We start from the raw sequence: 287726 nt of genomic DNA, 5'->3' as shown, positions 1-287726 counted from the left end.
TGTTACAGCAATTTCTAGCATAACACACCCTGAACTTAAACCCCAGTATTAACATGTCTGTACTCAGCTGTGTGTCTTTTACTCCCAAATGTAGAACTGAAGAAGTTTGCAGATTTGATTGGAGCTGAGAAGTTAAATATTAAGTTTGTTTCTTGTCTATGCAGGTTAATGCCCCACTATAAACTGTCTAAATAAGCTTATATGAATATTTGGAATGCTCATATTTTCACTCACATTAGCCTCAATTTACATTTACATTTGCAACTTTACTTTTTAAATGTAAACTCCACACACTCCCCACGAGCACAGGATTGTTGTGCTAACCACTGCACCGAGATCCTTAATAGTCGGTTTTGACTACTACATTAAATGAGAAAAACTAACTAAAATTGCTGTTAGAGATAAACCTGCCGTCAAGCATTAAGAAATAATTACCTTGAAGCTTTCTCTGAAGATCATCTCTGTTTGTAGTCAGGTCTTCCAATCTTTTCTGGAGCTGGTCTCTCTCTTTAACCAGATTGTTGTAACTGGTCTGTAATTGATCTTGTTTGGTTGTCAGGATGTTGTAACTGATCAGTAACTGGTTTCTCTCACTGGTCACGTTGTCAGCAAGCTTGTGAAGCATCACTGTCTCCATTTCCCACTGAGATTTGCTTTGGGTGACTGTGTTGGACACATCATCATAAAATAAATACATCACCTGTGAGGATTTTAGCATGCTAATTACATTTATGTTGTACTCACAAAGAAAAACCACAGCTATGAGTCCAGTCAGGAGGAAAAGACACAGCAGACTCAGGAGAATCACAGCAGCTCTGCAGGAACTCTTCTTTACAAATTCAGCTCCTGAAAGTAGAAGTAAATATTTGTTATCCTCATATATTTTATTATAACAAAAATTTGGGGGCTTTGGGGGTTAGGGGTTTTCCCGCTGTAAGTGGCCACTGGGGTACCGGGAGCAGTGGGGCTTATTATTATCGCATTAGGAATAAATAACAAGGGAAGGATTCTGGATCAGCACCATGATGAAAACTTGTGGCCATAGTATATACAGTATTCTGAAGAAGGCATATAGTTGTACAATGAGATACAGAGTATCTCCAACTCTGAGGGAAGCAGGCTGAACAAGTTAAAACCAGGGTGCGAACTGTCTTTGATAATGTTTGCTACTCGGCTGAGGCAGCGGGAAGAATCAGGGAGGGGAGAGGGCAGCCGATGAGCTTCTGTGCTACCTTGACTATACTCTGACTGAAGTCTCGCTCTCTCCGCCTTAGTGCAGCTGCCGTACCATACTGTGATGCTGTATGTTAGCAGGCTCTCAATGGACAAGCGGTAGAAGGTCAGAAGCAGGTTGGAGTTCAGTTTATACTTCCTGAGGACCCTCAGGAAATGCAGCTGCTTTTGGGCCTTCTTGACGACCACTGAGATGTTGTCTGTCCAGGAGATGTCAGTGGAGATGAGGACACCAAGGATCTGGAAGGTGTGGACCCTCTCCACACAGTCCCCGTTGCTGTATACGGGGGGCTAAGTCGGTGCTGTGCCTCCTGAAGTTGACAATCACCTCTTTGGTTTTCTTAGTGTTCCCAGGTTGTTTTCTGAACGCCAAGCTGCCAACTTCAGGACTTTCTGTCTGTAGGCTGCCTCGTCTCCCTTTGAGATGAGTTTGACTACCGTGGTGTCATCAGCAAACTTGATGATGAGATCGTTCCCTGTCGGGAGCCAGTGGTCAGTGTGCGAGTCGAGGAGAGATGAGGGCCGAGTCTTACAGTCTTGGGCCGGTTTATAGGCACATGTGAGGGGGGAGACCAAGAGTCACCAGTTTGGGAATGAGGATTTCCAGGATTATTGTATTGAAAGCTGAGCTATATTCCACAAAGAGCACAATGTCAGACGTGTGTTCCTAGCAGTTAACCCCAGGAAGGCTGCCGGTCCAGACAGAGTACCTGGCAAGGTGCTAAGAGCATGTGCCAACCAGCTCACCCTTATCTTCAGTCTCTCACTGAATCAGCAGCCATCCTGTCTAAAATCAGCCACAATCATCCCAGTGCCGAAGAAGTCTCTCATCACCAGCCTGAACGATTACCACCCTGTGGCTCTCACACCGGTAATCATGAAATGCTTTGAGAGACTAGTCCTTCAGCACATCAAGGACTATCTCCCCCCAGAATTCGACCCCTATCAGTTTGTATACAGCGCAAACAGATCCACAGAAGACTCCATCACCATAGCCCTCCTAAAATGTCACTGTATGTGCATGTGCGTGTGTGTGCGTGCTTTATATGCATAGATTTTAAAAAATTAGTACTCATGATATAACATTGTCCAGACATGCCCTGTAAGGACATGAGGAGGAAACAGTGACAAAAGGAGCTGTGTGAGGCCACTAAAGGCTGTGGATCCCTCACCAGCTGGATTAATAAGAGCTCAGGTAACATTAACACATGTACCAGTTGTTGCATTGCAGAGGTATTCAAGTATAAAAACAATAATAAACGCAACTGCAATGTTTTGATTCTTTAACATTTTTCTATCATTATTATGGATTAGGTGCAAGAGTTATTAAGTGTGGATAATTAAATAATAGATTAATGCAATAGCAAATTGTACCTTGTTCTCAGATGGACAGCAAGTGGAGAGTGATAGATCAGATAAGGAGATGGAAGGAGGAAGAGAGGCAAAGAGTGAGTCACAGGCAGAGCCTCATTTATTTCCCACAGTTTTTAAAAAATATATATATATCTTGCCTTATTATTATTATTCATAAAACTTGTTTAATCAGCTACCATCTCTCTTATGGACTTTTTCATGTCTACAGTCTCAGATCATCACAGCCCTGCCCTCCAGCACTATTAGCAGCAGGAGCAGCAGTAACCCCTCAACAGCAACATTGTACCCCATCGGGTAAAACACAGGCTATGTTTGCTTTGCATTGTCCCCACCTGATGACAGTGATATTCAATTCAATTTAATTTTATTTAGATAGCGCCAAATCACAACAACAGTCGCCTCAAGGCGCTTATAGTATAGATGCTAGTATGATGCGATTCCATATTAGATTTTTTGATGAATCTGGGTTGTTAGTATTCAGTCTGGTTCTATGTGCCCCCCTTTTTTTAACTTCGAATATGCACCCCGTCAAACATCTCTGCATGGCCCTGTGCATCAGAGCCACTTCCGCCAACAATGGCCATTTTAGGCCCAGTTACAAACACGTGAGGGAATTGCACCACGTGTCGTAAATTTGGGCCCACGTGGGGTTTAACCTTGCAACTTCTGATTGGTTGGCTTTAAAAAATTAGGAGAGAAAAAAAAATCTACTTACCGAGGCTGGAAGACAGAAAAAGTAACTTTGACACAGTAACATCTGCTGCAATATTTATCTGATGAGATCCGACAAGTGTTAGCTTTATTTTAATACCAAGATTGTTTAGAGTTTGTAATTGCAGAGAAATACTCCATTCATTATTGGCATGTCATTTTCAAGCAGGAAATGACAGTGGTATGTGAGATTCGAATGACCACAAGGTTAAAATAGAAATTAAAATCCTCTCTTGTTCATAGAGTCTTCTTATGTCATGAAGTACATTAACTAACTTAATTTGATTAATATCTTGGTAATGGAAGTATAAAGACTGACTGAACTGTTGAGTTTAACTCTTATAATATAACCTGTATTTCAGTTACTGGAATAATGGTGAGCCAAATGGTGGAACAAAGGAAAACTCTGGACAGATAGATACTTACAACTCAGAAAACAGCTGGAAAGATGCAACAACAGCATCTAATAATGGATCTTGTTGCCAGTAACACAAATACTGTTAGTTACAAAGTATTTGATTGAATTATTTTCTCTTATAAACTCCTTCCAGTCAGGTAAACACTGGCAATGGCGTAAACCTAAACTAATACTGAAACTAATTAAAACGAAAATATATACCAACATTATCTAACAATAAAAAGTGAAGAAAAAAAATGCACACATTCTGGAAAAACAGCTGAGAACAAACCAAGATAAAACAAAAATGTATATCTCAATCAAAGTTAACAGCTAACAAAATATCCACACCAACCATAGCTCCACAGCAAAGCAAACTCCAGATTACTTTTCCTGAAATTAGTCTTTTGTTTTCCTCAGACAGTTTATATGAAAAATCTATTTTTAGTTTTGTATGTGCACAAAACTCCAGCAACATGTAAATTGTAATGTTTATAGATATGTTTGTGTTTTTTACCTGGGTGTGCAGGTCCAGTTGGTTCATGTTGCACAGTTTGGATCACTTGCTGATTCATATAAATGTCCTCTGAAGTGTGAGGCTCCCTTTTGAACTTTCTGTGACAACCTAATATTTCCACAGTATTCTCATAGACTTCATCCATGACTTTTATCTGTATTGCAGATTCAGTTGGGTCTTTACGTCTCTGAGGTGATCAGTGTTTTGCAAGTCTCTGAATTCGTGTTTAGTGGCTCTGAACGGTGTGAAACTACACTGACACAAGTGGTTTTCTATTTGACAAGAAACTGAGGGCTTGTGGCATGCCTCAGGACTATTCTTGGGTCATGAGTGCATTTGTCTTTGCATTTGAATATGCACACCACACTAAATTTATCCCCTTGAAAGAATTTAATATACATCATACATTGAGTTTGAATCGAAACAGTAGAAAGGGGCACTGCATGGTAACCTTAAAACATGATTTTAAATAGTCAATACTTTCCAAGGGACATCATTTTACTGAAATACAGTCTTTATGAAATCTGTAACTCCTGTTCTGTTGCTTTGTTTTTGTACTTAAATACCTTCTTAATGTCTTATATCAATTTAGAAATTGGCCCATCTTCTACTGTTGTGATCTCCATCTTATTGTGCGTCTTGTTGTTGTTAAAGTCTCCTGGTTAATTATTCAATTGAATTTTATTTGAGTTCCTCAAGGCGCCTTGTAAGGTAGACCCTATAATAATCAGGGGCGTAATTTCCAGAGGGGCTAGGGGGGTTATCACCCCCCCAATAATCAGACCCAACCAATACCCCCCCCCCCCCCCAATAAAATTATGAATTATCTTCCATAAATAGGCTGTTGATTTTCTTTACTCATTTCAGGTATTACCAGCAAAATAGTTGCATGTTTAATCATCTGAGACTTTACCCAAAATTTATTTATTTATTTAGACACAGATCTTGACCCCCCAATGTTCAGCACAAAGTTACGCCAATGACAATAATACATACATACATACACACATTTGCTTCCGCTTATCCTTTTCAGGGTCACGGGGGGCACTGGAGCCTATCCCAGCTGTCATAAGGCGAGAGGCTCAGGCGGGGTATATCCTGGACAGGCCGCCAGACTGTCGCAGGGCTAACACACAGAGAGAGACAGGCAATTTAGATTGATCAATTAAACTATCCCCACTAACTGCATGTCTTTGGACTGCTGGAAAAAGTATGCTGTGCCTCCCACGCAAACACGGGGAGAACATGCAAACTCCACACAGAAAGACCCAGGCCTGATGGTGGAATTAACCTCAGGACTTTCTTGCTATGCGGCAACAGTGCTAACCACCCTGCCACCGTGCACAATACAATAATACATACACAGAAAAACCCAGCAATCATATGACATATGACCCCCTATGAGCAAGGACATTGGTGACAGTGGGATTAAAAAACTCCCTTATAAAAGGAAGAAACCTCTCGCAGAACCAGGCTCAGAGAGCTGCGGCCATCTGCTGTGACTGGTTGGGGTGAGAGAAGGAAGACAGGGCAAAAGACATGCTGTGGAAGAGAGACAGAGATTAAAAACAACTAATAATTCAATGCAGAGAGGCCTATTAACACATACTGAATATGAAAGGTGACTGAAGACCTCACTACTCACTGCATCATGGGAATCCCCCAGCATCCTACACCTATTGCAGCATAACTAAAGGAGGATTCTGGGTCACCTGGTCCAGCCCTGACTATATCCTTTAGTAAAAAGGAAAGTTTTAAGCCTAATCTTAAAAGCAGAGATGGTGTCTGTCTCCTGAAGCCAAACTGGAAGCTGGTTCCACTGAAGAGGGGCCTGAAAACTGAAGGCTCTCCCTCCCATTCTACTTGAATACAAATTGAATGCCTGTGTCAGTTCAACCCCACAAACTGGTTAAAACGCAGAGCAACTTAGGACTCAGCAGCTCTCTGTGCACCTGGATATTGGACTTCCTGAGCAACAGACCGCAGAACATCAGGATGGGAGAGCACACCACCGCCACCCTTATTCTGAACGTAGGCGTTCCACAGGTGTGTGTCCTCAGTCCCCTCTTATACTCACTTTTTACCCACGACTGTTCTCCAATTCACACCAGTAACACCATTATAAATCAACTTGTACCGCTCCACCATCGAGAGCCTTCTGAACTACTGCTGTACATCCTGGTTCAACTGCTGTACTGTGGAGGACAAGAAAACTACAGCGGGTGGTGAGGGTGGAAGAGCGGGCAACTGGCACTTCACCAACTCCTGTCAGAGACATTTATACTGGCAGACTTCAGCGGTAAGCAATTATCATTATCAAGGACCCCTTGCACCCTGGACACTCACTTTTTTCCCTCCTTTCCTCTGGTAAATGCTACAGGTCGATCAGGTCAAAGACAAATAGACTCAATAAAGGTTTCCACTCACAGGCTGTCAAACATGCCCTACCTCCACCCTGGTTGAAGGTTAACTGTGCTCTTAACATTTATGGACATTTACACTGTATTTATAAACCATATTTATTATAGTATAATGTAACCAACATTCCTACCCTTTACGCAACGTGCAATACCACCAATCACATTGCTCCTTACATTGGACCTGTTCCTTTATTCCAGCCAGCCGCCAAACTCATTTTCATTTTTCTTGTAACAGTGACAATAAAGATCTATTCTATTTGATTAATTCACTTTCTTTCCCCACCTGGTGGCTGTAGGTGTAATCACAAACTTAGAACAGTGAAGGAGCAGGTGCTGCAAATGTCTGTCAAGTGTATCACTAAAATACATAAATTACAATAACAGCCCAACTTTTTTGATAAAAGTCAGAGTTAAGTACAGTCAAAGCCTATAATACGATTCAGACTGGCCCTAGGATTTTGGTGGCCCTAATTGAGATTTTATATGTAGCCCAAAAACACAACCACCAAATCACACACACTGCTCATGACTGGTCATAATAATAACGTGTCCAAATATGATATAAAAGGCCCAATTAAACATAGCCAGAAAGTTCTCTATTTGTTATATACAGTAGATAGAATTGTAATGGAAGATTATGTGAAAACATTCAATAGTGGTATCGTCTTGAGGCATGTAAGTAAATCTTCAAATCAGCAAAAGTTGATTCTGTTCATCTGGACGTAGCGTTTTTGGTGGGAGAAACGTTTCGTCACTCATCCAAGTGACTTCTTCAGTCTCAGCTGACTGCAGGTTTCCTCAATATTATAAACAGTACATTTGCATAATGACTGAAGTAGCACCACTGAAGGAGCAATGGGCTGGGAGGTCAGTTCCATTATCATAATTATGCAAATTCTCATGACCGTTGATCAACAACTACTGATGAATGGCTGTGAGTACCATTCACAGAGTTGGGGAATGGTTGCAATCTCAGCATCATAAAATGGTGAAAGATGTACCCTTAGGCCCCCTCCTCGATTCAAAGATGGTCTTTCCCTTTTCACATAAATAGTGGTATCATTTCTTATTATGTTGTTATTTATTCTTTTTATAGAATCATGTTTTAATTAGATTTATATTTTCCTCTCATATAATCTTTTTCTCAGTCTTACAGGACAACTGGACAAAGTTTGGCAAAACTACTTCTTTTCACCTTAAAAAAAAAAACAGACGCACAACGAAACATTATGTCAAAATCAGAGCGCACACCTGGTGATAGTATCTACTGTGGAGGACCAGGTGAGCTGGCTAAATAATTTTGTTCTCTTGGACCTGTTGTAATTCAAATACACGTATCTTAATTTACAAAACAAAACAACTGGATTAAAATGTTTTATTTCTACCCAAATATAAAACTTCATTTCTTGAAAGCCCTTCAGAAAGCCTGAGGAACTAAAAATTACAAAAACGGCTTACTGGAAAACAAAATATTAGTGCCTTGAGACAGTGTACTGCTGTAGTTACACCAATAAAGACAGTAACACCAGTGATGGTTTTCATGCAAATTGTTTTTTTGTTTTTTTTGTTGTTGTTGTTTTAAAAATTGTTGCTAGAGAGCATCAAATCACATGTTGTCAGTCATAAGCACAAAATTAAGTAACTAAATCCATTTTTATTCCTTTTTTTAAATTTCTTAACAATAAAGTGACTTCACCTGAGAGCTTTGTATGAAGTTATGAGGTCAAAAAGAAAAATTCTGGCAGTGACGCTGATATAGGACCCAAATGCTGGATTCTCTGGATGAGTGTTTATTTACAGTGAAAATGACAACAAGGTGGAGGATATTTACGGTGCGTGCTGCAGGTGAGAGTGTGTGTGTGTCTTCCTCCCGTGACATTGGTCCGTGTTGCACTCTCCGGACTTGCAGAGAAACCAGAACACCACACATGCACAAATGGGGAAACAGGGAACATGAGGACACACACCACCATGGCAGATCACCCAGCGTAGAGGGTGACTTTGCCTGTACACAGGAAAATGAGCACAGTCAGAGTTACAGTGACATTCACCAGGTGGGGGAACCATAAAATCAGTTGTAATGGCTGAGCGTATGGAAAATAATCACAACTCACAATAATTTCTATTGCCCACATAGCAAAATTGGTATGGCCCCAATCTGGCCCACACAATGCGCTTACACATGGCCCACATACCGCAAAGAATGACGGCCCATTGGTGGCCCAGATCTCGTTTGCCAGAGGTGGCCCACACATGGCCCAGCACAAGGCCAGTTGCAGACACACTGCTGGCCCTGTGCTGGCCCAGATGTCAGCCTAATGTGTACTGTAATCAAGCCATGTGATAACAACATGTGCCGGAACATAATAGTACAAAGTAACATTACAAAACTCCTTTCAGACAGTGAATGAACTGATTCTTTTACAGCACTTCTCTACTCTCCCAGATTACTCAAAGTGCTCTATACAACATGCCATATTCACCCAATCACACACTTTCTCTACACTGAGTGCTTCCTAACTACATTCATACACTTGACCTGCAGACTGGAGGAGCCAGGGATCAAACCACTAACCTTCCGATAAGTAGGTGACCTAAGCTACAGCCACCCACTGGCAAAGATGAGTAAACTGTCACTACGTATGTCCACTCACAAACCTGTCAAATCTGCATTTGAAACATTGGCTACTATTGGGGAGATTGTGGCTCAAGAGTTGGGAGTTCGCCTTGTACTTGGAAGGTTGCCGGTTCAAATCCCCGGCTCGGACAGTCTCAGTCATTGTGTCCTTGGGCAAGACACTTCACCCGTTGCCTGCTGGTGGTGGTCAGAGGGCCCGGTGGCGCCAGTATCCGGCAGCCTCCCCTCTGTCAGTGCACCCCAGGGTGGCTGTAGCTTGCCATCACCAGTGTGTGAATGCGTGGATGACTGGCTGTGTAAAGTGCTTTGGGACTAGTAAAGTGCTATACAAATACAGGCCATTTACCATTCTTTCCTTTTTTTGCAGGATGTGGAGCAAAAGAGTAAAAGCTGTTTATAAGCTTCTGGAGGAAATGTGCCAGGCTAGGGGAGTGTGGTTTAGGCCAGGGGTGTTTTTAGCCCATTTTGGGGGTTGCTGAAGCACCCCCAAAATGAATCAAAGCACCCCCAAAGATTTCTTACTCTTTTTGACAATATTTGCTGTTTGTGTGACAGTACTAAAAATATAAAAACCATACAGTACTTGGTTGAGACGTAATAGTTTAACAACAAAAGTATAGCTATCTCCTTCCCCCCCCCCAAAATGGTTTGTTCCAGCTCGCCTCTCCCCTACTCTGGCTCTAGCGCCCTTTCTGCCAGAGCAATGGTGTCTGAGACACAGTGAGCGGGGCAACTAACAGGACATGTTAGCTGCATTTAACCTTCAGTTACTCTTTATATAGTTAGGTAGGAGTCAGAGCATGTTTCTTTTTAGCTGAAAAACATTACACTCAGGTAACCTGCAGTGTTGAAAACGTGTTTTCCGACGATGTTTGCTACCCTACAATCTGTCCTGCTCTGTAGTAAGATCAGTGACATCTGACCGTCCTGTTGCTCCCACTGAAATTTATACAGCCTATTTAAAATCAAAAACTTAAAATTGTCTGTAGCCTACTGTTGTTACCACTGTTGTTACCACTGTCCTGAAATGGAATGAGAGAAGCTGCTTATTTTGTCATATGTGCATGTGCCCAAGGTACTAACTAGCTAGCTAAATGGATGCCCATTAACCTTATAACTCCTGATGTGTGTGTGTGTGTGTTTGTGTTCAGAGAGGCAGCCAGGTTCATAATGGATATAAGGAAGTTTTTTCAAAAAAAGGAACCACATTCAGGTAAAGGTGTAAGATCAAATGATCCGTCAATCAAGAATAATGTCAGATCAGTGTTTCAATATTTATATCCTTTATTAGATGTACATGTGGTTTGGTTATTTGCCTTTTAGTTGAAAGTACAGTGAGAGAGGACTTTTTTATTAGTGATCTTAATAGTATTTTTTTTTCATATTAATGTAATTTTTTCATCTAATTGAATACAATGTATTTGTGTATGATTGTCAGTTCAAAGAGGGAGAGAGGAAAGAGGGGAACGTGAGGAGAAAGTACAAGATCAGGAAGAACCAGGTAAGAAAACAGACAGGGAACAGTGACAGGCAAAACAGAAACTATTAACCTGACAAAGAGAAAAAATCTGATTTTACTCACACAATCTAGAAGTTGTGTTCTCCCGATATTAAAGCTGCTCTACAGAATCTGCAAATCAAACTGGGTTGAAACATTTTTGACCCTCTTTAACGACATTCCAACATAACATTATCATTGATTGGGGAGATTAAAATTAATGATATATTTTTTTGTTGTTCAGCCACAACTCTACTAAAACCTCAGCCAGTAATAGGTAGGCCAATTTTTGGATCATCTAGTTGTCTGTATGACTGCTGCAGTACATGCACCACATTTGCGCATCAGAAAGTGCCAAACGGTGCCCTGGTGGAGTGAGGAGCTGTAAAGAGAAGCAGAGTGCTCTGTTTATATTCTAAAAATGCTTTAAGCTAGCTTGTTTCAAAGATTCTGTACAGCAGCTGTTTTCCAAAAGCACACATACACTTACCTTATCAGTGTTTCTCAAGCTTTTTACTGTGTGTACCACCTGAGAAAGTGTCAAGCTCTCCCAAGTACCACTATGAACGCATGAAACTCATAAATCTTACAACACAAAATTCCAATCTGTTACTAAAATGAAAAGTCACATAGGCTAAAATAAAATAAAAAATCTGCAGAGCCATAGTAGTGTCTGCAGTAAAGCTCTTTTCATACATTGTATACATTGTACCATAGGCAAAGTTGCCTCCATTTTTATAATTTTTTATTAATATTTTTTTACATTTGTACATTTAAAGGACTCTTCTGTTTTTGGAGTGTATTTTTATGTATTTGTATTATATTATACATACACATTAAAAGTGAATCTCTGTCTAAAAAATGCACTCAGTTTATTAATTAATTAAGGTTAATATATGTATTTTTTTTATTCCAATACATTCTTCTTTTGCAGCATTTAAATAACCTTTATCAGATTTGATGGTTTTGTTACAGGCTTTTCAAAAAAGTGTTTTTCTTTCACAAATGTGGGGATTAAATTGTGTTAAAATGTACAAAACAGTGATGTCATGTTTTGTGACGAGGACTCAGGCACAGAGAGACTTGATGAATTTAAGAATCTTATGATTTAATAAAGAAATTTGCAGACTTGCACAGAGATGGTAAAATTATGATGACTGATAACAGAGACGAAGACAACAGACGATGAGGACAGGGAGGAACAGGGGTTTAAATGCACCAAGGAGACAGTCAGAGAGAACTCGGGACAACTGAAGAAATTTAAGGATGCAGGGACTGACAGAGACAGGGAAGAAGTCTCATCGTGACGAGTTGGCTGGGCAGCTCTCTGGGTGCTCAGCACCCCCAAAGCTTTGATCCTAGAATCGCCCCTGGTTTAGGCGTTTTAATTTATATAGAAGTGGTTGAAGTTTATATGATATTGAATTATTTATAGGACTTGTTACAAATTGGAATATGTCTATCACGTGTTATATTGTGCTAGATGTTTTCTCATGGGGAGCTTTATGTTTTCATTTGGTTTGCTGACTCCCAGACTTGGGCTATTCCAGATGCTCACCTGAATCAGGTAGAGTATAAAAGGAAGACAGTTGCTTTTAGAGTTTTGGATTCTTTGCTGTGTCTTGGTGTGTCAACATGTATTCTATTTAATAAAGTCTTCCATTTGATGGATATATTTTAATCCAGCCTTGTGCCATTTTATTGGAAGTGACCCATAACGGCCGGCCAAAACTGACACTAAGCATTATCAGCTAACATTTATATTAATCTCTGCTACCCTTCATGTAACACCACAGCCACTGTGCACCAGTCACACAGGCTTTAAATACATCACAGTACAGCAAACTAACCCCTTTATCCTGCACTAATCTGCAGAGTATTTCAATGAAACCTTTAAATAACACAGTCTATCTTACATCGACTTACATGTAAGCTTTAAATTTCCACTTTATCAAATAGGATTGAGCAATCCTTACCTTTAAATCTCTTCTTCCTCTCCTGTCCTGTCTTTCATATCTTTCTCCATCTCTCAGTGACGTTAGCTCTCTTTCTTTGTTCTCCCTTTGAACTGAAGCAGCTGGACTTTTAGCTAACAACACACTCTACCAAAAACTGCACACAAACAGTTTGTGTGTTTGCTGAGCTGAAAAAACTTTGCATTTGAAATTATCTGCCACTTAAAAATCATTACTACCTTTATGCTCTTCATTAGGGCTAGCCAGATGCTGAAGTACTGCAAACGCAACTTACAGATGGTGTCCCAAAAAAACAAAAAAGAAAAAAAGAGCCCACTTTAAACCCTGACTACGCCACTTTTCTTTTATCGCCTCTTTCATCTCTTTTATGCAACATCCTCAGGTGATTAATATGCAAGCAGGATTGCATTTCATGTGTTATTGTTGAGGCTCAAAATCATTTTGATGTTTAAAGGCTCACAGTGACATAAAATAATAACTCCACTCAAGTCTTAAACCAAAAGTACAGATACATGAAAATTCTACGTATGTACAGTAACAAAGTATTTCTACTTTGTTACTTCCCACCTCTGTTCCCTACTAAACTTTTTCTACAAGCTGCATGAGCGCACAGCAACGTTAATGGGAGGGGGCAAGTTGCATTAAGAGATTCCAATCCAATGTCACTAATGAAAATGAGCGAATAGGCTGCTGTCAGTGCTTGTATGGCTGGTGCACAGCGGCCCTTCAGGCCGCCCCATCGGCCCAAAAGTGCCTAAAGCTTTCTAAGTTGTATTTATATCATTCCCACAAACCTTCATTACACTCAGCACATGATTATGAAGACATTGTTTTGCTCTCTCCTATTTCACCACTAGATGTCACTGAAACAAAGCTTTGAATGAATGAACCTATTTTTAATACAATTGATGAAGTGGTTCAGTACTTGTTCATGGCTTCATTTCCACATCACTACAGGGATTAAAAAAAGATTCTCTTTCTGTCCTTGATGATTGCTGCACCCAGCAGCACAGCAGAATATAAGCATCGTGAGGGGGGGAGTTGTGATAGTTTCTATGTACATATCAGTGATTGGACATGATCGCTACCACTTATCATGTCCTTGAGCAATGTGCGCGTGATGTCACAAAACCTCACAGATTAACTATCCCATTTAACATCTGCATGATTCTTTTTAGCTGTAGGGGGGAAGCAATGCAACGTAGCCACACTGTGCAATATGAGGAGCACTCTGATTAGTGTGAGACAGTCTGATTTCTTGAATTTCTCTACGCTGACTTTTCTACACAGTGTGTTGCTTGTACAAAAGACAGCCTCGGTATTTACACTCTGCCCAATATGGATATATGAAGAATATGACAATCATTACAGTGGTCATTGCTCTCTGGAATTGCTGCCAGGAGGATGTATCATCTATTTAAAGTGCAGAGGATTGTCTCCTTGTCAGGAATAGGCCATCACTCAGATTCCAGGTTAGAAAAGTGGCACAGAAGTCTTTTCTTGACTATCAAGTTATTTATTGGTTGGTTTATTTATTTAATTATTGTTACCTAAACAAATAACATTATAACTTTTTGGATTGCAAAGCTGTTTATACAAGAAAAACACATCATGATACTAAACACCAAAATGCTTTAACTTATTTAACAATACATTGGTCGTAAGTAAAAAAAAAAAAAAAAAAATCAAATAAAACTTCATGTTAAATGACAGCACATCTTTAGCAAGAGAAAAAACAGTCACTTGTTCTGAGAAACAAAAGAGGAACTGGGGTAATATGTAAGTCATGGGTAGCAGCGATGTATGTGAGGGTACTGCAAGATATTTATGAGCACAGCGATGAAGTGTGAGCTATGCCCTCATTAGTTTAGCACTGCATAAATGTCATTGTGGATCTTTTCAGGGTGCCAAGAAAGGAACTGTAGTTACTGCATAAAGAAGTAAGGAGTAACAGTCAGGGTGAGGGTGGTGCAGAACATGTATGAGGACTGCATGAAAGTGGTGAGGTGTGGAGTAGGAGTGACAGGTAGGATTACATCAGGTATCTGCTCTGAGACCTCTGTCGACTGTGATGTTCCCAGAGGACATTGTGATCAGTAGAGAGGTATGAGGTATGCAATGGTGTGCTCTGGAGAGAAGGAGAATGAAAGACAGTAGAAGCGAGATAGAATTCATGTGTGTAAATGAGAGGAAGAAAGATGTAAAAATGAAGAATGTTGAGTTTAATTATCTGGGGTCATCCATCTACAGCAACAAACAGTGCACCAGAGTGGCAAAGAAGAGAGTGCAGGCAGGGTGGAGTGGTTGGAAACGAGTGTCAGGGGAGATTTCTGACAGAAGGACAGCAGGAAGAGTGAAAGGAAAGATTTCCAAGATGGCAGTGAGACCTGCTCTGATGGTTGGAAATGACCCTGGTGACCCTGAGAAAAAGACTGGAGGCCAAGCTGGAGATGGCAGAGCTCAAGACTACACAAACACACACACACACACACACACACACACACACACGTGTATATATGTATATAGGTAGATAGATGCCTCTTTAAATGGGTAGGCAATTTTTTAATCAAATATAACTTACTATCTAATGTAATAACAAGTCACATCAAAGCAGATCCCCAGGTAATTAAAGATCCTGGATACAGTGACAAATGACTTTCTCTGAATTTGAAAGCAAAACAAAAACCCTTTGTTTAAACATGATTCCATGTACAGTGGGTAAATAAGTATTAACACATTTTTAAGTAAATATATTTTTAAAGATGCAATTGACAGGAAATTTTCATCAGACGTCAGTAACAACCCTTCCAATCCACACATGTAAAGACATCAAACCCTAGATATTAACAAGTTATAGGTTATGCGTAATTATGAGAAATCACTGAGAGAAAAGTATTAAACACGCTTACTTGTATTAATGTATTAATTCTTCATACAAAAGCCTTTGTTGGTGATGATCACTTTAAGATACCTTCTGTATGGATAAACCAGTCGTTTGCATTGCTCAGATGTGAGTTTGGCCCAGTGTTTCAGACAAACAGTCTTCAAATCCTGAAGGTTCTGTAGCTCCTTCTATGAACTCTGAGCTTTTGTTCTTTCCATAGATTTTTAGCTCGATTCAGATCAGGCAATTGGCTGAGCTGTTCTAGCAGCTCCATTTTTTTTTAGCTGAGAGTTTCTTTAACTTTGTTTTTGGGATCATTGTCTTTCTGAAACATCCACCCTCATTTCATTTTCATCATCCTGGTAGATGGCAGCAGATGTTTATCAAAAAAATCTTGGCACATTTTTGCATTCATCCTTCTTTCAGTAATATCAAACAAGCCAGTGCTGAACGTTGAGGAATAACCCCACGCTATGATGAACCTAACTTAAACTTCATTGTTGGTGTGGTGTTTTTGGGGTGATATGCCTTTTGACCTCCAAACATGCTGTGTATTATGGCATCTAAAGAGTTTAGTTTTTTTCTCATCTGATCAGACTATATTCTCATAGTATTTCACAGGATTGTCAAAATGTGGTTCAGCAAACTCTAAATGCACTTTAACACTTTAACACTTCTTCACCAATGGAGTCTTGCATGTTGAACGTTCATACAGGCCATGGCAGTTGAGTGCATTACTTATCATTTTCTTTAAAAGTATTGTATCAGTTAATTTCAGGTCTTTCTGTAGCTCTCCACAAATGGTCCTTGGCCTTGAACATCTCTTTTAGTAATCGTTTTCACTCATCTGTCTAAATTCTTGTGGAGATCACCAGGTCTTGGCCAGTTTATGGTGAAATGATGTTCTTTCAACTTCTGTTTTTTTATTCCAACAGTTCTCACTAAAACATTCAGTATTGTAGAAATTCTTCTGTAACCAATGCCATCAACATATGTTGAAACGTTCTCAAGAGACCTCATGGGTTTTACCTACTATGAGATGTTTCTGATGTGAAACCTCAGTAATGACACAGCTTTTTATAGCCCATCAGTTGGGATTGAACCAGTTGATATTAATTTGCATTAAGTGGCAGAATTTCTTTCTTATTACTGATAGAGTTCAGCTGGTGTCATGAATCTCCATGGCTTTTTGCATCTTTTTCATGTGTTTAATACTTATTTTTCCTGCTGTAAGTGTCCACTGCTTTCTGTTCAGCTTCATTTCAGCAGTTCATCTCATGGCTCCGTGTTCTGCATTATTTGTTGGGCATGGATGTTAAGTTATGGAGAAACTCTCTTCTCACATATCCAGAATTGTCTATTGGAACATGGTGCATCATTCCAGCTGTCTTCAAAAGTGTAATTATCTATCTCTCCACAATTTTGCTGTGAGCCACCATTTGGCTCATTATTCCTCTGATTCCAGTAGCTGTAATACAGATAAAATTATAAGAATTAAACTCAACAATTCAGTCAGTATTTTGTTTTCAGTAAGCTATTAACCAAATTAATTTAGTTAAAGTGCACAATGACTTTATGGACAAGAGACAGATTTTATTTTTATTTCAACCTTGTGTTCACTTGAGTCCCATCCACCCATTTCCATTTCCCCTCGGCCTCTGAGTCAGTCAGTCCAATCCACAAATGCTTCTTCAGCTGATTCACAAAGTTCTTTTTTTAGAAAGAGAGAAATTAAATGTTTAATAATTAAACATGCAGACCATAAAGTGATGCATCAGTGTATCCACTGATTTCATTCAGTGTCTCATTCTTTCTTCTGCACACATCTGTATGTTTTTTTTGTTTGTTGTTTTTTAACCTGTCCCGTTTGGTTCTTTTGCCATCAGAATTATTGTCTAAAGGCGAAGAAAGATGCCCAACGGATTTACTTTACCAAATGGACCATCCCAGCCTTGCCGTAATGGTCCATTTGAATCACCTTTTATTGTTTATTTTATTTTCACTTGCTGAATACGGGACAGACTTGACTGGAGGAAAGAAAGGGGAGAAAGAAAGAGGGAAAGAAAAACAGCTGAGAAGAGGGACGGGGGAAAAGGGCAAAAAACAAAAACCAACAGAATAAGCAGACAAAAAATACATATATCGATCACCTGGATCACCTGTTGAGAAAGAAAAAAGAAAACAAGCAGAAGAAAACGAGAGTAATAGAATAAACAACATCACAATGATATATGGGAATATGACAGTAAATACTAAATATTAAACATTATTGTGCAGCACATAAGATCGACAGCGCACAGTGTGCTTTGAGGTAGGAGCCAAAAAGGGTGTAGTTTGTGTGTGTGATCACCTGTGTGTACACCTGTGAGCATGGACGCGCTTGTTTTTTTTTTTTTTTAAAGGTTCCTTCATGTAATGATCGGCTAGAGGGTGTGGGGGGCCACTGCCCCGTTCTCCAGGGCATGAAGCAGGTATGGAGGAGATCAAAACTCCAGACATCCAGAGGCCCCCAGAACACAGGAGACCAAGGAAGACCAACAGAGGGGCAGCCGCGCCACTATCCCAGAAAGAGCTGAGGAGAGTCCCAGATGAGGGGTCACTCAGCAGCCGCGGAGCAGAAGCCAGGGGGGGTTGCAGTGACGTGCCCGTGAGCTCCGCCGGCAGCCAGCTGTGCCTGAGTGACCGAGCCCCAGGCCGAGAGGCCGAGGGCACCCCATCCCCGAAGTGGCCCGAGCGAGCCCCAGGCTCCAGGCCCCGATAAGCAGCCACCAAGGAGTGAGCCGGTGTGTGCCTGGGCGCCCATCCCTGGACACAAAGAACCACCAACGCACCGATGTCTGAGGGCGTCCGCCACCGGCAGGGGAAGTGGTGGGGGGAGATAGGCCTCCAAACCTTGGAGGGCCTGAGATGTCCCCAGAGAGGTGGCGTCTGATACCCAACCTGACATATAGACACAAACATACAGGCACACACAGATACAAACATCCATTCCCACCCTCATGCTCTTATAAGCAATTACTCCACACTCAACCAACGTGGAGACAGACATAAAGAGACGCTGTACACACAATCACTCTCCCCAAGCGTACTCTAAGAACCGGGTCTAGGTACCCTTGCCCCTGGAGGGGGAAACTGCACCCAGACCCAGGTGGTGTTACCCTTTTCCCTGCGGTGGGGAGAAGCAGACCGCCCCGACTCCGCAGCAGCAGGGAGGCCCCACATTCCAGATCCCAGTCAGACGGCCAACTCCTCCTCCTAGCCCCCCCGCTCCAGCAGGCCGCAGAGAACGGGGGTGTGAGAAGACTCCAAACCTCCCTCCACCCGCTCATATGTAGTGTTGATGTATGTGTGTTCTAAGGTGCATTTAAAACCCAGGAGGGCATGGAGCTACCTGCCAGAGCAGCAGGTAAGCGCATAGCCCCTCCTGCTAGCCCTCAATGTCTACGTGTATTTAAAATTGAGAGGTGGGCAACGACGCCAGGGGTGAGGTGTACACCCTGATGGTAATTTGGATTCCGTGTAGCGTGCCCACCCCCAAGATCCTATATGTATGTGTAATGAGAGTGTGAGTAATGTGAATGTCTAAGTTGTGGGATAAAATTGAGGCAGAGGCAGTCAGAAGGGGACAGAGGGGGGGGATGCCTCCTCTGCACCCTGGTGACACACCCCTACCCCAAGGCCCTGCATGTGTGGGTGATTGTGGTGGAGCGGGAAGAGGGAGGCAGCTGGAGATGGGGAGGGAAGGAAGGGAGGGGCAAGTGACCCCTCCCTGGGGCCAGCTCCCCTGCTGACCCCAGTAGGCACCCCCATGCTCTGCAACCCGCCAGGGAAAGGGGGCCCAGGCCCATCCGGACCAGGGCCCAGTGCAGCAGCGCCGCCCGGCCCCACAGAGCCCGGGACAGTCCACCCGACCCCACCACAGAGAAAACTGCACCCACCCCATCATCCACTCATCTTCCAGACTACACAAGACAATAGACGCCCAGGCTGAGATCTTCCTCCACCTCTCCTGTATCTCCCCCTCCTGCAGAGAGGTGGGGGAAGAGAGGGCTCTTCCCCCACCAGTTGAAGAGCCCCCCAGGTAGCTCGATGCACTGGCGGCACCCTGCGCCAGGGCTGGGCCCCCATACACCCACCCGCCCACAACCCCGGCAACACACCAACCAGGACCCAAGCCCCCGTGGCCCGGCCAGGGCCCCAGCCCAGAGACGGAGCGCCCCCAGAACCTCACGCCCGTCCCAGACCCACCCAGGGGCAGCCAGGCTACCAGGTCAGTAACCCACGTCCGTCAGCATAGACCCTCCCCTAGCCCTGCTGCACGCAGCCACGAGGAAACCGTCACCTAAGAGCCAACAGAGCCCCTAATTGGCCATGACCGCTACCCCGGTTGAGCCCCCAAGGAAGATGCTCCTGGGAACCCCCGACGCCCTAAGCCTGTCCCTACCCCCACACCAATCACAACAGTGAAGGTGGGACCAAACTATGACCCCCCATCCCCACTAGTTGATGGAGCTGATCAAAGGAGCCCAGAGCAATTGATCTGATGTGGTGGCAGAGGCTGTATCAAGACTAATGTAATCTAATAGATAATTTCTATATTGGTTAGAATTAAGATTATTTTTATTTTTCCAGTTCATGAGGACTGTTTTCTTGGCTATGCATAGGGCAGTGAAAACCATATGGGCTATATTCTTTTCTGTAGTGACATTATCTAAGCTGCCCAACAAACACACTAAAGGGGAAGTTGGAATGTTACATTTCAGACACTTTGATAAGTCTTCACATATCTCGTGCCAAAACTTCTGAACTGGTGGACAGAACCAAAGAGCGTGGATATAATTGTCCGGTGAATTGGTTTGGCAGTGTGAGCAGTTGTTGGTAGACGTAAAGCCCATCTTGAACATCCGATGACCTGTATAGTGCACTCTATGTAGTATTTTGTATTGAATTAATTGAAGACTGGGATTTCTAATTAGATGAAAGGTTTTTATCTGTATGTTTACGCACACACACACACACACACACACACACAAAACCCCGTTCAGCTATCTTAGTGAGGACCTTCATTGACATAATGGTTTCCCTAGCCCCTTTCCCCTAACCCTAAACATTAAAAATGAATGCCTAACCCTAACCATGACCCTAAACCTAACCATAACCTAATTGTAACCCTGACACTAAAGCCACATTTTGAGCCTCAAAAAGGCCTTCAAACTTGTGAGGACCGGTGTGTGTCTCCTCACAAGTGACTGTTGGTTCTCACAAGCATAGTAGAATGCAGATTTCGGGCCTCACAAAGATAGCTAGACAGGAACACACACACACACACACACACACCTGTTCTTCTTGGCTGTTGATAATTATGAGGTGTGCCCTTTTTTGAAGACAGTTTTGTTGGCTTTCTTCCCAGGATTTCTGCTCCGAAGAAACTTGGTACAAACTGCCATTTGAAGCCACCCAGTTTTGTTGATAGTCTGTTTAAGAAAATGAGATTAATCTGGTTTTACTGTGATCCATATAATCCCAATCATGAGCCTTTCAAAATATTGCTTTGAAGAAGCAATCAGTGGTACAAATTCAAAGCACTTCATGTAAAATAGAAAAAAAATCCACTGCACACAACGTATCCAGTTTTACATAAAAATCAAAACTCCCTGAAATTGCATGCATTTAAAAGCTGTATATGTGAAAATTTTTCACATTTTGTGGTCTCAGAGGGTGTGCATGTCAGGTCTAATAATTTGTCTCCAATAATGTTGCTCAAGTCAGCAACTGTCACTGAAAACCACAGGTCTTGAGAATTACAATTAAGTCAAGTTAGAAAGAAATTAGCTTTTGCTTTGAATCCTTGATGGTGTTACAGTAATTTCTAGCAATACCACACCCTGAACTTTAACCTCAGTTTTAACATTTCCATCCGTTCCCTTGTGCTCATCCTTATCAGGGTCACATACTGTCCACGCAAGCACACAGTAAGAAAAGCTAACTTAAAACTCATATTTATTTTATTTTTTTTAAAAGCTTAAATTGTTTTAGTGTTAAAGAGGCAAAAATTGCTGTTAGAGATAAAACAGCCATCAAGCATATAATTACCTTGAAGCTGTCTCTGAAGATCGTTTCTGTTTGCAGTCATGTTTTCAAGTCTTTCCTTCAGCTGGTCTCTCTCTTTAACCAGATTGTTGGACCTGTTCTGTAACTGGTCTCGTTCAGTTGTCCAGTTGTTGTAACTGGCCTGTAATTGGTCGTGTTTGGTTGTCAGGTTGTTGTAACTGGTCTGTAACTGGTTTCTCTCACTGGTCACGTTGTCAATAAGCTTGTGTAGCATCACTGCCTCCATTTCCCACTGAGATTTGCCTTGGGTGACTGTGTTGGACACATCATCATAAAATACATGCATCGCCTGTGAGGATTTTAGCATGCTAATTACATTTCTGTTGTACTCACAAAGCAAAACCAGGGTTATGAGTCCCATCAGGAGAAAAAGACACAGCAGGCCCGGAAGAATTACAGCACCTCTGCAAGAACTCTGCTTTACAAATTCAGCACCTGCAGGTAGAAATCAAAAGTAGTGGACAAACCTTTTGTCACAGTTGTGGCAGCAGTCATGTGAAGTGGTGAGAGATGGACGCAAGTGCAGGCACTGATTTACTGCAAGTGAGCTTTATTTACAAGTGACACACGGAATGCTATGCAGAAGTAACACAGACAGACCAGTAACAAGCAGAAGAAAACACAGGGCTTAAATACAGAGACAGCAACAAGGGAGTGAGAAACAGGAGGGAACTAATGGGACTGGGACTAATTACACATGACAAAACCAAGGAAGCAAAGCAGAACACACTGAAATGGGACACAGACTGTCAAAGTAAAACAGGAGGCATAACCCAGAAACGCAGGCTTGCCTCTGAGACAGAACATGAAAAAGGAACAGAGTAGGCATAATGCTGAACACAGGGAAGGCATAAAGACAGAAAACCATATTCACAGAATAAAACTTAAACCAAAAACCCAAAACATGGACTGTGACACCTTCTCATTTAATGTTTTGATGCATGCACAATCATCCAGGTAAGGAAAACCCAAAAAGTTCATCTGAACGTAGCAGAGAAACATTTCGTCACTCATCCAAGTGACTTATTCAGCCTCAGCTGACTGCAGGTTTCCCAACCTTATAAACAGAACTTTTGCACAATGACTGAAACTAGCCCACCAAATGAACAATGGGCTGTGAAGTCAGTTCCTTGATCATTAATATGCAAATTGTCATGACCACTGATCAAAGCCCATTGATCATTGGTCAAAGACCACTGATGTCAGGGGCCTGGGTCTGCTCCTGGTCCCTTGTTTCCGTGTGTGTGTGTGTGTGTGTGTGTGTGTGTGTGCGCGCGCACGCATGCACGCGTGCTTGTGCTGTGGTGTGTTGCCGATCAGCCTCGTAAAGCAGCAGTCCCCAACCATTGGCCACGGACCGGTCCGTGAGACGTTTGGTACCGGGCAGCGAGAGTTGAGGCTCAGATGTGAAATTCATGGTTTTCAGGGGTTTTATCAGTTTTTAGCATTATTTTTTTAATCATTTTTATCATTAACTCTGTTTCCCTGGGTCTTTTCCAGTGTGTTATGAATAAACCTTCTTTTTTTTGGTACCAGTACTGGTTTTATTTTGTTGTATTTATTTTGTTGTATTTATCCAGCCCGTGAGAATATTGTCGGACATAAACCGGTCCATGGCGTAAAAACGGTTGGGGATCCCTGTCGTAAAGGAAACACTACTTAAGAGAGTAGCAGGATCGTTGTACTGTGAACACAGTTAGTTCTCCTGCTCATAAGAAGAAAGTGTTTCTCTTGGCTGGTTGTTGGAACATGTACTAACTGAAGCGTCTCTTGTTTCCAGGAGGTTTGCAGAAACGTGCAGAGGGAAATGGACACGTATGTACATATACACCGGGGAGAACCGAACATTCACCACGGACCACGGAGGAAAATCACTGCACAGGAACTGGGAAACTGTTGCACAGAGAACACACACACTATGGATTTTTGGCTCTTTTGTTGTTATTTTTCCTGTGAATAAGCGCACTGTCTACATTCAGAAAGTCCTGCATTTGGGTCCTATTTCTGCCAAACCCTCACTATTGATCAATGGCCATGAGTACCATTCACAGAGAACTGGGCAATGGCTGCAATCACAGCATTTTAAGATGGTGAAAGATGGTCTTTCCCTTTTCATGGCCTCCTTGACTGCCCTCTCAAAACAGCCTTCCTGTCTGTCCAGGATGTGTACATCCTCATCATTGGACAGGTGTCCACTGGCCTGTAGGTGTGAATAGACCGCAGGATCCTGGCCTAATGAGTTAGCTATTCTTTTTTGTGCCATTGACATTAAAAAAACAGTTATTGAGGTATATCATTGAAGTGCATTTACAGTGATGTGATATGAGAAGACCAGATCAGAAATAGATTATTATTGTTGTCAGCCTGGGGCAAGAAGCTCCTCCTCATTCTCTCTGTGTTGGACTTAAGGGTGTGGAAGTGCTTCCCTGAGCTAAACAGCGAGAAGAGTCCATTGTTGTGGTGGGAGAGGTCTTTCATAATTTTCCTGGCTATGGTATTGCACCACTTGATGTAAATAGACTGCATGTCGGGAAGCTCTGAGCGAATGATGTGTTCAGCATAGTGTACCCTTCTTTGGAGAGCTCGTCCAGTGCTGTTCCCATAGCAGGTGCAGATATTTCCCATCAGAATGCTCTGGATGGTGCATGAGTAGACTGACTGACTGACTCGTTTGAGGAAAAAGAAACACCATGATAGGTCCTGTGTGATGTGAACACCCAGATATCTGAAATTGTCTACTCTCTCCGCTGGCACGTCACTGATGTATAGTGGCTCATAATTTCTCATCTGCTTTGTGCTGAAGTCAATCAGCTTCTTAGTTTTGCTGATGTTTAGGAGAAGGTTATTCTTCTGGCACCAGTTCTCCAGGTTCCTGATTCCCTCCAGTTAGGCCTTCTCGATGTTATCAAAAATCAGGTCCACCACCACAGTGTCAGCTAACTTGACAATGGAGGTATTGTCTGACATGGCTACACAGTCGTGGGTCTATAGTGAGTACACAGCAGGGAGCTTAAAATACAGCCCTGTAGTTCTCCAGTGCTAAGTGAGATAAAGGGAGTGACATGTTTTTCCAGCCTCACTGCTGGGTCTGTCTGTGAGAAAGTTGAGGATCCACTGACATAGTGATGAGCTGAGACCTAGACCCTTCAACTTGGTGAAAAGATTTGAGGAGATTATTGTGTTGAATGCAGAACTGTAGACCACGAATAGCATCCTAACATAGTTTCCCCTGCCAGAGTCCAAATGGCACAGGGTTGTGTGTAGTAGGTGTGATATGGCATTGCCCATGGAGCGATTGGTCCAGTATGCAAACTGTAGTGAATCAGTGGTGGCAGGAAGTGAAGAAGTGATGAAGTCTATGACCAGTCGCTCATAACACTTCATAACAAATGAAGTCAGTGCTACTGGGCGGTAATCACTGAGACAAGCAGGCTGTTATTTCTTTGGAACAAGAAGAATCACCGACTGTGAAGCAGCTGGGAACCACTGCTTGAGCCACGCAGAGATTGAAGATCTCTGTGAACACCGGTGTTAGCTGCTCAGCGCAGCTCTTAGGACCTCATTTGGGATTGAGTCTGGAACTGCTGCCTTGTTCACTTTGCTGAAAGCTTTCGTCACGGTGTGCCTTGTGATAATTAGAGCCTTGTCTTCACTGGTGGACTCTGTGCACACGCAGTTAACTTTGCAGCTGTTTGTTGTGTTGTTACTGCAGTGTTGAAGCGAGCATAAAACATGTTTAGCTCTTCAGCCAGTGAAGTGTCGGCATTCATCATTGTAGAGGCTTGTTGTTTATAGTCTGTTATTGTGCGCAGTCCCTTCCATAGGCTCCTAGAGTCAGTCTGTTGTAGCTATGGCTGTAGTTTTTCCCCATAGCTCAGCTTGTCCTTTTTTACCACACTGTGCACATTGTATGATGTAGCCTTGTATTGGTCCATGTTAAAAGAGGCGAGCCCTGCTTTGTAGGTGGCGGTGTGCAGTCTCAGAACCTCACAGATGTTTTTGTCCCCCCCATGGCTTCTAATTCAGAAATGTTCAGATGATAGTTTTTTCTACTGTACCCACAACCGCTTCCTTAAACATGTCTATGTCATCATAATTTTGCCGGAACATGTCCCAGTCATTAAGCACATCATCAAACACTTCCTGTAGCGTGGCTATGGATTGGTCCGTCCTGTGTGCGGTCTCCCTTGTGACTGGTACTTCCTGCTTAAGCCTTTGTTCTTAAACAGGCATAGCGAAAATGGCGGAATGGACTGACTCCGCGTTTTTTCTAAGACAAGATAAGATAAGATAAGATAAGATAAGATAAGATAATTCTTTATTGTCATTGCACAGTCATACATAGTACAGTAGTACAATGAAATTGGAAAAACTGTCCTACGTTGGCACTACATATAACACAACACGACACGATATGACACATCACAATGCAACACAAACAACACAACCCAGTATATTAACTTAGAAATAAAAAAGAAGAATAAGTGTATTTGTATTGCACACTGTTATTATTGCACATTAATTATTATTGCACCTTGTTATAAATATAAATATTATTATTGTTATTGTTTTAAACATTGTTACCTCCCCCTAAAAAAAAGTCCAGGCAGGTAGCCAATCAGGTCAGCTATTTGCATTGATTAGGGCTATTGCCCTGTTGTAAAAGCTGTCCTTGTGTCTGTTTGTTCGGGACCTCAGCAGCCTGAACCTCCTGCCAGACGGCAGCAGCTTAAACACCCGGTGTCCTGGGTGTGTGCAGTCTCGTAGGATGCTGCGTGCCCTCTTGAGACAGTGAGTGCTGTACAGGTCCTTCAGGGAGGGAAGAGGATGTCCAATGATTTTTGGGCCATATTGATGACCCTCTGAGTGCCTTTCTGTGTGCTGTGGTGCAGCTGGAGAACCATACACCGATGCAATATGTCAGCACACTTTCAATGGAGCAGCGGTAGAAGACGGTCAGCAGCTCCTTCTTCAGGTCCATTTTTCTGAGGATTCTCAGAAAGTGGAGACGCTGTTGGGCCTTCTTTAAGACCGCAGAGGTGTTAGAGCTCCATTGGAGGTCTGTGTCTATGTGCACACCCAGAAACTTGAAACTGGAGACCCTTTCCACGCACTCCCGTTGATGCTGACAGGCTGCAGCTCGGACTTCCTCCTTCTGAAGTCAACTACCAGTTCTTTTGGCTTGGTGGTATTGAGGTCCAGGTTGTTATCTACACACCAATCTGACAGCCTCTGAACTTCAGCTCTGTACGCCGTCCTCATCTCCCCTGAGATGAGCCCCACCACGGTGGTATCATCTGCAAATTTGATGACTGCGTTGTCTGGGTGGGTACTAACACAGTCATGTGTGTACAGAGTGTACAGTAGGGGACTCAGTACACAGCCTTGTGGAGAGCCGGTGTTGAGGCTGAGGGCTGAGGAAAGATGAGGCCCCACTCTAACTCTCTGTACACGGTCTGACAGGAAGTCTCTGATCCAGCGGCAGGTGGTAGAAGGAAGTCCGATTTCCAGCAGTTTAACTATTAGTCTGTCCGGGAGTATCGTATTGAAAGCAGAGCTAAAGTCAACAAAGAGCAGCCTGGCGTAACGGCCCTGCACTTCCAGGTGAGAGATGGTGGTGTGGAGCGTTGTAGCAATGGCATCTTCAGTTGATCTGTTAGCTCTGTATGCGAACTGGAGTGGGTCGAGTGTGGGTGGCAGGCAGGACATGATGTGACGTCGGACCAGTTTCTCAAAGCACTTCATTATAACAGGTGTTAGAGCAACTGGTCGGTAGTCGTTGAAGCTGCTAATGTTAGTACGCTTTGGCAGTGGGACAATTGTGGCTGACTTTAGGCCTGGCGGGATGCAGGACTGGGACAGTGAAGTGTTGAAGATCTTAGTGAAGACCCCAGCCAGCTGGTCTGCACACTCTTTTAGGACCTTTGCGGTTATCCCATCTGGTCCGGCGGCCTTCCTGGGTTCTAGTACGCGTTTGCTCACATACTAGCTTTAAGCAGTCCTTGCCAAAGATGTTGAAAAATGTCTTGATGCATGCTCAATCATCCAGGTAAGGAAATCCCAAAATGTTGATTCTGTTCATCTGGATATATACCCTGGGTGGGTGGGTTTGAAGAGGATTTAAAGATTTCACCATTCATTTCAATAGGAAAAAAATCATAAAAAGTTAAATATTTTAAAAAGCTTAAAAGTTACAACAACAAAAAAGTAACAGCCTGTAAAACCCAGTCCTGAAAAAGCTGGATGTTTTCATACCAGAACAGTTTGTGTAGCAAAAAGTATGTGGAAGTAGGAAAGCCTACAAAAATGTACTGAAGAATAAAATACGATGTCAGCTCATGCAAGTTTCAGTTTAATTTTGTGCTGCTTTAGCTATGGTGGCTGTTTTTTTTCCTGCTTTTCTAAAGTTTGTGCCAATTTTTCACGGTTGTAAAACAAGTTATTTTCAGGGAACTTCAGCTTGTTCAGCTGTTTTCAGCTGACAGGCTTGACATTTAAACATATGAGCTGACCGTTTTGCTTTTCAAATGTTTCTTCTATGTTATTACATTTCAGCAAGCTTTTCTAATGATGACGTCAGTCTATTCAGCAGTTGTCAGCTGAAACAAACCAGCTTTACAGCATTCACACTGCATTTTCACAGAAAAAGTGCCACGAATTAGTTCCGTGTCTGAGTCCTGCATTTGTGTCCATAATTCTGCCTATCTCACACACAGCATATTATGACAGTTTTTTAGCATTTGCAGTGTTTTAGCACATCTGGGTTGCCAGGCATGTCACATAGCCACGTCGAGATTGTAGGCTGTCCAAGAAAAGCCTGTAAAAAGCTCCCTATTATACCCCATTATTCAGTATCTTGTAGAACCACTTCAAGAAGCAATCTAATCTGTTTCTAAAAAAGTTCTGGAGATCGTTGAGTCAGTGGTCAGAAGGGCAACTTGTTTTCTGTGCCAACAACATGTGGTGTCGTGCTAAGAAATGGAAAAAAGAAAACAGCACATAGCTGAACTGGTGTTAACCTCACAACAGGAAGGTTTATTCTTCATCTGTGCCCCAAAGCATTACTCTACACCACCAACATGCTCTAATGTCTGGATGTTGAATGGGATTTTAATACCTGAAATTGCCTAAATCCTACAAAAATGTTTAAATAACAGGTTAAACAATACATATATACACATGTACATATATACATATATACAATACATATACATATTTTGGACTACAGGGAGTGTAGTACTTTGTTTGTTTAATGTACTGTAAATTTGTATTTACTATGTTTAGTTATTATTATAGTGTTCTCCTTCCTTTTTTTATGTTTGCTCGTCAAAGGAAAAATTGGTGCTTCAGTGAATGGGCCGCTTGATCATCATCAAAAGTTGCATTCATCTTACAGTAACTGAGTTTTATTGAGACAATGAGTTAAAACACGGGTGTCCAAAGTCCGGCCCGCGGGGTCCATTTTTAATTGGCCCTCAAGTAATTTTATAAATAGAATAGAATATGGCCCGCACTTCAACTTTTGCTTGAGTGTATTGCACTTCTTAGTTTTAACAGCAGGGGGAGCTACTGTTGATCAAGGCAGTTGCTCTACCAAGGACAATCACAGAAGAAATTTAGCCCAAGTTACCAAACATGGCAGAACCAAAGAAGCGAAAGGTAGAAAGTGAGTGCAGAAAATTTCAGACACAGTGGGAGAGTGAATATTTCTTTAAAGAATTCAAGGAGACGTGTCTGTTTGATCTGCACTGAAACTGTGGCAGTTATGAAAGAGTATAATGTACAACGTCATTATGAAACCAAACATCAGGCCTATGCATCCTACACTGGTGCTGAGCGAGAGCAGAAATTAAAGCAAATGCTAGCTGTCCTGCAGGGTCAGCAACAGTATTTTTTTCGTGCTCAAATTGTCCAGGAAAAGGCTCCAATAGCAGCTATGAGGTCGCCCAACTCATCGCAAGACATGGCAAGCCTTTTTCAGATGGAGACCTCATAAAACACGGCCTCATTAAAGTCACCGAAATAATGTGCCCGAAAAAAGTGCAGGACTTCAACAACGTCAGCATGTCCAGAAATACAGTTGTGCCACGCACTGAAGACTGTCAGCCAACATTAAACTGCAACTGTCTGATAAAGCTGTGCTTTTGATTTTTACTCCATCGCATGCGATGAGAGCACCGATGCCACAGACGCCGCACAGCTGCTAATTTTTTTTGCGGGGAGTGGACGAGAGCACGAGCACTTTAGGTGGGTAAAAAATATATTCCACAGTACCCGTGTGTTAATGTGCAGGTACACATGCTTCAAATATCAATAATGCGCATCAATTCTGTCACTACCCTGCTTTTGCGCACCACTTTCTTATATGCGTTTTTCTTGTTAACACACAGAGTACACACCGCTGTGCACAGCGCACGCACACGCAAAGTCAGCTGATCTCATTTGATGCAGATCTGCTCCTTGATCAAGTGACATTTGTCCGGATTTTTGGCACGAGTGGCGTACGATGAGCACCACAGCTGGATGGCCCGATTTACATACCCAGCGCAGCTGATACTCACCAGAATAATTTACTAAAATTATATGCACTCCTGTTATTAAGTCCAGTTCAGTCTGTTAATGTTGATAACCGTTTCAAACGAACGTTAATAGGTGTGTTGCTAAGCCTAAGAACTTAAATAACAAGCTTGAAATGTACCCCTTCCCATTTTCCCCTTTATTGTTTTTTCTCTGTGCTGTAAATCTTCTGTCCAAGAAGAAATCTGCTGCTGTTCTGAGAATGAGCTACCAAAGCTTTTTCTGAATAAATCAATAAAGATCCATTTATGGAAAGCTGTGATGAAGGCAGTTTTGTCTTTAATTATATTCAACAATATAACACATTTGACCACTGTTAAATGATTTTTCTAACTTTAATACACTAAAGTTAAGGTTATATACCTAATTTCTAGTAAGCGGCCCAGCCCCTCCTATATTTTTATGTATGTGGCCCTCAGTGAAAAAAGTTTGGACACCCCTGAGTTACAGGTACAGGTTTGACTTTCTCAATATTACTCAGGTGAACGAAACCAGACTGGGTAACCTTTGAGATATGAGTTTCCAAATTCGGATGCCGACCAAAAGTGATACCAAAGTTACCATAATTTGATGGTTATGGCCAGAAGGAAAATGTTGTAACTAACTTCCTTAGAGAAACTGTCCGAGCCAAGCAATAGAATCTATTATATAGACTTTAAATGGCCTGGCCTTCTTTTGACTTATTCACCACTCATAGCTTAATCTCTCTCACATCTGCACCAACCTATGCCCACTTTGAGACACCAAGACCTAAAAGAAGGTTTGAGTTCAAAACCTTTGTAAAGGCAATACTGCATCACAATGCTGCCGATTGAAGTAAAGAGACTTACACTTAAAGAAGAAAAGAATGAAACCGCCAAAGCTAAATATAGAATATTGCTTTTTACCACAGACTGTCTTCTCATATTGCATCATTAAATCTAGAGGAAACAGTGCAGGCAAATGGACTTTTACTATAGTCTTACTTGAGAGTGTATAAACAAATGCTTTCCCCAATGTTAAAAACAAAATCTATCCTTTGTACAGGAAACAGGCAGTGTGAGTAAGGCAGGCAGATAAAACGATACCTTGCTGCTGATCATCACTGGTGTTTTCTTGTAATTTTGGCTGGGTACATTCCTCTGTGCAGTAGTTATCATAAATTGTCGCATTATCAGTGTTACCACTGATATTTGTATTTTTGTCCTCTTCATTTGTCTGAAATCTAATCTTCTTGGTGTAGTCAACCTTGGAATACAGATCCTCCACCATGTTTACCGATTCTGAATTTGCGCTCCGTTCTGTGTGAGTAAATCCAGCTGTATGTCAGCATCTGTATCATCAATGTTTTCTAAAAATCAGGAAGAAGTATCATGTGGCCGCTTAGAGTAAAGGGAAGAGAAAAAGTAGAAGTTTAAAAGTAATAAACCAAGTAAAGCAAAACACATGCACCTGTCGACACAGTGTTTGTAGTTTGAACCTTAAAAAAGTGATATTTGAAAAACTATGAGAGGAAGATATAAATTGTGGAATAAAAGAAATTGTTTTACTGTTACAATTTAATCTGCAGCTTTAACATTGCACTAATCATATCACATATAGCTTCAAGACGGCATTGAGACATTCAAACATACTGACACCATATTAACCTTTATTACAGGTGCAGTTATAATCATTTTTGTATTTTATATCTTTATACACACATTGCATTTCTGCGCTTATAAATGAGTTGAAGCTCGCCCAGGTAATTAAAGGTCAAAAGCTTCGTTCGGCATGAGGTCCGGATGATCCATTGGATAAGTGGCTTAGAGCTGGAGAAAGACCGCACACATGCTTACAAAACACATATGTATCACATATAACCTAGAAACAGGCCTGAGCAGAGGCCTGAATGTATTCAGCAACATGCGGCACTAGAGTTTACTTGACAACAGGTGACAGAAGGAGAGGACCAGTCCATGGGGACCCCAAAGGCCTGAGACCATCGCCTTATTTGGAAGAAGATGCCAGAAAGGGGAACTTCTGTGTCTGCATTTATCTCTTATAATTGTTCATTGTCTGTAAAAGAGGCAAATAATGTTATTGAGATGCAAATTATGTGCTTGTAAACGCAAGAGGGGGCGTTATAATACCCTGACGGTATAAAAGCAATCTGAAGTGTATTTTGGGCGGAGATCCATGCTGATTGTGTGCAGTAATTATTTCCCCGCGCGTGTGTTCCAATAAAATCATTGTTTTGACCCAACCCTTCTGGACTATCATTGTTTTGTACTCTTCCTCAATATTTGAATCCGTAACAAAATCTAAATGCAACATGAAACTGTAAAGAATAAAAAACAGCCTACCTAGAAATGATACCACTATTAAAACCCTTCAAATACTTCTACGTTAAAATTCTATCTACATACAAAAACACAACTTTAGACATTTTAACACAAAACCTAAGAAATGTCCAAACTGCACCAAATTTCTCCAGGTAAACTATTAACTTTCTAGCTTTAATTTGATTTTTTATATCTCATTTTGGCATTTTAATATTATGAATAATGATGAGCAGTGCGTGTGATTTGGTGGTTGTGTTTTTGGGCTACATATAAAATCTCAATTAGGGCCACCAAAATCCTAGGGCCGGTCTGAATCGTATTATAGGCTTTGACTGTAATTAACTTCAACATTTATCAAAAAAGTTGGGTGGTTGTTGTTTTTGCTGTTATTTATGCATTTTAGTGATGCAATTTGCAGATATTTGCACCACCTGCTCTGTCACAGTTTAGAAGCTGTTAGTTCTTGTGATTACACCTGAAGTGAGCAGCTGGGGAAAGAAAATCAATTAACTGAAGACAGACTAAAATTTTTTCCTAAAATGTGTAAAAGTGAATAACCATGAAATGGTAGGAAATAGTTTAGATTGACTGAATAAATTAAATTCATTAAAAACAATCACCTTGAACTTTTAGTACACACTTTCATTTTCTCCCATCTTGATTATTGCAGTTCACTTGCTCTCAGTCCTCCATATCTCGTCTCCAATTCAGCAGCAAGGCTACTGTGGAGAACAATATTACACCTATCCGTGTATAATTTCTCTGGTTTCCAGTGAAATTCAAAATCCACTTTAAAATTCTGTTCTTAACATATAAGGCCCCTGCTTATCTAGCGGAGCTTATAACACCGTTTCAATACAACTTGGCCTCTCCAAATCAGCTAACCAGGGCCTTCTAACTCTCATTTTCTGTGATTTTAAAACCAGAGATGCTTTTGAGAGTGCCGAAACTGTGGAACAGCCTTCGTCAGTCAGGTTGCCTGACTCTGTTATTTGTTTTAAGCAAAAAAACCCTGAAAACCCTTTTTTATAGGTTAGCATTTCCTTACATGTTGAATTGCCTTTTCTCTACAAAAGAACAACTTCCAATAGTGCTGCACAATGCTGCTTTCAATGCAGTCCTGAGTAATAGTAGGATCACGACTTTCATTAAAATAACTATGTACTGAAGGAAAGAGAAATGGTGCCACTGTGTTTTAGGACTGCTGTGTCGTTTACTGTAGTCATCGCCCTGTTGCTCCTGTGTCAGAATATGTTTTCAGTGGGCATTTGTGCCAGAATCTGGTTTTTCTTGTTGAAAAAAGCAACTGGAACACTCAGAGAAACAAGTTGTGGGGAGAAAATGCAAAGCTGATCACTGAGAGAAACAACCTACAGACAAGCTATGCTAAAACGAAAAGCCTCAATGCCAAAAGGCAGACATTTTTAACTTTAAAGCACTTTCCATAGTGTAACATTTCTGTAGAATGACCTACAACTGTTAATCTCTGCTTTTGCATATTCACATTCGCAGTGTATATCACAATTAAGTAATCCATTGGTGCCCTGCTTGAATGATGTGGGAGCAAATGTTATAATGCAGCACACTCCCCAGTTTATGATTTGAAGGCTTTCACTTCATTAAACATCTCAAGATGTCAGCTGCCAGTGATCATATATATAATTCAAGGAAATGTCTACAGTCTTAAAAATATACAGTCAAAATAGAAAGCCACATTTCTCCAAAGAGAACCTCCCTCACTAATCATTTGCTAAAAACACTAAACAGTAAGATAAATACGTGATTACAATAACGACAACCACCTAATGTCTCTTTGAAATCTAGATGTTTGCCAGCACATTAAATGATTATTTCCAGACAAGTCTGACTTATCAACGGAAGGAAGGTGAATGCAAATGGGTTAATGGACAAAACGTCACCAACATGTTAATATTTTCCATTTTGTTTTTTCTTATTCTCACTGCACTAAATTTATTTTTAGGTTTTGGACCTCACCTGACCATAATGCACCTCTGGAAAAAAGTTTACAAAAATGTAAATGAGCCACCAATGAGGAAGCAGTTAGATGTGAGAGATAAAAATTGTTCCTGATAATACAGGGTTGGATGGTCCATGAGCTAAGTAGGCGCAGTTCCTTGTGATATTAAAGGCTCTGTGCTTTTATCTGTACATATCAGTCATAGACGCAGACTAGTACGAAAAGGCAGTTTTTAAAGCCTTGTGCATGGATTTCATATTTTCTGGACTGATGAAGGATATTATGATTCTCTCACCTGTAGACGTTTGGGATTTTGGTGCAGTGCTGATGTTTTTTTTTATGCTTGGAATGTTTCCAGAATTTGACTGCAGTCCACCTGTTTATTTGATGGCACATTTGAAATTAACCCATAAAATAAAGTTAATCTCCTAACCAAAAAATAATGAACTATATAAGTATCAGAATAATGAATTTTATCAGTTTAACTTGTTAAACAGAAAGTGTGTAAATGTCACGGTTCTGGGTCATTTTGACCCAGCATTTTCTGTTTCTTGCGTTTTGGTATAATGGTTTGTTTTGATTCTCTAGCTGTGCTCTTTTGAATATTATTATCCTATGTTTCAGTTATATTCGGGTTAAGAGTTTAGTTCTTAGGTTTTGTTCTTGTGCCCTTATGTTTAATGTAGGTTTAGTTCAGTGTCAAGTCTGTGCCTGTCATGTTTCCTGTTTTACTTTGAAAGTCCGTGTCTCATGTCAGTGTGTCTTCCCCTGTCTTGTTAAGTCTGATTTCTCCCAGCTATGTCTCCCTCATGTCTCTCTTTCCCTTTGTTATCCCTCAGTGTATTTAAACCCTGTTTCTCTTTGTCAATGTCATGATCTCCCTCATACATGTCTGTGTGTTCTGCCTGCCAAGTTTATTTTGTGTATTCAAGTTTAGTTTCTCCTAGTGTCCAGCAATAAAGCTGCCTTTATCTTTATCTGAAAGTTTATTACTTGACATCAAGAGAATTAAATTCTAATACTTTGACTGAACTGTTTTTATAATCTGTAGATACAGGGAGTGCAGAATTATTAGGCAAGTTGTATTTTTGAGGAATAATTTTATTATTGAACAACAACCATGTTCTCAATGAACCCAAAAACTCATTAATATCAAAGCTGAATGTTTTTGGAAGTAGTTTTAGTTTGTTTTTAGTTTTAGCTATTTTAGGGAATATCTGTGTGTGCAGGTGACTATTACTGTGCATAATTATTAGGCAACTTAACAAAAACAAATATATACCCATTTCAATTATTTATTTTACCAGTGAAACCAATATAACATCTCCACATTCACAAATATACATTTCTGACATTCAAAACAAAACAAAAACAAATCAGCGACCAATATAGCCACCTTTCTTTGCAAGGACACTCAAAAGCCTGCCATCCATGGATTCTGTCAGTGTTTTGATCTGTTCACCATCAACATTGCGTGCGGCAGCAACCACAGCCTCCCAGACACTGTTCAGAGAGGTGTACTGTTTTCCCTCCTTGTAAATCTCACATTTGATGATGGACCACAGGTTCTCAATGGGGTTCAGATCAGGTGAACAAGGAGGCCATGTCATTAGTTTTTCTTCTTTTATACCCTTTCTTGCCAGCCACGCTGTGGAGTACTTGGACGCGTGTGATGGAGCATTGTCCTGCATGAAAATCATGTTTTTCTTGAAGGATGCAGACTTCTTCCTGTACCGCTGCTTGAAGAAGGTGTCTTCCAGAAACTGGCAGTAGGACTGGGAGTTGAGCTTGACTCCATCCTCAACCCGAAAAGGCCCCACAAGCTCATCTTTGATGATACCAGCCCAAACCAGTACTCCACCTCCACCTTGCTGGCGTCTGAGTCGGACTGGAGCTCTCTGCCCTTTACCAATCCAGCCACAGGCCCATCCATCTGGCCCATCAAGACTCACTCTCATTTCATCAGTCCATAAAACCTTAGAAAAATCAGTCTTAAGATATTTCTTGGCCCAGTCTTGACGTTTCAGCTTGTGTGTCTTGTTCAGTGGTGGTCGTCTTTCAGCCTTTCTTACCTTGGCCATGTCTCTGAGTATTGCACACCTTGTGCTTTTGGGCACTCCAGTGATGTTGCAGCTCTGAAATTGTCGTGGTCCAGACTCTTGAGACTCAGTGTTTTGTGTTTCCTTATGCTTTTGTTCATTCCGAGTATGTATTCTGTTGTGATTTTGCCATTTGTTAGGTTTCTGTTCTTTGCCTGCCTGCTTCCACTTCTCTGTGTTCCCTCTGTCTGTCCATGGTGTTATTGTGTCTACTTATAAGTCCGCCTGTCAAGTTCAGTGTCCTGTCTGGTTCTGTCTGTTAGTTTCCTGTTTTATTCTGAAAGTTCATGTCTCATGTCAGTGTGTGCAGTTTTACCACTCCCCTGTCTCGTTAGCCTAATTTCTCCCAGCTGTATCTCCCTCCTGTGGCCCATTCCCTGATTACTCCCTGTGTATTTAAGCCCTGTGTTTTCCTGTGCTCTCTGTCGCGTCGTCTGTTTAATTCCACGTCAGTCCGCATGATTCTGTGTTACCCGGTATTCATTCTGCGTCTCTCTGCCATCTCTCTTTGTGCATTTTGCTCCTCCTCCCGTGAGTGTCTGGTTTAAGTTTTGTTCTTTAGTTTTTCCCAGTTTAGGTTTGTTTACCCCCCGCTCTGCTCTTCCTGTTTTTTGTCACCTTATCACCACTGTGAATAAACACTCACTCGCACCCCAGCCAGTACCTGCATTTTGGATCCTTTTTTCAATACTCCACACGACTGCTCCCCAGCCGTGACAGTACGACGCGACCACAAGATGGATCCAGCGGACTTGCTCGGGGAGAGTGACCTCACACGCGCCCTACGCCTGGTGGACTGGGTAACCCACACCTCCAACGCACGAGCGAAGGTTGTGGGGATAAATGCCATTGAGGCTATCCTGGCCGGAAATCCCTACCTCCACCAGGTCAGGGGATTTACGGACTTAATCTCTGAGTTGCATAAAGCCCGGGAGGCGGTGCAAGCTCGGGAAGTAGCGGATTCTGCTCAGCAACAGCGGACTACGACCGTCCCGAAGCAGCCGTCTCAGCTTCACCCACCGGAGGTTTCACGGCCTGACCCGCCAGAGGTTTTGCCCTGCTCGTCGGAGCCGTCAGCGGTGAGGAAGCAACGATCGCGCCGCCGGCGCTTCACCCCACAGCCGGATTCGGGAACTACTGTGCGACCAGCTGTGGTGAGTTCAAAGGACGCTGGTGCTTCTGAGACTGTGTTTTCTGGGGCTGTTCATGGTGAGAGTAGAGACAGTACACGGCGCTTACCTACCTTCGTGGTAACTGACCTCTCACAAGTTGGCATTTTCAAAACATCCATAACAGTAACTGACTGTGTTTCATCCATTCCACCACCAACTCCAGTCTCACTTCAACCAGTACATCAGCCTTTAGCCAGTTCATTAACCCAGTCTGGATCTATTCCATTAGCCTGGTCACCTGCTCCCTCCATACTGGCGGCTGTGTCTGTGCCACCCATTCTGAATCCCGTTCCTAGCACCCATTTAAAGCGGAGAGACAAACCCATTAAAACAACTGCAGTTTCTCAGAAACTGGCTAATTTAGAGACTGTTACTCGCCCCAGGGCCTCCCCAGAGGCTGAGTTTCTGCCTTCAGCCGACTCTGGACCCCTGGAGGCCAAGACGCCAGCTAAGGACTGTACCGTGCCAGCGCTGCCGGGGCAAAACCAGTGCCCTGCGCAGTTCCAGTTACCGGTGACTTTGCCAGAGGTCCCCGCACCTGCTGGTTTTGTTCTGTCCCTGCCAGAGGTCTCCGCACCTGCTGGTTTTGTTCTGTCCCTGCCAGAGGTCTCCGCACCTGCTGGTTCTGTTCTGTCGCTGCCAGAGGTCCCCGCACCTGCTGGTTCTGTTCTGTCGCTGCCAGAGGTCCCCGCACCTGCTGGTTCTGTTCTGTCTTTGCCAGAGGTCCCCGCACCTGCTGGTTCTATTCCGTCTCTGCCACAGGTCTCCGCACCTGCTGGTTCTGTCCTGTGTGTGCCAGGGGCTCCAGTGCCCACTGGTTCTGAGACTAGGGGGCCCGAGGAGCCCGTCCAGATTCCTGCCTCGTCAGCTGGAGGGCCCGAGGAGCCCGTCCAGCCCCAAGACTCGTCAGCTGGAGGTTCAGGAGAACCTAGCCTGCTTCCTGCCTCATCAGCTGGAGGGCCCGAGGAGCCCGTCCAGCCCCAAGACTCGTCAGCTGGAGGTTCAGGAGAACCTAGCCTGCTTCCTGCCTCATCAGCTGGAGGGCCTGAGGAGCCCGTCCAGTCTTCTGCCTCGTCAGCTGGAGGGCCTGAGGAGCCCGTCCAGCCGGCAGCTGCAGCCTCATCATCCTCGCCGGCTGCAGCTTCATCCACACCGCCGGCAGCAGCAGCAGCTTCATCCATACCGCCGGCAGCAGCAGCAGCTTCATCCTCGCCTGCTGCAGCCTCACCATCCTCGCCAGCTGCAGCCTCTGAGTCTTCATCCTCGCCAGCTGCAGCCTCCGAGGCTTCATCCTCGCCTGGTCCAGCTCCGGCTGCAACGTTGCCTGGTCCAGCTCCCGCCTCATCAGCATCGCCTGCAGCAGCTTCCTCATCAGCGTCGCCTGATCCAGCTTCCTCATCAGCGTCGCCTGATCCAGCTTCCTCATCAGCGTCGCCTGGTCCAGCTTCCTCATCAGCGTCGCCTGGTCCAGCTTCCTCATCAGCATCCTCAGCGTCGCCTGGTCCAGCTTCCTCATCAGCATCCTCAGCGTCGCCTGGTCCAGCTTCCTCATCAGCATCCTCAGCGTCGCCTGGTCCAGCCTTCGCATCAGCTTCAGCGTCGCCTGCAGCAGCCTCCTCATCAGCGTCGCCTGCAGCAGCCTCCTCATCAGCGTCGCCTGCAGCAGCCTCCTCATCAGCGTCGCCTGCAGCAGCCTCCTCATCAGCGTCGCCTGCAGCAGCCTCCTCATCAGCGTCGCCTGGTCCAGCTTCCTCATCAGCATCCTCAGCGTCGCCTGGTCCAGCTTCCTCATCAGCATCCTCAGCGTCGCCTGGTCCAGCTTCCTCATCAGCATCCTCAGCGTTGCCTGGTCCAGCTTCAGCATCCTCAGCGTCGCCTGGTCCAGCCTTCGCATCAGCTTCAGCGTCGCCTGGTCCAGCCTTCGCATCAGCTTCAGCGTCGTCTGGTCCAGATTCAGCTTCAGCTCCGCCTGGTCCAACTTCAGCGTCGTCTGGTCCAGCTTCAGCTCCGCCTGGTCCAACTTCAGCGTCGTCTGGTCCAGCCTCCGCATCGGCTTTGCCGTCGTCTGGTCCAGCTCCGGCTTCGCCGTCGTCTGGTCCAGCTCCGGCTTCATCCTCGCCTGGTCTAGCCTCCTCTTCAGCGTCGCCTGCAGTGGCCTCCTCGTCAGCGTCATCAGCTTCGTTTGACCCAGCCTCTGCATCAGCTTTGTCTTCGCCTGGTCCAGCTTCAGCCTCGGCTTCAGCCTCCGCCTCGTCTGGTCCAGCCTCCGCCTCAGCTTCGGCCTCGCCTGCAGCCGTCTCCTCATCAGCCTCCGCTTCAGCCTCGCCTGCAGCAGTCTTCTCATCAGCCTCCACTTTAACTGCAGCAGCTACATCACCGCCTGCAGCATCTACATCACCGCCTGCAGCATCTACATCACCGCCTGCAGCATCCACATCACCGCCTGCAACAGTCCTGCTGCCGTCAGGTTTCGCCTCTGTGTCTTCATCCACGTCTGGTCCAGCTTCATCTCCGCCCTCGTCTGGCCCAGCTTCTGCTCCGCCCTCGTCTGGCCCTGCCTCGTCTGGCCCTGCCTCGTCTGGCCCTGCCTCGTCTGGCCCTGCGGTTGCCACACCGTCATGCGACCCAGCTCATCCTGTTCCACCTCGCCTCTGCCGGCCGTTTTCCAGGCCTCTAAGTTGGCATCATGGCCGTCGAGGACGGCCTCCGGAAAGAGTTCGTCGCCACCGCTGGCATCGCGGCCAACCTCCGGACCTGCTCAATGGCCGCCACTGCCTTCCAAGTGGTCGGCCTCCTGATTGGTTTTGCCTGCGCCGCCGTTGCCGTGTGCACGGTCGGCCTCCAGAACTGTTTGCCCGTCGCCGCCGTTGCTGTCCTCACGGCCGGCCCCCTGAACTTGGCCGTCTGGGCCTTTTTGGACTCTGTCCCTCCGTCCTGGACCCCCGCCGCCCGCCCTGGTCGGGTCGTTTTCTGTTTTTTGGATTTTGGGGTTTCTTTTGGGCGGTTTGTATTTCTGTTGGGCTGTCTGGAGCCAGCCCTTGAGGGGGGGATACTGTCGTGGTCTTGAGTCTGAGGACTCAGTGTTTTGTGTTTCCTTATGCTTTTGTTCATTCCGAGTATGTATTCTGTTGTGATTTTGCCATTTGTTAGGTTTCTGTTCTTTGCCTGCCTGCTTCCACTTCTCTGTGTTCCCTCTGTCTGTCCATGGTGTTATTGTGTCTACTTATAAGTCCGCCTGTCAAGTTCAGTGTCCTGTCTGGTTCTGTCTGTTAGTTTCCTGTTTTATTCTGAAAGTTCATGTCTCATGTCAGTGTGTGCAGTTTTACCACTCCCCTGTCTTGTTAGCCTAACTTCTCCCAGCTGTATCTCCCTCCTGTGGCCCATTCCCTGATTACTCCCTGTGTATTTAAGCCCTGTGTTTTCCTGTGCTCTCTGTCGCGTCGTCTGTTTAATTCCACGTCAGTCCGCATGATTCTGTGTTACCCGGTATTCATTCTGCGTCTCTCTGCCATCTCTCTTTGTGCATTTTGCTCCTCCTCCCGTGAGTGTCTGGTTTAAGTTTTGTTCTTTAGTTTTTCCCAGTTTAGGTTTGTTTACCCCCCGCTCTGCTCTTCCTGTTTTTTGTCACCTTATCACCACTGTGAATAAACACTCACTCGCACCCCAGCCAGTACCTGCATTTTGGATCCTTTTTTCAATACTCCATACGACTGCTCCCCAGCCGTGACAGAAATATGGCCAAACTGGTGGCAAGTGGCATCTTGGCAGCTGCACGCTTGACTTTTCTCAGTTCATGGGCAGTTATTTTGCGCCTTGGTTTTTCCACACGCTTCTTGCGACCCTGTTGACTATTTTGAATGAAACGCTTGATTGTTCGATGATCACGCTTCAGAAGCTTTGCAATTTTAAGACTGCTGCATCCCTTTGCAAGATATCTCACTATTTTTGACTTTTCTGAGCCTGTCAAGTCCTTCTTTTGACCCATTTTGCCAAAGGAAAGGAAGTTGCCTAATAATTATGCACACCTGATATAGGGTGTTGATGTCATTAGACCACACCCCTTCTCATTACAGAGATGCACATCACCTAATATGCTTAATTGGTAGTAGGCTTTCGAGCCTATACAGCTTGGAGTAAGACAACATGCATGAAGAGGATGATGTGGACAAAATACTCATTTGCCTAATAATTCTGCACTCCCTGTACTGCCAAAAAATGCCACACCAAGGGAAGACTGCAAAGCTAACTCAACCTTGTTCTATACTGATGAAATAATAAAAGTATATTAGTAGATAGGAATGCAAACTTTATTTCAGTGTAAATATTAATTCTAATAAAGGTCCACATGAACAGAGAAAAGAACTTGGACGTGATTGCTACAGCTTATCATGTCGTTGAGCAACGTGCGCATGATGTCACGTTCAAAACCTCACAGATTAACTATCCCATTTAACATTTGCATGATTCTTTTTAGCCGCAGAGGGAAAGCAATGCAAATTATCCACACTGTGTGATGTAAGGAGCTCTCTGATTAGTGTGAGACAGTCTGACTGCTTGAATTTCTCTACGCTGACTTTTCTACACAGTGTGTTGCTTGTACAAAGGGCATTCAGCCTCGGTATTTACACTCTGGCCAACATGAATATATGAAGACTATGACGGTCATCACGAGTGGTCATTGCTCTCTGGAATTGCTGCCAGGAGGATGTATCATCTATGTAAAGTGCTGAGGATTGTCTCCTTGTCAGGAATAGGCCATCACTCAGCTTCCCGCTTGGAAGTGGTACAGAAGTCTTTTCTTCACTAATAAGTTATTTATTAGTTGGTTTATTTATTTAATTATTGTTACCTAAACAAATAACATTATAACTTTTTGGATTGCAAAGCTTTTTATACAAGAAAAACACAGTACAGCAGATTAATAGTCTGATCCCTGTGAGCATGCAGAACCTAAAGTGATGCATCAGTGTATCCTTTCTTTTCATTTAGTTTGATTCACATCTGTATCATGTTTGCACACACACACCTGTTCTTCTTGGCTGTTGATAATCATCAGATCTGCACCTTTTTGAAGACAGTCTTGTCTGCTCTCTTGCCAGGACTTTTGCTCTAAAGAAACTTGGAACAAATTACCATTGAAGGCCACCCAGTTTTGTTGATAACCTGTTTAAGAAAATCAGAATAATATTTTGGGCTTACTTTGTAACAGGTAGCATCCATAAAACTCCAATCGCGAGCGTTTCAAAACCACTGCTTTGGAGAAGTAATCAGTGGTACAAATTCAAAGCACTTCAGTTAAAAATAAAAAAAAAACAAAGCATATGTGAAAAATGTTACAATTTTTTGTGACCTCAGAGGGAGTGCTTGTCAGATTTAATAATTTGTCTCTAATAATTTTGCTCGAGTCAGAGGCTGTCACTGTCTTGAGAAAGTTAATTAAGGTCAAGTTAGGGAGAGATCAACTTTTCTCTTCTGTCCACTTCTCGTTTTGAAGCCTTGATGGTGTTACAGTAATTTGTAGTATAACACACGCTGAACCTAAACCACAGTATTAACATGTCTATACTCGGCTGTGTGAAAATAAAGAACTGAAGAAGGCTGGAGCCAATTATTACTGGAGCCAATAAGTCAGTTAAACCTCAGAAGTTTGTTTCTTGTTTATGCAGGTTAACACCCCACCATAAACTGTCTAAATAAGCTTATATGAATGTATAGAATATTCATATGTTCAACCACATTAGCCTCAGTTTACATTTACATTTATAACTTTACTCTTCAAAGGCCTTTCCCAAGATCCATTCTCTTGCGCTTATCCTTATAAGGGTCGCAGAGAGGGGGGCTAAAGCCACTCCCGCCTAAAATAGGTCCAGAAGCAGATCGCCAGTGTGACACCAGGCTGACACAGAGACAACTACCATTGGCATCTACATTCACACCGATGGGCAATTTACAATCACCAATTAACGTAACCCCACGAGGAAGAATATGCGAACTCCACACACTCCACACAAGCCCAGGATTGTTGTGCTAACCACACACCACTATGCTGCCCCCTCAAAGTCATTAATACTCAGTTTTTCTCAATTAATGTAGTGGTTGAAACTCTTTTTTTTCCTTTTTTTAAAAAAAAAGCTAAATTAGTTAAAGTGTTAAAGACGCAAAAAATTCTGTTAGAGATAAAATGGCCATCAAGCATTAAGAAATAATTACCTTGAAGTTTTCTCTGAAGATTGTCTCTGTTTGTGGTCATGTCTTCCAATCTGTTCTGGAGCTGGTCTCTCTCTTTAACTAGGTTGTTGAAACTGGTCTGTAATTGGCTCTGTTTGGCTGTCAGGATGTTGTAACTGGTCTGTAACTGGTTTCGCTCGATGGTCACGTTGTCGTGAAGCTTGTGTAGCATCGCTGTCTCCATTTCCCACTGAGATTTGCCTTGGGTGACTGTTTTGGACACATAATCAGAAAATAAATGCATCACCTGTGAGGATTTTAGCATGCTAATTACATTTCTGTTGTACTCACAAAGAAAAACCACAGTTATGAGTCCAATCAGGAGGAAAACACACAGCAGACCCAGAAGAATCACAGCAGCTCTGCAGGAACTCTTCTTTACAAATTCAGCACCTGGAGGTAGAAGTCTAATCATTAAAAGTGTTCCTATCCTCATACAATTTAATATAACACCAGTTGCTTTTTTTTAATCTAAAAAGTAGTATGTGAGACTTTTTGCTCCTAAGGTCAGCATCTGAGAATGGGTCTTAGTGTCAGTTACACAAATACTGTCAGTCACGAAGTATTTGTATTGTATTATTTTCTCTTCTATGCTCCTTCCAAACAGGCAAACACCTGCAACGCTGTAAACCTAAACTAAAACTGACGTTAATCAAAACTAAAGAAAATACAAACATTATTAAAAATAAAAAGTAAACTGAGAAAACCCACACACACATTCTGGAAAACAGCTGAGAGTAAACCAAGATTTAAAAAAAATTATACTTCAATCAAAAATAACAGCTAACAAAAAATCAACAACCACCAAGTAAGCCAGACTCCAGATTATTTTTCCTGAAATTAGTCTTGTTTTCTTCAGACAGTTTATATAAAATTCTCAGTTTTATTTTTAGTTTTGTTTGTGCACAAACCTTCAGCAACATGTAATTGTAATATTTATAGAAATGTTCGTGTTTTTTACCTGGGGGTGCAGGTTCAATTGTCTCATGTTGCACAGTTTGGATCACTTCCTGATTCATATAAATGTCTTCTGAAGTTTGATGCTCACTTTTGAACTTTCTGTGACAACCTAATACTTCCTCTGTATTCGCATAGACTTCATCCATGATTTTTATCTGTATTGCAGGTTCAGTTGGGTCTTTAAGTCTCTGAGGTGATCAGTGTTTTGCGAGAGTCTCTGAAGTTGTGTGTAGTAGCTCTGACCTGTGTGAAAATACATTGACACAAGCGATTATCTATTTAGCAGGAAACTAGGGGCTGGTGCCATGCCTTAGGACTGTTTTGGGTTATGACTGCATTCATCTTTGCATTTGAATATGCACACAATACTGACTGCAACACTCTATCAACATGAAAGGATTTATTATATATCATATATGGAGTATGAATATAAAAAGCAGAGAAGGCCATCTTTTATATTAAATATAAAAATACAATCACAATTAAAGGCCATCTTATAATATGTTTTTAAAAAGTCCAAACTTCCTATAGGACATTATTTGATCAAATTACTGTAATACAATCTTCATGAGATCTGACGCTATTGTTCTGTTGCTTTGTCTTTGTACTTAAATGCCTGCTAAATGTCTCATATAACTGTGAAATCCTTTACAAGATGGTGATATTTATGCACAACATAAACAGCATTCCTCATAGTTTGAGTCCTGGTTCCTGGGTTATTTGACCCAGTGCATCGAGTTTCTTCGGGTTCTTGATTTATTTCTAAATTTATTATGTGTTCTACATTGTTTAGAGCTTTAGCTTTGTATTATTTGCTTTGTATATATGTCTCAGTGTCCACTTGTCCACTGTTGTGATCTCCATCTTGCCATGTGTCTCGCTTGTGTTAAAGTCTTCTAGCTGGTTATTAATAGTGTGAATACTGTGAAGCATTCACACTATTTTGTTCCTGTTTTTCTTTATCCTTCTTCTTTTCTTTAAGCTGCTTCTTTATTTTTGCTTTTAACTACTTGCTATCTTAACCATTCTGCTATGTCTACTCTCTCTGGCTATATCTTCTGCTATTTCTTGCTATTTAACTTTTATACTTTTTATTGATTTTCTGTTCCCATTGATGAATAGAAATTCCAGAATTCCACCACAACTTTGTTGTTTTTGAAACTATTTCCTGATACTTTCACTTAGAAGCACCATTAAAACTCTAAAATGCTCTCAAACCACTGGGCTATTACTGTGTAATTCAGCTTTTTCATGCCTTTTACTATTTTCATAAAATCACTGCTTAAGTTTTTGTCACATCTTGATCATTTTTTAGAAAATACATGCATTGCTATGGTTGCTATGCAATTAAGAGTGTGCCACTCTATATCTCCCCAAAGCAATAAAAATTTAAATCAGACCTGGAAGTCTCTGACTGAACAGGTGTTTGAGTGGCGAACAATGCAACGTAGAGACATGAGCCCTTTGCCAATATATTTTCAGATTCTCCTGACGTTCAATCTGTCCTTCCCTCAGACTGATTCAATTTGGAAATGACACCCTTTTTTCTAACGTGCAGTATCCTAGATAGATTATTGTAGCCATGAAAATCACCATGACTGTTCACCAAAGCCTGCTAATGCCTACAGTGCAAGAATTATATCGATAGCCCAGATACTTTCCTTGTTAGAAAATGTTTGAGAGCAAGTCAAGACAGTTTTCACTGTTCACTCAGTGTGTGTGTGTGTGTGTGTGTGTGTGTGTGTGTGTGTGTGTGTGTGTGTGTGTCTGTACCTTGTTTTAATATCTTTGTGGAATGTTACTTTACTTGTGGGGACCAACAGTCACTTATGAGGATAAAATGCATGAGTTTGGAGGGATTTTTCAGACTCAAAATGTGACTATAATGTCAGATTTACAGTTAAGCATTCATTTTTAATGGTTAGGGTTGCAGTAAGCAGCTAGGGAAACCATTATGTCAATTAGATGTCCTCTCTAAGATATGAAAACAAGTATGTGTAAACATTATTAGGTCGAGGTGTACACGTGTGTGTGTGTGTGTGTGTGTGTGTGTGTGTGTGTGTGTGTGTGTGTGTGTGTGTGTGTGTGTGTGTGTGTGTGTGTGTGTGTTACAGGGGAGTTTACAAGCTTCCACCTATCAGAAACTGCCTGCTTACAGTTTATAGATTCCCATTTAGCTTATTTCAGGTCTTTTTCTCTCGTTTAACATTTGTTTTAGGTCTTCTTTATCTTGAAGAGCTTCAGCTCTAGGTTTTGCTTCTGTCGTTGTTTTCGTTTTTTGTTGTTCTGAAAAAGGAAATTTCACCAAATGAAGCTCAGTTTCGGTACTACTCTACCACCAGCATGCTATGCACCCTCTAGTGTCCAGATATGGAATGAAATTTTAATACCTGAAACTGCCATAATCCCACAAGAATGTTTGAATTACAGGTTAATAAATACAAACATTAAAAAAAAAAAACCAACTCTGAACAAGTCTGAACATTTTTGAACTGCAGGAAGTATAATACTGTATTTTCTTAATGTACTGTAAGCTTTTATTTAGTATGTTTTGTTATTTTTAATTGTGTTCTTCCTTTCTTGTATGTTCCCTTGTCAAAGGAAAAATTGGTACTTCTGTGAATACACCACTTGATCATCAAAAAAAGTTCAATTTTTTTTAAAAGTAATTCAGTTTTATTGAGACAAGAAATTAAATACAAAAAAATCAAACTAAAACATTTCCACCATTTCATGGTTGTTCACTTGTACACGTTTGCACCTTCAGTTAATTATTTGCATCTTGAGTTAATTGGCTCTCTTTCCCCACCTGGTGGCTGTGGGTGTAATCACAAACTAAGAACAGCTTCTAAACTGTGAAGGAGCAGGTGCTGTAAATGTATGTTAAATGTATCAGTAAAATACATAAATAACAATAACAGCCCAACTTTTTTGATAAAAGTCAGAGTTAAGTACAGTCAAAGCCTATAATACGATTCAGACCGGCCTATAGGATTTGGTGGCCCTACACTGAAAAAAAGGGATTGGCCAGCTCTTGGATTTATGTAAGCATCTTGCGTGTATTTAACACAATTGCCTCATGCTTTACAGTTAAGTGTAATTATATAGTGTAGAAACTACGTCATATGCAGAGAGGCTAGATTAAATTGTTCATATCATGTTCGAGTGAAGTAAGTCAATAATATAGCAATGTTAAATCCCGCGACACCGCACGTGATTTCAGTCTCGCGCGCTTTGGATTGTTGTTTCAGGAAGGCATCCATCTCAGTCAAGTCGAGCAGCTGCCTTTACTTTTTTTGGTATACCAAAAAGAAGTAAATTGGGTGGTTGTTACATTAAAAAAGTCTACCTTTTAATTTGATCACAAAAGTTTCATGTTTCTATCTTGAACGTAATTAAATCATGTAGGATCTGTATGAAATTCAACTTGATTTGTTCTTGTTGAGATGACATGATACAATCTAGTAAGAGTGGTTAGTTGCTGGACTCATGAAATTCACAAGATCACATGAGATTTCAAAATCACTGAAGATATAAGAGGCACACAACTACACACACACCACGTGTATGCTATTGCTTTTTATTGTGGTGTAACCTATGAAGGACAAAAACGTAAAGAAAATTCTGCATCAAGCCTGTTTGATAAGCCTGGATTGGTGGCATGGTGGTTAGTGCTGTTGCCTTACAGTAAGCAGGTCCTGGGTTCAAATCCACAATCTGGTGCAAGTGGTTGTTTGTTTCTATGTGATAGAGTGGTGAGCTCTCCAGGGTGTAACCTACTTCAGGGTTATGCCCCTGTAACCAGGATAAAGATAGGAGGATGGTAGTTATTGCAAATCCATTAAATTTTTATGGTAACTTTGTTGGACATTATGTAATATGAAGATAACATGTAGTATTTAAGTGACAAAGTAGTACTGGGGTAAAAGTTATTGAATACTATTGAAATAAAATGACAAAATTGTGTAGGATTAAAATATTCCAAGAGCTCAACTTACTTCATCTAAACATGTTCCAATTGCGTTTTCTGAACACAAAATGCACAAGTTTATTGAATACGAAAAAGTTGTGTTGATTTAACTCAGTTGTTTAAGTTTCTGCCAAAGCAAAACATTTGTGTGCAACCAATGTCCATTATTGAATCAAGTAAATCCAACATGGCCTTTTTTTCAGTGTATATGTAGCCCCAAAACACAACCACCAAATTACATACACTGCTCATAACTGGTCATAATATTAAAATGTTCAAATATGATATAACAGATCCAATTAAACATAGCTAGAAAGCTGCATTTTTATATGTAGATAGAATTGTAATGTAATTATTTGAAAAGATTAAATTTATTAAATTTAAATTTATATTTAACTTATTAGGCTGTTATTTCTCTTCGTGACAGTTTCATGTTTTATTTAGATTTATATTTTGCTCTCATATATTCTTCTTTTTCCCAGAGTCTTACAGTTATAAAACTGTCACTTTTTTAAGGTCAAACTACAAACACTGTGTCGACAGGTGTGTGTACTTATTACTTTTATTACTTGGTTTATTACTTTTAAACTTCTACTTTTTCTCTTCCCTTTACTCTAAGTGACCACATGATACTTCTTCCTGATTTTGAGAAAACATTGATGATACAGATGCTGACATACAGCTGGATTTACTCACACAGAACGGAGCGCAAATTCAGAATTGGTAAACATGGTGGAGGATCTGTATTCCAAGGTTGACTACACCAAGAAGATTAGATTTCAGACAAATGAAGAGGACAAAAATACAAATATCAGTGGTAACACTGATAATGCGACAATTTATGATAACTACTGCACAGAGGAATGTACCCAGCCAAAATTACAAGAAAACACCAGTGAGGATCAGCTGCAAGGTATCGTTTTATCTGCCTGCCTTACTCACACTGCCTGTTTCCTGTACAAAGGATAGATTAGCAATGCAATATCAGAAGACAGTCTGTATTAAAAAGTAATATTTTATATTTAGATAACCCCATGCGTATTTAGCACCCTATCAATGCATCGGGCCTCTCCAAATCGGCTAACTGGGGCCTTCTACCTGTCCCTTGTTCTGATTTTAAAACCAGAGGTGATCATGCTTTTGAGGTTGTAGCACCCCAGCTGTGGAACAGCCTTCGTCAGTCAATCAGGTTGCCTGACTCATTTTAATAGGTTAGCATTTCCTTAATCAATTCCCCTTCATTTGCTGGCATAGTTTGAAACCATCCATGCATTTATGTATGTTGGAATGAATGTCTCCGGTATAGCTGATTATATGTCTGTTTATGTGTTTGTGTGTTTTAATGCTATAATACGATGACTATAATAATTATTATTATCATTATTATATATAAATTATAATACCTACATTCTAGTACTGCCCCACTGAACATTTGTTGTAAACTGCTGAAGACTGCACAAAATCTACAAAGAAATTATTCTTCTTAAGTGCAGTGTAGGTCTCCTTATTTTTTCAGCATGATGTTACATGTTGGATTACCTTTTCTCCACAAAGGAATCGCTTTCAGTAATGCAGCATAATGCTCCTTTCAGTGCAATCCTGAGTAATAGTAGGATCCCTGCATCCATTCAAATAACCATGCACTCTTTATTTGTTCCCTCAGCTGTTTCAATCAGTGAAGGTTCAAGAAAGAAAAATCTTCTTAGAGGTGCCGCTGTGTTTTTGGGACTGCTGTGTCTTTTACTGCTGACTGCAGCCATCGCCCTGTTGGTTCTGTGTAAGAAAATGTTTTCAGTGTTCATTTGTGCCAAACTCTGGCTCTTCTTGTTTTTTCACATGTCGGACTGTTGTGATTACAGGGATTTTGGATAAAAGCAACTGGAACACTAGGAGAAACCAGCTTCAGGAAGAAAAGGCAAAGCTGATCAGTGAGAGTAACGACCTACAGATAAGTTATGCTAAAATGAAAATCCTCAATTCCAACCTGACCCAAAACATAAGCCGATTACAGAATGAGAAAGACATTTTGAAGGCCAACCTCACAGAAGAGATAGATAAATTGAAAAAACAGATTGGTGAGTGAAATAATACTGGTTTAGTTTTAATCAAAGGAGAAATATAAATTCAGTAAATTTTAATGCAAAAAGTTTGCATTAAGCTCAATATGACAAAAAGAGAGACTAGTTTAAAGATAAAGTTTTCCAAATAGGAAGTAAACACAACTGAGAGTGGTATTCCTTGATCGTCCCTCTAACGCAGAAGTAAAAATGTTTACAGATTTCTTTTGCCTTATGTGTAGCTTAGTATTGTAACTAAATAGTTTTTTCACTTGTGTTCACAGAGCCGCCCTGTCCTGCCAACTGGACAAAGTTTGGCAGAAGTTGTTATTTTCTTTTCACTTTAAAAAAAACTTGGATGGACAGTAAAACATTTTGTCCAGATTCTGCAATGGATTCACACCTGGTGATAATATCTACTATTGAGGAACAGGTGAGCTAGCTAAATAATTAGTTATCTTGGACCTTTTGTTATTTAAATGCTCTTACGTTATTTTACAAAATACAATAATTTTTTGTAATTATTTAATTTATACCTATATATAAAAGTTGAAGACTCTGTACTTGCACCTACTCTCTTTACCAAGACAGTAAGCTAAATAAGTGACTGCAATAATGATAACCACCTAATGTCTTTTGAAATCAAGATGTTTGCCAGCACATTAAAGGGTCCTTTCTGGATTGGTCTAACTGATCGAGAAAAGGAAGGTGAATGGAAATGGGTCAATGGCCAAAACGTCACCAACACGTAAGATATTTTCCATTTTGGGTTTTGCTTATTGTCACTGTACTAAATTTTATTTTATTTTTTTGGGGGGGGGCCTCACCTGATCTTGTCCACCTCTGGTGTCATGGTGAGTGCTGTGTGGCAGGCAGGATGAAGGACCCAAAAGCTGGACTCAGAGAGTGAATTATAAACTTAAATTTATCATTTATTTTTATTCGGTGGAAATACATAATGAGAAATAAACTTCACAAAAAACAAAACAAACCTCGAACACGTAAACTAGAAGCTAAACTGGACTCAAGGAACTAAGTACTAATGAACATGAACTAGGAAAAAATAAAACCAGGAACTTGGAGCTAGAATTTTACCAGGAACACGGAGGGAGTGTAGGTTAACGACACAACAACAAGCAGGGGAAGACTGAGGAATACACAGGTAGCATCACGAGAGGATGGGGAACAGGAAGAAAGCTGGGACAAATCAGACATAATGAGACGAGGGAAGGCAATACTAGATACACTGGCGTGGGAGACAGACCATCAAAATAAAACAGGAAATATGCCACGTACGCACAGACACTGACTCGGAGACACAAGCTTAACCCTATGGCATAACTGACAAGGTAACAGAGGGAACACAGAGTACAGGGACAGGAGTGACATGAGACATGACTGACTGGGGAACAAGAAAATAAACACGAGGACAGAACTAAAACTAAGAACTAGAAATCACAAATCCAGAAGAACTGGAGCGCTGGAAATACAAAACAGTAACCAAAACTCTTCTAGATATAAATGAAGATGAAACCAAAGATTAAAAATAATAATACAAAACTCAAAACACTGGGTCACCGACCCAGGACTGTGACCTTTGGAAGAAAAAAGTCTACAAAGAGTTAAATGAGCCACAGATGAGGAAGTGGTTACATCAGAGAGATAATATACTTCCTGATAAGAAAGGGCTGGACGGTCCATGAGCTAAGTAGGTGCAGTTCCTCATGATACTAAAGACTCTCTGCTTCTACCTGTACATATCAGTCATAGACAGCAGTATGAAAGGGCAGTTTTTAATACCAGCCATATTTTCTTGACTGATAAAGAATATTATGACAGGCTGGGATTTTGCTGCAGTGCTGATGTTTGCTTTTTTTATGCATGTGTGTTTCAGGATCTAACTGCAGTCCACCTGTTTTTGATGGCACATAAAAAATAACCCATAGAATACAGTTAATCCCCTTTAGACTTTCAGGATTAAACTGCAGCAAGAATACTGTGGACTCTACAATAATAATAATAATAATAATAGTAATGATAGTGTTGTAAACAAAGTTTAAACCTGCCAGACCTATTCATAGTAATGTCCATCCAGCAGCCAAATAAAAATAACCAAACAATAATGAACTATATCAGCATCAGATAAATGAATTTTATCACTTTAACATGAAATCTAAACAGAAAATAAGTAAAAGCTGAAGAGGTGTAAACACACTCAAAAGCAGCTGTATACTGAACAAAACTGATCTGTTGGAAGTTCAGAAAAGAAACTGAGCAATAATAAGAATCTAAGATCTGATTTCTGATTGAAATAAACCTTTCTGTGTTTTTTAAATGTCATTTTCTGTTATTAAAACAATCATTTGTGTCATCATAACATATATCTGAAAGTTTATTACTTGACATCAAGAGAATTTAATTTTAATACTTTGACTGAACTGTTTGTTCATCTGTAGATACTGGAAATACAAACAGCCGGATAATGCCAAATCAGACGAACACTGTGTTGAACTTGCTGGAGAAAACCCCAAATCAAACTGGAATGATTTGAATTGTGATCGCGAACGTCACTTTATATGTGAGATTGAAAACTAAATAAGCTGGTGTTTGGTGTCCTGCTCAACGATATTTCAGCTTCCAGTCTGGAGAAGCAAAGGATTAGACTGTCATGGTCCGGAGTCTGTGGACTCCGTGTTTATGTTTTAGTTTATTAATCTTCTATGGTTTTGTTTATTTTGGGTTGTTTTCTATGATTATCCCTAATGTTTTGTGTCCTTTGTACTCTCCTGTTCCACGTTTAACGTTCCTATGTTCTGTCTCCCCAGTCTGTTAAGTTTGCGTGTGTAGAGTTCATTTAGTGTGTTTCCTGTTTTATTTTGAAGGTCCGTGTCTCTTGTCAGTGTTTCTAGTTTCGCTTCCCCTTGTCTCGTTATGTCCAATTAATCCCAGCTGTGTCTCCCTCCTGTCTCCCATTCCCTGATTGCCCTGTGTGTATTTAAGCCCTTTGTTTCCTGTGTGCGTTGCTGGTTTGTCTGTGTGGTCTCCCTGCATCTGTCGATGTCTCCCTGCATCTGTCGATGTCTCCCTGCAGCTCCATTTGTGTCTCAAGGTTTCAGGTTTGTTTTATTCTTAGTTTTCCCAGTTTAGGTTTTGTCAGTTCTGTTCTCGCCACCCTGACCTTTTGTTGTATGTCATCCTCCTCAATAAAGCTCACTCACATCAGCAGTGCCTGCATCTTGGGTCCTTCAATAATTCCCACACGGCTTGCCTCGCAAACCGTGACATAGACTATTGATCTGCAGTTCAGAAATCAACAGCTTCTTGAGATAACTGCCATATGCTGGAAATGAGTAAAATTTAATGATATTTTTAAGTAGCAGGTACCAAATGTGGAAAAATAGATTAAGTTACTAAAAAAATAAGTTTTACTAACTCTAATAGAAGAAAATGTCATTCTGCTTTTTGAGTTTGTAGGACTTGGGTTAATTAATGTATTTAATGACTTTGAGTTTACAGCCTGCATTCTTCATGTATAAATAGCTGTGTGATACAATAAATTGTAAATGTTATATGTTGAGGTAACAATAAATAAATAAACCAACTGATAAATCAGTGTTGTCAATTATTAGTAATTTTATAAGCTATTTAAAATAATGTTATTTAATGTTATCAAGACTAAATTGCTATCACAGTCATGTGGTTTTTTGATGGAGAAAACTGGCTAAAGATGCTACTTAAAATATACTAAATATTTAAACACTGAAATTCAATAGTTATTTCTGTTACTGAATTCCATATTACTACAGTAGTATTTACAGGAGGTTCAATTTATTCAACTGATAGGTCTGATAAGTTAACAATTTTTATACATTATTGTATGGGAAGTTGGTTTTGTATGCGTGGATGCTATCATTTTATGTTTTACATTCCGATATTCTATTCCCCAGCAGCACTGATATATACTATTAACACAGAAAATACTACATAATTTAAAAATTTTACAGTGTAAATTGAATCTGCAAGTCATTATCAGTAGAATTTGTTTTTTCCCCTCAGTGTTGTGCACAGAGTATATTTTAAGAAGTCTAAGGACATGATTATTTCAGCTGAAAACAACCATGTCGCTTTTTTATTGTCACTGCTGTGAATTCAGTATGCTGCCTCATTAATCATGAAGTCAGACGAACATTAAGTGTTAGACTGGGAAGAACAAGCTATCAGAATGAGTGTGAGAAAAGCAGTGGGGAAAGGAAACTCTAATTAGGCTCCGTAAGTGGAAAGACTTGTGGAAAACAGATGTGCAGACACACATAATAATTAATGTTTGCTCAAATGTGTCCTACAGCTGCAGTCAGATCAAAGTATGACTGCAGAAACTCAGGCACAGGCTCACCTCATGATTTTTGAGCCAAACAGAGAATTTGCCAAAAGCGAGGCATGTGTTCTAAAAGTTGTGAAGTTTGTTTGCTGTCTGGGGTGATCATAATCTTGTAAGAGTTACTGAATCATACATGACATCAGTGTGCATCCGTCAACCAATGTGCAGCCTGTTACGGTTGCTCCTGCTTTTTCTCTTTAGTTTAGCTTTTTTTCTTACTTATTCTTTTTTCTTTACTTGAACTTTCGTCCGTTTTAATGTATTTTCTTCCATCATGTCGATTGAGAGAATTTTTGTTCTGATTGTGGTCCCACTGAGGAATGGGACCGCGGCACAACTACTGCTACACGGGCTGTTTACTTAAGAGATCAGCTGATCGTCCTTATGCCAGCTGGTTCATCGGTCAGACCCACAGACGTACCAGCTGAAATCTGGAAGAAAACACACCAAGGATACAGAGCTGGAGGACAGAAGAGGAAAAGGAAGGAGACGGTGAGACAGAGGAGGCTTGAAGTGAGGAGGAGGTACAAACCCTGTCTGCCGTCTATTATAATGGGAAATGTTTGGTCATTAGCAGATAAAATCAACGAGCTAACAGCTCTAGGAGAGGGAACTGGGAGTGATGTGTTTCACCAAATCATAGATGCACCAGGATACTCCAGACGACAATGCGTCCGTGGAAGGCTTCCACACTGTTCGGGCGGACAGGGCGGTAAGCAGAAAGGAGGGGGGCTTGCTGTTCTTGTTAACAACCGGTGGTGTAACCCTGCCCACATAACAATCAAAGAAAGGATTTGCTGCCCGGACTGCCCGGCTGCCCAGGGAAATTTACCCATGTAATCTTGGTAGCTGTTTACATTCCTCCCTGTCCTAATCCCACAGCTGCATATGACACTATCCACTCTGCTATAGAGATTGACAGACCACGTGACTTTCGCGCATTGCATGCCGGGTACTCGTGGCGAAACAATCAAAGCAATGCATCAAACGCAAGCAATTGCAGCACCGCAAAATGTTCATTCTCCGGTTCCAATACCTTCTTGCTTTTTCTTTGCCCCCCAAAAAAGTTATGTACAAAACAAAGGAGAACAATGCCGTTCCGTACAAAGACAGACTTGATGAAAAGTCAAAGAAAAGATATGAGGAAAAAATCAAAGGAGTGAAAGAGTTAGACCCTTACGAGCACACAGAGTGGACAAAAGACGTTAATGCGTACCCTTTCTGGTACGCATTACAGAAATGTAGCAGTGACAATAATATTGTATGCTGTAATCGTACTGGGCAATTAGTGATATAAAAAAAACGACTTGCTGTAACCTATATCACCAATTATGTTATGAAAAATGACATATTAACTACTACAAAACACTGACCTTTGTTGAAATGCTTGGAGCAGACTAACATGTGAGCTGGAGTGTTCTGGAACGTTATATTTGGTCTTCGAATGGCTGCAATCCAGGCCATCCGTCGGCTCTTTGTTACTTCGGAAACATGGCTTGAACAATTTCTCTTCCACAATGGAATCCGATTAAAACCGATCTCTTTACCCGTCGGCTTCCCGTGGCTGTCATGCGATTGCAGTTAATAATACAACAGCTTCTTGCCATTCTTTCTGTTTCTTTTTATCGCTGTGTGACTGTTTTCTTGTGAAAGCCTGTGTGCGTTAGTACTGCTCACCACTCGTACCTACAATCCTTTGTGGTTTTACCTGGAAATGATGTCACATTTTCAATCTCTATAGAGGGTTTTCACCTACGTCACGTTCTGGGCGGTAACCTGCATGCGCAGCCATATTGGAGGCACTCAGAGGTAAACACTGCAATGGATCAATGTCCGAAACCACAGAAAAGCTCCTCAAAATGCGTTATAGATGCAAAGGCATATAGGGAAGGACTTGGTCTGCAGGAAAGGGCACGATATTTGGAAAAGTTAAGGTTTATTGGTGGTGCAGGTCCAAACGAGTTGGCTCCTTCATCTTGGATCAATGACGACCCGGAGAGTCTTCCGTCTATTGCGTATCCTGATATCGTCAAATACCTGGTTTTCTCGCCAAGCCCATACACAGCAGAAGACCTTAAATCTTATATAAGTTTGGAGGCCTATAACCAGATGGTGTGTGGATGGGTGAGGGAGATGCGGTATCAAGTCATCAGTGACAGATGTGTTGTGAATGCCAAAGTAAGTAATGCAATAACATCTTTAATCAACCAAACCTTAACTGTATGATATCATCCCTTACCAAAAAGTAGCATACTTTGAGTATATTTTATTAAGTATGTCCAGATTTTTGCCTTGTAAATCTTGGTTTAGCTTCACTAACCACAACCGCCTCCTTTACTCTGATAACTTTCGGCATTGTTCTCCCTGATTTGTATTAACTTTTGGCAGTCTATAAAACTGCAAATGTTTTTCACGGTCTGACCGATTGGTACAGCCAAAAACACGGCAATAATTCACCATTTCCTTTCATTCGACGTTTGGAATCTGTTTGAGTGCGCTCGCTTTGTTTACCTCCAGTATCTCCAATATGGCGACTTCCGGTTTGATGACGCACCGTGAAAACCCACTATTGAAAATGTGACGTCCAACTAGATTTTTAAATCTTAATATAAAATGAGTAACAGTAGGGTGGACATTAGGTAAGGCTGCACTTTTTGCAGCAATCTCGTATAGAAAACTATTCAGCACGTATATAAAACAGGTCTGCGGCTCCGAACCGTAGTAAAGGGACCTCTGGCTAATACGTCGGGTTCCATGTCGGGCTCGTAGCGGAAAACTAGCTTTACTTTGTTGTCTGAGTCAACTTTGCTAGCGAGAGACAGAGAGAGGCGTTGAAAGGCTGCTCCAACGGAACTTATTGATTCGGAGGAAAACACGAACACAGTGTACAGTCGAGTCTTAATAGCTTACTTACAACTGGGCTCGTCAGGCACTCTTTTTGGCTGCAGTGGTTATTATTATATTTACATGCTTCCATCTCCCGTTTCTGCTCGGTGACAACTTCTACTTTTCAACTCTCCTTTTTCTCCCTCCCTTGCGCTCACAGACGCATAACAGGTATGGCAGTCCATTCTCCCTGCAACACAGACTACACTGCCCACAAGGCTACATTCTTTAGGGCTATGCCTGTAACAGTCTACCTATTGCCTTCATATTAAATAATTTTTTGAAAAATAATTTTTAAAAATATTTCTTCACGTCATTAAAGTGTTTCGAATATGAGTAGGGGTGACATGGGCCGCGAGATTGAGACTCGGGCATTAGAGCCTCGTAATGCGTGTTGTCACGGCGAGTGGAGTGAGCCGTGTGGGGAGGATCCAATTGCAGGCACTCGTGAAGATGTGAAGGTGGTTTATTGAAACACAAAGCACAGGGGGGAAAATGGCAAACAAAGATTAAGCTAAACTATACTGGAAACAACTAAACTATTGAACATGAACAAGAACACGAACATGAAGGAGGGTGAGCAGAGGCAGACGACGGTAGACAGCAGGGAGAACACACAGATGAAACACGGTGGATACACAGACAGACCAGCGACTACAATAGAAGACATGACTTAAATACACTCAGACAACACAGGGAGATTACACACAGGTGGGGAACACAGCTGGAAGTAATAAGGGCTAACGAGACAGGGGGAGAAGTAAAACTGAACACGTTGACATCACACATGAACATGACCCTTCAAAGTAAAACAGGAAACAAGACACACTTTACTAAGGCACGGACTAGACAGAGAGAGACAGACTTGACACTGAACTAAACCTACTATGATGATAATAATTGACTAACAACACAGTATCACTAAGTAATCAGAACATAAATCATAATCCAGAGAAATAGAAAACAATCCATCATTCAAAAATAAACCAAAACATAAGAACTCAAAATACTGGGTCAAAACTGACCCAGAACCGTGACACGTGTTTTGTTTGGGTTTCCACCAGCGTGGAATTACCAAAAATAGAGAGGGCATAGCCTAACATATGAAACAGGAAAAGACTGCCGTGTAATCCATTTATTTCAACAAAGTAACTGTATTCTGCATACTACCTTTTTAAACGGTAACTGTAGTGGAATACAGTTACTCATATTTTGTATTTTAAATATGTAACCCCGGGACATGTATTCCATTACTCCCCAACACTGCTGACCTCCCACATCATGAAGACCCTGGAAAGACTTATCCTATAATCCCATACGGACCCATAGTCAGACCACATCAGGATCCCCTTCAGTTTGCTTACCAGCCCCGCCTCGGAGCTGAGGACACCATCATCTGCCTGCTCAGTCGTGTCTACACCCATCTGGACCAGCTGGCAAGCACTGTGAGGGTCATGTTTTTTTTACTTTTCCAGTGCATTCACCATCATCAGGCCAACCCTCATGAGTGATAAGCTAACAGCAATGCAGGTGGATGCTACTCTGGTGTCCTGGATTGTTGATTACCTGACAGGAAGACCACAATATGTGCGTCTTCAACATTGTGTATCTGACAAGGTGATCAGCAACACAGAGGCACCACAAGGGACCGTCCTCTCCCCCTTCCTCGTCACCCTCTACAGCACAGACTTCAGCCACTGCACAGAGACCTGCCATCTTCAGAAGTTTTCTGATGACTCTGTCGTGGTTGGATGCATCAGCAGGGGTGATGAGTCAGAGTACCAGGCTGTGGTTCGCTCCTTTGTTACATGGTGCAAGGAGAATCATCTGCAGCTCAACGTGGCAAAGATGAAAACCTTGACCCCTGTTTCAGGGGGTCAATGTGGACATTGTGGAGGAGTGTAAATACCTTGGAGTATACATAGACAATAAACTGGACTGGGTTAAAATCACCACTGCACTTTACAGGAAGGGCCAGAGTCCTTTCTATTGTCTGAGGTGGCTGAGGTCCTTCAACATCTGTCGGACAATGCTCAGGATTTTTTATGAGTCGGGTGTGGCCAATTCAATCCTCTATTCTGTTGCATGCTGAGGGTCACAGATGCCAACAGACTCAATAAACTGATCCGCAAGGCCAGCAATGTTGTGGAGATGGAGCTAGACTCCCTTAAGGTGGTGTCGGAGAGGCAGATGTTGTCCAAGTTCAAAACAATGTTGGATAATACCTCCCACCCACTCCATGACATGCTGGCTAGCCACAGGAGCACGTTCAGTGAGAGACTGAGATTACCAAAAAGCCCCACTGAACGACACAGGAAATCATTCCTGCCTGTGGCCATCTCCCTGTACGACTCCTCCATCTAAAATACTGTAACCACTGCAATAGTTACACCCTTTTTGCACACGTTCTTTTCTATTCAGTATTGTTGCTGTCAATATTCTTGATATTTATTTATAATCACCTCTGTCAATCCTTGATATTTATTATTGAGTGATTTGTAAATGTATTGTGCTATTTCTTAAATCTGTAACATATTGTATTGTTAAATAGTCTTGCCTGTTTCTGTTACTGTACTGGAGCAACTGTAACCCACATAATTTCCTTAGGGAGTAATAAAGTATGCTGATTACGATTCTGATTCTGATTAAAAAGAGAAACCACATTTTTTATGTGTGAATCAAAGACTTTTTCATACACCTACATACAGTTTAAACACATTCTTTGAAAACGGTCCCCTCACATAAAGGTGCTATACTTAAAAAAATGAAGTCTGTGGTATTTTTCATAAAAACATGAGGTGAAAGGTGATTGTTATCTAATAAAAAAAATTCCCAGACCTGTCATTTTAGAATGTTTTCCACTAATATTTTAGGATTTGAAACATACCAAGAGAAAAAAGCAAAACATTTCTTTAGTCCACATTGTTGTCCATTGTTTTCTGACATCATGCAGCTGGAGGACATTTCTGTATGCTGCATGATATCAGAAAACAGTGGACCAGAATGTCTGCAAATTTATATTTCTGAACACTGTATCGAAGACTTTCATAATTTATATCATATATCTAAAATTCTATCATTTAACATATGTTTTTTTAATATTTTTCATATGTTTTAAATGTACTGTATATTTGACATTGTAGAAGTCATTGTGCCTGCTGCAATAGAGTTCGTTCCTTTGTTTCAACTACCTCTTGTTTCACTGCTCTGTTTAAACAATGCTTAAGTCAGGAACTGTGAACAAAATATCTACTTCCAACTCCTTTTTTTAACCACCAATCAAATGCCAAAGTTTAGCAATGATCAGTTTCTGAAAAGAATGAGTGGGTGCCCAAACAGTAATTATCTATGACTTCCCATTTTTATGATCTTCCTCTTTTTGTGTTGTGTCCTACCTCTTTTTGAAAGAACAGACACAACTGCTGTTATATCAAGTTACAATAAAAATATTCTGAATACTGAGAGTACAGTAGAAAAAACTCCAACAGGTGCGTGTTTATGTAAGACAGCCTGACAAGATAATGTCGGAAGGATTGTACGCTAACCCGGACAGCATCAAAGACTTTCCCTCTGGCAAGAAGAAGGAAAGTATAGTCGACATATATGTAAGTGCAGAAAGCCTGAGAGTGTATGATAACCCCTGGGTGGAGAATACGTCACCTAACACACCCGGACCGACAGGAGCTCAGCAAACAGGTATGCTCATTAGAAGTATGAATAACAATAACACACACATTTATATTCTATTTACCAGATTTTCATATTTAATTGAGATTTAATTCATGAGATTTTCATATTTTGCTAGATCAAAACCTCTGAAAATGTGTTTAAATGTATTTATATAGTATTGCACAATAAATTAGGTTTCCATTATGAAGCTATCTTTTTATTTTTAAAAATCAATTTCTTTTATATTTTCTTTGTTAAGTCACTGAGAAAACTAGAAAGAGAAATCATGTCAGAAGTTGTTCAATGTCTCTGGGTTTGTTGTGTCTTCTTCTCCTGGTTGGGATCATCTGTATTGGTGTCAAAAGTAAGTTTCTGTTTTATTTTCAAATTTAATTTACAAATTACAGCAGAATTACATGTTATAAGATGGCACATATTTACGGCATTTTTCATGCTTTAATATTTACATATTTATTTATTTACACAACTCTGTTACAACAGTGAATAACAACAAAAACAACTGTGACAGTCAAAGACCAAAGTTACTGGAAGATGAGAGCAATCTCATTAAAAGAAATCATGAGTTAGCAGCCAATAACACTAAGCTCGGAAAAGAAATAGACCGCCTCCGCAACAGCTACTGTGGTAAGTAGACTGTTACTTCCATGTTATGGCTGTTTTGTTGTCGTCGTCGTTGTTGTTGTTGATGTTTTTTTGTTGTTGTTGTTTTTTCAGGGGGGGGGCGTCTGGTAGCTTTTGCAATCAACAATATGAAATGAATGGAATGTTTTGCCAAACACATTTACTATAATTTATTCGCCCATGCTCAATGATTGATATGTTAAATTTTAATAAGCTAGGATGGAACTCTACAGTGAAACATAAGTCAAAGCAACCATGAAACACCCTTTTAAAACAGAGTGTAACTGTGAAAATACTGCCTTATTGATGTTTTTCTCTATTCCTCAGTAGAACCAAGAAAAAAACAAGAATGCAACGATGTGCCCCAGAAGAAAAGTCTGTGATCAAAGAAGAACCTGGAAATGGATGGGTGTGACGGCACTGCTGACCACACAACAGTACATACAGTATATAAATAATAAAAATATATGTATAATCAAAATAGTTATTCAAACACATTTGGACAGAGTGACTGATTCTTATGGTAGCTGGGTTAGGATCAGCGCTGATTTTTTTAATGATCCCTGGACCATGCAGGAATGTTATTTTAGGGTTTTTTTTTTTTTTTATCTTTGTTCTTTGTGCAGCACAGATGTCTTTGGGAGGTTGTCAGCGTGAACGCTAGGTGTAAATCAAAGATAAAATCAAAGAGCTTACGTTTGGAAGGAACAGAGGATTAATGGATTATGCATCTTGCATGCCATGTTCAAGATATTTCAACAGTATTAACCATCATATCAGAATATTATATTGCTATTATATTCAGATAGTTAAAAATCTATTCCACTTTAACATTTACACAGCACTGGCCACTGGTGTTTAATTAAAGCAGTAGTTCCCAAACTTTTTTTGCTACACTGTAAAAAAGAATTCTGTAGAAAAACAGAAAATGTCCTGGTAATTCTCTGCCAGTACATTTTCTGTTGACAGACCTTTCCATAAATTATAAAACAGAAAATGCTCACATTTGATAATATCAAGAGTACCTTTCTTTTTATGGTTGTTTTGCCTCAGCCAAACAGTGAAGGTGTGATTTACATCCCTGTCTGTCCACTCATGATACAGTGTACACATGTCAGCTATAGCCACTCAACTTTGATTACTGAATTGCATTTACTTCATTAATGAATTGAATGCAATTCACATTTGCGTGAACATTTGCCCAAGATCAACTCTTTGGGATCTTTACCTTGCAGTATAATGTACTTTGAGTCGTGATTTGTGGACTGTTGACTGATTTTACATGAATAAAACTAAACAGATTTAAAGGCATTCCTGAAGTTTGAGTTTATTAGAACAGGGCGGATGGATAACCACAGTCCTCTCAGCACACAGCTGACAGGACTTTTCCCCACATGATAAATAAAACACAAAATAGATGAAGATAGATTACTATGCCAAACTTAAAGACAAAAGTGCATTTACTGGACTTGTTTTGTCAGCTCTTGCTTTTCAACAAATAAGACAATAATAAGACAAATTACTACAAAGTGACAACAGCGGCTAGGGGAAAAGCAAGCATAAAGTGACACGTTGTGTGTGCACACTTTCTCTTGGTAACCACTCTTCATATACCACTGTGATAAAATCCTGAATGCAGCCTTCATGTTAGTTCCATCTGAGTTTGAAATAAAATACACTCAACTTTTCTTGGATTTTCAGAGTTGTTCAGTTCATCCAGGAACTTCAGCAGTCGGGGTTAACGTGTCACTGTTTTGCTCCTCCATCTCTGCCACTGAGATTAGTCAGAATTTACAAAACAAGAACAAAAAGACCTTTTAAAAAGTTTTCTGTTGCCGTTGTTTATGTTTAAGCTAAAAAAAAAAAAAAAAAAACAAGTAAAAATACAAAGGATTATAATACATGTAGAGTTTCATAGTTTATAATTAAACTAACATACATACCTTGAAAAAAGTAAATCAACCACAACATTAACCTCCTTGGACCTGGTGTCCACATATATGTTTTCTAGACTACAATACAAAATTTTGCTCTATAAGGGTCTGATATCTCTTATGAGGACATTATACTGCCACGGTTCTATCGAAATATCAAAACAAATGTCCTCATAGGTGGATATCCGGCCCTTGTAGAGCAAAATCAGGCAAAAAGATAATTCTTTGTTTCTACATTCATCAGGTCCCAATCATCCCAAAGAGAAATTAAAAGTGCATGCCATGAAAGAGTTCGGGTCTTAGGAGGTTAAACTCACCTTCTTTTTGTAGAGACTGTTTCTTCATTTCCTGAGACCAGCTGCACTGGATCATCACCAGATTGTATCTTCATCGTTTTTTCATTCAGTCTTTCCTTTTCTTGGCCATTGCTCTGCACTGGAAAACCAAAGTGTGTGATCACAGGTAAAATAAGGGATATTTTTCCACTGCTCGCTATGACAAATTAGAGTGCTTCAATTTGTGATAGGTGTTGATCCACTTCTCAAATAATCTCTAAGGATTTAAATTTTTACACACAAATGTTTACACAAACATCTCTGCTTATATTAAGCTACAAGTTTGATATGAACAGTTTATAATATGTCAGGATCCCCTACAAGGCATATAAAACCCAGCACACCAGCACTGCACTTATATTAAACTTCAATCAAGAGATAGTTATTATTATTTATTATTTAGTTATAATTATTGTGATTTAATCACATTAGCACAACAGGGTCACAAAAATATTCCACATACTAGAAATGCTGCTCAGCATTTCATAAATAACATTATCAACAAATTTTGGAGTAAAAACACAGTTACAGGTAAAATGTGTCTGTCTGCAGATATTAACTAACTTACTTTCTCTGTGCTACAAAATGGACATAATGATAAATGTGCTGAGGTGAAACTAAACTTTCAATAATATTACCACTGTAGTCTGTTAACCACCAAATTAAACTATACTGGTCAGCTAGGAAGTCTTTACTTTAGCAGCCCAAATCAGAGGCTAACATTAGCATGTGTTAGCGTCAGCTAGGAAGGTCTGAGGCTTAAACTAGGGTTAGTGTAACTTTGCCTTTAAAGTATACAGTAGAGCCAACTGTAAAACATTATTATATTCTAGTACCAATACTATAGTATTATTATAGTACTTATTAGAGTCCTAAAATAATTTCTATCTCTCTATACATTAGTAGAACCATGACGCTTTCACTTTTCCCAGTTATCTACATGGCTGACTTTAGCTAATTAGCGAGCTAGCAGTGACAGCTGTGTAAAACCAAGAGAGAAGCAGATGGCTAACTATAGTATTTATGAAAACTGGTCCAGCCACTGGAGGGCAAAACTGGTGGTATCATAGCAAACTTTCCATTTTACTTAACATTAAGTAAAATGGAAAGTTTAAGTCATTTTAAAGCTTAATAACAATTATTTTAAAAATGCATCAGCAAAACATTCCTTACTTATCTGGAGACAGCAGAAACCAGTTAACAAATAAATTAACAATTCTTTCTAAACAAATATGGCCTGTATTTGTATAGCACTTTACTTAGTCCCTATGGGCCCTTAAGCACTTTACACTACGTTCAGTCATCCACCCATTCACACACTGGTGATGGTAAGCTACACTGTAGCCACAGCTGCCCTGGGGTGCACTGACAGTGGCAAGGCTGCCGGACACTGACACCACCGGCCCCTCTGACCACCACCACCAGTAGGCAACGGGTGAACTGTCTTGCCCAAGGACACATCAACAGAGACTGTCGGAGCCGGGGCTCGAACCGGCAACCTTCCAATTACGAGACAAACTGCCAACTCCTGAGCCACGATCGCCCCAAATATGTGGAATCTTTTGAAAAACATTATTTTAATAAAAGAAAATGTGAGCTTTAATATTTACCACAGAAATCTGAAGGCAGCTTCTCCAACTCCAGAGTACAAAATACAAATGAAGGCTGAAAGAAGTGTAATGGCTGCGCTTGCTCTTACTTTTCCCTTCTTTGGGGGTCCTTGCTTCCACAATGAATTGCAGTAGTTGAGAAATACAGAAAAATACCTGCAAATGACTAATAAAGAAAATTCCTTCACATTTATACAGTACATTTGACTGTATTTTAACAGATTTGTTTTTATAGTGTAGCCTCCCCTTGGTTTTACAAGAAAATCTTTGCCCCCCCAAACACATCCTCAAACCACACATATTTTGTTTTCAAACTCCGTTGCAGTTTATTTCACACCTCAAACCTTAAACAATTAAACAAATGAAAGTAAATGGTAGTTTATAGGTTGTGATAAAATTAACTACTACCTCTTTTAAATAACAGAAAAACAAACCACCTGTATGGTGTAATTATTTTACATGTAGTTGTTTTGTTGTTGTTTTTTTACTGTGTAAGAATATTCAACATTGCTATCAATACATTTTTCAACAATGTCTCTCTGTGCAAAACAGAGCTTAAAAACATAAACAACTCTCAGATACAGTTTGTCATGATTTGGACTGCCCAGAGTGTGCGCCCCACACTCTATGACGGGGATACCTACTTTGGCACCACCATTGTCCAAGTGAAGCCAAAGGCAAGATATGCTTCATCATATTTTCTAGTATTTGGCTTGGAAGGAAGTTGGTTTGGAAGCATATTTGGCGATGCTTCATCTTCTGCTATGCGTTTGTGTGGGAGCCCTGTGAAAAACCTGTCCATTATGCTATCAGTGTCCATGTATTCTTTTTTATATATAATTCAATTAAATTCAATTTTGTTTATATAGCGCCAAATCACAACAACAGTCACCTCAAGGCGCTTTAAATTGTAAGGTAGACCTTATACTAATACATTCAGAGAAAAACCCAACAATCAAATGACCCCCTATGAGCAAGCACTTTGGTGACAGTGGAAAGGAAAAACTCACTTTTAACAGGAAGAAACCTCCGGCAGAACCAGGCTCAGGGAGGGGCGGCCATCTGCTGTGACTGGTTGGGGTGAGCAAGGTGTCTACTGAGTTTATGTTTTTGTTTTTTTGTTTTTTTTAAAATTACCACACATTTGGTAAACATCTGCAGTTTTTTTTAAAAGAAATATTTCAAAGTATTATCATTGTTGTTGACAAAATGGCACTGAAATCTGTTCACTAGTTTTTGGGATATTCTGGTCAGTGAAATAGACACAAGTAGACCGATGAAGTGGAAGCAAAAGATGTGGAGAAAATTTCATTTTCATTTCATTAACAGTTTCCATTTGCAGTATCTGGGCGGGTACGCACTTTCTTTTTCTTCTTCTTCTTTTTCTTCTTCCCGCTGCTCCCTTTAGGGGTCACGACTTCCATTTAACTTTATCCCTAGGATCCTCCTGTGTTACAACAACCCTATGCCTGTCCTCTTTCACTACATCCATGAACCTTTCCTGTGGTCTTCCTCTTTCCTCCTGCCTTTTAGCTTTATATTAACATCCTTTGTTCAATATATCCACTATCCCTCCTCCGCACTTACAACTTTGCCTCTCTAACTTTGTCTCCAAACAGCTCAACCTGAGCTGTCCCCTTATGCACTTTTTAATTTTTTTTAATTTTTAACCCTGTCCATTCTGCATTAGCAACGAAAATGTTAACATCTTCAGCTCTGCCACGTCTTTTAGTTAGTACAACCATCTCCAAACCCTACATCACAGCAGGTCTCACAACCATTTGGTAAACTTTCCACTCTTGATGCTGTCCTTTTCTCACAAATCACCTCTAACACTTATCTCCACCATGCCTCCACTATCTCTTCGCTAGCTGTCTTATGCAATGTCCCATGTTGGGCATATGTAAATCTTAAACACTATAGAGCCCCACCACACTGACAAAACACATATACATTATAAATCGCCTTAAATAACCACACTATCTAAAAAATACAGACAAAGGAGTTGTAAAAAAAAAAAAAAAAAAACATATTTCCAGTTACCCATATAAACATCATACCAGTAAGAGGCTTGTTTTTTGACGCTGCTAAAGGTTCGCATTTGAAACATCTGTTTTTCAGGTTTTTGGGAAAAATTGTAGAAAAATTTAGTTTTTTACTTTATCTTCCACTACCGTTCATTTATCACACACTTTACAGAAAGATCCTTTTGTTTTTAGCGTCACTAATGTAAACGGGATGGACAAAAGAAAGAAAGAAAGAAAGAAAGAAAGAAAGAAAGAAAACACCGGTTTGGATCTACTGTAAAAATAAACGTCACAACCCCGAACGCGAACATAAAATAGTACCACAGCGAATACGGATGAAAAACGCGCATTAATACGAATGTTATCCGTCCCGTCTGACCTCGTTTCCGTCTCGGTAGACAGACTTTTGTCTGCCGGCATTTTCTTTTTATTTCGCCGGTGCGCTTTCAGCTCGTAGATTTTTCGCCTGTTTTATAGGCCGGCAGCAGATATTTCTTCTTATCCCATTTTTTTCACAGCAGTCTACAACACAATGCCAGGTTTTTCAGACAGAGATCGTGGCAGAGACCGAGGGTAAGTGTGGGTTTTCTTAATGTTAGCAAAAAATGCCAAGTGTAGCATTCGGCCGTTGGCTGCAGCGCTGTCTTACGTCTCAAAACAAATGTCACTGCGAGGGGTTCGTGGTTTATTGTCGCCTTTCTGTTAGTAAGTAAAGACGTCTATTAGAATGTACGCTTGTGTCTATGCGGGCGGCGCCCTGTCAGTGTAATGCAATCCATTTCATTGCCGTTTGGAGATAAAATGGCAGCGAACGGCGGCTCCGTGTCGGCGTTTGCACGGCAGCCTTCCCGTTACCGGAGCATGTGACGCAGAAGTGTCTCCTCTTGAGAGTGCAAGATTTATGTCGCAGAGGCCCAAATTATTACTAACGACTCGTTTTCTGTCACTGGAGGCAAAACGAAACCTCATAACAGCCCAGTTTAACCGTGTGTTAACCGGGTCACGTCAGGCTCGGTGGTGTGACATGTTATTGTTTATGCGGAAGCGGTATTCAAAGATGGCCCCGCATAAGCGGTTTGAACCTGTTCAGCCTGTACAGCATTCATAGTTATATATGGGTTTTCAATGTTAGTAAACATGATGTTGTATAAATATGCAATAATAATATAAAGTTAAATATATATAATGTAGGACTGTTTATGAAACATTTTTCATTTGATTTTTTGTCATTATTTAGCGTTTGTTTTGGTGAAATGTACTTGTAAAATTACTGCAACTGACTGTTATTGGCAGTTTCTCAAGAATGACAATCAATTAAATGACCATAAAAATAAAAAATTAAAACAGAACGGCAAAGGATTGAATTAAGCGGAAAGAACATAGATTGTATACTGAAAAGATGCAGGCTGAAGCCTTAGCTTATTCATTACTAGTTTTCATCAAAAACAAAGGCTACAAGGAATAAATATTCTTAAATAAAAAATACATAAATAAACGGGACATAAAAGCCATCGTTACATAAAGATGATGATTACAGTTTTAAGTTTTCTTTACATAACACATTTTACCAAAGGACTTTAAAATTAAAATATTTTCCAAAGACTGTTTCCTAAAAATTCATGCTACACAATGACGTTGAGCCCCACTTTTTTTTTTTTAAATTGATTGTCTTAGTGTACTACCTAGTAGTAAGTTTACCCCTTTTGTAGAATTGTTTATGAGAGAGAAATAATCTTAACTGCTTTATCTAATTTTGTAAAGTACATTTCATATGTAAGTATTAACCTGTTATACCTATGCATTTGACATAACAGCTTTTTGTTGTTGTTTTCCGGTTGTCTTGACCAGTCTGTGTGAAAGATCGGTCCATGTACAGTTAAGGGTGTGGTTCTTAAACTTTCTACCATGCCCTACTTAAAAAGTTGTAAACGTTCACACACCACATATCACATTTTTAAATCAATTATTAACTATTTTAAAAAGGGATCTAAATCAAATTGTTTAAATAGAGGTGCAAATCATTGGTTAAGATGGCATCTGGAAAAGTTTGTCTGTTTTCCCAAAGCACTGTGTGTGACCTCCTTTGGCAAAAGTCTTTGTTGGTTTGTTTTTACACTGTCTGACTATTTGATTTTAAAAAAGTATATTATAATAATGTAAATTACACCATAAATACCAAAATGAGCTTAAAATTTCACAGAGCCAGTTTGTATTCTTTGGCTCTGGGTAAAACCTCTAAAGAAATAGTGAAAAGATTCAACCTATAAATTTTTGGTCCTAGACTTGTGTTCATTCCATTTAATGAATTTATTTGCTGTCATTTCTTTCATCTATGGGTACTTTTTTGGTGAATGCTGTTATTTTCAAAAACAATATAAAGCATATCTTCCATCATATCACTTTTCCATTTTCCCCAAAATTCCACAGGTGTTGATTTTCTGTAAAGTAAATATTTAGGTTTTACAAACCTCTTCTTCCAGTAAATAAATACATAGAAGATGGATATAATAGGAAGATTGTGTTTTGTGTAACAAATGCCTTTATAAATATTTTACAAAGGCTGTTTCCTTATGGTGCGATAAAACTCTGGAGACAGGAATTACATCTAGCGCTGCGATCGAAGAAAGTTGACAAAACAGGCCAAAACCCCAGCAGTGACGCTGCGATTAACTTTATTCATAGTATAAGCCAAAAGTCCAGATTCCTACCACTTCAATTATTTAAACAATTACAGTGTTTCATTTTGCATCCTTAAGAAAATTTCTATAGGTATGGCTAAGCAGTTAACTGTTGTTTTTTAAAAAAAAAGGGTACTTTTTATAAAAAAAAAAATATGTTGCATCTTTTTTTCTTTTTCTTTTTTTTTTCCACAAGAAGATATGGCGGTGGGCCTCCTCGTTTTGGTGGTGGAGGAGGAGGCAATAGGGGCGGACCTCCTCCTGGAAAGTTCGGTAACCCTGGGGAGAGGCTGCGAAAGAAGCACTGGAACCTCGATGAGCTTCCCAAGTTTCAAAAGAACTTCTACCAGGAGCACCCAGATGTCACCCGCAGACCACTTGTAAGGCCTGACTTTGCATTATTTTCTTTATTTTTTTAACTAGGAAAAAAAAAACATAAAACTTAAAGCTCTTAAATTATACACGATTTCACTGGGTATTGCTGCTTTAATGTGAACTTGTGTCTTTTTATTTCTTTTTGGAATTCCAGCAAGAGGTTGAACAGTACCGAAGAAGCAAAGAAGTGACAGTTAAAGGCAGAGATTGTCCCAAACCGATCGTAAAGTTCCACGAAGCTGCATTTCCAAGTGAGTACAAATTCATGCTGCTTAAATAATTAAGAACTGCCTGTCTGCTCTATTACCCTATGCTGATATTTCAACTTCCAGCTACTAAACTTGCATGTCTTGCTTCCTCAGGCTACGTTATGGATGTAATTGTCAAACAAAACTGGACTGAACCAACTCCAATCCAGTCTCAGGGGTGGCCCGTAGCCCTGAGTGGCAAAGACATGGTTGGAATTGCTCAGACTGGCTCTGGGAAGACCCTTGCAGTAAGTTTAATACAGTTAGAATTTTTTTTTTTTTTTTTTTTTTTTTTTAACCATTTCAGCCAAGATGGTGAATAAAATTAATGGTGCTATGTGGTTACTTTGGCTTTCCAAAGCATTTTAAAACATAATACAGTATAGATTTTTTATAGCATGATTGTCTTATATGTGTTTTTCTGTTTGGTGAATTTAGCCAATCTTTGATTTTACATTCTTTATTCTATTAAGTGTAAGAGTGACTCCGTTGAGACTGACCAGATGCTATGAGTTGTAAAATATTCATTTAGGACAAAATGTTTTGACTTAAAACCATGTTAACACTGCTGTCTTTTGCAAGAAATTCACACCACTGATGTTATGGAGTTACAGGAGATATGGCAGAAAACTCTTTATTGTTTCAAAACACTGATGTAATGTTATGTATTAATAGTTGCATTACATGCAAATTCACTCCTTTTCATCCTCTTTTTAGTACCTTCTGCCTGCAATTGTGCACATCCAACACCAGCCATTCTTGGAGCATGGAGATGGGCCTATTGTAAGTAAAAAATATATTCATGTTGTCTGTGTAAATATACAAGTCTTGCTGTGTAAAACAGCCAATCCCATCCTTTTGACTGCCATTTTGAAATCTGAAAATCTTTCCTCCTTTGTGTTTTCACTGATTCATTTATATATCTTGATGCCTTTTTACATCCTCATAGACACTGCAGTCTTTTAGTTTTTTCCATCTCTTGACAAGACACAAGTTTGACTCTAAAATGAAAAATTATTTATATTAAATATTTACGTTTTAATTCAAACAAAAAAATAATTAAAAATACATTTTCTTCCATTTATGACTTTTTGCTGCCCATCTACAGTACTTTCAAGACCCACACTTTTTGATATATAATCTATAAACATGTGTCATCCATACTTGTTGTCATGTGGAAAAACAGCTGAAATGTTGAGACTTAAAAAGAATGTAAATCGTTTTTTTAGTGCTTGGTGCTGGCACCAACCCGTGAGCTGGCCCAGCAGGTGCAGCAAGTGGCGGCTGAATATGGCAGGGCCTCCCGTCTGAAGACCACCTGCATCTATGGCGGGGCACCCAAAGGGCCCCAAATCAGGGACCTTGAAAGAGGTATATTTTCTTTAAAGTTTTTCTTTAAGGATTACAGTTTAATTGTATTGGTTTTAAGTTTAAAAAAACTATTTTCTCGTTTTTTGTTTAAGGTGTCGAGATTTGCATCGCTACTCCGGGTCGTCTCATTGATTTCCTGGAGTGCGGTAAGACTAATTTGCGTCGTTGCACCTATCTGGTGCTGGACGAAGCTGACCGCATGCTGGACATGGGATTTGAACCTCAGATCCGCAAAATAGTGGACCAAATTCGGGTAGGTTGTTTCTGCTTTTGCTTTGCAGACAGTTAACATTATATTTCTGAGAATCTGTGTCAAAACAGGTTTTCATGCCACAAAGATGGCAACTATTTTAGTGGTTTCATATTAGGGGTGCAACGGATCAAAAATCTCACGGTTCGGATCGGATCACGGTTTTAAAGTCACGGATCGGATCAATTTTCGGATCAGCAAAAATAGAAAAAAAAAGACAAAAATTCTACTCGCCGTTTACTTATTTAAGTATTTTTTGCCTATTAAAAAACATTCAACTGAAGACTCATTCCACGCACCTATATAAAACAAATTAAGGTGCAATATGGACATTATGGACCATGCTGGGCAGCCTCTGCATCATCTGCACATGGCCATAAACAACCAGAGGAGTCTGTTCAGTGACAGGTTGCTTATCCCAAAGTCAAGGACCAGCAGACTTAAAAAGTCCTTTGTCCCACATGCCATCAAACTGTTTAACTCCTCGCTGGAGGGGAAGCGGGGACAGAGGAGGGGGAACAAGTAAGCTGTAGTGCCTTTTCACTGTGCAATAGTTTTGTTAATATCCAACGGTGCAATAGACTCACAATACTTGAAATGTGCCGTTCCTTGTATCCTTATTCCTATTTATTCTATTTATCCCTTTTGTATACTCTGTATTTATATATGTAAACATTGTATATTTCTGCTCACATTCTGCAACTTCTGTGGGTGCTGTGCTATTGAAACTGAATTTCCGGAGGAACCCACCCGAGAAATAAATAAAGTTTTATCTAATCTAATGTAATCTATAGGGCAGTGCAGGGCTTTGTATCTACCTCTCCGCTGTGATATAACGGGCGGTCACGGTCACGTGGCTTTCCGTTGCCCTGGAGCTCCACCCATTTGTAGTTGGAGCAACAGAAGATGCCTGGGACAGTTCAGCCATAACTTTAAACTTCTCCTGCTCATACATGCTTGGAACGATCTTGTCACTGAAGTGGACGCAACGAGATATCATAGCGTGGCTCAAGCACGTTCATCACAGTTTAAACCTTGTTTTGCACAACAGACGACGGCCTCCGTCTGCAGCTAAACACCCCATTAGCTTTTAGCTTTAGCCCGGTCGGACTGGGCAGCAAAGGGCTGCTTAAATGCATAAACTCCTCTGCTCCGCTACTTGGACCGCTAGCGCTACCGCTTGACAGACTGACGACGCGCACCATACACATACTTTTTTTTTTTTTCGAATCTTCGGATCACGTGCGTACCGAACCGTGGAGTGGGATCGGTTCGGATTTCGGATAAACCGTGATCCGTTGCACCCCTATTTCATATGATATGTAATTTGCATACTCTTTTAAGGGCAAGGGCCTCAAAAATTTGACGAAAGAAGACCTCAGAACTGAACCAGAATACATCAAGTAAACCTGTGTTGGTAAAACTTTTTATTTATTTTTTTGTTCTCCACCAGCCAGATCGTCAGACCCTGATGTGGAGCGCCACCTGGCCTAAGGAAGTTCGTCAGCTGGCTGAGGACTTCCTGAAGGACTATGTCCAGATCAATATTGGAGCACTGCAGCTCAGTGCCAATCATAACATCCTGCAGATAGTTGATGTTTGCAATGACCTTGAGAAGGAGGACAAGTGAGTAAATGCTTTATACCACCCTTAATGAGTGCTTAAACATGAAAAATCCAGTTGTGTTCTATATTTAATTATGTACTGTAGATAAAGAAAAATGTCTTATTAAATCTAAAATGGCTCTAATCCTGTTGTTGTTCATACCATCTTCATAGTATTTTAGCTTAACCGTTTAAACACAAAACGTAAATTTACGTGCTTTAAATTGGTAGAGAACTTTATTCAGCCAGTAGATGAATAATGAGTAGACTTTCTCTGTTGTCTGCTCTCTGTAAGACTGATCCGTTTGCTGGAGGAGATCATGAGTGAAAAGGAGAACAAGACCATTATTTTTGTGGAGACCAAAAGACGTTGTGATGAGCTCACCAGGAGGATGAGGAGAGATGGGTAAGGAGTCCATATCCTTAATTTTTTTTAATCGTATTTACAGTCAAGTTCAGCAAATATTTGAAGTAACCTGTGTCACATTTGCTGTAAATATACATGCAGGTTTTGACCAAGAAACACATAAAATTAAAGTTACTTTAGATAAATGTTCACAGTAACTGCTCAAGTAAGAGCCTACAGGCATTTCAAGATTACTGCAACACATGCTCCACAGTGGACTAATCTAGGCTGACTGTGTGTGTGTGTGTGTGTGTGTGTGTGTGTGTGTGTGTGTGTGTGTGTGTGTGTGTGAGACAGGTGGCCTGCAATGGGAATCCATGGAGACAAGAGCCAACAGGAGAGGGACTGGGTCCTTAACGGTAAGATATATGATTTTGTGTCATGTTAATAAAAGTGGATTTGGGTTTTAATATGGAAACAATCATTGTTACTCTATATTTTACTCAATTAAGTCCCTTTGCTTCCAGAATTCAGATATGGCAAAGCCCCGATTCTCATTGCTACAGATGTGGCCTCCCGCGGCTTAGGTCAGTATGGCATTGAATAGTACTACTTTATTATCAGTGTTACACTTATTTTAAAGAAAGTGCTTTTGCTTTCTTTAACTTTTCTATGCATTTTCTGAGTTTTTCTCACCTTAAGGTGGAGTCTTTGTGGCAGGCGCTAGGCATGACAGTCCCAGGCCTCGAGAGGGAGCTCGATGACATATTGGAATTGCTCAACTGGCTTGCCACCCAGTGGGCCTAGAGAGGTGAAAGCTCTTGTGTGCCAGTGATCTTCAAAGGCTGTGTGGCTAAGCCTTTGTCTCTGATATGTTGTTGAAAAACGCACACATCTGTTCTCTGTCCATGGATTTCACCTGACAAATGCCATCCAGCTGTTTCCAACTCAAACGTTTAAAAAAAAAAAACAGAGATATGCTTGATGCTGTGACTTTTGCCTTGCATGCTGTTGTGTTAGAGAGCGCTGTATTGCAAGTCACCTGTTTGAGATTTGGAACAATTGTTACCTTTCGGAGCTTGTATCACATAGCATGGGTGTGAGCTTGTCAAAGCTTTCAGTTGTTTTCTTTTCCCGTCAAAGTGCTGGATTCCTTGAAAATGGAGAGAGCAGTTTGAAATCATGTCTCTGAAAATTGAGGAGACCTGGCACATGTGTTTAGGGGGTAGTGGGAGCATCTAGTGAGTCGAAAAAGAGAGAGTCAGCTCAAACCAAAGTTCCTCCCTCGCCTGCGTTTTATAGTCATGTCGAGACCTGCCAACAAGAGACATTTTCTCAAGTGAACACTGGCTTCTTGGAAGATCTTGCCTTGATGATACTGATGAAGGGGGTGGGGTTGGTGGTAATTGTTCTGTGTTCGCTCAGGGGTCCCACAGGGTTCAATGTTTGGCTCTTTTTTATGGTTTTTGAAGCGGGCCCCTGTTTAAATTAGTACTCGGTCTATTTTGTCTTGGCAAGACGTGCAGTGTGGCCTTTAATAACAAGCTTCTTTTGAGAGTGTACTGGGAAAAGCCTGGACATGCAAAAATGTACCACTCAATGGTCCTATATTGGCACGAGGAGGCCCCAGTGCATATCGTGGCCCAACTGCATAGAAGCTCCTGGATGTCACTTGACAATTTGTGGGGGATTTCGCTGCATTGGGAAAGGACTAGTGAATGCATACTCCTTAATGGTAAGACTTAAATCCATTTTTTTTTCTCCCTTCTTTAACAAAAGGGAGAATCATGTCTTTTGATTATGGTAAGCAACTGGAGTGTGCATCGTTTCTCTCTTCCCACAGTAGTATTCCCATGGAGTAGACTTGTACGCAATTCTGATGTTTTAACGTGTTTCCTCCACAGGCTAACAGTCACTTTTCTTCCCCAGCCTTCCCAGTTGCTAACGTTTCCCTTTGATCTGGCTGTTGTGGTGTGCAAAATCCTTTGTGGCCTCCTTGTTTTGTTTTGCCACACTGCAACACTTTCACAGATGTGGAGGATGTGAAATTTGTCATCAATTATGACTACCCTAACTCTTCCGAGGATTATATCCACCGCATTGGACGCACAGCCCGAAGTCAAAAAACGGGCACAGCCTACACCTTCTTCACCCCCAACAACATGAAACAAGCCAGTGACCTGATCTCTGTGCTCCGCGAGGCCAACCAGGCCATTAACCCCAAGCTGATTCAGATGGCAGAGGACAGAGGAGGTAAAATGTCATTCTTATTTACATTAGGATTTAAACATGAGCTAGACTTACTGATGAGTAGATACTCAGTTTTTGTTATTGATCAATGATGTTATTAGAGAGGCGATTTAAAGTGAACCAGTTATTCTTTTTCAAAAACTGAGATCCAAGTATCAGGAGTTAGTCTCTAAATAAAAGCTAAAGGGTTTAGACTGCTGTAAACACTCATTTTCAGTTTTCATTGTTCATGGACCTATACAAGAGACGGATATGCCTAATATGGTCATTTCAGGCATACGCTGGGACTCTGAGCACAGCTTCGCCAACACCTTAAGTTTTATCTCCAGCATCTGGTTGGCACGTCTCCATTTTAGTTCTTTTGACATTTCAGCATCAAACATAGGTCATCATAAATATATTTATTGTAATTATTATAATTTTTATTTCATATTTGACCATTTAAAACTCAGTTATAAAACTGAAGGTTTTATAACTGAGTTTTATAACTTTTTTTCTTTTCATATTTTAATATATTGATTGTAATTTACTTCTCTCGTTCTCTCTCTCACCCCCATCACGGGGCTGCACCTACAATTTTTGTGTGTGTGTGGGGGGGGGGGATAAGGGAGAGGTGTTATTGTTAAGGAAAAGCATAGTAGTTCCACTTTAAATGTTGACACAGGATACAGGTGTAGCTACTCCAGTACAGTACAAGAATGGATATTAATAAAGGAAAATAAGCATGAAATGTTTCTTATTATAATGTTCAAATCTGATTTTATGGGGAAAATAAACTGACTTCAAAGTAGAGCTCTAGATTGTTATTATCCTTACTGAACTTTGCAATTTGTTCTTCTACCAGTTATTAGGTGTTTTTCCTTATATCTAATATAGTAATTAGATCTAATAATTAGATCTAATAAAGTAATTGTGTTACTTTTTAATTGTGACTTTTTCTTTTTTTTTTACTTTCTCATAGAAGCCCTGATGCTGGTTTCTGTGTCTTGGTGCCACAGCCACGGTGTTTTAACCCACCCTTCCTTCTCTCTCCTTTGTCTCACACAGGTCGTGGAAGGGGGGGAAGAGGTGGCTACAAGGATGATCGTCGGGATAGGTATTCTGGGGGTGGGAGGAGTAACTTCAGTGGTAGTAGCTACAGGGACAGCGACAGAGGGTTCGGCAATGGGCCGAAGAGCTCCTTTGGTGGCAGTAAGGCCCAAAATGGTGGCAACTATGGAGGCAATAGTGGTAACTCTAGTGGTAACTATGGTAGCAGCAATTACAGCAACAGCAATGGACAGGGTAATTTTGGCGCTCCTACAAACCAGGTGGGTGGCTTTGGTAACCAAAGCTTCCAGGGTCCCCCTCAGTTTGGGGGTATGCAGAGGGCCGCTCAGAATGGTATGAACCACCCACCATTCCCATTCAACTCCCAGCCACCGCCCCCACAGGCCCAGCAGGCGCCGCCACCACCACCAATGGTGCCCTACACCATGCCACCACCCTTCCCTCAGTAGATATGATATATGCACAATAAATGGAACCAACATGATTTTTGTTTAGTCCTGAAATCTTACAGTATGATGATTATTACTATTATTATTATTAATATTATTATCCTTTCTACTGTTTAACTTTGTTTTGCTTACAGCAGGGTTGGAATTGTTCCATAAACCCAGAGCATTACATGGAGTCATAAATACGTCTCCTATAGTGCAACCATGATTGCTGCACTTTTCCTTGACTATTTTTGGTTTTTTGTTTTGTTTGTTTTTTGTTACATTCCTCAGTAATTTATTTTTACTAGGTAATACAGTGTTTTCAGTTTGTGGTATGCCTAAAGTGATGTTATGGAGATCATCTATAAAAGGGGTGCGTGTGGCCCTTTTCAATAAAAATAAGAAAAGATGGTAACCTTGTGTGTCTGTGTTCTCTCTATTTGGGGATTTTGGTGTTTTTGTTATTTTTGGGTGGTGGGGGGGGTAGATTTTGATTTTGACACCTCTGAGTGGTGCTACAGGGAAACTGGCAGAGCTCTGTTCTGCTGTTGTTTTGGTTTTTTTGTTAAATTTCACCCATTTATCCATCCATTTTTCTGTTGATTATCTGGGTCACTGGGACAACACATTAAATGCAAAGCTTTAAACCTTTCGCCAACCTGCAGCTCTTTCTAGGGAACACCAAGGAGTTCCCGAGCCAGCTGAGAGATGCAGTCTTTCCAGAATATTCTGGCTCTGGCCCATGGCTGCCTGTTTTGTTTTTTGTTTTTTTGTTTGGGTTAAGGGGAGGAAGACAGGACAGAAATTAATAATAAAATGCAAAGTGGCGCTCTATTTATCTGTCTATTGTATGACAGTTTGGGCACAAGCATCACTATCTATAAATAAGCAATTTATATTATCAAACTAATAATGGATAATAAAAAAACAGCGTAATAATCGCATTATTATGAGCACAGTGACAGACGACGGTGAATTACTATATTGCAGAACTAAATTTAGACAGCGTTTTCAATAAAGGTTTGTCATCTAAGGAACACACTATCAAATCAAATACACATATTAAACCTTTCACGGTAAAGGTCAAAGATTGGTTAAAGGTAAATCAGAGGTGTAGTCATTTCTATTAACTATATTATAATTTTTACAAGTATCCTTTTTTAATTTAAATTTTTTGTAGTTTTATAATCATAGTGTACACTATAATCGGATAAATGAACTGAAAAAAAAATCAATTTAAATTAAACTGCTGTTTTTGTTTTTGTACAGTAATGGGTACAGACTCACTCACCACCTCCATTCACTTCCAAATTAAGTTTAATCTGTCAGCCAGAAAAGCACCCAAAACACTGAATCGGTGAAGGATGTAGACGTTTTCGTTTTATTTTGAAAGTCTCCTTTACCCGGATATAAGGATTTAATTTCCGGATCACACACCACATGTAACAGATGCGTTGCTAACATTGATATGTGTCTCCTATGAGATGTGAAGTGTGAGCAGCGGCTAATTCGACATTAGTTGTGTGACAGCGGGGAAACTGTCCGACTCTTAATGCACCGACAGCCGTCTGTATTTGTAGACGCTGCTTTTAGCAAGGTTCGCTAAAGTTAGCTTTCATTGGGAGTTTAACACAGTGAGCCCAGTTCACATGTACTATTCAAACCACCGTATGCACTCATCTTTTCTCTTTTCACTCCAGTATGTGGCCAGTTAGGACCGTACGCTTAGCGAATATTTTAAGTCTACAGGATTTAAAGCTTGTTGTTTCCTAATGAAACTTTCTCTGAAGCGGGTTCTTCATCATGTTTACTCGGTGTGTAAGAAACATCCTGTCTAGAAGTGCATTCACTGTGACGTTGAAGCAGCACAGCTGGAGACGCTGCAGCACATCCCAGACTGAGACTGTGGACCAGGTCACTACGTTATTGCAGCTCTGCGTGGACAGGTTCTTTGTTTCTCCTGGTCACGCCAACGTGGAGCTGTTTCAGCGCGGGCTGTGCTGCAGCTATGGACCTCTGGGCATGGAGCTCAGGAGAAATCTGCTGGACCAGTGGTGGCATTCAGTGACTAGGTCCGGAGCTCAGGTTTTGGGGATTAACACCCTGAGCAGCAGCAGCAGGGAAGCACCTACAGGTGGACAGGGCCAGCTGAGGATTGTTGAATGTGAACTGCTGAAACAGAGACTTGGGCAGAAGGAGCTAAGCAAGGAGCGGCTCGCTGAGGAAGTGCGCATGCTCCTGCAGATGTCGCCAAGTATGAGAACAAACTTATTGCAAGGTAAGCTGCCTCACACACCTGTAATAAATAATGATGATAATAGAGCTTAACATACACGTTTTTATTTCTATACTGAGAGCTAGCATTACACAGCACAGTAAAGTAATGACACCACAGATGATTTATAAACTACAAGCAAAGACACGGTGTACCAACTGCTTCACGTTATTGCATTTATGATCTTCCATGTATTTCTTTTAATGGTTTATGGATATTTTTGATACTTTTAAGTGCAGTTTGATGCCAGCACTGTAATACTTTTGTTTGAGTAAGGTGAATGGAAACAAGAGCTGTTCTTGGAATATTATTTTCACACTGTAGTAAACTCAGTAAGTAAGAAAGATGATGGCAAGAGCTGAAATACCATGTCAAGGATACTGTCAGGACTTCAGTGATGTGTGAAAGTGCTCATCAGCTTCTGAAATTCAGCTAGTAACATTTCTCTTTAACATGTCTCTGTCTTTTACATTGTTGTAAAACTAAAAACCTAAAATAATTTTTTTCAAATTACTCTTGATGGTTCACGCATGTTGTGTTTTCTTTCCAGGTGCCTTGGAGCAGTTTGTCCCCTCGTTAGAGCTGGTGTACAGGAAGCTGCCATTTGGTCTGGCTGAGACGGGTCTGTGCTTCCAGCCTGCAGAAGGCTCTGGTTGGTGAGGATTTCTCTGTTGTTTCTAATCTGTGTGAGTGTCTGTGTGGGTACACTTATGAAAAATAAAAATTCAAACAGACTTCACTGGGATTTTGTTTCTTTATATTGTTTATCTGAGCTAGCTTTTTAATGTTAATACAGTATTTCATGAGTTCACATTAACCTTTTTTCAGACCTTATGAGGTAAGCATGTCATATTAACACACTGTATGTTCTGTTTTCTGTCAGCTCAGCTGAGGTCACCCAAACATCTCTAGTGTGGTTTTGCTCTCCTCGCACATCGTCCCAGTGGCTGGACCACTGGACACGACAGAGGCTGAAGTGGTGGAGAAAAGTGAGTCTTTGAGGAGGGAAACATCTCAGACAAATTTAAAACTGTGTGATGCACCAGTGCATAAATGTGTATTTTCCAGTAAGAACACTTTCCCAGCGTTATAAACTACAAACATTAATAACTCAGCTTTTCTCTTTGTTTCATTTTCTTTATCCAGTTTGCCCTCTCCCCGTCCGACTTCAGCAGCAATGAAGTCCAACAGGAGGAGCTCGAACAGGCGGCATCTCGCGGTGTGAGGATCATCTACAACTTCCCGTGGGGTCAGGAGGTCCTGGAGACACTGTGGAGTCGAGGAGATGCCGAGCTGCTGCACATACACAAAGGAGACCGGTCCAAACTGCAGGTCCGTCTGCTTCTTTTAGAGTGTGCTTTAAGTCAGGATCGAGGTTCGGTCGTGCTCCTAAGCTGCTATTGCAGAGGCTCTGGTTCTCTGACGAGGCACATGTCTTAAAACAGGAAGTCAAATTGATGTCAAAAATTCCCTTAGCTCCCAGCTGATAGAGGCTTTCAGAAATCTCAGTTGAACTAAACGACTTTAGGAAGAAGAACCACCAGGTCTCATAAGAAACACGGGCAGCTGCTCGTCTGTTGCTTTTCTTCAGTTTAATCACACGCAGTGTCATCTCTCTTACCCGATGTCTTTCAGCATCGAGATGGACGAAAGTCTATTCCTCATGTCGTCTCCATTACCGCAAACATGGACCGTGGTGCGATGGCGTTTCTGTCCAACTCACTCCAGCAGCTGAAGAGAGAAGAGAGCAAGCAAAAGCTGCACCAAAGAAAGGTGATTGTGCTTAACAGCTCGCTGCATATGCAGAAAAACCTTTTCGCGGGTTTTCTATTTATGGCGTGACTACTATCTCTGAGATTTGTTGCACTGTTGATTTCAGGTCCTGAAGCTGCATCCAGTGTTGGCTCCCATTAAAGTGGCTTTAAATATTGCTAGAGGAGCCACTGTGGAGCTGAGGCAGGTAATGAAAACATGAAGTACATGTTACATGCTTTTTCTTCGTGGAGTTTTTCCATGCAAATATACATTTTTCAGCTTAAAAGGATCTGTTTGAATGTGTTTCTTCTGTGGTGTTGCATCAAATTGCATTAAAAGTGTTTTAAATATATTTCTTCAGATTTGTGAAGGCCTTCTGCAGGAGTTCCTGGAAGCTAAGATCTCTGTGTGGCCTGGATATCTTGAAACTCTGCCAACATCAATGGAGCAGCTGAATGCCAAGTAAATGCCGTTAAATCAGCACATAATGCAAACTGAATAACTTTACCTTTCTTTAAACTTGTGTTTCTGTATTTCTGTGTGGACACGTTGCAGATACGATGAGATGGGCGTTCTTTTCACCATCATCATCAGTGAGAACACGTTAGAAAGTGGCCTCCTTCAGGTCCGCAGCAGAGACACAGCCATCAAAGAGACCATGCACATCTCAGAGATCAAAAACTTTCTATTCAGATACATTTCTGCAGCTGACAACATCTGAATGCCCCTGCTGTTTGGAACACCTGCCTGATTTTGCATTTCTTTTAAAAACAAAATGACAGTCACGGACGTACTTGTGAAACATATTTTCTCAGAGCGGTCCAAAAATAAGAGACTTTTTGGGATAGAGGTGCACATGAACCCACTGTGTGTATACATGTACCACAAGAGTTCGTATTCCTAACTTTGCTAACTCAGCCCTTACTGATCTACAGTCTCTGCTCAGTACATTCAAGGCGCTGACATGGCTATATCAGGTTTATTTATCTATTGGTGGCTACACAGCGGTCACAGAGGAGGAACCTTTTGGATTTCTCTCTACATTTCTATTAAAAGATATGGAATCCCTCTCTAATATTTATATTGTATTTTTTTTCTGGTTGTTGATGGCACTTTTGATTCTGGTTTCCTGAAGGTTCAAAGACTGTTCACAATAATGGAACAAGCAGTTAAGAAAACAGTCTTACCGTATTAGTAAACTGTAGTTTAGTTCAAATATTAAGTTAAAATACAGCACAATACCACACAGGTATAGAGGACTGAAACTGCTATAATAAAACACAAGTAAATTGGTCAGTACATTGGTGACTGTCCCTTATATCCTCCGAATATTATTAATGTTACTTGCACTATGGGAGGAAGCTGAAGACCCCACACAAACGGCACACTGAAAGGCCTCAAACAGCAGGTGGATTTGAAGTGGATGATGAAGCTTTGTGTGAGACAACAGCGTTGACCACTGCATTATCACTGCCCAGTCTATATATTAAATAGGAACATTAATACAAAGGTGGATACAAAAGCAAAGAGGGCTGGTTAAATTTTATGATGATATAATTTATTCTAATTATAATAATAGCAGTAGCTGTATTGATAAGGATATTAAGAAGAATAAAAGGGTTTTTTATTATTTATTTTGATTGTTTTTATTTGTTTCGGGGGCAGTGGGGCGTATTTCATTGAATCGACTGCATCATGAGGCACATCAGCAAAGTCTCGCGAAGTTTGCCCCTTTGCCCCTCCCTGCGCACTCATTGGTCGCTGGCTGCACCTCTGACTGGGCATGTGTGTATGTGTGCCTCTTAGCTGTTAGCGTGTAGAGATGGCCGCAGACAAGCAAAACGACGTTAAAGTTTCCCTAATGGAAGAAAATAAAGAAAACTTACCGGATGGAGGACTCGGACTGGAAAGTATCCTTAAGAACACGACACGTGCTCTTTGACCTTTTCCTTCTGCGAGCATGTTTCACGCTCAGAAGCTAACGTTAGCTTTTAGCTAGCTCAGTTGGAGGATAAGCTAGCGGTTATTAGGATACGTGTCATACTGAAGCAGGCTGTCAGTGGTAAATGGGTATTTATTTGTATTCACAATGTATTTGGGGGGTCTGAGGACATATTTTAAGTTTGCTAGCTATTATGTGATGTCATCTTTGAGTTTCATTAGCGGTTGCACTGCCTTTAGTTAAAACAGCTTGTCTTGGTGCCTGCATACAATAACTGCTATCAATACTGAAACGTTCATGCTTGAAAATAAATGGTAAACTGTCCCTCAGAGTCCCATGTGTGATGGTCACATAAGGTTTGTACCTTAACGTTTAATCTCAGTCTTGCAAATCATCAAAGAATCCCAGCAGCAGCACGGCCTCAGGCATGGAGATTACCAGAGATACAGGTGAGCTGGCTCAGGTCATACATGACGGGTGTGTGTGTGTGTGGGGGGGGTGCAGCAGTTTTTCACCCAATGTAAAGACACTGATATGAGACATCTGTTCACATTACTGGGCTCACATTTATGTGTTAATGCAGGTAAATGGAACAGGTGTGAATTAAAGTTAAACTCAAAGCTCTTGTCTGCTTGTCTTCACCACATTTTCATATTTGCGGAGTTTAAGATATAGTGATAGATAATTTATATGATGTTTGTTTATCTTGCATATTAAAAGTTTTGTGGTGACGTTTTTTGTCTATGTTGTATTTCATTTATTGTAATGTAAAATTTAAAAAAAAAAAAATCCTTGTCTGTTTCCAGGGGCTACTGTTCCCGCAGGCTGCGGCGCCTGCGCAAGACTCTTGGCTTCAAGATGGGAAACCGACACAAGTTTGTTGGGAAGAAAGTCACTGTGGAAATGCTTTCTGACAACAGGTTAGACTTAGATCATTTTAACTGGACATTCACGTGTAGTTAACTGGCTGCTGCTTTGGGAACCTTTACATTAAGGAAATTCCAGTTTGAAACACTTAAACAGATCACTTCTGTTTGATGTGGAACAGTTCAGTGGCTTGAGGCTTTTACATAAAAAACAAACTGTTTATACAGTTATGCCACCTTCTTTCAGGTATCTTCTGCTGGTTTTGATGGAAGCAGAGCGTGCATGGAGCTACGCCATGCAGTTGAAGCAGGAGGCCAACACGGAGCCACGTAAGCGCTTCCACCTGCTGGCACGACTACGTAAGGCTGCAAAGCACAGTGAGAAGCTGGAGAAGCTCTGTGACAGCCCCCGTGTGGACGCCAAAACTAAATTGGAGGCACAGGTACACAGTTCAAGTTCACCTTACACCGACCGGTGTAGGTGTGTGGAATAACAAGTGGATGTGCAGCGAGGTCCCAGCCTCAGAGATCAGTAACTTTAACCTTTCGATTTGTTGTCTTTCAACTGTTAGATTTTAGAACTTTTAGAACACTACAAATTAGAAAAATTGATACAGCATTGCAGTGCAGAATTTTCCATGATGATCCTTTATGTACACAGGGACACCAAATATTGGTATTTTAATAAATAAAATACTTTTGGAATACTTTGAACAAGAGGGCAGAAAGGTTGCCTGATAGGAGGCAACCTTTCAGTTGCAGTGTGCCTTTGGACTGACTGCAGTTATTCAGAGAAATTGTCTCTAATCTATAAATGCAGACAGATTGCCAGCATGTTGCCAGCGGTCTGAATGAATCTTTGTCAGTGAGCACAACTTGAGGGGACTCAACTAAACTGGCTGCCTGCTGATTGTATTCTGGCTATATTCTTGCAGAAAAGAGGGTCCTTTCTGTCTGCGTAAACAACAGATTTCCATGTATGTAACTGCCAACTTGACACTGTTCCATCGCAGACTGATATTAGGCACAAAGCAGACTGATTCTGTCTTATGGCAGCTTCTACAGCAGATTTTAGTGACAGTGTTGTGTACTTATTTTGCAACAAAAGAAAAAAAATGAGTTGATAACTGTAACTTTGGAGACATAATTTGGATTTGAAAAAGGATGATAAATTGTAGTACTTGCTACTGCAGATATCACAAAAATGTTAAAAATCACAATAATATCATATCACTAGTGAAATATTGTGATAATATCATGGAGTGTCTTGGTGATTCCCACCTTTACTGTTGATGAAGTGTGGTGAGGGAATGAATAGAGGAGCTCCTCATCCCGGCTTGTGGTGTTATTTCAGGCCTACACTGCATACCTGACTGGAATGGTGGAGTTTGAGCTGCAGGAGTGGAAACAAGCCATGGAGGCGTTCAACAAGTGCAAGTGAGGTTTAACATTACTGCGCTCTGTTTTTTGTTTTTTTTATTCTTCTCCTAAAAAGACACTGATATGAGACATCTGTTCACATTACTGGGCTCACATTTATGTGTTAATGCAGGTAAATGGAACAGGTGTGAATTAAAGTTAAACTCAAAGCTTTTGATGTCTGCTTGTCTTCACCACATTTTCATATTTGCGGAGTTTAAGATATAGTGATAGATAATTTATATGCTGTTTGTTTGTTTATCTTGCGTATTAAAAGTTTTGTGGTGACGTTTTTTGTCTATGTTGTATTTCATTTATTGTAATGTAGAATAAATAAAAAAAATCCTTGTCTGTTTCCAGGGGCTTCCAGGGTTTTCTTGTATTTTTTCTTTCTTTCTTTCTTTCTTTCTTTCTTTCTTTCTTTTTTTTTTTTTTTTTTTTTTTTTTTTTTTTTTAAAACCACTGATAAATATTTTTGTCTTGTCAGGACCATTTATGAGAAGCTGGCCAGTGCCTTCACTGAGGACCTGGCAGTTCTGTACCGCCAGCGTGTAGACGAGATATCGCCCAACATTCGCTACTGCGCTTACAATATTGGTCAGCATTGCTGTAGTGGTTCTTCTCAGTGTCATTGTTGATGCACAACACATGTTCCTGAGTTCAGTCCTTCCTCTGCACACTGACAAACACACACTCACTCCCTGGTTGTGTTTGATTTTAGGTGATCAGAATGCCATCAATGACCTGATGCAGATGAGACTGACCGGTGGAGGAGGTGGCATGATGGCTGAGAAACTAGAGGTAAACACAAAGGGGTAAAACTTTTGTTAATCAGTCTGTAATTCATGATTAAACTGCAGAGGGGACCACATACCAAACAAGAATATTACACAGCTGTGTAATCGTGTACTAAATCCAGAAGTGTTTGTTTTGTTTCCCTCTAGGCCCTGATTACTCAGGCGCGAACCAAGCAGGCGGCCACTATGAGTGAAGTGGAGTGGCGAGGACGCACGGTGCCCGTGAAGATCGACAAGGCTCGTGTCTTCCTGTTGGGTCTGGCAGACAACGAGGCCGCCATTGCTCAGGTCAGCCTCTCACACATTCCTTCTTTTTTAAGCATATAAACAAACTCAGTGGGAAACACATGTTGTTGCACCTCCTAATGTTGGAAAAGCCAGATGTTTGTTGTCCTTTTTACATCTCTTGGGCTGCAAACAATGGAAACAACTGCAGAGACATTGACTCAAAGACAATAAGTGAATGGATTCCCTCTGTAGTACGAATATAATCTTGTTCATCACTGGTCATTACCCCTCCTTATGTTTCCTGACTGCCTCATGCAGAGCTACTATCAGAGACCACCCAGTATTTATCATAACACTGATTCTGTCGGATGATTTGATATCGTCGTCTCGGTGTTGTTCCCACATCATCATAATAAATGTTGTTCCAGGTTCAACATTGCAAGTGACCAATCACATTGTTGTGACGTAATACATTTGCAAGCCAAGCGATTCATTCATTTATGAAATTCCAATGTAGCAAGGACAATATGTATAATGCTTACCGTTAATGAAAGAACAGTATCCTGAAATGCAAAGTATTCAAATTGCTGGATCGGCAGACAGACGCGGTTTATCGCAAGTTAAAAAGTGTGACGTCACAACAATGTGATTGGTCACTTGCAATGTTGAACCTGGAACTAGGGCTGCTCGATTATTGCAAAAATGATAATCACGATTATTTTCACTGAAATTGAAATCTCGATTATTTGACGATATTTATTTAACAATAACAATGTATTGAATAATGGCTTTAAAGATTGTCAAAAAATAATATAAAATAGTGTGCAAATACTGATAACAGTGCAAATGTTTGCAATATAAAAAGTAAATGAAAAATGTAAACATCTATGTTTAGTGAACTTCAAAATACTGCATAATATTTATGCATACAAATAACCAAACATCAAGGCAAGCTGTGTAGCCACACAATGCACAGTTGCATCAAACTGACATTGAGGTATGTCAACTAAAGTTGCTGCCTGAACAAAAATAAAATGAAACACTGAAAGTAGTAACTTTTATAAGAAAAATAAAAACTAGAACGTCCAAGTCCCATACAATCTCAAAATGGCTCAACAAAACATTGTTCCTGCAACCTCTCAAAGGTTTTTAGCCAAAAACACCAGCCTAATGACATGATCAGCTACGACACCGTAGCAAAGTTTACACACTATGTCTACTTGATCCACGTCTGACTCCATGAACCCATAATGTTTCCACACCACTGAAGTCGTTTCACCTCTCTTTTCAACCAACGGCATTCTTTCTTCAGCAGCCATTATCCTCTCCTCTCCAAATAACTTCTGCTTAGCTTTCCGAGCTTCCCTCGGGTCCTCTTAATTGTTGTGACGCGTGTTCGAAACGCAGAGAGGTGCGCTCAATTTGCCACACGGAGCAGCGCAAGAGTAAAGCACGAGGGAGGTGCTAATAATCGGCTCAGTCATTTTTAATGATCGTTGAAAACCCAGATCGTAATTTAGATTAAAATTCGATTAATTGATCAGATGATGATGTGGGAACAACACCAACACGAGGACATCAGATCGTGCGATTCTGTCTGCTCAAATGACCCATTTAGACTGCTTATAAATGCCAACTTTTCAATTTCATGAATTCAACCTTGTTTCTTATTCCCCGCTGCCACATGCATTTTATGTCCTTAGAAGGGGAGCCTATTATTTTTGTTTCCACTTCAAAATTCAGGCCCACTTCTATATTTTCATTCTTAAATTGGGTCTTGAATTGAGTTTTAAGCTCACAGGGATTATTTGCATATAGATCAGGTAGTGTCAAACATGAGGCCTGGGTACAGACACTCCAGTCTTACCTGTTAGACTGCTTTGGAAAATGTCTTAAGTGTTTTAACTGTATTTTCATAAGTTTGGCAGCTTTTCCAACTGTTTAAGACCTCGTATGTGACCATTCATACTAAAACAATACAATTAAGTGATAGTTAAAACAATTAAATGACTGCTTTCACTATCTGTAAGAGAAATAAAAGAAACTGATTCTTTTTCAGTGATTTCAGAGTAAAAGAGAAAATGATTTTTCTGTGAATTAACAAACGCTGTTTTATAACTTTTTGTAATTTTACACATGTATTTCCTATAATTTAAGCCTAAAGAGTTGTACTGACAGATTTTTCATCTACTACAGCGGCATTTCTTTATCATGTACGGAAAACACCTTTTCTTATATTAAGAAGTCTCATTGATTAAATGTGTAGTTCTGTTTGTTTACACTGACAGGAAGGGGAGTTTCACTTGTCCGCCCCGCTTAAGATCAAAGTATGTGACCCACAATGTAAAATGAGTTTGACATCCCTGATATAGATGACCTCGATATCCAAAACCTTTGCCATGTTTTCAATGAATGTCCGGTACAGTATGAGTGAATATATGAGAGGAAGTAAGTAAAAGCATAAAAGTCTCTTCTTCACTAAATAATCTTTCATCATGCTGGAGGCTGTCGGCTACTCGTCGAGCATTAAAATGGTTTAATAAAAATAAAACAAGCCTGAGTACTCGGTGCAGTTCCTTAAAATTTCAGTAGGTGGCACTCTGTTCTTGATAGTGTCACATGTTCCCTTACTGTCGCCACAGCTCATTCCTCCTGTTTTGTGCCCGAGTACTCAGCACACCCTGCAGACACACCTGTCACACCCATTGCCACTCAGGTCTCAGGCATGCAGCCACTTTCATCACACAACTGCATTCTACGCATTTCACCTCGCACATGAATGCAGGGCTACACCCAGCAGCTCATTTCAGTTTCAGATGGAGCATTTTAGGTCTAACTGCTGCATAACAGGCGGTTAAAGGTGGCTTTGATTGACTGTGTGGAGAAGAACTGCGACGCTGGCAGTTTTGATCACATTTGGCTTTTCTTATTGGTCACAATTAAAGGATTTTTGCATAGTATGCACATTATACTGTGTCACAGCTCTAGCACCTTTAGCTTCACAATGTGCACCTGTTCTTCTGCTTGTGGCCTCAGGGAACAGGAGACACTGTAGGGCCAAATATCAGCCCTAGTTGAAGGGCTGTTCCCTCCTCTAATCGGTGTATCCATCCAGCCCTCCTGCCGAACAGCACAGAATGCTCATCAGGTTGAACTGGATGTTCTAGGCCTTGCCAGGGTGTTGACACAAGTGTGAAACACGTAGCAGCATCACCTTTCTGGGTGGGATAGAGAAGACTTGTGAACAATCTGTTATCAGGTTTGCCACCACAAGGAATTGTCTTGTAACATTCCTCTATTGTGTTTTCTCAACTTTTAGCAACAACAGAAACACAGTAATGTAACCCACAAAATCCTTTAAATACTTCAAACAGATATTTTTATGAATGATCAGTTCTTCTGTAATTGTTTTATTGCTCACATTTCGCTTTTTTCCAGTGTTAGTAAAACCCATCCTGCATCTTTCTGAGAATATCTCAGTTTAACACAGGCCTGTTGTATTAGTGTGGCGATGAAAGACTGCTTAGATGACAAACAATCGTGTCGTTCTCAAAGACCTGAACCCTGAAACTATACAGTGTCTTAACTGCTGATGAGTTATGTGCAGGAATGCATCAGCAGCCTGCCGGGCCACATACCTGCGTCTCTCCCCGAGTTTGTCAGTCACATTCCTGCTTTAACTGTTGCTCTTTGTATAAAAGTACTAAAACTGTTACATGCATCAACTGTTTGCTTGATCGCGTTTTTATATGAGATACGTCTGCACAATCTGGTAGAAACCTTTTATGATCTGATCAAGTTTCAGCCAAATCCGATCAGTCTGGTTAAATGGCTGATATCGCTGCATAAATCTGCTTGTAAGTTGTTCTACAAAAAGCATAAGAAGGATTTGTGTACATCTCCACTTTCAGTCTGCATGTTAAGAGCCGCGACTGCTTCCTCCCCTTCTCCCCTCTGCCTGTGTGTGCCTAGGATGGCCTCAGAGTATTGAGTGTTCTTTTAGCTGAAAGCAGTCTTTGTAGCTACAAGAAAGCAAAAGAAAAGCAACTGAAAGTGTTAAAGTATGTTCTTAGCTGACCTGTACAGAGAGCTGAATTGAAGTAAGGAGATACATGGAAGCGAAATTGGAGGCTGAAAAACTGCTAAAGTGCCTCACCCGTAAACCAGCTGTTTGTGTCGTGTTACTGCTGGGCCTGCATTTTTGATAGGTACTCTGTTTTTACTTTCCAGAGTCATCTATTGTATATCATCTTCAGCATGTGCCATCCATCTCACACATAGGCTTCACCCCCTGGGTTTCCCTCATCGTTGCCAACTTAGACATTTTGTTGCATTTAATCTATAATCTTTTAAAAAATGTAAAGACCGTGCCGGTGCGATCTGAGACGTTTCTCTGCTTAGAATGTGAAACACACCCGTCTCCCTCCTTCTCTGCTATTCAGTAAGTTCTACATTATATTTTTTTTCTTTATCCTCATCTTTGGATCTGTTTGTGTCATCCAGGCAGCTAATGAGGAAACCAAAGAGCATCTGTACGAGACCCTGCTGGCCGAGTGCAGAGACACCATCCAGGCAGTGAAAGAGGAGCTCAAGACTGAGGCGGTAAGATTCAGCAGGATGAAAAGCTGTGATGTTTACAAGAATGAGAGGTGGTGAAGGTGTAGCTTGTAAATACTTGAAACTGGGAATACTAGAAAGTTTAACTAAAGAGCTTTTTTTTTTTCTTTTAGTAAATCTATTAATTTTTTATCACTGTAGAAACAGCGAGAGAGGAGCTCTGATGGTGATACTGGGAAGGTGTCCAACCTGCAGTACCTGCACAGGTAAAAAAGGAAGAAAAATGTACTTCAATTTTACTCCTGGTTCTGTTAGGTTAGTCAGTCATAGGATTAGAGCTGCAGCTAAATGCTTTACCACTTATCTCAGTAAGTCAATAAGACTTTGATCAATCCCCTCCTTCCTTCCCTCCTTGTCTCTTCATGCAGACAACACTGTAACACACAGGTCTTCAGTTTATTGTGAAATTACAAACACGTCCTCACTTTTGGGAGGATGAAATCAGAGAACATTTGGCTGTTTGTTTGGAAACATTACTAGCAACTTCTAACATCTTTTGATAGACAGACATGTATAAACCTGTCAGGTCGGGGCATCATTAAGCTGAGCGTGTATCGGGCGAGTCTGGTTCAACTTGTAAAGAGCCTGTGAGGCATGTTAATGGTTCCTGACGATGTCTGCACTTGATTCAGTCGAGGTTTACAGACCTGATGAGTTTAAAGGGATCACACGCCGTAAGTGAACAGTGTTGGGACTAACGCGTTATTAAGTAACGCGTTACAGTAACTACGTTATTATTGTGGTAACGAGCACGGTAACTAGTTATTATGCCAAAACCAGGAACGCGTTACTCGTTACTGGGATTTAGATAGGCTCGTTACTCGTTACTTCGTGTGGTGGATATCGCGAGCTTCCACAGATTCAATAACATTAGCAAGTGGTGGAAGCCAGCAGGTGGATGAAGGAAAAGGGAGGCAAGAGGAGAGACCCGAGCGGCCGCCGGTCCGCGTGTCAGGTGAACTGAACTTCAGGTAAGAAGTTATGACCTGCAGTCTATCTGAGTCAGATATAAACCAAGTTTAGGTGGAGTTTATTTTCGGTATGCTGACATTTTCGTACTGCGTGCTAGCTAGCATGACGGAGTTTCTATACAGCTGTGTGGGTGCTATGTTACTGATGTTGAACTTTATTTTGTTCATACGGTTAATTATTAGAGTTGCCAACCGTCCCGTAAAAACAGAATCGTCTCGTATTCAGAGAAAATATTACGCTTTTTCGTACTGAGGTGAAAAGGAACACAGTTTGTCCCGGACTTCAGCTACAATGAAAAAGACACAAAGCTGAAGCTGCACAGCTGCCTCTTCTTCTCTCTCATCTCTCCTCTCCTGTTTCTACTTCAATCACGAAACTGATCAATGATCAGCTGATCGGCTTTTCTCTCTTGTTTATTTATCGCCCACTTTGCGCCAGAAAGAGGAAACCAGCGGATGTCGCGTTAAACAACAGCAGCACGTTTAAGCTTGATCAGCTGTTGTTAGAATTTATTTAATATTAATTTCTAGTATCAGCTGATGTTTGCTGGAGCCACAGCTGTAAAGCTGCTGGTCATGATATCAGTTTGGTTATCTGGTGAGAGGAAACATGAAGATGAAACCAGGAGATGTCCTTACTGAATCATCAGAGCTGAACAGGTGATGGAGAAACAGGTTTACCTGTTAGGTGACATGAATGAGTTGAAGGAAGTTATGAACTGTTTCTGAGAGACAAATAACACCAGGATCCTTTTCTATGTAGCTGACAGCTGGTAACTGTGCAGGGGCGGGTCTAGCAAAGTGTTGCCAGGGGCCAGGTAGGGCATTAACAGGCAACAGGCAAAGGGCACAAAGAAATACTTTTATTTATTATTCTCATTTAAAATGTCTCGCTTTGAAAAAAATAATTATCTGAGTCTTGCAACAAACAATTGATAGATTGATACATATATACCATCAGAACAGTGTACATCACTGTCACAACAGTGTTTATTTTCATTCAAAGGCTTTATGATTTTTCCTATAATGGTGGGCGGTCTCTAGTCAAAATGCCCGGGACGATTTTTTTGTCCCAGTCCAGCTCTGTATGGAGCTCATCTGCAGTCTGGTGTTACCTACATCTTCCTATTCAGAAGGCAGAATTTCCAAGTTCTGAGTACAATCAAAAGCACCACGACTGCAGTTTTTGTGTTGGATGTAAAAAGCAGGCTAGAATCATGGCGGCGCTCAACGACGGTCCAGGCGTGGGATTTCTCTCGTGGAAATGTGCACATTATTTTTTCCTTTCTGTTGGTAGGTGGCACAGTGCACTTGTGGCAAGTAAGCAAGCTAGAAGACTGACAATCTTGCTGGGTATCCAGTTACGGAAGCAACACATTAACAAGAGAATTCTGAGTAAAACCAAAGTTACTTTCCCTAGTAACTAGTTACTTTGAAAGTAACGAGTAACTTGAAGTAACTGAGTTACTTTTTTAGAGAAGTAACTAGTAATGTAACTAAGTTACTAATTTAAAGTAACTTACCCAACACTGTAAGTGAATAATCACTGCTGCTCGTCTCTCCCAGCTACCTGACCTACATTAAGCTGTGTACACTGGTGAAGAGGAATGAGAGCATGGCTCATACTCTGCAGGCCAAACTGAAGGAGCCTGAGGCCGACGAGAACAAGAGGGGGCCCCGTCCACAGGATCTCATCCGCCTGTATGACATCATCCTGCAGGTGAATGTCCTGTTATCAAGTTCTGTCTCTAAGTTGTGTGGTTCTATTGAACAAGCAAAAGCCTTAGGTGTACAGCCGGATGTTTGTGTTACCACAGTTACATGATGTGTATCTTGTGTTTTTTCCCACCACCACCTCCTCCAACTATCCAGAGTCTGGCAGAGCTCTCCACCCTGCAGGGTCTGGAGGATGACCACACCTTCCAAAAGGAGGTGTCCCTGAAGACCCTGGTCTACAAGGCCTACAGGTCAGTGTTTTTGTGGCTGGTTTTCCAACATTTTCAAAGAATGCAGCTGAAATTCAAATTGCAAATACACCTACGTCCCCACAGTGGTAAGAACTCACGTCTGTATCCTGATGTGAAAAGTATATCTAAGCTTTGCTCCATTTCAGATTTCCATGAAAGCTTCTGCAGTTCATAAATCCACACGTTGTTAATGAGCTGCTTTCTTTGGCCTCTTGCAGGTGTTTCTTTATAGCCCAGTCTTATGTGTTAGTGAAGAAGTGGAGTGAGGCGCTGGTGTTGTATGAAAGGGTGCTGAAATATGCCAAGGAAGTCCAATCTAAGGCCAAGAGTCTCAGCAACAGCCTCAAGGTTGGTATAGCATGCAAGCAAGCAAACACACACACACCTCAAACATGAGTCATGGCGTTACTTATTGTGGAGGCCTTTTTTCAAAGCCTCATCTTTATCTAGGTTGCCATTTTAGTTATTTACAACACATTATATTTAGACAAATAGACAAATGTTATTAAAAGCTTTATGGATCACAAAGCTACAGATGCATGCTAATCTGTTCTAAGTAACACTAATAAATTGCTAGATTTTTAATCACTTGCTGGTTAATATAAGTAACTGTGCAGCAAACCATGTTGTTTGTTAGAAAAATACAATGAGACCCAAACACACAGTACATCAAAGTTTAACAAAAATATCACTGCACTACATTAATTTACATTCATCATGAATTTCTGCAGGATCTCCCCGATGTCCAGGAGCTCATTGCTGAGGTCAACGCTGAAAAATACTCACTTCAAGCTGCTGCCATTTTAGGTGAGAGTTTTTAAGTAATTAAACGGTTAAGCCAGCAGTCTTCTTCTCTGTTGTACAGTCCTGAAGAGATGTGTTTGTGTTTCAGACACCGATGAGATAGTCGAAGTTCCTCAGCAGCTGGTGAAAGACAACACGGTAAGAGGAGGAAGCCTCAGGCTGCTCAACACTACAATCACACGTGGTTCTTGCACATGTGTTTCTGTACGAATAAAATAAATGAGCTCTGTGGATTAATTACTTATCGATTATATTACTCCTGAAGAGCCGAGGTGAAGCTTAATTTGTATATTTGCGTCTAACAAACTGCAACATAAACACTTGAAAAGTGGTTTTGATGATGTCATTTAACGTTTACATGTAAACATGTATCTATTTTTGTGATAAAACTTGATTTTTAGGAATTTTAATAACTGGAATAAGTTTGAGTGGATCTGTCACAGTCTGCACTGCAGTAGCTTTAGTTGCATGAGTCAAAGTTCGAAATCTTATCTGTGTCATGCTGGCCGTGGCCTAATGCCAGCTGTTTCTACTCCTCTCACGTCAGGCCAGCTTTCTTCTGATTGGTTGCCCATCACAAACACAATATTTGAAGAACAAAGGGCGGGGCTTGTGCTCTAACAGCCAGAGCTGAGATTAGGGATATCCTCTATTTGGAAATTGAGTGTTTGGAGCAGCCTGAAGCATGGGATTATTTGCACATATGCTAATCTCATCATTTTAATTTTTGTCCATGCTTGATATGATCTGCCATTTTAACATTTATGACAAGAAATGCAGTTTGATGGGGCAGTCATCACTCCATTTTCTGCTGTTTTTTTTTTTAAATTTCTTCATTTAGCTGAATTTTCTGTTCCCTATGATTCCAATGCTCTCATCTCCTCACTTCTTTTTCACGCAGCCCCTCTGTGACCACCTGGAGACCTTCCGCTTTGACCCCACTCTCGTCGGAAAACAGCCCAGTCTGGTCCAGTTCCCACCCGACTTCCAGCCAATCCCCTGCAAGCCTCTGTTCTTTGACCTTGCTCTTAACCATGTGGCCTTCCCACCGCTGGATGACAAGGTGGAACAGAAGGGCAAGGGCGGTCTGACTGGCTACATCAAGGGCATTTTTGGCTTCGGCAGCTAAACCTAAACCCACACTTCGACCTCCGTGTGAGAGCCACAGGGTCCAGAGTTTACTGCAACCAGCCAGAATTGGGTCAGCTGTTAGTTAGAATCATTTCAGTTTGTCTTTTATGTTTAATTTTTAGTGCCTATGTGCAGAGGGGTTGGAGTTGGCAGTTCTGAGGAAGACAGAGTGAATATAGTCTTCTCGGAAAGATTAATGAAATAGTAGCACCATGACCCAAGTCCACATCCAGCTTCAGTAATCCTATCACACTGCATGGCTTCACAGCATACAGGCTCCCTCCTTAAACTGAGCAGTGGAGGTGTTGGCAACTTTTAACACATTAATATGCTGTGGTTTTGATGAGGGAAGCCAAGCTGTCAGTCTCACAGTCTAGTAAGATTACATTTTTTCCCTCCTGTGTTTTAAATGCGCCTTCATATTGTGTGTGGGGGGGTTGTTGTTTTTTTTTTATTCCTTATGTAAACGGATTGTTCTGCATTTTTCTTAGCCCTCTAAAAACAAAAAGATGTTTTGATCAGCATCAACATTAATTACAAGAGCTATAGCTGACCAAACTGTAATCATATGTATGATTTCATCAGTCATCACAAACTAAAGTTTCTCCTCTTAATCTTTGCCCTTGTTGCTTTCACAGCATAAAAATCCTCAAACACTGTACAGCCACAAGACCTTGTGTTGGGACAAGAAATGTCAGCTCGCCTAAGAGTGTACTCGCACTGAGCTGCTCCTCCCAGTGTTCAGTGGTTTTGACCAGTGTGTACCTGTTAGAAGAGAACAGGTGGACATGGGTCCATAGCTGAAACGCTGCTTCAACGTCTCAGTTATTAACCAATAAATCACTGGTAAATAAAGGCACGTCAAAGGACAAGGTTTCACCGTAAGTGCGCCTGTCTTTAACTTTACTCTATAACGTGAACTGTAACACGTGTCTCTGAGTGGAGAGATGTTTGAGTTTGGGTTTAAGGAAAAATTGGAAGAAAATCTTCAGAGCATAACCTCCAGAAACATACTCGGGCCTGAAGCACATTTTGAGTGCAGGCACACGAGGACAAGTGTGAGTACACCTTTAGTCCATTAGTTGTTCCACTTTGTTGTGATTTAGTAGCGGTGAGGATCCAAACATGTACAACTTCCAGTTCCTCCTAAGTGTCCTGTGGGTGGGCACATCATAACAAACCAAGCTGTCACTGTCAAAGGTGTAGGGTTGTCCCTTAAGCTGTCCCTCATCTGCAGATGTGATGTACTTTTAATAATTGCAAGAAGAAATTTTTCCAGTCTGTGGTTTTGTTTTTTCTGTTCGGTCATGTTATTGCGCCAAAGCCTCTCGAAACCCAGCCTCTGAATTCAGGAAACTGAGGCAGGGTTAGCATGACTAATGACAAAGCTATGAGTCACAGTTTGAAATGATCCTTTCTGAATAAAAGAAGCTGGATTGGCCAGTGTTTTTATTTCTTTGGTAGTTAGAGCCTAAACTCACCAGGCAGTTCATTAGATGCACTAACCAGCTAGAACTAAAGCAGTCACATACAAAACACACTGCAGTAAAAGGCTGCTTATTTACAGTCATAACAATGGCGGGATTCCCTCCATGACAGTTGTATTATCCTGTTTTAGTTTTAGCTACTTGGTTTATTTGTACTCTGTTGCATTTTTCTTGCCCGCAAAGTTGACGTCCTGTCAAAGGTCCAACTGCTTCAATAGCTTCATCTTGCTGGAAGTAGAAAGCTCTTTAAAGGTCCCTCTGCTTCATATTTTCAAAGGGTACCTGCTTGTTGACGGCAGGTGCAGCTCATGAGACTGTAATCTGTTACTGTAAAGGTTTTTAACGCTGTGTATTTATCTACAAAGGAGAGTGGCAGACATCAGGACACTGAAGGAGCTGTTAGCAGCCTTTCATTCATCGCATTGCCAACACCACACCTCTCTGTCATGGGAAGGACTACAAAAATGTTTTCATCACCTTTGACATGTCTGTGGATTTTCTGTTTTACATGTTATTTGTCAGGATGTATTGAAACCCCTGATCTTTATGTGACCTGGTTTGCCTGTGAGACTTGGTGAAACACTAGGAAAGGACAGTTTCAGTCTCACTAACATGTTTAACTTTTCTTTTTTTGCTTAATTTTGTCTTTATCCCCCCCATTCAATTGTTTTTACGCTAAGTAAGATGGATGGGCTGGAACAGTTCCAGCACTTTACCTCGATTAGCCTGGAAAACAAAATAGCTATGACCTGTAGATGCTGGAAACGTTTGTGTGTGTGACGAGATTAATGAAATGAGGGGATCGTATGATTTCATGTAGTTTCCAGCCTGGTAATTAAAGTATATTTGCACCAAATGCTGTTTTTGTGTCATTCTTCATTCACATTTTTCTTTCTCTTTTTTTTATGGAAAGCACTCTTGGCTGTATTTATTTTGATCTGACATAGTTTCTGATTGCTAAAGAACTGCTGTTAAACTCTGACGTGTTCTGAGGACAGTAGGCATGGAGGTGTGTGTGTTCAGTTGCTCCTGTGTTAGGGTTTGGGAGTGCATTGGATGCCTGAGCAGGGTGTGAATGTTTAGCTTTACTTTGTTTGTGCACTGAAAAGTGAGAATAATGATATAGGTGTGTTTATTAACCTCGATCTGACATCAGTGGGGGGGTGGGGGTGGGTTCTCCCCATCTTCTAACCAAGAATATTCCGTGGTAAAAAGTCCCCCCACCCCCACACATGTGCACTGTTACCGTAGTATTTCAGAAATGTGTACTATTTAGAATAGACTGAAAATATTTAAGCCTTTATGGGGTGGAGATGAATGCTTATCTGCAGAACAACACCAAAGGGTAAAACTGTTAAACAACATTCTGTGTTACTGAATTATCAGCACAGATTTTTTTCTTGCGCATTTTCCTCCAAGAGAGGTCCAGAATTTAGAATAACCATCAAAGCTAGGATGTGAGATTTACTTTGTAAACCAGACAGCTGTGCTGTGTGTAAGGTCAATGAAGAGCCTGGCACACCCTTGCAGTGTCTCTGCCTTTGTTGTTTCTTCTCTGTTCAGCTGTTTGGAATTTACAGGTATGCAGATACATAGTTGCTACATTAATGTGGCTCAAAATGAGCTGCAGGATGTGTGTGTGAACTGCAGGTTTGACATCCGGAGAAACGCCTGATCTTTAATCCCGAGGAATCTTAATGATTGCGGTGACTGTTTTTCCGTGAGTCCTGCTTTCCACAAGGTCTTGCATTTGTGGTGCAGACATTTGTCTCCCTGCTCAGGGGGCATTTGTCATTAAAAAACACGAGTGTTTTAAGGGGAGGGGTGCACACCAGCAATTTTCTTGTGTTTTTTTGTTTGTTTTTATTTTGGTTTGGTTTGTTTTTTTTCCCCCTCTTATACAGGTTTAAGTATATGTTTTCAAAAAACGTACAAAATCAATAAAAACTCGAATGTAAAAAATAAACACGAGTGTTGTCATGCTCTTCAGGGACACTGGGATAAAGCAGACTTTTTTTAATTCTTCCTGTTATGATTGCCACAAATCAAAATCAGCATTTTTATAACACTTTTAGGAGTTTTCATGATGAATTAGAGCAGGGGTGGGGAACTCCAGGCCTCAAGGGCCGGTGTCCTGCAGGTTTCAGATATCACCCTGGGTAAACACACCTGAATCAAATGATTGGTTCATCGCCAGACAACGGGCGTTTATCAATATGCGTACTTGTGCGTACTTGCGTTCTCGTGTACTCGTGATACGTCATCAGTCGGAGACCAAGTACTGTTCCAATTCGAAGTACGCATCAAGCCGAGAATGCGAAAAAGTCCCGGATGTGTTCTCGATCCGCCCGTTTTATCGAGCATGCATCGGTGTGGACTTGGGACAGCTATATATCCCAGAATGCATTTCGTCCAAAACTCAACAGCGGACTCCCGGCACATCGTTTTCACCCCCCCCCCGCTCGCGGACTTCTCACTACTCAGGTTAAAGAAACCCCAGCAGCTGTCTATAGTATTGAGTGTCCACTAGAATAGCAATAAAAGCGTTCTAACATCTCACCTGCTTGTTTTTCTTAAGGTATGTACACGTATGTACATGTACACTATTTTTATTAATAGAGGTTTCACTACTGAGGTTAAAAATGATATATAAGTCACCAAAAGTTGAATCTGTTCATCTGGACGTAGCGTTTTGTGGGAGAAACGTTTCGTCACTCATCCAAGTGACTTCTTCAGTCTCAGCTGACTGCAGGTCAGATATATATATATATATATAAAGATATATAAGTCACTTAGATCACTTCTAAATGTTAATGTTTGGTTTATTTCAGTGTTTTATTTGTTCCTGAGTAAACCGGTTTGGCTGTGATTAAAGTTAAGCTTCATAACATGTTACTCACAGTTAAATTAGGAGGGGACGGCAGTAAAAACTCCGGACCTGTGACATCATCACGTACGCAGGTGTTCCAATTGTACATATCGCGAGTCCGTGCTCGCGTTCTCGGCGGGTACGTACTCCCGTGCGTTCTCGGCGAGTACGTACTCACCGAGAACGCGAGTACGTACTCGAGCATTGATAAACGGCCAACTTCAAGGCAGGTTGAAGAGGTAATATAGCCATTTAAATCAGCTGTGTTGGATCAAGGACACATCTAAAACCTGCAGGACACTGGCCCTTGAGGCCTGGAGTTCCCCACCCCTGATATAGAGGAAAATGACCCCTGTCTATGCGTCATTTTCAGTAGCTCACTTGAGGTTTAAGATGAAACTATCGCTACAGTTTGTTACCTAGGTGCAACCACAATATACAATATATGTGAGCAAGTGAAAAAGTATGTTACTCCAGACACGTAGACCCACCCAGAGAAAAGTTGTGTGACTGGACCAATGAGCACAGCGTGCTCTCGCTGTTGCAATGAAAGCTGCTTAGCTACATTCTTTCTCGTGATTTCCAATTGTTGCTATGCAGCAGAGAGACGCCCTGATCTGAAATAACTTCCACGTCTTTAGATGCTGCACACTAAACGTTCCAGTGTATGGGGCAACCTGTAATCAGCAGATTTATGGCATGTACCACTATATGAAAGTGTTATGTAAATTACTTTCTGACCCTTTGGATGTTCCACTGTTGACTGTACACACAGTGTCTCCTCCAAGCCTTGACTCAGACTTAATAGTGAGGTGTCAGGGTGACATAGCCAAATGAGAATGACTTAATTTCCTTGTTATAAATTCAGGAATAAAGGCTCAAGGAAGAAGAAGGAAAAATCAGAAAAGGGGGGGAAAAAATTGATCTCACTGTGTAAACTATCGTCTCCTGAATATTCTCATTAATTTGGAGCTCTCAGATTGGGAATGCTGTGAGTGGCCTTACAATGTAATTTTAGTCTGTGATTTGAAGTTGTTGTTTTTTTTAGTTACAGTTGCAGAGAAATTTCTTGCATATACTAATGCATCAAGTTGCTATTGTCTGGCAGTAGATGGATTTTTCCTGCATGCAAGACAGAAACCTATAAACGAAATTGTCCCAGCAGATGTCACCTTTAAATAAGTCAGTGTGATTTTTATGAGGTATTTAGTCTCTGTTTATGTTTCCTTCATGGTAGTGTGATTATTCTCCAGCACATTTCTTTCTGGGATAATAAATATATCCTTTATCCCTGATCCCAGGGACTTAACAGGATACAGAGGTAGAGAAACATGGGATAACATAAAGACCATTTGTTCTGCGCCCACTTATCAGGCACACATGGAATCACTTCTTTCTTTAATTATTTTACTGCTGCAAATTATTTCTACACACGTCTTCCATATAAATTTTTAATGTTCTAATACTTAAGTAAAATGTAACTATAATAAAGGAAGGTGTGGTTGAAAGTAATTAGCTGTTACACATATATTTAGAATATTGGATGCTCATATATAACATGAAGCAGGTTATTAGTAATGAGGTCAGCATGTAAACCAAATGCTCAGTTTCAGACAGATATCAGGCCGAGAGGATCATCTCGGGCACACAGCTCTGATGTGAACTCCTCTTTAGGAGTTAAAACAGGTTGTTTTAGAGGTCCAGGTCCAGGTCCAGTCCAGGGATAAAACAAATAATGATTGTTTAGAACTGTGACTCATACAAAGCCAGAAAAAAAAAACAGTCCAAAAATAAAAACATGGAGCTGGAAATGAGGATGACCTCTTAATAATTATCGCACATTTTCTTTTTCACACAGCATGTTGTCATACTGGCTTCCTCCCCTCACCCCAACCAGTCACAGCACATGGCCGCCTCCCTGAGCCTGATTCTGCCAGAGGTTTAAAAGGAGTTTTTCCTTGCCACTGTCGCCAAAGCACTTGCTCAAAGAGGGGTCATATGACTGTTGGGGTTTTCTCTGTATTATTATAAGGTTTTTACCTTACAATAAAAGCACCTTGAGCCACTTGTCGTTATGACAAAACCAAATTCAATTTATGACAGTCCAAAAAAGAGATTTAAACTACACTGGGAGAAAAAAAAATGTTAAAAATTATAAAAATGCCTTTCAGACAGATCAACAGTGACCTGTTGTGCCAAAACTCCTCCTGTTCTACATATTTCAGATATTTCAGAGCTGTAACTGTCCTTCTTCAAAAGTAAAACTGTATTTACAATGCAAATTTTACATGCAATTAAAAAAGGAAACAAATTGCAAAGATTACACAAAAATAATATATTCTTTTTAAAAATATGGATAAGTGAATAAAAATATATAAGATGGGATAAAATAAATAAAAGGGGATAATGCTATATTGATTCTAAATTAAATGTGATATTCATTAGCCGTATGCGTCACTTTACACAATGTGGATTACACATATGGCAAAACCTTGAAAATATATGTGAGGTTGTGTGTGTGTTTTGCCATGCTCACAAGGTTTCACCAACATGGGTATCAATTAGAGATGGCACGATACCACTTTTTTATGTCCGATACCGATACCGATATCATAAATTTGGATATCTGCCGATACCGATATGAATCCGATATAGTGTGTTTTTTAATCAATAAACTGTTTTTTAATATCTTGCTGCATTTTGTATAAGTTCATACTCAAGTTTAAATAAACAACAACACTAAAGCTATTCTGTTATACCTGTATGTAAAAAATACACTGCACCCAAAATATTTCATAGTTCAGCAATACTGATCAATCTAATAAACTTAAACCTACTGCATCCTCCCTATTCTGGTATTTTAAAGAGTACTTAGCAGAAATATTAAGCAACCTAACTAATAGGGTTGCAAACTCCCAGCAAAAGAAAATAGGGAACCACCCCCCACCTCATGATGCATCAACTTTAATTTGATTCAGGGTGAAAAAAAATGCACAGAAATAAATTATTTTTCAAGAATAATTAAATAGATTCAACATCTTTCTTCAACAGAATTGCAGACTGCACAGATGGTACTTTCCCAAAGGAAAAAGTACTATAGCTTACTAGGGTATATTAGACTTAACAGTTACTACATACAGTAATGGACTTCTATACATTTTACATCAGATTAAAACTTTGGGTGTAAGATTCAGATAATTATTTATTAAAAGCTAGACATTTTAAATGAGAATAAGAAAGAAAAGTATGTCTCTGTGCCCCCTTTTCCCTGTTCATGCCCTATCGGCCCCCCTGGCTAAACTTTGCTAGATCCGCCCCTGCACAGTTACCAGCAGTCAGCTACATAGAAAAGGATCCTGGTGTAGAAAGTAATATTAAATAAATTCTAACAACAGCTTATCAAACTTAAACGTGCTGCTGTTGTTCAGCCGCTGGTTTCCTCTTTCTAGCGCAAAGTGGACCAAAAACAAAGAAGAGAGACGGACTCGCGACAGAAAAGCCGATCAGCTGATCATTAATCAGTTTCACGATTGAAGTAGCAGCAGGAGAGAGAGAGAGAAGAGGCAGTCGCTCCATATATCGGTTGTTAAGCTTAACATGGGAACGCTTTACAAACATTCAGAGATGAACTTACACACTTGCTTTACTTCTCTCTGGGATAACTTCCTTGGAGATGAAATGCTGGTTTGGTAGCGAGGCTACAAATACACACAGCCGCTCTATCACGTGACTCATACTGCTCCGACGTGCTACGGTTATGAGCCGAGTTACACCTTGTCGCAAGTTTTGTGAGGTGCTTTTTTGATATTTAATGGATCGATTACATTTTTTATTTCTCGCCGATATCCGATCCAGTAATTTAGGTCAGTATCGGACCGATACCGATACTTAATATCGGATTGGTCCATCTCTAGTATCAATAAAGGGGAATCTGGTGCCTCAAGGCCTTTGGGTTTATTATTAGAATATATGTCAGTTTAAAAACAAAAATTCTTTAAATAGATATTTGATATCAGCACTGCGTTGAGTTTGTTGGCAGAAACCGTATAACTGTTTAGCCTGAGTTTATATATAATATGAATTACTGTATGACTTAATGATGTAGTCCACAAATGAAACAGAAGTGGATCCAAATCTGAGCCCTGAGGGACCCCATATGATATGCAAACTTTAAATAAGACAAGAGCAGCTCAGAAAACGTACCTCTAATGGGTGTTCATGAGTTATGTAATCACCTAGGAGAGACCAGATCAGACACTTTAGGGCTGTTTGATCCAATATTAACAATCATTAAGTATTACATGTGTAAAATATGGATGCATCAGTGCTTTTTCGAATGGCCAGCAGGGGACAACTCCTCTGGTGGAAAAAAGAAATCAACTTATATAGAAACCTTTAAAAAGGGCAGTTCAGCTTCTCTTACAAACGGCTCAGTATCTTGGTCTCTATTTTCAAGGGTTTTGAGGTGTGCAGATCATTGATTTTTCAGATTACTCAGATCATACCCTCCAGTTTCACAACACTAAGGTGACAGTGGCACAAATCCTGAACTTGAGACTTCACACAAGGACTTTACGGCGATGTCGCAGTGGTCACTTCCATCTTTTATCTACAGTTTATGCAAACAAGACTGTAAGGCCCAATTTCTGTGCTGCTACCTTTAAAACCAGACTGGTATTATTCTGGTATATTATTGGTATTATTCACTGAAGTTTTGAAAGGCCAGAATTATTATTTATTTTGGGGGGTAAACGTGAAATCGAGTTGCCTAATATTATATATCCTCTTATACGAATAACCTTGAGAGAAACCTTGTGACAAAACTCACCTATCCCTTTAAGCATTCAGATTTGCAGTTCAATACCATTTCGGGTTTGTAACACTGGATCATTTTTCAGCTCTATAATTATCCCAAGGAATACAATCTTTACAATGCGTGTGACACACAGAGCCGAGTGAACAGTGCAGGAATGGAGCGTTTCCCTCTGGCTTTCTGAATTATGCATTCCTGCTTTCTTGGTAATTAGAAGACCTGTGCGAGTTTGGAGAGTGTGTCAGGAGCCCAATGAAAAGGAAGGCCTGGCTTGAAGAAGGGAAGAAGAGAGGGAGAGTGCAGAGAACAGGTCGGTCCAGTCGTCCTCTGCAAGGTGGATGTTTGGGCGTTGACACACCTGTTAACCTGTTTGGGAGGAGCCACTGGCGTTAAACACCGTGGTGACACGAGTGTGTGTGTGTTTGTATACTTCAGTGTGTTTGAGAAGAACCAGAGAGTGCGGGAGTCAGAGACGAAGAAGGAGTGAGACAGAGAGAGAGTGAGATTTTTTTACTCGGGATCTCTACTTGACATCCGCCAAGATGTCTTTGTTTAAGAAAAAGGAGAGCTCCAAGGACACTAAGAATGGTACACTCAAGGTCTCGGGGAAGATCAGCAAGTGAGTTATTCACTGTGGATTTTATGAATGTGTGTATGAGTGTGGTGACACTGTATCTCTGTCATGTTGCCCCTGTTCCTGTTCTTCTAGAGTCAAGAACTGTGTCATGTTTCCTGTGTGTTCTTGCTGCCCTCTTTCTCTGTGTGTCTGTGTTGTGGTTTATTATATTACAAGTTTAAAGGAGGTTTTAATACATGTTTGCCTAGGGAATTCCTTCACTGCTTTCAAGTGCTGAGTTATGTGAGAGTTAATCTTTTGGAAAAAGTGAAAGCTAAATGCAAGCCAGGGGTCAAGTTTACTTTGTAAACATGATGTGCAACGGTGTCCTGCAAGAGGACGAGTGAAATGAGGGAATTACGACTAAAAGTGAAATTGAAAGATGTTGTCATCCTGATTATCGGGCAGAAATTTACCCTAAACCTAATTTATTGGTGTTAGACCCTTGACAGGTGTCAGATCATTTGTGTTAGTAATTTTATTGTACTGGAGAAAAAAAAATCATTCACAGAGAAACTTTCTGTCAGTGCAAAATGATTATCGGAGAGCTTTTGTTGCTCAAAGATGGAGGGAGTCCTATCAGGCTAGGCAGCTGTTCAGATATGGAAATATGACAGTCAGGTGGCACAGGTTCCAAAAATTAATAAAATAAAGCTGACAGCAACCTGCTTAAGAGGATTGCCAATAAAAATGAATTCCATTTGATGCATAATGTGGGTGAGGTCATTTTCATGTGCTAAATATAAAGAGAAGGCTCATGATAAAGAGCATGTTTTCTCTCTGCTGAGGTGTGATGAGGGCTGGGTTGTCCGTTCTGCTCAGCTGGTTTCTGCCTCTCATGTGGGCGTTGGTTTTTAACTGTACATTACAGAGTGACGCACAGGAAGTGCTGTTCATTTCATTCAGTCATTTATTGTCAGATAATTGTTTATTTATTAGTTTAAGAAAAATTTGTGAATCGCAATCAAAAGTGATTCCTGGGTGACAATTGTGTTTGTTGGAAATGACACGGACAGCTGGAGAGCTGTGATGTATGGATTTGTGCATTAGACATGGCACTGGGACGTTTTAAAATGTTTTTAAAATAAAGGTACAAATAAAGGTAAAAGTGGCAGCTAATGCTCGGGTCAGGCTGAGTCTCCAAGAAGTCAAAAAGCCAAAGACGTCATGGAAAAATTAGTATTTGTGTGTTTGTGTGTCTGGGCGGCTCTCAGACGTTCATCTTGTTCTGCTGGTGCCTTTGGTTACATCACAGATTAGAGCGCTGGTTACACAGGGATTTAATAATGACTCTGATGACTGTAAAACACAGATTCATTTCAGCATTCAACATCCATTTTTTTTGCTTCAGTGGTCATGTTGTAAAATAACAATTCTTGAACCTAATTTTACTATGAAATCAGACCTTTTTTTACCATATAAGTTTAGCTCGAGGGGGAAATGAGGGTGTGTTTGTGCAAAAGATGTGAGATCTTACTACTATCTAAAAAATGCAGGCATGCCCTTCTAAATTATGCTGATAATCCAGTTTTACTACGTTTCTGTAGCAGTCATTCATTCAATAATTTTCTAAAAACCACCAACTGTTGAAGAAGAGCACAGTTTAAAGATTTCTTTAACCATTTTTTAAAATTTGGCTAACAGCTCAGCATGACCACACAAGCAGCCCGCACAAATACTTGATTCATGCTGAGGAAAGCATAAAGTTCCCCCAAAACACCTTATGAGAAACTCAAAGTATCACCTCAGATCACCTTACAAGCAAACTACACAGCCACTCCTGGAAAACCCTGAACAGCCACTCCTGCACAGGAATATCACACTGCTGCTTGATTAAAAAAGAAAAAAGAAAAAAAAAAAAGCACACATTTGATGCAGATACTGTATGTGTCTACAGCAATGTATGGGTGTGACCAGTAATTCTTATCTGCTATTAATAAAAGAATAAAGTGAATAAACCGAAGGTGACAGCTTTAAATAAAAGAGAATCCATCAATCAGAAATCAGACCTTTATTCATTTCAGTCCCTACACAGTTCACCTTTATCAAGACAAACTCAGAACTAAATATCTGACATGTAGGAAAGTTTAAAAAAAAAAAAAAAAATCTAAAGATCTAAAGAAATTACAGAAGACAAACTGGAGATTAAAGCCACTTTTAAAAGTTACCTTTAAAAATCCAAATTGAGTACAATTATTGGAAACATGGCGCCATGCGTAGTATAGCGTGTGTTTGGTGTGTTTGGTATGTTTGGCATCAGTAATTCATGCTCCTCTGTCTGGTGATCACAGACTCTTTTTTTTTTTTCATTTATTTATTTGTTCATTTATTTTTTAGAGCAAAGAGGATAAATCTCTCCCACAGCCCACTGCACCTAGTGTTTCTATAAACAATGGTAACTAAACAGGTTTTTCTTTGACTGCAAAGGTGGGAATGCATACCTGTCCCTCCTGCTGAGTGAGCAGGAACAGGACTGCATTGTGACAGCAGCTGCAGAACCAGATTCTTTGATTTAGTTTTGCACAGAAGTGTAATTTCAGCATGAATGTGACCTTTCTCAGACTGAATCTTCGGCACATGCCCGCTGGTCATTTCCCCCCTAAGCAGTTTTTAAAAGCGCCGACTCTCTTTTAAAAAAGCAGTTAAAAATCATTTTATTTTCCTCATTTCATTTATTCTTTGTCTTGTTCTGTAGCTTGTTTTTATTACGTTTGTCACATTTAAATCTATTTTACTCTATTTTATGTGCAACACTTTGTGACTACTTATCTGTTAAAAGGGCTTCATAAGTAAACTTACTTACACTGGTTAATATAAGCATGTTATTCTTTATAATAACATGGTTATTGCTGGTGGGCCGATAGTGATTTTTCATTTTTATGTTTGTTTTTGTAACGGTATAAACAATGAAAGGTGGTGGATTGGCCAATGGTCATGATCGACTCTGGGCTTGACCAATTACAATACATCCATACTGAGGTGAAAAGGAAGCGATTTGTCCCGTACTTCAGCTAGAATAAAAAAAAGACACAAAGCTGGAGTTATTCTGTGTCTTTACGCTGCACAGCTGCCTCTTCTTCTCTCATCCCTCATCCTCATATAAATCATAGATATATACCAACAAGACAGTGTACATCACTGTCACAACAGCGTTTGTTTTCATTCAAAGGCTTTATGGTTTTTCCTATAATACCTGGTGGGCCGGTCTCTAGTCAAAATACCTGGGCCGATTTTTTGTCCCAGTCCAGCCCAGTCTGACAGCTTTTCATTTCTCTTTTCTTAATGTTGACACTGACAGATACACCAAAAACTGTGCCACTACGATCATTCATCTGTATTTTTTGAACTGTAGCTCTACTTTGGCAACATTTTTTAAACTTCAGAGACTGCTGTGCAATGCGTCGCACATTTCATTACCAGTGTTGGTCAAGTTACTTGAAAAAAGTAATCAGTTACTAATTACTGATTACTTCCCCAAAAAAGTAATCCCGTTACTTTACTGATTACTTATTTTCAAAAGTAATCAATTACTTAGTTACTTAGTTACTTTTTAAAAACACGATTTACAACCTGAATAGGTGATAAAGCGATAGATCTTTCAGCCCAATTCTACTTTTTCTGCATAATCCATCATACAAAATGTAATCAAATGGAAAAGTCTCTTTTTAAAACTTTAAACTTTAAATCTTTTAACATTATGCATCAAGCAAAAACTTAATTATATGCAACATTCTCTGACTGGAAGAAATTTGTTTAACATTTAAACCTATTTTCTGCACATTCCAGCACATAAAATAAAATATTTTTTGTGTTTACACTCACTCTTTCAAATAGATGAAAGTAAAACACAGCAGAAAATAAATAAAATCAAAGACTAGCGGTCCTGTTGCTCTATTTTCACCTGTAAAGCAGGACTGGGTTAGGCGGAGGTTTACCCTGGTGCAGGTGTGCCGCAGCGGTCAGTGGAAGAATCCGCGAGTTTCTCTGTGAATTTCCCATTACAGTCGTGGCGCACTCGGTGCTTGCTTGGAAGTTTAGGGTTTTTTTCGCTGTAAAAGAAGTTTTCTTCCACGCACAATGGACACTAATGTTTTTGTTACTTTTATGGAATCAAACTCAAAATAAGGTCAGTACTTCCACGCTTTGAACGCTGCATGCTCATACTCTCTCGCACTTGATATATTATGATCTGCACACAGCTGTTGTCACGAACGTCGCGCACTTCGCTTACGTCACTGTCATGAGACATTCTCGCAAAAAAATCACGGTTTAGTAACGCAGTAACGCAGCGTTCCTACGTGAAAGTAACGGTAATCTAATTACCGTTTTTGCAATAGTAATCCCTTACATTACTCGTTACTTGAAAAAAGTAATCAGATTACAGTAACGCGTTACTTGTAACGCGTTACTGCCCATCTCTGTTCATTACTAACAAAAGCAAAAGTGTGATATGTTGAAAGCTGCCATATTTAGAATTTGTGTGTGTGTGTGTGGAGGTGGTGTACAGTTTTATACAGCTGTGTAAAATACATAAAGGTCAGTTAATGATGCAAAACCTGAATTTTAAAAAGTATATTTTTAACACGCACGCACACACACATTGAGGAGCTGTGTGTGTTGGACCAATTACAAACAAACATATCTCCAAAACCCCGTTTGCAGTTTGCAAAAACTTTGATTTAATCTAGTTTAACTTTAACTGAGCTCTACCTCATGATTTATTCAGGCGGTAGATACAAAGCCTCTTAAATAAAACAAATACAATATTTGTCTCCAATCCCAAAGACTTCACCTTCATGGGTGTAGCTAATCTCTCAATGGAATGTCTTCCTCCTCCTCATTTTGACAATCTTAGTCATTGCTTTACTTTACTCTGAGCAGCGACACAATCAACACGAACACTGACAGAGGGAGTGACAGTCAAAGTTCAAGAATGGGTAGAATTTAAGGAACGTTTTGGGTGTGGTGCGAAGGGTGGAAAAATCCTACTCCATCCTAAAAGATCTGGAAACTGTGCAAAATAAAAAAAAAACACTGAAGGGAAAACATAAAACTGAAAACGCCCTCACTGTGCAGATTTTCTTTATATAAAGGATGACCTGGGGATGTAAAGTTTGTCCACAAATATAAATAAGTCTTTGTTGGTAGTGAGAGTGTTCATAAAAATGCACACCATAAGGTATGACTGTAATCAAGCTATTAATTATTCAAAACTTCTGCGTGGGGAGTACTCGTATACTAACCAATTCTGTATCATTCCTGAACTGATGTGTGCTGCTGTTCAACCTCTGACCTTTGTTGTCTGCTGCAGGTCACAGGCCAACGATTTGGCCTTGCTGATCGCCCAGATGCAAAAAGATGCAGACCAGGTGGAGAAAGACGTTCTCAGGGCTGAGGAGCTGCTTGCTGTGGTAAGAACAAAACAAAACCTCTAATTTTATGAAAGATTACCTTCATTGCCTTTGTAAAAACGTCACCTTATCTGTTGTCTGCCTTCGCCAGGATTTTGAAAATGACAAGAAGGAGCTGCCGTACCAGCATCAGAAGGAGATCTCAGATAAGCTGGGTGAAGCTGAGGGCCTGCTGGAGAAGCTCTTCATAGATGTTGACAAAGCCAAGAAGCTAAAACATCCACAAGCCACAGACATAGAGAGCGAGTGAGTTCATGGAGAACAAATACAACACAGGAGATTAGCAGTATAGCTGGTCCCTCCTCTGAGAACATACTGAGGATTTTAAAACATTTTAGCTGTTTGATATCATTAGTTTAACTTTGAACACATTGGATCTCCACATTAACCACAGTTGTTTGTTTCTTTGTGTCTTTTCTGCCCTTTGATGACTCCAGTGTCCATCATCTTCATGAGCGCTGGCTGAAGGACTGTACCGTCTACAGAGACATCTACGAGCAGATTGATGACGTGTCGCGGATGCCCTTAATTGACTGGGGGCCTGTTTTAAGTGAGAAGCAAGTAAGTATTGTTACACTGTCTAAACATCCACGTCAGTCTTTAAACGCTTTAGAATATTAATGCTCTTATTGTCAACAAAAAACTGTTTTAAAACTGCTGCCACCAACAAGTATTTTCCTCTGTAGTCAGACGCTCTGTAACAAAAACTATTCAAACTTTGAGTCGCACTGTTGCTTATTTGAGCATCGTAGAGAAATCAGACTCCTTTGACATGATGTCAGCAATCTGTAATTTCTATGTAATTCTATCTATAGTTCCATTTTTAGCTAGCACTAGCCTGGCCACCCCTGCTGTTCCCCCTGCAAGCCACTTTGGAAACCCCCTCGACATCAAGTGTTTTGAAAAAAAATCAAACTAAATATTTGTGGTCTTTTAAAAAGATTTAAGTCTCCATTAGGAACTACAGGGTGGGGAAAATGGCAGTAACCCTTTCACAGGATTGCTTAATAATAAATAACATTAACTGTATCCTTTAATCCTAATGTAATCTAAACGCACTTGTTTCTTCGTTTTGCACCTGTCAGTCCTGTAATAAATCTCCCAAGCAGAGCTGAGTGATTTACCAGCCTCATCCTGTCAGACCTGTCCTTTGTTATTTCATCACTACATTTCCATGAACTGTTTTCTTCTGGTGTCTGTGTTCTCAGAAACTGGTGGATGTGGAGCAGTTCGGCCCTAGTATGGCTGATCTGGAGAAGCAGATTGCTGCTCACAACATCATACACAAAGAGATTGAAGCCTACAACACACAGCTCTGCCTCGCTTCTGCTGGCAGCAAGGTATGCATGCATGATTACACAAAAACACATGCTTGCATGATGAGTTTTATTTAAAACTGATTGCAGCTTTTGTCCTTTATGATTAAGAAAAAAAGCATTTCAAACAGCCGCTCACATATGCTGTCTTGTTTTTTAAGGAGAAATACGACGCTCTGAAAAAACAGTACAACAACTTATCGGTGAGTTGCTTCAGTCACTTAATGTTCAAAGATAAACACAAGTCTTATTTCACTTTTGGGTTTGTCAGTATAAAAAGCTGTGAGGCAATTTTTTACCTAGTTTTTGTTTTTTTCTTCTTTGGAGAAAAACTGAAAAATTTAAATTTCAGCTTTAAATTTCCCCCCAAAAAAGTAAAAAATGTAAAAGAAATAAAAAAAAAAAAATCAAAATAAATAAATAAATAATAATTAATACATAAATAAATGAATAAAAAAATTCTTTTGGGGGTACTCATGTGTTTTTCCATTTTAATTTATTTCTCCTAAGGACAACTCCAAGTGGCGCCGCCACTATCTCAATAGCCTGTACGAGTACATGCAGGGCTGCAACAAGGAGCTGAACTTCCTGGCAGAAGAGCAGAATAAGATCAAAAAGCAAGACTGGAGTGACCATATGGTGGACCCGCCTGACGTTCGCAGGCAGTATGAGGTTGGGATTAATACGTTTTTAAGTCAGATGAAAAATAGAATTGAAAGGCTCACCAATCACAAGGTGCGGCCTGTCCAGAATGATAGAAGTTGCTTTTATTCTGTACCTGGATGAATTCACACATAAATAAGCCAATTTTGATTTGATTTGATTTAGAATTTCAAGAACAACAGTCTGCTGTCCCACGAGGCCGAGGTGAACAAACTCCAGGATGAAGGCGAGAGACTTGTTGAACTGAAGCACCCCGCCAGTGACACAATACAGGTACTTGAAAAGCCCATTAACAACAACAGCTTCACCCTTTCATCCTGAATGTTGTTTAGAGGTATATCAACTCCCTTCATTATATTTCCAGGCTCAAAGAGATGATGTGCGAAATGAGTGGCAGAAATTCCTCAATCTCTGCATTTGTCAAGAGACACACCTGGACAGCGTGGAGGATTTCAAAAGGGTGAGACAGAGTTCATCGCAATGCAGTGCTCAGTTTGCAGCCTGTTCTGTCATCATCATTTGCAGATTTTATGCATAAACTCAAAACAAAACGAAACAAAACAAAAAGTGTGCTTTGTTCCGTTTTTCAGTACCAATATGACAGCGAGAAGCTGTCAGAGTCACTGACCAAGCTCAACGGCACCCTGGACCCCAAGACTCTCAGCAAGAAGAGCAAAACTGAGAAACTGCTGCAGCTTGAGGTATGTCCAGCCACGTGTACTGCAACTCAGCACACATAGGAAATTCAGCTTGCGCCCCTCTTTCAAGCTAGCAGTGAGGATTTTAAAAAAAAGTGAGTGAGAAGGAGATTTGGATAGAAAATGAGGGACTAGGGTGGGCAAAGTTGGAGACAAGGAGAGGCCAAAGTCCAAAAATAAAACAGGGAAAGTCTCCAAAAGTTGATTCTGTTCAGTGAAAGCCTAAAAAGGGAAATTATAAAGTCTTTGATTTATATTTAGTGAATAATTCTCAAAGTTTATTTATTTATTCACATGTAAATGGACATATATATGAGAAAATATAAGGTGTAAGCAGACTGAAGGAAAACTATTAATTTGCTGGGCAGGTCACATGAAACTTTACAGTCAATACAAAGAACTGCCGATATACACCAGAACTAACAAAAACAAATACATAAAACGAGTTGATGGTGCTCACACACCTGGTTTGCCACCACCGACTGATTGAGATGTTCCTTAAAGGTGTTATAGAGCAGTCTTTCATTGCCATGGTAATGAAATCAGGAAGAAACAGGTTCATTTTGTGCGATATTACACTAAGTTTGTTAATCCCAGCAGAAAAATTATGTGAAAAGATATGTTAGGAATCTTTTTTTAATCTTTGTGTCTTTTTCCTACCAGGCAGAGGAGAAAGATGTGCAGAAATGTGAACAGCTGCTGGCCGACCTGAGGAAACGCAGCACCACCATCGCTCCGCTGAAACTGCGACGCACGACCCCCAGCAGAGCCATCACTGTGGAGTCCCTGTGCGACTGGGAAACGGACACGGTGGGGAACAATTTCTGTCTAAATGTAAAACTCTAACTGCATGTGGCTGCAGTAAAAAAAACAAAACAACAACAACTTTTAAAAGTGACTTGTCTGACTGAATCAATCATTATTTTCTAGGATTCTCTGCAAAGAGGAGACAAGTTCACCTTAAAATCAAACTCAGACACTGAGAACTGGAATGTCATTTCCACTGATGGAAAAACTAAAAAATTCCCAGGAGTTTGCTTCCAGATCCCACCACCTGACTCAGAGGCCATTGATAAAGTGGACCTGTAAGTGCTGACAAGCTGTATTATTAAACAGCTCAAATGGCACATCCGACGTCTGCCCTTTCTTTGACTCCTTCCCTTTCATTTTGTTCATTAGTTTGGGCCAGGAGCTTGCAGACATCAAGAAGAGAAGAGCCGCTCTGGCCGACTCCCTGAAGAATAACAAATCAGAAATCTCCAGGGCCCAGCAGTTAGGTTGTTGTCAATTAATTAAATGCATAAGTGTCTTCATAATATGCAATCACTGCATCTTTAAACCACAACTAAAGTCAGCTCAATCATTTAAAAAAAGTCTCCTTTTCCTCCTTCAGCCCCAGTGTCTGCTGCCCCCATGGACCCCAAAGTAACAGCCCTCTCTCAGCAGCTGGACAAGCTGGACAATGACCTGGCAAAAGCTGAGGAGAGCATGTTGAGCCGTCTGCGAGCCCCGCTGAGCCGCAGTGATCCCGCTGGTGATCTGGCCAAAAGGATGAAGGAGCAGGAGGTGAGAAAAAACACAAACTAACATCAGCACTGGCTAAATATCATTCACCACGTGACACCAAGATATAGAAGCAATGACAAAATGAAGTTTATCAATTTGTTTTTGCTGTTATTATCCTCCTATGTGTGTGTATGCATTCATACCCTATACAGCATAAAGGGATTCTTTACTCCTGCAGACTGTCAGCATGAAATGATTATGCTGTGAATTATCTGATGTTTAATGGAGGGTTGTATGGATGCTCTTTACAGCAAACTGCTCAGACACTTCAGGCTCTACAGCAGCAGCAACAGGCTGCACAGGCTGGCATGCAGCCCCTGCTGTCTAAAGATCCCAACGGTACCTCTTCGGGGCTGCCACTCAAACTCAGTGCTGCCAGCAACAAGTCTGACAACCTTGCTGCACTTGCTGATCTTTACAATAAGAAGTAAGAGCTTGTTTTATGGCGGGGTTTGGTTTTAGAATAGCATTTTTAAAAACTTAAATCAATATTTCATTTGATATTCTTCTATCCATCTTTGTTAAGTTCTGTTACTTGAGTAGATGATCTAGATAACAGATAACCTTAGTATATTTAGTAGTTGTGAATATTTATCTTCTTTTCTGCAGAGCAAATGCCTCACTTAACCTGGAGAAACAGATCAAGAAGGTGGATGGTCTCGTCTCCGGCTTTGAGAAAAGGCTGAGTGAAGATGGTCCGATCCCTGATGGCCCAAAAGCAATTCAAACCCGTGCTGAGGAAATTCATGTAAGGAAGTCTTGACCATACAAATTTGAATTCTCTTACACATCTCTAATGTTCACTTTGAATTGAACATCTTCTTTGTGGTGTTTAGAGCCAGCAAAAGTCTGTGGCAGCTGCTCAGAGCGACATGAAGAAGCTCAGCAAGGATCTGGAGACCACAGAGCAGCTGTGCAGCTCTCTGCAGCAGGGCTACCAGGAGTACTGCCCGGACATCCAGCGCCAGAAAACAGAAGTCAAGCAGCTACAAGCACGTTACACCAACGTTGCCAACCAGCTGAAGGACAGGTGAAAGTCAGACTGTGAACACATCATCTCAGTCCCTTCAGCTTTATTAGAAAGACAGACTACAGTGGTTTTCCCTCATCAGCCTTTTAAATCACTTAAATCAAGCAACAAGGAAGTGAGAAGTACCTTTACGATTAGATCGGGCATTTGCAACCTGCAATGGGGTTAATCTATACATCATCTATAAATCTATATACATCTATACATAATCTATAAAAATGGGCTACTACACTACTAAAAGATAAAACAGGTTTCATTACATAATGCGTTTCTGTTGTCATAATGTACCTAATGCACCAATACCTCATAATGTGCCTAATACCTTTCATATTTCTCTCAGAGAAAGCACCTTACTCGAAACTGCAGGAAAGAACCAGGAGTTCCAGAGCACATGTAAATCCCTGAACTCATTCTTGGACAACCTGCCAACAAACAAGATAAGCCCCAATGACGATCTGTCTCAGATTGCTGCTAAGAAGAGCTCTCAAGAGGTGAGACTGTCTTCTCATTATTTACCTTTAAGTATCACATAAAGAATAAAATAACAACCTGGCTACCGACTCCTCACATAATGTCTTTTTGATTTATGGATGTATAAACATTATTCTCAATATCAACCTGTAGAAATTCACTATGATTATGACAGGACAGTAACTTTAGGTGATTAATGTTTCTGTACCTTCTCATTGCAGAGGGTGATGGACGACCTGAAGCGGAAGGAAGCTGACATGGAAAAGGTGACAAGCCTCTCTCAAGACCTGCAGGATCTCCTCAGTGTAAGACTCCTAACTTATAATAAATAATATAATACAATAATTTGTGGAACCATGGTGTAGTGGTACAACCCTGGGAGGAAATGCTAATCCTGGGGCTAATGGGACTTCCCTCAGGAAGGGCATCCAGTGTTAAGTCAAATGTGTTGAAAGTTAAAAAAAGCATAGAATTCATAAATGCATTTAAGGCAACACAGAAAGTAAATTCATACATTTTAACTTTAACATTAGCAGACACGGCTCGTACTTAAAGATTTTGAAACAGGCAACAAATGACATGAAACAATTCAAAGATTTTAAATCTTCACGTCTCTGCAGGAGTACGAGACCAACGTTGACAAGTACAACAGTACGCTTGAGGACGCTGGCGCCACCGTTCCGAAGAAACCACGTATGCCCGCACTGTCTGAGGCTATTCAGAAAGAGGTAATGTTTGTGTGTTTTTCAACATGATACACACTTTTCACATTTATTTATAGATCGAGGTGACATGAGGTTTGCTTATTACAGGAAAAGAGTCTGGTGAACCGCTACGCCGAAACAAAAGCCGAAAACGCCCAGCGCCAAAAACAGATGGGCCTGGCTGAGAATCTCATATCACGAGTAAGAAAACAGTGAATGAATTTATCATCTTTTGTATGCATTTAGATTATGCTTTCCATAAAACTAAAGCTACATTGCAAATAATATTACTTTGAATAAATTTGCTTTTCCTGCTGCAGAATGAAGAGACAGTTCAAGCAGTGGCACAGCAGCAAGTGCGGTCTGAAAGGAGTGCTTTTGAGTTAGATGGTCTAGTAAAAGAGCTGGAGGAGGAGAAGGAGAGGAGGAATCATGTTGAGACAAACCTGAGAACTTTCAAAGACAGGTTTTTGTCTTTGAAGAGTCGCCGTGGAGTTGAACGTGTCGAGGAGAAAGAAGTACTAAAGTACTACCGTGACCCAAAAGTGGAAGGTGATCTGAGGGCTATGCAGCAGAGGCTACATGAGGAAATCTTGAAGCGCACCACCATACAAACTGAGGTTGAGGTTACAAACAAAAAAGTCACCACCCTGGCGGAAACCGTAAAGAGCGCTCCACCAAAACTGGTGACTAGAGAGGTGACAGAGTTTGAGAAAGATCCCCAGCTGGATATAGAGGCTGCTAAGCTGAGAGATCAAATAGCAAGGATGAGAGAAGAAATCCGGGTGAGGGATGGGGAGCATATTCAAATGAAGACAGAAGTAACAATTCTCCAGCAGAAGAGGCCAACAATCAAAGAGAGGGTGGTTAAGAAGGAAGTGGTTAAAGTGGAGAAAGACCCAGAGATGCTGAGAGCAGTGCGAACATTTGAGACAGAAATTTCTGACGAGAGCAAAAGGACCAAGCTCCTCCATGATGAAATCTTCCAAACAAGGAGTCAGATAAATGCACTTGAGAGGCTGATTCCTAACATTGAGCCTAAGATAATCACTAAAGAAGTCAAAAAGATTGAACAAGACAAAGACCTAATCAACGAATCCCAGAATATTCGAACAAGCCTGGAGGAAGAAAGAATTGAAAACAACTCTCTGGCCAAGGAATTGACGGTGCTCCACAACCGTTACAGAGAAGTTCACGAATGGAAACCCAGAGTTGAGGTGAAGGAAATTGTTAACGAGATCTACAGGATAGACCCAAACACAGAGGTGGAGATAATGCGGCTCCGCAAAGAGATACAAGACTGCAGCAAGCAGCGCTCTGACCTTGAAAGAGAGCTCACCAAGGTGACAACTGAACTCAACATCATTCGGTCAGAGAAGCCAAGAATTGAAACAAAAGAAGTTTTCCAAGAGGTGGTTAAAGAGGAAAGAAGCCCCGAAAATGAGAGAGAAATTCAGAGGCTAAATGACCAGGTGCATAATTTACACAGCAATTCCGACTCCCTCCAGGACCAGCTGAGAATGCTCCGGAAAGAGAGAGATGAGTGGAAGGCTGAAAAGTCAAAGGTAGAGACCCAACTTGTCACCAGAGAAGTTGTTAAGTATGAGCCCGATCCACTCCAAGAGAAGGAGCTTGACCGCTTGAGAAAGAATGTGCGGGAAGAGGCACAGATTCGGCGCACCATTGAAGAGATGGTGTTTGACCTGAAAAATAAATACATCCAGTTGGAGAGACAGAAACCAGAAGAGAAGGTGGTTGTCCAAGAGGTTGTTCGTTTGCAGAAAGACCCAAGGCAAATGGTCGAGCACGAAAGGCTTAGCAGGAACCTGGATGAAGAAGTAACGAACCGGCGTCAGTTAGAACTGGAGCTACAACAGTTAAGAACAAAGGTGGAAGAGAAAGAGAGGATCCTCAGAGAGAGTGTTGAACGCCAAAAGAGGATTCAAGTGGAGTCTGAAGTCAGAGAGATTAAACTGCGCATCTCACAGCTGGAAAATGCCCCACCACCTGTTGAGGAAAACATAGTTGTCGAGGAGGTGCTCAAGGTGGAGAGAGACCCGAAACTGGAGAGGCTGACAAGCAGTCTGCGTTCAGACATGGACAAGGAAACCAGTGATATTCTGAGACTGCAGAGAGAAGTCCGTAACATCAACATAAAGCTTGAAATCTTGCAGAAAGAGAAGTCCAGTGAGAGGACAGTCTACAAAGAGGTTGTCCGTGTTGAAAAAGACCAGGCAGTTGAGGCTGAGAGGGATCGCCTGAGAGAACAGGTGTCTCAGAGTAAATTTGCCAGACAAGACCTCGAGGATGAACTTAGACGTCTCAATGACAAAATCCAATTCCTAATGAACAGCAAATCTTCTACTTCAAGAGAGGAGACAACCCTGATTATGAACCGAGATGCCTTACAGAGAGAGAAGGAAGACCTCACTCGTGAACTTAGAACCCTTGATGGCAAGAGGCACGATATCAGCCTGTCCTTCCAGCAGCAGAGCCGACTGATGAGTGAAAGAACACAGATGAGCAGACAGAGAAGCATTAAGATGGAGTCTGATGTCATGCGTTTGGAGAGGAACATCTTGGATGAAAAAGACAAGATCCATCAGCGAGACAGCATAATCCGTGAGCTTATACAGAACCTGCAGAGAGAGGACAGTGCAGAAACAAGAACCAAAGAGACCAATGTCTCTACAAAGATCACAATTTTGGACCCAGTTACCGGCAAAGACATGTCTCCTTATGATGCCTACCTTCAGGGCTTGATTGATCGTCCGCAGTACATTCACCTGCAGGAGCTCGAGTGTGACTGGGAGGAGATCACTTCATTGGGACCTGATGGGGAGATATCTGTACTCCAGGATCGCAAGAGTGGAAAGCAGTACTCCATCAAAGATGCGCTGAAGGAAGGAAGATTGACAGAATATGATCTGCAACAGTACAAACAAGGAAAAATTCCCATCTCAGAGTTTGCCCTGCTAGTCGCTGGTGACAACAAGAAGCAGTCCCAGTTCAATTCAATCACCCCAAAATCCACCACATCACTGAATTCAGCACCGTTTAACCTATCTTCTGCCAAAGAAACCTACCCAATCGCTGGAATAATAGATACAGACACTGACACCTGCTATACAATACGCAGTGCCACTGTGCGTAAGCTAATTGATTCCACAACTGCCCAAAGACTTCTGGAGGCTCAGGCATCAACAGGAGGCATCATTGACATCAGCAATAAAGGGAGATACACGGTTCACAAGGCAGCAAACAGAGCCCTCATCGAGGATAGTCAAATCCAAAGACTGCTCAATGCACAGAAGGCTTTCACTGGAGTCGAAGACCCTGTGACCAAAGAGTGTTTGTCTCTGGGAGAGGCTGTTCAGAAAGGCTGGATGCCAAAGGACAATGCCATTCGCTTCATGGAGGCTCAGCACCTGACCGGAGGGCTAGTCAATCCAGACAGTGGTCACAGAGTTAGCATTTTGGATGCCGTTGCGTCCAAAATGATCGACAACACAATAATGAGAGACCTGCAAACTGAGTCCACCTACGTCAAGGATATTATAGACCCAATCACAAAGAAGAAAATCAACTACAAGCAAGCTCTGGATCTCTGCAGGAAAGACCCAAATACAGGCTTACCAATGCTGCCTGCCTCCTCCAAAGAGTCTGGTTATAGTCCAGTGTACAATTCAACCAGATATGCAAGATTTTAGATATGTTTACTTTTCTCACTATATCTATTCTACATGAAATCCATACATTACTTACAATGGACATTTTGACTCAGGAAAAGTCTTCTACTGCAAAGCTTTCTCTCTAGCCAAAATAACTGCTGCTGAGTTGCATTTGTTTACTAAAATGCCTGATGTGGGCAGATTTGTCTTCTTTTTTTTTGGTTTAATTTAAAAACAGTATAAATGAAGTTTATCTTTGATATTAATGTGTTGTTAGGGATACTGGGACATGGTGCAATGCTATTTGCCAAGATTGATTGATTCTGTATTACTCATGGGTTTTCTTTGAAACTGTTCATTGAATTTTATCTTGTTTGATACCTTATGAAGAAACAAATATCAATAAAATAAATTATAATGGTGAAAGTGTATGGACTCTCATTTTTGATGCTGTGCAGTCTTTAAAATAAAAAACACAGTAGTAGATTCAAGATCTACCTTCAAGAAAGTAAAACCAGTTTAGATCTTTTGATCCCAGTTAAAACAAACTATTTGAGTGTCTTTTTCCCACAGCTTCGTGTTTTATGGACCACAAACACATCAGGGCAAAATAGTAGCAAGAATAACAAGAATATGTTGTTCAGCATGTATTAAGCACTGAATGCTATTTGAAGGTCCCCTCTATCCATTAAAGTTATAAATACAGTACTTACCTCTTCTTGATTTCTTAGGGGATTTTTTTGCATATTTGTCACACTTAGATCTTTCAAATCATCAAACAACTATACAAATATTAGACTAATGTTACGATGACTTCATTTATTAAGAGAAAAAAATCTATCCAAACCTACCTAGCCCTGTGTAAAAAAAACACATAATTGCCCCTAAACCTAATAACTGGACCACCCATGGCAGCAAAACTCCAATCAAGCTGTTTGTGATCATTTGTATAATAATTACAGGGGAGGAACTATGTTTGACAGTTGCTTTTTATGAAATACTATGTTAGTTTTATTCTGGATGTAACAGGACTCAAAACTTCCAACAAATACATTTTTTGTGTCATCAATCCACAGAATAGTTCCACAAAAGTCTTAGGGATCAACAAGATGTTTTTGGTAAATGTTCAATGAGTAAATGTTCATTGTTGAATCATGAGCACTGACCTTAACTGAGGGAATTATTATGTTGTTCTGGGCTCTTTTATGACCTCCTGGATGAGTCATTGATGAACTGGTGTGCTATCTTAGCAAATGATAAAGTATTTGTGAAAGAACAAGTTATTCTAAAGAGCATGCTGCTGGAACAGGATGTCAATATTGCAAAACAAATTTTGGAACTTTCTTTCCTTCTAGATATTCCAGGATTAACTCTAAGTGGTATAATTGCAAAGTTTTTAGGAGACAATTCAGTGACAAAGTTACAGAAGGGGAGCACCGAGCGTTGAGGTGCAGTGCGTAAAATTCACCAAAACTCTGCTGGCTTAACTGCAGAGTCCTAACCTCTTCTGGCACTGATGTCTCCATGGTCAAGCAGCTCCTGCTGGCATTGTTTCTAGGTGGCCCATTATTTTTCATAATATTACATGCATATTTGGTCATATCTTTAAAGCTGTGTCCATGTCGAATGATCATCTGGAGTCTTCAGAATGACAGACACAACTGAAAATGTGACATATTCATGAGCCATAAACCCAAACCATCTGTTTTAACTCTTTAATGATCCTACAAGAAAATCTAATAATGCCTCACTAATTTGAGGCTTTAGCTGTTAAAAAGCAATCCCATGATCAAGTGCAGGAAAATCCCAGATCACAGGACAGTCACGTAAACTCTCAGAAGTGAACTTGTGTCTTTTACGCAAATTTAAACAGCGATTACGTTCACTGTTCAGACAGCACAGCAGCTTACGGGGCATCACTGCAGCTCTGACGACCAAAGAGCACCTTGAGAAACCAGATGAATGAAGTCCCCAATCACGTTGCATCTGCAGGTTGTGCACCCTGTTTGCGTTCCCTCTCTGTGAAGAAGTTTCTTTGTTCAGTGATGGCTTTCTGCAAAAGGGCAATGTTTACACCGTCAACACAGTTCAGCACACGGGCACGGACCATTGCACCGACGCCTGTAGGACGAGAAGTTACAAACACAGGCAGGTGATAGCACCACAACATCCTGCCCGAATTAAAACTTTCAAAAGGCAGCATAAAGCTAAATAGAGGCAAAGACATTTCACTGGTACTGAACTGCAATTTACATTTATGTTTGCCCAAAAGAGGCAAACACAAACATGGCATTTAAAGATGACATCAAGTCAACCACACGAAGGACAAACTGACAGTTGCTTAATGTTTCCTATTTTTAAGTGAGGGCAAATTAACATCTGAACAATCCCCTGCGACACTTTTGCACACTGTCTGTCTGTGTGAATTACTTCTCTTACCCTCATCCTTTTCTATCTCACCCAGCACAATGTACTGGGCTCCAGTTATTGGGTTGAAGGGCTCCACAAACAAGGTGTGGACAACCACACAGTGCTCTTTAGAAGCATGCTGTGTTGACAGCGTAGCCCTGGACTCCTCGGGCTGATAGCATACAAGTCTGAAAAAAAATGAGTAAAACATTTTAAAGTGAATTTGGTTCATTTTCATATCCGTGTTTTAGTTATTGAACTATACAAGAATAACTTTGCATGATTTACAATTTAAATAATCATTTACACAACCAGTTCATAAAAGCTACCCTTTAATGTAAAAAAAAAAAAGTGTGTAAAGAGGTGAGTATAGTCCAAATCTACGTAGAAGATATAATTGCTGATCTGTGTATGTTTTAGTGGTTTAATGAACAGCCAATGGGGTCATAAAGGGTGAACAACACAGTAGCTTCTGTATGTTTAATCTGCTCATTTTTAAAAAAAAAAAAATGGACAGTAATAATTATAAAAGTAAACTTTATAAGTTACTCAAGTTTTAGGTGACAAACAGGAGAATAGGAGATAACAATAAAAAAAAGGAGTTTGAGCAGAAGAGCGCTATGAAATCATTAATCTCAGTAATGACACAGTAATAACACAGTAATTTCTGCCTGAGTCACCATCTACCACCCTCAGTGGTGCTGCCAGTCAGTGAAGACAGCAAAAATCCTAGAGTGCACAGAAAGTTCATTTTCAAAGATTGTCATTTTTAAGAGGACTCTTCTTTCAGAAACTCCATGATTTTACTGTAATTACAGTTTTTCAGACCTTATCTCACAAACAGTGGTTTTAGAGATTATAAACACCTTTTACTTTTACTGCATCCTATTGCATGTTTTTCTTAATTTGTGAAAGATGTATAATACGTCTCTAACTCTAACACATGCAGTGAAAAACTAAGTATACCTCATGATTGAGTAATTTGAACGTGGTTTGACCTTTAATGACAGTAACGTGGAGTAATCGTTTTCTGTATGACTTTATCAGTGTCTAATATCGGTGTGGAGGAATTTCGGCCCACTTTTGTTTAGAGCATTGCTTCAGTTAATTATGTTGTGCATTTATTTAAACACAGCTCACTGAAGGTCCTACCTCAGCAATGTCTATTCAGGTCTGGACTTTGCCTGGGCCATTGCACAACCTTGATTCTTTTATTTTTCAGCCATTCTATTGCAGATTTTCTGATGTTATCGTCATCACTGTCCAGCTGCACGACCCCATTTTGGCCAAGCTTTAGCTGTCAGACAGAAGGCCCCACGTTTGATGATAGTATACAGAGGAGTTCATGGTCGACTGTTTGACTGCAAGGTGCCCAAATCATCACTTCTCCACAACTGTGGGCTTGAGGTGTTCGTGCTAATATGCTGCATTTGATTTGCCAAATGTCTTGCTGTTCATTATAGTCTAACATCTCTGCTTTGGTCTTGTTTTCTAATGTACAGTCATGAACTTCAATATTTAATAGGCTAATTGAAATCTGTAGAGTCCAAGATACTTTCACAACTAACATTTTTTCTATTTCTCTGGCCATTAGACAGCTCACCTTTAGGTGAATTTGATGGGACATCGACTTCTAGGAAGACTGTCAACTGTCTTGAATGTTTTTCCACTTGTGAATAATTCACTATTGAATGATGGACTTCAGATTGCTTGGTCATGTAATCCTTCTCAGACAGATAAGCAGTGAAGATTGCTTCAATGATCAAAGATCATTGCTGATATTTTTCCTCGTTGGCACCATGCTAACAGACATCTGAATGTTCCTGGCCAGAAAACTGTCAAAACTTCACATTTTACCCATGGTCAATAGCTCAAATGCATTTGATTCTCAGCACCTGGTTGCTACTTACCCTCTTAATGCCTATGGAAGAATAAAGGTGTGTGGGCTAAATCAACAAACCGATGCTTTAGAAAATGTAAACACAATATAAGATTTTCTGAAATACAACCAAAAGTCGTAGCTCTACTAATATTAGTCTGATTCTATCCTCTCTGGCCATATCAGATCAGGTATATACAAGATATTGTGCTTGTCACAAGTGGCTGTTCATGATCTCGTTAACCAAACATTGAAGATGTTTTCCAGTCTGAAACAAAACCCACCTGCCAAATGTTCTGACTGATTGTCCTTCCTCCACGCTTCCAGAGTTTATTTCCCAGGGGAAATAAAAAACTGCAGCTGAGGGCAGCATCCTGATTTCTTAAAAAAAAAAAAAGTTTGTATGATTAAAATTTAAGAGTCGTTTAACTGAAGACTACTTGGTACTTCCGCGCTACATGTCACGTGGCTTACCTCCGCCTCTCTGCGCCTGCGTGGATAAGAGGCCGATTCAGGAGAAGCCGTCAGTTTGCAGGAGTTTTAGAATCTAGGTCGCTTCATAGTTTTAAATAGTAAGTATTGTTTCCAGTCTGAGACGGAACCATGAATCCTGATATTGTTAAGGAAAGAAAAAACGCCACGTTTGACGTCGAAAAACTGACCTTTATTTTGGATGGCGGTCCAGAAAAGACCAGAAGAAGGCGAGAAATTGGTGAGATTGTAACTGTCTTCCTTGATCGAAACATGTTATTTTAACGTGTTTGGTGCTGCTGACTGTTTTAATTTAATACGACAATGGGACCTGTACTTGCATTTAAGTAAAAAACACTGTGAAGGTAAGAGAAGTTTAATGTTAGCACAGCCGTGTTTCCATCGGCTGTTAGCTAAGGTGTTGTTAGCAGCTCTCATAACCCGCAGGTGACTTTCATTGTCCGGGGTACAACAAACTTTTATACGTTTTAGATATCAGTCTCAGAATTATTAGTTTAAAGTGGCATTTCTGAAGTTGACTGAGTCACAATGATTTTTATGTGATCCGAATGTAAATTCGGCTTTAGTGTCATTTATGTTTATGATTAAGTTTCCTGAGTTTCACTGTACTGAATCTATGCACTTTAACCCAGTTTTTTTTTTATGGTTGTGTACAGCTGGTAGATAAACCCAAAATGCTGACACGCCCTGTGTAATATTAGTTCAGCACGTAAAATCTGAAGAGCATATTGATTACTATTTAGGTGTTTTTATGTGCAGTGGGATCTTTGTCTCCAGTGTCCAAATTCAAGCCGAAATATGGCATTGTGCAAATCAATAAACGGGCATTTGCAGTTATGTTTTTTAGTAAAGGTTAATGTGTCTCTCATATAAACTGATAAACTGCTAATGCCAAGCTAACAGAAGCTGTTTCTTGTGTCATCAGGGATCCCACAACAGGGGGGAGCAATTAATTTTCCCAAGGGGGCACATATGAAACTGGGACTGGAGGATCACACCAATAAGTTCATAAAGAGAGAGAATTAATTATTGATATTGAGTGGAACCAATCCCAGCTTCCCATATGACCTCTTTTAGAAAATTAATTGCTCTTTTACCTAACAAAATTTCCACTAAAACCATTCTGCTAAGCAAATGACTTCTCTACAGTTTGTTATAGGATGCTGAGTGGTTGTGTCCTACTCAATTCTGGTGAAACAAGCTTACTATGTGTTTTGGCTTGAAGTATTTGTAGGATTCATCCTTTTCAGTGTGCCATACCTGTTCAATTAGTAGCTGCCTCACTAATACATGAATGTTTGAATTTCCACTGTAGAGTCACTAGTTTTCAGCGACCCAGACTTTAAGGAGGAAGACCCAAACTTCTTGTCCCGCAGTGAGCGCTATGACCAAGCTGTTAGAAAAAGTGCCCAAATGATCCTGAAGCTCAGAGAGTATGGTATTGCTGACCCAGAGGAGATCTACCACTATAAGAGGTATGTGGTAGAAGAATCAGCTCATGAAGCCAACAGCCAAGTAGATGGGTTTGTTATTAAAGAACAGCCTGCAAATGATTAAATCCACTCGTTTGTTTGTAGGTGCTGTTCATCTGTAGAAGTATAAGGGGGGAGGGGGGCTTATCACACTCATAGTGCATTTCAGTGTATACTCATGAAAATGCTTCTTATGAAGCAAATGATGTGAGGCTCAAAGGTAAAGTATTGTGTATGTGGTGTACTTTAATGTTACTACACCCAGACTGTACTTTGACAGTAATCAAATTATCCACCCACCTTCTCTGTTAACTCGTGTGCAATATGCAAAGCAACAAAAACCAGTGTTTGTTTCTGAACAATAATCCCAAACAGTGTCACAGATGTTACATGAACGGGGCTGAATATAGTTTTAGTCTTTTCACCTTTTTCCCCCCCAAAAATGGACCAAATCTGGTGGATTGTTTTTTGCCGCTCTTGGCAACTAAGTCAACAACAACAAGCAGCTGGTGCAAAGTTCAAATAAGATTAAAATTGTGTTAGAGGGCAACAAGCTGCCACTTATTGTGCGCTTTCTTCATGAGCTGTGTGCATTTATTTAAATTCAATCCTTCTAAACTCTGCAATGCAGTGCAGCTTTACTTCCACTGTAAACTGCACATGCTCATAAATATCCTTTGATTTGTCAAGACACACGGCCAGATTTACTAACAGTCACAAATCCCAAAATGATCTCTCTGGTAGTTCTTCACTGAGTTCTCACCCTGCATGTTTAGAGCTGAGCCCCACATTGTGCTGGTTCCCAGTAATATTGGTGTATTACTGAGGACCATCATGATATTTTGATGAGAAAGAGCAGAACTAGCCTTAACTGAACTAATGCATCACATGTTACTTATTAAAGGCTACTAGGTTAATTTTTACAGTGAGCAGATGGGTTTGCAGTGTTTCAGGTTGTAAGTCACATTTCTGCACAGATTGATTGCCAATGAAAACTGCAAAGAGCACAAGAGCAACTCTGTGCCTTTTCTCAGGGTTGCATACACACAGAGCTCTGCAACATGACACATTATCTGTTTATTTTAATTTTTTAAATGCTTTAAAATGTTCCCACTACCACATAATCTTGTGCATGCCGTACAGAAATGTCTGCCAAAATACAGCTTTTAATGGGGCTTTGACGTGCAACATTACATAGCATACAGGGAAAAAATGTTTCCATTTACACACTTACTAAAAATGCAGATGGGTCAGGATCTGATTTTAAGCAAAGTTCTTTGTCTGTTATTTACACAATTGCTGTAATAGTTTCTGTGTCATGTATTCCACTTCAGCTGTCGGATTTATCTTGAGATCATACGGATTTATCTGCACACAGTCCCCAAGAATTTCTAAGAGAATTTGACAACAACAAAAAAAACAAAACATTGGTTTTCTCCAGTTCATCGGAATTGTTAAATGCTTTTGTAGAGAAGCGTATGTTTAAAATCATCATTTGCATGTACAAACTGTTTCAGTTATTTGCTGGGTACATTGGGTATATTTATTTTTGACTGGCTTAATTGGTGCCATTTGTAGATTAAAGTCAATGCATCGTTGTTTAAAAATGAATACTGCTAGATCTTTTCACTCGTGTCAATACATTTTTGCAATTTGTGTCACACTGATTGCCTCATTTAGTAAATCTGCCCAAACTGAGATGGGTCACGGTCAGTCTTGGATTTAGCTTTTGAAACGCATTAACTTGATTTTTGTGAAGGTCCTTGGACAAAACTTAATGATTCTATGTTGAAACACTTCAAATTTACAACAATTTATTCCCCCCCCCCTCCCCCCCCCCCAAAGCAAAGGGCTATTTTAAGCAGGATGGGGAAAAGCGTTTAACACTAAGAATGCCTCTGATTTCTTGTATGCGTTTGACAGATCCAAACTTGATGTATGTAAACTTCCAATTGGATGTAATCAAATTATCACGTGTCTAATATGTGAGTTAACATCGTCTGAACCGCACTTCTGTACACTTCCCTTTACCCAGTATGGTCAAAGGCAACAATCAGGAGTCTTTGGGACTACACTTTGCCATGTTCATCCCATTCCTGCACAGCCAATGTGACCATCACCAAAAAAAGAAATGGTTGCCTTTGGCAGAGTCCTACCGGGTGGTGGGCACGTATGCCCAAACTGAGATGGGTCACGGTCAGTCCTGGACTTAGCTTTGAACTTGCTGAATGTTGATTAAGGCCCTTGGACAAAACTTTATCATCCTCTGCTGATAAATGATCAGCAGTCATTTTTGAGCAAAAGAATAAAGCACTTAAAACCATAACTTTAATTTCTTGTATGTGTTTGACAGAAGCAAATTATTGAGAAAATTCAAAGTAGTTGCATGCATGTCCTGATGATTGTGTTTGCAGTTGCATGGTTTTCTAAAAGACACGCTACATGTAGATGTATCCATACAATTAGCATAGCTCCAGTAGAAGTTCCCATTTAGACCCTAAATATTAAACTAGTTTTATGTCATCAACGCATGTTCCCATAAGCAGTTTCTAAGTCTACTTCCTTTCCACTGACTCTTTCATTCCCCTTTCTGTGTTGATAATGCCCCAATTATGAAGCTTGTGTATATTTTGATTGCTCCCTTGATTTGCTGTCCATCTTTTCTATGCATGATTTAACAAGACTGAATAACTGATCAGAGATGGCCTGTCTTTGTTTGGCCTGCGGATTTGAAATGATGGGAACTAGAAACATGAACAAAACTAGTTCAGTTGTCTTTTTCATGAAGTCTTGAAAGAGTAAGAAAAGCAGCATTATGAGCTGCAGAAGTTTGTGGCTCATGAGTCCATAATGAGGCCTCTGAATGTCTCTTTGTAATCTGAGAAATTGGCAAATCTATGTGAGAGAGGATGTGAGCCAAGCAGCTATTGTTTGGTGGCTTTCTGTTACAAAGCCGGGTGGATGTCGTTTTGAATTTGTAAATCTGTCACAAAGCTGCATTTAATATTTACCCCTGTATTTACTCACCATTTCAGTTTGGTTTAGCCTACACTGGGTCAGTTAGAGAGAACACTTGGTTGTGGTCAAGGGCACCTTAACACTCTTGTGAGGCTATTGCTAATGTCAGACTGCTGAAATTTGTGATTTTGGACCCCATAATCACTGAAAATGATGCAAAAAAAACATCAAAACTTGGCACTGTGTGTTGGAAACAGTTGCTCATTTTGAATTTGCTGCCTGCTACACTATTTATTTTATTATTTAAAGTTGGTGGTGGCACATTTTACCTCCTTTGTTTAGGAACTAGGGAGACCTGTTAATGCAAAACAAAAATTGGATTGCTTGCTTTTGTATTTAACTGTCTGTTTTTGGTTTGTTTGTTTTTTTTTGTTTGTTTTTGGTTTTTTTTCCCCCTCATGACACACTGAATCCTGTCAATGACTGGACTATTTAGTGTTCCTTCTCCTCTTTAGCCTGCAGGACACTCTAACCATGGGTTCCAAAAATCATTAAACAATTTTTGTCCATCGTAAATGATCTGAGGACCAAAGAAAGCAGTGTCTTTTTTTTTTTTTTGTAACTATGGGTCCACTATTGGTTATTTCTTTAGACTTACTTAATATACCTTCTGTCAGTGTTTGTAATAAGCAGGTCCAGTTTTCATCTATGTATCTGTTCCATTCCCCTAAACATTTTTGGTGGCTTTCAGTTGTTGCCACCTGAGCAACAAAATAAATCTCCCACCCAAACTGAGAGTAGGCTAAAGTTCAAGACTTGGTCATCCCTGTCAGTGGTATGGGTAAATGTGTAGATCCAACTACTAAAGACAAACTTTTGGAAAATGACATTTAAATGGTAAATGGCCTGTATTTATATAGCGCTTTAATAGTCCCTAAGGACCCCAAAGCGCTTTACATATCCAGTCATCCACCCATTCACACACTGTTGATGGCAAGCTACGTTGTAGCCACAGCCACCCTGGGGCGCCCTGACAGAGGCGAGGCTGCCGGACACTGGCGCCACCGGGCCCTCTGACCACCACCAGTAGGCAACGGGTGAACTGTCTTGCCCAAGGACACAACGACCGAGACTGTCCGAGCCGGGGCTCGAACCGGCAACCGTCCGATTACAAGGCGAACTCCCAACTCTTGAGCCACGATCGCCCCGATTTATGGAGTTAGATTCTCAGCACATGATCAAATCAGTAATTCCAATATACATGTCATGCTGACAAATTGTTTTAATTTGTCTTTGTCACCTCTTTCTCTGCTGCTTGTGCACATGTCTTTTATTCTTGCATCACTATTTTGATTCCTGTAAATGATTCTTCCTGCGGATACAAAACTGTATCATTATCTTCTCGTTCATCTCTGCTAACGTTGTCTTAAACTCTTCATAATCACTTCCACCATCTGCGTTCCTTCTCCTTGCCCTTTCTACATTACAACCTGCTTTTTTTCCCATTTCCCACTGCCTTGCGTGGCCAAGATGTGTGCACCCTGACAGGCCAGAGCCCCTGGATCTTCATCTCGGGATGTTCCTGCCCACACTACTCAACCAGGCCACCCCAGAGCAAATGGACCGTTTCTTCATGCCCGCCTGGACCCTAAAGATCATCGGCACCTACGCTCAGACTGAGATGGGCCACGGTAAAATGAAGTCCAAAACAGTAGGCCAGTTAGGAACACGATGCCGTTTTTAATTTTATTGTCAATATTCCCACAAACTATTGAGTCAGGTTGGTTGCGATTTAATGTAAGAAAGAAGTTGGTGCTGTTTGTTTGTTTGTTCATTCATTCATTCATTCATTCATTCATTCATTCATTCATTCATTTATTTATTTATTTATTTATTTATTTATTTATTTTACACATGGCATTCAGCACTAGTTTATTATTCAAATGTGTATATTCACCAACCCTCAACTAAGAGCTGTTTCAAGAATTTGCGCTAGCTCACAAGTGGTTTATTTAAGGATACTTTAAGGAATTTGGATAAATTCAGTCAACTAGAGAAATGCTGCAAACAAAGTAAGAGTTAAACCTCTGTGCTACTTTAAGATTAGATGATGGTAAATGCACCCAGTATATCTCTGAGAGTGGAAGTGTTTTCTTCTTTGTTAAAGAGAGAAAAAATCTTGAAACCAATGATTCATTTACATAACATCTGTGTCCACGGGCCCACTGGACAAGTGTAAAGTTTTCATTTCAGAACTAAAAAAAGGTAACCACAGTCATGAAAATATCCTCACATATACCACAAACCTTTTGAGTAGTTTCTCACTAGCTGTTCTACTCCCTGTCCACCCCTCCTGTTTCACAGTAGCTCTTCTTATCTGGTTTGTTTTGTTTTTTCTTGTCTTCACTAACCATCTTTACTTTACTTTAACAGTATGGGCTGTTATGTCTTTAACTAAAGACCAGTAAAATCCAGCTTAAACGGCATGCAACTGGATCATCTTAAAACTGTGACTGAAAATTAAGATCTGTCAAACACCTACAAGCTTCTCTCGTAGAGAAGTGGATTCAGCCATTTTATTTAAGTAAATTTATACTGGATATTCCATTTTAAGTCTCAAGGGCCAAATGTGCTGTCTATTACCTATAAGTTTAAACTTAGGGGTTGTTTTTTTTTTTTTCCATCTCTGATTGATGCTAAAGTTGTAATGTATTCTGTAAATGTAATTTTTAGCCTGGGCATGTTTGTTAACAGTAGTAGTAGTTTTACATAAAAATCATCAGATCGATTGCTAATGTCTAACCAGCATTGTGATGCACTAGTTTTGCTTTTTAAACTGTATTCTCTGCATGTGTGTCTGGTGGCCTTTTGACATATTGAATCACTCCAGGCACACACCTTAGAGGGCTGGAGACCACAGCCACATATGATCCAGCCACTCAAGAGTTTGTCTTGAACAGTCCCACTGTGAGCTCCATCAAGTGGTGGCCCGGAGGACGTAAGTGTTTTGACTCTATTAGGTCTGGGGTTTCATCATGAATAGCCTTTGTGGGGTTTTCTTGTTTTGTTTTTGTTAATAATTTCTCTCTCTCTCTAGTTGGGAAGACCTCCAACCATGCCATAGTGTTAGCACAGCTTTACACTCTTGGAAACTGCCATGGTCTGCATGCTTTCATCGTACCCATCAGAGATATGAACACACATTTACCCCTGCCAGGTAACCACAGTCTGTGATGACTTTCTGGATGTGGTGTTTATAAAGTAAGTTCTCATCATCCTTTCTGTCCATCTCACTTTTTCTCTTACTAGCTTTATTTATCTTTCTCTCTCAGGTATTGTTGTTGGCGACATTGGCCCCAAGTTTGGCTTCAATGAGGTTGACAATGGCTTCCTGAAATTGGAGAATGTACGAATTCCACGGGAGAACATGCTGATGAAATACGCCAAGGTGAAATGAAAGTTTCTTTTTAACAGCAGTGATTCACCGTGAATGGATTAATTTACCTCAGCTCTTTGTTTGTAATGTTTGGCCGTGTTTGGGAAGTGGATTACTGATCTTGAAATTATACCCCATTACTATAGTAAGGCACAGTCATTGGTCATGTTTCAGCCATTGCTTGTCCTTTTGCCCCTTGCAGATTCTTTTATAATCAAGCGCCAATCTGTGCTACCAGTGGTGGTTTAACTGATGAGTGTCAGAAATTGTGTCCTCATTGGGATTACATTTGCAAATGCCTTGCAAGAATTACTTTAAAAAAATACTTATTCAGTTTGGTAATATACATTGACACTTGGTGGTGTTGGTGGTTATATGGATACAGAATAAATAAATTTCAAGTGGGGCTTCAATATGGCTCTGTCCACCAGGTGGAGCCAGATGGAGCCTATGTGCAACCACCGAGTACTAAGCTGACCTACGGCACCATGGTGTTCATCCGCTCCATGATTGTCGCTGAGTCAGCTCGAGCCCTCGCAAAGTCCTCCACCATCGCCATCCGCTACAGTGCTGTTCGTCACCAGTCTGAAATACGGCCAGGGTCAGTGGACAGTTGAGTGCTGTCAATGCAAACACTTACACAAACATCTCATGACTCAAAAGTAGTGAGTAAAAACAAATGCAGGTTTGTAGTTGAGCTGAAATAAACCAAGTGAACAGGCTGAAAGTTACACTAGTACTTTAAAGTACTTTACAGTACTAGTGGTTCCTAGTTTGCCCGAATATCAGCATAAAGGAAAAATGAATCCCAGCGGTATGTGACGTTGAAGTATACTGCAGTGCAACAGCTAGGCTTGATATATCTGCAACTTTTGCATAGGTGACTATAAAACTCAGTGGTCTCTCTCGTCTATGTCACTGTTTCAATAATGACTGATTTTTTTTTTTTTCTTCTGTTGTTTTTGTTTTTTAAAAGCCCTTTGAGACCTAAGAATATTTTTGTGTGTTTCTATTGCACAGAGAGCCAGAGCCTCAGATCCTCGACTATCAGACACAGCAGTACAAGCTGTTCCCTCTGCTGGCCACAGCCTATGCCTTCACTTTTGTTGGCCAGTACATGAGGCAGACCTACCACCGCATTACTGAAGACATCAACCAGGGAGACTTCAGCGAGATGCCTGAGGTACTGACCAGCTAGCCCCATGTGGGGCATCAAAGCTTAATTGCCCCCTTTTTTTTTTTTTTTTTTTTTTTTTTCTCCTCCTCCTCCTTCACCCACTGCAGGAATCTTTTTTTCAGGGACTAGTGCGCCCACTCTGTTGATCCCACTTCTGCGGTCAAGGTCTAAATTAAGTTGAGGGCGGGGTGGGGTGTACTAGAATGAGAATTAAGTGAGGAATTGTGCTGATGATCAATGGACAGATTAATCACATAACATTTAAAAAAACTTCTTTTTTTCTTTTTTTAATTGATTTTTACACTTTACATTTTAAAAAACAAATCTGTTTGGAATTTTGAGCAAAATGTTAGAAAAGCAATTACCAGACATTTCTGAAGCATATCTGTGTCGTATATGGTTTTGTTTGATGGCACACGGTTGCTGGTGTTTGGTGGAATGGTGGCCTGTCCTCTTTCTTTGGACAGGCTGCTTTTTTTTTTTTTTTTTTTTTTTTTTCTTTCTTCTTCCCCCTTTCAGTCCAGCCTGTCACAGAACCATATATTTGTTCCCATGTCTTAAGTTTAATTCATTCATAGCTATGAATTAAGCTATTTCACTTGCTTTGCCCTCTAATTCACAGCTCCATGCCTTGTCTGCGGGTTTGAAGGCCTTCACCTCATGGGAAGCGACCTCAGCCATCGAGGTGTGCCGCATGTCATGTGGTGGCCACGGTTACTCTCGAAGCAGTGCCTTGCCAGACATTTATGTCGAGTTTACCCCTACCTGCACCTACGAGGGAGAGAATACAGTCATGATGCTGCAGACTGCCAGGTAACGCGAAGTGACATTTAACACCACAAATTAGAGAAAACTACTGAAGCTAAATTATGTCCTGTGTGTCAGTATTGGTGGTGTAACATAAAAGCTCCCTTCATAAACTCACCTTCACACCGATGAATAAAACTCACACAAAGAGTTGAAAAATGAAGATATGTTAACTTTTATTTCTAATAGCTACAGTAAATATTTCTGTAAAGCTTTCAATTAATAGAAACACAGCTGCTGGCTATCTCGCGCATCTAACTGTTAAACTGAACACTCATGTCTGCAGATACCTGGTGAAGAGCTACAAACAGGCTAAGGCAGGCCAGCAGCTGAGCGGCATTGTGTCGTACCTGAATGAAGCAGATGTGCGGAGGGTGCAGCCACAGCCTGTCGCTGCCAGACCAACAGTGGTTGACATCAATGACCTGACTAGCCTGACAGAGGTCTACAAACTCCGAGCAGCCATGTAAGAGAGCAGTGGGAAAGATCATGACCTTGTTACATGAAATATCTCCCAGTTTCCTTTTATTTGCCATTATTATTTATATATCTAGTAGAATTGTACAGGTTTTCTGGGTTTGTGCGTTAGAAAAGGTGGTGGAACTTGAGCATTGGATTGCACCCTGGGGAAATTCACTTGCTCCAGCAGCAAAAGGGTCAGGAAGAAAAAGTCAATCGGAGATATTTTACGGTTTTTCATTTTTCTAATAAGTTGTGTACAAAAAACTTAAAACTGTGTACACGGAAGAAATCTGTATTTTACTGTGTATAGTAACATTTTTACACAGTAAAGTACAGTGGGGGTGGTAAAATACTTGGTGTTGTCCTTCCTTAAATGTTATACACCGTCTTTTCTTTTTAAAAACAAGTTTTGCAGTTGTCACTACTGATCTCTTTAATAGTTCAGTTTGCTAGTGCAAGTCTGACTTACACCAGCAGTTGTTGGTCATTTCCTGCATGTGACATGATATGGAGAGCTGATCACATGACTGCAGCTGTCATTATCTAAACCCATCTGGCAGGGAGTGTCAAGTGTGGTGGACGGTTTTGTTTTGTTTTTTTATTTTAAATGTGGTCCAACTTTAAACATCAGAGGGTTAAAAGGCAAATATGCATTTCTAATTGGGTTTTTTTCATTTTGTTTTTTGAATAGTATTAGGAAAATGATGCTTAAAGTATTGGGACTAAACAGATGAAAAGAAAGTAGTAAAAGGCTAGTTTTTCATAAGAGGAGTTTGACATATCTGAGAAAACTAAATGAGTGTTATGGTGTCAAACACTGACTGTGTTGGCAGGTAGGTAAGGCTTGGGAGGGGTGAGGCTTTAGACAAGAACCAGACTAAAAAGCTTGTTTGGTGTGTCTTAAAAATTGACTTGCACAGTCTGACATTTGCTCAGTCGTACATTTCTGCCTGCTCTGAATTAAACTAAGGCGATTGCAAGAGGGAGGATTAAAGCGTCTCTAAATTGAAGATTAAATAAATCCATCAGGGAGGCAGGTTTAACTTGTACTCGGCAGTGTTTGTCAGGGAGCACAGGCAACTTCTCTCATCTCCCCTTTTTATCTTAATCCACGTGTTTCTGATTATTTGAGGCACCTGGACGTTTTTCTTGTTTCATCCAAAGGGCGCACATACTGTATCGTTTCAGACTCAAAGTAATTCAGTTAATTTGTTTGTGTTTAAGGTTGGCGGCTGCTCTGCCTCCCTAAGTTGTAAAATGCTCTCTTCGTACCCCTACATTTGTTTTGTTTACCGCCAAAGAAGAAACTGCTCTTACAGTATCTGTCACAACATCAGCAATGCCACAAAAACATAGATGTATTCATTGAAGCTTGAATGTTGTAGGTTAACTAGTGTACTATCTTCCTCCAAGCCTTTAGTGTAAACCTGCCATTTATCTATTAAGTCTATTATGTAAACACTAGTTACTGTCATAGGAGGGGCTCATTTTTTTTGTTTTTTTTTGTTTTCCATCACAAAAGGTTAAAAGTCAACTTTAGTGTGACATGAAACACTCTTCGATCTATAATTGTGAACGAAAAGGGAGACTGATCTCACTCACATTTAGTTGTATTCAGTATGCAACTCCGTAGGTGAGCGCTAATCTTTATTGTTGATCCATTGAAAAGCATTCGGTACACATTTTAGTCTAGACAGACGGGGATGTAAAACTGCAGCTTACCTACAACCACAAGGAGGTAATTCTGGCTTTGTTGCTTAATGCAGGTTATGTTTCTGTGTTTTATAGTCTAGTGGAGCTGGCAGCGAAGAGCATCCAGCAGGAGCTGCAACGCAGGAAGAGTCAGGAGGATGCCTGGAACAACAGCGCCATCGACCTGGTCAGAGCCTCAGATGTAAGTTCAATTTTGCTTGATTGTCCTTTTTTATGAATAAATTATGACAAACCTTGGAGAAGGTTTAAGTACACTTGAAAAGAATATCTAAAACATCTGTCACCCTCTGAATATTGCCCTAAAGTTGGAGGTTGTTTGTTACTAAACAAGCGTCAGTATCTTTGGTTCTTTTGTTTCATGTAGAGTAAGTACACCGATATATGCGAACTGCTTTTTTAAGTCCAATTCAAATCCTGATCATGAGATATATATATATTTTTCTTCTCTCTTTTTTTTTTTTCTCTCTCTTGTGTTCAGGCCCACTGTCACTATGTTGTAGTGAAACTCTTTACTGATAAACTTGGGGAGGTTGCTGATACAGCAGTACACTCAGTGCTGTCAACCCTGGCTCTGCTCTACACCCTGTATGGCATCACAAAGAACTCTGGAGACTTCCTACAGGTAAGAGAAATCATCGTGTGTGTGTGTGTGTGTGTGTGTGTGTGGTCAGCAGATAAGCACAACAGTACTGACTGAATGTGCTTTGTATTGCTCAGCTTGGTCTGATCTAAGATTCAATCTCTACAGCTGCTGGTGTTATTTTTATTTTATTTTTTTCTTAAATTCTTTTTCTAGGCCGGACTGCTGAGTGTGCCCCAGGTGATGCAGATTTCTATTCGAATCAAGGAGCTGCTGGCTCAGCTGAGGCCCAACGCTGTGGCCCTGGTGGATGCCTTTGACATCCATGACAAGAAGCTGAATTCGGTCCTGGGACGATACGATGGGAATGTTTATGAGCACATGTTCGAGTGGGCTCGCAAATCCCCCCTCAATGCTACAGAGGTCAGTCGAGCCCACGAGGTTGTATGGTCACAGTGTTAATGATAAGCTGCTCTTTGCATTTATCAGCAGCATGGAACTCGAGTGTGTTTTATATGAAAATGAAGATGTTGGCAAATCCAACCTCACACTAAACCTGTTTGTGTGATCGTGGTGTACATTTGTTGCATTATTTCAGCAACTTTTTTTTTTCTCCCTACAGGTACACGAATCCTTCCACAAGTACCTGAAGCCTCTGCGGTCCAAACTGTGAACTGATCCATGAACCTCACCTCCTGGCCGGACCCTTTGACTCTGCAGGCTCAAGCTCAACAGTACTAATCTACCCCATGATGCTTTTTACTAGCTGCCAGCTGGTATATTTCAGAAATTAGCCCTCTTAAGGCCATGGTAGATGGCAAACTAACCCTATAAGATAGTAGAGAGGGAGAGAAGGAAATTTAAAGTGAGTAGATGTGTTTTATGAAGGGAAATGGAAATGCAACCAAGACTGAAAATTGATAAAGTGAGCCCACTGAGAGACCTCCAAGAATAGCTTTAACACTAACAATCACACATTTACAGTTTTAGACTGATCTGCCTTTTGAACAGAACATCCACGGCAAAGTATTATTTGTGGTCAGTCTTTTTTTTCCTTAATTTTTTTTTTTTTTGGCTGCGTGCCTGAAATTTCCTTTTTTTTTTTTTTCTTCTTTTTTTTTTCTCCCTCTCTCTTCTAGCAAGAACAGAATGTCTGATGATTGTTACATAATGTGGGCAATCGACTAATGGTAAAATCAGGGTGGCAAACTGTTGTTCTTAATTATTTCAAGAGGCTTTTGTTTGTCCATAACATTTATCAATCATGGTACTGCTTAAGGAGTAGTTTTACATCAATGATTCAACCAAGTCTAAGTCTAGCCCTTAATTGGACCATAACATGACATTCATTTGTTTCAGATACATATTCCAATTAAAAAACCTTTTCATAAAGAGAGCTTCTTCAGTCACTTATTGTAATAAAATGATCTTAAAAGTCCCTGCTAACTGATGGCTCACTTGAAATCTGTGATTTTTAGTATCAAATGATCAGCATCTGTACCCTGGAAATGTGGACTGTTTTTAACAGCATCTGCTGCAGTCGTCTCTAAACCCACGTCACCAGCTGTAGTCCCCATAAGCCTTTAACTGCCTAAATCCTCCAGTTGTCTTATTTCAGTCAAAAAGGTGAATCAGTCTGCCTGTTCTCTTATTTCATATTCCACCTCTGTTCCCATACAATGACCAACATTGTGTCGCATGACAATTCCACCTTATTGGTGCTCCATAAATAGGAGCTGAGCTCACTGGACAGCTGAGACGCAGTGTGCACATTTGAGACCGTGGAAAAATTTGGGGCTGAGAGAAGATCAAGTTCAGCACTCTAGGATTCTCAAATCTTCAGTTTTTGACAGTATCGACTCTGTATCTGTAAAAGCTCAGCATGATTATGTTAAGGTCTGGATGGATGTTTTTAATTTATTCTAACATATTTCAATCTAAGAAATATAAATGAATTTGTTTACTAAAAAATGTTCCTTTATCTCAGAGTGCAATTGTTTAAGTGATGCTGCAAAGCAGTAAAATTACTTTGTTGCTTTTCTTTTCTTTCTTTTTTTTTTTTTTTTTTTTTTTAAATAACTTGTTGGGCTGTGAGCTTAAATCTAAAACCTCGCTGTAGACTGTAATGATGATGATTTGTATAATAATTATGTGCCTGACCATTAATTCAGAATGTTCTCACATGACTCCTTCTGTTTCGATCCTATATTTAATGGTTTGGATCTGCTGTAAGTTCTGATGACAAGTAGTTCATAACACTGGTCTTCTAATTTGTGCAGTCATTGTGGGTGGGGAGGGGTTTTATTTTCTTCTTCTTGAATCTAATTCAGAATATTCTCACAAGTAATTGCATTTCATTTGTTTTTCCACAAAACTGTATTTTGATTTGTTAGACGGTCACAATTATCACTATATAAGAGTAAGCTGTTTGAGGGTTTGTTTTCTTTTAAAAAAAACAAACAAAAACAAAACATGTTTCATTGAGTAATAACAGTTTTAATGGTTGGCAAATAAAGACGTGACCTGAAATTTCACCATTGTGTGTGGGTTTTGTTGTTGTTGTTTTTTGTTTTTAAACCCACCAAAAACTGGACAAAGAAATTCTTCAAATGAGTGACACATACAGTTCAGGATTTTCTGGCTTTGACCAACAGTGTCTTATATTATTTTTATTTTTTACTTGTTTACTGAAAGCCTTCCAACTGTTTGGACACTAAAATCCTGGAGTTCCTTTAAATTAATATTCACAAGTATTTGCAGAAATATTTTGGGAGAATAAAAAGCTTAGCTTTGCTTTAGAGGCAAAAAAAATTCTGTATTCTTCACTGATCTTTTGGTTTCTATATATTATTTTTCCCTAACAGTGTTGAAATGAATTTTTTTTGAGCTATATAGTAGGCAATGTTACATGAGTACCTGAAGTACTGCAAACCTACATGGAAAAACATTTACAATTTACATGCACAAAAATATAAGATTATAACATAATTGCACAATAATAAAATAAAACTATGCTCACTTTAATGAAAATGTAATAAATAAACCCAAACTATGCCACCATTCATGTGGAGCGCAAGAGATGACGGTTTGGTATTGGCCGTCAGACACATCCAGAAATGCAGGTGCGTCTGCTGCATCAAACAGAATTACTCCTTACTGCTTTGAAATTGGCAACAGTTTGAATTGTATCTGTTAATGGTTAACAAATTACATAGTAATGAGAAATATTTCAGTAGTATACTAAAGATGGGGGGGGGGAATTCTTTGAACTTGCTGAATTGCTATGCAAATATGACTTTAGTCAAAATACCAAGTAACTACTGCAAAATGTAGTTCACTACTCCTTAAGACTGATTTTTGAATGGGCACAAAGTAATGTACACACATTGCTATTAAAATCACAGGATTGTAATGTAGAATAAGCAGCTTGTTCGCTAATGAATAAGCTGCCAGACAGTGCAATGAAGCATGCTGCATATTTGTGTAGGAGTTGGAGTAAATGACTTCTGTGCATATGAGTGTGGTGAGGGGGCAATGGACAGCTGCAGTAATAATGTAATTTTACAATTACTCTATTCTGAGTACTTTACTGAAGTACAGTTTTAGTGTACTAAAAGTTTTATAAGTGTTTCTACTTTCTGCTTGTAGCCCACTATTATGTATTTCTTATTTGGTATTTTGGCTACGGTTAGGGTACCATTGCACTCCAAAAGATTTATTTCAAAGCTTTAGTTATTTATTATTTTTTACTTTATGATAAATAGATTTATGTCTATTTATATAATAAGCTATATTCTAACATCCATTATTATGATGCACATGTAAGAGATGGATGTATTTTCTGGTTCTAAAAAGTGAAGCTAATTCACAAACACATTAAACCTGTATTCTTTTAGTGGCCAGTAGGGGTCGGTGTATGTAAATTAACCTTGAAGTTCATTTTGTAAATAATGGTCAGTCTAAGAGTTGGGAGGATTATTGAGAATTCAGTTGATTTAAACTTTGCTACTCGCATCAGGTTTCAAAACACTATGGTATTTATGGCTGCATGTGAGCACTACTATATTTATTTCTGATCAAGTAAATGATCTTTGTCACCCTCTGCCACCAAATGGTGACTTGATTACAACAAGCTCTAAATGTAAGCTAAAAGGTAAGTTTGTATGGGACAAACATTAAATATGCACACACACAAAGTGTGACATTTACTGGTTTGGCAGTAATCATGTGAAGGACAAGAAAAATGTATTTTATTTGAATGACATCTTCCCAACTTCCTTGCAAAGTAAACACAATAGGTATAAGTGGAAGCATTTTTTTTTCTTTTTTGTATAAGGGAATACCTTTCTCTATACCAGTAAATATCAAAACTCTTATTTGAGCTGTCATTTCAGTAGGGATAGCTACATAGATAGTTGCCTCACAGCAAGAAGGTCATGAATTCAAATCCACCATCTGACTGGGGCTTTTTCTGTGTGTAGTTAGCATGTTCTCTCCATCTCTGTGTGACCATGTTTCAAAATTTAAGAAGTTCAGAAAAGAAACTATGACACAAACAGAACTTCATAACATCCCAGCCTCAAGAAACACATGCATGCACATTGACCAAAGTTACAAGGAGTAAAACTAATTTATTTTTATTTCCATTTTTAAGCAACCAGTATTTTTCGGTTAGTTTTTGTCTATATGGAGACCTTGACAACAACACATGACACCGCCCCTGCTTCTCGGGCTCCTGTTCCTTCAGGCCCATGTCGGAGGGTCCTAGCTCCGCCCCTGGTTTCTTCAAGGATGTTGGAAGCAGAAAGAGGGAAGTGGTGACACGCTGGTGGACACTAACCTACAGTATCGTTGCATTTCGGATATATTCCCTCTGCTAATGAATTATAATCTAGGCATTTCTTCCTGGAGGTGAGTGGAATAGCACTCTTCAGCTCTTTTATTTGTTTTTGTGACGCTGCAATCGATAAAAGTTAACTTAGTGTCGGGGGGTCAACGGTCATTATCATTACGCTTTTAATATGAAAGTACCTAATGGCTCAGTATAAGGTATACTAATGCTGTAATAAATACTGGTTTGTTGTATGCGATCCTAGATAAGTCAAAGCGTTTAAACAGGAACAAACAGCACTGCTAATAATGACATTTCCAGTGTCGGCGTTAGCTTCCAACGGTCGTTTACATCTAATGTTAGAGTAGCGGCTGAAAGCACGCCTCGGCAAGCCCTTTGTTGCTCTGCCTGTCGGGACAAGTGCATATGAATGCAATTAATCCTCTTGAATTTCCTCATGTTCTCCCTTCAAGTTAATCGTAGTCGATAAATGAATTTGGCGTAAGCCTTACACCCCTCCCATTTATTTTTCGTGGAAGGTAAGAGGTGGGTTTGACACACCGTGTTTCCCCGGAATGACAGGAACGGACGGTTTCACATGAAAGTATGACACAACTAACGTGAAACCATTTGATGTTGAAAATGTGTGTTTGCATTTGTTAGTTTTTACTAAAACAGAGGCAGGGCGGTGAGTTATTGAAATGCTGATTAGAAGTTAACCAAGTCACACAGGTATGAATAGTTGCGTTCAAGTGTCAGTGTACTTAAAGTTAAAACCAAAGACTGTATATAAAAGACGTCGCACACTGGTTTGGAGTCTTTTTGAAGGCTCAGCATTAAGCTGTGTTAATCTTTTGAAGCCACATGTGACCATATTTGGGAGAGGTAGTGGCATGTTGCGGTATCCTCTAGCTAGCGGGCTTGGTTAGCAATCTGCATCGATTAACTGTACCACAGACATGCAAATCTGCTGCCGCAAGACTAACAAAACTCTACAATTTCACGCACACAGGAGCAGAAACTTTCTGGACAGTTTGCACAAACACTCAGAGGTTCAGTTTGTAGACCCAAAGCCTAGCACACACCAGCCTGCTTCATTTTCCTGTGTTGGGACACCTGTCATTTAAAGTGGCCACACCTTTAAATCCAGCATTCAGTTGGACATGTTTAAAAAAAAAAAAAAAAAAACAGTGCAGTTTTGTGTTAAGGTGGGAAACTGTCAGTAGAAGCCAAAACGGGTTTTGTACCTCGCCGTAAGCATGGTTTTCAATGCTGTACAGTTGGACGTGTTAATGTGGGAGTCTTTGGGGACGCTCTTCTGGAGCCAGCCAATGTGCCCATTAAAGGAACCACAGTTTTTAGGACTTCCTGTGTTTTGTTTGTTTCCCTCCTTATCCATTGTAGAGCAGGGTCGTATTACAGGAAGCATGTTCAAAAAACTTTTGTAGACTTGTGAACCTTTGAGAACTTTCAGAAAGGCTAATCACAGATCAATCATCTTTGAGTATGACAGACATTTTTTCCATCAGTGTGACCAAAAAGCAGCACAACAAATAAATAATCTTTAATCAGTAAGTTATTCTAAAGCTTTGACAGATAGGGTTGTTTTTAAAGAGTGATTGTTACAGTCCGAAAATATTTACAGTGGAGGGAAACTGACTGACAGCTGCAGTACTGTCCACAGAGTCACATACTTAGAAACATGGAGGCAATTTATTCTGAGCTGATCATAAATCTGCTATGTAATTGCTTTCGCTGTCCTTATAGATTAACAACTCAAGTATTGTAAAAGTGATAAGTTAAATATTTAAAAAAAACTTTACGAATGAGAAATGAATCGAAGGGTCAGTCAGCTGATTCAGGTGCAGCAGGAGGGGAGGAGTCAGAGAGAAATGCTGGCAGATTAAACCTGCCAGCGAGGTTTAGTTCACAGAATCTGTTACCCTGGTTACTGACTCAGAGTTTAAGTTAACTCTCTTTCTAGAACAGAAAACGCGGGTTTTACATTGTCTCATGGTTAACAAATTCAGAGTTGTTTGTTAAACCTACTTCCTGGAATTAAGTCCTGGGTTATCATAGGACACACAAAGCTCAGGGTGATCTCAAGTGGGCTAAAGCTATAATTTAATAACCTATATGGGTAAAAAACATAACCCTCTAAATTTCTCTCTTTGAAAACATTGTAAAGAAGTACAGGAACATCAATGGGGGAAATAAAAGAGGCAGCTTTAAATAATAGATCTCTGGTTTTGACACATTCGGTTACTGTCAATACATTTTCACTATGATATGTACACAGTGGAGCTATAAAGGCACAAAATCTTCACATATAGTTAGTTCGATATAACGATATATATCGGATGACGATATAAAAAGATCTATTGTTTCATTTTACGCTATCGTTTGTTTCGTGGTGTCGCAAAATAAACTGTTTATGGCAATATTTTTTCATCGTTTTGATGGTCACTGTAGTGGCTATATTAATTTCTTAAAGTTCTCTCTTTCTCTTATATTTAAATAACCACACTACGGACGGACAAGTGACTGTTTTTAGCAACAATGACGGTAAAACCATTGCGTGTCCGCTTGTTTATTTTCCACATAAACCTTTCACAATAAAGCTCAAGATCCTGTTGAGACTTTTCAAAATAAACTGAATCACGTGAAAGAGTATGCAGAGTATTTATGGATGAGAAGCAAAAAAGAGCCGTCAGGTGCTAAAAAATAAACCTTAGACTCAAATGTTAGAACAGGCTTTTCCCCGCAGCACGCCGTGTAATAAATACTCACAAAGAAAACGGCGGCCGTTACAACTTATGACTAAAAACGTATAGTTTCATGCATCTGTTAAAACACTCAACTCCAGGTACACGACGCCCAGCTGGAAACACTTCACGCAAGTCGAGCCGCCCGAGATTCACAGAATTTACAGAAAATGTTAACATTTTGTGATTTATATCGTTATCGGGATGATAGATGTCTTATATCGGGATATGAGATTTTGGTCATATCGCACAGCCCTACATATTGTGGTTTTGTAAATATAGAACAATAGCATTATATGTCTTTATGTTTCAAATAATGTGTCTAAAAATACTTTTTTACTTCTTTATAGTAATCCAGGCACCAACACTACACCAGAAATATCTGTTTTACTGAAAAAACATGACATAATGACTGAACACTATGCAGAGCCATCCATGGTGCTGAACTCTACCATCTGGAGGGCTACATGTTTGACATTGCTTTTGTAGAGAGTTGTCTACTCTGTTTTTGTTACTAAAAAGAGCATTGAACCTTCTCTGATTCACTGGTTAGAGGCAGAAAGCTGTGTAGACGCAAACATATATCAAACACATGTTGATTAATGTCGAAACAAAAAAAGTGTTGCAGATATACTTTAGTTATACTCAGTGGAGGTCTTCTCTTTCACCACCTCTTACTGCATAACTGTTGAATGATGGTTTGCAAGTAGTTCGAAGCAGCACGGTTACTTCAGGAGCAAATATTAAAATTGAAATTTAGTGTAGCGTCATTGTCACCCACCCCTGATATGTGGGAGGGAGGTGGGCGATATGATCAAAATGATCACTGCAATAAGTATCACATCATCACACAGTTTGTCTTTAAAGTCATGTAATGAAAAGATTATGTTATATTGCACACCCCAGCCTCACTGACATCACAGGATGAAACTGAAACCTGCATTGTCTCTGCATCTCTGTGTACAAGACGAAATAAAAAGAGAATTATTGCAGTTTATATTTGCTCATCACATTGACTTTCTGCTAACTTTATGCAATCATGAAGGAAATTCACTGTATAAACGGGCACAGAAGGCACGGTGTTTCCATGTAATGGCTACCAAACAGCTGTTTCTGCGTGGTTGGAGTCATGTGATGTTTGCACCAGTTTCACATTTGTACCTCTTTACAAAAGAAAACTGTAGCCTAGTTTCATTCAGAAAGTTCATGTTACTTTTTTGACAGCCTCCCACAGAAAAAAGCTGAAAATGTCACATCTCACCGTTTTTATCAATCAACAGTGAGACAAAAGGATCTAAGCTCAAGTTTAACGAGTCAAAGGTCAGCAAATTCGTTTATTTTACCTTCAGAAGTCATGCTATTAATCTGCTTAGCTTTATTTCTCAAAAAGTACAGTTTTGTTGGACATTATGGGATGTTCATTATCTGCATGTTCTGCTTTTACTTGTTTGTCAAACTGATTTTAAAGGTTCTTAATTAATGACGTATTGATCCTATGTTGGGTGGCATATACTCCAGCCCCCAAAATAACATGTTTTAACACTTCAGACAAGAATCACTGTCAGACCAACTAACCTTAACCTGTTTTCATAGCGAGTAATCCAAACTACGCAGCGGCATTTTAATAATTGTCCTCGTGTTGTGGATGGTTTAATCTCAAAAGTTTTCTTGGTTCAGTTTTGTCTGTTTGGTTTCAACCAGAGACACAAAACCTCTGCCAGCTCTGCCAAATCAACTTCTTTGTGACAAGAGAGCAATGAAAAGTAACTTTTTCTTTTAGCATGACTGAGCAATGTCAGAAGTTTTAACTTTTAGAAATAGTTCAGTTAGAACATGAGATATCATCTTTAGATGGCAACAAGCTGTTAGGTTCTACTTCTGTTAAACCTTAAGGTTTTTCTTTTCACATAAAACTGTGATTGTCAGATACATCTGCTTAGAGGTTTAAGTTTTCATTTTTTGTTACTTCCCCATTTGTCAAAACACAGTCCTCTTTTTCTCTCAACAACAAAGGCTAGAAAAGATACCATTCATTTCCTTGTATTTATAGTGGGAAGTATGGAAAGCCCTCAGCTTGTCCTTTTGTTTTTTGGGGTCTTCCAGTCTGTCATATTACTTCTGTCTCAGGGCTTTCCTTCCATAATGTTATCTGTTTTCAGCTAAGAACACACCCAGAAAATGGTAAGCCCCTTAAAAAAATATATATAAATAACAACCACCCACTTCAGTTTCAGTATCAAGTTAGTGGCTCATATGGTGGAAATTTTTTTTTTTTTTTTTTTTCCCCCCATGCCAAACATCATTCCACAGTGCATGACACATTATCTGAAAATATGGGAACACTCTAGGAGAATGCTTTGAAATCCAAAGACACGTAAATCTGCAGAAAAAGGTTATAGAACTCTTCAAAGTGCAGAGGAGTTCATGTCCACTTTACACATTTACTGAGGCATTGAAAAAGCTAATTTCCTTCCACATTTCATGCCAGTTTCGGAGGGGAGACAAAATGTCCTTACTTATATTCTGTCTCTGGCACTGCAGCAGCAGATTTGTGACTGCTTCATCTGTTTTGCTTTTTTAAAAAAAGGCAAGCTGGGCTAGCTGACAGGAATTTATCTGACAGAAGCCTTACGCTAGCAGTTTTCTGAGTGTCGCATTTCAACATTCACATGTGTCATGTGTTATTTTGTGTAAGATTAGCTATTCATGTTAAGGATTGTGAGGAACTCATGGCGTGGGCCAAGGCTGTTGCTGCAGCATTGCAAAGCTTGCTGGTATGCAAGTTTGGGCATGAAGACTCTTGGAAAAGGTGCAGCGTTTTAGATGGGTTAGGTCACAGTCAAGGTGCTTCTCAAACGTGCTTATCATCTTCTAATGGATCTGAAATGGAACGATTGATCTGTTTTAGCCACCAAAGTGCTATCATCGTCAGCCAAAGAAATGTAATGGTATTAGTAAAGATTTAAGGTTTTGTTTAGAGCCAGTTATCATCAAGAGGTATTGTGGTTGGAAGCGAGGAATGAGGGGGCAGTTTTGATTGTTGCTCTCACTCTTTGGAGACGTACAGACACCACTGAAACTCGCACGCTCTCCTACGCCTTCAGTAGCACTCAACTGTTGTGCCTGCTGGCATAATGACTGTCGGCTCAGTCATGATGAGTTTTAACCCTACACACCTAGCAACAGTAACAATCAGACCTCTTCTATAAAAAAAGCAAAGAGAATCTCATTTCAAAGGAGCCCTCTGCTTTAACATTACATGATGGTTTTTGTTAAAGCAGAGTACTACTTTTCATTTTGACAGGTGCATTTATTAGACATTCACAAGCACTGGGTGTGCACCATCCACTATGCTGAGCCACTATAATGCCATTTGACTCTTTCGGTGCTTCGTTTTTGTTTTTGGTTTTTTTTTTGTTTTTTTGTTTTTTTTTTGGGTTATGTTTAGTAAGCTGATTTTATTTGTCTTCATCCCATTGAATGATTTACTGAAGTCCCTTTTATTTTGTTCTACTTAATTTTCTTTCTATTTATTGCCATACTTTGTTTTGTCATGCTGTATTTTATGTTATTGAGCTAATTAAGTTCACGTGTTGTGTGTCTATTCTCAGCTTTTGGGATAAACAAACTATATCTAATCTCTCAAAACAAATGGCCATCCCTCTAAGTTTTGTTTACAGTTAGTACGGTTATGTACACACAAGCCACAAAAAAGGAAACCAAACAACCTCAGACATTAGCTAATTAGCTGATATTGACAAATCAGTTAAATTGCTGTGATATGCTGGGGTAAACCCACATTATTTATTTATTTATTTTTTTTTTTAAGGGTTTTGCGCAGACTGCACTTTTTGCGGTCTTTATATTTTGATGTTCTGTACTTTTTTGGGGGGGGGGGTTTGTATTCCACATGACTGAATACTCTGGACTGGATTCTGGCTTTAACAGTGGAGTTCATTTATATCTTCTCCCATCCACAGACATGTACATGCCGCAGGAGATAAACAAAACCCGATAAAGATGAAGAACAGATTGCAGCATGCACTGCAAGATTATGACTTCATTCTTTGCTGTAATCTACTATATTCCTTCTAGCATGTAGTTGTTTGTTTCTATATTAATATTCACGCTGTCATATTATAAAACATTTAAGGTATGCTGCTGGCTGCTTGCCAGGTTGTTGTCAGTCTTTTTCACAGTCCTTTCGTTATCGTGTCTAGTCATTCATTTACAGCACGGTGTTTCTTTGACAGCTCTGTTTGACCAGACACAAAGGCTCCATTAACAAGCCTAGATAGGATGAAAATATATTTTCATAAGCAGCATGTACTTTTTTATGAGTCCTTTACTTTGGATTCTTGATTGTTTGGAAGAATATTTAAAAACAGTCTATATAGACTATAACAAGTCTATATAAATATGTGGCTGTGAATTTAGGAATCCAATCCCAAATAGCGTATTGTTTAGAGTCATGTTCACATGAAAGGTTTGCATACATCTGCCCAGCAGTATAGATGTGCTGATTGTGTAACTGAATGGAGCAAAGAATGTGACTGTTGCTGTTGATGTTCAGCACCTTTAACAGACAAAGCTTTGTCCCATTTCTCCTTCCAGTTGCCTCAGCTTTCAGAAGTTAAAGGGCTGAAGTAATAACACCCCTGTATTCGCCATAAAAAGTTGAATGGAAACCATTAAATGCAAGAATTAGAAGGCGAAGTTTTGGACTGATAAAGGTCTGCCAGTGAGTCAGTCTCTTTCTGAGAAGTGAAGAACTGTTTTGACCTGATGATGTAATACTAATAATAACAGATGATGAATATATATACCACCATACCATTTCTTGACGGTCAGATTATTGTCTGGTTTAGACACCAGGCCTAAGGTAACACTCGGACAGCACATGAATGTTTTTCTAACTATCTAGCCACATATTCTAGTTAACTGATTTCATACACACTTTTCTGTCTGAGCCATCACATATAGCTCAGGTGGTCAAGTGGGTCATATACCAATCAATGGATTAATCCCTGGCTCCTCCTGTCCATGTGTTGAATTATCATTAGGCAAGATGCTGAACCCTAGGTTAAACCCAAAAGAGGTTTTGGCCATGCCCCAAAGGACATTCACCAGACGTCTAAACTTTAAAATTGAGGTTTAATTTGCTAAAACCTAAAATAAATAAATAAATAAAATAAATAAAAAAGGCTAGAAAAGTTCATACTTCTGTTAAGTAAGGCAACAGAGACCCTGTGCCTTAACTTTATTCAGCTCAGTCTTGACAACCCCCAGTTGCTGGTTTTTAGCAATGAAAAACATGAAATTGTACTCAAGCAAACCACCCCGATGCCTAATTGCAGCTACCACCAGGCAAACAGTTGTTCCTTTGCACTGTCGGTGTGTATGTAGAAATGGTGGATGATGTCTGATTGCACCATATCAGCTAATGTAATAACATAAGATTCAGATGTAGTGTGCGTCGTTTTCTACTGGCATGTAATTGTCTTTTTTATCCTGTTTTCATTTAGAGCTGCAGCCAGCATAAATACACAATGTTAATGTTACAGTCCAGGCTTGCAGTGTTGGTGTAGACAAGTCCCACATACAAATTGGCACTTGGCAGAGTTGTCCACGCTCTTAATGATGATGTGAGACGTAGTCTGTGTGAGGGTGTGAACTTTTTTTTCTTTCTTTTTTTTTTTTTCTTTGAGTTCAACCCTCAAAGCTGTTCTCAGCTTAATAATGAAATAAATTACAGTTTGCGTTATTATTCATTCCTTACTCCTCATTGTACTGATGTCTCATAATATGATTCACACTTGTTCTAAGCCTCTTAGTTCTTGCATGTGTGAAATTATGGATTTTAGATTTGTGTCCATGCATATTTGTTCTCTTCTGATGTGTGTGGCAAGTTGCAGAGGTTAAGGACTGTTCATTAGCAAACTGTAAGAGCTCACATTTCAGTGAACAGCTTTGCACCAGTGCACTCCTGTTTATTTGCAAGTATTGTGAAGACAAATGCAATTAAGTAGAACAGTCAAACTGCTTTTTGCATGTGTGCCTGTCAAGCTTTACGTGCATGTGTAAGGCTTGGTGTTAAAGAAGAAGTTATGAGGCAGTAATGTAGGTTAGTTCCTCATTTAGCCTCTAAGTCAGTGCTGGGAACAGCAGCTGTTTCTTCTGCATGCTAATTTGACATATTTCTTTAAAGTGCAAATCATAAAATGAGTCAATGTAAAGCATATAAGGCAGTTTTGGGGGGACGGGTTTGTAATTAAAAAAAAAAAAAAAGTGTCTTTATATAATAGAAGTAACAGAGAAGTACATTCACAAGCCTTTATGACAAAAGTAAAGCGTAATTGTGCATCTTAGGTCTTGACTCATGTCGGAAGCTCAACCATGTGACATGATCGCTGGCTCACTCAAGGCTATTATCAAGATTTTTTTTTTTTAAAGAGTTAAAAGTTACCATAATACTTTTCTGAGAAAAATGACTCCTCCACTATCGTGCTTAGAGTTTTTCCTGCTTTAAATTGGAACTTGGCGTGTAAGCACCATTAGTCCACATATAGTAAGGCAGAGATGGTAAAAAGACTAGTAGTATAGTTAGTGCTTCGAGCCTTCTTTAGTTTAGGCTGCATTCACACATTCATACGGTGCTTTATTCCTTATTCTGGGGGCAACCAAGAACACTTGGAGGAATTGGCGATTGAAAGCAATCTTCTGATCATTGCTATGCTCTTATGCTTGGTTACCTTACTTAACAAAAGTCAGCTACTGCGGCTGAGTAATCAGTCCTGTTCTTTTCAAGTAAAGTCAGGTTTAATTGCTGGTGCATTGTCTGTATTGAATTGTCTCTACACACAAGTCCACATGGTTGCAAAAAAAAAAAAAAATCAGACACAGAGAGGTCAGGATGAAGCTTTACGATCTTTGTTCTGTTCTGTTTCTTGGACCCAAATGGACTTGAGCAGACCTGTGGACATGGAGACTATGACACGCCTTTTAAAACCATTTTGCACACCTGGTAGATATCACTGAACTGTATGATCAGAGACATTTGGAGACATTTGGAGGATTTATTGGCCAATAACTCACAAGGCTGAGTCTTTGAGTGGAATACAATTCAGTCAAATGATATATGCCTTGCACAGTCGATCTGAGCAGTGATGACACATATTCATTACAGTCTGCCTATTGTGCAGATAACATTATCAAGCTGTCTGCAGTCAGGAGCCAGCAGTCAACTCAGATTTCCCATTTGTCTTTAGCTCGTAGCTCCACTGCTTGATTGCATGTAGTGGCATGGCGCTCTGGTAACTCCTGCTGCTGTCAGTTCTCACTATGTGCATCCATGAAGCAAATGTAAGGCTTGTGCAACTACTACAAGTTCCTCTGGTTAGAATGCTTAAAATGGAAATGTAGAAAAAAATTCTGGGCTTGGTACTTGCAACATTGAAGTCAGCCCAGTTCAACAAGCTTCTGCTTTTTCTTCTTTTTCTCCACACAATAAACACCAAGAACATTGTTTTTACTGCTGTGGAGGCACACAGAATCGATTTTGTTTTTCCAACCATTCCCCTGCTTCAGATGTGCCAAAAATACACACTGAGTTGCTGCCAAAAACACAGATATAGATATTTTGTTTTTGTGGTTTTATATTTTATATTATGCATAGACTAATGTTTCCCTTTTGTAGTCCTCTTGTTGTCCAAGTGCTGTTAACTAAACATAATTTTTATGTAAGTACACAATCGTTATAGAGAGCAAAAGCAATGTTGCACTTTCCATCTTGCAATAAGTTGGGTTTTTATTAGCTTGTTAAAACTTGTTTCCATATGTTCACAGTCATCAGGGGATGTAAGCGCATGCATACACATGCATCTTTTAGGGAGACTTGAGCAGACTTGAAATAGTGTAATTGGAAGGACTATTATGCACAGCTGTCTTCTTGCACATCCAAAACCAAGTATAATCCCATCTGAAGTCAGCAGACTAGCTGATGAGCTCCCAAATTACAGTAATAGACTCACAGGAGCAGATGAAGTTAAACTAACTCCTACTTACAGCACATTGAGAATGCTAACAGGTTTGCAAGCATGGGTTTCGGGTTGAGGTGGAGGACTTCACCTCAAACCTCAAAATCAGGAAGAAGTACCTGAAAATCTCCTGAGGCTGACTTTAGTGTGGTGGGAGCCACAGCCTTTGTGATGCATAGTAATTTGAGAAGCTGGATCCAGCGTGGACAATGCCTTAACTAGAAGGTCAGCAGCTTGCTCTCTCTCTCACTCTCTTATCTGTACCAGTAGTGCAGTCTAGGTTTTTTGGGTCTTCTCCATAGTCTGATCATCCTGTCAACCCCCCTGCGCAATTTCCAGTAAATGATACTACAGTATTGCTGTCAGGTCAGGGAATGGGACTGAGGTGCATGCTGCATGGCCCAAATACAGAAAACACATCAACACTGGTGAGAGAGCACACAGTGGGCGTTTATTTCTCACCTCCAGAGAGAGGACGTAGACTCCAGTGTGGGAGCCTTGTGTAATAGCAACTATAAGTGGACAGATATTGCCTGAGCAGCTAAAATGGCATTCATTAATAATATTTAACCCGACTCTTAACTTTTGTCTTTTGTCCTGTAGTTATTTTTCAATCCCCTTCTATATTAAAAAAATGGCTCACCTTCCATCCCACCTTTACCTTCACCAGTTATATTAAGCTCTAATTTGAAAACAGAATAACAGACAGAAACAGGATCTTTCGGTTTTCTTAAGATGGTCATGATAATAGATGACTCATGAATTTCATTTTCAGTGCAGCAGTGATGGCATGAACTTGCATGTGTGCCCAGAGACAGTTCTGTGTTGCAGGAGTCTTTGCATGCATATGTGCCATGGATGTCAACATGAAACCATAGTGAGGTTAATTCAAATGAATATAAATCTAGTACTGATAGAGTTGCAACATAAAGTGGTAGATGATGAATTATATTTTTATTTATTTAAGTAATAACCAGTATGAAGTATCAGTCTTAGACTGGTCTAAGAGTGAAGTGGCTTAAAGTCCCATTGGACGCTTAGGAAACAAATCTTTGGTTTCTGTTTTGTTTTTTGATTTTGTTTGTTTGTTCTGATCATTGGTGGGGAACTTGGGTTAAATATCAATTTGACTTGCCAGCTATTGCTGATTTGTGACCATTGTTGATCCTTGAGATCAGTGGAATCACTAAGTTGCTGTGCAGAGCGAGTGTGGCATAAAATGAAACTCATCATCTTTCCTCATGTGGACAATGAATGAGATCAGTGGGTTTGATCAGTGGTTGTTGATCAATGGTCATGACAATTTGCATAATAATGATGAAGAAACTGACCTCACAGCACATTGTTTATTCAGTGGGCTACGTTCAGTCATTGTGCAAATGTACTGTTTGTAAGGTTGGCGAAACCTGCAGTCAGCTGAGACTGAAGAAGTCACTTGGATGAGTGACAAATTGTTTCTCCCACTGAAAACGCAACGTCCAGATGAAGAGAATCAACCTTTTGGGATTTACTTACCTGGATGATTGCACATGCATCACGATGCTGTGAATGAGGTTTAACAGGTAGAGAGAGTGTGCCTTGTGTGCTTCTGCAGCCCATACATGTTGCTAAAACTAGACAGTGTAGCAGGAATACGCGGAGGGACAGGCCTTCCACTGGGGGAAGAAACCGAACCATGGTGACACCCCCTCAGAGGACCATGTGACATCACCTGGGGTGACTCACATGCACATTCATCCCTGCTTGTTAATGGTCAAGTAGGGAGCAGTTAGGTGAAGCATTGAATTATTAGACCCTAGAGAGGCTAAGACGTGTCAGTACTTTCCATATCATGTGACAAACTGCTGATTATGTCATTGTGGTCATTTTCCTTTCCTCAGCGAATCTACCCCTCCCCCCTCCCCCCCTCCAGCTGTCTTTCTTGTGGTTTATTCTTGTTGTTCTGTGGAAGGAAACAGTTTTATCTTACATCTTACTTGTTTCTTATTCAGTTTCAACCTGAACAGCTGGCTTTTGATTTGTATCACTGTTTCAGTTTTTATAGAAACATATCTGCAACATGAAGGAAGGAATGCACATGGATTTGAAAGGGAGGCTTCTTGGTGCTTTAGAAAATATGCTGTGATGTCACTGCTTCTGGCTGAGGGTAAAGGCTTTCACACAGCTAGAGAAGATCATAGGGCTTCATAACGTGACTAAATTAGTTTCATATATGATCTTTTTTTTTTCTCACATGGTCACATTCATATGACTTTGTTAGTGTTCCTGGCGCTCTCTGACAGGCAGTGACCACAGTAACCATGGTGTTAACCAATCTGTTTCTAGTAATACACCAGTTGAAATAAATTATGATAAATCATCAAAAATAGCATATGGGTTGGTGTCTCCATAGATATTCACATTTGACTGTTACTTTCATGCTTATTAACCTTCCTGGCAATAAAGGCAGAATAGAACCAGCTGGCAGCCAGTTGGGTCGAGTCCCTTCGAGTTGTGCTCATTGACAAAGACTCATTCAGACTGATGGGAACATGTTGGCAATCTGTTTGCATTTGCATGAAGTTGCAGAAGAACAAACAAGAATGCCTTTTGACATTTTGTTGAGTAGTAGGCTGTCTTGTTTTCTTTGTTTTCCAAATTTCTTTAAAAAAAATAAAAAAAACTTGACAAACTTGAAAAGTTGAATGCCAGGATCCTTTTCTTGCTGTTGATTTCAGCTGTCATACCAACATTTCTTAACACCAGTAGAAATGTTTCATTAGAATTGACATGGCTGTGGTATTTTTATTTATTTATTTTTTTAAATATTTGTCTGTTTTGCACTGTTATCATAACAGAGGCTAAAATACATTTTTGTTAAATTAATGTAAAATGATGCATCATTGTAAAATAATGCATGTAGAGCTGCAACATAAAGTGGTAGATAATGCATTATATTTCTATTAGAGTTAGACTAGTCTAAGGCTGAAGTGGCTTAAAGTCCCACTGGACGCTTAGGAAACAAACCCTTGGTTTCTGTTTTGTTTTTTCATATTTTTTTTTTTATGTGTTTGTTTGTTTTTATATCACTATTTTTATATCACAGAGAGACATCATTATAATGGAAGTTCAAGTAAATCTGCTCTCTCTGTGTGAAAGGTCCAGGGTTCATAAAATTTTGTCAAGTGAGCTTTCAAAATAAGTGTGAAGGGTGAGTGATAGTTTCAGATTTAAAAAAAAAAAAAAAAAAAGAGTAAAAATAAACACAAAAATTAATTGGATAACAATTATTATTACCTTAGCAGCAAGTAAAGTGTATGTCGGGGGGAAACATTGCAAAAATTAATACAATTCATATGTTTCTATTCTTTATGTTTAGCTGTTATCCTTCTACAGTCTGTACCCATACGTTTTCTAGTATGGACCCTAACAACTGCCTGCATACATTGATAGACTTGGTTAGACCCGAGCACTCCGTCCATTAGCTAAATTCCTAGCTATTTCATTATCTGAGTGATTTCCAGCCCCTGCCCACTACTCTACTGAACCAGAGGCTGGATTGCCAGTAACCTCCTCTGTCTCTGGAGGGCTGAACCAGGCATTCTGCCTAAGCTTCAAATATTTACCACACCTAATTGAGATCAGTGTAGAAATGTACACTCGTGATAACATAAAGGTATTTTAGAAATTGTGTTTTTTGTTTGTATGTGGACAGAGTAAGTGTTACCTACACTATGGTTAGCCCTGCGCAGCCATTCCTCAGCTCTGTAGTGGAAACTAGGCCGAGCTGGTGTCAGGTTTCCGTGTTGCAGCCGTTCCTGTCCCAGACACTCAGGGACTCGCATTGATTTTATAAACCACAACTCCAGGACAGCATTCAGGGCTCTGAACACCATAATGACATAATGGATGTTTTGGCCAAGCCAAGCAAAATGACATTATGTTCAGTGTGGTGTTTTATGTCTGCAATGCCTTGGATTTCTCTGGAAATGCACTGTGTAATGCTATGCGAAGCACTCTGAGCTCTAGGAATAGACTGGCTGCTTGCTACACCATTAACTGAGATTTGTAAAGACTGGGAGACAAAGATAAGTAAGTTTGACGGTATAATTCAGTCCCTGTGTAGACAATAATGAGTCCTATTTCACCAGTTCCGTTCCATCAACTTGGCTAACGAAGTTGTGGATATGTCATTTCTGTCATCCGCGCAATGCATTTCAATAAATATGATTTGTTGTTAGTAAACACTGACAGTGAGACAAAGTGATATTAAAAGGAGTCATCCTGTTGGTCCTTTGAGTATTGAGTAGTGTGGAGCTTTATTGATATAAGCACATAATCTCCACAGCTTACATCAACAGAAACTGTAAGTAGTCTAAATGGTTGAAGCAGCAGCTCAAAGTGACTTTCACGTTTGTTTTATTGTCTGAAGTAAAGTCAGAAATCAGAAAGGATTCACTGTTATTCATTGTTATTACATATAAAACTGAGATTTTACTAATTGACATTTTAGAACTTTAAAATTAATTAAAGTGCATTGATTTGAAAATATCGAGTTTCTAATTATTTAGCTGTGTGTGCTGCTGTTACAAGACTACTGTGACAAAATTGCAATTGCATTATAAAAATATATATACATGTATTTGTTTTATTCTTTAATGCATGCATTAGTAGGAGAAGCTTAAGCTATTAGATCACCATTATTATGTTCAATCAATAAAAATTAATTCAACACTGCTTATAAGCTGAGAAAACAATAGGGATTACTCACCACCTCCCGAATGTATCATGATTAACAGGGACTATTGATCACCGTTATGTGACGTCATTGTTTATCAGCTGCTTTTTCATTAGAAGTCAAAGTGCAACGTTTGCTGCAGGATCTTTAATTATTTTAGAGTCTCCTTTTTGAGCCGAGTGTCACAGTATGACTGATTTTCTTGTGTGGTGGAGCTATCCCTCTAACTCTCTATGGACACGGTTTAAAAATCAATGAGCAGGGCTGCCTGTGGTCTCATAATTACATTATTTTTGCATCAGTTAAAGTATTTAGGTATTTAATTGTCCAAACTTTACACTAGTGCTGTATTTCCATTTCTTTGTTTTTTGCATTCAATTGTTTTTGATAAATAACTCATTCATGATGTTGTATATTTCCAGAAAATATACAGTATGACATGTATCACCTTCTTACAAAGAGATTTTACTAATAAAATGAATATTTATAACTATAAACCTGAACAAATGTATTGCTTTATTTGATGTTTTGGCTAAATACATGTAATTGAAACACTCACAAGATGTATCATTCTGCCCTGTTTTCCTCATCCTTTAAAATTACATAAGCATAAGTCAGTGACCTAAACACTTTGATGTAAGAGAAGGTTTCTCTTCTTAATACAGCACAATTTCTATGCAAAGCCTTAAAGAATCACTTAAGAAATTGCCTTGAATCAAAAAGCAAGGAAAGCAAAAGCAAAGAAAGTTGGCAGTGTTTTTTTTTTTCCTTTTAGTAGCAGATGGAACTGGAAGGGAGCCAGTTGCTGTTAGAGGCTGATTGTTTGGATAGACTGTAATGGTTTCCTTTTTTCGGTTATTGTTGGCTGTAGGAAGGAAGGCATTAGGTCCAATGCCACAGCAGAGACCTGATATAAATGCAAACAAAAGCGTTTCATTTTCTAAAGATGACGTTTTTATTCTCTTTCTTTATGTGTCATTCTTCTTGACCTTACCGAAATTTTTTTTTTTTTGTTTTTTAAATATTTGCTCCGAAATCCAGTTTAAATAAAGACACTGCTAGAGAATTCATTATTCTTTCAAGAAATATTTAATATATTTCACTACAACATTTTGTAAGTAAGCGTTAATCACTATATTTATGAACATCTTTCAAGTAACGGTAATACTGAAGCTTACAGTACTGTGCCACACCTAATTATTTTATATTTTACTTCCAAGGAGCCCAACTTTCTAATTATTTTATTTTATTTTTATTTTTGAAGTGTTCCCCAGACTTTCTTGAAGTCTTTCTGAGTTTTTCTTTGGACATTGGCTGCTTTTACATTCATTGTCAGTCCAGTCTTGTACTATTTTTTTGGAGGAATGTGGTTTTTTTTTTTTTTTTTTAATTGCGCTACTTAATACTGACCTATGAATAATTCAAACATAAAAAATGAATATGCTGAGGAGGTAAGGAGAGAGGCTAACCATTACTGTCTGCAGCTATCTGTAAAACATGGTGGATACTCTGGCATGGTTTGGGGCTACATTTCAGCCAGTGGTGTTGTGGATGTTGTCAAAATTGATGGAATTATGAACACCTTCATTTTTCAGCATGACAATGATCCCAAACACACTACCAATGCAGTAAAAGCACACCTGGAAAAAAACAGTGGAACAGTATCTGCCATGGATTAGCCTGTCCCAGAGTCCGGACCTCAACGTTATTGAAGCAGTGTCTCTGTTTTTGTCTTACACTGTATTTCCATCTATGTTTAAACCTGCCAATAAATCGCACCTATTGGAGGTTTGATGTATGGAGACTCGCTGTAGACATGCATATATGCAGCTTATCAAATAATAATACAAACTTTGTTTTGTCATGATTTTCTCAGCTCTAGTACTCTGACAGGATGGCATCAAAGGAGGGGGAGGAGCCTCCTCCATACCAAGGCCGAACAGATAGTCGTTTAAAGAGCAAGAAACCACCCAGCCTTGTAATAGCCATCCCTCCACCAGAAGCAGTGATGTCCCAGGTAGGCTGGTTGTTTTTTTTACCTGACCCTGTCCTGCACTGCTTGGTATCATGCAACAGTTATTTAAATGTGTTGTCACATAACACATAATGTGCAGCAAGCGTTTTATGTGGATTTTGAAGGTGGGTGGACCCTAACTCTGAAAATATAGACTGACTCATGAGCCGGTCTGTGCTTCTGTTGTCTCAGAAGTTTGCTGCTCTCTGTGGATTTAACACAATGAATTCTACAAGATATTAGTACATGCTAAATGAACTATCATGGCTGCCTTCCGGTGGCTAGCCACTAAAAAACCAAAGTAAAAGTGTAATTTGCTAAGTGATACTGAAGAGCGTTACTGGCTGAAATCCAAATTGATGACTACTACATCTGAGCTGACGTTGATCACGGACACTGCAGTCTGTCCTGCACTAGGTTAACATGGTCTACAATACTGCAAACTACCCACAAAGTGTGGTGATTTTCTTATTAGCACAGACTGGCAAACATAATACTGACATACTCTTTATGTTGTCAAAGAGTTTAAAAGGTTTTTTTTCTCTCAATTATACAATTTTAAAATAACTTGTTTTTTCTCCCCAGAAAAATGTGTGAAAATATTTACAAATGTCTTCTCTACTCTACCATTATTTAGCTTTTTTTTTTCTTTTTCTTGTACTACTACTGCTACTACTAGTGGCCAGTCAAGCTCCATAGTCTCTCACATCACATGTAATGTAGCGAAATCTAAAAAGCGACCTGTAAAATAACTCACTGTCAATAACTCACTCCTGCGTATAGCACAAAGTTCTTCATTTAAACGAAGATAAGCAAAGATCAGCCCAATGAACACAGAATTAAAACCGAGCCAAAAAAGCCCGAGTATTGTGATTGTTACTGAACAAATTTCTTCAAAGAAAGGCTTTTTATTCATTTTGTGTTAGTCAAGAGCACATTCCTCTCAATCTGCTTCACAAACATGGTCCAAAAAACACGACTGGATGTTTTGTGGGTAGCTCACATGAAGGTTCAGATCAATTTTCGGTTTCACTCACTGTGCGATTATGAAAATTAATGGATGGATTAATGGGCTGATGGACTACTTCATAAATGGTTTGTAATAATCATTTGACTCAGGATGCACAGTAGAAGAAAATAAACGATGATGTGCAGTACTTTACTTTTAAGAGTTTACAACACATTAAAGCAGCACAGTGTTCCTCGATGCCTCTGTAATTGCCACTTGCTCTCGCAAGCAGGCTGTTGGCACAACTATCTGGCAGTTTGTGTAGCCCATATATTTTTAACGGCGGGCCTCATGCTAACAACACAAACAAAGGCATTTCAGCCACACAAATTAGTTGGTGCTCAGAGTTCAACTGAGCATGTCACATTTAAACTGTTCTAAAGGGAAAGCAGTGTAATAAACATGTAAATTTGTGCTGTGGCTTTGCACTGCAGGTATTTATGCTACTAGCTTTTCCATTACAAAGACAATTTTAGATCATCCTAAATTTGGTACTGATTTGCTGCATCATGTGCTGTAGTTAATACGTAATCAGGATGTGTGAGGCAGTGTTATTATTCTAAACTAAAACCCAAAACAAAAACTACATATGAAAAGCATTGTAGTTAAGTAGAATAATTTAAATTGTTGATGTTAAAAATTGTCACATGGGGCACAAACATTTTTGGAGCATTGAACTGAATAACGTTTAAGAGCCACTGGTATAAAAGTGGGCATTTCTCCTCACTCCTCTGGAAGGAGATTGTGTATGGCCTAATTATGAAGGTACATGCAACCTGATCGTTTGACACACTTTCCCTCTGCACAGGCAATATTATTTAGTCTTTATAGCTTATATATTTTATAGCAGCAAAGATTTCTGTACTGTGATGACAACATTTTTTCCCTTCCTTTCTTCTGGTCAGCCACCACGACAATCTCTGAAAAAAAACCCAAGTGCTCAAGCGACCAGTTCTGTGTCAGAGAGCGTCGATGGACATAGAGATGGAGAATTTTCAGCAAGAGAAAGACGGGAGAAGTTTAGTAGACAAACATCGCTCTCACAAAGCATCCGAAAGTAAGCTCTGCTGCTGATTCTGCTGTTGTTTTTGTCTCAGAGTCAAGTGTGACACTTTAAAGACCTACGGTGGATGCATAAGTAGCTTTGGGAGACAGAAAACTCAAGAACAGAGAAAAAAAATCGAATGTATATAAGCATTCTTCCCTAAAGTGCATTTCAACGAAGTCTAGGTGTTGTTCCCTACAGTTCATTCACCTAAAACTATCAAGCACACACAATTCATTCATCAAAAAAATCTCCTCTTCATAATCCTAATTCGTAAATTGCAGTTATTTAATTACCCCCATTTATCAACTACATGTCCTAAGAGTCCAGTCATTGAGCATGCAGCAAGGATCAAGACACTTAATGTTTGGTAATAAAGTGCAGTAATGTCTTTAAGAATGCACAATACGTGACTTTTAAACTTCCCTTATATGAAAGTTACCCAAGCTACATCAGCTTGAACAAAGCTGCATTGTTTAGATAATTTTGACTATCTGGTGTTGAACTTTAGTGAAAAATTTTTTTGAACCATTTATAATTTTAAATGGCATTTGTTTAAAGGTCATGTTACATTTTAATTTTAGGCCACCAGACCTTGTTTACATAAAATACACTCAAAACAAGAAAATAACTGTTTAGCTTGTGGTCCCCAGGGGTCTGTCCCCACTTTTGAATGTTTCAAAAGCCTAAATTATAAATTGAAAAATTTACCCAACATTAACATTTAAGGGCCACCAGACCTTGTTTACATGAATTACACTGTGTTTTGAGAAAACCAATGAGTCGGTTTAGATGCTTTTGAGTCTTTGTCAATCAATTCAGTGTTACATCTTAGTTTTACTTAAACCAACACAATAACACTGTTTACCCAACATTTTACATTTAGGGCCACCAGACCTTGTTTACACTGTTGTTTTTAAGCCAAACAAAACAAGAAAATAAAATATTTAAAAGTTCAGATAATTTTGACTATCTGGTGAACCATTTATCAAAATGTAACTGTTTATTTTTTTTCTTTTGTGGTAGTATCTACTCTCTTCACATAAGGTGAAAACAAGACTCGGATGTTTTGTTTCATTTGTTTTTACGTAGCTTTTAAAAATAGGTATATGTTAAACATTTCAGGTCATTTTTGTGAACATCTTCTTTTAGCTGAACAATCTTTCTGTCCCTCCAGGAGTACAGCCCAGTGGTTCGGTGTGGGCGAAGACTGTGAGACTAATCAGCAGGTCTGGCACCGGAAGAGCCTGCGCCACTGCAGCCAGCGCTATGGCAAGCTGAAGCCCCAGTACAGAGAGCCCGAGACGGCCACCAGCATCGACCAGAGCCTGGATTCACCAGCTGCCCACAGGATGCCCAGGGTATAATACCGTCATACAAACACAGCGTCACTTAGTGTGTTAACCTACTGTTAGGATGCCACAGTTTTATTTAAATTTCTACCTTATCTATAATTTTAACTTGAATTGAGTTCAGAACATCATCCAGGAAACATGATGCACTTTTTGTTTAATATTCTGCTACTTTTGTAATAAAAGAAAAACTTTTTGTACAGAAGAAAACTAAACAGAATGACACACAGCAGGCTCGATGTGTAGCTACTAAGACTTTCCATTTCTAAACTGCCAAGAAGCTCAACTTTTTTTCTTTGTTCTCCACCTGCATTCTTTCACTAGATGAAATGGAGAGATTTCTCAAGAAGACAATGTATTAAAGTGCTGCATAGTTACAGACGTGGACCATCTGTGCTGCAGACGAATCATGTCTCTCTTTCAGTCTGTGCCAGACAGTTCTGCTCTACTCATCCAATATTTTGTTCATCTTTTTGTTCTCTGTCCTCATCTATACACACACCTACCATCATTCCCTCTTTGTAGACGTACATACATGCAGCACAAACACATAAAGCAGTGCTCTCTCTCCCAGTGTCAACACTGTGAAGTTTGTAAGTTATAAATATGATCTGTCAGATCCTCTCATGCTCACCCACAGAGTCCTTCTTGTTCTTCAACATCTGCACAGTAGGAAGATGTAAAGATGTTCAAGTTCACGTGACTGTCACAGTGAAGTATTTTTATCAGGCTGACCCTAATCTCTCTTTCTGCTAGATTGTGGACCCCCTGGCACGAGGGCGAGCCTTCCGCTGCCAGGATGAGTTGGAAAGCCGCTCTCCAAGAACACCTCAAACAGCTCAAGGGGGTCCGGTCACACCAGGCGTCGCCTCACTTACCTCCTTCACCAGCCAGCGCTCCGGGTACAGTCGCTTCCCCAAACGAAAGCGAGAGTCCGTCGCGCGCATGAGCATCAGAGCTGCGTCCAACCTGTTGAGGGTGGGTGGAAATGAAAAGCAGAGTGGCAAGAGCACTGGTTCGAATCCCGGCCTTTAATGTTTCCTCTGTGTTTGCATGCTTTTTAGCGATCCCTTTGAATAAAATGACAGTAAATGCCAGCATTTATTGTTTTTATCATTATTACCATCATTAAAATCTCTCCTTTTTTATGCACTTGAGGAACCGCTTGTCATGTGGCGTGTTTGTTGTTCAGGGTCGCAGCAGCTTGGCAGGCCCACAGGCTGGTCGCAGTTTCCCCAGGAGGAGCTTTGTCAGGCCCAGCTGGATGGACGAGGACACTGTGGATTCTGCAGATGCATCCGAGTCGCTCTTCTTCAGTAAGGTCAGCAGCAGCTCTCGCTACCGCCCGTTTGGCACCCGTATCTTTGCAGCAGTTTCTTTCCTTGCTTTTACTCTGTTTGGCGAACTTCATTCGATTGTCATTGTTTACCTGCTTCTTCTCTCAGCCTCCATTTTTCTTCTGTGACTGTATTCTTCTTTGTTTGTCCTCCTCTCTTCCTTGCTGTTCGTGTGTCCTGTACAGCAACACATAACATATGTCTACACGTTAATTACTGCCCTCCCTTTTTACTTTTGGCATGTCCTCTGTGTCCTGAATTACCTCTGTACAGGGTGATGTCCGTGATGAGTTATATTCCATGGCCGATGATGTCTTTGAATCGCCCCCCATGTCTGCCTGTTTTGCTCCCTGCGAGCAACCTTCCAGCCTGTGAGTAAATATAAATACTCAACCAAAGTCTCTGAATTGCACACATTGTGTTTTGTTTTTTCTCTTTTTTTCCTTTTTAACCCTAATTCTTTCTCTGTCTTGCATACCTGTCTTCCTCTCAGTCCCAGTAAGGATTTATCACAGGCTCCTAAAACGCCAACCCTATTCCACGAAATGGCTCAACCTCGGCGCGGACGTCGCATTGCCTCCCAAGTGAAGCACTTTGCGTTTGACAAGCAAAAACGTCAGTATGGTTTGGGAGTTGTGGGGAAATGGCTAAACCGACAGTATCGACGAAGCATTAGCAGCAACGTCCAGAAGCAGCTGGACGACTTCCACAGCCACAGGTTGGGAATGAGCACTGTGCATATATGCAAGTGAATTATTTGCTTGATTTAAATCAAAATAACACAATAAACTCAGAGAGAAACATAATTAGGCTGACAAAGCACTGAAAGTATTTATTGGTTAGTCTTTGTTTTAGCTGTTACTCGATTCACAGCACTGTTTTGTGGTGTGCATGATTTCAGACCCTACTTTACCTACTGGATTACATTTGTCCATATCGTTATCACGTTGCTGGCCTGCTGCACGTATGGGTTTGCCCCTGTTGGGTTTGCACAGCATTCGACAACTGAGCTGGTAAGTATATATCTCACAGATTAATTTGGAGCAATATTTAAAAATAGAAAATGTACTTTTTGACATGACAGGTTTCATATCAGTGTGAAAATTGAAGGTTAACATTTTGTAGTGTAACTCAGTATTGAAATTTAGAATTTTTTTTTTTGCTCTTTAACACTCAATGTAAATATATTGCTAACTTTTTAGTAGCTGTATTTGTGCCCACAGAAAACTCACAGAAAGAGATGTATTTAATAAATAAAGTGTATTACTGTGCAAACTAATACTCACAAGTCTTTGATCAGACTCATTTGTAAACTGTGATGCTCTGCTGCCCTCTGTAGGTGCTGAAGAACAAAGGCATTTATGAGAGTGTTAAGTATGTCCAACAACAGAACTTCTGGATTGGTCCAAGCTCTGTAAGTTTAGCTGTAGTATTAATGTGCTTAGAACTGCTTTGGATGTTTATCTAGATGTGCAAAACCTAAGGGAACAGCTCTCAAAAATGGTCGATATGGTAAAATGAACACAGCCAGAATGTATGATACTAACACAGCTAAAGGGAACTCGCACTTTGGTGTGAAGTTTAGGTTTGCTGTGTTTTCAGGTGGGACACTTCTGCCCTCCTCTAGTGCATTTACTTTATTTTCTCACTTCATGTTTTATCAGTGATACTTTACTCCATTTATTAAGTTACATACCTAAAAATGTCAAATTATTTTCTGCATTTAAAATTGATCATTTCAGTTGTTAGAGTAAATTGTTTAAATGGAGGCTGAGCTGACCGGTTTTAGTAATTTATTAAGAAAAATAAAAGAACTTCTGTGCTTGAATGCATGAGCACAATACACTATGTTGCCAAAAGTATTCACTCGTCTGCCTTCACAGGCATATGAACTTGAGTGACGTCCCATTCTTAATCCACAGAGTTTAATGTGATGTCGGCCCACCCTTTGCAGCTGTAACAGCTTCAACTCTTCTGGGAAGGTTTTCCAGAAGGATTAGGGGTGTTTTTCTGAAAATTTTTGCTCATTGTTCCAGAAGTACATTTGTGAGGTCAGAAACTGATGTTGGAGGAGAAGGCCTGGCTCACAGTCTCCACTCTAATTCATCCCAAAGGTGTTGAATCTACCTAAATCTATCGGGTTGAGATTAGGACAGTCAGTCTCTTCTACACTCGCTCATCCACACCTTTATGGACCTTTCTTAGTAATGAAAATAACATTATCATCCTTCCAGCAGACAAGGATAGGTGCATGGTTTTGCTAAACCAGAAAGACTATCATGAGAAAATTGTGTCACTGCTCAGTGACAAAAATACTTAGAAGCCCCTGAAACGAGACCCAGGAAGTGGTTACAGGAAGAGGGTGATAGCTTGTCTGATGCAGTTAGAATGAGACAATGGTATGACGGGACCTCATACCACAGGCTTAACCCAGGCGAATCTACACCAAGTCTGTATAGTTTACCCAAGATAAATAAACAGGGTTTACCTTCAAGACTAATTGTCTGCATGATCAACTCGGTCACCTATAACATCTCAAAGTTTCTGGCTTCGATCCTCAAACCGTTGGTAGGCAGCTCTGAACACCACATCCAGAACACCTTGGATTTTGTTGAGAAAGTGAGAGATGTCATTATGGAAGTTTGAGCGGGGAGTCAAGGAGGCCATTTACGTAAAAAGGGAAAGACCATCTCTGAATCGAGGAGGAGGCCTAAGGGTACATCTTTCACCATCTTATAATGCTGTGATTGCAGCCATTTCCCAACTCTCTGTGAATGGTACTCATGGCCTTTGGTCAGTGGTCCTTGATCAATGATCAGTAGTCTTTGATCAACAGGATTTTGATCATTGGTTATTGATCAATGGTCATGACAATTTGCATATTAATGATCACAGCCCATTGTTCCTTCAGTGGTGCTAGTTTCAGTCATTGTGCAAATTTACTGTTTATAAGGTTGAGGAAACCTGCAGTCAGTTGAGACTGAAAAAAGTTACTTGGATGAGTGATGAAACGTCTCCCCCACTAAAAACGCTACGTCCAGATGAACAGAATCAACTTTTGGGGCTTGAATTCAATGATTTGGATAGAGGAGGAAATACTTTTGGGAAAATAGTGTATTTAAAAGATAGACAGGCACCAATTTATTTCTTTACCATCTTAATCTGTGTTTGGCATGTGTGTTACCACATTTTTTTTAATCTTTAAAATCATTTCCTTCAATTCTTAGGAAGACCTCATCCACCTGGGGGCAAAATTCTCCCCCTGCATCCGTCGGGATGCACAAATCGTCAGCCTGATCAAAAAGGCCAGAGAGCTTGAGAAAGATTCTGGCTGCTGCGTTCAGAATGACAACTCTGGATGTGTGCAGACCCTCAGCTCCGACTGCTCTGTACGTGATAATGTACACATACCTGTGCACATTAGTTTATAATCTTTAAGCATATAATCACTTAAACACTCATGCTAATTATTCACAGCGTCTTTGCTGTGCTCTTGAACTTTTCCTCTTTAGATGCAGATTTTAGGTGTGCAGGAAAAAAGAATCTTTTTCTAATCTTTTTCATTTCTTTGCTGTGTTTGGTAAATGAGAAAGAAAACTGTGTCTTAAATATTTAAATAACTTCATGCAGGAGACGCTGGCCACCTTTATTAAATGGGACAATGAACAAATGGAAAACATCAGTAGGTCGTCCGGTTCTGTCTGTCACCAGGACCCCAGGTGAGGATATGAAGCTTAAAGTGTGTCATTAAACGCTCAGCAGCATTTGACCACTTTGATGCTTTTTCTTGTTGTGAACAGAATATGTGAGGAGCCTGCCTCTGCAGAGCCTCATTTATGGAAGGATGACATCACCACGTGGCCGGTGAGGAGACACCGCTGCCTCGTTCATTCTTCATATTTCTGTTGCTACTCTGTGTTCATGGGCATCTGAAGCACATTTTATATCAATTTTACTTTTTTTCTTGGTTTTACCTGTACTGCCGTCAGATCTGTACATATCCAAAGAAGTGGAGTCACACAGGCTACAGACACATGGACTGTAATATCAAAGGACGGCCCTGCTGCATAGGAACTAAGGGCAGGTGTGAAACATGTGTTTGCTAAAGCACTGTGCTACTGTGAGGTCATCTGTTTAAAAAAAAAAAGAAAAAAGAAAAAAAGATTTTATTTATGTATTTTGTAGATGTGAGATCGCAACCAGAGAGTATTGCACTTTCATGCATGGTTACTTCCACGAGGAAGCCACCCTCTGCTCACAGGTATTGTGTGTGCATGATGATGTGTGTGTGTGTGTGTGTGTGTGTGTGTGTGTGTGTGTGTGTGTGTGTGTGTGTGTGTGTGTGTGTGTGTGTGTGTGTGTGTGTGTGTGTGTGTGTGTGTGTCTTTTTCTTTAGTGTGTTTCTGACTGCAGTGTTGTTACACAGGTCCACTGTCTGGATGAAGTGTGCGGCTTGCTGCCCTTCCTTAATCCTGACGTTCCCGATCAGGTCTACCGTCTCTGGCTCTCTCTCTTCCTACATGCTGGGTACGCACTTCCCTTTGCAGCATCGTCCTAAGACAAAGATTTGTTCTTCCTTTGGTCGTGTTTTATGGCTATGTTGCACAGATCTTTTAATTTCTGACACATGTATCCATGAATGAGCCATTTCAGCTGAATGTAGCATTGATGATATATTATGAGACTGTGTAATATGCCATGACAAAGCCTTTTACACAGTCAATGAACTGTTTCATTAATTTGCTATGAGTGATTACTTGATGCGGTTTCACTGTGTCAGCATCCTTGAGGATTCAAAACTAATGAAACATTTCTAAATGAGGACCCAGTGCTTGTGAGAAGTTCACTCACATGAGAACTGTAATACTAATACCAGGCAGGCACAAGGGATTTCCCTCAGATGTAACCCTTTAAAAGCAGGCGCGCAAACAAGCCAAAGGAGCTTAATGGGGGAAAAAAATAAAATCCTAAATGCATATTTGTGATAAAGCAGTGGTGGAAAGGAGTTTTAGTTACCTTTGTCCGTGTGTGTGTGTGTAGGCTTTTACACTGCGTGGTGTCCGTAGTGTTCCAGATGACCATACTGAGGGATCTGGAGAAGCTGGCAGGTTGGCTTCGCATCTCCATCATTTACATGTTGAGTGGCATCACTGGTAACCTCGCCTCTGCCCTCTTCCTGCCCTACAGAGCCGAGGTGAGTTCATCGCATATATGTAAATACACATTAATACACTTTTTTTCCTGCAAGTTCCAAGACACACAGGATGTCAAGTTTTGTGCACTTAAGCTTTTTAAATTCGTTTGTCTGAAAGTTTATGCTAAACCTTCAGTTAAGTGTCCTTGGTAAGTGAATGTTCCAGTCATATCCACTATAAGGAAACTCTGTTTAATCTGTTAAGTCTGTATATGTGGGGCACTTGGGGCTCAGGAGCAAATCACCCACTAAATAGAAGGTCTGGTTCGATCCCCGGCTCCTCCAGCCCACATGCCAGTGTGTCCTTGGACACGATGCTGAAGAAAGAAAAACAGCTTTTCACACACTTTGTTCTGAACACCAACATATCTGAGTTGCAGTGACTTTTGACAGGATTGGATTGGATGTACTTCTGTTGATTAAGCACTCACACTTGACACACACAGGTACTTTCACACAGTCAAATTTCTGCGATGTAAAATCAGATATTGTATATACTCACGTGCTTTCTTCCTCATTTACCCCCCAAATGATCTAAAGGGAGAAACCGTCATGCTGTTGCACTTCATGTATTTCTCGCTACACTATAATCTGTGAGTTCAGGTCCAAATGTCACCTGTGTGAGCTCCAGCTGTCGTTAGTTTTGTGTTACTTTTTTTTATTTGAATTGCAGTTTCTGTGCCTGCTGTTTAAACTCTGTGGCTTAGCTCAGCTTAGTTGAGTTCACTCACTGGACGAGGGTTTCTCCTGCTGGGGATTATTGGAGCAGAATTGACCGTCTCAGTCTAGAGGTTTAGAGGGGTGCAGGGAACACTTGTGGTATTAACTGTGGAAGTGCCTGGAGAAACTGAACTTGGGTTAACAGCACATGAGACGACTTTACTGTGAAAGCAGCAGCGCCACCAAACAGAGCATCAAGCACGAACCAGACAATCCAAGAAAGACGTGTCACAGTGCTCCCAACATTTCAGTGACAGGTAACAGCACAGCACAGCAACCAGCAGGGTAGTCAGTTATGACTGTGCAGGGATAAAGAAAGAAAGGTGACCCATTATTCACAGAGTTACGTTGCATATAACCGTGGTGGATGCCATCCACAGTGTACTGCTGGATGTGCTGATGGAAAGTTGAGGCAATCCTCACACAAGATCAAGTGTGAGATAGAAAATAGTTGCTGAATCAGCTGCAGTTACATGCTACCTTAACTGATGTCTGTATGTCGTTTCAAAATGCTCTAAATAGTTGACGCTGTTCCTTTGTTGTCTGCCTTATTCTTTGTGGGGGGAAAAAAAAAAAACTGACCAGAAAATATTAGATTAAACCAGCCGATGTGGTTGAATTTCATACACATAAATATTTACAAGGAGGAAAGCAGATCTCGCCTGAAACAACGGGGCCTTTGTCTTTTTTTTTTCTTTGTCTTTTTTAAAGAGTAACACTACTTTAAGTGATTTATTGTCATTTTTGCAAAAAAAAACCCCAACAACAAATTAATAAACGTTTGGGGGGGGGGGGCTGCTTTCTACCAGCAAGCCTGCTTTGTTCTGTATGTATCTATATAGCCCAGTTTCCCCTTTAAGAGATTAGCCTAATGCCATTGTGCGGGTTAACAAAGGCCACTGCTGTGGTACTTAGTGAATGAGATTTCATGTTTTTCCTTTTAAACAAAGACGATTGTTGCAGAGACCAGACCTGGTCCACACGTTTCTGAACAGGTCCACACACACACACACACACACACACACACACACACACACACACACACACACACACACACACACACACACACACACACACACACACACACACACATGAAACAGTTCCTCACTGATAGAGGGGACAGTTTTAATGTATAACGAGACCAACATGTAACACATTTATGTACACGATGGTTTGATTTTATAAGCGAGCTCCAGTTGTTTTTACCTGATAATTACTGTAGTTCTAAATATCAGTGACCAGCTCACATGTCTTCACACACCAGGAATAACCAGAGGAAGCACATGCAGTGAGGCCGCTTAAGGAGGCGATTTAAGTGGATTATCCCTTTACTGCTGAATTAAGGAGCCCCTGTGGCTTTAGCAAAAATGGCTCAAACAGCAGCTGTGACTGGAAATAATAGTTTTCATAAGTAAAGGAGCTCTACGGATTTGTGAAGGAACAACTTTAGTTTCAGTTCATTAAGCTCTGCAGAGACGAGCAAACATGAATATTTATTTGATAATGTCAGTCAAACGTCTTTTTGCTAACCACCAGTGCAGGGTACGCTACAACATAAAGTATGCTGACCATACCTTCCTCCTCCTTTCACATTTAAAACCACAACATTTTTTTTTTCTTAGGAGCCAGAAAACATCTTCAAGCAGTTTAAGTTACATTAAAAGGCTTTGATATGCTTCGATATGCTCAGGTTGGATGCTTTAAAAAAATCAGTTCTCGACCCGACTTTCATGCTTTTGGGTTTGGTGTCTTTAAAACGGATAGCTTTTTTAAAACTATGTTTTTATTGCTTTTACAGTAACAAATAGAGTCAGCTTGACTAATATTATGTCCACTGTTTATATATTATCTTGAGTTTTTGTTTCAGTTTTAAACTTTTGTTTGGCTCCATTTTAGGTGCTTCCTGTCCTGCTGCTTAACAGTGTAGAAGTAATTCACTGTGGAGTTATTACAACACATTTACCTGCCTTCAGTTAGATTAAAGCTGTTCACGATCAGAGACTTTAATAGACTTGACATTTTAGAATTAATTAAATCCTGACACTGTGAGCATGTGAAACCTAAAAGCTTTAAACCACGGGAAAAACAAAACAAAGGTGCTAAGCATGTTGACAGTGAGACGTCGGTGAGTTTTCTTCTTTATCTTGGTATTTGAGTGGAAGAATTTGAAGAGTGATTTCTGGAGAAATATGAAGGGATACCTGGAGATTATATACGTTACTTTCAAGGAGGAATTAGAGAGGAGTGTCTGTCTGTTAGAACACTTCTTAATATAATTCACGAAATTATTTGTACAAAAACATTTAGCTGATTATGAGAGAGTCATATGGGAACGCACAAAGCTTCTGATTCAGTTTGAGAGCTGTGAGCAGGCTAATTCTGAATGAGGTGTTTGGATCAGTCACTTTGACTCTGACTGTTTGTGTCAAATTAATGTAGAAACGTGAACAGTACGAGTTTAAAATTCACGGCAGCTCGTTTTTCTTAAAGGAGCAAAAAATAGGATTTTAATCTGAACCTGAAATAAGGGAAGTGGGATATCTGTGAGCACATTCCCGACTTCAGATTGGCACATCCTCACTTCGGTTAACTAAGACGTCCTCTCAGTTCCTGTCTCAGCCCCGGTGTTGTCGGTCTTAACCAATGGCGAGTGACGATGACTCGTGTGAGGAGCGTGTGGGTGGAGTGCCGTGCACTTTTTTTTTTTCTTTTTTTTAAAAATGTTTGTGGGTGTTTAATGTCTTTGCCGATTAGCCATCTGCCTCTCACCAGGCCAAGGTTTGACGTCACCTTAATCTGCTCACCTTTACTGCGTGACCCTGGGCTCATACTGCACATCTTCCCCAGGACTGGATCTTTAACATAAGATCTGTGCACAACTAAACCTGCATTACAGTTTGAAAGCTTCAGTATGGATGTACTGAGAGTCGCTTAGAAACTTCTCTGAACCTCTGTGCTTTGCTTTAAAGAATAATTTATGAGAGGTGCTTGTGAGTTTTTATCCTTTCCTTACTTACAGTAACTACAGTTTACACTGCATTAAGCCTCTTAGTGTTACTCATAATGAGTCGATTTAAATAATTGTTACTTAAAATACTATCCTGGTACTTGCTGCCAGGATTCGTAATCAGGTTAAATCTCTGCTGCTCTGGGCCTAAACGGCGCGTCTGCCTGGTCTGTCTGTCAGCGAGCTAACTGGTTGTTGCACTTTATTTGCTGTTGTTAAATCACTGATTAATTCAGAGACCTGCTTCACATTTAAACAAACACAGTTCACTTTAATGGTTTCCTCTGCAAATAACACAGTTCGACAAATCATCTTATTAAAATGTGTTTTTATTTAAAAAAATAAAATAAAATGTTACAGTTCTGACAACTCCTGGAAAATTGTTCCAGGAGTTGTCTCCCCTTTCCCACCCACCACCAGCACGTGTGAGCCTATGTAATGTGCCAATTAAGTGGAGCAGTTAGAGTCACCCTGACATCCTGTTTGCCCCCTAACAGGATGTGTGCCTTTAATTTCCAGGACACACTAAAAGCACCTGATGCTTATCATGCGTAGGTTCAGTGCTGAGTCAGGTGTTTAGGTTTTCTGTGCACACTGTGTGAAGCAGCATGCATGCTGGAGGAATCCTCTTTAGTTCCTGTGTAACTTGTTTTTTTTTTTTTGTTTTTGTTTTTTTTCCTGTCTCTCTCCTGACAGGTGGGTCCAGCGGGGTCTCAGTTTGGGCTCCTCGCTTGCCTCTTTGTTGAGCTGTTTCAGGGTTGGCAGATGCTGGAGAAGCCCTGGAATGCCTTTTCTAAACTGTCGTGCATCGTGCTCTTCCTCTTCCTGTGCGGCCTTCTGCCGTGGATCGACAACATCGCTCACATCTTCGGTTTCCTCAGCGGCCTGCTGCTCTCGTTTGCCTTCTTGCCCTACGTCACCTTCGGGACATTCGACAAGTACCGGAAACGTATCCTCATCGCCGTCTCGTTATTGGCATACGTCGGACTGTTCGCTTCCCTCATCGTTTGGTTTTATATTTACCCAATTAACTTCCACTGGCTGGAGCATCTGACCTGCTTACCGTTCACAAACAAGTTTTGTGAAAAATACGACATAGACCACAACATCGAACATGTGGTGAACTAGTCTGGAGGCCACAGATGACATCTAAATTACCAAACTGCCTGTGCTGCCGGCCTACTAGCTGGTAGTCAACGATGTGATCAATCATCTGGGTGGCTACTTTTAAATCTCTTTTTTTTTTTTCTTTTAAAAATTTTTTTTCTACTCAAACTCCATGCAACCAGAACTGGATCACTTCCTCCTCAAAAGTCAGCTGACTTTCCTGCTTCCATAAAACCTATCCAGTCCTTTTTCAGTCCTCTGTGTCTGGTACGACCGGCAATGTTAATTTGCCAACTGATGAACATAAAAAAGGAAAAGGCACTCAGGACATTAAAACTGCAAAGAGCTGATGGATCCAAAAGATCTACAGAGTGAGCGACTCCTTCAGTTTATATGAAGAGTCGTGTTGAAGTAAAGAAGCCGAGTCAAAGGAGGAGGAGGAGGTTTGGACGACTCTGGCTGACAGTCGTTTCCCTTTAACTCTGTGGACGACGATACCACAGCGGGTCATCGAGCATCTTGTAGCCCAATTCAGATGCTTCCTTGTTTTTTGCTAACACTGGATTAACACTACAGACGCCGTCTGCTGCTGTATGTTTTTTCTTTTTGTATTTGCCCATTGCGCGTATGCACTTGGCATGTCGATAGTCTGCGGAGCAGTGAAATGTTATGCTAAAGTTAATGATGTGATCCAAGTACTAACAGCAGTTAAGGCACGTTTCAGTCTACAGCACCTAGTTGCCTTAAACAGACTTTGGCGTTTTACGGAGATGCCTCGTTGTACCTTTGAATACTGCTTGTAATCAACTGTGTAAATAATGACAGACATTTTTTTTTTTTTACCCTCAGCTACCAAAGCAAGTTGTCATGCTGCTTTCAGGAGCTCGTGTATGCATGATCTTTTTACAGCCACTTCTCTGTATGCCAATGCCACGAACAAATTTTTACTTGAGCTCTACTTTTAAATCACTATTTGATTGTTTCTGTCTGGTAACACAGTGGTGCCTAAACTGTTTGGTTTTTTTTTTTTTTTTAATTTTAGTTTTTTTTAAATTTACTCTGTGAAAAAAAAAAAATGGACACAAGAAAACAGTATTTATTTAGCAATGATTTCACAGGCTGCTTTTCTCAGATCAAATTAAGATTTGTACTACATTTCCGACTCTGTGAAACAGTCAGACTCACGGGATCTCCTACATGTTTCACCCAGGTACTGAAACGTTGGTGAAATGCGTCGCCATCTCCATTTTCACTCGGTAATGTTCTGAAATGATTTCAAACCTGGACAAACTTCTCTGCACACATGCAGCTGATGGCGGATTTGGAAACGACACGTTTCAGAGGCCCGACAGCCTGAAGTGAAACTGACTCACCATCACGGGTGTCGTTGTTGTTCGGGGTTCTTGTTTGAGTTGACCCCGACTGTTAGAACCACAATATTGACCGTTGTGTGGAGGATTATGTGAGTTTAGTTAGTGAGTGATTATGAGATTATGTGAGTTAGTCTATAGGACTGACGGATAATCCTGTGTTTAAGACAACACAAACATCCAGAGTAGGTCGCTTGTTGGATGCTTCAGATGTTTTGAGTTTTAGCGTCACTGTTTTTTGCATTGCTGGAGCCACAGGACTCATACAGACATGCCCTCGTGCATTTGACCGGTAAAGTGTGAACAAAGACATCCACCCTTCCTCCTCCTCCTCCTCCTCCTCCTCCTCCTCCTCCTCCTCCTCCTCCTCCTCCTCCTCCTCCTCCTCCTCCTCCTCCTCCTCCTCCCTCCTCCTCCTCCTCCTCCTCCTTCTTCTTCTTCTTCTTCTTCTTCTTCTTCTTCTTCTTCTTCTTCTTCTTCTTCTTCTTCTTCTTCTTCTTCTTCTTCTTCTTCTTCTTCTTCTTCTTCTTCTTCTTCTTCTTCTTCTTCTTCTTCTTCTTCTTCTTCTTCTTCTTCTTCTTCTTCTTCTTCTTCTTCTTCTTCTTCTTCTTCTTCTTCTTCTTCTTCTTCTTCTTCTTCTTCTTCTTCTTCTTCTTCTTCTTTCTTCTTCTTCTTCTTCTTCTTCTTCTTCTTCTTCTTCTTCTTCTCTTCTTCTTCTTCTTCTTCTTCTTCTTCTTCTTCTTCTTCTTCTTCTTCTTCTTCTTCTTCTTCTTCTTCTTCTTCTTCTTCTTCTTCTTCTTCTTCTTCTTCTTCTTCTTCTTCTTCTTCACCTTCTTCTTCACCTCCTTCTTCTTCACCTTCACTGTGCCTTTTGACGTGTGCGCATGTGAATGTTTAACATGAAACACAACAAGCCACTTCCACCATCATGTCTGTATGCAGCAGCTGCACGGCCAGCTGCATGTGCATCGGGACCAAATAATGTCCCCTTTTTTTCCCTATTTATTGGAACAAAAAGGGAATGCTAAAATGAATTAGAGGAGATGTTCACGGTACTGTTATATGTGAAATTATGTGTATTGAAGCAACCATGTGAAAATAAATTACAGTCTGTCAACAGTACGTTTGTGTAGTTTGATTTCATGTTGTTTTCCCAAACCTGACTGCACTTACTCCCCAGTAATACACCCACCATATGATGAACTGCTGTAGATGTATGTGGAGAAAAGGAAGACTTACAGAGATTACTTGATTTTTATTTATTTATATATTAGTGCAGGGGGACGGTATTGGCCTGGCAAAGACTCCAATCGGGCCTGCAGGACAGCTTTGGAAAATGTGAAGGAGAGTGTACATTTTTGGACCTTTTTTAACTGTAATTTTTATACATTTTACATCTTTTTCTACTGATAGGCCTCTCCCAAAGCCATTTATACTACAACTAAGTAATCGATTAACAATTAAATAAGAAAAAGTTCCTGTTGTTTAAGATATCACAGGGATTAAATGTGTAGTTAAGTACCTTTACACTGACAGAAAGTGGAGTTTCAGTCGTCACTTGGTTGTATATGGCCTTTGTTGTAAAATGAGTTTGACATTTATTGAAGGCTGAAAGCTGCAGAGATGTTTCCTCAGCTGCTGTTTTCTTCAGTCAAGAACAAACTTTAAATGTCAGTTTTTCAGACACTGGTCCTCAGCAATCCCAGAAAAATGTAAAAATGAACATCCCCCTTCCATGTTCAGCAGTTATTAAAAATGTAAATAACATATGAAGACAGAGGTTAGAAAATAAAACCTTTATTAGAACAAAACAGTGTAAAAATTAGTTTGTCTTGATTTAAGACTCCGAGGCAAAAGTGGTGGCTGTCAATAAGAAAAAGTTGACGAGACCATAAAGAAGACAGACTTTTAAAGTGCCACACGTCCGATTTATAAACGGTCAGTCACAGGGTCACTGAAGTCTTAATATAAATTAAATGTTAATATTTAGCCTTGCTGTGATATCTCTCCTTTGTCATTTTAACTGTTGAAGGTGACTTTGTTTACTTTGGCATGTAGTTATAAAATTACTTTAGTGTCACATAATCAGTAATCTTCTACAGCTGTTACATATTAATGGAGAATTACTTAAGAAATTAGCTTTATTATTTAAACTTGTCCTCACTGTTTAAAAAAAGAAGACAAGAAGGAAATAAAGAAGGCAGCAGTTCTGTTGGATACAATTAATAAATGTCCAGCGTTTATCAAAATAAAGATTTGGGATTCTGTTTTTTGTGTAACTAACTCACTAAAATGCAAATCAAAGCTTACTTTCAGGACACTTTTGCAAACGGCTGCTTTTAGCATCTCTCTGTTTTTGGCTCTCTGCAGACTCAGGGTCAGAATTCACGCCTCACTTCCTGCCTAACAAACAGGCTTCACTCACAGACAGCGATGATCACAGACACTCACTGCACGGCTCATCACGTGCCCCCTGTTCCCCGTTTCTCAGGGGTCTTCACCTCCATTCACAGCTATAGAGAATCCACATAGAGTCTGTGTGTCTTCAGCAGCCACTGTTGCGCCGCATGAAGGCGTGACCCCTCACGGGGTAGAACATCTCTGTGAAGTTAAGGGGCCCCACTGTTATGTTGCTGGGGCCCAGCACTTTAAAGCCTGACTTCTGGTAGAAGGGGACGAGGAAGTCCTCACACATGAGCACGGCGCGGCGGACGTAGGGCAGGCAGCGGAGGTACTGCAGGTAACGCCACATCAGGATGGAGCCTTTTCCCTGCTGGCGGAAGGTCCGGTGGACGGCCAGGACATGGATGTGAACGGTGGTCCCGTGAGGCTTGTGGAGCGTAAGGGCGTCCTGGAGAGGAAGAGGACAGCTGTCAGAAGAAGTAAAACATCCTGCTGGGTACCCACAGAAATATCTAAAGCTTAAAAGACCCCCAAAAGCAATCTTTAATAATTAAAGCTAAATGAAGTGCTCAAGTTTAAATGACTGTGGTTTCATTAAAAATAATTTGATATTGGAGTTAAAATGACTTCAGCAGAATTCATCATCATAACTTTTAGTTAAAACAATAAAGTAAATATGAGAATTAAAAGATGGTGAATAAACTCTTGAATGATAATGATGATTGTATTTGGGATTAAAAGCTGCAGTTTGTTATTTCAAAAACTAAAATATTTTGAAAATATATCAGCTACATGTTGACTCCAGCCTGCAGTCCTCGAATATTAAATGTTTATAGCAAACACAGAGTCTTTCATTCTTGGTTGGATTCACATAACTGTGTCATCAAGAAGAAATTTAAGATTGATTTTTTTTTTTAATTGTTTCTGCTTTGTGGAAACTTAAAACTCGTACAGCTGTAGCCTTAAAAGAAATTGTCAGGCAGCTTCCATGATTATTGTTGTTCTCTCTTCGGCTGGCAAAAAACTCATCTGTCGGCAAGATTTATCACCATCCACTGAATTTTATGCACTTGAAGCGCCTCTTAATCTGTGTTGAATCTTTGCTCGACTCTCAACCGGAGATAAATCACTGTCCAGGTGTCTTCCGCTCCGTCTTACCGTGGTAAGCCTCTCCTGGTCCCACAGTGAACCGATGATAAAAGCCACCAGCCGTCCCTCCTCGAACCAGCCAAGAGACAGCTCAGGACACAGAGTGAGGAAGTGACGCACCTCGTCCAGGTGGAGAGGACACTCACCGGAGACAGAGATGAAAGCTGTGTGAGGAGGAGGAGGAGGAGGAGGAGGAGGAAGAAGATAAGGGTCACGGTTGCCACAATCAGACAGTTGTACTAGTTGTGCAGGATGTTAAAGCTGAGCGTGATGTTCCCAAATGTACTGACTGCCAAGCACAAGGAAAGTGTACAGGACAGTTAACTGAAGAGAATCTACCCGTGAATAACATCAGTGATGGCTCAGGTTTGTAGAGAGCTTTCTATTCAGTCGGAGAACATAAATAAAATCTGTGTTATTAGCTGAGAATCTCTCCCCGCAGTTTTCTTAAAAGACGCTTCGCGTGCGTAAATCAGCATAAATACGCGAGTCCTCTGAAGAAATTCAGGCAGTTATTTAAAAGCGCCATTGCTCTGTAACGTAAGTTCAAAGAGTCTGCTTACCTTCTCTTTCAATCTCGAACACACTGATGGCATCTTCCGGGCTGAGGGAGCGGAACTCGCTGGCCGGCAGCGTGTGGCGGCGGCCCTGAGGCACCGGAGAGCGCATGTGGAGAGGCTTCAGGAAAGGCACTGCGCTCACCACAGACATAGTCCTGATTATTCCCAGAAAGTTTCACAGGAAAGCTAAGAGTGCTGCGCTGACAATTTCTAGTCTGACTTCGTGTCAGTCTCTTTTTTAACAACGAGATGAATTGTCTGGGTGTCCGTGATCCGTGCGTAACGGTACCGTGAGAGCTGGCGCAGACTGAACGGAGAGTGGAGCGCTTCCAGTATTTATACCGTTTGTAATCCTGAAGTGAGCTGTATGGATAAACCCTTTACTCCCCGTGAGTAAACTGAACCATAAACATATTTACAGGCGGGATAAGCGTCATGCCTCCATCAGACCAACCGATTTGGATTTGCTGAGTTCCCAACACCAACAAAATGATTTTCTGGCTGGTTAATCATCAGAACGTCACTGATGATTAATGCTGTCACACTGGGGAGATTGCGTGTTTCTTAACTGGGCCATCTTAACGGCTCGACTTACCATTCTTCATTTATTTCTCTGAAGGAGACTTTAGTCTATCCATAGCCCCTTTGAGTTCACGATTTTTCCATGGGTTATTTATCCAGTTCTGTAAGAGGATTAGGCTACAGGATGTGTAGGAGCTTGTTTGTCACCTGGTGGGGGTTTAAGTAAGCTCCCTGAAGAATTTATCCTCTCCAAACAAACTTTTACCCTCACGAGATGAAATCATAAAATAATTTACTGCATTTTCTCACGTTTAGAGGGCATTTCCCATCAAATTAATGCAAACTGACACCAAGAGCAGGACATACAATGCTTAACAAATTTATTAGAACACCACCTAAATGTAAGGTTTATGCCACAGTTACACTAAATTAACAATACTGATGATTAGCAAAATCACTTTTATGTTTGTCTAATAGTAAATTCACCAGTGTGCTTATTTAATGCTAAAATATAATTATTGTTGTCATCCTTGAATTTACAAAAAAAAAAAAGCTTTTTATTAAGATAACAAATCAAACCTATTTATTTACAGTGCTGAACAGAAAAATTAGTTTCAGTGGTTCACTTTTGTGCTCATGTTTATATGTCAGGTGATGTAATAAACGTAATGGGGACACCTCCTTTTGTGACACTACACAGCTCTATCCCCACATTCTTCCTAAAAGACTAATTTTACATGTTGTTGTCTGCAAAACTGCAACTGTGCTGAAGATGTTGAGACAGTTGCAACAGTGCTGTTCAACAAAGTAAATATAAAGAATCTGTTATCTGTGTTTTCTCCTGTGTGTTTAGATATGAGACGGTTTCAAATATTGTTAATGCCGTGTTTTTTTCTGCACTCCCTAAAGGTTTCATCAGTTGTTTTAAATAGAAGTCTTACAAGAACCTGTGGGACAGTGGTATGGTGGTCATCACTGTTGCCTCACATCAAGAAGGTCCTGGGTTGAATCCAGACTCTGCAGGGTGTTTTTTTCCCCCTGTGTTTTTGTAGCTTCTTTTTGGATACAATGTCTTTGTCACAAAGACATGCCTGGGTTGGGTTATTTGGTGGCTGTAAGTGTGAATGGTTGTCTTTCTCTACATGTGAATCTTGTGATAAACTAGTGACCTGTTCAAAGTATTCCCTGCCTCTCACTCTGTCTGAGATAGGTAACCCTGGATCAGATAAGTAGAAGAGGATGGATGTGTTGAAGAAAGTGTCACCTTTTAATCTCCAGAATATTTCCTGCTTTTCAATCTTTGCAAATTTATAGACCTGTTCCTTTAAAAACAGATTAAACTGTCACGTATTCTATCTCCTGTAACACTAATGGGCTTTACTTTGTAAATGTCTTTGAGAACTTGGAAACTGAGAAGATTATCATAAAACCCCCACAAAAAACAAATCAAAAACAAAACAGATTTATCCTTAAAGCAAACAACTGATGTTTAATTATGAGGCACTGAAAGTTAATAAACTCACGTTACTTCAGATGTATTTGGGGTGGAAAGACGTTAAATAATAAATTAAAGGAAAACTTTCTTTTATTGTTAACTGAGCTGCATGTTTATTTGTATAGTGTTCACTGTGCAGCAATATTAAATAATTTAGGTAAGATCCACATAGGATCATGGATCTCATTTACACACACACACACACACACACACACACACACACACACACACACACACACACACAGAGAGAGAGAGATGTCTTTTTTTAACTATCGTGACTTAAGAAAATATAATTAAAAAGGAAACATAACTAAATATAATGAAATTTATAACAATAAATATTAGAAATTTACATCAGAAAACGAAATGTAACCATTAAAATATTGGCGTAAAATAAAAATGTACGCAGTTAGAGTAAGTTAGAGAGTCTCTCCCATCACCTGATTATAAATCATACTTTACGTACAGCCTGCGGTCTTTCTCGGTGGCTCCTGTTTCTGGCTCTCGGCACCCCTCAGTGGTGACAGCGGGTACTGCGTGATGACGCTGCCACACTGCGCTTCTTACGTAGCCTGCGTAGCTACGTAAACACGTGCGCTTCGCTGCTTCCAGGTTACAGTTTTTTTTATTCCACCGTCATCCTCGCGCTCCAGCATCACTCCCTGACAACAGCGGCGATGGCGGAGCCCGTAGCATCGGATGCAGCGACCAAGACAGACGCAGCAGCAGCGGCATCATCACCCACACCGGGCCTCTCTCCCGTAGCCAGCCCGGGCTCTGAGCCTCTTTCCATGGCTCTCTCCCCCACCGCGGACGGCTCACAGCGGCTTCTCTTCTCCCACGACCTGGTCTCCGGACGATATCGCGGCTCAGTCCGGTTTGGCCTCGTACGGATGATCCACGGCGAGGAGGATTTTAACTCGGACTCGGACCTCGACGATGGCGGAGGGAGAGGCGGAGACGGCGGCGGCGGTGGAGGAGGAGGCGGACGAGTACCGTGCGGTTCGGACACTGAGAGCGCCGTGGACACCCCAAGTCGGCCTCTCGGGAGGGGATTTGTCCGCGTCCAGTGGTACCCCGAAGGTGCAAAGCAGGACATCAGGGAGACAAAGGTACCACACAGCTGCTAACGTGCTCACTGTTTACCCCGGCAGTCGGTGGTTATCTCAGCCTGACGTCAGGACTGCTTTGTTTCACCTGCCTGTTGTGGTTTTTCGGAGAGGGGGTGATCGGTGGACTTGTTACCCAAGCAGTGATCAGCTTCACCTGATCCATCCGACTAAAACCTGCAGCCTAGCTCGCTAATTGGCTAGCATTCAAGCACACACGCTAGCTAGCAGTTTAGCTCGTAGCCTCATGTATCTCAGCTGGTCCCGACAGGCTGAGCAGGGTTGATCCACCTGACTGCAGCCAGCTCGCTGCTAGTACACCAAACACACACACACACACACACACACACACACACACACACACACACACACACAGACACCACTGACCGGACAGGTAGGGGCTTGCACAGGTCCTGTCAGGTGCACCTCCCTGCTTAGACACCTTACACCTATTGATTAGCTCATCCTTGACTCAGTGTAGATCCATAGCTGGGTGTGACCTGGCCTGAGACCAAGCTTTGTGTGTGATAGAAGATCTCTTATTATTATATAAATATACACATCTGAGTTAAGTCTGTTCCCAAGCACCGTGGTCAGACCAGGAGAACGAGGCTCTAATCGTTGCCTTGTCCTCTCTATCAGCTGCAGATGTCTTCCAGCTCAATCACAATTAATGAATTAGTTGAACAGCAGGGATTTAATTGGAATTTTTTAAATTTCTTTAGAGCTTTTTTTTTCATTTACTTTTCATTGTGTTTATTATCTAACTTCATTAGTTTAGAATATTGAAACCAAAATGGTGCTGCTTCTTTTGCATCATTGTGAGCATATTTTTGCATCTTTCTTGGCTGCTGGTCAGATATTTTAATATAATTAAATTTTGATAGTGCAGATGTGCTGCACTGAGAGTTTATAGTCTATGGCTGATCATTTCTAATGCTCCTCTGTAGCAGGGTTTTACATATCTAACACACTACTTACTTCCACCCAATTATCTGCTCGATCTACCTCCATGCCTTGAGGTTCTGTAGTGTCCTTTTAGTCATTTGAAACCAAATCTTGTTGATTACTGTGCTTTGTATTTTTTCTGTTGCTTCAAATGTCGGGAACGTTACCAAAGAAGATTTGAATTCTTTTTTTGCACAAGTTCTTTCACTATTTATTGATTGCTAAAACAGTTCTCTTTTAGGCTTCGGTCACACAGACCTAAGACCGGTTGGAGAGTGGTTGCTGGAGGTTGCTGTCTGTTGCAAACTGTATGCTGCACCAATAACCTCCTTGTGGTTGCTGCAGCCGCCCGTAGTTTCCATGGAAGGTGTCAACATGCCCGTATTTGCCAACAAACCATTGAGCGCTAGTGAAATTTGCGCCGCTCACCTTTAATGTAAGAGTTGTACCTTACTGCTGAAACCACCGTGTTTCAAAAGGCATAACTCTTTACTTTGAAGACAAACATTAGCTATTTCCACACAAGTGTTGCACTCTTCAGTTTCACAGCCACTTGGCTAATAAAGAAGTCAGTGTCTTCTCTGCAAACGACGAGTGACCACAGCAATCACAAAGAGCTTTTTAGTGCAGCACCCTGTCTGGGCATCAGTGCCTGGAGATTCGGTTAATTCATAGTTTCAGATCATCTTTAAGGACATTAAACCTAGTGTAAGTTATATTTTTTAATTTTTAATCAATTACATCACTCCTGATGATACAGGACTTTTTTTTTTCTTCGTTGGTGGTGGTTGGACATGATGAACCTGTATGTTTTTAAAAAAAATAAAATAAAAAATAAAAAATCAGCTGACATTGTTGATCAGTAGTTTGTTCATACTGCCAGTATGATCAACACTGGGGCGATTATGTGGAGTGCAACCAATATGAATCAATACCTTTTAACTGAGATATCAAGGTGATTGATTAAAATTCTGAAGGCTATTGAGTCTGAACTTAGAAGGTATGAAATATTGATTTAGACACCTGGACGCCATTCATTTATTTTGAAGTTTAAAGTCTGCATTTTTAAAGTAGACAGCAAATCTTTGCAAACCTCTGGCGATTTCTCTGAGTGGTAGCAGTCAGTCCAAATCAGACTGCAACTGCTTGCAGAAAGATTGCCACCCATCAGGTAGGATGAGCCCCCGGTTTGTAATATTCCCAAAGTATTTGTATTTAATGTATTTATTTAATGAAATATTGATATTTGGCATCCCGTATCGAAACAATATAACTGTGCAAAAATACACTGACACTATGCTGTATTGATTTTGATTTTTCTTTTTTCCTTTTTCTCACTCATAATAATTAACACAGAGTACCACACGAAAGCATGAATGCTGGTAACAGTGCCAGCCTCGTATGTAGACACTTAGATTTTAAGCTTTACAAAAATTGACCAGAGAAATCTAAATGAGCCGTAACACTTTGACTGTCTGGTGCAGTCAGCTTCTGCCTGTATTTGTCTAAGTGGCCACGCCCTGAACTCCAGTATCCTTTCTTCTTCTTTCGGCTGCTCCCTTTAAGGGTCACCACATCTGCATCCATCTCACTCTATCCCTCGCATCCTCTTCTGTCACATCAGCCCTCTGCATGTCCTCCTTCACTACATCCATGAACCTTCTCAACATCCTTTGTCATATATATTCACTATCCCTTCTCTGCACATGGTCCAACCATCTCTGCCCTGCCTCTCTAACTTTTTCTCCAAAACCGTAACCAGAGCTGTCCCTCTGATAGCCTTATTTCTTCTGAGCATCTTCAACTCTGCCACTTCCAGGCTGTCTTCCTTTTTTTTTCTCCTCCAAACCATATATCATACAGGTCTCACAGTCATCTTCGAAACCTTCCCTTTTGCTTTAGCCACTATTCTTCTGTCACAAATCACCTGTGACACTCGTCTCCACCCACTCCACCCTGCCTACATGCTCTTCTTCACCTCACTGTCCTTACTTCTGCTATTCAAATGGATGAATTACAAAAAATTCAGAGGTTAAAACCATTTTTCTTCTGGGCAGTTAACATGCTTTTTAATGCTGTAAATTCGAACATTTTAACATGGAAGTCTGTAGTGACTGGATTTTGGAGCAGCCTCGAGGAAAAGCAGTGTGGAGCGCTTCAGCATCAGACCTTGATTTCAGCCGAATCTGGACAGTACATATGTGATGTTGGTACAGATAGTCACTAACCTCTATCGGTGTAAACTACACTCTCAGCGTTTTAAAACCTCTTGTCAGTTTCAGTTCAGTTAGACATGTAAATTGTTGTGTACATCTTTGTGCAGTTTTACCATTTTACCACCAGATAATGAGGACATTTTAGCTGGTGCAGACTTTGCAAACCTGTTGTTCTGTGCATCCTCTAAGCTTCTCTGGGGTTCTCCTGGGCTTTGTGGAAAAGGGTCACGGAGTTTAAAGGAGGACAGGCCTGGAACAAGCTCACACAGACTCATTTCAGAGACAGGATGTGACCAGAAGAAGCCTATTTTAGGGCCCAGCGCTGCCTTGCTTTGTCTTTCCAGTTAAATGAGAAAAGTTCTGGTCTGAGTGTCATTCAGACCTCAGTCAGAACAAAGGCAGAACGACGCGCCCCTTAAACAATGACGCCGATGTTTACGCAGCACCATCTCCTCTGTGTTGATGTGCACATGTATGGGTTTCATTGTGTGTCGTATTCGTGATTTCTCCTGTGCTTGTCTGCACGCCCAGTCTCAGCAAGCTCATTTTGCATAAATCCCGAGAGTACGGTTTTACATCCTAATCAATAATTCATGATCACATCCTGCAGTATGCAAAGTTGCACATCTTCAAGGTGCTGTTTGCACAAAATTCCAACTTTTTTTTTTTTTTTCCTGCAGGCTGCACCTCATGTTCACTTCACGTTTTCTCTCAGGAGCCATCAGTGGAGGGAAAAGCGATGCTTAGACTTACTCTCGGGTTTCATAAAGCAGACATTTTCACAGCGAAATAGGATTTTGGACATTGCGACCATTATGTGCAAATTCTAAATGATACAAGGCGATTAGTCTAATGTAGTTTCTTTGTTGCTTCATTTTAGCGCATGAAAGTGAAACCGTTCAAAGTTATGTCTGAAATGCTAAACTCTCTGCTTGGACAACGAGGAAGCCTTGCAAAGATTTACAACATACACAAACGTAGTGTTGCCAGAAACAGTATGAGAATAAACAAAGTGGTCAGTTTAATGAAGATTTGTCAGCAGGCGTGGTGCCCCATCGAGCAGCCTCGTACGATACTGGTATTACTTTTGATATTAAAAAAAATATCACGGACAAGTGAGCTTATCTGCATGTTGCAGAATCTTTTAAAAACTACATTTGTGGGACAGCTGCCTCACCACACACCCTCCTGACTGACGTTATTGATTTTTAGTATAACGTACATTGAGGAAGGGACAATGAAAATGAAACGGCACGCTTGGTGAACATGCAACGTGTACGACATGTTCGGTGTTACTTTGTTTATTTAAAAATGCATCAGCGACATCAGTGTACATTCAAATACCCTGCTGTCTCACTGGCTTGAATTTCCCCTTTAGCAGTTTCACCCACATCAATTAGCTATTCGGTGAGGGGGGGGAGGAAAATAAAAGAAGTGATGTTTCCCTTTTATTTACCATAAGGCCCCATTTACACATGAAACTACAAAATAAAAAGAACAGACATATTTTATTTGTTATCTACTTAATTTATGGTCTGTTTCATTTCAGCTCACTGCATGACTTTACTGGATTTTGCAGCCATTTGCAGTTTCTCTCCTCTCCTCTGCTCTCTGTTTCACTGCATTTGTCACGAGCAGAATAAAGGAAGTAAAGATAACGGAACAATGAAAGCAGACGGCTGCGCTAAACATCTGAGAACATCCATGTTTACTTTGAAGCCTGCCTAATATCTAATATGGTGAAGGGTGGGGACAATATGAGAAGCTATGCTGCTGATGTTAAAGAGCTTGTCGCGGTCAGAGCGTTAGCAGCTCTCGACGCCAATAACTTTGAGTTGTTGTGCTATGTCAAGCCAATAAAACCATTTAATCGCACAAGAAAAACGACTGTTGTTATATGATTTCATTTATGATGACTTTTATGTGATTTGTCATTTTATGTATCACTCACGGATGTTAAATTACCGTATTTTTCGGACCATAAGGCGCACCAGATTATAAGGCGCATTAAGTGAAACAAAACGGTCAGATAAGTCAAACTTTACTAAACTCATTCTTCTTGCTTCCTCCACTTCCGTACCATTGATTAATAATGTTGAATTCTCTCGCAGCTGCTCTATTCCCATGTTGTTGCAGTATATTAATGACTAACCTCGTATTGTGGATGCATTATCTCAGTTGTTCTGCTGACTGAAGTTTACAGCATCCTGCCATGCGATTGCATTTGTCCCCAACCATTGGATCGAGTGGAAAAAAGTTAGCGTTCATCTTCCAGCTTCACTGCATTTGTTATGCTAACATAGCTGTGTCGCTGGCAATCACGTAGCACATCATTATATACCAGCTAGCCCAACTTCAGTAACCCTACAAACGTCACTGCTGTTTAGTTTTCTGTCTTCATTTATGTTGGAAGTGACAGCAGAGCTGTACGTTTTAAGTTTTTCAGAAATCTCTCAGTCAGAACATGGTATATCATGTTTAGGTGGAAACTAGCGAGCTAACTTCTAACTCGGTTAAATTTAATAAATTCTGTTTTCATGAACACCTGGATGTTAAACTTAATTGTTACACCTGGTAAAGCAGCAACGCTGATCATTTTATTAAAGATAAAAGAATTTAGACAGTTTTTAACTATCAAAGATGCGGCAGTGTTCGTTTGACTTTGGGACCTGAAGCGGACGGAGTTTTTTTGACCCAGATTACTCAGCGAGGCGGAAGACACAAACTCTACTGGCAATTACAGTTTTCGGTCTCCTGACCAAGCAAACAGAGCTGGGATGTTCAGGAACGCGCTTGAATCTGTCATGTCAACCTGAAAATCAGCAGGAAATTCCAACAAACTGCAGTCCAGCAGCTCTGGGAAATGTAAGCAATGGATGTGATGTATCCATTTTTCAAGAGCACCAACCAACCAAAACTTGTGCTTTGTGATATTTGGTGACTTTTACTTCAGGTAGGTGGAATTGTTCCCTCTGAGGAAGGAAATGGCATTTCCCTTTTCGTGGTGCTAAACTTCATACGATGGAGTCTGCTTCCACTTCCAGACAGCGTGCTGAACTTTTGTCGTGGGTCATTAATTAACATCAGCCCATCATGCTCAGACCAACCTCACTGAAATAGTGAATTACACTATTAGAAAGTGAATTTAAAAAAATAGAAATGTTGACTGGAAATGAGACATGCTGACAGTTTAGTCCCAGGTGGCTGTTATGGTAATGTGCAGGCTTTTTCTGTACCCTGGAAATGGTTTCATCCCACCTTCTGCTCTCAGAGCCAGTTAAATTGTCAGGGCTTTCTTGGCGTGCTGTCATATGATGAGCTCCCACTTTCGCTGCTCTGGCCCGTTACAATGCCCTCGAGTTAGCAGCATTATGCATTCATTAAGGTTCACTGCTCTGAATACAAATCAGATTGATCTGATTTGTGATTAATAAATTCCACTCGGCTGCTCGCAGTGCTTGACCCCACAGTGAAATGAGGAAATAAAACATTAACATTTGCTAAACCATTATCATTATGTTGCAATTGAAACAGGAAGTTGTGGATCAATAGATATAAATAAATCCCTGTGAATAGGGAGACTCCAGGTCTTACTGCATTTATTTTTGCCTTTCATTGTACTGGAAGGTTTTTATTTTTTTTGTTTTAAAGGCACTGCTGAGCAAGTTATTTAGGGAAGCTTTCTGCTTCTTGATGGTGCAAACCTTTTCTTTGGATTGTCCTTCAACTCAAAGTGCTCTCAAATTACTGAATAGTTTTGGTAGACTTGTGACTTGCACACAGAACCTTTTGGCAGCTGTAGCAGTCTGTCTGTGCAGGTTTCTTCTGTTTGGTCTACGGGAGGAACAGTTCTGCAATACGGGGCTCAAAGCTCATTGCAGACGTCTGCAGTGTTGTACCACAACTCCAATTTTCCTGTACCACAGTGGCCATGTGGTGCTGTTAAAACATTCCAGTCTGGTGAAACCTGGAATTTTGAAAAATCGTGCAGGTCCTGAGTGAATAGCAATTTTTAACAAAGTACATAAAAAGGAATAACTGTACATATCCCAACATACAGTACATTCAAGCATGTTTAGCATGGGTTCAAGCCTGATCATGTAGGGCTTAGTTTGTAATTAATAAAATTTAAAATTTTGGATCTCACTGGAAAAGATCTGCTGATCTGACTCCTGGTAGTTTATAGCAGGTTTGTGTTACGTCATACTAGTCGCTGGAAGGAAGAAAATGCAAATGTATAAGAGAAAGCATGGTTACATAAGCTATTTGTTTTTTGTTTTTTAAAATAAGATGACTATTTCTGATATTAGGAAATCAGGAACACCCCTACAAGGGCGGGGGTTATATTCACTGTATGCTATCCTTAGCATGGAAACAGTGATGTCAGCCATCAGTCCGTTTGTCTCTCAGGCTTATAGTTTAACAAATTCTTGTTTGAACAACAGGTTTATTGCTCTTGTTTGCAGCAGATGGGGGGGGAAAAATCCATCAAAATTTCAAGTGGGAGGAAGAGCTGAATGCTGTAACCGCATGGTGACTCCCATCTGTCAACCTGGCCCTCCACCCTGCCCCCATCCGTCCAGCTACACGAGTGTGGTCAACCCCCCCCAGCTGACCTGCACAATAGAAACATGTCTTTCCCGGGTGGGCTGACTGCTGATTTACACTCGGGCCACTGCACCACACGGTTTTCTTTCACCTCTTATCCATCTTCTGGTCATGATCACATAAATTGCTTTTAGTCCCATCGAGCCCTCGCCTCTTCAAAAGCATTTTAGCTGCAGCACTGCCGAGCACTTGAAGAGATCATCTTACTGCTGAAATGCGTCTAAAACACGAGGTCGGACTGTATTTTTATTTTTTTATTTCTGGTTCTTCTGTTAAACATGTGGAGGCTAAACAAAGTGACTGTAAATCGATCACTGAAGACAGTATTTCAAGAAATGCACTGAGTAATCTGACCGAGTAGAATAGGTGTGATTAGCTTTAGGGGTGGGAATTAGAGCGATGTAATGATACAAATGATACAAACACTCATTACATGGCAAGCAAGCAGTAATGTTTGTGGCTAAAAATGATGCCAGTGGTGGAGGTCCGAATGAGAGGGTCCATGTTCTAGTCTTTTCCACAGTTCCTACCACACGGCTGTACGAAGAGGCTTGAAATGTTATTCCTGGGGTGTGGCTGCTTTGACTGACAGGTCGATGGACAGGCTTTGTATGTTTGGCTTCACCTCTGCTTATTCAAGTTACCAAACTTCTGGTGCATTTTTAGCTCAGTGATCTAACAATAACATGGCTCGCATTCATAGACTGTATATAAAGGATGGCTCTAACTACAGGGTCTGAAAAGTGGAGATAATGCAAAGTCTCTTACATTTGCATCTTTCCTAAGCAGGCCAGCAGAGAACGACTCCTGTGGTTGCAGAAAGGGGTTTGTGTGGATGCCTCCGTGTTTGTTTCATACATGGCCGATAATGACACTCTGTTGGACTACACAAATATTTTAAGTGCAGTCTGACTGCAAGACGATCGCCCAATACATCACAGTACACACAAAGGAAGAACTGAGTGTTCATTTACTTCGCTGAGGTGTCAGACTGCGTGTGTCGTCCTTATTGATTAAGCTTGATTAGTTGATAAATCAGCAAACACAGTTACTGTCTGGACTGAGCGGATGATATTAATCACATTACTTATCTCCACTTGTTTAGTCTGCTCAGCTTGTTTAACACCTAAATCACTTATCCTGCCAGTTCCTCTGCGTTTAATCTGCCGCAATTCAAGTTGTATTTAATCAAAGGATTTTGTTTTTAATCTGGAGGAACAAAAAATTAAATAAGTAGAATCAGTAAATTTGATTTAGTCCTTCAGAGGTGTGGTCTTGTGTCTTTTAAAGGTCACCTGAGTGTTGCCGATTGTCAAAAACAGCTACTCGGATGTCGCACACTGCTCCAGCACTAATACCCATCAGATGACTGCATACATCCGTCAGTGCAGTTTGCTCAGAAGCCACCCACAGGTGCTCGTGGTAGGCTGGCAGACGTTGGTGTAATCTGGGACACGAAGCTGTTGCCAAGGCCCGCCCAACGGTGCTTTGGAGCCCAGAGCCTTGGTTATGGTTTGTGCAGGTGCCAGGCAGGCCCAGGGAAACAAACAGACGAGGGGCAGGGCACCAGGGTTTGTCATCAGCCACCGTACTGTACGCTTCCTCTAAGAACATGTGATGCACCTGCAGCGCTGCACTGCAGCTGCTCATCACACCTGAAGAAATCCTCCTAAAATTGCATGAAGTTCTTTTTCTTCAATGCTGACTGTACATGCTGCAGCAGGTAGCTGTAAAAGTCTTTGAAGAGTGGATACAAACATCTGTTTTGTGTTCATCCCTCAAGAAAATGTTCAGGTTAAAGTTATTTATTTGTCTTCTTGGAGATGGTTTCTGACGGGTAAAACACAAGCTTCAGGTCTGGAACAGTTATAAAGTGTTTAGACCAATTTTTATTGGATCAGGAGAAAATCTGAAAATGTTGCTCGTAAACGTTAAATGGAAGGAGGACTTGCTGTCTTGATTGAATTGTGCGAGGAAAAAAAACAAAGCAGAAACTTCTCATTGTTTTTAATTGAAACTGTCATTTTGTGCGTTACCGTTTATTAAGTTTATTCATAAGCACATTTTAAAATGAACAACAAAGTGCTGTGCATGCTGAAGGAAAGACAACTTAACTGTATGAAAATAGGGAAGAAAATGGGAAAAACTAACCAGTTTTAAATAAAAATGCAAATCAGTCCGTGTACTATTGCATCGAAACGTCAAAAATAAACCGACACGAACCAATAACTTTGAGGAATCCTCGGCTGCTGTTTTCAACCATCAATTACTCTTAAACACATGAGCAGCGAGTGCAGCTCATGCTGTACTGAGTGTGTGATAGTTTATTGATTTGACAGCATTTGATGGTGCTCTAGACAGCACACGACTATGATGCTGCTAAATGTGACTTTGCTGAGCATCTGTCGCCTTATTCTTTGTTGTCTTGTAAATCAGAGCAATCATGAAAACGCAGACAGACGTGGAGGATGTAAAGGTAGGTTGTGATGAAGATGCTCAGCAGTTAAAGGAAGGATATGTCTGATGTTTTTCTTTTTCACCTTTTAGACCTCCTCCTCGGGGGTCATGGCTTTTAGAGTGCAACCAGTTTGTTGTTAAAGTGTGAAATGGACGGGACAAGCTGTGACTCTGCTGTGCTCTCTGAAGACCTCTGGCCTCACGGATCATCTTGCTCTGTTATCCTCCTCCCATTTAAGCTACATCCAAATTGTTACAGACTGTATGAGGGTTTGGGCATTTTTTTTTTTTTTTTTAAAATGTGGGTAAACACTGGTGCTGTGTTAATTTGCAGAGTTTGGCTAATAGTGGCACCAGCAGCCATCTGTTCCTGCTGGTTAAAGTCCATGTTGCCTGTTGGGAATTTGGTTACATATACTTACTCAGACTGAGCTGGTTTAACTAGATCACCAGCAGGTATTCAGACCTGCCCATGACCAGGACTAGCTCACTAGTCTAAAGTCATGAAACAGTCAAACCTGAGTAGTCTAATGGATGAGGTTAAACACTGTCTGTACTATCCATCCATCCATCCATCCATTCGCTTCCGCTTCTCCTTTTCAGGGTCGCGGGGGGCGCTGGAGCCTATCCCAGCTGTCATAGGGCGAGAGGCGGGGTACACCCTGGACAGGTCGCCAGTCTGTCGCAGGGCCTGTCTGTACTAATATGGTGTAAATCAAAGAACCGTTTAAGCCGTTGGTTACATTCGGTTTTAACTGAAGTCTCTCGGGCTTGTAGTCTCAGATTAGTTTGAGAAGTGGGGCTAATGCTAGCCTTCTCTCCTGCTTGGTTAACGGATGCATAGAACACCAACTGATGTGTAATGTATGAGGTCACGGTTTTCTTACTGTAACGGGGAGATGAATTTTGTTTCCTGTCTGCCATGTCTACAGTGAGCAGAGATGCTTGGAAAGAAGCACGAGAGACAAGCGCAGACAGGAACCTTAATCCCTGCATTAATTCCACTATTGTCAGCACCGTGTTCAAACTTGAAAGTGAAACATGCGTGTTACTCGTCACGACTTGTCAAACGTGTCATTCAAGCTTTTACAGAAAAGTGACTAAAGTGTTCATTTAGACATTAAATGATCAGTTCTGATGTTTTTAAAGGATAAACGGTGCCTGTTGTGTCTGAGAGGTTTTTTTTCCTTTCTCAAACGTGTCTTTATCTCCATCCCACCCTGCTTCATTTTTCTCGCTCCCCTGCGTTCTCCTCCTCTCCCCCACCTCCCACCACCTCCCTCACCTTCTCATTAACAGCAGCTGCGTTCACAGCTTTTCATTCTGAATAAAATCAGCTGTTGTGGGATGTGATTTTCATATAATCTGGTGTTTACATGCTCTGACGCAGTTAAATGGACAGAATAACGTCATGTTCACTGCAGCGCTTGTTATTGTGACTCATTTCTGTCATTTTTTTAAGGTAGAGCTAATGTGCTTTTCTCTGATTTCCAGCCTCAGTTGTATGGTTACTCATATTAAATGATACAAAGTAGTTTAATTATTACTGCATGTTAAACTGTGTGCTAAAGGCTCAGACTTTTTAAATGTTTGAATTGTTTTATATGTATGATGTCAAGAGTGGATGTCCTCATACCCACCAAACCTTCTGTTTCATGAGGGGCAGCGAATCAGTAATGTGAGGGCTGATTAGGGAGACTGACTTTAAAGGCAGAGAAGCTAAAACGGCTTGTTCTAAAAGGCTCAAAATGAGACAAATGAGGAGTATTTTGATTTGTGAATCATGCAAAGCTACTCTTACAGAATCCAAGAAACCCGTTATGGAGCTGGAAATGAACACCAGAGGTCCACTTCAAGAGTTTGTAATAAGATCTGACTCTTTTTAGTCTAGTTTTTAGACTATCAGACTATTTTCTTTACATTTTTTATATGTTTTGGACCCGTTTACTCTTTATTTTTGTTTAAATTCTGTATCGATATTTCTTTTCCTTCATACAGCCGTAGCCAGTGTCCTGACAGAGCTGTTGATGTAATGTGGTGCTGACTGGATGGGATAATGGATCTCTCTCTCACTCTCTCTCTCTCTCTCACTCACACACACACACACACACACACACACACACACACACACACACACACACACACACACACACACACACACACACACACACACACACACACACACAGGAATAGCTGCACTCTGAGGTGACTTGCCTTGCTTAAGGAGCCAGCCTCCTTTCCTCCTCCTCCTCACTCTCTCTCCCTCCTTCATCTTCCCATCCTCCCTGTTTTCCTCTGCAGTGTTGGTCCTGCCCAGTGGGGAGACAGTCTACTTTCTCTCCCTCTCCCGCTCGCTCTTCCCCTTTTTATTTCCATTTTACTATCTGCTGTTTTTGCTGCACTCTTGTCTATTTCTGGCTTCTGCTTTTTTTTCTCTCTCTCTCTCTCTCTCTCTCTCTCTCTCTCTCTCTCTCTCTCTCTCTCTCTCTCTCTCTCTCTCTCTCTCTCCTGGGACCTGTCTCGATCTCCCACTTGTTGTGCTGTACCTCGTTCACAGCTCATCCTCATTTTCTCCCTGTCACACCCTGTCTCCTGCTCCTTGCGCCCCCCCCCAGCATCTTCTCTCCTGACGTTTTTTTTTTTCTTTTTCCCCAAATCCATTTCTTTGTCTTAATGATTGACTCGAGTATCCTTCACCACCTTCTTCCTGTCTTCTATTCTCCTCCTTTTTGTGACTGCATTTTCTTCTTTTTCTATTTGCTACTCGTTTCCCTGCTGATATACAGTACAGCGCTCTGTCTTGCGGCTCTTAGTGCTCCGTGTTTACTTTTTTTTTGTTTCATCTCTCAAATTACACAGCAAGGAGATTGCTCTATAATAGATACTGTGCTATTAGTCCTTCTGTCGATCCCCTGTGGTCTTCATCTGTAAAAGGATTTGTGCCTTCTCTGTTTTTAATAGAGCCGTGCACCCTTCCTGTGTGTCCAAATCAATAGGCTTCAGCTAGACTGTCCTGCAGCAGCAAGAAGGGTTATCAGGGTGTGAGGATTTATTGCTGATGCAGTTTATTGCCTTATAAACAAAACTGCAAGGACTAATCGTTGATCTGTATATTATTATTATTTTTTTTTTTTTTTTTTTTTTTTTTTGCTTCATCACATTTAAGGAAACTCAGGATTACTGTATTTACTTTATTTTAAGATCACCATCCTTGCAGAATCAGTGTCTGGTGTGAGAACCTCGTTGTGCAGCATCAGACAGCCAATCAGAAAGCTGTGACAGCATTTCTTCAGACTAGTGTGAGAGCGAGAGGCTTTAATGTGCACAAACCAACCCACACGAGCTCAAAGGGTCTCCTAACGGTATTGTAATTAGTGCTGAATTAGTAGCAGTGTAGTGTTTAGCAGTTAGTTGGTGTGTATCACAGTTATTATTAGAATTATTTTCATAGCCCCTTTACACATGCCAGCTGTCAAGTTAATGTCTGCAGTGCTGTTTTAACTTTTAACACATTCACAAAGGTATTATAAGCATCATTGTTTAGGTCACAGGTGACAGTGCAGGAGAGTCCCACAATTTGAAATTACTGCTACAGCAGCTGTGGAAATGCTAAATAAACTGATAATTATAGTGCTTTTCTATAATTATCACGCACAATCACATGCATTGATACAAGCCTGAGATTCACATACCCACACTCTGATGGATGTATCAGGGGCAACTCGGGGTTCAGCATCTTACCCAAGGATACTTCGACGTGGGGACTGAACCATCAACCTTTTGATTAGTAGACAACGTGGTGGAGCAGGACATTAGCTAATGTTATGTCTGCGGCTACTTTATGAGGAGGCTATCACAAAACATTTACATAAATGTAAAATGAGTGGAAATTTATTATAATTTCTTATCTCTGTTTTTTCAGAGTCCTGTGAGATTTTAATCAGCGGCGTTAATGAAAACGACAGCAGTGATCCCACGCTAACTCACCGTGTCATTACCTTTAGATGCTTAATAGAGACGCGCTTGGCAGAAGAATTGGCAACCGTGTCAAAGATTAAGATACTTTGTCTTTGCTGAAAGATAAAAACAAATTTAATTTGGTGACTGTTAACGGCACGGACAAAAAAAAACACAAAAATGGTGGGAAAACTGTGTCAATGTAACGCAATGGTTACAGTCACAAAACCGTAGTGTATACAAACATTGGCTTGTTGTTATGGCAACAGGTTTGATGATCAGTAAATCATTGGGATCACAATAATCAGTAAGTCATTGGGAGCCAAAGTTGTAATTGAAGGTGAAAATTGATTAAATGCTCAGCCCTAATAATGAACATAAACCATCAGGCTCTGAAAAGACGCTGCAAACGACATCTAAAACGTTTTATATGACCCTGTTTCCTTTGAGGCGGTTACATCAGTCGCTTCTACACCACACATATCTGATCCAGAGGCTATTCACATTAACTCAACTCAGACACATTTCAGTTTTATCCGTAATCAGCTCCAGCAGACCCACAGTGCAGAGTCTGACATTGTTCCATTTGACTGTGAAGTCTTAATTAATTAATTACTAATTAATTAATGAATTATATAAACTAAAGATCAGTTTTTGGGAGTGGACAAATGCTGTTGGTATACCGTTAAATGCAACAAATGAGAAAAGACCGCAGCACCACTCGAAGACTGACTGTGATGAGTCAGCTCAACATCATGAAACTACTCACAACACAACTCGTGTTTTTATCCATTTAATTTTTGATTGAATTGTGAAACTTTTGATATATGAGCTAATTTAGCTTTTGACTCGGTTACTGCATGGGGCCAAGCTCTGCCCGTGCATGTAGGTCTGTTATTATCAGGGCGACCTGGTTAGCAAAGTCTGAAGTATTTTTGAGTCACCAATAAATAAAACTTTCAATAAATTTTTAAATTACCTGCACATGTAGTTTACATCGTCCAGAGGGACCTACTGTACATTTACCTCTGAGTGTACTGGCTTTACCTCACTGCTTAGCGAGTTGATATTAGGAGTGGTTCCTCCACTACAACCTGCAACAAGCTTCTTTTTTTTTTCCCCCCACTCAGTGTGACAGCTTTAGCTGAAAGCAAACCATTGCAGTTTTGGAGCTGTAAACGTCAGCTTCTTTCTCCTCCTTAACAGTCCTCGCTATCAGTGCTGTGAGCTGTGCTTAGCTTACAGACACTGATTATGTCTAAAGGACATTTTTAGTTTTAGTTTTATGGTTTCTTGACATGGAAAAAGAAGTGAATATGGTTGTGTTGGAAACCTACAAATCTTTACACCCTTTCGGCAAACTGATTAGCTGGAATCAAGTTGCAGCAAAATGTTTTTAAAAGTTACAGGAAGTCCTACAAAATCACTCCCTTTCTTCTTTTTGTTTCTATAAATAAAAGTGAAGTTAACCCTTGTACCTCCAGCTGTGTATGATGACCTTATCACCCATTGCTAATAATCGCTGGCATTCGCGACACAAAGTGATGCACATTTTTTTCTTCCCAAGTTGAAATGTTTTTAACTTGCGTGGATGTGGATTTGCATCGGTTCACCTCTTTAGTTCACGTCATGTTTGCTGTGAACAAGCTTAGTCTTTCTCAATTAGGTCGAATTTGTCATCCCAACCTTTATGGTGAGGTTTTGGTGTATCTGGTTTGTGTTTGATACTTGGATGTCTACATGATTGAGAAAAGTTAATACCTCTTCTGGACTAATGAAATCTTGCTGCTGACAAATAGTCCAGCATGCTGTGAGGTAATAATCCCATTGAGATTCCCCATAGGGATTTTGATTACGAGTCATAATATTTTAATCAACTACTGTGCCCACAATCCTAAATTGAAACCGCATCTGTGATTGGTGGAAGTCTGTTACCATGGAAATGTTTAAACGTGTAAAGACAGGTAGCTTAATAAACGGTAAACTTCAGAAATGGCGAGAGTGGTGATTGCTGTAGAGCATGAAGCACTGTGCTATATTGATAACAAGGATAAAATATATACAAAACAATTATACAACAACAGGAGGATTAATAGGTTCAAATTCAAGAAGTTCGTCCAGAGTGAGTGTGTGCATATGTTTAGAATTGCAATGCATTCTGGGATGAGCAGTTTTTGTCAACAGTTAAAAAGTAGTTCTTCACATAGTCTTGTACCTTTTACCTACATAGCTCAGAACAAGCAGGAACTATGAAATATGAACCTATAGTAGCTCTGCAACAGATTACCTGAATTGCAGAACTTGGCTTACTCAGTTACTGAGTATGCTAACACACTAAACCAGTTTCAGCAAACTCTTTGTGCACTTACAAATCATTGAAGTCATTCACATAAAAACAACTCGGCAGCCACCCAGAGAGCAGTTCTCACAGGATCCACCTAATCCAGAAGGCCTCACTTGCTCTTTTACAGTTTTTGTCTCTTCTTTCAAAACTGCGAATTATTTTTCGATTTCTGCCAAACGCCACTGAGCCGAAGCATAGTTTGCCTGTGGCTGAAGGCGGAGGTGCAGGATGTAGCTGCACTACGTCGCACCTTCATTATCACAGATTTTTAGCAGCATCTGTGGGTGGAATTTCACCTTCTGGCTTCATATTCAGTGAAGTTAGCCGTGTGTGGAGAGAAATGCCGCGTGTGCACCTGTTACTACTGAATCCGCCCGTGTTTGTGGCTCGGGTGTCTTGTTTGTATGGACAACAGAGTGAAGGAGAAGTGAGCCCGGTATAGAAAGCTGTCTGTCAGAGAGCAGGCGTGGCCCCCAAGCTGCAGTTCTCTGCAGCGTCCATCTTCCTCTCCGTCTTTGTGCCGCACCTGAATAATGACTCGTGCAAATCAGGCTGGAAAATCAAAGCCTCCATCGATTCTTGTTATCAATCTGGCCACTTCTACCCTAAAAGCATGGATGAAGAGACAACCAAGGTTCCTGCTTTTCTTTTTCCGAGGCAAGTGCCACACACAAACATTTTTTTTCCCCTTTCTTTTTGTTGTCGGAGTCTGTGCCCACCACCTCATCATACCGCCTCCCTCCTCCTCATCTCTATATGAGCCATAGCAACAGTCAACTGCTTTGCTGTGACCCATCAGTGTAGCAGGGTAATCAGTCGTGTGTGTGCATGTGTGTGTTACCGGTAATGTCAAAAGACGTGCGATTCACTCAGCGTGTCAAAGTCCAGTTTTAATTAGTGCACATGTGTGTGAACCTGAAGCTTTGGAAGAAATGCATAAATCACGGCAGCAGCAGTGGTGCAGAGACACAGCTTTGATTTCAAGGTGCCTCGAGGAGTTGTGTGCATCATGTGTGTAACGAGGAGGAACCTTCCTCCTTCATCTGCTTTCAGATTCAGATTTCACAAAGTCACGGCGTTGCCTCATTTTAATTTGACCTCCAAACAAACCTTAAAGCTGTCAAGCTCTTTCTGCTCCTTAAGGAGATATCACTGCTTCACTGCTAATATGGAGGATTTCTTTTAGTATATATTTTTTGTGCTAAATTAATGCTTGCCAGATTGCTCTGCAGAAAAATCAGATGTGAGAGGAAATTCACAAACCTGAACAAATTGTGCTTAAAACCTAAAAGTAGGCAGTTGGTCTACTTTTTATCTTCTTTGGCAAACATCAGTATTTCTGCAAGGATCACGTTTTTCTATCAACATCCAAGTTTAATAATGTTGTTTTTCCTAATACTGTGCACTGGAATCATCTTAATTTTGCATCATTAGTATCTGCTGCCTTTCATTAGTACTTAGTAATAAAAAGTGTAACATTACTGTTTATCACACGGACACATAAGAGACAAACTCCTCTGATTCCACTGAGTTCAGTTTCTGCTGCTAGTCTGAGCAGTGAGGTCCTGACCTTTCCTGCGGGACACTGATGCGATCCAAGCTCTCTGACAGACCAAGTCCTTCCATCCTGTCTTGGCTCTGTCTCCAGATCTCCTCCAGGATGGACATGCCCAAAACACCTCATCTACTGGCCCCAGCAGCTGTGTTGTTAGGGGTTGCTTGGTCTATGTAGGGTTTTCCAAGGAAAGGTAAGGGGCCAGACCAAGTATGGCTCAAATAACTGTGAATACAAAATCTAGGTACTTGGAGCGGGGATACCAGGCTGTCCAGTGTTTACTGTACATGATTCTCCTCGTCTTTTCTCTTTCTCTGTGCTCGCTGTTTTGCCCCTTCCCCTACCTCCCTTTAAGTCTTTCTCTTTCTTACACACATGGTAAAAGAGTAGAGTAAGTAATGCAAAATTCAACCAAGACACTGCTGGATGAAACAAGAGCACCTAAATTCAGCCAAAAAAAAAGGTTTAATATATGTATTTAAAAAAAAAAAAAAATGTTTTAAATCTCCTGTTAGTTCCTCAATTACTGCCTAAATCACTCATTTAGGCATTAAGAGATGTAGATGGTAAGATAGTGACCATTTGCATTTTTGTGCATCAGTACAACTCATGCATTTAAAAAAAAAAAAGGAACTTGAACATTTATATTTCTAATGCTTCATGTGTGTTGATGCTGAATACAAACACAAACACACGGTTAAATCAAGGGTAAGAAAAAACTGGGTGCGTGTAGCTCATTGGTGGTTAAAGCAGCATCAAGAGCTGTAAGTGTAAGTCCAGGCGATCCTCTCTGTTGAGAGATAACCGTATCAGGAGGGGAAAAATGTTTTTGCTTTATCGCTTTTGTAACGCTTTGATCGATGGGAGGGCAGCGCCGTCCCTCCTCCTCGACTTCACCGCTTCCTGGAGAGTCGTCGGTCCCACCGTGGGGGCATGCAGCTCCCTAGCAGAATTAAGGAACAGAGTGTAATTGACATAATCCAGTTACAAGGTGTACGGTGGATTAGAAATTACAGTTATGTTAAGTGGATTATACTTTCATACCGAGAGGACACTTTTAACAGCTGCCTGACCAGCACGTTCGCACTCGGTAGTTTTGTTTCTGTATCTGTGCTTTAAACCAGGGTTTCTGACTACAGCAGCGCACTGCAGCACAAAGCACTGAAAGAATATTAATGAAGAAGAGCTGCATTTGTGGGTCTGTCCAAAAAAAAAAAAGCTCTTCTCTTGGCTAAAAGCTGCAGATAAGTAGGGAGACAAGTTGGTGTGTGTGTGTGTGTGTGTGCGCATGTGTGTGTGCTCTAATCCTGAGCTGCAGAGAAATGAGGAGATGACAAGCTGATGTTTAATTGAGTACAAGGGAACATGGCGACCCATCGATTATATCCCCTCCACACGGTCACACACACACACTCAGTGGCTCTTCCTCTCCCAGAAACCAGAGGAGTTGGGTTACAGTGTAAGATAAAGCTGAAGAGCTGCTGTGTGTGTGCTCGTGCTTGCAGGTGCTTTTCATACTGTCCTCAACAGGATGTTTGGGCGTCTTTACTCATACAAACTGCTGCCATACAGTCTGCACTGTTATCTCCAGCAGCTTCTCGTTGCTGTGCTCATTTCTAGTCCGACTCTTTGCAGTAAAATGAAAATGTATTTCCAAACATTGAAGAGCTGTGTGCTGATTGTCCTGATGCGGAGTTTGGCCCTGTTTTCTGAATCTCTGCTGTGCGGGTATAAAATGACCCAGAAGGTCCACACTTATCAGAAACTTTTATGATTTTTGAAATGCTTGAATTTTCCTGTAGGTCAAGAGAGATGCATAATACTAAATAATAATGTAGCTGAGTTGGTTGTCCTCACATGTATAGTAAGTTTAGGAGTTGGAGCAGCCTGCTGCCATTTAGTTCCTCGTTTAACTAATTATTGTTTTAATTGGCTGAAAGATAATTTCAGCCAATTAAAACATGCTGCTATGCTTTATTGTGGAATGTATTACTTTTTTTTTTTCCAAAGTGGTGTGTTTAGTATTTCTTGATATTTATTTTATTTTATTTGGGCAGCACAGTGGTCCTGTGGGGTCCTGGGTTCTAGTCAGCCGGCTGTATTCCCTGTGTTCTCTCTGTAGATGTGTGGGTTCTCTCAAGGTACTCCGGCTTCCTCCCACAGTCCAAAGACAGGCGTGATGTTTTCTTAATTAGTGACTCTGGCTGCAGGTGTGAGTTAAAGTGTGAGTGGCGGTCTCACCGTGTTAGCCCAACAGTGGCGACCCGTCCAGGGTCCGGCCTCGCTATGACCCTGAAGTGGATAAGCAGTTAAGAAACTAAATGGATGGATTGTGTTGATTAGTATTCTGATTAGTCAGCTCATCAGCTGATTGTTTCAGCTCTAACAATAGCAGTATTACCTGCTTACCTGTACATGAATCTGATATATGTATATATTCCTGTTTTTCTCCATCCCCACCTCCCGTTCTGTACTAAATATGCAGTCTGCCTTGTTTTTATTCGATTTCTACTCTCTCCTCTACTTCCATCTGCGTCTGTCCAAACTCTGGTGTTTTGCCTGGTGGTTCGCTGCCACTTCTCTTCCTGCCAGCAAAGCCATCTTTTCCACTCGCCTATAGTGAAAATAGGCCCTCCCACAGGTCATCTTTTACAGCAGGAGTTCACAAAGTTTTCATCACTGAGTGCCAGTTTAGGGAGCCAGCACCTGACTGAGTGCTGCATAGGAATGTTAAACATATGTTAAACTCTGTTTAGAGGTTGGTTGTATTTAGTGCTGGTGTTTCTTCATTTCATTCAGGCACTTTTCTCCCTCGTATGTTCTTGGACACAAGGTTTAGTTGTCTAGGAACAGAGGAGGTGGTTGTATTGAAATTAGTTGCTCATCCTTAATAAATGAAGCTACAAGATGGCAGCGATTAAACTGAGGACATAAAGCAATTCACTTTGCATTTGTTAAGCCTGAAATTCACTTTTTTATTTTCACGTAGTTCATCATTTTTGTTTAGAGAGCTTCTTCACTCAGGTGATTTTTATCACAGCAGTGTACCGTTCACCTCTCAAAACGCTCGGTTAACATTTACATGAGCTGTACTACTTGTGTGTCTCTGTGAATTGTGTGTCATCTTTAGAGTTTGAAAAGAAGGCAAATAGGCTTTTTTAGGTTTATTTGAAGATGTTTCACCTCTCAAGATGCTTCTTTGGGTCTAGAACTGATGGAAAGTCTCAGGTAATGAACCCCTGGTGGGGGCTGTGTTATCCTTGTTCCTTTCAAAGGTGGTTCAGTGTATCTCGTCCTAAAGGAGAGAATGAAAGAAGCACTGAAACACCTTTTTTATATTTAGAGAATCTGAAGAGCTACTTCTGGGTCACTTTAAAACAAATTGCACACACATTTAGAGTCCTGCGTCTTCAGCAACGGTCCACGTCTTACAGTCTCATGTTGGTGCACTTATGTGTTTCTGCCCTGACTGGACTCTTAACACCTAACGTAGCAATCTGAGGAGTTAAGACCTCCCTCCTGCACTTGTAGTATAAAAGATCTGGTACATTTTGATTGTTTTGGACCCTCAAGGTTTTTACTCCTTAGCTGTAAAAGTCTGATGGGGTATTGTTTTGACCCTGCTGGGCACACGAGCAACATGGACACCCAAGTTTGTGAATGTGACACCTCGACAACTCTACTAAAAATCAGTGACCTTGACCTCAAGGTTAGAAGTCAAAGGTCAAGTTTTTCTAAAAATCTTGTGAATGTGAAAACTTCAGAACAAAGTCAGGTAGCATTTTGAAACTCATGCTGTAGGTTTCTCTACTAGGAGGCTAAAGGGTAATACAGGTCGCCGCCAGTATTTTTGTAGATGAATTTTTGGTGACAGCAGGTGGTGTTTTTGTCCTCTCAGCTGTGGTGCAGGGTGTTTATGCACAAACTGGTGACATGAAAAACACCTGCCTCCGTGGGGTTCAAAGTTTGTTTGTTTTTCAAATTTTTGCTTTTTCTTGCATACAGTTTGGTCCATGTAAAGGCCTCAACAGCCCAATAACAACTCAGTGAGCACCATTTAGTCAAGCATAACTCCTGGTACTATGGAGGTAACAAAAATACTTCTAATTGTGTTTATTCTACTTTTAATGATTAAAAGTAGAGTAAACTTAATATTTAAGTACAGTAGAGGATTTTACCGTATCTGTCATATAAGAAATTAAAGGAATTTCCCAAGTTTGGGATAAATAAATTGTATTTTAAAGGAAGTGGTATACATATGAAAAGCACAAATATGGCCTTGAACTAAACTAGCTGTTCACTAGTGTTTCATCCGTTTCATGTATGAACCCATGAAGTCCTGCATGCTGTGGTTTAAAGGTGAAGGAAATGCACAGCAAGGATGTGAGCCACATTAGCTCTGGTCCTGTTTTTGTCGTGAATCAACGGTGTAAATAATCACTGCTGAAAAGCTGCAGTTACGCTGTGAATAGAAGGAGCAGCAGCCACTTCTGCTGAATAGTAATTTAGTGCGGGAAGGGGGCGAGGAGACAGAGTTGTTTTTGGTGTTTGTTTGTTTGAGAAACTAAGATATTCATATAAGTAAAATAAAATCCATAGTAAAGGGCAGGGTCTATTCCTTTATCAAGGAGAAAAACTGCGATGTACAGTTGAAATTGCACTTTTTTCTTTCATTAAGACATCTCAGGGGTTAAATGCACAGCAAAACTTCTTTACATGGGCAGAAAGGTGAATTTCAGTAGTCCAGGCCACTTCAGCTCATGTGGCCCATGATGTCAAATTAATTTGACATCCCCTTATGTAGTTTGTGTACATGATCTAGTCATATTTGGAGATCAGGCCAGCAGTTAATGGATTTTTAAAAACGTTTTAAAACGTATCCTCTCTAAAGAAAAACCCAGGTGTGAACAGAGAACGTGTATATCTATCATGGAAACTGAATTTGGACGCAGGCTGTAAAGCTGTCTGATAACAGGGAGCTCACACTCCTGGTAGAACATGAGGAGTGCATTTTGCCGTTTACCTGCTGATCGTTTTTTAATGTTGTTCTCTTAGCATTAATTATAAACCATCTGTGTGTTGGCATCCAAAAAGCATTGAAACTCTGTATAGCTGCTGCTCAGTCATTGTTCATTACAGCAGGCATGTTTTTTTTTTATTAATTTACTGCAGGCCTGTTCTCAGTCTGGATGCCTGCGCACAGGCATGGCGTGACACAGCAAAATTCACTTCACAGGAACAAGGTTTCCCTCTGAGAGTTGATCCGTTGCCAAGTTTAGTCCAACAGCTTCTGTTTTCTGCCCTCTCAGATCGCTGCAAGCTGTGACTTTGTCCGCCCCTCAGACTGTCTCCAAACCATTTCAGTTTTACTGGATCTGTATTCTTTTTTTATTTCAGTGTTTTGATTAGTAATTGAAAGTGAAATTGTGTTTGCTGACTCGTCCGGTGCTGAATAAACACTCCTGCTGGCCAGCTCAGTGAAATGCGTCTCTTTGTTTGGACAGCAGAGTCGTTTATCTGCTCTCAGAGGGCGTTGCAGCTCTGCCGAGCGGTCGTGTGGGTGAGGACGGGATGCCCGTGTGACAAATTGCATAAGTAGCGCTCTTATGGTCCGAGTGCGAATAGATTTGTACATCGCTGGTTAATTTCCAGCTTCGCGTCCAGGCTCCATTAGAGTTATTGATGTGCAGCGTTCTCCTCTGCTGTAAGGGTTATTATAAGAAGATGATGATCCAATTTCAGTGTCACACACTCAGCAGCTTCTGTGAGCGTTGAGATGTCTTAACCATGAAGTCACTCAGCTGCGTCAGCCACCATTTTCTCAAACTGTTTCCTCTTTCTCTTGCAGTTAAAACTTGAAGATCGATCGATCGTCATCAGAGACATCGTGCGAAGAAACAACTCTAATGTGAGTGCGGCCCTCCGCCTGTTTGGGACTCTTTCACCTTCTCTCTGTCTGCGCCTCTCTCTCGTTTTCCCCCTGACAGTCACGTCACTGTTCATCACTCTGTTTCATTTGCTGCATCAGGCATGACCTGAATATTACTGCAGGTCTGCTCGTGTAGAGGACTGAAAGGAGACTCTTACCTCGTGTAACACACAGTCTGAATACAAATGAAACATTAAGCTCTGAGGTTTTCTTTTGGTTAAAATTCACAGTGTGGGGTCTTGTGCACGCATGAAAGGTCTGAGGTGCTAACAGGGTGATGTGCGTCTCTGTTGTGTTTCAGGATAACCAGTGTGGCATCGTGACCAACATCGACATCGAGTGTGCAGTGAAATTAGTAGGAACCAACTGCGTTCTGTATCCAGTCAACAGCAAAGACCTGCAGCACATCTGGGTAAGAAGATGAGCCGAAAGACCAAATTTACCAAGATTCAGTTCAGTGTGAGAGCCTCTGCTCTGCTTTACTTTAAGCCACATTAGTTTCTCTGCTTAGCTTTCTTTTAACGTTTGTGGATGTTTGAGGTGAGGAGAATTAAAGTTAAGCACTCAGGGACACGTTTTTGCCTTAAAAAGTGCTATATAAATAATCTATACTTTACTGAAGTTAACTGCTTTTCTTACTGCAAGCAAAGGCTTCTAATAACAGGGAAGGTTGTCCTGGTCAGAACAACTTTCCTAAATTGACCCCTAGAGACTCTGTAGCTTCATATGGGGACATTGCATTTTGGCTTTTTTGCACTTTAACTTAATTCTGCTGTGTTAGGCTCTTAAGCAAGCCTATTGTCCCCATATGAGGACAAACTAAAAATAATTACTTTCAGACATGATACTTACCAGGTTTGACTAATCCCAGTTAGCTGGAAGAAATTAAAAATCCATCCCAAACAAGAGCTCGAGTCTCAGAAGGTAGAAATTGGACTGAATTTATTTACAACACAGTGAAAGTGGAAACACTGAGGCCTGTGAAATCTTGTAAAGTCCTGTTTGAGACCCTCGCCTGACATTTAAGCACCTTTGAATTATGTAACACATAAAGATATAAAGCATGCACGACCACCCTAAATGTGTTTTACATCAGCCGCATTTAAGGAGTAAGGAAAAAGCTCTTTTTCACACTAACCGGTATGTGTGTGCAATTTATTATTGTTATTAACAGTGTTTTATGCACCTACACCTGCTTTCTAAAATGAAATAAAAATGCAGGAAGTGTGTTTAGTTTTAGTCTTCAGTCAGATTCATCCACACATCCGACCTGATGTAAACAGTGGTGCAAAAGTTTGACATTTGACCTTCTTGGAGTCGAGTATCTCTACAATATCGCTGCTGTTCTAAACATCTTACATTTTAGCGTCTTCCTAATACGACCTGTAACGTATTAATAAGAAACACACACACACACACACACAAACACACACACACACACACACACACACACACACACACACACACACACACACACACACACACACACACACACGAATGGAAACTGCATTAAAACGAAACGGAACTCAGTGTGAATCTGGCTCATGGCTGCTAACTAGCCTTTACTCTCACAGACAGATGCTTTCACAGCACTGCATGGATTTAGTCTTTATTTCCTTTTCTCTGAGATCAAATGCAGTGCACAGCACTCGTGTAGCTGTTTTACCGACTGTTGGATTCGTCTACAAACCTTACAGCTGATTTCAGTAACATAATCACTGCTGTCCTGTCGGCTGCACCTCACAGGGACAGCAGAGAGTCACGCACTTCACACAACAAGCGCTAACGAGGCGATCTTCTTTAAAAGGTCACCGTCCTCGCACGAATATTGTGCATATTGCAGAAATTTAAGCACTGAAGTGCAGAAATAAATTCTAATACTTTGACATTAAATCAGATTTCGTTACCTCAGACTGTGCCTTTGAGGGGGGTGACCATACATTTAACTCTGATTGGTCCAAATATACAGTGTTTAACAAGTTTATAAGACCAATGTAAGGTTTATGCCACAGCTGCCCAGAGGTTTTCATTGATTTAAAAAAGTGTTTTTCTTGTTTTTATGAGTAATTGTTGAGTAAATTAAACCCTATCTTAAGGAAATTTAAAGGGATTTAAAGCACATTTTAAAAGTGATTTTTTCCTTTGATGAAAGGCCGGAACGTCTTTGGTGGGAAACAAATGTTTTCATGTGCAGGAAAACCCAGATGAATATCAACAAATGTGAATGGAAACTACTCTAAAGATAATTTCTGGCATCAGTCATTAATATGATTACAATGCTCCTTTGCTACGTTTGAGTAAACGATGGACACAAAATAATGCGAATGGATGTTGTTATCCAAAGTTGTCCTCATATTGTTGGATTTTAGATACATTTACTATATTCAAGTTTCTCTTAAGCAGTCAGTTTACACCGAGGAGCACAATGTAGAATGAATTTTCATTCAGTCGAGAAGAAAAAGCCCTTCATAAGTTAATTCTCTGACACAGTGTGAAGCTGATGTGCTCCTGCTGTTGTTGCTTTCAGTCTTTCATGTACGGCGACTACATCGCCTATGACTTCTGGCTGGGGAAAGTGTACGACCTGACCAATCACATCATCCTCAAGCTGTCCAATGGAGCCAGGTAAAGCGTGTGTGCGTGCGCGTGCAGGCAGTGTGTACTGTGACCATGTGACGGTCTGTTGGATCGTGTGATCGGTGCCACATCCAGTGAATGTCTCGTCTCGCTCCCTCCAGGTGCTCCATGAGCGTGGAAGACGGTGCCAAGCTTTATGATGTCTGTCCACATGTCAGTGATTCGGTACGTAGCCACCAGCTCTGATCTGTCACTTCAGGTACATTCGCTTTGTTCCTGTGTTCTCCCGGCTGCTGCTCAGAGGTCAAAGCCCCTACAGAGGCTGAAATTTAAGTGACAGCTGTGGGTTCACCATTTTTTTTTTTGTGTGTGTGTTTGTGTGTGAAATTGTTAAAATTAAGTTTGCACATGCTCTGATGATGCTGTCCCTCTCCACTCGTGCTGCTCCCGTCTTTGTATTTTATTTCTTCTGGGTCTTGCTGTTATTTGAGGGTCAGTCCTCAGCTTCAGGCGTCCAGGAGCCTGTACTATGGAGCAGGATTTTAGGCTTAGTAGATAACTGCAGATTTAATCCCGGGCTTACTCTGACATGAAGGTGCCGCAGGTCCAGACTGCTCTGTGTAGGGTTATATTTGAGATAAAAGAAGCACACATATAAGCAGCACATACTAATGCTGGCATTTCCAGGAAAGATGAGGATGAGAGGGTCTGCACTTTCAGAGGCCCAAAGTTTCAGTCTTTCCCTGATGAGCATCATTATAACGTATAGATCATTCATCCCATTGCTGACTTTTTTTCTTTCCTCACGGTTTTGTGCAGCTTCAAGAAAAACAAATTAAAAATGTACTTGGCATTGTATGTTTAATAAAAGTTAAATTGTTAAAGATAAACTTGTATCTTTGTTATGTTGTACTCTCACTTCTTGGTTTTGTACATTCTTGTTGTTTTTGGGATCCAGGGTCTGTTCTTTGATGAGGCGTACGGCTTTTACCCAGGACAGGTCCTGATTGGTCCCGCCAAAGTTTTCTCCAATGTCCAGTGGCTGTCAGGGGTGAAACCTGTGCTCAGCAGGAAGTGCAAGTTCAGGGTGGTGGTAGAAGAGGTACGCAGTCTTTTCTTTTATGCAGCAGCCACATTTTGTGAGATGGAGAGCAACCCGTTTAGGGTTCGTTGGTTATTATAGGAGTTTGTTATGCCTTGAAACTCTTCTTGTTTGAATAATAAGCGACAGAATTTAAATTAAAATCTTTCGATGAACATTTTGGATTCTTCCTTTCTGTATAAAATAAGAAAATGCTCTTGGATTTTAATCACACCAACAGATGTTGGACCCCCTGGGGCCTTTCTCACAAATGTGAAGAAACAGCAAAAACCATTAAGTGAATTATTTATCTTTAAGCCTTTTGGGGATTTTTTTTGTAATTAAAATGTTTATTTACTTTTATAGTGAAAGCTAGCAATTACTCGAGAGATGAATTCAGGCAGATGGAACAATATTCTTTTAATTAACACATTCAGTTGTTTTTGATGAATTGGACTTTATGTGTAAATGTACTTCTTCGTGAATGTAAACACTCACTTGGATGTCATCTTGCTTCCTTCAGGTGAAGGTGGTGGAGCTGAAAGTGACGTGGATCACCAAGAGCTACTCACCCAAAGGTTCTGACAGCGTTTATCCACCTGCCTCCACCATCACACAGGAAAACCTCTGCAGGTCAGTGCAGCGACTCATCCACCCGTGCCCACTTCAGCTACGTCTGCCTCTGTACACAAGCTGCTCTTGTTACCGCTGCTTATTGGGTGCAGTTTGCATCAGGTATTGATATCGTTTAGATTTTAAGTTAAAGTCATTCTCCCGTTCGGGTTTAGGGTGAGGCGTTTGGGCTACTACGACCACACCCAGAGGCAGCTGGGAGAGAGGGCCCTCTACGTGTTCCCAGCCAAAGGTGATGCCACACGCATCACCTGTGATGGACCTGAGGGTGCCCCTGTTCTGCCTGAAGACCCCGTTGCCAGAAAGGTGTGGATAAACTTGCACTGGTCTTTTCATGTGTTCTTAGGTTGTTGTTTCTGTAAAGAGAGGAGCACATTAGCACCTTAAACCAGCTGCTTTACACAAGAGCAGGGAAGATCTCTGATGCTGGTGTATTTTCAGAGTGTTGCTCTCGAATGTTTGTTAACACTCAGGACTGATAGCACCTGAAAACACTCTTAGAGCAAAAGCTTGAAGATGATCAATCTCACTGCTTGTGTGTGTGTGTGTGTGTTTGTGTGTGTGTGTTTGTGTGTGTGTGTTTGTGTGTGTGTGTGTGTGTGTGTGCGCAGTTGAAAAGGATGTTCAAGAAGGATTCTGGGAAGAAGACGGAGAACGCCGACTTACAAGGTGCCAAAACATCCAGAGGATCATAAAACACACCCAGTAATATAGCATGTATCAAAAAGAGTCTATAATCTTTGAAAATATCCAAATTTCGTCTCGTAAATGTGTTTTTTATTTTTTGTTTTCCTGCTGCTGAATATTACCTCACTTCCCCACCTCCTTTATATTGTTTATTTCCAATAAACAATATATACTATTCTATATACTATACTATTGTATACTATTCTACCCTATATAAATAACCAGGTGTTGTACCTCACCTCACCTCACCTGGTCAGAACAATAACTTCTTTGTTGCTCCTTAAAATCTTTCTCAAATAGAATTTTAATGATTTTTCATTTTGACTGGATGAATGTAAATAATCTATAAAGATTCTTTATGATATTTATGTTACATCATGAGCTGCCCTCTTTTTTTTTTTTTTTTCTTTCTTTTTTTAAACTTTGTTTCTCCCTGTAGGCGAGCACAAATCTGAACAGACCGACTCGAATCATCCCAACAACAACAACGGCCCCGCGGTTCCCGTTCAGAACGCTCCGGACTCCCAGAACGACGCCTCGGCTGAACACGGCGAGCAGGACGCTGATGACGAGGCTGCAGAGGACACCGATGACACCAGGTCAGGGTCTTAGTTATTACCCTTTACAAAAACATTTATGCTGTCTAATTTATCTGTAAGAAATTCTAAAATGCTCTAATATAATTTATTATAGCTTTGAGTCATTTTTATTCAAATTTAAATTAAAAATTTGAGACAATCCTTGTCGGTTTCCTTTAATAATAAGAAAAGTATCATTTATAATGTAAGGCATGTTTGAATGAATTCTGTGTTACGGTGTGGTAGAATCTCAATGATGTCCTTTTTTTTCCATCTTTTATTTCTGTGCTTTTAAAACAAACATTTATACAAATCTCTTCTTTGTAGATGTTAATAATTTCAAAATTCATAGTAAATTTGTGTAATATTTAATTTTTTTAAAATAACTGTTTCATAGTGTTTGAAAACATAAGTGAGGGCATACCATTTTGGTCTAAAACTAAATGGAGGAGAAGCAGGTTGACAGTAGGAAACGCTTTTAATATGTTTGTGATGATTACAGGTTACAGATTTTTTTTTTTTTTTTTTTGCATTAGGAAATAAAAAGTCAGCTTTCTGTTATGTCGGAGTTGTTGCTAATTATTCTGCTTATTGTAATTAATCAGCTGAGATGCCCAGCAGATGTTTAGGTTCAGTGTACATCATTAATATAGCTGAGCTGCTTGTTAATTAAAATCAGTCTTCCCTCTGTGTGTGTGTGTGTGTGTGTGTGTGTGTGTGTGTGTGTGTGTGTGTGTGTGTGTGTGTGTGTGTGTGTGTGTGTGTGTGTGTGTGTGTGTGTGTGTGTGTGTGTGTGTGTGTGTGTGTGTGTGTGTGTGTGTGTCTTGTGTGGGACCAAAAATTGTAAGTTTACTATGCTTGTGGGACCAACAGCCCTTATGGGGACAAAATCCAGGTCCCATGAGTTTGAAGGCATTTTGAGACTCAAAATGTGGTTTTACTGTCAGGATTACAATAAGGTTATCGTTAGGTTTAGGCTAAGGGTTGGGGTTCATTTTTGATGGTTAGGGTAAGTGGCTAGGAAAAGCATTATGTCCCCACAAAGATATGAAAACACAGCGTAAGTGTGAGATTCTGGGGAGAGGGAGATATCGGACAGCTCTACACATTTTAACTCAGTATTATATTAAACTGAAAGGGATGGAAATGAGTTTTGTTGGAAACCAGAGAGACTAAAGCCTGGTTTAGAGAAAGTAACAGTTCAGCTGAATCATCGTGTCTCAAACCAAAGACGGTCCCAGGACTTGCATGTTGGGTTAATTGGTGACTATAAATTGGTCGTGGACATTAAGACTAAATGCTTAGAGTGCACAAAATAAAGTGCTGTATGCTCGTGTGAGTAAACAGTCCAAAGTGGAAATTTGAGCGGGAAAAACTGCTCTGACCGTGACTTCAACATCATGTGGAGCTTAAAAGCTTCATAAATGTGGGATTTATTGCAGATCTGTTGCACAGTTGTGTCTAAAATGTTTCCTGTATGTGTTGAGTGCAAAAATGTATTGTTCAACACTGGACCCACTTTGTTTCTCATCATTTTCTTACAGTTCAGACCAAAGACATCACTCAGTAAATATAATAATGCACAGCCTGACTGAGGGGGAAAAATGAGTTTTTGCATGCTTAATACACAGAAAATTGCTTTTGCATAAAGAACTCTGCTTGCATTTCCGTCGCTGCAGCTCTTTAACGTCATCGGCGAGCTCCACAGCCTCCTCTCAGAGCGGCGGTCTGGGAACCAACCGCAAGAAGAGCATCCCGCTCTCCATCCGCAACCTGAAGAGGAAGCACAAGAAGAAGAGGACAAAGTTCTCCCGCGAATTCAAGCCCGGAGACCGGTGGGTTAAAATCACACACGCCGGCACACAATTAAATTTCTTTGAGTCCATCTAGTTTCTTCTGTTTGTCACCAGAGTACGAGCAGCTCTTCAGACTGTTTAGGAACTCAGCCATCCACTGTTTATGTTTTTAGAGTCGTCTGTAAGAGACGTGGAAATGACACCAGTGATGACATCTGTTCCTGTTAAATTTGCAGCTGCTTTCACAGAAACATCTGCCATCTCTCGCTTTGACTGCATGTCTGTCCATCCAGCTCTCATTTGTCTAAGGGTTTGCGACTCGATCCGTCAACCTGACAGACGCATGAAGTCTTTCAGTGATGGTGTCATTTCCTCAACCACACAGACACACTCATACTCAGCTCACATGCTGCACATCCTTCATCTGTTTTTACTCCAAAATGCACACATCGTTACTGTAGTCATCGGTGTGTCTGTCTGTGTGGTTTGTTTGTTTGTTTGTTTGTTTGTTTGTTAGTTAACTGGTGTAGAAGACACTGACGTAAATCTAAATGGGGCAGAAGTAAACATCATCCAAACATCCAGATTTACTTTAAAATATTTAAAACTAAAGCAAATAAAGAATAATCAATTTGAGGTTAAGGGTAAGAGTGTTCCACTTTAGTGCTGCACACTGTTATCACAATGTTTGCAGCAGGACCAGACGGATGGCAGTGAAGCAGGATAAAAATCATCTGAGGAAAACTGAGAAATCGGAGAGAAGATTGAGGTCTCTGCTATCTTTTTCTTTTTTTTGCAGAGTGGCAGTGGAAGTCGTATCCACAAAGACCACGGCTGATGTGATGTGGAAGGACGGCCGGGTGAAGAAGGGAATCCGATCGAACGACCTCATTCCCATCCAGCACCTGGACAGCCATGAGTTTTGCCCCGGCGACTTTGTAGTAGACAAACGACGTAAGGAAAAGCTTTTATCTCACATTTGATCTCAGATTGGTGGGTATTTTTGTGTATGGGCCTCTCTGCCACTTAGTACCTGCAGTATGTAGGTCATTTTCTGAAACTGTGCCAAAGCGTCTCTGTAAAATGGCCTGAATACACCGGGATTTGCATCACCGCGGTGATGTTACAGCCATGTATGGTAATGCTGTGCCATGTGCCATTCTGCAAATGACAAAATGTAATGTAGGATAGAATCCGTAGAGGTTAACTTCACATCATAATATTCTTTAAAACGTGAATCCAAAAAACTACAGATATTTGTGTTTTACAGAGTTTACTTTGATCTCTAAACTCTGCTTGTGTGCTCACCTCAGCCCAAGCGCTGCAGGACCCCGGGGTGTACGGCGTGATCCAGTCTGGCGATCACAAAGGCAGAACGTGTGTGGTGAAGTGGATCAAACTCAACTCCACCAGTGACGACGTGGAGGTCAGTAAGGAGGAAAAACCCTGATTGTGATTTAAAGCTTGTGAAAATGATCAGTGTTTGAATGTTTGTGGACGACAGAGGTACTGGAGCATCGCAGAGGGGAGGAGAAATACGCTGTAAACGTTTGTTTCCGTGTCGTTTAGGTCATTGGTTTGGAGGAGGATGTCAGTGTCTACGACATCGCCGATCATCCGGACTTTCACTTCCGCACGACCGACATTGTCATCAGAATATGGAACTCGGAGAACGGACAAAACGACTGTGAAAATGAGGTGAAATGATGCGACCGACCGTCCAACACACGATAGACTCAGTTTGTCAGTTTCGTTTGTCATGAAAATGACACATGTCTTTCTCCTGGACTGTAAAGGTTATGAGAGCTCAAATCCAGACAAATCAAGTCCAAATGTTCAGCCCAACTTCTTTGCATATTGAGGGCCTTCAGGGCTTCATTAAATAAGCTCAAGTTGTTATACAGAAAAATCGTAACCGCTGATTCTGAGGAGGTCAGGAGGAAACTTTTCAGATTTGGGTGATTTTTACATGGAGTGAACCTCTACTGATTCCCAGCCTAGAAACAGTTTGCTTCTTTTGCACCTCTCTGCGGGGGAAAAGTCAATATCAAATCCTAAAAAAGGCTTTTTATGCAGTACTTCACACACTAGCTGCTGTGCTTTTGTCCCTCTTAGTCTTCATATTATATTGTTGCTGATAATCGTCCCTATATTTTCCTCCATTCAGACATCAGTCGGTCAGGTGTACAGGGTGGATGTAAGCAGCAAAGTAGAGGTGGTGTGGGCAGACAACTCGAGGACCATCGTCCTGCCACAGGTAAGCAATTGAAGGTCATTGTGAAGTCTTCGTAATCACAGGTTAAATGTTTGTTTCTGACCCCCGATCGCTCTTGCAGCACCTCTACAACGTGGAATCGGAGATCGAGGAGACGGACTACGACTCGGTCGAAGAAACGAGCAGCGTTCTGTCGACCGAGGAGTGGGAGGACGAGAGCGACAGCTGGGAGACGGACAACGGTCTGACCCCAGAGGACGACAGCCACGTGAACAACGCGGATGCCACGGATACTGCGACGCCGACCCCCACGCCCACTGGCTCCACGACGTTCATCATCCCACCGCAGGAGGGCAGCAAAGCCGGGGTCACCAGCCCCACCAAAGGAGTCTCAGGAGAGGAGGGCGAAGCGTCTGTGGCGAGTCCTGCTTCTGGAGGAGGTAGGAACTCACTGGAAGAATTTTCATCCATACAAAAAAAAAAGTTAGTCTGGTCTTAGTTCAGACAGCTGTCGTCATCAACAGCTGCAGAAAAAAGCTGCTGGTTGCAGCTGGATGGAGCTTTAACCAGTCAGCCATTAAATGGACCATGTGACAAACCACAGAGGAACAGGAAACACGTAAACAGACTACAGCGTCCACAGTTGTTGGTATATGAGCTCTCAGATACATCTGCCATCAAACTTTATAGTGCAGTTCACGTCTTTAGGCAAATATTATGTATTCCAATCACATGCTCCTCTAAAATTCTGCAAAACACCTCAGTATTTATCTTGATGGCATTTTCCTTTGTTATATTTCTCACCCCTAGTTGTAGTTCACTCTGACTCATCCACCATCCTGCTGCCTTAAATACTTGTTAGAGCAGCATGTGTGTTTATTAATCTGAAAATAACCCTCAACATGTACAGAATTTTCTTCTTTTTTGAATACTGGATGCTGAAAACTATGATACCCAGCTGTTTAAAAAAAAAAAATGAAATTAACCTATAAACTGAAGATTCATGGATGTTTTTCATGCAAAGGGTGAAGATATTAAAAATATATATAATGTGACATTGTTTCTGGTATTTTGGTGGAATTTGTTGACAACAGCCAAAATATTTTATGAATTTATTTTTATTGATTTTGACTAGTTTGTGTATATAAAACAATATATTTAAACCCCTTATTAAAAAAAAGTAAAATGGAGCAAATACAGTAAAAAAAAAAAAAAAAACAAACAATTTTTTTTGATGCAGTCAAGAATCAAACATCAAACGGTGCTTTCGTATCAAAGAAACAGTTTTCTGTCTTCTGATTTTTTTTGGTCATTTTGTCGGCTTGTGTCTGAACCGCTGCAGGAGGAGCTGTGAACGGAGCGGAGAAACCCGGTAAGGATGGAGCCTCTCGGGGCTTCAGGGAGTTGAAAGAGGCGCTGAAGATCCTGGAGAGCTTGAAGAACATGACTGTGGAGCAGCTCTGGACCGGCGGCTCCCCGACCTCTCCGACCTCCATCGAACCCACCTCCACGACCAACGTGGCGAGTTCGGTGACGCCGACGACCCAAGAAAAACCGACCAAGGAGAAACGCTTCCTAGACGATATCAAGAAGCTCCAGGAAAACCTGAGGAAGACGCTGGACAACGTGGCCATCGTGGAGGAGGAGAAGATGGAAGCTGTGGTGGAGGCAGTGGGGAGTGCGGGAGCAGGGATGGAGGCGGGTGTTAAACAAGTGTGTACAATCATTTTGCTCTTACCTCGTTTAGATATCTCCGCTCATTAGACCGCGTCTTACCTGTCGCTGCGTTACAGGCAGAGAGAGCCGGAGATGAAAAGCCCCAGCAGGAGGCGCAGACACCCGTAGGTCAGCAGGAGTGGCCCAGTGAGATTCTTAGTGACACGCCGGTACTGTGCCAGCAGAGCGGAGGCAAACCTGGCGTGACATTTACCAGTGCCAAGGGGGAGGTGTTCTCAGTGCTAGAGTGGGCACCAGGTAAGACATTCAGATGTGTAACCTCTAACTCTCTTCCCCTCCTCTTCCTCCCCCCACGCTTGTTGTCTTTGTTTTACAGCATCTGTCCTCCAGATCTCCCTTGGTTTTATTTTCACCTCCAGTGTCTTGATCCTTACTGAACCTTGCTCGACTGTCTGAGGCAGGAATTTCTGTCTGTTAACTTTACAAAGAAAAAGTACTGACAAACCAGATAAATGTGCTGAGATGTTGCTGTTGGTTTTTCTCCAGAGCTGAAAAATGATGTAAACTTGAAATGCTAAAAAAGTGCACTTCCTTTAAGCTTGCTTCAAACATAGAGACAACAGAAGTTTATTTACAGCCTGCTAGAAAACATTTATGGCCTCTTTCTTACCGTGGTCGTGTTCAGTCATCATTCATCGGCGTCCTCCTTTCTGTCTCTCACAGAAACTCACTCGTTTAAGAAAATGGAGTTCCAGCCTGCGGAGGCGAAGAAGTTCTTCAGCACGGTGAGGAAGGAAATGGCTCTGCTAGCGACATCGCTGCCTGATGGCATCATGGTCAAAACCTTTGAGGACCGCATGGTGGGTTTCCTGTCATTAATGCTGGGAAAGTAAAGCAGTGCATGCTTTTATTGTCATTTTTCAGAATTAAACTTTTCTGCTTTTCCGCCTTTGGTTTCTTCTCGGAAACAGTTTGTGAGCGTGTCTGAAGGCTTAAAAGGGGAGGAGCTAAATTGTCTTGTTTACTGTGTAGATTAATTGAAGAGGTGAATTGAAAGGTTGCGGAAAAGCTGAGGATTATTTTGAACTGTAGGTTATGCAAAGCTAGTGTAGTGAAAATATGGAGCAGGAAATGATCCTAATCATTAAACAGATGATTCTTCTTTAGCAACATGCTCCAAAGATGGCTGGTTTCATTTAATGCTGGAAAATCTGTAGATTTGCTAAAAGACACTAAACAAGGACATAAATTTACCACCACCTTCATATTTAGGTGAAATTAACTATTTGTAGGTATGTAGTAATTCGAAAGCCTTTGTTTTTCTCCGCTTTATTAAAAAAATGCCTTCAGCAGAGATTCAAGGTCACAAATGTGCAGAAAATATTTTCATTCTTTTTACACAACTTACATTTTTAAGTTAGAGTACTAAGTAATGTAAGGAAAAAGTCGTTTTGACATCATAAAATGAAATTGCTAGTTCTTAAAAGCCTCATGATCACTAATGGGCCTTTTTCAAACTCAAATGCCATCATGAGGTTTAAAAGTATTAATAAAAGAATAAATACTTTAAAAATTACAGGGGATGAAAGGTAGAAGCAGCCAGTCTTCACTCTTACGTCTGCTGCGCTGTACTTTGTTCTGTTGTCTCATACGTATTCTCCTGCAGACGCCTCACCCTGAACATCGGCTTCCTTTAGATTACAACATCAAACATGTTGTACTTTCCTTTTGTTGCTCCACCACAGGACCTGTTCTCGGCTCTGATCAAAGGGCCGACTCGCACGCCCTACGAGGACGGTGTGTTCCTGTTTGACATCCAGCTGCCTAACATCTACCCAGCTGTGCCGCCTCTGTTTCGATACCTGTCCCAGTGCAGCGGCCGCCTCAATCCCAACCTCTACGACAACGGCAAGGTCTGCGTCAGTCTGCTGGGCACCTGGATAGGCAAGGTGAGTGCCGGAGGTGTGGACAGCCTCAAGATGTAACTCGGTTTTTGTAGCCCGAGCAAATGATTCAGAGTATTCTCAGTGGACTTTTATCAGGTCACTGCAGTACAGTGTTCACCAGCCTGTCCCTCTTCTTCATCACCCAATCATAAACAACATCAGTGAAGTGTGTTTCTCCAAACTTCAGCCTGAAAGAGTTAGTTGATCACCCTGAAGTGTTTTTGTGTTTTTAGTGTTTAAACTTTTAAATTAATTGGACTTGGCAGTCAGTAGAGTCTTTCTGGTGTACCTGATGTCCGAGGTGTCACATTTCAGATTTTCCTGTTTGTAGTATTTTTTTTTTTTTTTTTTTTTTTTTTTCCTCCCACTGTTGCTTCAGTGTGGCTGATTCAACCACTCTGGATGATTAGAGGTGTGGATTTCAGGGTGGATGAAATCCACACCTCTATGACACTTGGCAACAGGGGGAAGGAGAAACTCCCTTTTTACAGGAAGAAACCTCCTGCAGAACCAGGGTCATGGAAGAGGCAAGGGAGACAAGATAGCTGGAGACACGGAGAATAACACACATTTCTTTCACTTTTAATGAAAAGAATAGAGGACTTACTTAGAAACAACACTGTAACTGTAACTCAACCAGGTTATAGTTACAATAAACTCTCAACATATGAACCTAAAGTACGAATTGTATAACTGCTGAATGTTTTGGGGTGTTAAATTCTCATTTAAAGTGTCCGGGCTGCACACATACAGTACCTTTGGATGTTTTACTGTAATCTAATGTGAGACAAGTGTAATCTGGGGACGACTTTACTTTAGCTTATTGTAGCGTTAAGTAAATGGTTCACTAGTCAGAGACGTCCGTGCTGAGCTGTTTTAATGCTGATGTGATCTGCAGGGCACTGAGAGATGGACCAGCAAGTCCAGCCTGCTGCAAGTCCTCATCTCCATACAAGGTTAGTGCAATCACACACCCACACACACAGATTGTGCATCCATCACTTAAGAGGACCTCACACTGACTCACTTTGATTTCCTGCAGATTTTCTCTCACCCTGGTCTAACCTTTACTTACTCTGACCTCTAAAGCTTGCCTTCCTAACTTAACGAAGTACATTGTCCTCACAAGGAAGACACGTTAACTGATGTAGGTCCCCCCATTGCTGTAATACCAAGAACACAAACACAAACACAAACACACACACACACACACACACACACACACACACACACACACACACACACACACACACACACACACACACACACACACACACTGCTGCTTCTCTTCTCTGCAGCTGAAAATGTTTTATTCATGTTTTCATTTGCTCAACTAAATATATCTGCCTCACACAAAGACGTGACACCACGTCCTTACAACATCTGCAGTCTGCCAGACTAACAGAATCCAGGTTTTAAATCTCGGATATCTTTTAGCTTAAAATGATGCAGTTGAATTAGCAGATTTCACAGTCTTGAGCTTTTTTCTGTTTTTCACAAATCCTGATTCGATGTCTGCCTGCAGGCCTTATCCTTGTCAATGAGCCTTACTACAACGAGGCTGGCTTCGACAGTGACCGAGGCCTGCAGGAGGGATACGAGAACAGTCGCTGCTACAATGAGATGGCTCTGATCAAGATGGTGCAGTCGATGACACAACTCCTCCAGAATCCCATTGAGGTCTTCAAGCAGGAGATCCAGGAGCACTTTGTTTGTAACGGCTGGCGGCTTGTCCACCGGCTGGAGTCGTGGCTGGAGCTGCACGACGCTGCGGAGCGAGGGCAGGCATCACACCCGTACTCCAGGGCTCAGCACTCCAAGGACCGACCTTCATCTGTGGAGCCTCTGGATGAGCAGCTGGCCCTGGGATCGGGGCCCGTGGCAGTGGCCCACAGCAGCCCCGGTAAGGCGGGGGAGGAGGGATACACGGGAGCAGGCGTCACCAGTATTATGGAGGAGGAGCTGGAGGATTCAGGACTGAGTCCCTCCACCACAGCAGCCTCTCAGCAGGAGCTGAGCAACAACTCAGACTGCGACAGCAACCTGGGGAACAGCTCTCTGTGTGGTGAAAACAGGGGCAGCGCTGCGGGGCCCGGTTCCGTAAGCCGCACCGGGACGTCAGAGTCGGGTTCTGCCGCAGCAAGCGCAGGAGGGGCGGGCTCCTCGGGGAGCCAGCCAGTGGTGAGACCAAAGAAAAGGAGAAAGAGCTACCGAAGCTTCCTCCCGGAGGGCAGCGGTTACCCCGACATCGGCTTCCCGCTCTTCCCGCTTTCAAAGGGATTCGTGAAGAGCGTCCGAGGCGTGCTGCAGCAGTACCGAGCTGCGCTGGCAGCCGCCGGCATCCCCGAGCACACAGAGGACAAGTAAGTGCCTCCTCATCGTTTCCCAGTATGCACTGCACTGTTCCCTGCTCCTTTTCCTCCTCTTCTTCTACCTTTTCATCCGCCTCAAACCGTCGAGGAGGATCCATTACTTGTTGTCTGGGAGAGGGGGGCTACAGCTTTCTGTCTGCTGTACCCCTGTCCAGAGCTGCACTAAGCCCCCAGCACTGCCCACATTTTTAACCTTTACCTCCATTTCTTAGTCTTTACTGCTCCTGCTGCCCTGAACTCCTCAACATTCTGCCTTTTCTTGCCCCCATAATCGAACCACGATTGCAAGAGAGCCGCACCTTTGATCGGAAGCTTGAGCGGGCTCTGCTCGAGACGACGATTTGATCATGTTTTTGTTTCCTTCAGTGTCCCTGCAGACGAGTGCGAAGCATAAAGAGCGACTCACACACACCTGAGGGAGCTGCTTCGTCATTCACACACTGTCATCTTTTCATGGACGCAGGTACAAAAAAAAAAAAAAAAAAAAAAAAAAAAAACAGAAAATGGGGGGGGAAAAGTGGCGCTGGTAAGAACTGTGGTGGTGGCGTGGATGCAAAAAAAAAAAAAAAAAAAAAGAGTGAGATGAAAAATCAGTGCCATGTCCTCTCCTACACCACCTCTCATGATCCCACTAGCCTCCAGCATCCTCTGCCGTATGGGGGGGGGGGTTTTGCCGGATGAAGAAGTAACTGGGTACCACTGAAAAACTGCACAGCCCAGCTCCCGGTCAGCGACGGGTCGACTGCGGCTATCTGTAGCACTACTGATGTTATCACTGTACCATCCTGCACTACAACGAGCGAACGAACGAAAGGACAATCAAGTTTGGGAGAGGCGACGCTCATAAAACCACTTTTTCTCACCGGTTGTTACGCTTTCTGCCAAATTCTCTCTGTTCACACACTCACGCAAATCTTCACAGAAGAACAGGCCGAACGTCAGTAAAACTGCCAACCACAGACCACTTCTACCACCACACACTCGCTGGCATCTTCCTTCGCTCATCACCGGACCACGCGGCGAACATCGAGTGGCAAAGTTTACATATGAATCGACCTCCGGAGGTTTGTAGCTGTTTGGCGTGCGTGCAGAGGAGACAGTCGGGTGGGTGTGGCGCCGTTTAGTCGGAGGACTTATCGAAGCGGTTCGAACGCCAGCGTCGAACTTTTGATCCATTTCAAGTGGTTTTACTCACTGAACTGTAGTCAACCCCACATCACTGCTAATGACACAACTTAAAGAATGAAAAGCGACAACAAAAAAAGTCCACACGGCATCCATTCCGCCATCTCATGTCAACATGTTGCCTTACTTGAATTGTTCTTAATGATTTCTTGTGTACAGAGCTGCTTGTGTCTTGCTTTACTCATTAACCCACGCAGGCCTGGACACGCATTAAAAACCACTAAAATCCTGCTCCAGTGGTTTTTTTTGGTTTTTTTCCCCTTCTCCTCTCATTCCCCTTCCCATCGCTGCCGTGTTCTGATTCGTTCCCTCTCCAAACTGCACGTGCCCAGTTGAATTAGATCAGAACGTAAACTGCAGTCGAGTATGAATGTTTGTTGATGATATAATTAATCTGCCTAATTGTTTATTTTTATTTAGTTTTCTGATTTAAGTGGCTGATGGGATGACGCCTCTACAGTAAATATCTTACATTTGGATGAAGGGGGAAAAAAAGGGTTTTAGCTACAAAGTTTCCACAAAGCTGTGAAACTCAAACCTTTGGGTCCAATCGTGCTTCCTGAGGAAAATCTGCATTCTGTGTTTACAACTTGTCAAAGAATTGATATTATTAATAATTATTATTATTGGACAGGTCAGACATGCCCCCGTGATGCTTTAATAGACACGAGAGCACTGGCTGTCCTGATCTTTGATGCTGAGAAGTGTTTGTGGATGAGAAAGCAGTCACAGAGTATGAAAGTATAGAAACGACAAGCCAAGAGCTGCTGTGTTCTAAAGAGACTTACAATAATTAATAAATGAATAAACATGAGGGTATTTTTTGTTTTGTATTGTCTTCCATATTTTACCCTCCTTTTTTTTTTTTTTTTTTTTTTTTCTTCCCCTGTATCAGATGTGGCAATCAGGCACCCGTGATTTGTTTTCCTCTTCTCAGATTTTCCTTTTTTCATGATTTCACTGCCTTTAATGCTGCCTCTAGCATCGTTTCCTTCTTTCTTTCTTTTTTTTTTTTTCCCTCCCGTCATCATGCTGCTGTTCGTAAAATGTTGCACATCTCAAGAGGAGCACGTTTCCCTCCCCGGCTTCACCGAGAACCAGGAGGTGACATTACTCCCGCCACCTTCATCTTTTGCCCTCCTCCTCATTATCAACAGAAGCATTAACGGAAAATGTGAATCCATCTCTAGATCTCAAAATAAAAGTCCGGATATCAAGCCCATGACGCTTTGCATAATTTTCTGTGTATGTGTGTATATTCTTCAGATTGAAACCATTATTACTATTATTATTATTATTGCGAGAGGTTTGTTTTACAGCCAAAGCATGTAACATTGTTGCTTTAAGCCTTTCGAATGGGCTACACACAAGACTTGACTGTACGATGTCTACATTTCCACAGTGGCCTGTTATTGATATAATATTTAAAAAAACAAACAAAAAAAGGAACTAAAAGTTATAATTTGTAGCCTGATTCCCTCTGTACAGACATCATGACTATATTGAAATATATGAATACATACAGTATATATTTAACACAAACTTGAGTTGTGACGAGTCGGGGCATAGAGTATGTACAAAATGCTGAGTGTGTATTGTACTTATGGTTTCACCTTTTTAATGGTTTACTCTTGTTGCTTTAAGACGACTGTACAGTGATGTATTAAACTTTGCAAGCATTACCATAGAAGCTTTGTGGCTTTATTTGTACCAGATACAAAAATAATAAGAAGGAAATCACCTGGAAAGTCCAAACTCAGTAATGAATGAATGTTATTAAAGGCGACCTGCTCCACCTTTAACCTGTTTCTGTCAGATACATGCTCTTACAGTGACTTTTTTTTTTTTTTTTTTTTGTACCTGCATAATGGCAGAATGAAGGGGGGTCCTGAATATCATTATCTTAGACACAGAAGCTCCACCCACCTGCTGTTCAAACCTTGTGTTTGCAAGTTGCAGTCAATCAGAAAAAAGTTGGCTTAAAGGGGGAGGAGCTAAAGTCTCGTTTCAGAAGAGCTGCACCAAGGCCCAGTGTGAATCATGCCAGCTGCTGTAGTGGAGGTCATGCTGTAAATGAACAGGTAATACAACCTGTTCATCCAAACCCTGATGCAGCTGTAAATGGGAAAGAAAAATAAAGTATGCAGGTGTACGGAGCAGCACGTGAGCACAGATGATCGTTATCTTAACGCTGGATTATCAACCTGTCCAGAGTGAACTTTGCTTCTTGTCCATTGTTGACTGCGATGAGCTCCATGGATGCACCGGTCTGACTGGCTTGTCTTCATTAAATTTGTCCCTTTTCATTGGGTTGAATTAAAGAGTTATGGCTGCTGTAGAGATGAATATGGAAAGCCTCAGAGCTAGTTCAGCTACATTGCCTCATACACGAATGCTTTGAAACATTGAGAGATGCTGTGTTGTAGTTTTTTTTTTCCTCAGATGATGAAGCTGAAATGCTCTTAGACTGAGTCAAGGTCAAAACGAAGGCGCCAGCGTCTCCTGGTGTTTAAACCAAAATACATCTATATCCGTGAAACAGATTTCGAGTCAGCAGAGGCAGAAAATTTAATAAAACAAATTGATTTTGCTGCAGCCCATCAGCTGAGATTCTCAACTACACATCTATAGTGAGCTCATATGTACATCATGGGCTGCTCCCATGTTGTAATTTTGAGCTCTTAATGATTTCTTCTTTTTCTAGGGTTGGGATGATTGTACAGCATCTTTAATCATTTGAAAAAAACAAAAAAAAAAACAATTAGGTGCGCTAGTTTGAATTTATGTTGGATTTTCTCTAATCCACACAGGGCTAAAAATTAGCCGGCTTTATCTACTTCAAAACGTCAAAAAAAAATTTGTGTGTTCGGTATCGTTATCCTGTTGGATGGTCTAATTGCGTCCATGTTTCAACTGTCTAGCCCTTGATTTGAGCAGAAGCTGAAGAATTTGGAGGGGTAGTCTTCCTTTATTATTCCACCACTTTGTGTCATGTACCAGTACCACTGGCAGCAAAACGGCCCCAAAGCATGATGCTGCAACCACCATGCTCGACAGCTGATACGGTGTTCCTTGAAAGCCTCACATTTACGCCTCTAAACAAACGTCATTATGACCAAATCGCTCAGTCTTTTCTCCTGAAGGCGTTTGGCTCGTTCATGAGGGCAGCCGAGTTTGAAGATGTCGATTTTGGAGTAGGAGCTTCTTTCTTGGTTGGCACCCTCTAATAACTCCTGGAAAACTGTTTCAGGAGTTCCCAGTTCATGGCAGGCTTGAGCTTCAGTGGCTCCTGGGTTGTTCCTGAACAACCTAACCAGCTTCCTCTCATCGGAGGATGATAGTCCAGGTATTCTTCCAGATCTTGGTAAAGTGGAGACGTGAACTCTGCAATTTCAACAGCTATTTAATTATAATAATAATGTATACTTTATTTATCCCCGTGGGGAAATTCCTCTCTGCATTTAACCCATTCACTCTGTGAAGCAGTGGGCAGCCTTTGGGCGCCTGGGGATAGTACCTTGCTCAGGGGTACCTCAGGGTAGCCGTTCAGTGGATTCGAACCCCGACCTTCCGATCATGGGGCCGCCATTCTACCTACTGAGCTATCCCTTATCATATTTACTCAAGATTAATATGACCTTTTATCAAAAGCCCTGAATGTGGAATATTTGTCCTCCATAATCCTCTAAAATGGATTTGAGTTGGACACACCAGATCAGAGGTTTGCAGCGCTGCATGCCTGCCCACTCATTTTGGTCCAATGTCAGGAATTGTAAAGCAGCTTTAACATTTAATCTTAAAGAACTGCATTGCAGTTTTCCTCTGTCAGTGATAGATTATGTCTTCAGGTGTAGTTTTGAAGCAGTAACACCTGCGAGTAAACCTGCAAAATGGCCTGCATGACCCAGTCATCATTTAAACTTTTCTCCTTTGAGTTTTCTGTCCTCGTGCAGGTGATGATGATATCGTCCTCCTTTGTATTCAGGCCACGTGGAGGCAATTACTGTCCCTGACCTACATATAAGACGAGCTGTGCAGGCAAACCTTTCAGTTAAAATCTGATTTTTGGAGAAGTTCATCCTGACAGCAGGAAAGAGGAGGACGCAGCCAGCGTTTCACAAACCAAACAACAGTTTGTCTTTTTTGTCATAATTCAATTTATTTGTTTCAGTCAAAAGCACGTCAGTAGAGTGATTTGATTAGTTTAGAAAACTTACATTCGTCTAAATGGAAAAATAGATCTCTCTTAGAATAAAGAATCAATCATTTAATAATCAGCATGACTGAAAAATAAAATAAAATAAAAACTCATCTTCCCTTCACCGTAAACTTTGAAACACAGAAGATGACAGCGGTTCAGAAGCAGCAGATAAAGACACAAACAGCAGATCATCAGGCCCTTCATCGCCCTATCACTTGGATTTTCAGTCACATCGACCTGCAGAGGAAAACTGGTCTGACTCCCCATGGTCTCCCCCCCACAGATCAGAGCTCGGTCAATAAGATTATTCAACAGACTTGATGTCAGCATGTGTCAGAGCTATTCCATTCCTCGCATATTTTCTATTTTCATAATAAAATACTTTTATCAGTGTCTCTAAATGTGTCCAAAAAAAAACAAATGAGCATTTCTTCAGTTGAGCCAAGAGCAGCAAGAAAACTGCACTGCCACACTCAAACCACCGGGGGGCAGCACAATCAAGGCACATGAAACTAACACAGGACATAAAACATTTGACTGCACTGGGAAAAAAAAATTAAAAAATAAAAGATGTAAGTGGTCTAATGGACTCTGCATTAGAATTTTTTTTTAATGTTACATAATGTTTGCTTTTTCAGACAGACAGAGCAGAAAACCTGCTGCTGCTCAAGAGCAGGTTTATTTTTCTGCTAAATTTTAATTTCCAGATAATTGAACATCATCATAGCAGGTTGATCCTGCTTCATCCCCCAGATGGACCGAGCAGGTTTCCATTAACTTAAATTAGGGCCCGTGATTCACTTAAACTATGGAAGCACAACCTCGACGTCCCACGAAGGCTTTAACGTGGCGTTGGCAACAAGCGTATGCTGTGCAAAAACACAGAAGAGGGAACAAATTTTGGTCTCTAACGATTGAGCCTTTGCAGCTTCAAACAGTCATTGGCGTGTTGAATAAAACATGGAAACATCAGCGTGTTTACTGCGACTCTGTAGGCACATCGAAGCTCCAGAACTTTTCTTCTTATGTGGACTTAAAGATCACCGTCGCCTCTCCCCTCCCTCATTTTACTGCTCAGCTAAAGTGAAACACGTCCTCCTCTGACTCACTGCATCTGGACAGTCTACTAATGTTCCCCAATGATTTCCCAGGGTGAGGGGGAAGGAACACAACACCGCCCACCTCATGCAGCATTTAACAAGTCAATATCTCCCCCTTCTCCTCCTCCATGTCCACTCCCTTACACTCTGTGTAACCAGCTTTACCCTCCACCCAAAACCCCTGTTTAAGGCTCCTCAGTGTTCACAAACATTTTGAAATCTGCAGCCGTTTTCTCTGTGATTTAAAGCTCAGTGCTAAGGACACCTCGGTGATGATAAATCTGCCACTGTGTGTGTGCTCTGACTGCTCTGCAGTGGTACCAAAAGCAACGAATAGATGGATGAAAGCAGAAGAAGATGGGTGCTATGGTGAGGATGATGGCAGAGAGCGAGGCAAAGAAAAAAACTACAAACACAAAAGCATCACTTAAGTGAGGAAGAGCAGAGCCGCAGCTGTTTGAGGGAGAAACTCCACCCGCGAGCACTTAAACACTCGCTGGAGGTGTTGTGGTTTTTCTAAACGGGCGAAGAACTCTGCGGCTTTAAGGTCCGGCCTGCAGCACAATGACACGGCTGAGGGAGTTTTGTTTGTTGTGAGTGAAAAACCAAATCTGGCTTAATCAGAATTCACATCCACACAAAATGTGCCTGTGAACATTTTTCACTGGAGCTGTTTCAAGACACAAAAACTAAAAACTGTCGTGAAGATGGAGGCGCAGCAATCTGAACGCCTCACAGATTTCAAAACCCGTTTATGTCAACAAAACCTCTAACGAATTTTCCTCCTCTTACGTTTTCCTGCCGCTTTATGAAAATCTCGTGCCAAAAGAAAGTCTGAGTCACGAGGGAAATATGAACGTGAAAACGGTGCCAAAGCTGTGTGAGATTTCTGTGGGTGTGACCGCTTCTTTACTGTGTTTTAAGGTGGATTGTTTCTTTACATTCACTCTTGCCCATCGTCATCAGTGACCCAACTCTAACCCGTGATTCACTTAAATGATGGAATACATATTTGTATTTTTATTCTATTAAACTTGGCAATCAGGGAACAACTAAAATATTCATTCTAAATATAAAAAAGTATTTTCATTTCTTCCCCCAAAAAAGTCCTTTTCACCTTTCCACCGTCGCCTATGACGACTCAGAGGGTTAAGACCACAGACGAATCTGGATCCACTGATGCCAGGCAGCAAATTCCACAGCTGAAAGTCAATTTATCCCTTTCCCAAGGTTCCAGTAGGACTTCTACTTAAATTTTGGTGCAATTCACTTGCTGAGGCCCACACACAGCCTCTAGGCTGGATGAAGATATGTTGGACGCAATTCTGCTTGGACAAGTTAACGTGGCTGGTTTAAAAATCTTGAACTGGGGAGGCGCTAGTGAATGTGTGAAATTACCCTTTACTGCTTTCAAGAAACAGGATCAAGTTGACAAGTTTAAGGCAACAACGAGAAACTCTTCGGAGAGCGAAGCAACGTGATGGCTTCTGATCAGAAACCAGGAACGCTGGTGCAGGAGCGCCCCACGAAGCTCTGATACATGATAAAATAAATATAAATAAATTAAATAAAAATACTTATATCTAATGATTATTTATACAATGTGCTTAGCTGGGGTTCACTTTAAGATAACATGAAGAAACAGACGTTTTCCTGCCTTGGCGTCGCCCATGACACAGACGAGCGCCTTCCCTCCTGAAGGTCACGTCCATAAAGGCTTTCATTTACGAGTTTCAGCCTCTCTCACACAAACAGACACAAACACGCTGCACTGCAGAGGAGCGTAAAGGCCAGAGAAAACTAATCCCCCGTCGTTGCATAAGATGCTGTAATTCTGGCTGATGTGTTTGCTGCGACGCAGACAAACGTCGCTCTTCGTGCAGCCGCGATGAAACGAGACGCCGGGAAAAAGATGGTGATGGATTTTCGTTCTCCGGAGGCTGAACGTTTGATGAATGGATGAGGAAACGTGGGTTTTTATGTGTTTGTGTTTTAGCTCAAGTGAGGCAGGACTACCATCAGTTCACACAGTCATGGCTTCGGAGTGTTCAGTATTAAATTAACAGTCACATTAAATAATCAGAATTAAAAACCTAATGATGCTTAATACTTTTAAATGAAATCTTTTCACAATAACAGCCTGTTACATCAGAGCTTTTTGAATTGTTTGTGCTGCATTTTTGTTATTTTAAAAAACTAAATTAATATTTATTAATTCTTTTTTCAAGTGTTGTAAAACAAAACAAAAACCATTAAAGAAACATATTCACAGACGTCAGGAAGTGAGGAAAAACTGAGCTGAACACTCAGTTTGAGACATTTTTTTCTCTACTCTTGAATCTTTCTGATGTCGTCGAGCAGTTTTACGGGAAGAGAAGCTAACTGTGAATAATAAAAAGGTCAGTTTTGGCTGTTCCCAAATTTCACAAAGGGCTTTACGCATGTTTAGAGATTTGTATCTCTTCCTGGAATTAGAACTGGGGTGTGTAAACCACTACACTGTGGAGCCACTGATGTTACTCTAATATAGAGCTTGAAATGAGCCAATTACATCAACTTTGAACTGACTCGGTTTGCGTTGATTTAAAGGTAAAAATATCTGTACTAAAAGCTCTTATTGTGAAAAGAATGTTTAATAATAAAATATCAAGCTAAGCTTGAAAAAAAGTCATTTTTAGTGTAATTCATGGCATTATTTGGAGTTCGTTTCATTATTTGTCTAATACTGAACACTCCGCTCATGGCATTTTAATGTAATAACATCAGGAGGCTTGAATCCGCTGCTTTGCTCCTGCAGCCGCACAGTTCCTGATGCGACAGGTGAAACGTGTTTATTGTTAAACGCCGTCACAGCGCAGAGATGAAAGCGGGCAGTCGAGATTGTTCAGTCTCATCCAGTGATTAACCTCGACAGGCCTCTGTGCACCTCGGCCTGTACTGGGCCGTACTCTACCACCTCTCCGTCTACTGTAATTATTCCTTTGGGTGAGTACGGCTCCAGCCTGAGCGCCCGCACCTTAGTGTACACCAGATGTTGGCAGTTAGTAGTCAGATGTGCACCCTTCTCCATAGCTAGGAACAGCCTCAGCAGCGCAGTGGGCGATATCCCCGCTCTGACGTAAAAAAGATGAATGACGCCGTCGTCCAAGGTGGCCTCTGGTGCCGCCAGGAGATCCTCCGCCAGGTGGGATTGGTACATGGCCAGCATGAGGACAAAGTCTTCCTCCGGCACCACCACCCAGTCGTCGGGCAGCGGCTGATCCAGAGGTGGCAGCAGGGAATCGTGTGGGCCGGGGAGGGCTTTGGTGGCGCTTCGGGAAGGCGTGCTCTCCACCCGCCTCACTTTGAGGGAGTTGTTGGAGTGGCAGGAGTTGTGGAAGGAGGAGTCTCTGGCAGCAGCTAGTGTCACGGGGGGGGCGCGATCGTTGCAGAGCATTGTGTTACTCCTCAAAGCCTCCTCGCTGTTGTGGTCCTTGGTGGCGGGCAGGTAAGCCAGCCTGCCCTTATAGACGCGGAGAGAGGCCAGACGCACCAGCGTGCCAATGGTGAAACGGACGGCGCCAAAGTGACGGTACTTCTCGCTCTCTATATCGACGTCTGCTACAAAGCCCCAGGCCAGAGACAGGAAGGAGAAGAGACGGGGGCTGGAGGAGAGATGGACGGAGACCATATCCATGTGGGACACCAGACCTTTGCAGAGCAGGAAGCCACAGCTGACCAGGAGCTCCTCGCTGGTCACAGGAGAGGCTCTGCAGGAGGAGACGGGACATTTAAACACTTCATGGCAGCTCCATGAATAAATTATAAGTGATTTGTAACTAAATTATTTAGGAAGTATTGTGGTGATTAATTAATGTCGTTGTTAAATGGACATCTTCAGCTGTTGGATAAATGTGATTTTTAACAATAACAACTCAAAACAATATATCAGTTAATCAAGAAAGCAGTGTGCATATTATTAAATAATCAGAATATTCAGCCTTAAAGTAAATATAAGACAAGATTTTGAAATGTTGACATGTAAATAGGCAAGTTAGACATTTAAAAACCCAATGACCACTCTTATATTTATTTTATTGCAAGAAATCACCTCTACAGGCCACATTCGCCTTGTGTTTTGTGTTCTGTACAAGCACATTTATGCATTTCCTGCTGCACACTCAGTCACATGGGAGGGGAGCAGGTTTAAGGGTTCAGCATTTTGCCCAAGGACACGTCAACATGCAAACTGTGGAGGTGGAGATCTCCTCCACAGACTTACTGTGAAATGACCTCCTCTACCTCCTGATCCACAATCCAAGCTTTATTTATAAACAGAGAAACATCCACCACAGAACAGCTTCCATTCTGGTTCCATTTAGTCATTATTTGCAATGAAATCTATTGAAATGTGAGCGACGGGCTTTTGTAATGTAAAGCAAAAGCATCTGATCCAAACTGGAAACAAATCTAGACCTTCAACTAAAGATGATTTTCAGTTTTGATTTTGTTTCAGTTCATAAAATATCAACAACAAATCATTTGAGACTCTGCAGACAGCTAGTTTCCCCTCATCAGGCAGTTAAAAATCTGGTTTCAAACACGAGATAAAGACACCAAAATAAAACAGAAAGGCTCCTTCTGTATTTTTAGGAAGTGGGTCGAGGCATCCTTGTGTTTTTGTAAGTGAACTTTAAAAAGGGGCATTATACAATACAGGGCTAACAGCGACCTTGTTGTGCTATCTGAAATAACTGAGGTGGGGGAGAGAAGAGGTGGAGCCCCTACAAAGCTCAGAGGGTGGGGGGTGTAGGCGAAGGACAGGATCGGCGTGTGGGCCTTCAGATAACAAAGACAACCCCATCTGGGAGAACGGATACAGAGGTGGAAGGTCACGTTAACACGCACCCACAGATTTGCCGGCTGTTACAGCCAACAGCCAATTACAGCGAGGACTGGACGTCTCAGCGGAGCTCAGATATCTCCATATTCAACATCTGAATTTATTCATCAGTCTAGCTTTCCAAACAAACTCATCTACATTTTCACAGCTCTGTTACTGTATAATCACGCTCTGGTAAAAAGGTCAAGAAATAACCTGATTATAAGGCGATTTCCAGCTCGTCCTGCTTCGCCTCTCAGTTTTATGTGTTAAAGTTACTAATTCAATTTATAGAGCACCAAATCGCAACATGATTTATAGCCATGCTCTTGGATTGTTTGGGGTAATAAAGAGCAAAGAATTAAACCTCTGTGAGCAGCGTGCAGCTGTGTGCAGATTTCAGCAACATTTACTTTCAGAGAGATAGTTCTGTCAATGTCAGAAGAAAGAGCAAGACGCGATCACAGAGCAGCAGGATGCTGTTTGTGGCATAAAAATGTCAAAAATTTAGCAACAAGTTAGCAACAATGAGGTGAAATAAAGCATGTTAACAAGAGAGATTCAAATACCCAAAATTAAAAACTGAATGCCTACCCAAAGAACGAATACTTGAATAGTCAAATATTTGGACAAATCATGGTACACGATCTTAAGTTTAGTAATTTACCTAACAAATGAAAGCTCACCGGTTTCATCCCAGGAGGAGACACAAATCCCTTTGGGGTTGTGTCAGAAAGGCCATCTGATGTCAAAAAACAAAAACAAATGGAACATGTGAAGCTACCTGCTGTGGTGACCCCTTGTGAATAGGGAACCAGCCAAAAGTAGCTCTTCATTGTACAATACCTTAAAGTATAGATTAAGTCCACAGCAACAGTGTGGAGGAGAAGCTCAGTGTTAACAGAAAGAAGCTTCAGATGGAGGCTCAAGAACGGCAGCCATCTTCCTTTGACTGATGTCCACTGATGCAAAGCAAAGTGTCTTACAGGTGTTTAGCAGATAAGTCATCGCTTGAGTTTAATCTGAGAACTATTCTGTTTCTGTGGTGTCGTATGCAGCCGTAATCACTGTGTGTGAAGTGGACAGGAATGAAAACAGAAGGGGTCCCAGTATGCAGCCTTGAGGAACACCTGTGTTAAACTGCATTTATTGTCCACATTTCAATGCACTAATTTCTCTCCTATATTAAACATGCAGTGACATTAACTATAATACACACACACACACACACTTCTGCTCACTGATGATCCATCAAGGTCTATTTGTGGGGCTCACTCATGGATAAGATCCCGGATCACTTGACCTCCGTAAACATTTACTAATTGCTTTAGGTTCTCAATCACTAGTTTAAAATCTCATTGATTACAACTAATAGATTAGGTTAGAGTCCACAAGATTAGAGTCCAAAAGAAGTTTAGTACAACTGCACTAAAGAATGTGCTTTATCCTCTTTGACTTTGACTTACATATTTATTCACATTTTACAACACAAACATCCCACTGTATTCAACAACTAACTCATCAGGAAAGTGTGAAATGAAGTCATGGATGGAGGGAGCCAGTGGGCTGTTTTCCATATCTATCCATCTTTTATTTACAGTCAGTAGGTCTGAATGTTAGTGTAGCTCACTGAAGTGGTTGGTCTCTTTCAAACTGGAATAATGGGGGTAGCTTTGAAGCATTGGGAGACTACAGCCTGTGACAGACACATATTGAAGCTGCTGGTGTTAGTTAAGCGGTGAAGCCTTGCTGCACCCATCCAGGACTCCTGACAGGGCCTGCTGCTTCCGCGGAGTCTTCTGTCATGTGTCCACAGCATCAGTGGTGCGCCTGGCGCTGTGGGCTTTGCTCTCTATGTCATTTCCTTGTTATTCCTGTCAGAGTGGGCAATAAATCTGTTGCGCCCCAGATGGGATGATGGATGTGGTGGGGGTGGTACTGTTGTGACAATCGATATAGGACTGTATGGCTTGCCATTGATGGTTGGATGACGTTGTAGCTCCTGCTCAGAAGCAAATTAGACCCTCAGCCAGCAAACCTGCACACTGCCAGCGTTTTGCATAATACCAAATACATTCTAGCTGTCACTCGTTTGATCCACGTAGCCTCGGTGAACCCGACATTCAGCTGGGAATAATACCAAATACAATCTGGCCAGGGCCACTGCAGGACAGAGAGAGAGAGATTTTCTGGATGCCCCGGGACTGTGAGAGGAGAGTAAACAATGCAGAATCTGGTCCCTTCCTCCCATTGTTGCTGCCGCTCTCACTGGAAGACTATTGTTTGATGAGAAGCTGATTGGCAGATGAAAGAATAAACCGCCAGTGAGAGGTGTTTTCTTCAATTTGACTATATTCACTTTAACTTTTATTCAGTCTGGAATCTCCCTGCCCCCCCCCCCCCCCAATTTTTTTGTTTTTAAACCAAGACAGCAGGACAAAAAACTGCTTGACACCAAAAAACACCCACCAAAAAAACAACACCTGAGTGAAAAATTATTCAATTAAATAAAACGGCGAGGCGCTGAGATAAAGCTCATGTGACCTACAAAAAAAGAAGCAGCTTGAAAAGGAAGCGCCTCAAAGCACTTAAACAGGCTTTTTTTTTTCATTTCACACATTTTTCACACATTTTTTTTTCATGTCTAAAAACACAAATAGAAGCCACAGTTTAAAAGCTGTTTACATAGAAGGACGCAAATTTGTATAGGAAATGAACCAAGAAGCCACATCTTTATGATACAAACCAACCACCTGTAAGAAAATTAACTGCGTGTCACATGTCTTGGTACCAAACGAAGGGACGATTTAGTCATTACACTCTCCGGGGGTGTGAGTTGCCTATTAGTGGAAATAAATACCAGTAAGAAGAACTGAGAACGCCTGACACGAGCCACTTAAACAGAGACGCAAGTCCTTAACCAAGAACCAATTGTAGACAATGGCTGTTGGAGACCAATTGCAAGTAGCTACAGTGACCAACTGGTCACCTTGAACAAGCAACACCCTTAGGCCAACATGTTGCAATCAATCAATCAGTCTGTGTTGATTTGTGCAACTTTGGGGGCCTGGACTGGTTTGCAACTGGTTGTAATCTTGTTATATTCCTACATAAAATCAAGGCTGTCTTTGTTAATCACTGTTTCAAATCTGTGAGGTTCTGCCTGAACTCTGAACATAAGTAGTTAAGTGGAATTCTGTGCATGTAGATGAGAACAGACTTTCAATTCTTGCCTATTCATCACAGTTAAATGCTGATTTATCACAAACAGATTGTATGTAATCGTTAACTTGACTCCATCGATTTACCACCATCTTGACTTACCAGTTGCTTTAAAGATGGCAACTGACTGGGAGTTACCTGCTTCTTTCTTTGACTTCACCATTTAAAAGATTGTTGTCAAGATTGTTGAGTTCACTGCACACGACTGCAATAATTTGGACGTGCCCCAGTGTCCACCCACTGTGACTGTAGCATCATGTTAAGATGCTGCAACAGAAATGGCTGCACAAAGTGATGATTTGGCATCGTGCCCTGCTAAGTGAGAGTGACAGTCCTGTTTTATGCTTCTGGTAATTACAAGAAAATATGAGTGCATAAAGAGTCCTGACACATCAAGAAGATGATTTAGGAGTCACTGGCCCAGCATATGAAGGCAATGGGTAAATGATTTCATGTAACCAATAAATGGTTCAGGATTAACTGCAAACTGAAAAAAAAAAAACCCACAACAAAAACAAAGTATACTTCTTCTTCTTAACATTATCATTATTATTATTATTGCACAGATAATTTAATTTAATAAAAAAGGGAAAACATAACATCTGCTGCCACTGACATTTTAAATAACAGCTTTTAATGTTAATATTTTATTCTAGATCTTTCTGTGTTATGATGTTATATTTATTGTATTTAACTGTTTGATGGTTGAGTGACTTCTGCTGATTGTAGCCTTGACCCCTGATGTACTGCAGGTGTCAGACTCAAACCGATGACACTGTAGTTCATGAACAACGCCACTGGTCTTTTTCTTTTTAGACTGAATGGTAGTTAGTAACAGTTTATGCTACATGAACATTTACAGATAAACGTGGTCTGATACATATGCCGATATTGGCTGAGGACAGATTTATTATTAGGTGATATGTGGTTAACTGATTTTTAAACTCCTCCCATCAACTGTGTTCTGAGTGTTTGAGTTTCCCACTAACTACAGATCAAACTGTGTCACTGCAGGGATAGTGTGTGATACGTGAGTAATCTGCTTGTATGTATTTGTTTTATAATAAATGTCACTGCATGTATAGAGTAAACAAGTGCCTTTATCTTCTGTCCTCTGACTTCTTTCTGTTCTGTGTTCAGGCTGAATGATCTCCAAACAATAACCCATTTGAATGAGTCATGAATAATTAATTTAGATGAGAGGAGTGCATTTTACAACGAAAAGCACCAGAAGGAGTCAGGGCCATGTGTGTCTGAGGTTCAGCCGTGCAAAAGATGCTGTATGTACAGCAATGCTGCAAATAAATACATCCTATTGATTTCTGTAACATGTCCACAACATTTTACAGAAAAAGCTGTTGTTACATGACTGATGAGAAACAGAAGGTTCGACAGGCCCCACTGAACCATACTTAAAGGGATCAGAGCCACGATTCAGAGTCCTTGTCTGCAGATCGTTGTTCTTACGCGAGAATAAAAATAGACAGACCTCCTCCTGCCACAATCATTTGCTAAGAAAGTAATTACTAATGAAAGCTGCTGTTTGGTTGCGCGTGTAATGTTGTGGCTCAGGCTGGTATGTTTACAGACTGGTTGGACTGGTTTCTGCGCAGCTCTACACCAGAGGTTCATCAAGAGAAACTAATCATTTTTACTACCGATTAATTTGCTCATTGATTATTAGTGTATTTTTAAAATGGCAAAAACAAAAGATCTTTATTTTTAAGATGATGTCTTATTAAGTTTTATTTTATCTATCCAACAGTCCAAAACTGGAAAAAAAGGTTCAAGGTTTTGAGGTTTCTACAGAGTGCTGATGACTGATTTCTGCGTGTGTGTGCGTGCCTCACCCAGAGTAATGATGTATGGATGCAGCCAAGGCGTTGCCTGATCCACCAGGAAGGATACCCAGCGGTGTCCGGATGGCCTCCTCCCAATCTGGCCTCTCTAGCAGACCATTTATCACCTGACGCACACAGAAAATACAACCTCAGTAAGGTGGCCTGAAAAATTTACTGTGTCAGCTAGCCAGTGACAGATATACACTGTATGGACCAAAGCACAGGGCCACCTGCACATCAAACCAGCAGGAGCTGGTGACCATGGAAAGACATGTAATGAAGTTTTTGCGCTGATGTTAATGCCAGAGGAGGTTTGGAACTTTAAGGCTGAGGTTCTGTGGTCCCCACACACTTCCACTTTGCAATAATAGCACTTAGAGCTGATCATAGAATATTTAGGAGGGAAGAAATTTCACAAACTGACTTGCTGCAGCGGTGGTATCCTGTTACAGTCACACGCTTGACTTCAGTGAGCTCCTTAGAATGATTCTTTTCACAAGGTGTTTGATGAAAGCAGCTACATTCAAATATTAAGAGAAAGTGTGGCCCAATTTTGTCCATAGTTTACTTCTATTTACAACTTATTTTTTGCTTTAAGTACAGTAATGCAGGTTGTAAATATTGCCATCATATCAACAGTTTATGATACTCTTAGAAACACCTGCAGTGCATGCAGCAGAGTAGCAGAGTGAAATGGCGTCTGCACAGCAAGTTTCCAACCACCAATCCAGCCATACACTTTTTTAACTGCTTGTCCAACTCAGGGTCTTGGGGGCCGAGAGCCTATCCCAGCTGTCATAGGAGAAAAGGAAGGGTACACCTGAGACATGATGCCAGTCTATCACAGGGTTAACATAAATTAATCACCAATCAACCCAACATGTCTTTGGACTGTGGGAAGAAGCCAAAGACCTGAAGAAAATCCATGCAGGCAGGGGAGAACAAACTCCACACAGAAAGGCTCCTGCTGGCTGAAATGTTCGAACTAGGAAACCCCTTGTTGTGGGCTGACAATGCTAACCACTGCTACACTGTGTCGCTGAAATTGCTAGCATTGTACATATGTATATATTCTATGTAGCAAGTATTGTATGAAATACTGTGGTGGGGAGAAACAATAACCCATGATTTTCCCATTTCAGCTCTAACATGTCATTGTCATCAGCTCCAAAAGTCCGGCATTGGTCAGGCTCTAACAGTCGGCATCCAGCCTGGTAGCACAATGTTTGTAGTACTGTGGAGTGCTAATATGCATGTGCTCACAGAGAGAATAGAAAACTATTGTGTTTACGCCATTGTACTCACTCATTTTACCTTTTAGGAATCCAATTTTAACCATTTTAGACTGAAATAACCCAGGCAGAGTCTATGTACATTTAACCTAACACTGTCTGTGTGATGGATGACTCTGAGGTGAATTTGGTGGGTTGAGTAGCAGACTGCTGTTTCTACTTGCCTGCTCTTTTTTGATTGGCAGGCTACATTTTTAGTTATTTGTCTAATAAATGTCAGAAATTGCCCATGTCTTTAAAAAATGAACATGTACTCAAAACATTTATGCCCCAAAATGCTGATTTCACGTAATTTGCTTATATGTAAATATAAAATGATGTAAAACATTATATTTAATGGAATCTAGGCAAATGAAACATACTTGATTGGCATACATTCAGTTTATAAAAAGTATATTTGAGTAAATAAACAGTAAACATTTCATATATTTCAGCTGGACTGGTTTGGAGATTACGGTCGTGTTCTTGGTTATGAACATAGCGCGCGTGTGTCTTTACCTCATACAGAAGTCCGTCTCCTGACATGATGACTAAAGCGTCCCACTGCGACAGGTCGGCCTCTTTCAGCATCTCCCGAGCGTGATTCTGCCGCTCTGCAAGACAAACAGAGAAAATATGTAAAGTATGTTGACTCATGCAGCTTTGTCTTTCCTGCAAGAGAAATCTAAAAAGGGGGACACTTTCTCAAAATGTCAGCTTCATTCCTCCTCAGAGGAAGGTCATGGTTGGCCCTCATGAGGTGTAGCTACTTGTGTTACAGCTGGAGAGCATAGCTGTGCGAGCACAGCCAAAAGACAGCAACATGACACAAACACGAACATCTGAGGCAGTCTGAGTAGATCCCTGCTCCTCCTGTAGTTTTAGTCTTCCTCCCCTTCCCTTCAGTTTCCAAATTAAAGTATCACCGTGGGAGGGAAAGTTGATATATGGTCTTAAATGAAGCGCCTGTCACACCGGCAATTAGATTGAGAGAGCTAAATTACTCAGGAGCACTCTGTCAAATTAGTCCGAGAATGAATAATCTGATGTGCGTCTGTCGCTAATGGGCCAGCTGCTTCGATGGTACAGGAGTAAACTTTTCTACTTTTTGGTGTTCGTGATGAAGCTTAGATTTTAAAATGAGGGAGAAAAAATCCAGATGGGTACAAAGCAGGTATAAATGTAACACGTGTACAGATGTTCAGAAAAAAACAGTATCAAGGTTAAAGGGCAGAAGAAGTGCTCTGAGGTGTAACACACACACACACACACACACACACACACACACACACACACACACACACACACACACACACACACACACACACACACACACACACACACACACACACACACACACACACAGCAGCACCACTTGTTTGTGTTTCTGTTTCATATTTCTTATTTTTCTTTACAGGGCAGCAATCAGTCTCTCATTTGATTAGATAAGAAAAAGAAAATGAAGGTGAAGATAAGCATTTCAGTAAAGTTGGACTTTAGGTTGTTAAAATAATGGAATCACTGGATTTCTCACTGTATCCCCACTAAAAGTATCGAGTATTTAGACATTTAGTATTACATATTCAACATGGTGCTTATATTTCATACAAAAGCTATTAAGAAGCTATAAAGAACATCTTTTATTTTTTTCAATACCACCATGCACGGCTTTGTTGAAGATGGGTTTGTGTTTTTTAAATAGGAACACAGAAACCAGACACTGCTCTCATTCAGCAGCCTGTTAGTTATGCTAATACACTAATACGCCTCCACTGCCGGTGCGAGCCAGTTTGGTCTTGGTGTCTTTTCGGACCAGACCACATTTTCACAGCTCTGAGAACCGATCATTACATACCATAAATAGCGGAACGTGAAATATGAAGAAATATGAAGTATTTCATTACTGGGTTACTTCTGTAAAAATGCCTAAAGTTCTGATTTTAATGCAAAGATATATGATACATGAACACGACCACTGTCTTCATGCATTAATTAACCCAACACACAGACACATATACACTTCTCTCTAGTGACGGATCTATTTTTTTCTTCCTCTCTTTCTACTTCCTCTTCCCTGAAACCCACAGAACAAAGGAATCAATTCCTCCTCATCAGTCCAGTCACATCACATTTACTTATCTGCGCAGAGTCTGAACACTGAAAAGGTTTAAAAGGCCTCCGATCAGCAACAAAGCTGCAGAGCAGCAACACTGCGGTGCGGCTGAAGGATAGCTCCTCACATCGGTCAAACCATTAGGGGATGGTGGAACTGCTTGTTATGGTTTTTATAGTAGTTGCTGCAGTGGAGAGGAGACAAAATCAAGTACTGTTGAACTTTTGTGTTTCTAGCTTTGAACAGGTACTTAACAGCAATGTACCGACTGCAATTTCATGTTGAGCAACATTTGACTGACTCTGGAACTGATTGGCACAGATTGGCAGAGCTGTGAAAACGAGGGCAGCAGATGGCTACAACAGAAGATTACAGGCCACTGCGAGAGGATCACGATGAAGACAGATTCCAGCCCATTATCAAATACATGCTGTTTCACAGAAAACATTGTTGTAAAAGTCAACATCCTGTGTGATTTGCTTTTCTACACTGCATGCTGTCACCAAACCACAAACTTTTTAATTGTTTTTTCAAACCAGATGGTCAGTGATATGATATATGCAGTTTTTAGGTCCCTTTGAATATTGAAATTAGAGTTGAGAGACTCCACATTCATTTAGAAATGGGCCTGCAGGCATTACTATAATGGCTGAGAAGTGGTAAGACTTACTTTTATAAAGACTTTATCATCAATCTCAGCCTACTGGCTTACAGTAAAATCCTGCCACCAGCTGACTGACCGGCCCATCTGTGGCACTGAAGCATCAGCTCCTGCAAGGGCTTGAACAGCTGCAAGAGCACCGTGTCACTTGAAAATAAACAAATCCTGTTTGGGTGCACTTCCTTAAATGCCATTCTTCTTGAGATGACAGCCTCACAAATGACATTACAGTTCTCCACATATCAAATTCCTCTGTTGTGATGGTTTAAGTGCATGTAAGGTAACAGAAAGCCTCGTCCTCCTGTCGACCTTAATCTTCCAGCTAAAGGCAGCTTAATGAACCTCCACCTTGCTTTTTACGTTTCCTGCCTGCAGCAATCTTTAAGCAGCTGCACTCTTCCAGCAACATGACAGCAGGTGATGACAGTTAAACAGCACAACATACCGAACGTGTGTGAGTGTGCGTGTGTGTGTGTAGAGCAGGAAACACTCTAAACAGTGCGACAGCTTACTCAGCTGCCGGGAGCGGCCTGACGGTGAAGTCACCCAAACTTTGTACACACACAAATGTAAAAACTACATCCCTCCCCGCCTCTCTATCTCACACACACACACACACACACACACACACACACACACACACACACACACACACACACACACACACACACACACACACACAGACTGTGTTTAATTCTTGGCTTTCACTCCACTGACCCAGCACTTCTGAGGTTGTAGTAACAGTAACAGAAAAACATCTCATCGCAGATCCATGGAGACACAGATGGGCTGACAGACATTTCCTGCCCTCAGTTCGGCCTCAAGCGAGATCAGCCAACAGGAGTTTAAACACCACCGCCCTCTTTTCGGTGTTTCCGAGGAAAACGTACCTCAACTCAGTGACAGTAAAACCGTGAACCAACTTTACAAGTTAATTGCAGCTTAACACAAACTATGTCGTGGTTAAGTGGAAACCTCCATATCAAACAAGTATTCCCACAATTGTTATCTACACTGGCTACGCAGCTCTCAAAGCCTAAAAATGAGTGCCTCCATGAACTCTATATTATAGACACAAATTGTAGAGTTTCATCTTTTCTGCTTATTTACAGCAAAATAACAAATGCGATAAAATAAGAATCGGTGAGAAATGTTTTTTTTAACTGATTTTCAGAGTATTTCAGTATTCCAGATAAACAGTCTCATAATATTAGATTGGTTGTGGTTTAGGAGACACGAGTAAAGTAGTTAAAACCTAAATAAATTGCACATGACATTTCTAAGCGAAAAAAAAAAAAAAATGCAAATGAATATTTTTCTATTTATTTTAAAATTTGTCAGACAAACTACTTTTCTGTCAGTTATTTCATCATTCACGCTTTAAAGGGTTCATTTCTGAGAGTCGCCACAAAATATGGACCGTCAGACACTGTAATATGTATCTTCATGTGTAAAATTGGCAGCGTTCCCCTTTAAGCATCGCTGCCCAGCCAATTTTGTACCCGGGTATGCTGTGTTATCTCCCAGGATTTCTGGCATTTGAGATCAATGTCTCCTTACTATTTTGAGCCTTTTACTTGTCTACAGCAGCTGTCAAAATGTCACTCGCTTTGTGCAGCTTTATTGCACAGCTCCAGTGTGATTTCCTGGATTCCTGCTTAACAGGAGGCTGTGATAGATTTTTAAACGGTTTCCTTTCAACATTTTGTGAGATCTAGGAAAATTCCTGCTCTTTCGTTGCCCTTTCTTCTAGTGTTCATGCAATAAATGTTTGAACATCCTCACATGGGCCACAACAGAGAATAAGAGCTCCAAAATGTACAGCAGATTTCAAAAGAGCATGAGGAGTGCTGTCATAAATGAAAGAACAAAAGACTGAACAAGAAAGACCGAAAAAGCAACAGAGCAGTTTCGGGGAATAGCCATCTCTTCTGGTAAATATTTGTAATCTGTATTGAGTTTATGAGCCGGAGCAGAAAAGCATGACATTGTTTAATTAATACTGTCTGACAGTCATCTCAGAGTGCCTGTGAGGAATCAGCAGGCCTTCTTCACATGTGCACTAACAAGAACACAACCACAGACAGAACAACACACTCTCCTCTACACTGGACCCCCACAGCAGTGCAGCCATCCTTCATCCATCCTCCACCCCTGGCAGTGCCCGCAGCTGCCACGCAGCAAGATTCAATAATGATTCTGTCCACTTTTGTTAATGTCCGCTTACAAGAGCATCCACAAACGCTTCCAGCCGTATGCTTCATACAGATGCCACTAACACACAGGAACAGACAAACATGCTGTTACAAAGTGAGGGTGCCAAAAAACACATTATAAAGCACATTTTTCACAGGCAATGAGCTAACACTGCATCTATGGGTATAAACAACTTAAATTGACCACTTTTTATTTCCTTCTTAAATGACAGGAAAACATATAATAATACAAAATAGTCACAGGTAGTGGAAGAGCTGTAATGTAATGACTGGAACTAGTGGATGAAGCTTCCGGAGGCCAGTACAGTATTTTGCACCAGACTGTCATCATGCTTTTTAATGCAGCAGAGAGGGATATTTTAACATGGGAATCTGTGGTGATTGACTCTCTTTTGAAACCAGCCTCAAGTTGCCACTAGAGGAGCTGCAGTTTTTGACACTTTTACTTTTGTTTTTATCTTTCAATTCAGGAGGTTGCCCCTTAGTTAACACCTTGTTTCTCTTTTTCTTTCTTTCTTTTTTAAAACCCCCCAGCAGATTAGCAGTTGTTATATTCCAGTGATCTTTGAACTAGGACTGCGCCATATCATATTGCAAAGAGGTATAAATATATGAATAATGTAAAAATGTCAGACAAACAAACAGACACGCCCAGGAATGAGCAAGAATCACACGTCAGGCACAGGTAAGGTGTGGACCAAATGTAAATAAATGACTCAACCGAGCGTCAGTAGTTGCATTCCCTATGAGAGGAAAAGCAAGCAGTAAGTCCTGATTACTGACGTGGTTACATGGTCGTAAAGGATGGCTTTAAGGGATATCACGATCTAATATTGAGGCCATATCGTCCGCCCTTACTTTGAACTCAAAGTTATTGCTTTCCCTGTTCATTTAGACAGGGTCTTAGTCTTGTTAGCCCACAATAACTGCCTGGAGATGTTACCCGGATGGCTGCTGAGTAGGATTACTTGTTTCTAGCAGGACTGTGACATTGTGAACTTCATGATGCACAGAAGCTGTATGTTAAGTTTTATTTTTGCTAATACTTTTTTGATAAAGTTAAAGTAACTCAAAAATGAGTTTCGGTCACTGCTACATCTGTGTGATGTTCCACCTTGAGTGTGCAAAATTAGGTATGTTCAGAGCTTGAAAACACTGATTTTATGTTCACCTGCTGAAAAATCATAAAAGGTTCACAAAGTACACAAAAAACTGTGAATGCCAGTGTACAGATACTACAACAGGAATGGATTTTCACCAAAACACTATGGGGCAGATTTAGTAACAAAACTGGGTTTTGGCAAGGACAAAAAAGGTACTATCATCTATTATAATGAGAGTGCGTAAGAGAGGAACGCAGAGATTCTTGCAACTGACCCTGTTGCACATGCATTTCTGCAAACTCCTTTCTGAAGGAGCAACATATAGGGAAAAGAATATTTAAATCAAGCGAGCAAACTGATGTACTAACATTTACAACATTTTTACTGATAATTATGCTGATCTTTAAAGCAGAAAAAAAGGCTTGTGTTGCACTTTAAATTAGACTGACTACATCTTGGTTAGGAAAGCATTACAACTTTTGTAAATCACTTGTAAAACTACCCACAGTGCTCTTTGGGGATCGTGCTCACACACTGTTTTGCCCTGTTTAATGACGTTTTGTCTTTAACCACCTGACCTCTGGTCTCTGAACATGCCTGGTGGAGATATTTATTACTGAGACATAATTCAAGGCTATTTGAGAGAGATTAGAGACAAACATTTATTTCAGAAGTTGATCAGATTGTCCATCGCTGTTGTAATCAAGTTCTCCTGTCAGTGGCCATGCTGTTACATAGATGCAGATTTGAGGATTAATCTAATCTTACTCATTCTCCGGGATTAACTTGTCTAAAAGCACATCTCTGAAATTATAAAAAGTCTTTTGTCTTTTCGACATTCTCTGCACGGCACCGTAAGAGGATTTCTTCTTCTTTCTTCCCGACTGCCCTCCTTTCTTTCTTGGTGCACCGCCGACTGTGATGAAAACCACATTTTTTTTGTCTGTTAACCTACACGACACTGATTCACCAACAAACACAGACACTCAAAGAAAAAAAAATCTCCACCGATTCATTTCACAGGCTGAAAGCATCTGAATCCCATCTGCTGATGAATTATCTGTCTGCCATGATACAGTTTTAGATGAGTTTCTAATAACGCACTATAAGATCATTACTATCCAGAGTAGATTACAGAGTCAACGGTGAACATGTCAGAATTGGGGCCCGTGAGATTATATCAAAGCACATTACAGCTAAAGGGGATTTTGTGTGAATGTGTGTGTTTTTATGATGGACCTGTCTTTATCCATATGTGTATTTGAGTGTGTGTACACAGAGTTATTACATAACAGCACAGCATGCTTACGGTTCAGAGGCAGTTGGTCAACATAATGGTGGCAGCAGCATGAAAACAAGAGGATTTGGGCAGCAGTAGATAGAGACAGAGAAAGAAAAGCAGATCCATGAATGGAGGTGTGGCCTTTGCTGAGCTGTGTGTATGACTGTGTGTGTTGGTTGGTGTTATCACTGATTCATCCTGCTTGTGGGAGGTTGACTTGGAAGTATGCACTGCTACATTATGAGGTGTGATTAAAAAGTTACAGCAATACATCCATAAAAATTACAAACCTGGCCTGTTTAAGATCATCGACTCACCCTCCTCCGGACCGATATCAGTGCATCTGCTATTTTTAGTTTCCTCCCTGGAAATCCTATTATGACCACTCGCAATGTTCCCTCGCAATGTGATTTCACCACGAACTTTAAGCATCCACTTCTCTTTCAAAATGATCAAACCCACGTCTAGGCCTAAGCATAAATTCAGCGTCTCAGCTAAAAAGAGATGCCAAGACAAGTCTGCTTATCATTTTTTTAAAGACACTGACTATGTTTTGCACCATGAATTAGTCCTCCAATTCACTGCAGTTTCTTTAGGGTGCTGAGGATGAACATTTAGCGTGTCACTGTGACTTTTCTGGCCACACCAACATCATTGCTGCTCACTACCTGCCTAATCACCAGCTGTGTCTCCCTGTAACTTTATCCACTTACTGAAAATTAAGCTAAAGAATAACGGTTCTGACACACTGGAGAAGAGGCACAGGGTCAAGGGAAGAGAATGGAACTTCTGAAGGTGGTCTGAAGATATACAATAAGATTATCAGCCCATAAACATCAAACCCCACACCTGATAACCCCCTTGTACAGTGCTGTGAAAAAGTATTCGCCACTCTTAAATCATGAATTAACTTTGATTAACCCAATTTATGGGAAAGCTGATTCATTTTCAGTAGCCAAATTCAGGTCTGATTAGTGCCAGAATCAGGAAATCACTTCAAAGAGCAACACATCATGCCATAAGCTAAAGAAACAGCTGAGAAACAAAGTCACTGGCATCAGTCTGGAAAGGTCTACAAAGCAATTTCTAAGGCTTCGGGACTCCAGCGAACCATGGTGAGAGCCATTATCCACAAATGGAACAGTGATGAACCTTCCCGGGGGGGCTGGCCTTCCAAAATTACTCTAAGACTGCATCACTGCATCAATGACTTATCCAGGAGGTTACAAAAGAACCCAGGACAACATCTAAAAACTGCAGGCCTCACTTGTCTCGGTTAAGGTCAGAGTTCATGATTCAACAGCAAGAACGATCTGGGCAAAGATGGCATCCAAGTCACGGCTGACCAAAAAGAACAAAAAGCACCAGCCAATTTAGACTCATCAATAATCCTCATACACAACATCTTTAACTGTGGGAGGAAGAACATGTAAACTCTGCTGAAAGGCACCTGCTGACCATGAATCTTTAAGCTAACCACATAAACGTTCCCAATTCAGTGTCTTTTTATGCCGTTATTTTATTAAGCACTCAGTCAACTGAGCCAGCAATTCAAATATCCCAGAAAGATAACTTGATTTGATTCATGTATAATAGATGATTTCTTTCAGTCCTGTGGAGCAAATAGAGATCTTACTCAAGGACTTTTTCCTCCTCGGATGGATTCATTAAATATTACTAATTTATCTTGAAAGTCAGATACTCACCAATCCATCAGGCACAAATCAAGTGTCGGTCTCGTTTTTCAAATGAGGGTAAATCAGTCAAAAATAGCAGAGTGAATATTAATTTACATTTTCAAGTCTTTTTCAGACTTGAATGAATTAGTTACAGTTATTGAATTCCTTGGGAATAAAAAGCTTGACTGATTTGTTTTGTTTGTTTGCAGCTCTGCTCTCAAAGTGCACATGTGAAGTTCTTTTTAATAAACATCTATTAAAAATCAAACCAAATTGAGTGTAGAATATGTGCCTGCGACTCACCCGTGATAACCAGAGTGTGTTTGATGCCGGCTTCATTCAGCATCCTTTGGATGTGGTTGTTGTACAGCGTGAGTGCTTGTCCTTTCCCACTCTGTGGGTTCACCAGCAGCATCATCTGGCACGGGCGGGACATTTGGCTCATCAACACCCCTACAATGCAGAGGAAAGAAAATGTAACTAAAGGAATCCACAAATATGATCAGAATAAGTACGACTGGGTTGAAGATACACCACAAATTGTATACTGGGAAAATGAAACTTGACCGCTGCTTTGAGAAAAGATTTAAAGAAAATTTCTGAATTCGCGATGGCTTTATATTGGATATTTTTCATACTGTGCACGTCTCTGTGTTATACTTTATCTCTGATAGACCATCATAATTCTCGCCTTGTTTTCTTTAGTGTTTTGTGCCCCTTCAGCACCAGTGGGAGGACGGCCTGGCAGGATGATGTATCTGTGTTCTGTGGTGCCGTAAAAAAATGCTTGTGAATAAAATGAAAAAACAGAGATGGAGAGATGAATAGTTTTTGTTTTATTTTTATTTTTTTATGCACACAAGACGCAAGGTTAATCAGGGTAATGCGTTTACATCCACTGTGCCAAGCTGAAATGCAAATTTGCATTGAGTTGGCTAATAATAAGGTCACCCCCTAGCATTTAGACATTTCAGTAAGGGTACACACATTGTACCAAGAAAGGAAGTAGTTTTTGTTGAAATGTCATAAAATATTAAACACAAAAGACACAGCACTAAATGTTCCTACATAAGAAAAGCCAGAAGCCAGGACACCTGGGAATCTGCACACTGGTATATTTGAAGACGTACATACAAACACGAGCCTTATCTCTCCTAACCAGCTTTGGCCTCGTGTAAAGGAGAGGATGGAGGTGCAAAACGATTGTTACTGCTAAAATATTTCATTAATACCGCAACAGGAAGGAACCAATGGAGTGCAAGCCTGAATCGCCTGCATAGACCCAGCGGGATAAAAGGTCATGATAATGAATGCCTTCAGCGACAGAAACATGGGCCATACACAGAAACACTTCCAGCACGAACTGGAGCCTTGAATGTTCTGCACATTAAAGACATCATGTGAACTGATTTTTGGCTGATGCACGCATGTGTTGACCCACTGCTTTTTCTGCATCAGCTGATCTTTTGCAGATTTTGTGCATTCTTTTAATGTGATAAATGTACTTTATTTAATCTGAATTTAATTTTCTGATGATATTACCTGTAATGTACCTGCAGCTGCTATGAAATACAGCTCATTTAAGAACCCACTGATAGGAGACTTCGTGCACAGACCTGACAGAAACATTTGTGGACGCAAGCAGAAACAAAGGTCAGTGGCAGATGCTAACTTAGTCCAATGACACAGCTTGCATCTCAAGATGAATGTGCACAGCTCTGAGCGCTTTGCTAAATTTTGAACTGCGGGGTTGATGCAAATTAGGGGTTGAAACAGATATCAGAGGGTTACACAGATCTCACAAATGCAGATCTCAAATCTTTTTAACACAGTGAAAAAGACTGGGTGTGGGGGCTTAAAAAAGAAAGAAAGAGAGGAACTGCTGCTGGCCTTCTGTTCCTCTGAGGACTAATTAGGTACTGCAATCCTGAATGCAATCTAGAGCATGTACATTTAAAGTGGACCTATTATGCCCTTTTTTATTTTCTCTCACTCATATAATATTACAGTGGTAGATGCTCAGGTTAAACATGCTAAAATGTCAAATAATTAAGTCAGCAAAATGAAGTCTGAGCTTTCATTTCAGAGTGCTCTTTCAGTCAGTTTTTAAAACTCAAATCCTCGTGATGTCAGTGAGAGGGGACGTCCTTCGAAGAGCTCTGACTCTAATCAGAACAGCAGCATCCACCTGCAGTTCTTATGCAGGGGCGCCCAGTTAGAAGAACGCTGACTTAAAGGGAAAGAACTGACTGGCTGGATTTTGTATTTACCTGTATAAGGTAAATAAGTGCTTATTTTAATATAAAAATTACACATTAGCCTAAAAGGTTCACTTCATCTGAAAGATTATTACTTAATATGCAAAGTACAATATGAGTTCTGAGAGAGAAACAAAAGACGATATCGTCTTTCGTTTCTCTCTCAGTTATATGTTTTAGAAAGTTATAGAAAGAACATTTCTTGCCTCCCCACACAAAACCCATAAGCAAGCTACTCCATGAATTTTCCATGTCATTCCTCCTCTCCCTTTCAGTGTGTTTTTGTTGGAGGTCAGATGGGAAATATTTAAAGTAAAAGGCAAAAGAAAAAGCTCTGGTGAAGTTATCCGCTACATTTGACAAGCTGCAGCTAAGGGATCATTTTACAAACAGGTACAGGGGGAAAAAGTAAACTCTTCTAAAAATAGTGTGATCCAATAAAAAAAAGTCTTTGTGTCATGCTATATTGTTTCAGCTCAATATCCAAAAACCCTACAGTGATATTCCTTATGGAGAATCATCACATTTTGCATTGCAGTTGATTGGATTTTCCTCCTAGCACGTTTGACAGCTGATAAATGAGACACAATGGGCGGGAACAACTGAAAATGCTTTAGTGATGAGTGTGTCTAACTGGTTAAAAACCTAATTGACAGGATGGATTTTAATGGGCACCAGGTTACACAGTGATACCGCTGGAATGCAGAGAAACCGGTCGGAAAGATGTTCGCACGTTACGGCACCTTAACAGTTTGACCTGAGGTGAACTCTTCAGGCGTTAAGTCTTTTTTCAGTAATCCTGAACTGAACCACTGCCATAACTTTATACGCACTGCTGACACTTTATTAGCAATATCTAAGTAATATTGCAGCATTTGTGGATTAAACCGGTAATTCTGGAATCTGGACTATGTGGTGCTGTGGGATCAAAGCTCGATCTTTGCTCATGCTTTAGAGCCAATAGACACACCTGATTATATTTGCTTGTTTAATTTATTCTCCTTTTACCTCTGATATCTTATTTATGAATGTTTGTTGGAATAACTCAGAAGGGAACGGTAAATAAAGGAAAAATACAAGTGTCACAACACTCAGCTACATTTAAATCACAGTATAATAAATCAACATGAATCAGAATCCCCAAAGTGAGTAATTTTAAATATATTAAGTATTTTACTGACAAATAAAACTTTATCCATTAATAGAGGACAGCCCACACTATCCCCACTATTATTTTCCTGTAATAAGGTCATCAGTGCTCTAGACACTAAGGAGAGGTTGAGGAGTTAATTTAGGAAGTAATATGACATGGTTTTCTGTATGTTTTCCACTTTATTTTAAGTATGCAATATCATTTTAATTATTTCTCATTTTTTCCCAAGAATTCTATTTTTTCCTTTTATTTCAGTAAAGCAGAACAACTGTTAAGTGTTACTCAATACCCGTCTCTTTCATTGTAGTAATTCCAGGAATACATGCACAGGTTCCTCTATTTTGTTAATCGACCAAACTCTCTATCCGTCCTCTGACCTGCTGACTTCTCGTCCTCTCTGTGCAAACTGACGTGGCTTCTGCTGAAAATACACCCAGGACTACTCTGACTGGTGTGAGAGCAGTTTCTGTGTCACTTCAGAAATGAGCCACACCACATTTTGGTGGAACTGCAAGCATTATTTTGCAATTCCACCAAAGCCTTTCTACAATAAGCTCCAATTCAATTTTATTTATATAGCGCCAAATCACAACAACAGTCGCCTCAAGGCGCTCCAGTGACCAAGGCCGAGCCTGCACAAGTGAACTCTGCACAATTAAGTGCAGGGTTTCCCCTGAGCTGATGCTGTGTGGGATGGATGGATCCAGGAAACAGGAATACTTCTTTCTTACTCTCTCCGTTGTTTCAGACAAATTCAGACTCGCTGGGGAGTTTTTATTACCTTCACAGTAACATAAGCTAAAGTAATTAAGGGTATCTTCACGTCACTGGGCTCTGCTTCATGTATCTGGGAAGAGAAGAGGGTTTACATATGCAGACACACACATACAGGGAGGGAAACTATTGTGACTAAATGAAAGCAAAATGTATCAGCCTATCACTCTGAGCTCATATAAAATGAGAGCATATAAATTAAAAAAATACATTTACACTTTTCTTTTTTGGGTTAGCAGAAGGTCCTTCAGGTAACGGTAATGGCAGGTAAAACCTGTATGTAACGGTACATAATCAGATTAGTCTATAAACTGGCATTCAAGAAAGGCCGGTTATGTCTTTTTATAAATGCAGAGCGTTAATGTCACATTTCCTTGTATCATTTAGATGCAGTAATCTCAAAATCATAGCGACTGGACTCCTGAGGGAAAGACAAGAAAGTGCCCTCATGAATCAGCCGCACGACAGCTGGCACCAAACGCCCTGACCTTGGTCTCTCTGTGTGTGTGTGTGTGTGTGTGTGTGTGTGTGTGTGTGTGTGTGTGTGTGTGTGTGTGTGTGTGTGTGTGTGTGTGTGTGTGTGTGTGTGAGTCCCAACACCCACACAGCACTTCTTGCTGGCTAAACCGAGTCCTATGCCACTTCCTGTGTGGCACCCCTCCCCTTCTACAAACATTCCAGAGGACACTATCTTCTCGTCTGTCTGTCCACGCTCCGGGTTTCCTCCTCTATCATTAACTCTGCTGCAGCAGCAACATGGCACTGAGCCAAAACATCTAATAAAAGATGCAAAAGACTGTAGCAAATATATTTTTTTTTTCTTGTTTTTTTTTTAAACAATCTGCTGGTTAGAGTTTTATGACAGCAGATAAGCGTCGGGTTTGTTAATTTGCTGTTGATCTGTATAGTCCTGATGAAAGCCCTGCTGACGCAAATGCCAATCAATTTATCATAAAAATTTTTTTTTTTTTTTTAAATTAACAATTACAGCAGAAGTCAAACTGCAACATCTTCACACAATCTTTGAAAATTGGTGAAAGAAGAAAGTCAGTTAGCATCTTGGATGAGGGGATTAAGGGAATTGTGTAAATTAAAAAGTAACCACACAAACAACAATCAAGATAAAAAAAATGACAGGAAACTTGCAACAACAAAGCTATGCTCTGCGTCTCAACTACGTTTACTTGATCTGTGATTACAGATGTCTCATCTGCTCTTTTCAAACCAACAGCATTGGAACTGTCCCAGAACTTAATGGAATAATCACTACTGAGCTATTCGCCACAGGAAATAACAACCTAAATGAAAGGGGAAACCCAGGAGCAGTAAAGAAAAAAAGAAGCAAAAAACACATTTTCTGGGAAGGTTCCTTATAGTAGCTTTCTGGGTGTATATAGAGTGTGAGAACAGACAGCTTTCTTTTTCTTTTTCCTGCTGCATCTGCTTGTATAAACCAGACACAGACATGAATGTTTCATGGTAAACTTCAAACGACTTATTCCAATTTTTTTGTGAAAACCTCTCCAGTCTCTTTTTTTTTTGTTCCAAGTTTAAAAACTGGGTTATATAAATTCAGTGTTTGTATTTAGGAAGGGACACGGGGATACTCATCAAGTTGCATCTTCGTTATTTCTATGACCTTACATGGTCACTGTTTCTATTTGAAGTGTGATCACTGCTCTACGACTCAGTCTGACTAACAGTGATGACTTGCACTCATCAGTCAGTAGTTCCAGTATCTCAGTTCCCCTTCAGCAGTGAAGTATGACAAAGCATCAACCGTCTGTGATTAAGAAATTATGATGTTGCAATTTTGATGAAAAATTCAGAAAAAAGTGCCGGGCTTTCATTACGCTTTGCTGAGCCCACATCTCACATCTCAGCCGGCATAAATCTGCAGATGGGACCAGTCAAACTGTCAAAACTCAGTGAAAACTGGGGATTTAAAGAGAGAGATGAGACATCAGGTTATATTTTGGTTATATTTGGTTATATTTCACATATAGGAAAAGATGACCATGATTCAGACAATGATTACAAGTAGCCACGAAGTAAAAAAACATATCTATATATATTTCAAAACTAAGAGATAGATACCTACATATATTTACATATATTTGTGTTAAGTTAACCCACAGAAGAGTCTATGAAATCCCAGACAACATTACATGAACTTTTTTGGTAGCTAATATTAATGCATAAAATTTACCTAAGGAAGATGTAGAAGGAAAGACAGATACACCACAGGCCGTGCTTACACTTCTGCCTGTTGCTCAGTGCAGATTTGCACTCTAAGCCTTGACAACACCCATTAGGAAGGAATCCAGTTTCCACATTTAAGAGATTATTGGATTAACATCTATTTCGTACTGTATTTGACACAATACGTGCTCTTCCAGCTCTGCGTAAAGTGGCAGATGCAATAAGTTAAACTATTTCAAAATCAGTAATTCTCTTATGTCGCTCTAATGGGCTTTTTTTTTTATTTCAATGTAGCCTACCAAAACATGAGGTGCAACAAAAATTAAATAAATAGTGGAAGCCACTTTAGTGATTACATCTGAGAGAAATGTTTCTAGAGCTGTACAACTAATTGAATTTTAATCTCATTCATGATTTTGGCTTCCCACAATTAAATGAGGATGATGGAGTGAAATTTAAAATGCACCTACTTCTACGTAAAACAGAAAGCAATAGAAAATAAAGTGTTTTCTAAATCAGCATAAGCCTGCATGTGACAATCACAGCTGTTCCTGGACTAGTCTAGATAAGCAAGAACAAATTAAAAGACAGATATACAAACAGAATAACAGGGTGTGACACGCTTGTTTGGAAATACTTCAGATTAGATAGAACCACCTGAAAACATATCACAAACTGCACTGTAATTAATGCATGAAGCCCAAGAAAAACAATGAAGTGGTTGCTACCATTAATTGCCTACCATCACCTCAGACATCCATCAAAATAAGCCTGTGTAGCGTTTTGATACATGCTCAATCATCCAGGTAAGGAAATCCCAGAAAGCTTATTCTGTTCACTGAAGTCATCACAAGGATGAGTGACAAAATGTTTCTCCTACTGAAATGCTACCTCCAGGTGAACAGACTCAACTGACTGGCAAACCAGAGCAGTGCATCCATGTATCCGTCCAGCTCACAAAGACACACTGAATCCGCCAACCAATCGCACCCATTTGGTCAAAGATGTGGGTCCAACAAACACATACCTTAGCCAAAATATCTATCCATCTACCTATCTAAGAAGCTATGTGAATAAGAACAACCAATTTTTTTATACAAAATTTAGATGTGAAGACGTGAGAGCAGTGTTCCGTTTACATGAGATGTCATTAAAATCAATAAATAATCATGATAAATAAACGTGATCTCAATACTGAATGAAATGAAATGAAAAGGGCGCAAAAATCCCCATATTTTCTATGTTGCCATTAATTATTTTTTTGCAGTCAAATCAATGTGAAAAATCCTGTAATCCTATAAGTATACTTATAAGGATCCTATAAATTCATTACAAGACAAACTGTGGAGCATAATAAGCTAATAAACTCTGTTAGGACATCATTTGTCTTCTTTAGCACGGTAACTTTGGATAAGTGTTAAATGACATATCGTGCAAACGAGGTTCCAATACCAAAACTAAACTAGATTCTCTTCTTTGTTGGAATTCCAAACACTTGGTTTTGCATATGTTACTACAATACATTCCATTTGAGTTTGTTATTGTTTGTGTCTTTGTGACGTTCATCACACTATTGCATGCTTGATGCTTTCCTATTGGCTGGTTAGCAGTTGTAGGTCGTAGTAGCAGTTACATTGTGAGTTGATCATCCCAAATTTCTGCCATTGTTTGAAATTCTTTTTGTAGAAAGATCAACCTCATACAGGAGACTGTGTGAGTTTTTAAAGCCACGACAAACAGTATCTATCACGTTAGTCATCTTTCATCAGCACAGTGTATACCCAGCTTTACCGTCTGTGTTTACAAATTGATTAAATGAAACCTTCCATGCTTCGGAAAACAATAAAGTGTCCATTAAAGGCCCTGACAGAATATTTTTAAGTGATATTTTAGGTTAAGACTTTCCTTTTGAAACTGAATCATAGGCTCTGCCTTTAAAGAAACCACATCTCGTCTGACTGGATCTAACTGCAGGAGCACTTAGCTGCACTGAGGTGATAACTCTTCAACCGGTTTGTAAATCAAAGAGTGGAAGCTCCTCAAGCTCACAAGCAAATTTCTGCTGAGCCAGAACCACAAAGGGCGTGGAAGGCGGAGGAGCAGGAGGAGGTGGCAGTGGTTAGCCTTCTGTAAATCTATATTAAGTAAGGCAGAGAGTTTACGACACTGAGGTTTGAATTGAAATCACCCTGTATGTATATTATGCAGCTGCCCATACTGTATCCTGAGCTAAGAGATAAATGGGCTGTGTGTGAGATGGAAAGGTTGTGAAAGGAGAAAGAGGATGTAACAACTGTCTGTCTGTGTGGAATGATTTGGATTCCATCTGTGTATTTTAAGCCCTAAAGTGAGATCGGGGAAGGGAGGTTAGAAAACAACCAACAAGTAAGATACTTTACGTTATCCAAACTGGCCTTTTGTTCGACAACAAAAGAAAATATGACTTTTTTTAATGTAAAGTCACAAGACAGGAGCACAAAAAACAAAACTAAAATGCAGCAATATGCAAGAAAATGTTGTGCACTGCTGCTGTATGGAAGAAATGTAAATGTTTTCCACCTTTAAAAAAAACCCCACAACCACATTTTTTTTAAACCAGGAAAGACTGACTTGCTCTTAGGTGTATCAGCTGCTCTGATGTAGCCTGAATGGACTGTGGTTGCTGCTGTCGGCGTATCAAAGAATGATTTGAGAAGCCTTTTCTGAGAACAGAAATCTGGCGAAGCACAGAAAACTTTCTACACTCACTGCTATAATGTACAGAGAGTCATCTTCTTGTTTTGTATTCAGCTCCTGCATCTATATCTAAGTCTGACAGGTTTCTTTGAAATATATTGTACTGTTTGCATTTTTTCATAGTTAGACAGAGAGGGACATTACGGACACAAAGCTGCAGCGAGCCTCAGTACCTATAGTGAGCTCCGGTGAGAGAACGAGACACCGAACTCGAGCTACAGACAGCACATCAAGTTCTATCGCTGCGTATGTTGGGTAAGGAAGAGTCCACAGGGAGAAAACTGCTGCTGCCACTGCTGTCTGACTGCACACACCAATGCCTCCAACGCTGCAGCGAGAACTCATGAAGCTCTGCTTATTGTAGACTGCTCTTTTGATTCTGTACAACACAGACAACCTGCTATGAATAAAATGTGGTTTCACTTCCAAGAATCGAGAAGCATTATTACTGCTGACAGTTTCATCAGAAGAGTGTGAACCAAGTTAAACATGCTTCTAAATGTGAAAAAACCACACCCAGGTTGTTGTTCTGAACTTCTTCAATCTCACTAAACAAATGCCACGATTGGAGAATAGTAAAACTACACTATACTGCCCAAACTACTCACTCATCCATCTAAATCAGGTGCTCCAATCACTTCCATGGCCACAGGTTTATGAAGTCAAGCACATGAATGCTTAAGCATATCAAGACAATTTGGACAATTTGGGGACGGCCACTTCTTATTCCAACATGACTGCACACCAGGTCCATAAAGACATCGATGGGTGAGATTCATGTGGAAGAACTTGACTGGCCTGCACAGAGTCCTGACCCGAAAGAACAGCTAATCCAACCTTTGGGATGAATTACAGCGGAGACTGTGACTGTGACAATAATAGTGCAGAGCTTATTTAGTGAGCGTAACTTATCGTATTTTTTGTAGCTACAATTTACAGATGCCCACTAAACATACAAGAAAACACTGAGTTGCTTTTCTAAATACAGGACAGCTATAATGATAAACTTGCTGAATGTGTGTGTGTGTTCGTTGTGTGACTGCATCTGTTCAAAACGTGGACGTGCAGGATGGGCAGACTGCAGTCTGCAGCTTTCTCGAGAACCGCTCATCTAAAAATGAATGAATGACTGAACTCATTTGTCACAGGAAACCAAAGACAAACATAGAACGTGTGTGACTACATTTCTTTAAAGTAATGCAAATATGCCTTTTTAAGGGTTAAGACTTGGTGTTAGGGTTATGCTGAGAACATCATATTTAGGGGTGACATCCTTGAGAATGATGCATTAAATTAGTGTCACCAAAAAGCCTGCCTAGCCTGTGTGTCTAGGTATGCTTTTCCCTCCACAAACAGGGTGGAGAAGGTAGTGGTTAATTTAGGGGGGAAACTGGTTACAGTAAATAACTTTTAGCTCAAATATGACCATCCAAAAAAAAAAAAAAATGTCAAAGAAATGAGTGCACTTTGTCAAACGACTTGCAATAAACAAACCAATGTTGACAAAGGCAAAAATCAGATGAACAAATACATTTCTTGAAATATTTGTAAAATAATGGCACCTGTTCTTTTTTTTGTCCACTTATCAAATGTACTTATTGTGTTTGCATATGCACCCACATTTTTTGTACTGTGCTTTAAAATACTTATTTTGTTAAATCTAACATTAAATTAGGAAGTTAAATTATAAATAAAAAAAATTCAACATAACTTTTTAAAGAAATTACTTTGTTGTTATTACTTGTTGTTGCATGATGGGGTCAAATCTTCCATGGCATTGACAATGGGATCGAGTTAGAACTTCCAGTTTATGACAACAGTTACAGGATTTGAATATCTGTTACATAGCAGTTCAAACATTGTTGACTGGCAGGTCATTCCTGTTTCCTTTCATTGATTTTTTGGGGGGTTTGATTTGTAACAAATACAGACCTTTCATGATAGTAAAAACCCTATTACGGTGCAAAAATCTTGAGCCACCCTCAATTTGTTATATTTTGCTTCCAAGGAGACAAACCTTCTTGATTTTTTAAGCAATAGTTCCCTGGGCCTTCTGAAGATTTTTCAAGGTTTTTCTTTGTAGATTGGCTGCTTTTGACTCATTTTTAAGTCAGGCCTTATAACTGACCATTTACAGAAGATTTTTTAAAAATGTTTTTTAGCTTATGAATCACTCAAGCATGAAAAAGCAGACGAATAGCATCTGAAAGTCACATACTTTACAAACAGCACAAAACCCCCCAAAAAACAACAAAAAAAACCAACATAAAAATCTGACAAAAACCTGACACATGACCCGAGAAATGCATCTACTGGTTACTGAAGCCTCATCAGAAAAAGAAGAGAAATGGGAAGAAAAAAAACACTAAGGTAACTTGGACTGAATATCAGTGGCAACAGGTCTTATGAAGTAATGAACCCAAATTTGAAATTTTTGATTCAAGCTGTCATCATTATGTATGGAGGAGAAGTACAGCAGTTTTTTACAGTGTCTACAGCCATTTGTAAAAAACGATGGAGTCAGTCTCTGTCAGAGTTTGAGCCTCCATTTCAGCAAGTGGTGTTGCAGATCTTGCCAAAAATGACGATAAACTAAGAATTTACAAGAAAGCTTGGCTGAGAGAGTTCAGACTATGTTGAAGAATAAAGGTGATCATACTAAATATAGTATTCTTAGCATTGTTCAAACTCTGTTTCTGCCTTATATACTGTCATGTATGTTTGCACATTTTAATAAACTGCTACCCTTGTCCCATTTTCCTACCAAATCATAAAGAAATGGGAGGTGACTCAAAATTTTACAGTAGCACAATGCTGTATGTGATTTTAACTATGAAAAGTATCCTGTGAGTACTCCCTGGTAGTCATATAGCTCTAAACGTTTGGTTTCTACTCTTCTATTCTCCTTAATGCGGTCATCTCAAATACACAGCTCCACCCACCTGCTGTTCAAACCTTCTGTTTGTAACGGGCATCCAATTAGAAGAAAGCTGGCTTAAATGGAGAGGAGTTAATACTGCTTGTTTCACACAGTGAATGAACGGAGGGGCAGCACCAAGACCCAGTTTAAGACAAATAAGCATTTAGAGATGTGAATCTCTGGTACAGCCCAAGAATAAAAATATGGAGTTTGCTAATAAGAACAAATGGTCGCTTCTAAAGATTGATCACTTGTTCATATAACATAAAACTATACTTTGCACTTCTAAACTTTTGCAGCAAGACAAAAACCAGTGTCCCAGCTTCAACTTTCTCAGCCTGAGGTAATGTGTTAGTAACAGCATTGACTGGCTGAGAGAGGCCTGGATTTTGCTGCTAAAAGAAGCCATGCCAGTCCCCTCGAGAACATCAGATAACATCCTTCAGAGCCATTTGCATTGTTTCACACTCCTATTCAGTTACACCGCATTAGCACAAATCATTATCCCTGTAGTGGCTCAAAACATTACCTTCAGTGTGTCACTACAGTACTACCTGAACAAAAGCCTTACTCATGATTTCAGTTACAGAGATAAATAATAACAGTCACAGCAGTGTTGTTTGTTCTATACACACAACACCTAATTATCAGCCAAAAAACGAAGGCCGTACAGGAAAACTAGAAATTGGGGTCATGGCTGTAGCAGATGTTGAAAGTCAAAAACGTCTGATGGTAAAAACACAGACAAGCAAAATCATCCAGACAATGAGGAACTACAAGTGACAATGACATTGTCTCAATAGGCCACTATGCCCTGGAGTTCAACTCTGCACTGATGTCGACTGACTACATTACCCATACTAAAAATATAAATATATATATATATATATATATATATATATATATATATATATATATATATATATATATATATATATATATATATCCATAGGTCCCTCATCCTATTCATGTAACCCCTTCCGCCAGGGGATTGAACTACCAGAAGGCAACATTGCAGACATAGAGGACAGTTACAAGTACCTGGGGATCCCACAGGCGAATGGGAACGATGAAGAGGCCGCTAGGAAAGCTGCAACCACCAAGTACCTGCAGAGGGTCAGGCAAGTCCTGAGGAGTCAGCTGAACGGTAAGAACAAGATCCGGGCCATCAACACCTCGCCCTGCCCGTGATCAGGTACCCTGCTGGGGTAATAGGCTGGCCAAAGGAGGAGATAGAAGCCACTGACATCAAGACAAGAAAGCTCCTTACCATGCATGGAGGGTTTCACCCCAAGTCTAGCACCCTGAGGTTGTACGCTAAGCGGAAGGAAGGGGGGCGGGGACTGGTGAGTGTGAGCACCACAGTCCAGGATGAGACAAGAAACATCCACGAATACATCACGAAGATGGCCCCAACTGACAGTGTGCTCAGTGAATACCTCAGGCAGCAGAAACCCAAGAAAGAGGAGGAAGGCGAGGAACCATCATGGAAGGACAGGCCCCTGCACGGTATGTACCACCGGCAGATAGAGGAGGTGGCTGATATACAGAAATCCTACCAGTGGCTGGACAAAGCTGGACTGAAAGACAGCACAGAGGCACTAATCATGGCAGCACAAGAACAAGCTCTGAGTACAAGATCCATAGAGGCTGGGGTCTATCACACCAGGCAAGACCCCAGGTGCAGGCTGTGTAAAGATGCCCCAGAGACAATCCAGCACATAACAGCAGGGTGCAAGATGCTAGCAGGCAAGGCATACATGGAACGCCATAACCAAGTGGCCGGCATAGTGTACAGGAACATCTGTGCCGAGTATAACCTGGAAGTCCCGAGGTCAAAATGGGAGATGCCCCAAGGGTGATGGAGAATGACCGAGCTAAGATCCTGTGGGACTTCCAGATGCAGACAGACAAAATGGTGGTGGCTAACCAACCGGACATAGTGGTGGTAGACAAACAGAAGAAGACGGCTGTAGTGATCGATGTAGCGGTTCGAATGACAGCAATATCAGGAAGAAGGAACACGAGAAGCTGGAGAAATACCAAGGGCTCAGAGAAGAGCTCGAGAGGATGTGGAGGGTGAAGGTAACGGTGGTCCCCGTGGTAATCGGAGCACTAGGTGCGGTGACTCCCAAGCTAGGCGAGTGGCTCCAGCAGATCCCGGGAACAACATCGGAGATCTCTGTGCAGAAGAGCGCAGTCCTGGGAACAGCTAAGATACTGCGCAGGGACCCTCAAGCTCCCAGGCCTCTGGTAGAGGACCCGAGCTTGAAGGATAAACCGCCCGCAGGGGCGTGCTGGGTGTTTTTTATATATATATATATATATATATATATATATATATATATATATAATTAATTAAAAAAAATGTAGTAGTGGTAGGACTGCAACTCTGTTAGAAGAATTCAATGGCTGATGTTGTTGTTCTACAAATTAGTGCAAAATCCTAGTGATAATCTTAGTGACTGCATGATGCTAGGCAAAAAGTGTCTCTTTCTACACAAACAGCACATCATTCCACAGTCGACAGTGAGCCAGCAACATCACGAAGACAAGCTGCTCCCATATTATCATCCATCTAGTATCATCACATTTCCATTTTTTTTGTTTGTTCCTCAAGGACACAGTATTCAGGTTACAATGTGCCCCACTCAGTCATCCCTGTGAATAAACAGTTTGCTTGTTTGGTTTTGCTAATATGGCCAATTTGTTCCAAAACCCTTTATCACACTACACTATATTATACTGTTACTGCCATTCAAACTATGTCCACAGCAATATACTTAGAACCAAACACACAAGGAAGTTTTTCCCAACCAATTGGAATATATATTTTTTCCTAGCAACTGGTGGTAGCTGGTGGTTCAAGTCGCAGTCATGCATGACTTTAGTGATCCTTTTGCCAAAGACTCCCATTAAGCTCCACCAATTACACACAGCCGGTTGGGAAATGATCATTTTTCCCCTCACGACTGGTGGTTACTACATGACTGCGTACAGGTCTCTCAACCTGTGTGAACAAAGTGACTTATGTCTGCAAATCTCACTAAAGATGCCAAACAAATGGACAGAACCATCTGCTGTGACAATACAGAGGGGAATAGAGTTTCTTTCTTTGAGTTTAGCTATTGTCCCTTTAATTTCCCTGTTTACCATTATTATGATTGCTCTGCTAATATAAATGGTAATGGTAAATGAACTGGTTCTTATATAGCGCAAGATACATGGGCATGTAGACTGGAGCAACAAGAGAGCTACAGCTATCCACCTTGTTGAGATCTCTGTGATTTGATAAGGTCAGCTTGCTGAGCTAAGGTTTTGTATCCTTAAGCAGCATTTTTGAATAGCGTTCTGTTCTCTTTCACAGGCCCATTTTATTTCTGAGAAATAGCCTGTTTTCATTGTCATTTTTTGTGTTTCATCATTTTTGTCTAATTTTGAAGCTCTCATAGATGTGTGTTGTTGTGTCACACAATCTTCGGGTTTTTATGCCATTTTTGGAAATTTGTGTAGCCACCAGTAACATTTCCCTTCATAGATTAAATGGATTTACAATAACAGCTGATTAACACTTCCACTATATACTGCACTGCAGTGCTGCAGTTCATTATCATTTGACATCAGCAACCACATGCTCGAGAGAGATGACAATCTATTCTGACGGGTTTAATCAATACTAGTAACCTCTCTGTCTGATACCATCTCCTTCCTTATGATCATAATGCTGTCAACAGGTGAATTCAATCTTTTCATTCAAATTTTATTTTTGTAACCTCAGGACAATATCATTAAGAAAAAAAACAGGTAATGCAGCTGAGGTGTCAGTTGTAATTCTCAAAGAAGGAATGTGTCAGTCTTTTTTGGCGCCATCGTGGCGAGTTGTTGACTCATCTGTCACCTCGTGTCATTTTTTCAAAGGTTTCACATGAACACACCACAGAGCTAACCGACAGCTGGTCATGACCTGCAATATATTGCTCACTTCCTTTTTCTGAGCAAGCAACGCTGTGTTCAATGTCTGTCAATTAAAATACTTTAATTGGAATACAACAGTGAGAATAAGTACGACAGACTATTTCCTTGCATAATTACAGCGGTATCATGATCAGCCTGTGACCTAACCAATTCTCTAAGCCACCCCCCCCCCCAAAAAAAGCACCAGAAACTATTCAAAACGGCTACAACAGATGACAGCTTGTGGTGTTTTGAGTCATGCCTCTAACAGATGTTTGGATAAATGATTATTATCATGCAAACTAGTATGGGTGATCTAAAGTGCAGCTGACTCAGTGTCAACCATTAGAGCAGAGAAGCAATACTGGACAAGTTGAGCACACATGAAATATACCTATATAAGCTATCTCACAAGGAAACAAACACAAGGAAAATTAGTGTATAGAAAATAGATGTTTTCTGAATAACTCTTTGAGCACACCTAACATTAAGCCAATGACACAAGCATCAATACTGATGGAGAGGTCAGAAAGGATTGCATTGACCTCATTTAGAGTAATGGTTTGGATGCAGAGCTCCTGAACATGATTTAGTATGATTCATGAGGCCTCGGGCACAATGAGTAACTAACTGCAGACATCCTTTCAGGCTGCAATCATATTAGCCTGTTCCAAAGATACCAAAGACCCTGCAGCTACAATGAGGTTTGAAATTACCACCATTGACCGTGAAAATGTTCAGAAATCTAACACTTCAGCAGGTAGCGCTGAAATAGACTCATTTTCAGCTGGTATTTTATTCTCAGCACTTCTGTTTGATTCTTTATCCCACAAAACCCAGACAGGTGACAATAATTAAAAATCAATATTCAGGTGATTTCATCGAGGAGTCATTAATCTTTTATTATTACTACAGCTGTCAAATATTAGAGGAACGCGTCCTCACTCCAATGTTTCTAGACCCCAAAATCAACCAATGTATGAGTAACTAGCAACTAAAATCAAAATATTAACAATTTATTAGAATATAAGGTACCAATAAACCAACAAGAAATAACTGGCTAAAAAAAAATACCCCAAACAAGTCATATATAGCATAAACACAGCTTGCCACAATCAACCTGTTTATTTTTCCACATTTGAAATGGTGTGAATGTAAAAACAGTACTTCATACATACTATTTTTAGTCCTTTTCAGTGTATTGAACAGTTTCCAACTCACACAGAAAGTAAGAAATGGATAGACATAATGTAAGTCTGTAACAGCTCCAGCTAACTAGTTTGCAACCAACAGTAGCAACCGAAGCATTGCATCCAGACCTAACCTCAGCAGGAGTATATCCCTAGTAAGCATACATAATGCAGCAGAAAAGCTGGCCATGGACGCAGACTGAAAATCCCAGCTGTACGCAAAAACAGCCAAGGAACGAGGCAATCAAGATCAACTGGAAAATGTATAAGAATCAAGAACAATATTCAGTGTTTGTTATCTTAACTTCATCCATCTTCAATGGAGCTGGAGTCTATCCCACCTGTGAGACAGGTTACCAGTCTGTCACAGAGCTAACACAGACACAGATTTATTCACGCTCACACCTATGGCCAATTTACAGTAAACCAAACATGCAATTATCCTAATAATTAACCTAACATGCATGTCTTTGGACTGTGGAGAAGTGGAGATCATGCAAAATCCACACAAAGAGGCCACTGCACCACTCACTCAGGCTGTGGCGATAGTACTGTGTGATCGATCAGTGGTTTCTTGCAAGCCTAGTGGATTTTTTTTTTTTCAATCAGGAGTTTAATTATTTGTGTGCTTCGAATCTGCTGAGTATTTATCTATATCCACTGACACTAAAACACAATAATTCAAAGAATAATTGTTAATAATAATTCAATAATATTACTGAACAATAATAATAATAGAAGAAAAAGAAGAATTCCAAAAATAGTAAAGTTTTTGACTTTGGTTTTGTGTTACAAAAATTATATGTAAAACTAATGTATTCGGTAGTCAAGGTAAGTGTAAGAGATTAGAAAGAACACAGCAGCTCTTTATCTGGTTTACACATCAATACCTCTTGCAAACATGTGAGATAAATTTTATCAGTATTGTTTTAACCTTTGTTAGATAAAGAGTTTTTAGATAAAGCTTTTCCTATCTCTTTTTTATTGTTATGTAAAAAATCCTTGGGTTTCTTGAAAGGCGCAATACAGACTTAAGTTATTATTATGATTATTATTATTATTGTTGTTATTATAAATCAAACCTATAGTTTAACAAAACATGTCATGCAAACATGTAAAAAAAAAAATTACAAGTACTACAACCTAAAAAAAAATAGCATTCAGTGTAATTTCGAAATGACTAATCTCCTTTTCTTTACTTTCACTTGAAACTGAATAGCCATCTTTCCAACAATGACACTTGATGTGTTAAATTAGTCAGTAGTATACAGCGTGAGAAGCAAAAAAGCAATGGTCTGTATAAACCAGTGATAGGAGAGGCAGAGCTAGATCAGGTGAAGTAATTGAGCCTCTTTTATTTGGGCTGCTGTCCCAAACTGGGACACTCATTCAGTCACTGTTTCTGATTACAACCTGTGTACTTAAATTACAACACATTTCAAAGCAAATGATACTTTCCAGAGCTACTAAAAGTCTACTCTCTTCTCTTCTGGCAATGACAGGCAGAGCAGAATTGCAGTATATTTTGTCTTGTTAAAAATAAATTTTGTGGAAAATGCTAACTGGGTCACAGTGCGCTGTGTGAAGGAAATAATATGTATGACAGAAAATGGAAAAAGTGTTTTTTGGGGGGTTTTTGGAGGACAAATAATGAGTTTACTTATCTTTAGAAATCGCGGGTTATAGAACAGTTCCCACTGGAATGATCATACGTCTCAGCATTACGTTAACAAAAGAAGCAATCAATATTGTCTCATGTTTCTCAGGTGTGTTTTTACGTCAAGTGGGTTTGTTTGCAGAAGGCTGAAAATACTGAACTGAAAAGTGACTCTCCATACCACACCAGGACTATTGTTTTATCCATGTAAGCAGGAGGTTAAATATGATAAAGCAGAACTGATAGTATAAGACTCTGTACAAGACATACCTCTTGACTGGACCTTAACTCAATAGCAGCAATAATCCCTTGTGGTTTTTTCAGGTTTCTTAAAAGATCTTGAAACACAACTCTGTTTAGACTGGCTCTTTTGTTTTATTAATCCAAGGAGAAGTTTAAAGGTATTCAGGAGAAACCTGTTTGGTATAGGAAATGAATAAGGATACTAACAGCTAACTAACAGCTAACTAACAGTGGTGCTTCGGGGAAAAATTTACTGATACAAGACTAAGCCAGGAAAGACAACCAGTGGGCCCCGCATAGTAAAAATTATGTGAAATTTCATAGAACCTGAAAAGTGAGAAACGCATTTTAAAAAAAGGAAGACAAAGGTGAACTATCAAGGAGATGACTCATCAAAGGCACATTACATTGCTTTTAATAACCACTTAAGGCTTTAACAATCTAACAGAAACTGAACAGAAATGAAAACCACCTTATATTTAATGCTTGTGGTATTTGTGTAATTGTGTTAAAAAACAGACTTAGTGATTCGTCACCTTTTTTATCATAGGGTAAAAGCAGTTAAAGCTCCTCCCACTACAATCCATGAACATAACTTACACAGTATGACTGTAACAAGATAATAAGCTACTCTGATTAAAAATTAATTTTCAAAAATGTTCAACATTTTAAGGTCAAAGCTTCCAGCTTGTGAGGATGCACCGCTTTTCTTTTTCATATGACAGCAAACTTCTAACCTTTTGGACTGTTTAACATTTTACAGACCACAAATATGATTGAGCTTACCTTTAAATAAAATGCACTGTGTACCACTAAATGCCTTCATATGCTGGATTAAAAGAAGATGTAGGTCAACACCTACATAGATTTTGAAGTAGGTTAAATAGTGTGTGCTGGGGGGGCTTAATTAACTGAAATGAAGTATAAGGTGACTGACACAAGTCTTTGCACTTACAAAACGAAGAAACGAAGAGAATAAAATATTAATAAAGTGTCTTGTTTTAGTCCTTGTTATTTTTTTTAAACTATGTCAGCAAAACGAGGCGAGGATAACTGAGCATACTGATTTTAGATTAAGCCTATCTTTTAACATGTTAGGATTTTGCTTATACGCAAACCGCCTTTCTCTTTCACCAGTGAACAAAAGTGTGGGTTAACAGTCATTTGGTTACGAGTGAAACTCATATTTGCATCAGTATCACAGTGGTATACTCATACAGATATGAATGTAACTGTAGCGTGGGATCCTGATTCTATCACTACCTGCAAACTTTCCGCTGTCGTTGCTATCCAACACTCACCGTTTCTAGGGAACTGTTGCCGGGCAGAGCGCTCTCGGACAGCGCGAGCCCACTTCTCTGCCTCCTCCAGGTTAGCTTGCGGGTCCTGGAGCGAGGCGAGCCGAAAGCCCTGCTCCACTCTTTGCCGCGATACCCTGGAACTCATCCACCGCCGTTTGAGCGGGTAAAAGTAGGCGACTAAGTACGCTGCCGTATCCGCACTGTCATTTCCCCGGTAAGCCCGGCAGCCGACACAGTCCTTCAGACTGAGCACCACCTTGTTCCGTCCGACAGGTGCCGACGTGAGCCTCTGGACGACGAGGTCCTTCTCGGTCAGGATGACGGCACACCTGCCTTTTCGGTTACTGGTTCCCGTAAATTCCCCGTACAGCTTCACCAGGCTGGTGGGCTCCAGTTTAGCTCTGCACGGATCCATCCTGAACGGACGCCGGACTGGAGAGACCGGGACGCGGAGGGGGTCCGGGAAGCAGAAGAAGCAGCCACACAGTCACATAGCTAACCGCCGTGAATGATGCGAGCAAAGTAGACCGGAGGACTGACAGGCTGCTCCGGACCGCTGTGAGTGTGAAGACTGACGGAATCAAACGCTACATATCCGGTGACATTTCAAAATAAGAGCCCCAACACTAAAAACACTGAAAGCTCCTTGTGGGACCCTGGCTAAGGTTTCACGTTATTGTTAGTTAGGAATTGCCAGGGTTTAGTAAATGGTTTATAGTCAGCAAATAAAAACTTAGATATTACACGGAGTGACAATATTAATATAAATAAAATTATATTAACACTACAAAAATGTAAGTTTGTTGTTTTCTTATGGAGCCATTTCTGCTATTTCATGGATCATATGAATAAACGAAAGCCTAATTTTAAAAGTATTTTCAAACTAATAACAGGATAAAGATAAAATAACTAATTAATGACTGAAAGTTTAATTAAGAAAAAAAAAAACAATAAAATATGTCTAAAACGTAATATATTCCAATAAAATGTTATTTCTTTTTTCCTTAATTGCCAGCTATTTCAAAAACAAGTTTCTGCAATAGGAAAATCAGTCAACTTAACATTGCTTAATCAGCTTATTTTTTGTTTCGTTTTTACCAAGTTTTTATTTATGCGATTTCATAGATAATTGCATTTACAGTCCTGGTGAAATCAGAGCCTGTATTCCTTCAGCTTTATTTAGGTCCGTGAAACATGCTCATTTATTTATTTATTTTTACAGATATACCTTCATCATCCGCTGTATATGATTTGTATTACTCAAAATCCAGCTTTTATTTTTAATTCATCCCCACATTTGTCGGTGTTTTTCTTTGTCTGTCGCTGGCTTCATATTCAGTTTTCATTGAACTTTGCTGTGCAGTAGTTTTACCCGGCTGCAAAAGTCGCAGTATGCTGCCCCCTAGTGTTTATGAGAGTGAAGTAACTGTGTAAAATGTCCCTGATCAAATAAAATTGATCTGGGTAACAATTACGAACGCGTGTTTGCTATATAACTATTATTCATGAATAAACAAAGAATCACAGAAGAATAATATACACTACTATGCAGGATACTACCGGTTATGTAATTAAACACAAACATACAACAGATGCGCATCTGTCATCACTGTCATCACAACAGAAAACCATTGACCACTGAGGCATCCAGTAAGGCAGGTTTTTAAACAAGCACATGAAGAATAACTTAAGAGTTAAAAAAGAAGCTACCTACACAACTATTGTTATACGTTATTAATGTGTTGTAACACTTTAAAATCGTCTATTTACTTGTCTTGAACACACCTATAAAGAAATGTTTAACATGTTTTTTATGTTTCCTTTGGAGGCTGTGCACTGTAAAAAATCGTCTACAAATTTTATATCAAGTTACTGTAAAACATTTATAGTACTTCTACTGAATTTTAATATATAGTATTATTACTTTATTTTATATATCTTTCCAGGATGTTAAAAAAAAACCAAACCAAAACAATAAATAAATATAAACATCATATAGTTTGCCGATAAAATAGTTAAGGACATCACTGCCTTAAGTGGCAGCTTGTAAAATAAATTAAAAAAAAATACATCTTTCTTACAACCTGGCTTATTTCATTGATGTTTGCAGACATTCATTCATGCACAGCTCTCTTACAGTCCTGCCACAGCATTTCAGTCAGGTTAAAGTCTTTACTTTCACTGGGCCATTTAAACACCTTGAGGTATTTTAGCCAGTCTGTTGTAATTTTGCTGTTGTGATTGGAATTATTTCCTTTACATGACCCAGTTTTGGCCTCACAATTGACCCTAGAATACTTTAGTATGTAGATGAGTTCATGATCGGCTCCATGACTGCAAGTTGGCCAGATCCCATGGATGCAAAACAAGCCCAAATCCTTACCTCTACACCACTGTGCTTGGTGTGTGTTTGTGCTGATATGCTGTGTTTGGTTTACCTAACATGGCACTGTTCAAACAGCATTCCCACTTTGGTTTCTTATCTTATTGTCTTATTGTTTGTTTAGACGTAACTGTGCAAACCATTGACTTGGGCAGTTCACTTGTTAGTGCTCTCATCTCTCTGCAGGAAGTAACTGTTTGGGTTTTCACGCAGTCCTGTGATAGCCAATCGCCCTCAGGTCACCAGTCTAAGTGGCTAAGGAAATGAAGGGATGGATTAAAAAGAACGAGTTTAGCTCAAATATCCCTTTGTGGGCTGAAAAACAGAAACAGAGAGGAGGTCTAAGAGTCTAATTTCATCTGAGACCACTTGTTAAGAAAAATGCTGAATAATTATTGTGGATTAAGGATGCTGCCCTTTAATCTCATAATCACTTCTGGGGCCATTTGGGCCAAGCAAAATTTTGTTGTGACCACAGACCTGTTGAAAGTGGGTCTCACATGATGTGATGCTTTAGACACATAGTTTGATTTGTTGGTTGTTTTTTTGTTTGTTTTCTGCTCTCTACATACTCCAAAGGGAAACATTTGTCTCTTTTTGCTGCTGCACTCTTTTAAACTGCCTGTCTTTGTGTCTGCCTTATGGTCAGTGAGAAGCAGGCAGTCTCTAGATCTACTGAAACCTTCTGGGGAATGCACATTTGTAAAAATATTAAGAAAACACCCGAGAGTGGATTCCCAACATGAAGAAAAAGCTACCATCATAGTATTTTTCATTTTACCTTGCCACCGGTGTTTCTGTAAGCTGTAACAATCGGTTGTGGCTGAATTGTGGATTTAGGGAGAGCGCAGGAGACAGAACTTTTGCATTCTGAATTTCATAAGATAATATGGTGAAGTTGTAGCCCATGCTTTCTGAAGCATTTCCCATGAGCTGGATCAGTTCTCGTTCTGGCACTTCTAATACAGCACATGGCCAAGCTGTTTCCGCAACAGTTCAGCAGGCCTGTGATCCGGCGACCGCACAGGCCACTGCATGACAGAATAACAGCTCACTGCTTCTTCTCTAAATAGTTCCTGCATAGTTTGGAGCTGTGCTTTGGGTCATTGTCCTGTTGTTTGAGAAAACTGTCTCCAACAAAGTGGCAGCCACAGTGTTTTGGCAAAGCTTTGCAAAATGGAATGACAGACTTTATTGTTCAAGATCAATTTTATCCTGTGCATAACTCGCACTTTACCACCAAGCATTTCCTCCATCACCACCGTCAAATGGAGTCCAGCACTCGTCCAGTGTCCTTTTATGTTTTTCCACATTTTGATCCAAACACCTCCAACTTTTATCAAAGATCCTCTCTCCAATGTCTGTGTTCTTTAACTAGCTTAATCCTTTCCAATCTCAGATATGGCCCATTTTGCAACGTTACAAGTCCAACATCCAGAGACAAGTAGAATTAACAAAAAGTGAGCAGTTTGATGAGACGGCTTGTAAAAGTTCACAAGGGCACAGAAAGGAACCCACAGGGCCCGATAAATGGCTGAACAGACACTGAGACAAAGAGCAAAGGAATGACATGACTGTATATATACTCACTCACTCACTCACTCACACTGAGGGCTAATCAAGAAAATGAGATGTTGTGAAAACAAGACAAAGGTGAAACTAATGAGGATAACAGCACAGAGGAAGTAAAAATACATGCAAAACACAGGAGATACATGACACCAAAATAAAACAGGAAATAAGAAACAAAAACTGAAGCAGGTGTTCACAGAGACTTTACAGAATGGATGACTACAGATGAAACACTGGGGGAACAAATAAACTCTAACTGCTAACAGAGAAAAGACACCCAGAACATAAAAGTAAGAGAATACAAGTGAAAAAGCATGAAATCACACTTACACAATAAATAACATTAAGGACAAGACAGCATGAAATCCAAACCCAGACAATAAACACAATCCTTACATTTCTAAAACTAATAAAACCTCAGATTCAAATCCCAGGATCATGACACTTTGTTGGGTATTTTATGTATTGGAGCTTTTGGCTGAGAACTTGTTAGGTCACCTGTTCGGAGATGTACTTGTTGTCTATTTTGTACTATGGGCTTCCTCTTCTCTTTCTATTGTAGTTAGCGATACTCTGTGGTTTTATGAGTCCACACTTTTGTATATGTTCGCTTTTGGTCGCCAGCCTGTCACAGCTCAACTAACTACATTTATTCTTTTTAATGAACCATGGTGTTAATAAATTGGAAAAGTTGTTGTTATTTTTAATGTAAGTATAACAACAAACTATTCTAAAACATGAATAGTTAATGGAGCATGAAATAAAAATGTCACAAAAAGGAATTAGAATAGAATATCACATAAACATGTGCCATTCTTAGAAACCCAAAAGTTTTGAACTGTGTCATTAGGGGATTACGTTATCTTCTCATTTACAGCATTATGGCTGGTGTAATGATAGGTTGTCCATTTAAAAAAAATATAAAGAACTCCAAACGTTTGGCTTTTACTTGATGAGGCTAGTAGCAAATATATAGTACTGTGCTTCATATTTCAGCTGCAGTCATTTACTGAAATGTGCAAACATACATGGAAATGTAGCATGAAAGGAAAAACCAGAGTTTGGACAGTTTTGTAAGTGTGTTTGGGATCATGGTCATGCTGAAGAGTACACCAATCAGACGCTTTCCAGGTAATATTGCATGGTGGTACTTTTTTGTGTTCATAACTCCTTCAATTTGAACAAGATCTCCATCACTACCAGCTTAAATGAGGCCCAGAAAGAAACCCAACAGAGCCTCCACAGAGTTTTACAGATGGCTGTAGACACTCACTCTGGTGCCTCTCTGCTGACCTTCTCCTCATAACTCCATCAGACTTGCTTCCACTGATTTTCAGCCCAGTTTTAGCCTCCCTTCCTTAAGAATGGCTTCTCGACAGGTACCCTTTCTTTCATGAATGCAACACCTGTGGATCAATTTGCATTGTTATCTTTATTCTCCTTTCTTTTCATCTCTGCAGGTACAATAAAAATGTTGTATTCAATCTTTCTTATCATTAGAACACAGCAGCTGCTTCAGATGGCCAACAGATGGCAGTGTTAGCTTTAGAAAAAGGCAGCTGATGGCCACAAAACATGAAAAACTGAGCAAAACTTCTGAGCTGTGCAAATGAACATATTTTTGATTTTATTCTTCACAAATGATATCTGGAAACCTCAAAGGCAGTTGTTTCAGGTATGTTTTTTAGCACTGGCGGTTTACCTGATTACCTTCTACACAACAAATGCACCTCGTATGGTGCATTTTTGTTGTGCAAAGATCACTTTCAGTACAGCAGTTCATTACTCGTCAGTGTGCACTGCATAATGTATTTTGTCATCAGCACTGCTATAATATATTTCTGTCAACATACGTTATCTCTTATTATTGCAGGAGAAAGATGAGAAGATAATAAGAAGTTGCCTGATTTCTCCATGGTCGAATCAAAGTCGTTCTCACACTCTTATTTTGCTCCCGGCACTGGCACATCATCCACAGAGGGGAGGAGGGGAGTGGGAGGAGGAGGAGGTAAACATATAGCTATACAGATAGGAGTTAGTGGTCCCAGTAAACACCTGGAGCCAGAGGGGAAATGAGATGATCTTATTCACATGCAAGTCTTGTGCTGCTAAAATTGCACAGCTTTTCATCCACTTCACACCAGAAGATAGGTAGGCATCACCTTTATTGCTGCTTTAGCTGTGAATACATTTTTTTCCCTCCCTGCAGACATTCAGGGTTCACTATGAACATGAACATATTATGTAATTCACTGCAAGGGGAAAAGAAAATGCCTCTGAAAAACGTACAACGCAAAATCATTACTCACACTCTGGGCTTCACAACAAAAGAGCCTTTTCAATCCAAACTGCAGGGTAGATGCTTATTTCCTAAAAGCTATTGATTGAAAATGGCACAGCTGAGGAGCGGCAGAGGAGCCGTGAATGGAGACAGTAGAGTCTCACTTCCAGCCTTCTCCAGCTGTGAGCACTATTGCCGCCTGGTATTGAAGGAGGGGAAGAGGGCCGTCCCTGCACACGGTGTTTTTCATGCCACTTGTGAGACACTGCTGTCACTCCCACAAGAGATTGAGCATATAGTTTCGAGAGGTTTCCTTTCAAAAAGGCCAATGAACACGACCATGTCTTCGCTGTATGCTTCCACGTGTCCTGGTTTGATGTAATTGCCATCACTAGCTATCCACACCATCTGGTTTCATCTCCTGAGCATGAACCCATTGGCACAAGCTTAATAACTGATAAGCAGCCATTATCTGTTGTTAGGGCAACTCAGTGCAGATGTCAGCTTAGTGCATATCAATACGGTCGATACATTACCCTCATTACTGCTTATATAACTTGTAACTCAGAGAGCCGCTCTGCCCTACCACCACCCCACACCCTTGACGCGCACACAAACACAGTGACAGATAACTGAGTGGGAGGAAGGAATGTCATATACCTCAGAATTTAGTTTGCATTGGCATCCAACATGACAGATTCCCTGTCTGGGTCGCTTAGCACTGATGGCTCGCAGAAAGGTTTCGCCTGTCTGCCTGACTCTCCTTCAGTTGCCCCTTAATTCTGCTCTGTTTCTTCGGATGCCCACCCTCCCCTTTGTCAAGGAGATGCCATAATTATGTAAGACTTATGTAAAGCTGTCGCTTGCTGGCAAACAATGAAATATTTCTAGCTTTGAAATCATAGGTTTAATGGTGATAACCATGAGAAATGTACACCCACGCACTGTGAAATTTATCATTTAAAACTAATAAAGTTGTCATTGGCTGTGTGCTTCATGGAAAGTTAAATATATATGCCTGTGTAGTGTTAGCAGCTCAGTGAAGCTGCAGGGACTCTGTCGTGCTTTGATGCCAGCATGCTAACATAAGGGGGCAGTTGCAGTGGAGGCTGCTGTGACACCCTTAATAGAAACGAAGTAGAGTGGTGACAATTACTCTGCACATGCTCACTTGCACTCTGTCGCTGCCTGTGGAGCAGCAGAAAGATCATTTTTACCGTGGGAGATTTCAGACGTGTTTTAAGTGTTTTAATTTTTAGATGCACAGTTTTTTTTTTCCTGCTTTCAGAATCTTTCATGTGTTTAAATTCTAATGTCAGCAAGTATGCAAGATGACATGGCTGCAACACTGGGGTACATGGTTTAGCTCTTTGTCTGTCTGTGCTGATACGTTTTTCTGCTATACCAAAAAATAATGCATATTTTATGGTTTCAAACAATATTAGAAATAGAAGATGCTAATTATGCTAATCGTACTGCAGCAGTCCAGTCAATTTAGGCATGGAGACATGGTCAAGATGAGCTGCTGAAGTTCTAACAAAGCGTCAAAACTTAGAAAAAGGTGACTTAAGTGATTCTGAAGGTTGTATGGTTGCTGGTGCCATATCAGCTACTCTAAGTATTTCAGAATATTTATGTGCTGATCTGCTGGGATTTTCCCCCTGAACCATCTCTAGGCTTTATGAAGGTGGGGTCCAACAAAGAGAAAATATCCAGTGAGCGGCAGTTCTCTGGGAGAAATGTCAGAGGTCAGAGGAGAATGGCCAGACTGCTTTAAGCTGATAGCACAACTGTAACTGAAATAATCTCTTGTTACAACCAACATACGAAGCAGATGGGCTCCAGTAGCAGAAGACACCTGTCAGCCAAGGACAGGAAATCGAAGCTACACAGGTTCAGTAAAATTGAACAGTAGAAGTTTGGATAAATGTTGCGTGGTCTGATCAGTCTTGAGTCTTTCTGCTGCAACATTCAAATGGCACAGTCAGAAATTAGCAGAGGATGGTTTCATCCTGCCTTATATTAATGGTTAAGGCTGGTGGTGCTTTGACGTGTGGGGGATATTTTCTCAGCACACATTGGGTCCCTAAGTACCAAATGAACATCTTTTAAACATCAGAGCCTACCTGAATATTGTTATTGGACATGTCCATCCCTTTATGACCACAGTGTACCCACCTATTGATGGCTGCTTCCAGCTGCTCTATATCACAAAGCTCAAGACTTCTCAAAGTGGTTTCTTGAGCATGTCCACTGTACTCAAATGGTGTCCGAGGCTATCCAGATGTGGTGAAACAGGACATTCACGTCATGGAAGTGGAGCTGTGTGACGCTATCAGGAAGGCAAAAGGGGGTCCAACCTGGTACCAGCAAGGTTTACAGTATCTAATGTCTGGTGAGTGTATATTACATTATTAAATATATATAAACTCAGTTTTTGATACTTCAATCTGAACCGCAGTTGTGGATCAGGCAGACACTGCCGTCCCCTCGAGCACAGCAGAAAACCAACAAGCAACTGCAGCGAGCAGACAGCGACAGCACAACCTGCAGAAAGCTAAAACGTGCAGAGTTTAATTTCTCTCTCTCAGTCTGACTGGTTTTGCTGCCTTGCTTTCCTTTTTTGTTTTGCTTTGTCTTGATTATGATTAATTATTGTTACCTCATCCGTCCTACCATCCAGTTTTCCTTTCATTGTTTTACACATGTATTGTTTTCACTTAACTGCACGAATAAAAAGGCTCTCATTGTCCGTTAACAGTGAGTGTTTGTTGCTGTTTGGCTGACAATTCAACGTTAAATCTGTGGAAACGTTGCTGCTGCTGCTTCATTATGCTTGCCTGCACTAATAATAGACTAATTAATCAGTCAATGATGCACTCTATTATTTCTTATATAAAAAAATGTCAAACAATAGCGATGCTTCTCGCAATTTCTCAAAGTCCAAATTAAATCAATTTGTTTTGTCCAGGACAAAATGACAAGTAATTACTTTCTCTAAAACCATTTTATGTTTTAATGGATTTAAATATATCAAGTAGCTCTCATGTGGGAGATGCTTGTGTTATTTCTTCTCAGAGGTTTGTTTGACTTACAACACAACCAGCAACAAATTGAGTTTAGCTCAGCCTGAGCTGCCACCCGGCTGCCACGGGGCAGCCAGAGGGCTGAGTCACTCAGTGAACTGAAGTTATGCCAAGAGGAGCAGACAGGGGGAAAGCCCAGACCTCTTCCTCTGCAGTGGGGGAATCACTCCTTGTTAAATGTGGACGTGGTTTATTGGGTCACCTCCATTCTCGTGGCCTGATTACTGGTGCATGGTCATGCAGATTTGAGCAGAGGCAGCTGGATTAGCATGATGCTCCAAGCACTGATACAGTTTGTGTCTCAGGAGTGAAATGCAGGCTTGCAAAATGACCAAATCTATTTGTCTGGGTTTATCAGAGGGAGCTCTTCAGATTCAGCGAATATCTTGGCCATTGGGCATTACTAACAAGCCCTGGGGGGTTGTGTTTACCGAGATGTGATGTGGGCTGCAGAGGGCGTAATGTGATGGCTGGCAGGAGTCAAATCTTCAGATTAAAGCATAAAGTCTGAGCTTACGTCAGTCCCACTCTAGGTGTACAAATCAAAGGCATGCCATATTTCTGCTCATGTTTCACTTTGAAGTGACGGATTCACTGAAAAAAAATTCAGTCATGGGTCAAAATTCTGTTTTTTATTTATTTTTAGTTTATCTGAAAGTATGTCTGACCGCAGCTCTGTCCAGCTCCTTTGCGATGATCGTGTCTTGTGGTTGGTTTTTTTTCTTTAGTTTTCCAGTTTTGTCCTCTGCTCCTTCTTTTAAAGCCCTCCATGTGCAGTCCAGTCTCATTCTTGGGTGTTACATAATTTTGTCAGTTGCCACCGAACCTCACCATTCTGCTCAAGGTGCACTTTTTCACCCATCCTTGAAACATTTGCTGCAGCAATATTAGCTATCATTTTAGAGTTTTAGCCACCTACAGCATCCGCAAGTGTAGGTTAAGTGAGTGGAGGTGACGTAAGTCGTAGGTTTATGATCCAGGAGACAGTGGTGGTCGACTTCCTGCTGGTATCTTGACGTTTTCCACTTTGGAATTTGTGGTTCAGAAACTTACAAGCGGCTCAGTTTAGGGAAAGATTATTGACACGCCATCATTCTTCCTGTCCCCAGGAACAGCTGGATACATTTATGTTATTTATCTAACCTTTATTTATACAAGTCCCACTGAGACTAAATGTCTCATTTACAGAAGACCCTTTTCAGACGAACACATTAAAATTACAACAATTAAAGTTACTTCATATATTAAACCATAGGGAGCACACATGAATCCGACTGGTGTGTTATTCTATTAGTTGCTTATATTTTATACAATCACAATTCCAAAAAAGTTGGGCTGTGTAAAATGTAAATAAAACAGAATATAATGATTTGAAAATCCCATAAACCCACATTAGAAAACATTAAATATTTAAATTGACATGTTTTACTCAAGTTATAAGCTCATTGTGAAAGTGTTGGCAGCAGCACATCTCAAAAAACCTTGGACAGGGCCACGTGTGCCACTGTGTGATATCCCCTCTTCTTTCAACAAGACCCCCTGTTTTATCAGAAACGTTGTCCATCAAGCACCGAGGTCTTTTAAATCAATTCAATTATTTATTAATCAAAAACTGAACAAAACCATGATTTTTACAAGTGTGGTAGAAATAGAAGAAAGGGGCAGGGCTAAATAAGCTTCTTCCTAATCCTTTTTGAACATGATGAGTTGTGATTTATTAGGATTATTTTGTTTTCCCTGTATTTTGTTTTGATTGATTTTTTTTTCATATCAAATATCAAGTTTGACCTTAGACCTCTGACTTCTTCTATAAGTTCAAATAAGGTCAAACTTTCATAAAATGCCTTTTATTTTTAAAACTATGCCTAAAGTTCTCATGCCTTTGTTTGTATTGGCTGGTAATGCACGGTATATGGGTATTTTAAATATCGCATTATAGTTATCGTGTCAGATTTGACCTCTGACCTCACTTTTATATTTCATATCTGCCAACGGGGCAAATAATAAAAGCCTAACATTGCCCTTGTTTTTACTGCACTACAAACTTCTAAAATTACTCTTAAAAAGGACAAATAAAATAAATACACACAAAATACAAAACTATTCTCTTGAAAGTAAATATTGCCCAGAGTGTGAACTGCCTCGTGATTTACTTTTTATTCACATTGTGTGTCAGATTTGGGGTCATATGTGGACTTAGATTCTCACTTATGTTTAACTTATGGATTGTCACGCATGACATACACTGCCTATGGCACAGGTTAGGGTGGTGTGTGCATTGCTGACAGAGTCTCCAGAATCAGAGCTCACACTCCTGATGTTTTTGGAAATTTACCTGTTTCTGAGCATTCACTGATTTCGTGGTGCAGGAGAAAACTCCCATATCTCTGAGAAAGTAATTTACTGGGGTGATATTCTGAGTGATTCAAAGATAGAAGCTTTGCAAACATTTTCTCCATTTTCAGTGTTCAACCTTGGATTTTTAGCCTACAGAATATTTCGCTTTTAGATAGTTATATTCTCTAGACACAGTTTAAAGAAGGTCACCATGACAATGGCCACATACACACAGCTGAGTGGCTTACAAAGAGCCCTGACCTCACACCATCCAACACCACTGGGATGATCTATGACACAAGCCTCGACACGACTGCTGATGCAAATCTCAGCGAATCCCACAAACGGGCTCCAAAAAGACGATTTAATCAGTCGTGTGTAGCTCTACCTTTGACAGTGGTTTATGGGATTTTGGTTAGTTTCATTAAAATATTATTAAGGGTTATAGGCTACATGTTTTTCATTATTTCTTGCAAAGTTTTGTTCGTGGTCTGAGTCTTTAACAGGCTATATTGCTTATTTCTGGCTTTGATGAGTATCAGGCAGCCATCCCACTGCTGTGGTTCCCTGTCACCTCTCTTCCTCCTGCCACGGGGTCAGCTCTCATGACGCTTAGATGCGACCCTTTGGAAGTAGCTCTCCTGTATATTGCCCCTCATGGTCTGAAGTGGTACCTCGGTGGTGCTGAGAGAAGAAAGCATGCTGGTTGAGCTGACATCACGCTATTCTCATAACCTCTCCATCCCACTCAACCCCCCCGTGACAAAACCACAACCTATACAACCCCAGAGGAACAGCGAGAGAGTGTTTGCATGCAGGTGTTTCGAGGAGAGTTTGAAGGGCGGTTATTGCTGCTGTTCTGTGCTAATTGTGTCTGAATGACATTTAATCAGACTTTTGTTTTACTGTCTCCACCTGTGGCTGGTTATCAGGTGAGGATTACAGGAGCAGATGTGAGCAAGAAAAAAATTTGCACTGCTGTTTTATTTGAGATTCTTCTTTTATTCTGTGTGGACATCATTTTGATTGCAGTGGATTATCCTCTACGATGGCGCGTAATCACTGATAATATCCCTGTAGAGACAACTGGAGATGCAGGCTTCTTAGTATGCAGTAAGACTGTGGAAAGAGCTTTGTCTAAAACCAAAGGAGTACTTTTTCTGCTTAAACCCATCCATAGTTTTTTTCCCCCTATACCTGTGACTGTAGGCAGACTGAGCAAACTCACCACTTGTTTTGTTATGTTTGTTGGTTTTGCCCCTGCTATGTGTGTTCCCCTGTTTAGTCTGTATATTACGATACAGTTTTCTCATGTCTCGTTAGTTTCACCCGCTTTAAATTGTTTCCGCCTGTGTCTCATTTCCAATGAACAAGCTATAGACATAGTTCTGTCTTCACTCATCAAGGCTCTGACCTCTGACAGGTTCAACATACCCAAACTTTTTTTTATCTGGATTCACTTAACCTATCATCAGTAATCAGGATAACAGTTGCACGGAGCGATATCAGCATATTGTTAAGGTAACCCAGGTATTCACCTGCATGTTTACATTAAAGGGGCAACATTAACAGTATCTGACCAATCAAACTGGTAACTGGTAACCAAGTAAACTGGTAGAAGAGTGACGAATGCTACAGAGGAAGAAAAATATTTGATACAAGAAAAATTCTTCCTACTTCTTTTTCTCCCTCTTGTGGATCCACTTTTGTCTTCTTTGCCCTTTTGTGGGTTTAGAGTGTTTTCTACCTGGTAAAGTTTAGTGACTTTAGCTCAGAGGTTCAAAACTGAACTGAAAAAGAAAAAAAAGAGAAGGAAAACCTAAGATCATCTGAATTGAAGCGTGAACGATGTCCTTGGTCAGCCTGGACAAGAGGACGTGAGGTGAAAACTGCATCTACCCACTGCAGCCACGTCCTCGAGATACTGTCACCTGGCAGTGCAAATTCACGTTCATTTTGCCTCCTATACCAACCAAACAGTCAATAATAACCACAAAGTTTTTAACCCACTAAAAAAGTAATGTACTGATTCAGTAATCCACCACATGTCAAAGGTTTTTTGCTTTTTGTTACAGTTTGTGTCCTTCAGTGTTTGAATGTTCTGTGCATACCTCTTTGCATATATTTGCAGTTATTTTGCCAGTCTCACAAGAATAAAGACTGATTAATTCAAAGAGACACCTTACTCTCAGGCTAACTGAAGACCAAAAACTGATGTTGCCATGGTAGCAGTATGTGACACCTGCTTTGACTTGTGACACTCGACAACAACAACACAAAAAAAGAGGAAATGGTGGCTTGTAATTTGAGGGGTTTTTTATTATTAAGGAAGCAATGAGATGCAGTTTTTAGAGAACCCACTGTAAATGAAAAGCAGTGAGGTCATCGTCAGCCATGTTTGCCGAAGGTAAGCATCCGCATGAAAAATTAACAAGTCACGTTAAGAAGCCAGAGCATCCAGGCTCTGCTGTGGGTTTGCACAGCTACTGCTTTCTGTCTCTGCATTTGTTTCCCAGTAAAACATCATCATAACCGCTGAATTCTTCCCAAATACAAACATTTTCAACCACAGCAAATAGAGCTGGGTGTTTAGATACTGTCAGTCAGCCATGTTCTTGTTATTTGAAAAAAAATGTCTAAAGTTGGCCTGCCTAAGATGTCTAAGACTAAACTTCTTTGTGCAGCAGATGAATCGATGTGAAAGTCCATCTTTGTGATGTCTGACCTTGTGGTGAAGAGGAGGATGTTTAAGAAACTACTCGACATTATGGACAATGCATCTCAACTGCTGCACTCCACACATTAGCCATAGACACACTCCCCTTCTCATTTCCACATCCATGACTCCTCTCCTCACATTGCAGTCCGAGAGCAGAGGAGGTGAGGCAAAGGGGTATTTAACAAAATGAGACCTCCTCACCTCACTTTAAACTGTGGAAAATGTTTCACACTTGCACATATAACATC

General features: G+C 40.6%; 11 protein-coding genes across 19 annotated transcripts; 8 read left to right on the top strand and 3 right to left on the bottom strand.

Annotated features, from left to right (window-relative positions):
- The first annotated feature begins 50727 nt into the window (after positions 1-50727).
- On the top strand, positions 50728-54326 carry LOC120440458 (CD209 antigen-like protein D). The gene is made up of 5 exons (XM_039613009.1): positions 50728-50823; positions 50906-51121; positions 51388-51536; positions 51751-51851; positions 53560-54326. The coding sequence occupies exons 2-5, from the start codon at positions 51010-51012 to the stop codon at positions 53696-53698; spliced, it is 501 nt and encodes a 166-aa protein (XP_039468943.1). The 5' UTR covers positions 50728-50823; positions 50906-51009; the 3' UTR covers positions 53699-54326.
- A 14621-nt stretch (positions 54327-68947) lies between these two features.
- On the top strand, positions 68948-79602 carry LOC116310736 (probable ATP-dependent RNA helicase DDX5). 2 transcript variants are annotated; one of them, XM_031727631.2, is made up of 13 exons: positions 68948-69157; positions 71459-71642; positions 71792-71888; positions 72000-72133; positions 72603-72668; positions 73115-73256; positions 73349-73509; positions 74960-75132; positions 75406-75516; positions 75814-75875; positions 75984-76043; positions 77488-77709; positions 78754-79602. In XM_031727631.2, exons 1-13 carry the CDS (start codon positions 69117-69119, stop codon positions 79203-79205), a joined length of 1905 nt encoding a protein of 634 aa, XP_031583491.1. In that variant the 5' UTR covers positions 68948-69116; the 3' UTR covers positions 79206-79602. The 2 variants fall into 2 exon arrangements, with proteins under 2 accessions (XP_031583491.1, XP_031583501.1); XM_031727641.2 differs by having other exon boundaries at positions 68949-69157; positions 71462-71642.
- A 995-nt stretch (positions 79603-80597) lies between these two features.
- Positions 80598-84292, top strand: polg2 (polymerase (DNA directed), gamma 2, accessory subunit). Of its 2 annotated transcripts, none has more exons than XM_031727654.2 (8): positions 80598-81465; positions 82013-82118; positions 82346-82451; positions 82609-82794; positions 83098-83235; positions 83342-83422; positions 83579-83679; positions 83773-84292. In XM_031727654.2, exons 1-8 carry the CDS (start codon positions 80991-80993, stop codon positions 83936-83938), a joined length of 1359 nt encoding a protein of 452 aa, XP_031583514.1. In that variant the 5' UTR covers positions 80598-80990; the 3' UTR covers positions 83939-84292. The 2 variants fall into 2 exon arrangements, with proteins under 2 accessions (XP_031583514.1, XP_039469289.1); XM_039613355.1 differs by lacking the exon at positions 80598-81465 and adding an exon at positions 81560-81794.
- A 674-nt stretch (positions 84293-84966) lies between these two features.
- Positions 84967-100302, top strand: srp68 (signal recognition particle 68). Its single transcript, XM_031727666.2, has 16 exons — positions 84967-85127; positions 85542-85608; positions 85966-86079; positions 86273-86468; positions 87380-87462; positions 87932-88041; positions 88166-88245; positions 88389-88529; positions 92973-93071; positions 93228-93292; positions 95624-95777; positions 95930-96024; positions 96243-96372; positions 96756-96831; positions 96917-96966; positions 97730-100302. The coding sequence occupies exons 1-16, from the start codon at positions 85040-85042 to the stop codon at positions 97955-97957; spliced, it is 1776 nt and encodes a 591-aa protein (XP_031583526.2). The 5' UTR covers positions 84967-85039; the 3' UTR covers positions 97958-100302.
- Positions 100303-107572: 7270 nt separating this feature from the next.
- On the top strand, positions 107573-123696 carry evpla (envoplakin a). Its single transcript, XM_031727677.2, has 22 exons — positions 107573-107747; positions 113056-113155; positions 113247-113401; positions 113593-113716; positions 114364-114495; positions 114633-114674; positions 114982-115143; positions 115300-115407; positions 115499-115594; positions 115725-115835; positions 116496-116642; positions 116763-116917; positions 117012-117109; positions 117226-117398; positions 117650-117825; positions 118008-118146; positions 118235-118428; positions 118769-118919; positions 119121-119204; positions 119520-119627; positions 119712-119804; positions 119924-123696. Exons 1-22 carry the CDS (start codon positions 107671-107673, stop codon positions 123311-123313), a joined length of 6015 nt encoding a protein of 2004 aa, XP_031583537.1. The 5' UTR covers positions 107573-107670; the 3' UTR covers positions 123314-123696.
- A 1279-nt stretch (positions 123697-124975) lies between these two features.
- ten1 (TEN1 subunit of CST complex) lies at positions 124976-128032 on the bottom strand. The gene is made up of 3 exons (XM_031727509.2): positions 127847-128032; positions 125714-125871; positions 124976-125395 (listed from the first exon to the last, which is right to left on the bottom strand). Exons 1-3 carry the CDS (start codon positions 127933-127935, stop codon positions 125250-125252), a joined length of 393 nt encoding a protein of 130 aa, XP_031583369.1. The 5' UTR covers positions 127936-128032; the 3' UTR covers positions 124976-125249.
- A 13-nt stretch (positions 128033-128045) lies between these two features.
- acox1 (acyl-CoA oxidase 1, palmitoyl) lies at positions 128046-143193 on the top strand. 3 transcript variants are annotated; one of them, XM_031727689.2, is made up of 14 exons: positions 128046-128274; positions 129370-129529; positions 134015-134175; positions 135375-135482; positions 135582-135701; positions 135817-135932; positions 136352-136521; positions 136941-137103; positions 137720-137910; positions 138191-138370; positions 140155-140260; positions 140558-140701; positions 140876-141082; positions 141282-143193. In XM_031727689.2, exons 1-14 carry the CDS (start codon positions 128166-128168, stop codon positions 141330-141332), a joined length of 1986 nt encoding a protein of 661 aa, XP_031583549.1. In that variant the 5' UTR covers positions 128046-128165; the 3' UTR covers positions 141333-143193. The 3 variants fall into 3 exon arrangements, with proteins under 3 accessions (XP_031583549.1, XP_031583556.1, XP_039469330.1); XM_031727696.2 differs by lacking the exon at positions 134015-134175 and adding an exon at positions 131562-131722; XM_039613396.1 differs by lacking the exon at positions 134015-134175 and having other exon boundaries at positions 128059-128274.
- Positions 143194-145387: 2194 nt separating this feature from the next.
- On the top strand, positions 145388-181809 carry LOC116310808 (inactive rhomboid protein 2). 2 transcript variants are annotated; one of them, XM_031727723.2, is made up of 18 exons: positions 145388-145570; positions 162885-163025; positions 164937-165088; positions 166254-166437; positions 167185-167406; positions 167621-167749; positions 168039-168136; positions 168259-168483; positions 168667-168778; positions 169105-169179; positions 170993-171154; positions 171396-171484; positions 171566-171629; positions 171755-171849; positions 171951-172026; positions 172192-172292; positions 172806-172959; positions 181534-181809. In XM_031727723.2, exons 2-18 carry the CDS (start codon positions 162903-162905, stop codon positions 181693-181695), a joined length of 2223 nt encoding a protein of 740 aa, XP_031583583.1. In that variant the 5' UTR covers positions 145388-145570; positions 162885-162902; the 3' UTR covers positions 181696-181809. The 2 variants fall into 2 exon arrangements, with proteins under 2 accessions (XP_031583583.1, XP_031583578.1); XM_031727718.2 differs by lacking the exon at positions 181534-181809 and adding an exon at positions 177383-178869 and having other exon boundaries at positions 145389-145570.
- Positions 180945-185792, bottom strand: aanat1 (arylalkylamine N-acetyltransferase 1). The gene is made up of 4 exons (XM_031727731.2): positions 185759-185792; positions 183279-185474; positions 182725-182879; positions 180945-182014 (listed from the first exon to the last, which is right to left on the bottom strand). Exons 2-4 carry the CDS (start codon positions 183424-183426, stop codon positions 181709-181711), a joined length of 609 nt encoding a protein of 202 aa, XP_031583591.1. The 5' UTR covers positions 183427-185474; positions 185759-185792; the 3' UTR covers positions 180945-181708.
- ube2o (ubiquitin-conjugating enzyme E2O) lies at positions 185783-228844 on the top strand. Of its 4 annotated transcripts, XR_005613253.1 has the most exons (24): positions 185783-186404; positions 210335-210394; positions 210717-210827; positions 212943-213040; positions 213154-213217; positions 213951-214094; positions 214597-214706; positions 214862-215012; positions 215318-215375; positions 215833-215992; positions 217651-217806; positions 218567-218721; positions 219081-219193; positions 219337-219465; positions 219935-220024; positions 220104-220422; positions 221325-221695; positions 221776-221956; positions 222383-222519; positions 223405-223608; positions 224504-224561; positions 225131-225968; positions 226344-226440; positions 228058-228844. XR_005613253.1 is itself a non-coding variant. In XM_039612918.1 (23 exons), the coding sequence occupies exons 1-23, from the start codon at positions 185970-185972 to the stop codon at positions 226369-226371; spliced, it is 4155 nt and encodes a 1384-aa protein (XP_039468852.1). In that variant the 5' UTR covers positions 185783-185969; the 3' UTR covers positions 226372-228844. The 4 variants fall into 4 exon arrangements, 3 of the variants coding, with proteins under 3 accessions (XP_039468852.1, XP_031583566.1, XP_031583574.1); XM_039612918.1 differs by having other exon boundaries at positions 221325-221680; positions 226344-228844; XM_031727706.2 differs by having other exon boundaries at positions 226344-228844.
- A 2411-nt stretch (positions 228845-231255) lies between these two features.
- On the bottom strand, positions 231256-273849 carry LOC116310662 (sphingosine kinase 1). The gene is made up of 5 exons (XM_039614121.1): positions 273101-273849; positions 253016-253165; positions 244178-244272; positions 242397-242512; positions 231256-236212 (listed from the first exon to the last, which is right to left on the bottom strand). The coding sequence occupies exons 1-5, from the start codon at positions 273513-273515 to the stop codon at positions 235354-235356; spliced, it is 1635 nt and encodes a 544-aa protein (XP_039470055.1). The 5' UTR covers positions 273516-273849; the 3' UTR covers positions 231256-235353.
- Positions 273850-287726: the final 13877 nt, after the last annotated feature.

Source organism: Oreochromis aureus, linkage group 6 (assembly GCF_013358895.1).
Source record: "Oreochromis aureus strain Israel breed Guangdong linkage group 6, ZZ_aureus, whole genome shotgun sequence".
Classification (NCBI taxonomy): domain Eukaryota; kingdom Metazoa; phylum Chordata; class Actinopteri; order Cichliformes; family Cichlidae; genus Oreochromis; species Oreochromis aureus.
The sequence above is the reverse complement of the archived record's forward strand: the minus strand, read 5'-3'. Positions and strand labels throughout refer to the sequence as shown.

What these genes read in the sequence shown, in the direction of transcription:
- LOC120440458 (XM_039613009.1), top strand. Translation starts at nt 51,010, where the DNA reads ATGAAAATCCTCAATTCCAACCTGACCCAAAACATAAGCCGATTACAG. An exon ending in TAAATTGAAAAAACAGATTG is followed by an intron (nt 51,122 to 51,387) that starts GTGAGTGAAATA and finishes TTGTGTTCACAG; the next exon opens with AGCCGCCCTGTCCTGCCAAC. An exon ending in TATCTACTATTGAGGAACAG is followed by an intron (nt 51,537 to 51,750) that starts GTGAGCTAGCTA and finishes TTTGAAATCAAG; the next exon opens with ATGTTTGCCAGCACATTAAA.
- LOC116310736 (XM_031727631.2), top strand. Translation starts at nt 69,117, where the DNA reads ATGCCAGGTTTTTCAGACAGAGATCGTGGCAGAGACCGAGG. An exon ending in GAGGGACTGGGTCCTTAACG is followed by an intron (nt 75,876 to 75,983) that starts GTAAGATATATG and finishes CTTTGCTTCCAG; the next exon opens with AATTCAGATATGGCAAAGCC. An exon ending in TGTGGCCTCCCGCGGCTTAG is followed by an intron (nt 76,044 to 77,487) that starts GTCAGTATGGCA and finishes ACACTTTCACAG; the next exon opens with ATGTGGAGGATGTGAAATTT.
- polg2 (XM_031727654.2), top strand. Translation starts at nt 80,991, where the DNA reads ATGTTTACTCGGTGTGTAAGAAACATCCTGTCTAGAAGTGCATTCACT. An exon ending in CCTGCAGAAGGCTCTGGTTG is followed by an intron (nt 82,119 to 82,345) that starts GTGAGGATTTCT and finishes GTTTTCTGTCAG; the next exon opens with CTCAGCTGAGGTCACCCAAA. An exon ending in GAGACCGGTCCAAACTGCAG is followed by an intron (nt 82,795 to 83,097) that starts GTCCGTCTGCTT and finishes GATGTCTTTCAG; the next exon opens with CATCGAGATGGACGAAAGTC.
- srp68 (XM_031727666.2), top strand. Translation starts at nt 85,040, where the DNA reads ATGGCCGCAGACAAGCAAAACGACGTTAAAGTTTCCCTAATGGAAGAA. An exon ending in AAACTAAATTGGAGGCACAG is followed by an intron (nt 86,469 to 87,379) that starts GTACACAGTTCA and finishes GTGTTATTTCAG; the next exon opens with GCCTACACTGCATACCTGAC. An exon ending in AGCTGGTGAAAGACAACACG is followed by an intron (nt 96,967 to 97,729) that starts GTAAGAGGAGGA and finishes TTTTTCACGCAG; the next exon opens with CCCCTCTGTGACCACCTGGA.
- evpla (XM_031727677.2), top strand. Translation starts at nt 107,671, where the DNA reads ATGTCTTTGTTTAAGAAAAAGGAGAGCTCCAAGGACACTAAGAATGGT. An exon ending in CCCGTGCTGAGGAAATTCAT is followed by an intron (nt 118,147 to 118,234) that starts GTAAGGAAGTCT and finishes TGTGGTGTTTAG; the next exon opens with AGCCAGCAAAAGTCTGTGGC. An exon ending in GCCAACCAGCTGAAGGACAG is followed by an intron (nt 118,429 to 118,768) that starts GTGAAAGTCAGA and finishes TATTTCTCTCAG; the next exon opens with AGAAAGCACCTTACTCGAAA.
- ten1 (XM_031727509.2), bottom strand. Translation starts at nt 127,935, where the DNA reads ATGCTGCCCTCAGCTGCAGTTTTTTATTTCCCCTGGGAAATAAACTCT. An exon ending in TCAGTCAGAACATTTGGCAG is followed by an intron (nt 125,872 to 127,846) that starts GTGGGTTTTGTT and finishes ATTTTTTTTCAG; the next exon opens with ACTTGTATGCTATCAGCCCG. An exon ending in TGAGATAGAAAAGGATGAGG is followed by an intron (nt 125,396 to 125,713) that starts GTAAGAGAAGTA and finishes CTCGTCCTACAG; the next exon opens with GCGTCGGTGCAATGGTCCGT.
- acox1 (XM_031727689.2), top strand. Translation starts at nt 128,166, where the DNA reads ATGAATCCTGATATTGTTAAGGAAAGAAAAAACGCCACGTTTGACGTC. An exon ending in TCAGACTGAGATGGGCCACG is followed by an intron (nt 134,176 to 135,374) that starts GTAAAATGAAGT and finishes GAATCACTCCAG; the next exon opens with GCACACACCTTAGAGGGCTG. An exon ending in ACCTGGTCAGAGCCTCAGAT is followed by an intron (nt 140,261 to 140,557) that starts GTAAGTTCAATT and finishes TCTTGTGTTCAG; the next exon opens with GCCCACTGTCACTATGTTGT.
- LOC116310808 (XM_031727718.2), top strand. Translation starts at nt 162,903, where the DNA reads ATGGCATCAAAGGAGGGGGAGGAGCCTCCTCCATACCAAGGCCGAACA. An exon ending in AGTCGCTCTTCTTCAGTAAG is followed by an intron (nt 167,750 to 168,038) that starts GTCAGCAGCAGC and finishes ACCTCTGTACAG; the next exon opens with GGTGATGTCCGTGATGAGTT. An exon ending in AAGCCACCCTCTGCTCACAG is followed by an intron (nt 172,027 to 172,191) that starts GTATTGTGTGTG and finishes GTTGTTACACAG; the next exon opens with GTCCACTGTCTGGATGAAGT.
- aanat1 (XM_031727731.2), bottom strand. Translation starts at nt 183,426, where the DNA reads ATGTCTGTGGTGAGCGCAGTGCCTTTCCTGAAGCCTCTCCACATGCGC. An exon ending in GTTCGAGATTGAAAGAGAAG is followed by an intron (nt 182,880 to 183,278) that starts GTAAGCAGACTC and finishes CTCCTCACACAG; the next exon opens with CTTTCATCTCTGTCTCCGGT. An exon ending in ACCAGGAGAGGCTTACCACG is followed by an intron (nt 182,015 to 182,724) that starts GTAAGACGGAGC and finishes CTTCCTCTCCAG; the next exon opens with GACGCCCTTACGCTCCACAA.
- ube2o (XM_031727706.2), top strand. Translation starts at nt 185,970, where the DNA reads ATGGCGGAGCCCGTAGCATCGGATGCAGCGACCAAGACAGACGCAGCA. An exon ending in ACACAGGAAAACCTCTGCAG is followed by an intron (nt 214,707 to 214,861) that starts GTCAGTGCAGCG and finishes GTTCGGGTTTAG; the next exon opens with GGTGAGGCGTTTGGGCTACT. An exon ending in AGTCCTCATCTCCATACAAG is followed by an intron (nt 224,562 to 225,130) that starts GTTAGTGCAATC and finishes GTCTGCCTGCAG; the next exon opens with GCCTTATCCTTGTCAATGAG.
- LOC116310662 (XM_039614121.1), bottom strand. Translation starts at nt 273,515, where the DNA reads ATGGATCCGTGCAGAGCTAAACTGGAGCCCACCAGCCTGGTGAAGCTG. An exon ending in GAGACGGACTTCTGTATGAG is followed by an intron (nt 242,513 to 244,177) that starts GTAAAGACACAC and finishes TGTGTGCGTCAG; the next exon opens with GTGATAAATGGTCTGCTAGA. An exon ending in TCCATACATCATTACTCTGG is followed by an intron (nt 236,213 to 242,396) that starts GTGAGGCACGCA and finishes CTCCTCCTGCAG; the next exon opens with AGCCTCTCCTGTGACCAGCG.